Here is a 268,665-nt window from a genome sequence, read left to right as displayed (position 1 = left end):
ATCAAATTTCCAGTGTACAATAATTATTCATTGCAACGACTTTACACCATCTTCGTGATATCTGTCACGCGTAGGAACGGGCCGTTTAGGCCTATATACTTCGACTGTCATGAAAAGGCTAACTGGTCGCGTCGGTCCAGCAGTGTGGGAAAATGTGATAATGCTTGAGGCGGTTTCACCATTAAATGCCTTGAAATTATGTTACATCATATCAAGGAAGGAAAAAGAAGAACACAATAAATTTTCCCGCCAAATGGGCTGACAACCAAAGAGAAAAAAGTTCTCGCATTCTGTTCTTCCAAATTTTCATGTGAATCGGCTCATCACAAGCAAAAAACAAAACAAAACAAAACAAAACAAAAAACAAAAAGGAAGAAAGAAAGAAAAGAAGAGTCCTCACATTTTTGAGGCTCGAAATTGTCTCGCCAAATTGGCTGACAAGCAAGGAAATAAATAGACAAATAACTAATAGTCTTCGAAATTTGTCACACTGACAAATAAATATTAGGTGATCCGTTTAATTTCTGATCGGGGGCAATTGGCCGTATGTGCATGCAATTTCTGATATATTATTTATAAGAGAACAGAATTCGAACTTGGCGTCTTACGATAAGTTTCAGATTCTGCTCAGGCATACACCACGCCTAAAGGTAGGTCTATAAATATAGACAAAAATCTCGGTACATTGAGCCTGAGTTTCAAACTCAACGATTCAACCACATTCTTTGATAACGTAATTGCAACATCCATATCAACGGCCACGTGACAAAAGCCCAAAGTGCCAGTTATAACACAGGTCTATCGAAAATGGGAGAAATCCATCTAGTGATAAGTGAGCTACTGCTCAATGCATGAATATTTTTATAATGTCCATTTGCGTTTCATTGAAAAAGGACTGACATAATGAAAAACAAAACAAAACAAAACGTGAAATGGTCAAATTTGACAAGGGTATTTATGGCCTAGGCACCTATATGTAATTTCAATCGATTTTGTCACCAGGATGACGTCATCAAATTGTACAATTGTAAAGATAATTTCGATTGAGAATTTAATAGGCTACAACATACTAAAATTTTCTGTACTATTTTGATCAAGGATATTATGTGAGACACGTTCGAACAAATTTGAAGTCCGATGGCGTCTTTATCATAGTTCACATGTTTTTGTCGTTCACGCAGGAATTTTGATAACTTTGAATTATTTTGCAAGATGGACGCTATGGACATAGCTGACATCTACCACTCATCAGCTTTTAGCCTAATGTAACAAATTAGTGGGGGTTGGATCACGGCATCCATATATAAAACGAGCTCTAACGGATCTAAAATAAGCGTTGTTTTTCGCACATGTATATTTGCACTGTATAGCCATAGGACACATCGCCATTGACGAATGGGCTGCATTTCAACTTTGACGGGCCCGTATATAACTCTTAAGTTGGATAGACGTGACTTTTTTTATACTCTCCATTATCACAAAGTAACTCCATGCAAATATATGTATTATTCCAACTTGTACACTTGCGAAACAATTATTGGCGCGGACAGGATATGCACGATACAGAGTTGCACATTAATGTCCGTATATAAATACTGAATATCGAAGCCTAACTTTTGATTTCAGACAAGACATGATACAGAGTGTAGATATCAATCCAAGTATTGAAATAATTATTCCAAACACCCAAAGTGTAAGTCCTAAGCTATACAACGTATCAAAATCTGGAAGAAATTCACCGGAAGGATGAGAGAGCTCATCTAGATTCGCTTGAAGAAAACAGTCATGTCTATTGGCATTTCGAAGGGGGGAAAATGGGCTGCAATCGAGATAACACGTAAAATGGTAGAATTTTACAAGGGTTGACAACTTCAATCGATTTTTTTTTTCACGATGATGTCATGATGGATAATAGGTTTTCCCGGCCAATTTCGCACTTTTGTCAGTCCAATTCGTTATTGCTGCATTCAATTCAGCGTATTATAGATGACACATGTTCGGTATTTCAATTTTATGATCTCTTCATTCAAATTCATTTTGGAGCATTCAAATTACCTTTAATCTCATTCTAATTAACACCTTTTCAATTTGAATTCGTAAAACAAACACCATTTCGTTATTCGCAATTTAAAATAAATATTATGGTCACGTGATTACGTTTATGCTGCGCTCGTTCATTCGAATTCGTTTTGGGGCATCCAATTTAACATCTTTTGCAGTCAATTTAGCACGCATGTTTATGCTTTGGTTCTTTCTTTCTTTTATACAACATATTGTTTTGTAACAGGGGCGGCGCAGCCGTGGGGGCCGTGGGGGCTCGGGCCCCCACACTTTTTGTGCACCATACAAAGGGATACATAAGGTGTCATCACTTTTGGCCCCCACACTTTTTTGAACCCGGAAGTACGTAAGTGGCACTAAAATGAGAGGGGAGAGAATGAGCTGAGGATTTTTTTTTTTTTTTTTGCTTGTTAGCTCATGAAACCCGAAGTGGGCCCCCACACTTTTGAAAACAGTGCGCCGGCCCTGTGTAAGCATCATTACACTTCATATTTTAGTATTTATTTTGGAGATTTTGGCAACAGCTTTTTTTTTTTTCATGTGCTTATTGAGTCTCCCAGCCCGAAAATAGTGCATGTAACATAACACTTATCTGGCCGTTGAGCGCTTTATTTCGAGTGTTTTAGCCAGTTCTAGGAAGTCAAGGTTATGATCATCAAAATAATGTTCCTATAGTCTTTCTCTGTCTTCTTGAAATATACGTCTGTATCTAACTTGTGCTGTCATGACTGTAAGAAGATGAAGTTAATCTGTAGTGTTGGTACTTACATGATTTAATAGGCCTATGTGTATGAAACAAAGGAGAGTCACAGAACAACAAAGACCCCGTTTACACCAACCGAAAGGCCGGCCTTTCTGTTGATGTAAACGCACAAAAGTCGAAATGCGGTACCAAATAGGGTACTAAATTGCGGTGTATACCAAATGGCGGCCCGAGACTACCTCGAGGAGGTAGTCTCGGGCCGGCCTCGGGCCTGCCGGCCTTTCGTTGGTGTAAACGCAAGCGGACCCTATGCGCGTCCTGCCCTCTCAGCTAGCTGTCACAGTAGAAATCTTGCTGACGTCACGCACCGGTTTGGTTTCATCAAAGATCGTACATAGTCCATGGGCCAAGACCGGAAAATGGGTTATTTGTACCACCTGAGGTGGCAAAACCATTTTGGTGTCATTTTGTTTGTTGGACATTATGCTTATCAAGCTATGATAGCATTTCTAAATGAGTAGCTTAGTCATGATAAATGAATTTTTAACAAATTTAGTCTCGTTGTTATATCCCTATACTTCTGAATCACGCTATACATATATTTCCGCGTCATCATTACGTTTTGTTCTTAATATCTTGTTTGATTTGTTCCCCCCCCCCCCCCACCCCGTACGTTCGAAACCGTCGGCGTCTTCTTTTGATCCAGAACGAAAGAAATTGCAGCCGTTGCTCTGTGTAACATTTTGCCCGCTAAATATAAAATGACATGTGTGAACACAATAGACATTATCATTTTGTCCGCGTCAATCACGTTTTGTTCTTATCTTCTTTTTCTTTTATATAAATTTTGGTGAACGAGCGCAGCGAGCGAGCCGAAAATTTTTGTATTTTAACCTACAAAACATGGAATTCTTGTCATTTTTTTTGGTTATTCAATCTTACAATTCTAATCAAGATTAGATATAGTGACGGCCTTATAGATAACGGTTTATATCAACAAACTGAGGACTTTAAAAATACTCTAAGCTAGTACGCGCGAGTGAGCCGAAATTTGTATATTTCTGCGTCATCACGTTTTGTTCTTAACTTTTTTTTGATAAATTTTGGCGAGCGAGCGTAGCGAGCGAGCCGAAAAATTTTGTATTTCACCTTACAAAGCATGGAATTCTTGTAATTTCTTCAAATCAAGATAAATAGTGACGGCCTTATAGATAACGATTTATACCAACAAACTGGGGACTTGAAAAAAAATACTCTAAATTAGTACGAGCGAGTGAGCCGAAATATGTATATTTCCGCGTTATCATTACGTTTTGTTCTTATCTTGTTTGATTTGGGTTTTTTGCGCCCCCCCCCCCCCCCGCTTCAGAACGAAAGAAATTGTAGTCGCTGCTCCGTTTAACATTTTTCCTGCAAAAATGACGTGTGTGAACACAATATGCATTGTCATTTTGTCCGTGTCATCATCACGTTTTGTTCTGATCATTTTTTTACAGATATATAAATTGAGCCGAAAAATTTTGTATTTCACCTTACAAAGCATGGAATTCTTGTCAGTTCTTAAAATCAAGATATAGTGACGGCCTTATAGATAACGATTTATACCAACAAACTGGGGACTTGAAAAAAATACTCTAAATTACTGTAAAACATGATATATTCGCGGCACGAAATTTTCGCGAATTGGAGCCGACGACCTTTTTCGTGGTAAGAAATTTTCGCGAATTGCCTCTTGCGTTTAATGCATATAGTGTAGATAAGAAATTTCGCGTGCATTTTAATTTCGCGAATCTTGGCGCTCGCGAAATTCGCAAAATTAAAATGCACGCGAACATTTCTTGTTTTACAGTAGTACGAGCGAGTGAGCCGAAATTTGTATATTTCCTCGTCATCATTACGTTTTGTTCTTATCTTGTTTGATTTGTTGTTTTTTTTGCACCCCCCCCCCCGCTTCAGAACGAAAGAAATTGTAGTCGCTGCTCCGTTTAACACTTTTCCTGCTAAATATAAAATGACGTGTGTGAACACAATAGACATTGTCATTTTGTCCGTGTCATCATCACGTTTTGTTCTGATCATTTTTTTTTTTTAATATACAAATTGAGCCGAAAATTTTTGTATTTCAGCTTACAAAACATGGAATTCTTGTGTGAACACAATAAACATTGTCATTTTGTCCCCCCCCCCCCCCCCCCCCGGTCCGGGCGAGGTTTTTTTTTTTTTTCTTCTTCTTCTTCTTCTTCTTCTTCCTTTTTCTTCTTCTTCCTTTTTTTTTCTTCTTCTTCTTTTCGTCTTCTTCTTTTTTCTTCTTCTTCTTTTTTTTTTTCGTTTTTTCGTTTTTGGCGCCCCCGGGGAGTGACGCCCACGTGCCCCCCTTGCCCCTCCCCTAGATACGCCACTGGTTACTTGTGTCATTCTCAACCTTTCCTGCAAGTTTCATTCCAATCCGTTCACTACTTTTTGAGTTATTTTGAACACGGACAAACGAACTAACCAACTTACTAACGAACAAACCAACGGTAACGAAAACATAACCTCCTCCCTTGGCGGCAGTTCAGTGCTTGGCGGAGGTAACAAACCAACGGTAATGAAAACATAACCTCCCCCCCCCCCCCCCCCCCCCCCCCCCCCCCCCTTGGCGGAGGTAATCTAAATATTGCTAGAGGAACCAAGGTACAGTAGTAATCACAGGCATAGATACTAGTAACTCATAGAGCAGTATTATGAGTAATCCAACTCTTTGGGATTACCGATTACTGTAAACGTCAATATTTTCGCGCGATTAATTTTTCGCGCTGAGCGGCTCGAAAACGTATTCGCGGGTTCTTAAATTCGCGCTCCGCAGCAGGTTACTTTACTGTAGTACACATTCACTGCTTTCATCCAAAGCCTCTGCTACATAGCTTGCTATGCCAGCGTACGACAAGCGACGTAGCGAGCGGCTCGACTGCGAGTACAAGCACTCAAATACGTAGTACAGCTGTGACTCTAGTACCGTAGTCACGGGGGACTGTAGCATCGATGCGTGCGGTGCACACATGCATGCTACAGTACACAGCAATCTATCGTTTCTTCGCACAGTACTAGTAGCGTAAACATGCCTGTACATTGTACTACGTAGCAGTATCATCGATGAAGCGCACACAATTCATCCTGTTCAAAATGTGCGTAGAAAATTGTGAAGATATATTCGCGCGTTTTTGAATTCGCGCTAGCCGAGCGTAGCGCGAAATCCGCGAAAATTAATGTACCGCGAAAATTTCCACGTTTACAGTACAGCTGTACAGCTGTAGGTGCTGCCATCAACGTTCATATATCTATAGCTATAGTTTGGCTTGCTGTTGCCATGCATCGTTACGGGAAGAGATAAGTTTACTCAGCTAGCTAGCTCGAGGCAAGGCTAGGCGCTCAAGAGCAGTTGAGATGGGCATGTGTTATGGTGGTCGAGGTGATCGATCCGCCGGCGACTCGCTCGACCGACGTGTGTATAGTGTGACGAGACTTGTGTCTGTGAGATTGAATCTAACTGGTGTCGTATGGAATGTTTGTGGTGCAGTGTAGAAAAAAATAACAGAGCATCTACACTATTACAAGTTGTCCAGGCTGTTTCAGTGAGGAATCCAGAGTCTACATCATGTTCATGTACAGGATCAGGAGAAGCTGACGCCGCAACTGAGATCGCATGAAATGCCTAACGTTACATACAACTGGTGCGTGGTAGGGGTAGAATCCAGAAACGTCGAGAGTAGTAAGAGACAAAGGCTCCTCAAAGCTAACAATTCTAACAATGTCAATGAGAGTAGAAGCTAACAATTCTAACGTTAAGTTGTTAGACATCTAACAGTAACACTAAACAGTTATGAGTTACCGGTATCTTATTAGAACTAACAAGTCAGGGTCTATTTTTTTTTTCTCATGTCCGTCCTTTATTCTTTGTAAATAAAACAACTGCTGCCGAAAATATTGAAGGGGACAGCAAACCGCTGCTGGCTAATGTGTTTATTTTATTAAGAATGATGTGTAACAACGTTACTTACAAAACGTGTGGTGTAAACACTAGTGTTGACTGTTATCAAGTGTTATATTTGTCTGTTGTCAAAGCAATTTATTAATACCTGTGCTGTGATTGAGTGCATAACTTCTCGGTGGCACAGGTATAGCATGGGTACAAAGGCATGCATACATCCCCTATACATGAGTGTCCCACACATTGCCATATATAGTCAATATTTAGCAAGTGCATGGTATTTCATTCACTCTTAAGCACTAAAATTCTATGAAATCCTACTGACATAGTCTAGATCTACCGTTAGATCTAATGCTGAAAATTCCAATGGAATTAAAAGTTCAGTGATGGATGCTGGAAATTTGGAGCTTTCATCGTCATACAGACAGTGTCATTTAGATACATGTGCTAAGGAAGGGCCCCACACTTCACCACCCTATGTCCCCATTGACATCATCATCCCACCACTTTTTATCTGTGTTTGTTCCTGATAGTGGGGGTTGGCTGGAATTACCTCACATATCACAGCTCTCACAGCAATAGCTCTCACACTTTCTTGCTGTCTCTGCCAAGAATTTGGGGCATCCCCCTTTCTCAAGCCAACCCTCCTGAGCTCTTCCTCCACCTATCTTTTCCACATTTTCTTTGGTCCCCCTCACTTTCTTGGCTCATTCACTTAAACTAAACTCTAGCACATTCCCCAGGATATCATCCTCATCCTTCCTAAACACATGCCCATACCATCACACTCCATTTGCCCTTGCCAGCTGTTCAACTGATTCCTTCAACCCAAGTATCTCCATCATATCCTCAGTCTTCTGTTTATCCATTAGTTTCATACCACACATAACTCTCACCATTAGCTCTCACCATCTTCAAAATTGCCATATTTGGCTCTCCCTCAAACACCACAGCTCACTCCCATACATCATTGCAGATCTCACACAACACCGATCAGATAAACCCTTCCTTTCATCTAGGAAAACCTTTTCCTATGATAGCTCTCCACATTCCCTGAACTTTGCCCAGCCAAGCCTCATTTTTGCTGTCACAGCTGCTTCACACCTGCAGCTGTACCACTTGCATTCTCCTATCCCCCAAAAAGCAAAACCCCTCACTGTTTCCATGTCATAATGTTTCAATTGTATGCGCCGTCTCTATATCTGTCTTCTCGCATCTCCCACAGATAAAATCTCTTGCAAGTCTTGGGGTCACCTTCTTCATTTTCGTACATCTACTATGAATCCCACATGATTTCCCACATTTTGTACACAGCACCAACTTTGCAATGATGCTCTTCCCACACACACCACATGGATTTACTGTACTGGCTGACAATTCTCCTGCCAGTCCACTTAACCATCACTTTTGTCTTCTTGAGATTTACCGGTACTGTCAGCCCTGTGCGGTCAAATGCCACTTTCCACTTCAAAAACTTCTTCCTCAATGAATCCCTCCGTTGTCTTGCTCATCAGAACCAGGCCATCCGCATACACTACCTTTTGTACTGGTACCTATTCCTCTCTTGCACTCTCCATCACCACGTCAACAGCTATTGCAAATGCCTATAACGACAACACAGATCCTTAATGTCTGCCAACTTATTCCACCTGAAACTCCTCCGACAGCTCTGATCCAACTCTAACTCTTGTCTTTGCCCCTGCGTACAAGCTGTACATATCAGCTGACCATTCAACTACCTTCTCAGAACCCTGTCGAATGCCTTCTCCAAATCAACGAAGCACATAAACTCCTCATCCTTACTCAATATTCCTCATTGCAATCTCCTAAGGATTGCAATCACATCGATCATAATTATGTATTTACATACTTGCCAACTCTACCAGATTTGGCAGTAGACTACTGCTTTTGAGAGATTTCATTAGCATTCAAGCTAGCACTGCTCGCGTAGGCATTCTGGATTCTACCACTTTCTCAAATGAAAATGTTGGCAAGTATGGAATAATACCCTGATATAGTATGTATTGCCCTGTATTTCATACATTGATTTGTTTTGCACTTTACAGTTTTGTTTTGCTTTGTTTTGTTTTTTTTGCCATATCTTTGTACACAATGTTTAGGGCTCACTGCTTGTTTAGCCTACCCTCCCCTTCACTCATGCTGTTGCTATTACACTCTTTTCCCATTCTTTATCCTTCTGTTGTCTCTTATCTTGTTTGATGTTGCATCCCTATTCATCTTTATCCTTTACAGGTTGCCCCATAGGATCCCTGGAATTATCACTGGCCCACCTCTGCCTTTTGTGTGTTCACCCCTTGCTTTGATCCCCCTTCCTTATACTGGTTTGTCTCCCTGCCTTTGACTTCTAACAAGTAACAAACGATTAACTTTTGGTAGTGATACGAGAATTTTTGGGAATTTATGAAGGATTTTTGACATTTTGGCAGGTAGGGTCAATGAACTTGGGAGTTCAGGCTGCGCGTATTTGAGGTTGGCATACGCTCACTAAAGTGCGTGCTCTAGTTTCTGCTAGGGCGAGGCGCGCTGTGCCGCTGAGGGTTTATGAGGTAACAAAGGCTTCTTTCTATATTGGGAAATTGGGCAATTTTTCAGCATGTAGACCTATGGGTGGAAATCACTGATCTCTATGGAAGATCCCAAAGAGCTTTTCCCCAGTGGTAGAGAGGAGGAAAAACTCTCTTTGGGAAAAGCAAGATCATGGGTGGAAAGTAACTGCTTGGCGGAGGTCTGTGCGCTCAGAGTGCTTTTCTAGTTTTCCATGTGCCCATTAACATGGATAGGACTTCACCCCAAACTACAGTTTATTATTTGATTCTTTTTTTTTTAATTCTCCTGTCATTTTCTGCAGTTTAGTTTTAAGCATTCAATTCTAATTTACTTTTCAATTTGTTTCTTTTTAGTACATATAACTCCTTACATATAACAGGGCTGCCAACTTACGAATTTGGAGTGAAAATGGATGAAGCGACTGAAGGGGATGATGTGGAACAGGGGTGTTCCCCCATCTATGGTAGAGCTCTAACTTTTAGGGAGCTTTGACAATTTTCCATTTTATATGGTGCAATCTTGTGCATACTTTAGATTGGGTGTAGACTTGTTCTAGTCCTGATGTGAACACATACATAGACTGAGTGAACCTGTGGAAAAATCTTGAATCTTTGGGCTTGAGTATTTTAAATGTTTGAAATATTAGGGATTTTGGAGACCTTTTTAAAACATTTTTTTTTTGGGGGGGGGGGGGGGGGTAGGGGTCAGCATAAGACTTTGTTCACCAGAGTGAGACAGTTAGATTGCGTGAATTGTGAGAATTGGCAGGCCTGTAAAATAAGTGTAGTTCTATCTACACAGGTCTAAATGACTGTACAATGTACCTGCCACAGTGCCAGGGCTGTGGATCAACTGGAGTCTACACATTGATGATGTGGCTGAATTTGCAGAGAAATCTACTCTGTTCTTGTAGTTTGACAGACAAATGCTGTACCATGGTGCTCTTTAGTCTTGCTCTCCTGTTACATGTAACTACCGAGGTATTCTCAACATTTTCTTTACAGTAAACCAGCATATACAGTGACTGTCGGCATCATCGACCATGCCAATAACCAGAGTTCCAGTTGTGCACAAGTTTGGAATCATCTCACAGTCTCAACGAGATGAACTCCAGGCGCGCCTCCTGCAGCAGAGTGTTCTGCAAACCAGGACAACAAATATCCCTCAGACGACCAGGTGATTAAAGTGATAAGAATTTTAATGATACATGTACTTTTAGATTACTTGCTATACATGCTGATGCTGATAACCAGCATTGGTACTGATATCAATTTCACTTTTATTTCATTTTTTTTTTCTTAGTCACAACATTTGAGCTTTTTTCTTTATGTTTACTTCATTCATTATCATTTTTTTTTTTGAGGGGGTGAAAAAGTTACATTTTGCAGCCTAAAAAGTACAAAAGATTTTATGCATGCGGTCTCACCTTCTGAATAGGGTTTCACATTGCCCAAACAGTCAAGGAAATCCCCTCTGTTTTAATGAGATATGACCTTAATTAAAAAAAAAAAGGTTCAAAAATTTGATGAGACTGAAAAATTAATGTTATGTGATTGTTTCTTTGTTCCCTCAAACTATGGCAGAAATCCATTGGAGCTGTCTGAAACATTCATCCAGCAATTCAACAGTCCAGTCAGCGTTGAAGAGAAAGATAAAAATGAAGACACTGCCCTCAAGCTGCTTGCAAGAATTAAGGTAGGTGCAGCAGAATTTGTGTCTATGTCAAAAATACTGATAAATGTTCATTCTTGTTTATTTGGTAAATTGTCTTAGGAGTATCTTCAGATTGCATTAGACAAATACTGGAAAGTTTCATGTGATGCACAATTTTGCAGTGTGGAAATGGATGAAATTAAGTATGAATAATCATCGACATATTGATGAGTGCCACGATACTGATGTCCTAGTGTGTTCTGGTTTCTTTCAGAGAAGAGCAGGGTTGAAGGGAGGTGGCGTTGGGAGCCATGTCGACATTCCAAGGGCCTGGTCGGAACTCTCCATGCTGGCACAGTGCAGAGGAAAAGTGCAAGAAGGTAGTGTGTAGTAATTAAATTAAAAAAAAAGAAGTATTACCTTTAAATCACCTTTAAGAGTGTCTCATGATAGGCTGACAAGGAAAAACATACGATTGTGTATTAATTTTTCAGGGGCGGATGCAGGAATTCCGTAAAGAGGGGGAGCCTTTACAAAATTAAAGGGGGGAGAGGGCACCCCCATTTTTTCTTTTTATTTCTTTTGTTTTAACAAAAAATAAAGGGGTCACGCGCCCGATGTGCTCCCCCCTGGATCTGCCTCTGTTTTTGCCATTAGAGGAGAGATAGAAAAAAGAAAAGGCTATTATTTTTCAATGAAGGCAAGCAAAAGGTTTGATCACAAGCAAATGGTTATGCATATGGATTTCAGCAATTGCTTGAGCTTGATCTTTTGCGTGACAAATTTGTGATTGTGCTTGAAGCACTTTATATACAAATGGCACAGTGGCAGAGTCCTAAACTGTTATTTATACACATTCTGTTTGCAGCATTAATGTGTGCATTTGTGTTTTGAATATATGCAGAATGACAGTGACATCGTGAAAACAGAGCACACACCCTTTTATCTTTAGTACATGATGTTTTGTGCAGGCATTGTCATAAGCCAGAGCTATCCCTTTCGTGTGGTAAATAAAAAACTAGGGGTGAATTATGAAGTCATTTTGAAACTTATAAAATGGTATGTCTAGGGAAGGATATTGTGATTAACTTTGAGAAGTTGAGAGTGTTTTTGTTTGTGCGGTAAGATGCGTAATCTCTGCAGATGTACAGTAATATCGATACCAAATTAGCCCCACTTGAAATGAAAAAACAAAAAAGCAATAAGGATGAACTCTTGCATTAGTTACTGAATATGTACACCCCAGCTAATGCTCAGTTCTTGGAGAGTGCAGACAAAATGTAATATTTACTGTTTGTTACTACCTTACCTTGTACAGAGTGCCTTGATACCCTGATTGTGTCACTACGTCAGGCTGAGTTCTCAGTGGACCACATTCCAAGCCTATTTTATCTAGCTGAAACCACTCTCTACTGGCTAAGAACTGATGCCATGGATCAACCCTTTCTGAGAATAGGGGAGATCAAGTTACTCAAGGTTTGATAATTTTCTATTCCATTTTAAATATCTTCTTATCTATCTCTTCTCTGTCATTTCTTGTAGGTGACTTTGAGGGAAAATATGAAAGAGAAATGGATTTCTATGATTATTTGTTGGACTTACAGCTGGTTGTTTGTATAAGATTTACAAGATTTTGGTGGTAGGTTCATGATATATCATTAACTATTTAACTTTTGAAATACCAAGTCAGAAGACTTCAAAGGAGAATGGTGAAAGAAGACAGTAAATAGAAAGAACAGAAAGCTGATGTACACTCATAAAGCTGTATGTGGATATCTAGTGTGTTTTATAAGGGAGGTTCGTGGTTCCGTTTTTGGAAGCAGATATTCCTCTCTGGAAGGTAGTTTGGGCTACAAGTCATGTGAGGAAATCGCATGTGAACTCTGTCCTGTGCTTCAGCGAAAAAGAGCAAACATTCTTTTGAAGCTTTCTTTGTTGTTGCTTTACCTCAGGCTATTTCTGTTGATACAGCAAAGATGGAGTTATGTAGTATGCCTGCATTGTTCCCAAGTGTTTCTTTTTCTCTTTTTCTTTTGTGCCAGATCTAATGTAATGTGGATGAGATCACACAATACAATTAAAAGTTCCTTGTTTTCACTTTGACAGATGGGCCAAGCTGTTTTTCTTAGGTTGTTCTACCACCACATGGCTGGCCATCTTCAAGGCCGATCTGACTTTAAGACAAGACTTCTTACATATCTCTCAGGTAATACAGCATAAGACAAGGATTTTCTATCACATTGGTAAAGTGTTACTAGTAAAAGTTTGAATTTCAGGCAGGTATCAAAGTGCAGCAAATTCTTTTGTCAAATACTATCCAAGTATTCTTTTTTGTTTTCTTGAAATTTACACCTAAAGTGCATGGACATCAATCATATGAGTCCACTACAGGGTAAAATTGTGCAGTTTTATGAATAAGATGTGGATAAATGAGAATGATATCAAACCCTGCTGTCTTGCAAGTTGTAGCACAAAAAATAAACAAAACCAACAAACAGTGAAAGTGATATTGATAGTCAGTTTGATTTGCTGAACTTCCATCATAGCCCATCCTTGTACTGGTATTCTTAATCTGCTACCTAGCTGTTATATCCTCATTGCAGTCATGTTGTATAAGGTGGCAAGAGTCTGATGCTAGCCATCCATAAGAAAAAAAAAATAAAACCTCAAACCAAACAATCAATTGGTTTTATTTCAAGCCAGAAATGTAAAGAGATGAAATTGGTTTAAGATCAACCACTTTGGTCAAGTGACCATGACAAGGAGATTTGCTGTCATAGCACTCCTCAATTACTGTAGGAGCTGAAATTTTCGCGATGGTTTTATTTTCGCGAATTTCGCGAATTGCCTTTGAACCGCGAAAATAACAACGCGCAAATAAGTAAGTTCAGTTAGACCCTCGCAACTGCGAAATTAACAACACGCGAAAATGTCCTCCAAGTAGCAATTCGCGATAATATCTGTACGCGAAAATTTCAGCTTGTACAGTACATGAAAACTAAAAGATTACGTTCACATCAAATCAAGAATATAGGATTTCAGGGATTATTTCTGATGGTCATTCATGACCTTTGTATTCAAATAAACAACAGTACTGAAAAGTACAGATGCACTGATACTCATGAGCATCTGCATAGTTTCATATATATTTGGTGCCCTCATAATATATATTGCCTTTTAGATATATTTCATCCCTAACTGTGATAAGAACTGGTTCTTCTCATCTAATCTTCATACCTGTCTTGTTACAAATCTTCACACTAGCACTGGAATGACCGACCAGTCAATCAGTTTTTGTTTGACTTGAAGCCACAATCCTGCGTACAAATGGCTGTCTACTCACACTCCATCCTCCTCTCTCTCTCTATTTCTCTCCGAGAGTGGTATTCACAATGGAGTTACACTAAAATTAATTTTTTGACCCTAGGCAAATATTTTTTTTCATTCAGTAATTGGATTGTTTTCAACCATGTTAGTCAAGATCAAACGATGCATTTATTTTCCTCATATAAATCCATGCCTGCAACACAGCCATCACAGAAGGTAAGTCTAAGTGATGTTCAACCATTACAAAAGGACAAGGCAGGCATATCGTGACTTTTTTATTTTTGTTTGTCTGTTTGTTTGTTTTTTATCCTACGTTGCAAGTCAAGTAAAGCTTGCATAATTTGCAAAATATTCTTACCTAAACTAACATCATATGCTTACATTGCTACAAACTAAAATGACACACAACACAACCCTCAGTAATTTTGCAATGGCAAGCATAATGTGTGTAATTTCTAACAGCTGTAGAAATTAAGTTATGCATAAATGCGATATAGTAACTACCTGCAGATAACATCTTTGATAATATTGATTTAACACTTGTGTGTAAAACACTTGTTGTTGTTTGTGTGTGCCTGCGTGCGTGTGTCTGTGTGTCTGTGTGTTTGCTTGTTCACTTGTACACTCATTGCGCAAATCCAAATATTACTGCTTCTAAAACTACACATAATTTGGGTGCAGGTGCAAAAGGACTGGGGTACATGCATATCTGTCCTTTCATGAGGGCAAGTAAATCTTTTCGTGGGCAGGTAAATTGAACGTTTCAGTCCGTGGGTATGCATGGACATTCATACATGGCATGAAACTATGAAATTGCTTTGCATCCTGCATGCATGCAAGGGTTATGCCTGTTTTCATGCTTTAATAGATTGTAAATCAATCATATCTAGCATAGGAGCACAGCATACACACACAAAAAAAAGGTACCCACCAATCAAAAAAGGGTAACCTTTTTACTTTAACAAAGAGGTCTTGAGGAAAATAATTTGGCAGGGAATTCCTACACGAGTTAACTAACTTCTGTGCGAAAATTAGAATGATCTGTTAAGTCATGCATGAGTGAGCACAAAATGGTCACTTTTCAAAAGATGCAGGAGCCATGGGGGTGGGGGGGGGGGGTGGGGGTGAGGGTCTGTGAAACTTTCTGTTTCTGGTGAATGTTTAGATTTTGTTGTTTAAACATCCATCCTTTCACCCCCTCAGTCCTATCCAGACACTTTATGTTTTCTGATTGTTTGGAGAGCACAACTTAGAGGAAAATGGTTCCTGTAAAAGTGGAAATTTTTCGCCAGAAACTAGCACGAAAATAAAACCACGCGAATATTTTTGCTTGCCATACGTTCCTGTGCGTGATGTCTTGATTCCGCGGAATTAAAAACACGCGAAACTCTTCTGACCCGGCCAAGCGCGAAAAATTTGTCGCGCGAAAATATCCACTTTTACAGTATGTTAAATGTTCCTACAACTGCAAAATCCATTCAGTTTATTGGAAGAATTTGAATCCGTATAATCGATGTTAAGTATTGTTAAGTACACAAAATGTGAACAATAGTTATAATAAGAATGCTTCCAGACTAAACCGTCTACAGTTATGGTTTATTGAGAAAAATGCTGATATCTCCTTATATTTTAGGCTATATTGCGAAAATTTTATATGGTAGGATGTTTTGTGATACAACAGACCTACACATATGCATCAAACGTATTATCTTGAACATTTTTAAAATCACTGCTCCCAAAGGTAAACTGGACCTTTAAACATTCACCAGAAACAGAATGTTTGATAGACCTCCCAAAATGACTTTTGTGACTGTTGAAAATTGACTATTTTGTCTTTAATGTTTGCCCACTTATGCATGACTCAATAGATCACTTCTCATTTCCACAAAAGAAGTTTAATAGTCAACAAGTGTAGAAATACCCCTGCTGAATTATTTTCCTCAAAACCGTTTTGTTCAAAAGTTTTGTCATGTTGATTATCTGATTAGTTTCATTTTTGTTGTGTGAAGTTTTTCACATTTCTAAAACATTCATGTTCAGACACCATAATAGTCTCATTGCTAATTACTGATGGCAAGTAACATTCCATGAAACAACTGTCTTAAACTCTGGCCAAAGTATGTGCATATAAACATGCACTCACCATGGTGGAGGTGAAAACAAATTTAAAGGAATAATTTACCATTTGCAGATCGAACAAAAACCCAGCATTAGTGCTTCAAAATAGTTCTAAAATGTGAGTTAGGGATAGAAACACTTTAAAAATTTGAACCAGTATAATCGAAGTTTAAGTATTCCAGAATAAACCGTCTACAGTTATGGTTTGATGAGAAAAATAGTGATATCTCCTTATATTTTGGGCTTTATTGCAAAAATTTAGTATGGTAGGATGTTTTGTGATACAACTGACCAACACATATGCATCAAAAGTGATATCTTAAACATTTTTTTTTAAAATCACTGCTCCCAAAGTTAAACAGGACCTTTAAGCTAAGCTCCACCTCCTCAATTGTGTTTCAGAGATGAAACCATTCAGATTACAAACTTGCTCCCAGAGACGAGTTGAAAATGAACAGGCTATTAAACATCAACAGACCATACATGTCAAAACATGCTTTTAAAACATACGTGTGAGAAATTTCATTAAAGTTTACCTTCAAATTTCAATTAATCATTTTTGCCTAATGAGTGTGAAACATATTTCTTGAGCTCATAAAGAGCTCACTGCCATTTTGAGCGGGAATCGGTATTCATTAATGCAATAACTGTGAGGAGGTCATACCTACATCTACATGTGAGGCTAGCAGCCCATTGACCATGAAGCTGCAGCTGCCATTCTGACCCTAATGCAGAAAGGGGAGCATGTAGAGTGGCACACAGAAGAAGTAATCTACCTAACTGCCAAAGCTGCTTTTCATCAGTATGTTACCAAAGCTGTGTGACAAGAAAAAAAAAGAAAGGATTTTTGGAGTAACTTGATTCTCAGAAACTGATACTGAGTACATGATCATCTGTGCATGCGTGTGTGAGTTCAGCATTACTGGTTTTGATTTTTTACTCCAGTCAGCCATATGACACATTTTAATGTTCCAGAGTGCTGTGATTAATGCTATTAAATGGACATTGCATAATATGCACTTAAAGCTGCAGATGTTACGGCAGTTATTGGTCTATGAGTAATATATATTTCCCTACTACACAGAGTCAAAGAGTAGAGTTTCAATAGTGTAAATGAAGTTTTCGCCTTGTACTCATTATAGAGAGCAATTGATTCTTGGGGCTTTGAGCTAAGCTTATTTCCACCAATAATACCTACAATGTGTAATACCTGGTTAACTATGCATTATCAGTCACATGATGGATAAACAACAACCGGGTAGTGTGATCTCAAGTTTATCTTTTTAAATGATGATACAAAATCTCAGTGAACTGTAACATCCAACATTCTCCTTTGTTGCCTCTTGAGATACAGTTCATGTCAATAATGGTTTTGGAGGCCTTTCCTAAAGGAGTTAGCTTTAATTTTGAACTATGAATTATATTTTGTCTTTTCCTTATAGTGAAGTGATGGGTTGGTGAGAAGCCAGGGAATGCTCAAATTTGTTGCACAAATATTGCTATTAGCATCTTAATTTCTATGATGACAGGTTTTGCTGAAAATGAGGAGGCGTACAATCCTTACCCTGGGGCTCATCTGTGCCTTAGACTCATTGCATCCATCGGCAAGATGATTGTGGGTGAGGTCGTGATGAATGAGCTCAAGAGACAGTCGGTAGATATTGGGACCGATATCAGTGCATTGGAGCGTAAAGTTGATGTAAGTGAGCAATTTATATTATCACTTGTTTGCAAGTGGCCGGTTTTCATCAAAATATGTAATTCACTGAATATTTGATGGGGGGGGGGGGGGTGGGGGGAGCAGAGGGTTTCTCAGAGGTTGAACTTCAGTTTAAGAGATTTCTGTAATATTCAGTGTGTAGTTCATAATGATGTTCCTTCATATCAACTGAAGATTGGAAAAAAAGTATGGGCCTGCATGTAAAGTTTTGTTCAGAAAATCTGTATCTTTCATGGTTGTCATTTGTTATTGTGCCTTTTATAATATACCATGTAACACTTATTAGAGTTACTCCAGAAATTATTTGTTGAAAAACTGGGAAATATGTGCATATTTATATTTTTTCAAATGTATCAGCCAACAGTTGAAGCATATTGACTAATTTGTTACTATAACTGTATACATATATTATGTGAAGTGGAACTTTTGAGGAAATTTTACAAGTGGATGAATTTGTGGCTGAGAACTGTATTGAAGGAATCACAATGAATTATCCCTTTTCAAAAGGCAATATCCACTTTGGAAATGGTAAACAATGCATTTGTGTTATGCAAGGAAGTATTCAGGCAATTATTTAAAAGCAGGCCAACTTATGAAATTTGCAGGAAAAAATGAAATCACTGTGAAATATACCATGTACACAGTATTGTACTGTTGTTGATGATTTTGGTAATTTCCAAAATCTTGGTATTGGTTCATTATTTGCAGAATCTACCAGCAGCTTACGACAAGCCAGAATCCCACTTCCCATCCAGTCCCCCTAACACAATTGCTCACTCTGCCCATGGATCACGAGACACACCCATGACCAAGCAACCTCCCCTCCAGCAGGTCCGGTCAAGCACCCAGCGAAATGCTCATCTGCAATCAGGGCTGTCTCCTCAACACACACCAGTAACGCAGCAGCCTCAGGCCCCACTTCGGCCTGACACCTACACCAGCAGCATTCATGACCTGAGCCCCAGCCTGTGGCATGCCTTGGACGTATGGCGATGTACTGTGCACCTCAGCGCTGGGTTCCCTGAGGCTCTTAAGGCCCTAGCACTATGTGGAACCACACTAGGTTCTGAGCACTGGTAAGTGATACAGCATCTAAGTTAGTCCTCTGGCAGATCTTTCAGCTTGAAATGATCCATGTGCACAGTGGATATACCGTGGGTCAAATATTGAAAACACTTCATAGGCCAATATTCATAGGATGATTTACATCATATTTGTCAGGTACTATCATTGTTATGCTGATGATATCCAGATATATACATCATTTTTACCTACCCAAACCAATGTCGTTGATATCATTCAGAAACTTGAGACTTGTATCCATGATGTCAAAAAGTGGAAGAGCTGTCATTCATAGCAGTTAAACCAGGAAAAGTCAGAGTTGTTATTTATTGGCTCCAAAGTTCTACTTGACAAGGTCAGTCTTCCTTCTTTAATGGTTGACAATGATGTGGTTATTGCTCCATCTAAATCGTGTAGAAATCTTGGAGTATTATTTGACTCTACAATGTCTATGTCTGTTCAGATCTCTGCTGTCTGTAAATCCGTGAGGTATCAGTTACACAATTTGGGCATTATTCGCAAGTATTTAACTCGTTCAGCCACAGAAAAAATAGTTCATGCTCTTATATCGCCCCGACTTGACTTTGGTAATGCACTCCTATTTCAGCTACCACAATCTCAACTTTCATGGTTACAAAAATTGCAAAATTCAGCAGCTGGTATTGTTACCCTTACCAGAAGAAATACTCACATTACCCCTGTTTTGTCCTCATTGCAGTGGTTACCCATTGAATTTCACATTGTATTTAGATTATTACTGTTTGTTTTTCATTGCATACACGGATCTGCCCAGAGTACAATGTTAATTTGCTGACATTTTATAACCCTCCCAGATGTTTGAGGTCATCCGATTGTAGATTGCTTGTTGTTCCAGAAACGAAGAAATCATGGGGGGATCGGTCATTTGCACATGCTGGACCTTACCTGTGGAATCAGTTGCCTCAAGCTATCCATTACATTTTGAATGTTGACTCCTTTAAAGTTGCCCTCAAGACTCATTTGTTCGTAACCGTTTTCCAGTAGGATTGTATATTATTTTATATTATGATTTTTTTTTCATCACCATTATTGTGTCATTCATTTTCTTGTGCATGTTTGTGTAATGATTTTTGTACTTCATAACTCACTTTTTTTACTGCGCCTTGAGCACGTTAGTTATGTGGAATTGGTGCATTAGAATAAGCCAGTTCGGAGTTCCACTTTGCGCATGAGCAGAAACAAGGTCATTCGGACCAGCAGGCATGTTGGTTTTTAAATTTACTGGGATAAGCATCTGTCATGTAATGATTATTCAAGTAATCCTTATAAATGCCGCTTGCCAGCACATCCACCTGACAGCAAAAGTGGTATTTGGCAATATCAATAGAAAGAGATTGTCAATACATCCAATGCAAAATAATGAAATGGATGCTTTCTCAAGTGTGAATTGACAGATCATTCTGCTCATCTGGTCTACGCAAGTTTATTCTTTGTTTGAACGGGATTGATGAATCCCATAAATTGTTACGTAAAGCATATGCATTATGTCGCTCTGAAAACGAGTGAAGTGCCCCTAACCAACTGAGAAAAAAGAAAGGTCATTCGTACCAATGTGCCCACGAGCTAACTCTGAACTGGATTATTACCCCGAATTATTATTATTATTATTATTATTACCACTACTATGTAATTTGTACAGATATTTAGAAGCTTCATGTGTTTAAGTGTTTTAATGAGTGCTTAAATGAAAATTGTGCAACCACTACAGTACCTTATCCTTTCAGTGATTTGGGTGTTGTCGAAGTAAAATCAAAGTCTGAAATATCCATTCTTTTCTGAAGTGCAGTTTAACTTGCAGCAAACATTGTCGGAAAAATTTTTAGTTGGCAGCCAAAATAATGAGTAACCACTGGCCAGGTAAGAAAAACTAGAAACAGTCAACCATTGAAGTGGAGAAAGGTGTGCTTTGGCATTGACATTCTATGTTGTGCTGTTATTTTCTATCAACTCATAGCTAAGAATCCTTCCATTAATCCCCTCTTCGAAAATCATGGGAGTACTGTGTAAGCCCAAACTAGAATATTGTGCTAGAAATAGATGAGATATATGCTGAGATATCTGTTGAAGAAGTATCCTGGCATGTAAAATACTATAAATACATGACTAACTTAGTATACTACAACCTATGTAATAGTCACATTTTGTTTTCTCAGGGTGGATGCTGTAGTTGCCCTACGCATCATCTCAGAGGCAGCCAAGGGCAACATGAAGGTGATGCAGACTCTCCAGAACTTGGCCAAGGGTGTAGTGCCAGGGGCCACTGTGAGCTCAAGAGGGAGCAGTTCAGCACAGTCCACATCTAGTGCCTCACAGACCCGGCCTGTCAGTGGCAGACAGTCTGAAGATGAGCCAGGGTTAGCTGATCCTGAGGACTTGGATGATGGAAGTGAATTGAGCTTGAAAGGTAGATCATTTTAGGCTTTCCTATTCATTCATACTGAAGCATCCATGACCATAGGGCAATATATATGTATTAATATTTTTTCTATTGTAGTTTGGGATAATTGCATGTGTTTGCATGCTTCAAGAAAGTAGGAATAACCCCACCTGTCACAATCTTCTATGCAACATTTCAGGAATATGAGAAAGAAACTGTAGAATGTCACTTTTGTACACTGTCATATCAGCTGTAATGAATGTTCACATTCATCTTTTTGCCCATGAAAAGTAGTTTGTGACTTACTGTGCCTCTGCTTTACAGTGGTGCTGGAGGTATCACACTGCAATGATTTATTGTCACTACAAAAACATGAAAATGATGCAAAGTACCATATAAAATTAGCTATTTCTGTAAATGATCAAACTCATATCAATCGTTGTAATGGGACATGCAATGTGGCATATCTCACTTCAGTAACAACCTTCTATTCCTTTCCCCATATAGAATGTCTGAGTGACACGCAGAGTGTGGAGATAAAACTCAATGACATGCTTGATTCCAAGATGGAAATGCGCGTTGACTCCAAGACCAAGAAATCAGGCATGGAATCTGAACTGTCCCTTGGACCAAAGCAGTTCAGCAATTTGAGCAGTAACTCACTGCTTAAATCCACCAGCCTGCGAAATGCCTCTGTAGCTGTGATGGTAGACAGCCCTCAGGTACGCTTACTGTGTAATATGTGGGATTAGTGTCCAGCAAACAGTGTGTCATTAATAACACACTGTTAGTATTATTATTGTGATTTTATAGATACTGGTAGTGATGTGCTCAAAGTGTTTTACTAGTGTCATTATTGTATCATTGGAATCAAACCTACACTCAAAGTGCACGTGCTGTTCTCCCTGATTAGTAGTCCAACCAGGCTGCCAATATGCAATGCAAACAAGCTGCTTTTTATCAGGTGCTCATTGATACACATTGGCAAAGAGGAGCATTGTCGATAAATAGTGAAATTATCTGGTTTGTTTCACACCTACTGTTTATGCATGAACACTGCAAGTGGGCAAATTATCGTACTTACAAACATTTTCACATTGTGACCATGGGTATGCACCACAGAAGTTACATTTATTTGGTGAAATTTCTACAGTTTTGTTTTGTAGTTTTTTCTGATGCAGAAAAGTGGAGAGTGTATAGATTTTATGTGTTTTTATATCTTACCTGTACACCAGGATAAGCGAGCAGCATCCTTGAGTGACCGGAGCACAGTACTGAAAGGCTCTGGGAGCAGTGTGCACAGTATTCCTGATGTGAGCAGTCGAGAGAGTCAGCTGGACTCAGCTGGGGCCCTCCTTGCCAACCGCATCCATTCTCGCACGCCTGTCATGGAGGAGGATGAAGATGATGTTGACAGTGACCTTGCCCCTGGTGACGAGAGCTACATTGAAATAAATCGGGAAGATGTTACAAACTGTTACTCTGTGCCAGAGCAATCCCAGGAACCAGAGAATGACGATAACATTGCCATGCCCGAACTCAGAACGAGAAGAGAGGTGAGCTTTGACATGAATATTGTTGAGGAGACTATGACAGGAGAGGACATATTTCAGGACAGAAAGGCACAAGTTGATACAAAGCAGCATACAAAGGAGGCCACTAGACCATGGCAAGGAAGTGTGGTACAGGAAGACGTAAGCAACAAAAGCAAATCTAAAGGAGTTGGTATGTCATCACGGAAGCAGACTCCATTAACTAGAAGACTTAAAGCAAAGAGCTTGGTAAGAACATAATGCCTTCAGTATGACCTCATTTTCTTTTCAGCTCTTCCTTTTAGGAAATTAACTCAAATTTGCTAGATTGTAAACCCTGTGAAGGTCATCTAATCTTATCGCTAAAATGCTTGTCAAGGTTTAAGATAGGAAATACAGTGCACTCCTATTATAATGAACATGGTTATAATGAAATTCTGGTTACAATGAAGTAAAAATTCAGGCCACAATATTATCCACTCTATGTATCTTTATTGTTTATTTGTTCGTTTATAACGAAATTTCGATATAACAAAGGAAAACTACTGGTCCTGAGGACTTCGTTATAACAGGAGTCCACTGTATATATTACAAAACACTTTTTTTTTTGGGGGGGGGGGTTGTCTTTCAGTCAGCTGTCTCTACCTCACCCCCCCCCCCCCCCAACCACATAGAAATGGTTAATTGTCTACATTTCCTCTGTTTCTCACTACGTCTTCCAATCAAATTGTTGACTTAACACCTCCCCCATGCCTGCCTGCATTTAGCAAAGACTTGCTGCATAGCCCAAGATTGGTCCACAGCTCCAGGTTTGTATTTAAATTTCCTCCTGCTGCATGCTTTATCAGTCATGCTAGCAAGGTGTCAGGTTATATTGTGTAATGTTTTTTTCCATGATTAGGAGTGAAGTCCATCTAAGAGAAATTTGTGATGAAAAACAATTGAAATTGGATTAACTGGTCTAGAATGACTGTCTTTATCATGGCATAAACGAATCAAAGCATACTGATACCATTTTCCTCTCACTGATAGGTGACAGAACTAGATGGTATCAATGCTTGGTCTTGGGAGGTGGCCTTTGCGTACACTGACCTTATGGGGCAGCTCTGTCTCCATGGCAACACAGCAAACATTCAGAAGAGGGCGCTGGTTGGGGACCGTTTGCCCGACTATCGCACTGCTCCATCTGCATCAGTTTATAAGCTAGGAGGGCTGACCAGTGCAGGCCTGCTGGACATGGCTGAGTTTGAGGGGTCAAAAGAAGATGACCTTGGTGAGCTGAAGCTCCTTTGAACCACTTTTGTTTGTTTCAGGATGGTATCCAACACGACAGATGTGCAAGGATAGTTCTAACGACAAGACTGTCTGAAAAAATCAGTGCTATAACTGAAGAGGCAATCCTAGGTTAAGCTAGACTATGCATTATTCTAGATGTGTCTAGCACATGTGTCCAGCCAAACATACACAAAAAGTAAAGATTACTGATTACTGAGCAGAAGTGACATGCAGTTCTGAAGAGAAAATCTATGTAATTTTATCACAATTGAGAGCAAGTGTAGTCTTCTCTGCAAAATGCATTTTTTTTCTGTTTGAATGATTAAGGTCCAATACTGTTCATGTGGCAGAACCCTGTGTGTTAGTAGTCATGCATGAATTTGGTGTGATGTAGTTTGTATTTTTCATGAAATGCTTTGCCAAGAAAGTGAATACCATCACAATAGTGAATTGATATAATTCTGACACTGTGTTTTGATTCTTTCAGTAATGTCATTAATTTTCTTCTACCATACTAAGGCTAGGTCCTGAGGGTCATGCATAACATTAATACAGTTTCTAGACATACTACAAGGGGTCAGGTGGGAAAAGAGTGTGGAAATATGCATACACATCTTTTTTTCTTGACAAATACATATATTTCATGTAATTATATAAATCATGCGCCCTGGAATAGAATGAATACTGTATAGGAAGCTGCACCATCAATGTGGTTGGATATATCTTGTGTGCACTTTAAAGTAGTAGCCTGGCTAGAGTGGAGAATCACTATTACACTAGGAAATAATTAATTCAAAAATTCCCATAGCAAAAACCAGAATCTTCAATACCTTTCTAACTTGTTAAGTGAATAAACTCTACCTTCATTCGCTCTGTGTTGTAAAACAACATCTGCTTCAGGTCTGCGTGAGAACTGGTCGTGGAGGGTGCGCTATGCTGCAGTGCTGGCTCTGGTCACAATATGTCGCTGTTGTGAGGGTGACACAGCCAAAGAGGGCTTGCGCACTGTGGCATGGAACTTTCTTATGATCAGACACAGCCGGGAAAAGGATGACCGTGTCATGGAGGCCTTCAGGGTGGGCCAGGTGGGTTGACTGTCTGAGTGTTAGACTAATTCTTTGGAGTGTATTGTATCTTATGACTGTACTTTGTGTGGTGCATTTAACAGAGAGACTAAGACATTAGTTTTTGTACTCAATTTGCCCTCTTGGCAGGAAAAAAAAAATCTCGCACTTTATGAAAGAAATGTATTGTATGCTTAAAATGTAGCAAAAAAAGCTGCTGAAAACTGCTTATCCAATAGTGGCGAGCCAATAGAGTAAAATGGAGTCAAAAGGGGCCTGAGCTTTCGATCGTAGCAGAATCTTCGTCAGAGGCAAAATGTATGTTTAAAATATGACACATGGAAATGGTCCAAACGGGAGAGGGGAGATGGCAAAGTGGGAAATTTTCCTCTTTTTCTGTCATGTTTACTAGAAGGGAATAGTAAAATGTGACCCTGCATCACAAAATCAACAAAAAGTTGTCAAACATGGATTTTTTGAATAGTTAAGACAGGGCTCGACACTAACGGTGGCCCGGGGCCACCAAAAACGCACGTCGGGCCACCAAAATTTCAGAAATTAAGAATTTGGTGGCCTGATCGGGCCACCGAAAAAGGTCGGGTGTTTGCCTTTGGGCCACCAAAAATAAAAGTTAGTGTGGAGCCTTGGTTAAGAGGAGATTCTAACAGAGCAGACTCTAAGCTTTATAATAATGTGTAACTCAATTCAAATGGACTCTCCTAATCTATAGAATACTGAAAAGAAATCACAAACTCTGAAAAAGTGTATACTGGGATAAGAGGCTCTAAAGTATAGGGTCTATTCAAGCACTTAATCTGACCGTGAGTCGTGCTGTGTGCAATGAATGGACAAAAACAGGATGTAAAACTTCATAGCAACAACAATGAAGGAATTGACACATTAAGCTGAAAGTGATCATGCTCACATTCTAACCAGGACTAATACCAACCTAGTACCAGCAGTAGCATCATCCTTTCAAAAGTTTTTGGAGTTTAAAGTGAAGAAAGTGTGAAGTGTTTTTTTTTTTAAAGAAATGAAAAGGAGACTCTAAAACACACCTATTTACACTGTTCTAAAAAAAAAAAAATGTTTTAGAAAAATGGTGGAAACATAATTTCCTGCTCGTTTTATGATCTCAAACTTTAGCATAATGTAGAAGAAGACTTGCTTTTTCAGAAAATATGAAAAACTAAAGATCGATGTGGTTGACCCATTTCACCTATTTTGAGTCCTCACACAAAATCAGTGTGTGCGATTTTTGTTGGTTTTGTGATGCACGGTCACATATGTCTTTTAATTTCTTGAAGCTGTGTTTCAAAACTTTGACCACAGTTATGGAAAGCATCAGAATAATCATTGATATGATTATTTACGGTAAGACTCCTAACACTGACCTTGCATTTAGGTTGATGCCCACCTGGAAAGTGCCATGCAGAAGAATCCAGCATTGCACAACTTGAATTCTCGTCTGGCAGCAGGCCTTGCCACCACATACCTGCCACCTCTCACCCCTGCAGTGTCTCAGCCCAAAAGACCCCAATACCCAAAGGTGGACTTACCTAAGCCAGCTGAGCCACTCAGAAAAGGTCCCAATCGACTTTCTCTTAGGTAAGGAACCATTGCATTTTTGTTCCTTTTTTTAAATATCGTTTGACTTATGATGAGCTAATGAAGCATTAGAAAAACACATGGAATCAAATGTACATCTCCAATGATAGTTCTTGCTGCTGGTGATGTTTAAGCTGCCATAAAGGTCCTTCTGTAATTTGCTTGGTCTTTACTCAACATTACCGTAAGGATTGGCATAAAGTTTTGTCCCTTAGTTTAAGTTCGGTAGCAAGTTGTTTGTATAGCCTAAACTTTGCCTGTTTTGGCCATTGACAATTAGGATGAAAACTTTACAGGGTATATTATCAAGTCTGAAACTCTGATTCTGTGGGTTCCCTGGATGAATGTGAGATATGTTTCTCATTTTGCACAATATTATTGCAGAAAGATGCCAACAATATCTATTTGGTTGTTTGATGTAGTGCTTTGTAAAGTGGAATCAAACATGCTCTGCCCCACTCAGTTTGCACTTATATGATTTTGTAGTAATGGCTTCTCCTTACTTCGTCTCGTCCCCTCACTTTAGGCAGGAGATTCAACTAGCCACAGCCCTGCAAGACCAGTTGACTCCCCATGCTGACTTTTACTCAAGGACCAGCATGGACCTCAAGCGCATTGTGGAGGATCAGGTACATTAGGTTGGACTGTATGGTTTGTCTTTTGGAGAGGCTGTGCCTTTGCAGTGTGAGAGTGGTCTGAAGTATGTGTTTTTCCCCAATAGCTTTATCTAATAGTTAGCATTATAGTATTGTTATTTCATCTGTTTGTTTTGTTACAACATACTTCAGACCAGGTGGAATTGCACAAGATGACAAACGTTAAAAAATCAATGCAGTTTGCTATACAGTGCACTCTCGTTATAACGAAATGCTCGGGACCGGCAGTTTTCTTTCGTTATAACGAAATTTCGTTATAACCGAACAAATACAATTATAACGAAAACAAGGAAGCCACGCATATATGATATTCTGTTTGTTGAATACTCATCATACACTGGAAAGCTATGTGAACAATAAAACAAATACAGTAGTAAATCAATTTCAGATTATTGTATTTCAATAACGCAAGTTCCCCTCGGAAACTGTGGGTGACACACCAAGCAAAGACACAGTGATGTGACGCGTTCGCCCATGCAGAGACGCTGTAAATGCCTTTTTTTTTCGAAAGCAATCCACATTTCGTTATAACGGAGCACATTTCTTTTGTTTTTCTTTGTTAGTGGTGTTCGGAAAAAACTTCGTTATATCGAAAATTTTGCTATAACCGTGTTCGTTATAAGCGAATTTTGTACCATAGACTTTAATGGCGATAATTTTGGGACCAGAAGTTTTACTTCGTTATAACGAAATTTCGTTATAACCGTGTTCGTTGTAACGGGAGTGCACTGTATTAGGTAATTGTCCCCGCCGAACCAGTTCGAGCAGGGGACTATGAAACGGGCTCCGTACGTGTGTGTGTCCGTGTGTCGGTCCGTCCGTCCGTCCGTCCGTCCATGTGTGCGTCCGTGTGTGCGTCCGTGTGTGATCAAAATCTTCAATTTGCTACTTCTCTGTCATTTATGAGCCAATTTTGATTCTGTTTGCTTTATATGATAGCACTACATGGGAGCTTTGAAACTTGTACACAGAATTTCAGTCGTGACCTTTGACCTTGACCTTTGACCTATATTGTACATTTTGCTACAAAATGCTACTCCTTCGCCATTTCTAACCCGATTTCGATTCCGTTTGCTTTATGTGATGGCACTAGGTGAGGGCTTCAAAACGTCTACACAGAATTTTGACCTTTGACTTCTTTGACCTTTGACCTTGATTTTTTACCTGTATTGTACATTTTGCTACAAAATGCTACTCCTTCGCCATTTCTAACCCGATTTCGATTCCGTTTGCTTTATGTGATGGCACTAGGTGAGGGCTTCAAAACTTCTACACAGAATTTTGACCTTTGACTTCTTTGACCTTTGACCTTGATTTTTTGACCTATATTGTACATTTTGCTACAAAATGCTACTCCTTCGCCATTTCTAACCCGATTTCGATTCCGTTTGCTTTATGTGATGGCACTAGGTGAGGGCTTCAAAACTTCTACACAGAATTTTGACCTTTGACTTCTTTGACCTTTGACCTTGATTTTTTACCTGTATTGTACATTTTGCTACAAAATGCTACTCCTTCGCCATTTCTAACCCGATTTCGATCCGTTTGCTTTATGTGATGGCACTAGGTGAGGGCTTCAAAACTTCTACACAGAATTTTGACCTTTGACTTCTTTGACCTTTGACCTTGATTTTTGACCTGTATTGTACATTTTGCTACAAAATGCTACTCCTTCGCCATTTCTAACCCGATTTCGATTCCGTTTGCTTTATGTGATGGCACTAGGTGAGGGCTTCAAAACTTCTACACAGAATTTTGACCTTTGACTTCTTTGACCTTTGACCTTCATTTTTGACCTATATTGTACATTGGCTACAAAATGCTACTCCTTTGCCATTTCTAACCCGATTTCGATTCCGTTTGCTTTATGTGATAGCACGAGGTGAGGGCTTCAAAACTGCTACACAGAATTTTGACCTTTGACTTCTTTGACCTTTGACCTTGATTATTTACCTATATTGCACATTTTGTTACTAAATGCTACTTCCGGCGGGGACATATATTACGCACTGCGTAATTTCTACTTTTCCTTGTTAGCTCACCTGAGCCAAAGGCTCAAGTGAGCTATTGCGATCGCCCTTCGTCCGGCGTCCGTCGTGCGTCGTGCGTAAACTTTTTACATTTTCATCTTCTTCTTGAAAACCCCAAGACCGATTTTCATCAAACTTGGCAGGTAGCATCCCTAGGGGGTTAGGAACTCAATTTGTTAAAATGGGCACCATGCCCCACCCAGGGGGCCCCCAGGGGGGCCCAAACCCCCCAAAATTAAGGAATCTGTAAAAATCTTCTTCTCTAGAACCAGAAGTGATAGAGCTAAGTTAATAATATGAGTTAGTACATTGATGACTGTAGTTTCAAGTTTGTTCATGGCAGAATCAGGGGTGCCCCCCTTGGGACCCAGGGGAGGGGGGTGGGGAAGGGTTCTAATGGGGCCTAAATTGTACATTTTCATCTTCTTCTTGAGAACTCCATGACCCATTTTCACCAAACTTGGCAGGTAGCATCCCTAGGGGGTTAGGAACTCCATTTGTTAAAATGGGCACCATGACCCACCCAGGGGGCCCCCAGGGGGCCCAAACCCCCCAAAATTAAGGAATCCGCAAAAATCTTCTTCTCTAGAACCAGAAGTGATAGAGCTAGGTTAATACTATGAGTTAGCACATTGATGACTGTAGTTTCAAGTTTGTTCATGGCAGAATCAGGGGTGCCCCCCTTTGGACCCGGGGGGGGGGGGGGGGGGGGGGGGGGGGGGGGTGGGGGTGAGGAGGGGTCCTAATGGGGCCTAAATTGTACATTTTTATCTTCTTCTTGAGAACCCCATGACCCATTTTCACCAAACTTGGCAGGTAGCATCCCTAGGGGGTTAGGATCTCAATTTGTTAAAATGGGCACCATGCCCCGCCCAGGGGGCCCCCAGGGGGCCCAAACCCCCCAAATGAAGGAATCTTTAAAAATCTTCTCTAGAATCAGAAGTTATAGAGCTGAGATAATACTATGAGTGAGTACAGTAATGACTGTAGTTTCAAGTTTGTTCATAGGAGATCCAGGGGTGCCCCTCTTGGGGGTGGGGGGGGGGGGGGTGGTTGGAAGGGTCCAAATGGAGGCCTGAATTGTACATTTTCATCTTCTTCCTGAAAACCTCATGATGGATTTTTGTCAAACTTGGCAGGTAGCATCCCTAGGTGGTCAGGATCTCAATTTATCAAACTGGGCACCATGCCCCACCCAGAGGGCCCCAGGGGGCCCCAATTCCCCCAAATTAAGGAATCTTGAAAAAATTGGGCCCTTATTGTACATTTTCATCTTCCACTTGAGAATGCCTCGTCAAATTTTGGTAGAGCTGTGAATAATTTAGATTAGTGACTGCGTGAAAGGTGAACTTGCGATACTCAGGTGAGCGCTAGACCCGCGGGTCTCTTGTTCACTAAGCCATAAAATCAATCATTAATTCAGTTTAAATGACCTTCAAGACAGTTTTGAGATTAATCAGTCTTCAGAAATTAGGAATTGTTTTACTAAGCCATTGGGGAGCAACATTTAGTGCCCAGGCATCTAGCCATGTTCTATGTATCCTTCCCAACTAGATTTGATCTGAATCAGTCCCAACTGTAGTCATTGTTTGGTTCCCTAGACACTGTGTACTTCTTATGTTAGTAAAACAGGGTCCAGATCTCTGTTACATACTTCTAGAAAAATCTTTAGACAAAGAATCAAATGATATCCCTCTACACAATATAAGTACGAAGTGTATTATAGGAAATTATTGTATTGATGATAATGACAATAACGAAAACATGCTAATAAATTGGCAATGGCATCACTTTCCACCAAGCTACCCCATTATCACCAAAAAATAAAAAATAAAAAAAAATTTGTGAGGACCTTCTGTACATAGTGCCCATCAGACGGCATACTTTTCCAGAGTACTTCAAGTTTACAAGTATTAGCATTCCTTTTTGCAAAGTGGAAGTTTCTCAATTTCACATTCATTAACATTTCATTAAAGATTTGGAGATTATGTAATCTCCCCCATCTTTTTTCCTTTTTAGCTCACCTGAGCCAAAGGCTCAAGTGAGCTATTGCGATCGCCCTTCGTCCGGCGTCCGGCGTGCGTCGTGCGTCGTGCGTCGTCCGTCGTCCGTCGTCCGTCGTGCGTAAACTTTTTACATTTTCATCTTCTTCTTGAAAACCCCTGGACCGATTTTCATCAAACTTGGCAGGTAGCATCCCTAGGGGGTTAGGAACTCAATTTGTTAAAATGGGCACCATGCCCCACCCAGGGGGCCCTCAGGGGGGCCCAAACCCCCCGAAATTAAGGAATCTGTAAAAATCTTCTTCTCTAGAACCAGAAGTGATAGAGCTAAGTTAATACTATGAGTTGGTACATTGATGACTGTAGTTTCAAGTTTGTTCATGGCAGAATCGGGGTGCCCCCCTTGGGACCCAGGGGAGGGGGGGTGGGGAGGGGTCCTAATGGGGCCTAAATTGTACATTTTCATCTTCTTCTTGAGAACCCCATGACCCATTTTCACCAAACTTGGCAGGTAGCATCCTTAGGGGGTTAGGAACTCAATTTGTTAAAATGGGCACCATGCCCCACCCAGGGGGCCCCCAGGGGGCCCAAACCCCCCAAAATGAAGGAATCTTTTAAAATCTTCTCTAGAATCAGAAGTTATAGAGCTAAGATAATACTATGAGTGAGTACATTAATGACTGTAGTTTCAAGTTTGTTCATAGCAGATCCAGGGGTGCCCCTCTTGGGGGCGTGGGGTGGGGGGGAGATTGGGAAGGTCCAAATAGGGGCCTGAATTGTTCATTTTCATCTTCTTCCTGAAAACCTCTTGATGGATTTTCGTCAAACTTGGCAGGTAGCATCCCTAGGGGGTCAGGATCTCAATTTATCAAAATGGGCACCATGCCCCACCCAGAGGGCCCCAGGGGGCCCCAATCCCCCCAAATTAAGGAATCTTTAAAATTTGGGCCCTTATTGTACATTTTCATCTTCTACTTGAGAATGCCTGGTCAAATTTTAGTAGAGCTGTGAATGATTTAGATTAGTGACTGCGTGAAAGGTAAACTTGCGATACTCAGGTGAGCGCTAGACCCGCGGGTCTCTTGTCTTTTTCTATTTTATTTTTGTTCAATGAATCACATTTTGTTTGTGTTGTTACATATATACAGAGTTCAATAGACAAGCATATCCAGTACCATCTTTATTCAACTCTGCTAGATATGATGCCTTGTTACTGAATATATTGACTGTACTGTACTGGTATGATGTTGAAGGCTATGCACTAAAAGAAGAATAAAGTATGGTTGGTCCAATGAGAGCTATCATGTGTGCTGGGTGGTGGTATTTCCATCAGGGTCTTATTGTAACCACTTTCACTTTCTAATTCATTTTGGCAGTGGAGGAAGGAACTCCAGGAGCAGCTGGAGGAAGAGGAAAGAGGAAAGAGAGAGTACCTAGAGGAGCAGCAAGCTATGGTGGAAAAGAAACAGAGAGAAGTGGCTGATCACAAGGCTAGCAAATTCAAGAGTACAACTCCACAGCCATAGACCAATGACCCTTCCTTCACAATATGCAGGTGAACAGCTTGGCCATGCTATAAGTAAACTTTAGACTTGATTAGGGTATTATGTTAAAAGTGATATGATAAATGACACACAATACTAATATTGTAGAGACATTATACAGTGGACTTCCATTATAACAAAGTCCTCAGGACTGGCAGTTTTCTTTCCTAATATTGAAATTTCGTTATAACCGAACAAAGAAACAATAAAAAACATAGAGCTGATAATGTTGCAGTCTGAAGTTTTACTTCGTTGTAACTGGAATTTTGTTATAACCGTGTTTGTTATAACAGGAGTGTACTGTAGCACAGTTCCATTTTGTATCACTTCATGACTGTTTTCAGCATTTATTTTGTAACTGTTTGGATTCTATTGTAATCAGTCCTCCCTGACCGTTGCTTCCCTTTCACTATTTCCAGGTTGGTCATCATAGCAGTGGAAGAATTCAAGCCTCTAGCTCTATTTCCATCAAGGACACAAGAGGTCTTTATGTCTTTCCCGTTGGCACCACCAATCATCAGTCCGTCCATTCCAGTTTCTGTACACATGTCTTCCAGATCCATTGTGTGCATTGAATTGCTTGATAGGTGACGATCTGAATTCTGCTGCACAAGGTTTGAATATGACAAAGCAATTGCTGACTAAAAATTGGGAAATATTCACTGAAAGGGGTAAGCAGAGCAAAATTCAGTGAAAGTCATTAGTATCAGTCACATCCCAATGTTTGCTGTTCCTGCAGGTAACTCTTCTGTGTGTTTTTTTTTTTTAATTTCAAGGATATAGAATAAAGTGTCAGCAATTTTTTAAAGTCGATATTCCAAGATTGCTGTGTCCTTTTTGTCAATAAATGATGAACAACAGATGTCAGTGGGTATGCTCAATTTCTCTGTTCCAATAACAGCAGGGTTTGGAATTTCAAGATACATACTGTAGGTTTCACCAGTGTACAAGACAAGCAACTGATTGGACTGTGTGTAAAATACAACATTAGAACTCAGTGGTACACACCCAAGGACACATGGGCAAGGTAAAACATTTTGTGGGCAAGCCGTTTTATCCATCTTACGATGTATAATCACTGTGAAACTCTGTGTGTGCAAGAATGAAGGTCAAAAGTATATCATACTATGTACATGTATGAATGCATGTTGTGTTGTAGATAAGCATCATGATTCCAATTCTCTGGCATGTTACTCATTTCCTTGTGCTTCTATCAAAATGACATTCTGTTTTTTGCTGTAACATCATCCAGTGAAAATACATGCAATTCTTGCTCTTTTAAAGGACCTAGAGGACCCAGATGACCCTTTTTCACATTACAGGTCTATCTACACTACTGTATATGTTTTTATTTTCTCAAGAAAATGAATCTGGCCATTATTTCTAATAACATCAATCAGTTTTAGAGTAATGTGTTAATAGCCAATCGCCCTGGGAACATCCCATTTAGATTGCTGAAATTGATATACCACCATCTCTTGGTGTGACACCATCGACAGAGCTGAAGACCAACTCGTTTCACAGTCTGAGTGGCCTGAGCAATGTAAAACTAATGCTATGATCAATTAATTGTATATTTTTGTCGCCCTGGTCCATGATAACCTCAAAACTTTACATTAATGAGTCAAAAATGAATATGAGAAAAGCTGGCAATAAGCTTTATCATTGAATTTTACACAGGTTTTCTTTAACGGACCAATCAGAAACTTGTTAAACAGGCCAATCACAACTTACCATGCTTGCAGTCACACCTATTCTCTGCACGTACATTGGTAGAAACTTATTATTTGGGCCTGTGAAAGCTAGCTGCCACTCCTTCATTACTATCAAGATTATTACACAAAGTACATTGTACCATAAACCTGTAGTATACAAAATTCTAAATAATGACAATTTTTGTATGTACAGCACAGTATTTTTGTACATATATATGCATAGCACTGCATTTGCAAAGCGTACGCAATACCAGCAGCGTACTACAGGAAGGTGGAAGATTTCACCTACTTCCCTGCATGGTGTATACATAGATGCAGCTGTGTAATATGTCATTATTGTGTTGGATCACCCCAGAAATTTGACCTCATTTTGCTCAACTTTGTGTGATAGACTGAAATCCTTTCTCAAAAGTATAGAGTATGGCAAGGCTGATCATTTACACTTGAAACTGGAGTGCAGTCAAGATTTCATGTTATGTTCATGTGGTCACCCTACAGAATGTATTGTATAAAGTGCACTCCCGTTTTAATGAACACTGTTCAAACAAAATTCCGGTTATCACGAAATAGATATTCAGGCTGCAACATTATTGGCTGTATGATCTGTATTGTTTACTTGTTTGGTTATAATGAAATTGCAATACGATGAAAGAAAACTGACAGTTCAGAGGACTTCATTATAACAAGAGTCCATTGTATGTGGACTGGTATCCAGGTTGAAAAGGTCAGACAAGCGTGGATAGCTATGCCTATTTTGCCTGCATACAGTATGTGGCCACATACATGTACATGTATTGGGTATGGCATTGCAAACTCAGTAGCAAGCAAACGTGATGCACGCAATGATCGTACTTGGGATCATCGGTTGAGCTCATGCCAGTGTGCTTTGTAGTGCATGCACACATGTATGCTACTTCACTCAAAGCTATCGCGGACATAGTGATGAAGCCTTGGTTGACTGCATCGAGGTGGTGCTATCAGTGTAAAATTCAATATAATTGCAAATATTGCATTTCGTTTATACTTTTATGGCTCAAAATGTAAATCATATCTGACTTGCAGTACTGTAGTCATGCATTTGGTCGGCCACCAAAATGTAATACAGTTATGAAGAGGATATTATGACATTCCCTATTGTGCCTGTTGTTGTGCATTTGCCATGGGGTGAATTTGTCTTGTGTAATTATGGCAATGAGCTGATTTTTGTGGGCGGGGCATAAACTGGCTGAATATCAAGGTCTGGCATTAAAAAAAAAAAAACAAAAAAAAAAACAAAAAAAAAACAAGCCTTAAACTACGTCATGTGTGTGTGAGCCCCATTTTTCTTTTTTTCTGCAGACCTCGTTTTCAGGTCCAGAACTATGAAATAAGAGCCAAAATGTGTTGCATTACATAGGTCCTTTAACTCCCAGTGATGTTCAGCTTCAACAAACCCCTAAAGCCTTCCTCTATGTGCTAACTGTAAGGTACTCTTTGATCTTTAACCATTGTCTTTATTACTAAGATTTGATCCTTGTATAATATGTATTATAATTATATAGATATCTTATTAAAAATGCATATTTTCCATAAGTGTAAGTACAAATGTACAGTGTAGTGCTATAAATCAAATACATTATTAAAGAGCACATAAATGCTACCAAAATGTCATTTGTGTTTTGCAGTGGTCATTCATAGATGTGCTGCAGAATGTCTCCTTCTGTTCCTTTGCTGCTTTCCTGCTTTTTAAACTAGTGCTTGCAAGTAGCCACTGGAATTGGAATTACGTCATACATCTGTCTTCAGGGCCATTGTGTGAATTACATATACATGCTGCTTGATGGAGTTTTTATCAAATAGCTTAATACAGCATACTTGATATAGGTCAATGGAAGTGATCATATTAAAAAAGCTTACAGCTTTATGATGCTTTAGTAAAAATTACTTGAAAGGAAATGTTTTTACCTATACCATGACAAGAGGAAAGAGAGAGAGACACACACACACACAAAGACTACAACTTGTATTTTGCAGTTGTACTCAGTGTAAAACATTGTCAAATTTTGCAGACTGGGCTGTATAATGGTGATTGATTAGGTGAATGAAATAGGAAAGCATACACATTTCTAAGAAATTATGACTTCAGTATGATAATATCTTTGGAGTGATACAACATGTAACCATAACAATGACCTATTTCTGTAATGATTGATTCTAACAATACAGTCAATGGAAATATTGGGGAAGGAATATTTGTTGGTCTCGGATTTTCACTTTTTAACATACCAATTGTAATTACAAATGTAACTACAGATGAAGTTTGATTATTTTTTGTTTGTTTGTTTCATGAATTTGTTTTATCAAATATCAAAGACACTGGTTGCATGTGGAGTCATGCTGCTGAGACTTATAAAACCAGAAACATTGTCCCACAATGCCATAACTTACAGACATTCGATCAAAGTTAACATTAAAAAGGCCTACAGTCAGGTGGTGAGAAAATGAAACACACTGTCGTGTAATCATGAGCGAGAAACTCCACAAATTTGATTTTGAAAGGATTAGTTCAGTCAATTTTCCAATTTTTGACAGGGTTACCCACCACTGATATACAATGTACATTGCAAAAGAAGGAATTCCGAAGCAGTGCAATTCGTTGTGGTCTCCTGACCTCATGAGAGAGAGAAAAAAAATCAAACTTCTATTGAATTTAGGCTTCCAACTATCCAATTTGAGCAATCTATACACAAAGAATTTATATTTTCTAGGTGACTTAACACAATAGATGCATTTCAAAATGTCCTTGTAATTGTATAATTTGCATAAAATGCAAATTAGTTATCGGAATAAAAAGCAAGAAATAATGATTCCATTTTTTTTTCTTGATTTCCAATTTGAGCGATTAAAATGTCCAGATAAATGTTTTTAAGGGTCAGACAATGAATTCATAATGTTTGATTTGAAGTTGATGCATTTCCTTATTGATATTATGACACTAATTTGCATAAAATGCATATTAGCATGTAATTAATTGAAAGACAATAAGGCCTTTTGATTGTCGGTTTTGACAAAGTACCCAACTCACAGCAGATTTCATGCAGATTCACCAATCTTTTAAAACCAGGTGACACATAATAACTCGGATAGAAGATAGAAGGAAATGATAGAATTAATTTATTTGAGACGATCAAAAGGAGGGACCTCGTGTGTGAAAAAAAATGATATTTTTAGGTCAGGATCAAAGTCTGCAACAAAACTCTATGTCCCTATTCAATCACTGCTTATGAGTATCCATGAATAACATGAATATCATCTGTTGAAAACTTTAGCTTTTAGAAGGGGGGGGGGGGGGAGAGAACTAATTGTATAGGAGCTAGAACATACGAGCTATAAACCAAAGAAGATTGATTATTTTAGGTTTGCCAGTTCAGTGAATACCACTCAATCTCCGCATGACAATAATATGTTTGCATAAAGTTCTAATATAAGCAGGATTATCTTTCTCATTTCTAAAATAAATGTAGTTCTATGGAGCGCAAAAACTCCTTCTAATCTCCACACTGCGGAATATACCTCATCTAAAAATTTGGTGGAATAATAAGTCCCTTCCATGACATTTCTGTAATAGGTTGGTGTGCGTGTTTGTGCTTGTGTATCTGACTATCTGTGTGGGTTCGTTTGTGTGTGTGTGTGTGTGTGTGAGTGTGTGTGTGTGTGTGTGTGTGTGTGTGTGTGTGTGTGTGTGTGTGTGTGTGTGTGTGTGTGTGTGTGTGTCCGTAGCGGTCCTTCATTATTTTTTCATCATTCTTTGTCAATAATGCAATACTATGTACATGTATTGCATAAGATACCTTAATTTCTATGTATTTAGTGTTATGCATTCTGTAAACGGGAATTCTCAAGTCTGCGGACTTTTAAAGGGAACGCAAACCCAAAGAGCAATGTGGATTGAGTGAAAGCAGCAACATTAGTAGAACACATCAGTGAAAGTTTGAAGAAAATCTGACAATCGATGCAAAAGTTATGAATTTTGAAAGTTTTGGTGTTGGAACCGCTGGATGAGGAGACTACTAGAGGTTATGACGTGTGAGTAGACAACAATATAAAGAAAATAAAGAGAAAATTCCACAAAAATGCATTTTTCATGAAAATGACAAAGTCCATCAACTTGATACTGACAAGGGTAGCAATTATTCCCCCTGCTTTCTGAATACGGTTAGTCAAGTGCTCTTTCATAATGCTAGAAAAGTGAATGTTGAATTTTCTTTACATTTTCTTTGTATTGTTGTCCGCTCATACGTCACTCTTAGGATCCAAGAGTTAATTCATCCAGATTCGAGTACAGCGCCCTCGGAATTGCGTGTTTGTTTGTTTGTTTGTTTGTGTGTGTGTGTGTGTGTGTGTGTTTGTTTTTATACTTAACCTTACAACTCGCATGAAATGTCACTTCTAAAAGCCAAGGGGTCAACAACATGGTTGATACGCTGCCAAATTTAATTGAGTGTGATGTAAAAATGCAAAGTGCATGGATGGTTTTTGCGGAGGTCATTGCACACTTTTTGCATCTTTTAACAGAAGTGAGCGTTAGTAAAAATAGACCAGCTCACCAACATATAAATTTGATACATAGGCCTACGTGTACTTTCATAACAGTTGACTTTTTTGACGATCGGAAAGCTTCCCGATTTTTCGGGAAAAGGGGTGTATTTCAGGGGCTCAATTCGGAGAAAAAAATCCCGGGGGGGGGGGGGGATAAGTCCTCAGAGAAAAAGATGGGCCATAGAACTTGAACGCACTTCTGAACTACCCTTTCTTGTTATTGTTTTTGTTTTTGTTTTTGTTTTTGTTTTTTGAGAGAGAGAGAGAGAGAGAAAGAGGGGAGAACACGTTGTCATAACATGACACACCGGTACATGATGACACATAAAAGCCGGTTTCGGTAACATATTCAAATTGTATGCATAACTTTTAAACAAAGGTTGTTCTTGACAACTTGAAAGCTTATCGGGGCTTGTCCAAGGCTTGTCCGACATAGCAACAAGTAATACATGCAAACTGGACTCCAGCAATTGAATTTCATTTTGTGTAAGAAAAGCAGGTTAATGAAACAGCTCGTGTCTACGTTCTCGGAAATGAAACACACATAAATTTGAATACATTAAGAAAACGATCTATTGCACGACATTTGAGAAACAATGCTGTAAACCAAAAACTCTTGCGCTGGAAACCCCCCCCCCCCCCCCCCCCCCCCCCAAGTAAAATTTGCATGAATTTAATCAACAAAGTGGAAAAATAAGAAGAAAATGTGACTGGAAGGCGACATATCCTCTGTCCGTGGTACTACATTCCCATCGAAGCCTTGTGGAGCGCTGCATGTGTGATACCAAGAAAGTACAAGAGAATGGAGTCACAACTGTCTATTTCCTTTGTTAAATTTGGACCCATGTTCAATGTCGCCACTCGAAAATATCTGAGGCATGTGCTAAACTGGATCTAGAAATGGAAGGACAACTGATTCGTGTCTCATCGTATAATCACACAGCCACTTTCTAAGAAAGATTTGTTTTGTGTTTGCAATTACTTTTCGCCATCCCTACTTATAAAAGATATGTAATGTATAATGGTAAAGACACAGGGATGTGCGAATATAAATTGTGCAAAAACGATGAAATAAAAATGAAAATTACTTGACTGGGAATGCCCCGCCACTAACCAGACATATCCATTTATTGTACTTGAAGATTATTCCATTTCAAGTGTATTTGTCGGAATTATGTGGAAGAGTGATAAAATCGGCTTTCCAGGAGGATACAGTTCTAAACATTTTCACATGATACAGCTCGGATTTACATTTTTTATCTGGGCAGAATTGCCTTTTGTTTTGTATGCTTTATCATTCAGTGAGATTTCATTTAATTTGATATGTAAACAAGCAAAATATAGCCAACATAACGTTAAAGGGATTGGTGGAGATGAAAATTGGGCTTTTAACTTTTTGCGAGATACGAAGAAAACACATGAAATAGTATAGAGCATACCATTTTAAGAGGAATTCAATGTTTATTTGATCAAAATCGGGTTTGGAATTACTGAAATATCCAAAAACAAAGTAAAACAAAGCGATTGTAATAAAATGTGGGTCCCACACTTTATTAGAATCGCTCTGTTTTGGATATCTCAGCCATTTCAAAATCAATTTTCATCAAATAAACGTTGAATTCCTCATGGAATTACATGCTCTTTCACATTTCATAAGAGGTTTCTCATTATCTTACTAAAAATGTTAGAAACCTGAAATTAGGTCTCAACCAAAACTATACGATCCCTTTAACGTAAAAAAATGAATATTCAGATTGCTTAGCAAGACGGCGGCATCGAACCCCATCATCAAAGGCACAATGCACCTGTGGAATTCTTTTGTGCACCCTATAGAAAACTGACAACTGTTTGAATAATTACAGCCAATTGAAACTCCATTTCTTAAACCTCCTTGGTGAAACATTGTTCAGATTTTTTTTTCCTTATCAAAGCCTTTAAATGCACAGCATATCCTGCATTTTAAGCAATTTGCCTACACATGTATTACGCATACAATTTTATTGGCGTCAAAACATGCATAGGCCTAGATTAAAGTATGTAACTCTTCATACGGATGTGATTTATATGGGGAATTTACATTTAGAACAGACTTAATAATCAAAAATTGGAATATGAACCATCTGGTGAAGGAAAACAAAAGAAAGACGGAAGAAAGCCTCCAGCATCAACTTCACGTTGATCACCATGTCATAATGTAGGCCTAGTGCTGATAGCACGTTAATTCCTTTCGAATGAGATGCGATAGTTTTCATGTTCGACAAAATATGGTAGTGGAGTTAAATAATGAACACAAGGTAACATTACTATTAAACAAAATGAACACAAACACATGCATACATACACACACACGCACGCACACACACACACACAAACAGAGTTAATTTTTGTCGACACTGTCCTATCTTATTTCCTCGAGACACAAAGCGCTAAAGTCAGATTAGGAAAAGCAAAAAAAAAAAAAAAAAAAAAGTGTATGTGTACCTGCTCACTAGACTGTCACCAATCCGTTGCTCTTGATGTGACTTTCCATGCACCTGAATCCTCTCATTTGATTGGTGGGATAAGCTGTTTGTATTGCGGTATTGTGCGCAAACATGATAACGGAAAACGGAGGGTTATGATTGACAATGCCGCTGATCTTGGGCGCTGCTTCCGGCTCTGCTGGGTTTCGAACCGCAACACATACCAAATCAGGGTATTAAAGTACCATTCAGTGGCCGGTCGACAACTGGTGACGGAAAATCGATCGGAATATTGCGTGGAAATCCCGTCGCCCGTCGCCTATTCCAACGGAAAAATGAGTAAAATATCAATATCCTATTTTCAACTGAAAATGGAACACAGGATAATGGATTTGCTCTTGAATTCTGTTTTTCGCGTTTCATTATAATGAAATGTCAAAAAAATGACTCAAAATCCTATTTTCTGAACATTTCAAAAAATAGGAAATGGAAAACAGGATATCGGTTCGATATTCGTTTTTCCATTTTCCATTTGCAACGAGCGACGGGATATTGAAGACCGCCCCATTCAGCGTCTAGAAGAAGAAGACTATACCTTGGCTACGATATGCTACGCACCTCATCAAACTATCCAGCAGGCACATGGCGTGTAGCTCTTTGTAGCGACGTGCTCTGCTGCGAAACGACTAGTTTGTAGAGACTTCCGACCGTAATTATGCGATATTCCATCTACTGAAAACCTTTTTCTTCTCCGACTGAAACTGAGATGAACTAAGGAAATAATTTCAGATGAAATCCTCGAATTTCAACAACTTCACCAATCACAATGTCGGTGAAAACGGAGAAAGGAGTTGCGTTTCCCTTTTCAATGTGCTAGGACCAGGATTGTGATTTTGTTTTTGCTGTTACTCTTTATGTGACTGCTCTTGGTTGCTATGACACACAGACTATTTTTTTTTTTTTTGGAGGGGGGGGGGGGGCGAACACCATTCACTACGGGATTTCAGTTCGAAGGTACAATTGAATTGAATTTAAGATTATTTTTTATACATTTTGATTTATGATTGACTGATTTATATTTAGTTTTGCTTCCGATCCAACCTTATTGTCCCTGGGTTTCAGACTTTAGGTGTAGGACATACATATAATTGATCCAGTATTTCACTGTTTTTGTCTTTGGTTGTTGTTTTTTTTTAGTCATTCTTCACAAAACCCAATAGTATTTATGAATTTCGGTGCGTATATACATTGTTAATTGCACAGTGGTGTATGTATTACCACATAAGGATTTTCATAGAGAAAACGGGTCATGGAGCCTCAGGTTAACGATACACGAAGCTAAGGGTTTGAAATCATTTTTTATTTTTATTTTTATTGTGTATCTAAATGGTTTGGGTATGTTGATGATACCTGGTATCGTGAATTTGTTGTCTGAAGGTGATTTTTTATTTGGGGGGGGGGATGGGGGCAAAGGTTTTGGGTCATCGGATAGGATTTGGGTGCTTAGAATATATTATTAGTTAGCAGTGCAGTTATATTTGTTTTTGTGGGTTTTTTATCAGAGATGTACTCTGATAACACTTTTTTTTGGTATACTGGAGTGACTTTTTTATGGGGGGGGGGGGGAGGGACGAATACCATTTCCCACAATGATATTTCTAGTTTTCATGTACAATAATTCACCTGGTGTACGTGCTCAATTTGAAATTATTTGTATTATTATCTACTATTATTATTTTTTATGTGTGTGTCTTCAAATACTTCCTGACGTGCTTCCTTCAGTTGAGTTTGATTGCTTTTTTCCAACCCGGCAACATAGGGAAGCTCACCATCAAGGAAAACCTGACATCTTGTATCCTTAAAGTAATTTGTTTGCTTTGTTTGTTTATCTGTTATCACTTGTATTGTATTGCAAATGTTGAATAAATAATGATAATAATGATAACAATAATAACTTCGTTTTATGTTCACCTGTATTTTTCTTATATCTGCAAACATCTAAGATTAGATTCACAAATTTATACACAAAACATACACCAAATGAAACCCTCTGTTGGTTGTGATTCATCATTTTCTCACCATTAAGTTCTTTAGGTGCCCCTTCTTTTCTTGCTTTCTATGTGATCATTTCATTTCAATTTCATGTGATGGTGTATGTCCAGAAGTAACCACCAGGTGGACCATGAGACTACACTCTATTTTGTTTTATGGACTGTCCACCTGACTGGTCATGACAGAAAATTCAATGTAACATATCGTTTAAAAGGCACCTTTTATAGAACAATATTAACTGATTCAATACATGTCCAACAATGAATTCGAGACAACTCACAAGCGCGCATACATAATCAAAGAAAGACAGTTTTCCTCTTTATTATCTTTTATTTTATTTATTCGTTTTCCACTCATGGGAAGAAATTTGCCCTTTCAGCTAAACTTAGGGCTAATTTTCAAAGAGAAGCATGAAAAGTAGGGGCAGCTAAAAAAACATGCGGTGAGAAAGAGGTGAATCATAACCAACAGAGGATTTAACTTGGTGTATCCATTGTGTAGAATATGATTATAAATTTGTCAGACTAATCCTAGATGTTTGCATAATAAGAAAAAAACTTAGAACAAAGTATGTAGCGCAATGGTCTGGTCATAAATGATAAACAAATTCAAAACAGAGTCTCTATAATTATATAGAATTGCTGAATAGGTTTGGAAATAAGATTTACCAGTTCCATCCCCCCCCCCCCCCCCCCCCCCAAGAAAAGCTATGATTGGTACTATTCTCCCTGTTGTCCTGGTAAGTCAGTGCCTTATATACGGCACATACGGCACTGGGTACAGTGACAACGGAAACGCAACTCCTTTCTCACGGTTTTCACCGACATTATGATTGGTGAAGTTGTTGAAATTCGAGGATTTCATCTAAAACTATTTTCTTAGTTCATCTCAGTTTCAGTCGGAGAAGAAAAAGGTTTTCAGTAGATGGAAACATCGCATAATTACGGTCGGAAGTCTCTACAAACTTGTCGTTTCGCAGCAGAGCACGTCGCTACAAAGCGCTACACGCCATGAAATAGGCGACGGGCGACGGGATTTTCACGCAATATTCTATTTTTCGACACCAGTTTTCGACCGGTCACTGAATGGTACTTTAATACCCTGATTATACCCCGGTGTGCCATGAACATGAACCGTACTGTCATCGGAGGTGCTGCATGTGTTCATCCACTGGTGCCGGTTGGGTACAGACGGTGGACAGTAGCAGGTGTTTTTTGTTTTGTTTTTGTTTTTGTTTTTGTTTTTGTTCTTGCGGGCGCTTTCCTTGCCGATTCCAAAATGAAAAACAATAATGTTTCAATTAAGCATGACTAGAACGTCATTTTCTCGGGATGTCGTATGTATAGACCTACTCCATATTTATGGTGGATTTGATTGCCAGTTACGAATCTCAGCAATATTGCAATTTTTCTGATATCCCAAAATGCAGTGGTTAGAGATACTATAACTTCGCTCTTAAATGTTTACCCAAAATGCAGTGGTTAGAGAACTATAAGGATCCGTGATGACATCAAAGTATTTAAAACAAAGAAAAAAAAAAAACCACCTTCATCCACACTGCAAGTTTCCTCTGAAAGTTTGCGATAGCAGCTAGGCTTAATATTGACTAGACCTTGATCAGTAAACGACCAATTTGCTTCCCAATTTGACGTGCAGGATACTTTCCAGTAACCCTCACAATATTAATTCTGTGTGCATAGCAAAAACGAATGGTGGACGTGTGAATGCGGCTCACGGCTAAGCCCCCGCTTAGACTGGAGGAATGTCTGCATGTCGGAACTCTCTGTAGGTCATGGATTTCCTCGTGTCTTTTAGTCGTTTTTCTTCTGTTTTTTTTTTTTTTTGTAAGAGCCTATAATATGTGTGTATGTATGTGTGTGTGTGTGTGTGTGTGTGTGTGTGGGTATCATGGCTCCTGATCTTATGTCGTACATGAACACTGGTTCATTTTGATGAAATAATTTATCTTGCTCTTTTATCAAGGATAGGTCTGCACAAAGGAAATATTTTCCAGCTTATTGTGATGTATTACACACAAATTAATTTGCATTGGACATACCTAACAGCATCAATGGCCAAAAACTCATATCTAAACTCAATCTTGTTTCCATCTTGCTTTCATCCAAATTATTCTAGAGATTTATATGTGTACTCTCTTCTTACCAAAGAGATACTGTTCCTCTGGACATTCCATCTGCAGTTACACAGGAAATCTCCCTTTATTTTGTTTTCTTTAAGTACAGTAACCTTTGACCTTCACTTACTTTCACCATTATGTTCATGAAAAAAAAAACACCAAGTCATATCTACCCAGTCCACAAGCATAAAACAGCACTGGCATTCCTAGTAGAAGTTAATTAGTACTGGGAGTTTTGCCTTGACCTTTGACCTTTCACTGCAATCATAATTCATTCACAATTTTCTTTTCATTTCTACCAAATCATATCACAACTTGACATTCCTAAATTAAATCAGTTGAAAAATGCAATTTTTAACTAAACTGAAGTAACCTCTGACCTTTAATCCTAAGTGACTTTGCCCCAAATCTAGTCATCAAGCAAAGTACACCATACAAAATCTACGAAACGGTTTCTCATAAATCATGGTAACAGGATCTGGGTAGGGTGGACAGACACAAAACATGAAACAATTTTTCCAACACCTTTTAAGATGATACACTGTAGTCGAAAGAGGAACACCACATACACTCACCCTCACACACTCATTACATATGTGAATGGGAAATTTCTTGACAGTGGTAAATGAGTACAGGGCACTCCCGTTATAACGAACACGGTTATAACAAATTTCCAGTTACAACAAAGTAAAAATTTAGGCTCCAACATTATCAGCTCTATGTTATCGATTGTTTATCTGTTCAGTTATAACAAAATTTCGATTATATAACGAAAGAAAACTGGTGGTCCCGAGCACTTCATGACAACGGGAGTCCACCGTACCCATCACGCTGTAAAATGACTAGGAGTCATAGAAACCAAGCACTGGCTTAGAAATATTTGTTGATTCTCAGACCAAATGCCTGTACTTTATTATAATTTGTTAAATTCCATAAATATTTAAAACCTCATATATCTTCCATAACCCTTTTCACCAAAATTCACATTCAATCTTCACATAGTAATTGTTACATATCAAAACATTTACAGTTCCACAAGCAAAGCATCAAACAGTTTGTAAATTTGCAGTTTTTCATCGTAGGTTTGGAGTACCATTAACAGTACTGAAAAACCCACAATAAATCTATACATTTCTTAGATTTTTAGCGGCAGGAACCTCTGAGGTATAACATTGAGATTCCGTAAGACATAAGACATCATCCATGAAAGATGGTGTCATTATTCATAAATTGAATGTTCCTTCCCTGTTGATAGTTACATGCACATACCACATCATGGTCCTTAATTGCTTTTCTAAGACAAAAAACCCCCAAACTACATTCAGTCGATAACAACTGGCTCACAATGTAAAAAGGTATTGAATAAAAATAATTATAGTTAAGTCGCACATCCTTCACCCTATCAAACAACAAACAACACACATCCATTTTGCAGGAAATAGTTGGTTGTTCAAACAGGATGTTACTCATTTTGTCATTCACAATTAAACATACACATATCGTCACTAGGGCGACAAGACCTCGTATCTACAAAATGTCAAATGTTCAGGAGAGCCAAAAAAACATGGCGGCCAAAGTACTGTGGCGAATGGGATAGCCTTTCCTTTGACATGCCGTGGTGGCTTCATTTTTGGAGTAAGACAGTTGGGATTTGGACAGGACATCACTTAACCCATTATTTGACCATTAATCCAAAAAAGTCATTTTCACCCAAATTGCAGATACAAGGTCTTGTCACCCCAGCGACGATATACAAAGGGAGGTGTTTCTTCATAAAACGTTATGCACTGCAAAAGTCCGGTGTTAAATAGTGAACACCGAGCTGGTGTTAAATTTTCGGTGCTCATTTATGGTGTTAAATCAACACCTCCGGGTGTCATTTCCAAATATAAAACTGTTTTTTGAAGAGTTTCTTAGTAACTGCACTTCTTGTTGATTTTGAATTTAAACAAGATGATCAAGAATTTACATTAAAATACTAGATTTTTGAAAAAATGTGAAAATAAATTTACACCACAGTAACACCAGCTGGTGTGGTTTCTTATTGAAGCTGGACGGGTGTTAAACCATTGATATTAACACCAACAAATATCAAATCAACACCATGTGGTGTCATTTTTTAATTAACACCAGTACAGTGTCAAAATAACACCAGGTACAGTGTCAAATTAACACCACGAAGTGTCAGGTGAACACTTTTCAACACCATCACAGTGCATTTTCTACACCTGTGGGTGTGGTCCTCTATTGAAGTTTGATCGGTGTTAGATTTAACACCCATGGTGTTAAATCTAACACCGATGTTTTTACAGTGTGCTATCATTAGAAATTTTGGGAGCATGGAGTGTTTGAATGGTATGTGGAAAAGGTTCACATTGAATAATTAGCAAGCCTTGGAAGCAGACATCAGTTAGGTATACTTTCTGTATTGGCTAAGTCACTTCAATTTGGTACCTGTATTCCAATATAATTTATGAGTGATAGCATAATGATCATGTTCTTTGCTTATCAGTGATGAATGGTCAAATTCTACTGGCAGTTTATGTGATGGCCAATTAATTCTCCATACATAATGGTCACACATTTTAGAAACACCGTCTGACTTGGAAGATGTTGCATGTATATTGTACATGTACAGGGGTATATTACCAGTGTGGGATTTCTCTGAAACGTGTGCAATATGGTCCCATTAAGGCTAAATATTTGTATATACTGGTATTTCCACAGGGCATTTCTCATGAAGGATTATGACAGATAACTTCACATTTTATCTATAGAATATCAGAGGGTGTGCACATTTGTTTGAACGCAGTAAAATAATGCATCACACAAAGAAGCTTAAACGCACTTCTCACAGGAACCAGTTGTGCCATGCAAAATGACCCTGTGTAAGTTACAATATCTCAGAAGCCATATGGGTTAAAGGCCATACAAAAGTAGAATGAGGTTTTCCTGTAAGGGTGCATGGCAGCATTAATGTCTCTTTTCCTTGCACAGAAGCACTACATAATGACTTTGTCAACATAGAGCTGGCAAAGCCAAGACATGGCAATATAGGCTTACTGCCAAATTGGTCATTTGTTCATCCACATGTACTGAAATGAGAACAAAATTACACTTTTCCCCCCAAATATCCAGCTCTGCCAGATGATGACCAGCTCAGGCTCTGCTGACACAGTGTGGCCAAAAACACTCCATTGGGCATTTGATTTAATCGCCATCATCTCCCCAAGGATCTGTAATATATAAACTACAAATAATAGTTTAGATGAAAGACAGCCAGACATGAGCCAGATCACAGTTTACATTCATTCACTTGCAACTTACTTTTCCTATTCAGTCTTTTTGACCACTTTGATTGCACTTGAGTTTCATCATCTCTTGATGCTTTCTAGTCCTGTCAGGTGTTCCATTTCATACTGTTCGCATTTAGCACTTTCATGTATTGTCAGTATATTGTTCTGTCACAATGTACATTATATTTCTGTTCTTTGCTATTATGATTCTATCATGGCTTCAGTTTCTAGTTACAACTACTGGGTACATGTATCTTCAAGCTTTATTAACAGTTGGACTTCTTGTTTCAAACAGATACATGGGATAATAATACACGTACAAGCAGGTACCTGCACACTGACCTACAATTAAACTACCCGATACTGTGTAGCATGCCATATATCATAAAAAAAAAAAAAAATCATAACATGCAGGTGATGTCATTGAAATCAACGGATGTTGATAGGGCCTAAGCAGTAAACTGAAACTTGCCCTGAATGATATTACTTGCAATAATGACACATAGAGCCATAAACCAAACCTAACAATCTGAAATTGTGACTTTGGCTAAACAGGGGCAGTTCAATAGGCAGACATGCTAATACTATCTGCCAAATCACACAATTCCAACTGAAGGTGTAATATATCCTATAAAAGGTCATCGGTCATGTTATTGCACACGGTGATAAAATCTTAGCAGCCATGGCATACAGTGATAGGGATGGGAGTTGGCTATGCATTGTCTGGGCAAAGTTTGTCACAGGGCATAAATGATCGGCTTACGGAAAAATAAATCAAGTTCTGCATTCCAGCCTACATGTAAGTCAAAAGTCAATCCTGTTCACACTGCCACTGTTCCATTTCTTGGGTAGCTATCACCAGGGTAATGGGCACTGGAGAGGGATCTTCTGCTGCTTAATCATGACATGCAGTTGCAACATTACGCCATAAGTGGTCGCCTACAAGCCCATTTGTAATAAGTGCTTGCAAGATTCAGTAACCAGTAGGCCTTTGACAAAGGGCCAGAGATTCAAACTGGCAGTGGTTACACACAACCTCATGAATGCTGCAATCAGTACCAATTAATGACCAAAGAATGGTACTCTCTCATACATAACTCACTCATAAATGAAAACAGTATTCGATGTTACTACCTTTCTGCTCTGAATGGCTCTTTTTGCCCATCATTGTTTGTTTTTGGATTTCCTTGTTTGTAACTGTTTGATGTGTAAGCATGACCACTGATATTCAATACACTCACAGAGCCTAGAACCAATTGATAAGCATGGCCTGAAATGACATCATACTGAATGTGGTCTTATATATCTTGAATGCTTGATGCACCTACAGTATTGGAAAACAAATATGCAGAAGACACAGAGCATTAATTTCCATGATTACAATGCTGCAGCAAAAATATTTTTGTAAGAGTTGAATTAAAACATTGACAAGGAATGGGATATTCACAGACACACTGCAACTGTATGAACACACTGTGGATAAAAATACAAGTCTTTTTCAAGTTTGCATGATAATCTCATAGAATTATACAAGCAGCACTAAAATGCCACAAAATCACATAACACCTCATACATCTTCAAAATATAATACAAACAAGAACTCCAGACACAAAAGTGTGGACCCTTTTGCCTGTTTTTTCACTCAACCATAGCATGCTTGTGGGAGTGATCAAAAATCCATCTATAATTGTGTTTAATTCCCCTGACCATTCAAATAACAATCCCACAAATCTAACAGATTGTATCCCATTTTCCATGGTCTATTCCATCAACAATATTCACTGACTTTGCCAAATATTTGTGGTACTTTCTCATACAGACATATGTCCCTTTAAATATTACTTTGATTTCAGACTCAAAGGTTTAGACATTACATCCTGTCTGCATTGAGAGTATGAATAAATGGGATGGTAATACGGGCAAGAAGTATGAATAATTCTCCTCATGAATATCAGACTTTTAGAATCTGATCTTGACTAGTGTCTCTCAATTTGATCAATCAACCTTAGTGTAATCATGCCTGCCTGAGTCACATCTAGTAATTTTCATATTACTTTGTTTACATAAAGTTTGTTACACATAGACCAGACACCAGCACCAGTAAAAACAAAATGGCCTTATCCTGTAGGTATCACTGCAATGTGGAGGGACTTCCTTGAGAGATTGTGCATTTTGAAAGCTAATATTCATAATATCAGTCCAAGTTTTGCTGATTCTACGTGAAGTGGTTGCAAAAATGTTTGCTGATGTCTATGAGAGTCAAATGAATACAAACTTAGTTGGTAAATTTACCTCATGTGGTTGATACTGTTGCCAAACCTGACTAGCAGTTAAAGAATTATTGCACAAACTAGCAGTGTTTACCTCCCAGTTAATGACCAAAGGCATACCATAATATGATACTGCTTTTTTGTAGTTTGTGCTGGAACAGGCTGTAAAGCATTAGATATTGTTTCCTGAGTGACCACAAATTACAGCAAGAGTTGAGACGAGAAAGATTTCTGACTTACAAATCAATGTTATCTTGTAATTACTATTTTACGGTACATTTCTACACCAAGTATATGAGAAACACATTTTCAGAAGGCTTCTTTATGTAATGCATGAACAGTGAAATCCAACCTTTGAATTTCACATGTGACCTGTCCCACAGAAGCTTGTCCTTTCATATTTGTATAGTCATACATTAACATACAAGAATCTATTGATACATATATGACAGGACAGAAAACCCTCAAACATGCTTCCAGCATCACTTTGCATGTACATGTACATACAGCAGCAGAAGCAATAATATGCTCACAATGCATGGGAAAATCAATGTTCCTCAGGAATATTCATTGATATGTGTTCTTATTACCATGGTTTGCCCTTGCATAAGGTGATACATTAATATGCCTTTTAACCAAAAAGGGAGGTGAGTGATATCAAAAGTGCATCACATATAATTTCTCTCAGACAGGGATAAGATGTTAAGACTTTTCAATGGAACATATGACTGATCCTTCAAAGGATAGAATAGAAAGCAAAGCATGTTCAACCAAAGCGAAAATGAAAGCAATTAATGTCAAAACCGGAACAGTATCATATCTTAAGTTAACATCTTCAAGCCTGTCAAACCACTATTTCCTGAAAATATCTGGTGTATTGAATTGCTCTTTTGTAGTAAGTTTGAAGAAAAGAAACCATCCACTCATACCTCATTCAAAGCACAGAGATCATAACCCATCATTGTGTCACAAGCAGCTTAAGTGGAAGCACACTATAATAAAAATGTACAAATTCAAAGGTGGATGTGAATAAAATTTTACTATCGGTATATTGATTTCACTGGAAACAATATTATTCATTTTGTCTCTACTTGCAATGTTCAACACTGTTACACACAGTTCTGTGTAAGAAGGAAAATGAATTTCTTCATGCAAAACAAATGATTTTGGGGGATGTTTTGTATACAAAACAAGGGGCAGTCCTGGGATAACAAAGTAGGCCTGATTGTCACTTGAATAAGGAAGCAAGTTTACAGTGTTCATAGGATGTAATGCAAGAAGATCACATGCATGACTTCCCCAGAAATTGTCCCACCCCCCTGGCTTTAGTAACTTTCTTTTTCTAATACACTCATTTTTGTATTCCACTGACTTTGCTTCACTACTTCTGTATATTTGTAGTAGCACTTTAGCACTGTAACAAAACAAATCATATGTATGATCATAATCCTGTGGTCAGCATGATATACTAATTTCTGGTGAATGGTCCATCCTTATTGTAAGTGGCTTGAAGTGTAAATGGGAAAAAGTAAAATGTATGTAAAACTTGGTATTGTAGATCAACAAATAAAGTGGATGTGTCAAGGGTAAAGGCTACAAACTTGATGGATTACTTATCCCCTCATATGTTTCCTTCTGTGTTTTCTGATGAAAAATTATCCATTTACCTATGTTGCTCAAAAATGTATTCTCCTTTCTACTAACACAAAACAGAGGAGTTGGTTACAGAATGACACAGATATAAAAACAAACCAACCACCATGCATGCCCACTAAATACTCTCTCAAATCCCACTTCGTAAACTATTCCTCTTTATAGTCTCATATCCCAACACTATGATAAGGCTAGTGGGAATGGTGGAAAGTAGTCTTGCAGTCAGACCCTTTGTCAGTCCTCCAAGGCCCTCTTCCCTCATCAGTGTTTGAAAAGTGGTGACAATAGACCTCTGCCCAGTCACCTGAAGAATAGAACAGAATGAAACATACACTGTTGTAAACTAACACTAGAGATCCTGTAATCATAAATGCCTGAGTTCCTTATCATATTCTGCATGTTTGTAAATTACAATAGCAGACTTGTGGAAAGAATTAGATTCATTGCTGTATGCCTAATTTCATATTTGCTGTTATACAGAAACTCCAATTCCTCATCTGAATTATTAACAAAGAAATTTTGACTTGGAACTGTTTCATTATAATAATAAGCTAGTAGACATACCAGATGCATCAATATCAGAAGTATTTGACATTATGTGTATATCTTATTATTTTCTTACTGAACTGCAACCTCAGTTGAATACTTGTACCATGAAAAACGCTCTTGTAAAAGAAATAGCTTATCAGATTTTGCTATACTGTAAAAGTGGATATTTTCGCACGACTAATTTTTTGTGCTTGGTTGGCTAGAAGAGTTTCGCGTGTTAATTCCGCGGAATCGCGACATCACCTACTGGAACATATGGCACGCAAAAATATTCACGTGCTTTTATTTTTGCGCTAGCTTCTGATTGCGCGAAATGCGCGAAAATTTCAACACCGCAAAAATTTCCACTTTTACAGTACTACATTGTAAATATTGCTGCATTTTAAATGAAACTGCATTCAGAGAGACCAGGTTCAACCTGGAACTGCCTTTGAATGTCCCACATCTCTTTTGCACACATTCTTATTTTCAAGAAAATGTTGATGTACACCCAAAATTTCGGTGGGCGTTCTTCATCACTATTTCAATCTGTTTACAGTTCCAATGTAAGATGCAGCGCACTCACATTATAAAGAACATGGTAAAATAACAAAAATCTCTTTACAACGAAGTACACATTCCAGTTCCAAAATTGTTATTCATTTACTTTATAGTTTGGCTTAAATGAAATTTTGATATAACAAAAGAAAATTGCCAAATCCAAGGACTTCATAATAGTGGAAGTCACCTGTATATGAAATTCATTAACCATGTTTAGATTCATCATTTTCCATCCGAGTTGCTATGACAAGGAAACATGTCAGGTTTCCTTTTGACCTTTGTGTGTCATCTTTGATACAAAATGTCTGCAATCCCATCATTTGAATTGTTTTCATGCCATGACTACTGTAAATGCTATCACTTCTATCATACATGTAAAGATATTTTTGCGAAGGAAGAGGTCACATACACTTTTGGGAGATGTTGTTTTTGCGATTTGACACCAAGGCTATTGTAAGTGCACTAATGACGGTCAAATCACTCCGCCACTTTACTGCACACCCAGCAACCAAGATCACTACATTTTCTTGCGCTTGAGGTTTATCAATAAGGCGGGATGTGCATAATGTTAGACATACAAGCATGCATGTTTCTGGCCAGACATGGCCATGGTTTCGCCCTACCTCAGACAACATCTAATGCCACAAAATGAGCACATCAATATTTTGCCAGCACAAAATCAACACAATCAAGATAAGGTAGCCATATTTGTGCATCATGTTCAATTCGCGGCCTAACAGTGATCTGCAAAATTCACAAAAATCAAACCCTAACAAAAATAACAGCATTTACAGTATTTGATTGCTAATGCTTTCACAAGCTGCTTAAATGGGTGCAATCTTTGACGTAAATCTTGACATACAATGCAAAGGGGCTGACCTTTACACAGTACACCGTCTTGTAGGATTTTTAGGCTGAATCACACTAAAATGATTTTGACCAAATGGCTCAAGTTTGACTACCTTTCTTTTGGACAATGCATTCACAACTCAAGTTCCTCTTTATCTCGAGAAAAGTGTATACCTCTTTCTATTTGGCATCACGAATACTTGACAAAATGACTCTTCTGAATAGTGAACACATACAACACATGACTTTGACTACAATAAAGATTATTAGGATTCTTGTCACAGTTGGCCAATTTGCTCAAACTGCACACATTGTTGTTTATTGTATCATTGCTTCCATTTGTTCTGATTCTCTGTATGAGTAAGTTCTCCTCAATACTGGGCATCTCTCACCTGCAGCCTAGTCCGGATGGTGTCCATGGGGTTGGTGATAAATGCAGCGCTGCAGCCTGCACAAGACCCTGACACAGCCTGGACAGCAAGGGAAGGCACTTGAAGATGAAGACTATTCTGGAGGAAGGAAGCTATGCATTCTGTGAAGAGGAGGAGGGGATGGGACAAACAAACCCACGAGATTAGCGCTGAAATACAAAATATCCACAACTAATTGGAAATAGTGTACGGCAAATGGGCTGTTGGGTAGTCAACTGTGATGCCTAGGCTTTCAAATACAACATGTAATCATTATCTGCTGTAAGAACAGAACCCCTAGTTTACATTTTGATGAGACTCACCAATCTTGACCACCAATCAAGGATAGACCTTTCACCCTCTCTGCACCAAGAAAATATTAATTATCCAATTCATATCCATCCTTTACACTAAATAACAGTCTCATTGAACTTACACATAGTTGAATTCGTCGGGTGCCCGTGCATTGGCCGCTAACGCAATACAATTTGTATTGCGTTAGCGGCCAATGCACGGGCACCCGACGAATTTGACCAGAAAACGACAATAAGTTAAATATTGGTAAACATAACCTGTAATTCATGTAGTAATTCATATAATTGGTTTCCAATCATCTCATCAAATGTTGAAAACTGAATCCCCATTTCTGCAAAAAACTATACCATCCCTTTAATGCTGATTTTTCATTGTGTATTTTGCCATTTTCCCCTCCCCCTTTCTGAAAATTGTTCAGTCAAGTATTTGTTTAAAGTGTCTATAACTCAAAAAGTAGCTACAATGTTGGGATGCTTTCTTCAGGATGATTTACCATTTGTGTACTGAGAGACCTTCCCAGCTAGCTACATGCATTCACATGCATTATGTATGAGGATGTCCCATACGTAACGCATTTGTCCCATACGTAACATTATTTCAATGCCTAATAAAAAATATTCCTTTTACTGTTTTTTCTTTTTTCTGTGGTATTTAATTTCTCTAAACAATAAATTAGAACTTTCCAAAAGGGCATTAATATAACCTTAGCAATTTCAGAAAAAACCTTAAAAAATGACCTCAATTTGTTACGTATGGGACATCTCATGATAGGACACGAGCTAATTTGCATAATCATTTGCATAATCCCTAAATTTTCATACCAAGTTAAACTATTTGATGAACTTCTTATGTCCACATATTAATCAAATATCATTTGCTTTCCTTTGAATTAATATGAATTTTTATAAATGTCAAATACGTAACGCTGTGTTTCACATTTATGCAAATGAAGCCCTTGAAATTTGCATAAATTTACGTAATATAATTTTTTCCTCCATGGAAATCAAAACTTCAACTCATAAGCTTCAAAATGATACCAAACATGTCAATATTGAGCAAAGATGAAATTTTGCCTTCTGAGGGGACCTTATCTTGGACTTGCCCTAAATGTCTCCATTGTCTGTTAATGACATTTTGCTGTACTTTATCAAATGGAACAGTCTTATACAAACTTCTACATCAGAGCCTTGTCTTACCGTAGATCAAATATTTGACTTTATCTTTACATTCACTTAAATTAAATGTAGGCGTCATCACAAATTATATTGATTCTATTTCTAAAAATATGTCTGTGACAATATAAATGTAGTGAACACTAAACTGGAGTGTATAAAAAGTAACACCTTATGAAAACTAACCAAGATCAAATTAGATTAAGCTTTAAAAAGATAATAAGGGTAAAGTCCTCAGACATTGACCCTGACTTTTAATACACTTATATCTACAATGTACGTAGTAACCCAAAATAACATCAGTTGTACCATTCTACAATTTGAACTCCTGTGTGAAGACTTAATATGCACAATGAGATTGACACTGTGAATTTGGATAATATGGTAATTATAAAAGACAATGGAAAATAAAAAGAACTGTAATGAAGACTTGTGTATGGACACAGCCCATACACAAGTATAGTACAGAGACACACACATGACTACATGACAATGCTTTTCAAATGAATCATTCAATTTCTATTTTTTTCCTTAAATGCATACCTTCATGTAATACCTTACAAATCATCACCCGAGTCAAAATACTAGGTTTACCTCAAAACGCATGTACTGAAAATGTGTGATTCATTGCAACACTCAGTCTGATGTTTGTTTTAATTTGGTATTGAAACATGTTCAAATGCAAGATTGATGAGAAGAAATAAAGTTGGATGGTATCATACTGAACATACTAAAATGTACATGAATAAGCAGAATTCAGGCCTTGTCATCTCAGGGCTGTGGATAAAACATCACAAGTACTGGGATTATGCAAATATGCTTCCTTTTATTTGATGTGAAATAATTATGAAGAGGATTCATGCCTAAATACCTGTATAATTGTGATAAAATGTCCACCATAGGGCACTGTTTGGTACAAATGTCATCAAGGATGCAACATAACCACGATAGAAACCAAAGAAACCACTTTGATGGTACGTCGCTCGGGCGATCTGCACTACGTCCTTGAAGTGGACTTCCTTTTTGACAGTCTGTGCATCCACAGCCAGTCCCAGCATCATCGTCCTCTGTGAAATGACATCCACAGGTACCCGTATTGTCTGTGAGACCAGCGAGGCAAAGCCTCCTGCGATGAAAGTACGAGGGGAGTTGTCCATATCCTTGCATGCTGTTCGCATCAACTCGTAGCTTAAGATGTACATCTGCTCAGAGCCAATGGAAATCAAGTTCACTGCGAAGCCCTTGTACAAGCCACGGACCCCCTCATACTTGACTATTTTTTTCAAGGCATCCCATGTTCCCTTGTACAGACTGTTTTGCTGCTGCATCTGAAGCCTTGTCTTGATGAGATGAGAGGGGTAGACTGATGTCCGGACAGCAAATGACAGCATGGCCCCAAAGCCAAAAAACTTTCTCTTGTCCATGTCATCCCACTCAATAATATGAACCACACGCTCTTTTGTTGACGTCATGGCTGCTTATTTCTCAGTACGCAGCCAGCAGTGATCATCAAAGCATCTTCTTGCTCATGAATAGTAATTCTCTCCAACTTGTGCTGATCTTTTCACCTGTGTGATTGAATTCAGAAAGAATGCATGATCAATGTGGGATATGATACCTGCTAAATTGGACAATTTATCTCATGTACAATGATGTCACTAATCTAATGACATCCCTCAGGGCTCTCCCCTCGCTGCAAACTGCATGAAAAGCATTTTTATGAAGCATCAGAAATATCAGGACACATCAGGGGGAAAGCAATTTCTGCCTGCCAATCATACCTGGTGCTGTCCAACTCCAACCACTCAGTCAGTACCCTGATTTGGTCATGGCAACACAATTGCACATACGCTGTAGCTCTGTTTGCTATTTGTTTTATTTCCCTTAATAGGAATGAAATTCAAAGAGAAGACATACACAAGAAATTAAAGTAGCTATAGATGACATCTTTTTCTCACAGGTTATTCAAGAAGATGAAATTCCAAATGATTTCACTTTTGTTAATGTTTAATTTGTCAAATTGAATATTTATGAAAAGCACAGTTGCTAAAATTTACATTTTCTACCATTAGTACAAACAGCTGTGTCAAATAAACTGCTGAAAAAGAATACTCTTTGATCAAGGGATATTTGAACAAAAACAAAAATAACAATATACCTCACCATTCATACAACTTACTACAAGTGCAGAAAGGACGTAGGGTCCCTATCTGCATCTCCATTGACTATCTGTATCAGTGTGTACACATGTATATGTAGCCTACCAGGCCCACAGTAGTTTGTAGTCAAAACATGGTCGCGGCGGAGAAAAGGCGACACCATCATTTCACAATTGGCAAGCTATTGGCCAGAATCTTACATTGTAGTTATACTGTTGAAATGATACAAGTTTCAGAGGCATAGAACTCTACTCGCAGCTCATGAAATAGGTCCCACCACTGCGTGTATGCAGGGCTGCACACTAACCCATTTTTTCCTACTGGTCCCACCAGTCTGTAGCACAGTGTAGGACCAGTAGATAGTCTAGTAGGTAGAGTCCACCCATTTTTTCCCAATTTTTACTGGTCCATTCCTGAAAAAGTTACTGGTCCAACAGTGATTTTTACTGGTCAGGGACCGTCGGACCAGTACCAGTGTGCAGCGTTGGTGTAGATGTCATCTATGACAGTATGTGGTCTAACGTTAGTGATACTACTAACAGGTTTGGCAGCTTTCCTGTACAGTGCAGTGTTGTGAATTCAGCCCTAGTACTGTGTGTAACGTTAGATATGTCTAGTCTAGACCGTAGTTCGAGTGGAGTAAATTACCTTAAGCACAGCGGTGGGGCTTTTTTCCCTAAAACTTGTGAATGCGGCCCAACCAAATGGCGTTTACAAATTTACGCATGATTGATAGTGATTGGTTAGCCCCGGAGACCGCGCCGCTATGATTTGGGGCTGGTCGCAGTTTGTGATTGGTGAGACAGTGGCCGTGGTGGGGTCGATTTCCACAGCATACCTACATGTACATGACCTAGAATAACCTAATCTTTCGTCCTTTCTTCTTTCCTTTTTCCCTTTGTTCTTTCTGTTCTTTCACCCTTTTAATTCTTGGAATCGAAGGACTTCCTAAGAAATGTCCCTCGACTAATTTAACCATGACTTTTGAGTCCTGGTAAACCTAACCTAACCGAGTAATGTTAGGCCTGGCCCTGTATTGACTTTGTCTTTGGCCGACATACTGAGATGGCGAGTCTAATGCTAGGCCGACACTTGCACGACTTTTGGCCATGATTTTGTCGTGGCAAGTTGTGCCACTTTGGGGCATGAACTGGGAGGCTCCCGCACTGTTCACGACGAGTTCACGACGAGTTCACGAATAGTTCACGAATGCGTGCCCATCAGTGTCCACATTGACACGAGTTCATGCTTGGTTTGCGCATAGTTTGCGCATAGTTTACGCACTTCCCGCATTGGCACGACGAGTTTGCGCAATTCGGATGGTGTCGTGCCGACTTGGGCACGCCATATAAAAAGGGGCCCCCCCCCCCAACCCCTGGTCATTTTTGGATTGGCTGTGGAAGAGACAACATGCTGAATACTTACAATTACATATTTGTTGTTTGCTGTTTTCATGTTAATAAATTGTTATCTTATTTCAAAACACTTGTTTTTCTTTTTAACCTTAAAATAAAGTTAAAGAGAAACAAACTGAAAAAAAATAAACGAAAAAGAAACGAAAAAAGAAACGAAAACAAAAAAAGAAAAAGAAGAGAAAAAGAAACTAAAAAAGAAAAAAAAGAAGAAACGAAAAAAAGACACGAAAAAAGAAACGGAAAAGAAAGGGAAAAAAAGACAAAGAAAAGGAGAAATGGAAGAAAACGAAAAGAAAAACGAAAAGAAAGAGAAAAGGAAAAGAAACGCAAGAAATGCAAGAAACGAAGGATTTCGTTTTTTGGGGGGTGGGTGAGGGGACTTTCTTACGTTTCTTGCCCTATATATAACCCCGCACCGACGCGAGCGCCACTGTCGCGCAGTAGTCGTGAACTGCTCGTGCCATGCGCAAACTGTTCGTGAAGTGCGTAAACTAGTCGTGAACTGCTCGTGCCATCAATGCGTGAAGTACACGTGACCGTGTCAGTGGGAAGGCACGGCCACGCTGCGACGCGCACAAATTCGTGAACATGTCATGAACTCAACGTGAGCTGTTCGTGAACTATTCGTGGCAGATCGTGACAGTCTTGGCATGGCGCGCACTGCCACGCACTGGCACGCATCCTCCCGCATCGTCCCGCATCGTCCCGACAAGTTCATGACGAGTTCACGAACAGTTTGCGCATAGTTCACGACCCCGTCGCGAAATTTTGTCGTGACCAAAATTTTGAACATTTCAAAATTCTCGTCCCGACATGGCACGCAGTCACGACGGGTTTACGCACACTTCACGCCAGTTTACGACTAGTTTGCGCACTGGCACGTCTCGAGTCGTGCCAATCAATGCGTGCCACAGAATCGTGCAAGTGTCAGCCTGGCTAACTCTAACGTTAGATCTGTCAGTGTCAGTGTCACCGGTTATTTATGGTGCCATTTAGTTATGAGTATGACTAACGCAACAGTGCTCACACAGTGTTAGGAGTAGGAGCTCTAATCGTGGCGACGTTTAATAGATTTTCTATGTCAACTTACTGATACTGTTACAAAGGTATCGGACATGGCCGAAATATCATCCGTATTAATTTCGTGTCACAAAGTTGCTAAGATCTAACATTTACACAGCTGGAAGACAGGCAACGTCGAGTTTGTTGGTTAACAAACAGTTTTAATACAACGTACTGTACAACTTACCGGTGTTGTAACTGGCTGTCATGACATGGGCCGGGTCATCAGCTGGCTTATTCGGCTTGTGTGTATGGATGGCTTGCCACTGTATGCCACACCGTTGCACCGGCCGCCGGCGATCAGTTCATGGTCTCTCTCGTGCGATCGCTATGATGATGACACAAGCTCTGGAGAGTATAAAAATCGCGAGCGAGTCGAGCAGACTATGGTGGCGCTTTTCTCGCGGTAGCCACTTAGTAATCTATTTATATCCGGTAATGCGGTATCCCCTGCTGGCTCCCCACCACAGTTGTAATTTATATAGTAGTCTTAATGAAAAAAGAAAGAAAGAAAGACAAATGATCAAACACTTGGTAAAGACGGTTCCATGATATATGCTGCCATGAAATATCTACATGCTAAGCCAGAAACCCATGTACATGACCCTAACTAACTCTAATCCTCACAAAGGGAGGTGATATGATCACAGACATAATTTCTTATGAAAAACTATATACCCTAGCTAGCTATATCAGAACCCTAACCTTAACCTAAGTCCTTGGAGAAAATAAGATTGAAGCAGTTGCCACAGGAGCAAATGTCATGTCACCTGTACCAGAATGGATAAATTCACTGATCCTTTATTCATGAAATCATTTTCACTGGTGTACATCACAGCATGCAAGTGACTAAACATAATTATATGATTGCTATGTTTCATAAACCATTGTGAGTATAGAATCATGTCTACTGCATGTGGTACATTGATCGTCTGTGCTGTAATATGTATGTACGAAAAAAAACAACACACACACAAAGCTATAGTGATATTCATTGTCAGTAAAAACATTTTGTAATATATCATAACATGCACTGAGCCTCTTGTGAAATTACTATGGGTTCTGGGTGACTGAACGAATACCGGCAGGCCTACTATTTTCTTTGCATGGGGGCTGTGTCCCTCAGAAAAATAGTGCTATTCGTGTCATCTATAGGAATCAATCATTTCAAATAGAGGCTCTCACAGGCTCAGTGCATGGTTTGTTTACTACATCTGAGTTTCTGAAGAATTGAAAAGAATATGTGATGATTAGGATTCCATTGCTGTTGTTCAGTTGTTTAATCTCGTTATTTTGAATACTGCATGTGATCGTGCATCCCCACACTGGAGCATTGGCATTGTTGTTCCTATTTATGAAAACAAGGGCTCAGTTGATGACCCTAATAATTTCTATGGGATTACTCTGTTTAGCTGTCTTGGGGGAATTGTTTACCATGGCTATTAATGCTCAACTCATGTCGATCATGCTTAAACAGTTAATGTTGGTACTTAAGGGATGTGCAGGCAGGCTTTCTACAGGCTACTCTAGCTTTTGTCATAGTTTTAGTTCTCCTTTATAGTTTAATTATTTATCTATATTCATCTAGTTAGTAGCAAAATGTTTTTGTGCTTTTGTGGATTATAGGAAAGCGAATAATAAAGACTTTGATTTGTTAGATGCACTTATTTTGATGGTAGGTAATCACTGATGTTGTCAAGGGGACAACTTCAATTACTATTTGCCATTTATCCAAATGATTTTGTGTTGTTGGATGTTGTTTTTTTATAAATCACTTTTGCAGAGGCCGGAGTTAACGATGATGTGGAGTTTTATTAACGGATGTAGTCCTATATATTATTCAATGTAGACACTACTATTGGTATTGTTATGTCTGAGAGTGCTAATGACATAAACAAAACAAAACAAAACAACTGGATGTGTATGGGAAGCCTTGTGGGATCTCGCTGTGATCTCTCTGGGATCTCACTGTGAATACTCCCAAAATAAAAGGCCATGGTTTATTCTACTAGAGAGAAAATAAGACACATACCAGTGTTAACTTTTCATGAAAGTGAACATAAGGTAGTAGATGATTAGACGTATTTAGGTGTCACAATGGATATAGTGGTCATCTCAAAAGAGCTATAAAAAAACAACAGGTATGTCAGTCAAGGACATCCCTCTCTCAAGAGGCATCTTCCAAGGTTGTCCTATTTCCTCTTTACTTTTTATCTTAGCTATAGAAACATGGTCAATATCTATCCAGAGCAACACCCACATTAAAGGAATACCTGTTGAAGATTATGAAAAAAAGCTGTAGATGTATGCAGATGATACTGTTGTTTTTTTTTTAGATGGTGAAGCAGATTCTTTTCAGAACCTATTCAATACCTTGGGGAAATTTGCTGAATTTGCAGGTTGTAAGATAAATATGTCCACGCCAGAGGCAATACTCATTGGCTCTTTGAAGGGGTCTGAATTTAATGCTTTTTCTGCACAGGGTTTGCAATGGACATCTAACTCATTTAAAGCTTTAGGAATAATTTTTTCTTTGAATACAAAATCTTTATATGAATTGAATTATGTGCCAAAGTTGACACATATAGAACATGTACTCAATTGTTGGCGTCATAGGAGTCTATGTCTTATCGGGAAAATTGCAGTCATTAAAGCACTACTCCTACCTCAACTTTTATACATTTTCTTTGTTTTACGCATTGACATACCCCAGAGGTGTTTTTTTTTTACGATCAAATAGTTTATTTTTATTCAATTTATATGGAGAGGTGGGAATGATAGAGTAAACCAAGCCTTGATGTGTAATGACTATAATGCTGGTGGTCTGCGCATGATCATGAGACCCTGTGGTGTATGCTAAGTCTCAGAAAATGAATTGGGTTGTTAAATTTTTTGACCCCTTGTACTCTAGCACATGTAAGTGAATGGAAAATTTCATGTTAGTGAGATTTCATGCAGATAAGATGGTTTTGTGGAATTCTACAGGCAAATGCTCCAAGATGTGTTTTGAATAAATTAGGCAGTTCCCAATTGGTGAAAAACTCTCAAAGTTTGGTACATTTACAGAGATAGCATTCTCTCAGATACTGGTTTATCTAATTTTCACCTTTCATATGGTGGAACAAAGAAGTTAGTCTGAAACACAAGCCATTTTTCTTCTACCCTGAGTGGTTTGAGAAGGGAATATGTACCATAGATGATTTAAGAGTTCGTGGTAATATTGTAAAACCCTTTGAGGACCTAGTTATTGAATATGATATGTCAATAAGAGATAGAAGAAGATATAACTCTTTGATGAATGGTATATACCTCAGATGGTTTGGTGTATCAAAGACAGTTGATGAAAATCTATTTGATAAGATTGTTTCTGAGTTGGTGAGAAAAAAGAAAATTTCTAAGTATGCTTAATATACGTTAAGAAATTCTCAGGAACACTCATGTGGGTAAAAAGTAGGGAAATGGAATGAAATATTGGAAGTAGACAACTGATGTTAACTTGGTCCTCTGTTCATTAAAAAAATGTCAATTGTACAATTGAGACTCAACTTGATTCTTTTTATTTTTCTATTTTTCATGAAACAGTATGTCTGAATGCCTTTTTACACAAAATTAAGAAAAAAGACAATCCTAACTGCTCATTATGTCATCAAAGCCCAGAAACAACTTTCCATTTATTTTGTCAATGCCCAAAGGTTTTACCCTTATGGCAAAAATTATTCAATTTTATTGATGAAAAGACAAAGAAAACTAATGCATTTTCAGTTTTTAATACAACATTTGGAGTAAATAACAATCAGAGGCTAGATGCATGTATAAACTTTTTATTTCTTTGTTTGAAACTTTATATTTACAGGTGTAAATTCCAAGAAATAAATTTAGTTTTTGAACATTTCCTGGCCTTGGTAAAATATAAGCAAAAATACAGAGTACTGGATAGCCCAAAAGAGGGGGAATTGGGAACCCACCTTGAGAAATGGTCCATGTTCTCTATAGACTAATCCTCTGTACGAGAATAACAATTACTTTTAATAGAAAAATTTACAAGATGTACTGTTGTTCATATGTTTTTGTGATTGGTAGGTGTATATGTGTGTGAAATCACAAAATATATGATTGTACATGTACATGTATGTCCCTTGTTTCTGTTTTTGTTTTTGTTTTTTGATGTCTATATACATTGTACACGGTATATACGTTTCAATAAATACAGAAAAAAAAAAAAGAGCAATGCTTAGCCTCCTGGGAAATTGGATGTCTACAGTTACCAGTTGATATTCATTGAGATGTTTTGTAGAAATTTCTTTAGTAACATCCCCAAATAAGTCCATAGCTAGCTGCATAGTGTATGGATAAACAGGAAGATATGAATTAGCAAGTGTTCTGGGGATCAGAATGGTATTTTTTTCAGACTTTTGGTGGGTAAGCAAACTACACTGCCTTGTATGATGTATAAAGCTAATGAAAGTAATGGATGAAAGTGATGTTTAGCATCTTTTCGATCCCATTGGATTACAAAGTTTGAAGATCTATTGGATATCAATTTTGAAATGTTTGGCAAGAACAAGATGTTAATTGGTCAAAATATGCACTAGAATTACAGCTACGAGATATTGATACATAGAACTGGCATGATGTTGTCAAAGAAAAAGGCCAATATGTAATGTATAGGATTTTCACGGAAAATCTTGAGATTGAACCTTACTCAACTCAGCTAAATTATAGCATGGACCTAATACACATGGACATTCATCGTATCGTTAATTAATTCATGCACCCGTACATCTCAAAAGCGCCACAAAGACATTTTCAGCATGCTTCACTGCTTTGATCCCATGATCGTCACCGCCAGCAAGCCGGGAGAAGAAAAAGATGGAGATTCGAGAAATCTAAAACTATATGCGCAGAAGAAAATAACTCACAAAAATCAAGTAAAGTGAATGTGCAGTTGTGGTGTATGTTAGGAAATCATACCTCAAACAATTTCGCTTGGGAGAAGCAGGCAGTTTTTAAAAGAAAGCTAACATTTTGGCAGAATGATTGTCATTTGTGATCTCAATATTTCACTTTTCTCCAGCTTATTCCAGAGCAAAAAGGGACGGTAATGGTAGAGAACAGATATATCTTGCCATTAGGCAAGGTCTTATGCGTGTGCGAAAATGTGCCAATCAGCAATTACCCATCTTTTGACACAAAATTTATAATAATCCAGGTTTGCTGCTCCTCATCATCTGCATTTATTCAGACATTTCCATCTGAAAAAAGGTACATCAGCAAAACAAGACTGAAATGAGGGAAACAATTCGTTTGTTAGTGACGATACATAATTACACAATCGTTATTGTCAAGACTGTGACCTGAATGTACTCATTAAGATGCACATAATCAGGTGTCGGTGACGATCATTACATCAAAGAAAGACTGCCATGAATAGTCCATGTTATATTAGGTCCATGATTATAGTAATAGAATCAATTTGTGCAAATTTAGATGAAGTAGCTACTGTCTTCCATAATTTGTTCCTGATCATTATGCGAACATCACTACGTCTGAGAGAATATGTAGCCTTTGTAATTTGAATGTACAGCGCTGTAATGGTAGACAAGTTTCATCTTGTTTTCAATGTCCTTATCCTTAAAAGTAATAGCATTAAACACAATCCTTTTAATTTTTGAATCCACCCAATGACTTTAAAGCCCAAACAAAGTTCTGGTACGCCTGCAAAAGTTGTCAAATTTCGCTCCCAAATGTGAACGTATGCTGAGGAAATGTGCAGGATAACGATGTTATTACAAGATACCCGATGGGTAACGACGAAAATGCGAAATATTAACTAAAAAGGTTCAGTCTCAGAACTTACCCAAACGGGGTCAGGCTAAACTCGGACTCGGGGATAACTCGGCTTCGCTTTGACGGCGGGATGAGTTGTAATGGTTGTCCCTCTGATTGTACAGTGTTGTCCTATGGGAGCGGCCTGTGATAAACTAGCGCTTCGTGTTCTGGCTACTCGCAGTAATGGTCCGAGTTGTTACAACGCGCGCATCAAAAACCTCTTATGCGCGCATGCAAAATTAGTGTGCGCCTATCAAGCACCTCTAAAATAATCAAAGGCGCTTGAAAAACAACAACAAAAGACCGCGCGTCTCAGCAACTGAGGACCGCGCGCTGTCATTTTTGTTTTGTTTTGTACAGGATTTACGTAATACGTTAGCACGCACTTTCCTGTCCATTCAGTTAGGCCTCATTTGGTATTATGCAGTGGCCAGTAGAATGTGGCGATCACGAACTGCGTGTGAATTGTCTGAAGTAGGGTCGAATTTTTCCCGAGACCGAGTTAGTCTGGAGCCTTCTGGAATAAAAGTCGGTTTTCCTACTATTATTATTTTTCTCAAAATACTCCAAACCGACTCATCATTCCGGCAAACCGCGTCAGCCAGGTAAGTTTCTTAGTGGACTCTTTCGATATATTGCAAGAAAAAATGAAATGGTGCTAGACGGGTTCTCAAGCACTTACCGAAACTTAGTTTTCACTTTAAAACTGTTCGTCTTATTCAATGCCAAATATGTAACATTACTTTATCAAACTTTCCAGATGAATGAAAATGTCTCATTGTCTAGATAGCAGAATTGATTCTCTTGGTATCCTCCTACAATACGTGCCAAGAAATTATCACATACAGATTAGTGGACAAGTGGGCATATAAAAATCCACAGGAATAATGCCTCTGACATCACCAAACATGAGTACTAGAAACATAATATTTATATCAATGATCCATGTTTCAAATATTAAATACCTATGAAAAGACTTAAATATGGTAATCACAATCACACTCACAAGAAGAAAGTAGATGTAGTAGTAGGCAATGGATGTCACATTAAATCACCAGAATGACACTTGACTTATTAACAGTATAAGAATCATATTTTCATTTGTCAAATGATATGATTTCACAATTGCATGATAATCACAACACAATCTCATTTACATTCATTTGACCATGTTATCATCCAGGGGACATTCTGCAATGATGAGTGACCAGAGTTTGGCAACTCTAGAATAATGTTTTATAATCACTACCTAATGATGTTTGACACTGTCATGCCCTATTCAGCCAAGAGACAGCAATCCCACACGTTTACTACCAAAATACACTTTCCTCATTTTGTTCTTCACATCACCTCATAAATATTCAGATCATGTGCATTCCCATTCAAAACAGTCATCACTCACTGCACTCCTTTATCATTGCCTGACGCACTTTCGATAATGATCAAATCATCAAGCCAAATCAGACATAATCTCTTTACATCGATGAATTTATTTATCCAGTAAAACACATCGTATTGTGACACAAAACACAACATATATTGCCAAAAATCACTCATCCTCAATGTTATCCCTACAAAACTCTCATTTACATCACATGGGGCATTAACATTAATACACAAGTATTGTGTCCTCTATTTATTCACAAGGAATATTATGCTTTTAATTCATATTCTATGCTATTCATATGCATGATATAATGTCACCATGTAGCTCCTCCTGCTGCATGAGATAAGAACAGAGACACGCCTCACTTCATCCTCGACTGTCATGTGCAGAGACTCCAGCCCAAAGCACCTTCTGCTCTGGAGATTCTCCCGCCTGAAACCCCTAGCAAACGGGAGACTCCAACTTGATGTGTACGAAGCGCGAAGTTCCTAGGGTTCTAGATGCTCTCTGGTGCTATCTAAGGCTTATTTTTTCAACATACGATAGAAATAAGTAAGAAATCTTTTCCAACGGGAGACAAAGAGCCAGGGCGGGAGAAATCAAATCTCAAGCGGGAGAACGGGAGATTTTGCAAAAATAGGTTTTCGGCGGGAGATCTCCCGTCGAAAACGGGAGAGTTGGAGTCTCTGCATGTGGTGATCAGGGGAGGACTAGTCAGTGGCAGTCAAGAAAAGTGACTTATTCAGAGACTTGGAATTAAATCTTACATTCTACTCTGTGTCCCTCTCAATCTCGTGTATTCTTAACAAAACCTGTTTGCCTTGCTTTTCTTGAGAGCCACACTATGCCCATTTTGTATAAAGTTACCTGAAATATGAATACAGTGCATGGTATGTGTTATGCAGTCTAGTTTACGTGTTATGCACTGCACATAGAGAATATCATGCATCAATAAATGCTCTGTAAATAAATAATTGTTATAGTTATTACAATATTGGTTGGTTACACAACTTATCTATATTCTCGTCTCTGACAAGAGGTTCCCTAGAAAATTGTGATATACGCAAATGGAAACCGAAGGGGGAAAAGCGGGTGGATATTACAATGTTTAGAAATTATTTCCTTGAGAACTCAACAATTTCAGCACCCTTTAAATCATATCTTATCAAAGTCCTATTTGGTTGTATCATGGATCAGTTTTCTTCCTTTCCTATCTTTCCTCAGCATGACTTTCTGCTATTTTGTATGTCGAATACCTTAAAGTACATGTCAATGATTTAAATATTCCCCCCCCCCCCCCAACATCATACTTGTTAAGAGAGAGAAAGTAAAGGCATCCTGATATGTTGACTGAAATGCCTCCAAACATTTATGATGCAGGTAGTAAACGAAGCACAGTGTGTGCTACCCTACCACCCTTGTCTGCCCACTAGTGTCAGATTTCGTCCCATCATTCACAGCTAATCTGATGAAGTCATATGAAATGCTTCTTGAGTTAATAATGGAAGCACTAGTGCATAAACAGTCAACTTTACACACTTCAACTGACCACATTAGTTTGCCAGCAATCTAATCGGTCAATTGTCCTGTCATCTCTCTCTACAGGTTTGATGACCCTTTGACCTATTCTTGAGTTGACACTTAAAAGAGTTACTGCTCAGAATGTAGAATAAACCTTTGTCAAAGTACTTCAGTTGATGATTTCTGTCACATACTGACTGCTTATATGTGAGTGGTGAAAAACTCTGGATCTGACTTCAACCATTCCATCTGGGTCAAAACTCTGAAGAGTTCATTGCTTTGCATTATTTCATCTCCTTACCATGAAACTGAAAGTCATGCTGACTGATACAACTTCCATTATAGCGAAAAAAAAAAATGAAACTGGAATAATGACCTTGATTTTTTACCAAAATTTTCTTGAAATCTTGCCATTCAAATATCATAAAATACTGTATAAGCTGTTATTTTCGCATACAGATATTTTCGTGAATTAGGAGGTCACAGATATTTTTGCGAGATGTTGTTTTCGCGAATCGACACCGAAGCTATCATAAATGCATTGCTACTATAGTGTATGGCAACATTTTTGTGTGTTGTTAAATTCGCGATCCAATAGTGATTCGCGAAATTCGTGAAAATTAAACCCTCGCGAAGATAACAGCTTTTACAGTACAGTGTACACATAGTGCTCAAGACTGGATAGCTGAACAGATTTTAAAAAAATACAATATCAAAAGAAAGGAAATTGATTTAGACTGAATCTGAAATGGACCCCTACAAAGAAAATTCATTCAGGTAATTCTCAAAATGCATTTGCTTCACAAAGGTTGATCAGATGACATTCACTGAGTAAATGCAAGTACAGAATGTGATGAAATAGCAACGCAAGACAAAACACTGGAACAGTGAGTCTGCCTAATAAAATAGGGAAACATAATCAGCATTACTTTAAGTAGCAACTATGATGAGTAATACAAGTTTACAAGTGTGTAAGACAGTTACAACACATCATAAATGTGTATCATTTTCACAGAAGTAAATAAGAAAGGAAGTGAGTATACCTCTCATTCACTGTTTGTCAAATAACTCTTGACATTGATCAGCTGCTTGCACAGTCTGTCTGTCACATCCATTCTATCTTTGCCTGTGAATATACACTGTACAGCTGTAATTAACTCTCTTGTGTCTGATGGAATGAGATGAAGAGTGTATGTGAGTTCCTTCTATTTTTTTCATCTCAATAGATGAATTTCAGCAGTGCTAACAAAAAGGCTAAAATTTGATATACAAGGTACGAGGATATTTGTCTTTGCCTAACCTCAAATATCTATGTAAGGGTGTCAGTAATTCTTAGGCACTAGCCATTTGTGGTTCATCATGTCTTTATTTCTTCAATTTGGGTCTTTTTTTTAAAATCTTTTCCAGACCAAAACACATCCAAAAAAGAATTTGCTACACGATGAACCGAAAACCAATAGTGCTTGATCCTCTCCCACCGGAATTTTTGAAAATTCTCCTTGTAATCATGTTCATATCGCTGATGAGATATATAAACTACATAATGAGTATTTTCAGTGCCCCATTTGGGTTGAACTTTATCATCATTACAAACTATTAGCTAGAGAATGGAACGAGAAGAGTTTGGGTGACTCACTGAATGGTGACAAATATCTATTCTCTACCAAATCTTTGATCATCATCATTTCACAAAGCAGTTTCTTCCACATGTCTTTCTGTGCCTTTCTGCACATCTTGATTCACTACAGCAGCTGGCTCAGAATCCACTTCCCCCTCATCCTTGACAGCCTCTGAGCTCGCATTGGAGTTCATGTTTTCATTCTGAATGGTCTTGTTTTTGACGGTGGTGCTATTTTTGATGGGTTCTGCTATAGTCTCATCCTTTGCTTTGTGTGCTGCTTCTGGCTCTTTCTGGTTTGCCTCTGGTTCCTCCTTGAGATCTGTTTCCCTAGCAACCGGCTCCTTCTTGAGACCTGCCTGGGCCAATGCCTCCAACATCTGGGGCATCTGTTGCTGGAGCTTGATCTGGACCCGCAGCTCTGCACACGCCTCTCGCTCGTTGTGGATGTTGTAGCTCAGCTGCATATTTTTCCTCTGATATGATATGTACGCAAATCAATACATAACAAAATAAATCAAACAGTATACAAACATTTAAATTTGCAATGAAACAATAATTTGGAGCTACATGTTATGACAGTCATGCAAAAAGGGCATCTTCACTTCCTACAAATACCTACTAGTGTTCGCTAAACTGGACTGCAAGAACCTATATGTGACCCTAAATCACAAAACGAACAGAAAGTCGCCAGACATGAAATATTAGTTAATATCATATTCTGAAAGAGCAGACTTTAAAGACAGCCAATCCCTTTTGCATGCAAATTTTTGAAAAATTGGTGAGAACACTTAGGTATTGAAGAAAACACTATTTGGAAACCTCCTGTAAATTTTGAATTCAAGAGGGTCTTTATTTGTTTAGTTAAATTGACCGTTAAGATTTGAATAATTTTTGCGTACAACGCAAAAATTACAAATCTGAATACTAGTCTAGTTTTACAGACCTGTGTGATGCACTTAGTTGTACATGTGAGTTCATGTAAGTGGTGTGTTGTTATTTACCATTGATAACAAAGTAAGAGAAGCTAGTGAATTCTTCTTTTCTGACAGCTTTAACATGCATATATCTGTTGTTCGAAGTATAAGTATCAAATTACAACCACAGGAGGATTAATGTATGCAGCTGTGCCTAGTACACAGAATATGTTACGGTGAGCGTTTGGTGCATTACTTGAATTTTAACGGCTAACAACCTTCAAATATCACAGAAATGTTATAGATTTACAATAGTCTTGTCATTCTGGTGGAATATATCATGTTCTGCGCTATTTGGGAAGGAATGCAAAAGGGAAGGGCCATCTTTAAGCTTTAAAATGATGCATAATTCAAATCAAATGGACTCTCCTAACCTATCTAAATATTGGAAAGAAAGCACACACTCAGGAAAAGTGTGAACTGAGAAAAGAGGCTCCGAATCACAGTGTCTATTCAAGCGCTAAATCTTTACCAAGCCGTGCTGGCTGTGCGATGAATGGGACAAAAAACAGGGTGTAAACCACTGGAGTAACAACAATGAAGGGATTATTGGATTAAAGTTAAATTGAGCATGCCTTATTAACACATTCTTTCCATAATTAATGCCAACTTTCAAAGCAGTATCATCATCCTTTCAAAAGTTATTAGAGTTCAAAGTGAAGATTGTGTACAAGGTTTTTAAGAAATGAAAAGGGGACTCTAAATACACACCTAATCACACTATTCTACCAAAAAATGTTTGAGATAAACTGCTAAAAAACACACTTTCCTGCCCGCTTTATGATCCGAAATTTTAACATAATGTTGAAGAAGACTTGCTCTTTCAGAAAATATGAAAAAGTCAAGATCGGCTAGGTTGACCCGCTTCACTTATTTTCAGTCCTCACACAAAATCAGTGTGTGCGACTTTTTGTTCGTTTTGTGATGCACAGTCACATATGTTCATGTGTAACTAAAATCAGCTGCGATTCACAAGTTATTGTGCGTAAATAAAGACAAACTCCACTGTATATTTCAATGCAGACATTCTGTCTGTGTTACAACAAGTGATAAACTGTTGTAATTGGTGCTTAAAGCTCTAGCTGTAGTAAGTTAGTTAAAGCATGAAATCACACATTAAACAATTTCTTGTTGGTTGATTGTTTGCTCATTAGTTTATATTTGCAGTGCACAGTCTGTAGTAAGTAGGGTAGACAGTTAGTCTGGCTGTTTCACTAAGTACGGAAATATGGTTGAATACCAGTTTTAATTTCAATCCAATAATGCAAGAATGAAACTAGAAATGTCACTATGGTGACTGGTATGCCTCCGCCATAATGTATGATTCTCCTAATAGGTCTATTGTCGTCTTGACAATGTGTGATGACAGTTTCATCTAAAAATATTGTGTTGAGTATTCACTTTCCTTGAACTAGATTTAATTGGATGAATGGCTACATTTTCTAAGAGAGCATGTATTTGGGGATTTGAGGACTTTTACTTGACTTTTAACCCTTTTATACATATAGGTCTATGCATTGGGCAATTTCAAGGTATAGAGAAGTGTAATTTCTGCTGTAGAGAGTAAATTGTTAGAATTTTGACCTGGCCTTTGATCCTTGACCTTTGACCCCATGACCTTCAAATTCCCAAGAGACTCACTGTCAGACAGAACATGCATAAATAATAGTTTCATGATGATACCTTCAGCCACTTCCAAGATATGGAGGAAGAAGTGAAATTTAGCAATTTCACTTGACCTTTGGGCCTTTGACCTTCTTGGCCAAAAAAACATCCCACAGAATCTCTATTGGGTAATACATGTATTCACCAAGTTTCAAGAAAAATCTTGCAGGCATTGCATTAATATGATGGAAAAAGTGAAATCTAATGAGTTGACCTTGACCTTTGACCTCATGACCCAAAAATTTTCTAGCTAATCACTGCCAGTCAGTACATGCATATGTACTATGTTCCATAAAGATACCTTTAACCATTTGCGAGATATGGAGGGAAAAAAAAAAAGAAATTTTCACTTGACCATTGACCTTTGAACTTTGGCCTCATGACCAGAAACTAGCACTAGAGAATCTTAATTGGGTAACACATGTATGCACTAAGTTTCAAGAAAATACCTTCAGGCATTGCATGGATATGGGGAAACTAGTGAAATTTTTAAGCATTTGACCTTGACCTTTGACCTTGAGCATCTGGACCCAAAAGTTGATAGGCACAACTTCACCCCCTCATACATATACCTGCAAAGTTTCATTAGGATACCTCAAATGTTTTTTTTACTTATGCTGTCCACAAAATTGATTACGGACGGACGGAAGGACAGACAACCCAAAAACATGATGCCTCCAGTGACACTTCGTGGTGGAGGCATAAAAATGAATGGAGCAATCTTTATTGGTATTCCTAGTCTTTTTTATAAAGTTTTTAAAGGATTGAAATTTGAGGTGAACAGTAGCACAGACATGAATGAAAGTACAGTGGACTCCTATTACAATGAAGTCCTTGGGACCAGCAGTTTTCTTTTGTTATATCGAAATTTCATTATAACCAAACAGATAAACAATAAAAAACATAGAGCGGTTAATGTTGCAGCCTGAATTTTCACTTTGTTGCAACCAACATTTTATTGTAGCCATGTTCATTATCACAGGAGTGAGCTGCATAACAAAATTTGTAAAAGCTGCATTAATTAAAGAATGTACACTGAGAGTTTATACCTTCTAGTCTTTTTTTTACATCCACTTCCTTTCATATATCTTAATTATCATAATAAGGACTGTCAAATTCATCTACCAAATAAATGATATCCCTGAAATCCCCTTCAAATCTGTTGGTGAAGATCTGTTATCTTGTTTAAAGTTTTGTATGAGAAGTCATAATGCTACCTACCTTTAATTCCTCATTTTCCCTGATAAGTCCTTCCAATATTTTGTGCAGCTCTTCTTCATCTTCCTGAGGATTCACAATGTTAAGGAAACTATAAGTGTCAATTTGTGTAACAACTGGTCAATAAAATGGGGGGGGGGGGGGGTTTCATCTCAGCTTCAAGGTCAATATGACCTTGACAAAATCTCCCATAGGAATCATTTGAGAGTACACTTTATGTCATTATAACAATTGCAACATCCTGTGCCTTACAAATAATTGACCCTTAACTAAAGTTACTATCACTACTGACATGAATATTGGTTATGAAAACTTGTGTGCTTTGGTGATCCTTATACCATAGTACATTGTTTATAATATGAAAATACACAGTGTATTGGCTGTACAACTTCTGAATCTGGAATAGAAGATGGTGAAAATTTACTTACTTCGTGGTACTAGGAGCCACCTGTACCAATTGAATAACTCTATACCCCCTGTTCCTAAGAATGATTTCTGTCAGGCTTATTTGAAATATGACCACAAGATATGCAAAAGCATATGCAAAAGCACATACAAAACTGTACTAATGCAAGTCATCTAGCAGGCACAATTTTTAAAATTCTAAAACAGAAGTGTAATCATGGCTTCTCGTATCATTGAGTTGTACTACCTTTTATAAAAATGTGTCATAAGAGTCAAAACACAATTCTTTAAAGGAAAATGTATCTATATAAAAACATATAAATCTTTGGCTATAAGGGGTTGTTTCATTAAACCCTGTTCAACCAAACTGTAATTTTGTGTATAACATGTAATCATTCTTTTAGCATTATACCAGCAACTTGACAATTTATTCAGATGCTTGCAGCAAGGACTGGTTTTTTTAGTTGAAATTTGTAACAAACGCAAACAGAAAAACTGACCAGAAATGAATAATATTTATTAGTGGAAAATTGAGCATAGAAATTTGTAATTGACAGACAAGGCTGTTTGAAAGTCCTGATGTAGTTTGTGTAATGAATGTTGATTGATGTATTTCCAATATTTAAGGTTAAGAGAGTTCAGCATGATCTTGCTTTCATCATGTGAACAAGTGGCATTTAATAAAAGACACATAAACTTGCTCATGATCATGTATAAAAAGAAGAAAAGTCTTGCACCATGTAGTGTTTAGAATACAATCATTTAAACAACTTAGTGTTTGAAGCATTTTCCTTGCACAGTATGTGTTGTATGCTTTTTTATACAAAGAAGTGGGGGAAGAAAAGATTTATGGATTATCTTTAGAATATTACAGCCACTTTGTCAGATGAATGCCCTGCAGTAAACCTTGGTAGTAAACCATGATAAATCCTAATTATGTTTTCTCGAATCAGCCCTTAATATCCTCCTTGCTATTTGTCAACGACATGCAGTTAAGGATACACTCTCACTGCTGCTCTCCGATGCTGCTGAGCTGTCAATGCTGTCCACTGATGCACCTCTCCTTCGTGCTGCCTGCTTGGCCTCAGTGATGGCTGACTGTAGCCTTGCTATTTCCTGCTGCTCAGCCTCAATGCGCTTCTGGAGATCATTGCGAATGTTCATGAGCTCTTCCTTCTCAGCTACCACCTCAGCTTGGGAGAGGAGCAGCAGCTTTACCATCTCTGTCATGGGAGAGATCGACAGAGGCCTGATAAGAGCAATTCAAACCTCTTTGCAATACACATCTAATGTGCCACATACAATCATGAAACCTATGCCCAGGAAGTTAAGGCCTGCAAGAATCTCTGATGGCTACAACTAAAGTAAGTTCAAAGAGAGAAAACATTTTAAAAACAATTCAACTAAAGGACTTAGCTTTTAGACAAGATTCTGTATCATTCAGACTTGGTGGCACAATTTTGTACTTGAGTAAGAATAATTCCTGGATTTGACAAACACAGCTGATATTAAATGCAACCTACCAGTCCACAAGATTCTTTTCAAAACCTGCACTCCATAAAAATACTTATGAAGTGATAAGCTCCTTTGTAAGGGATTTGATCGATAACTGATTCATAACTTTTATTTACTCTGTCAGATTTCTATCTGGTCAAAACATGTTCAACAACATGAACATGGAATACAAATAATCTAACTCTTGAGGGTTTATAGTGTGCATTCTTCATGAGAATAGAGGAAACATCTACTGCACATGTCTTCTCACCTAGATCAGGTTCTGCAGACTCATTCACACTATCCTCAACCTTGGTTCTCTCTTCAGCCTCTTCTTTGATTTCTTCTGGTGGTTCCTTGTCTTCCTGTGTCTCCTCGGCCTTGTTGCCATCTACTTCTGTTTGTTCCGGTGCACTGGATGCTTCTTCATTACTTGCTTTCTCTTCGGTTTCCACATTTGATTCTGAAACAAAATTACCCAAAATTCACTATTTCCCGCTTCTTGATTTGTCTAGAAATGGCATCCAGTATCACAATGACATGCACAATCTCCTAACTGAGATTTCACTTGCATTTAACAGTAAGAAGTGAAGTCCTTGAATCAAATTTCAACCACCATGGACATGTACCAGTAGCTGATTTTGGAACTGAAGGTGCAGTGAGATATACAGGAGGGTAAACTCCTCTTGATAAATAGCTTGCTCCTGGCTAGGTAACCATTTCGCTGGTGATAGTTGGACAAGCAGGATTTTGTAAAAGGAATATTGCCATTGCATTGATCAATTTTGCTTTCTCTTTGGGAAAGCTTTAAAAAGCCAGTAAAGCTTCAGTTTGTTTCATTATGATGAAAGACATCACAGCAAAATCTCTGCAAAATCCACATGAAATTTATTACAACATAGAGCAGGACAAGAGTTCAATGAGCTGTAATGTCAGCAGAATTGGCTAATTCCAATTAACAAATGTATTTGTGTACCTCAGAGCTAATCTTTGGAGTCAAAAGGGGCCTGAGCTTTCGATTCCTAGCAGAATCCTCGTCAGAGGCAAAATGACCGGTCATTTTGCCTCTGACAAAGATTCTGCTGGGATCGAAAGCTCAGGCCCCTTTTGACTCCATTGGCTCGCCTTTATTGGATAAGCAGTTTTCAGCAGCTTTTTTTGCTACAGCTAATCTTTGGGATACAAAAAAAAAAAAAAATAGATAAAGCAAGAGTACTAATTCAGGGTTAATATGTTTACTTTACCTCCCTCAGTGAAAATCTGTTTTTGATTTTGAACTTTACATCAAGCCATCTCCTTTTAACTATTTTGAAACTTACCAGCTGGCACATGTTCCTCGTTAGTCTGCTTGCTGGTCTCTGGAGGAAGAGACACACCCTTGGCTGGAGATTTCTCCTTGGATACCACCTTGGCATCCTTCCCCTCCATCTCCTTCTCTTTAGCTGCTAGTCTCGTCTCAGACACTCTTCTACTAACTCGCAACTGGATGACAATTTGGGAGAGGACACCAAGGAAGACAACACAGAGATCAGGACTACATGTACACAAGTTTTCAAGAGTGAAATTCTACATGTAGATATATGATTCTTATGAAAAAAAAAAGTATATCAAAATTATCAAAAGATAGAAAGTTCTTTAAAATATGTTCAATTACTATTCTGCCAGTGCACACAAGTAAACATCAACATATTCAATTATTCACAAAATATTAACACATTACAAGAGCTTTCTGTTTTTAACTGCCATCTAACATTGTAAGTTTCAATATTCCTTCTCATTCTAGATTTGAAAAGATGTGAAGGTGCCAGTATAGATCCAAAATTTTACTTTTCAGGGAATAGCAATATTTTGAATACTGCCATTCTTAATGTCTTGTTTTATTTACATTCTGAACCATTCTAAAGAAATTTCTCTTACACTTCATGTGGCTCATTATTCTATTTCACATTTACACTTCTAATGGTAATGTCATCTACATAATACGAAGCCCAATGAAACAAAAAGGCAAAAACTATGACTTCCTTTAATTCTAAGGAGGTCATCTTTCAGGCATGATGTGCAAAAGTAGGCTGTTATATTGAATAATGAAAGCAATCCATTAACATTAGCCCACATTTATGGAGTAACTTACCTTCCTCTTGAGCTGAGTGACCACTCTTTGTACTTCCCATAAATGGTCTTCAGTGCTCTGTAATCAATCACAACAACATGCGGAAAAATTTACAAAGTTTCAGCAAGAATCAAATATGCATGCCACTCTTTTTGGCCCGAAAACTGCAGAACAATTCTTGACAACTTGGAACAAGCATGGCAAATTTTTACTAAGTGTACATTACAAGAAAACAATCTGCAATCATTGTGCTACACATGGGTCAAATAATTACCATGGTTTCCGTCAACAACACCTATGATTCTTACCTTGTCTTCAGTCTTTCTCATCATGATTGTGACAGAAACACTTACAATTTACAGAGAATGCACAGTCAGTTGAAATAAATCATCTACGCTGAACAGACATATTCACTCCTTTCAGAATCATCAGCAGATAATTTCTGAACCTAGCATGACTCATAGTCTGCACGTGTTAGAAACATGACTGCAGCTAATTTCTCCTGGCATTACATGTATGTCTCAATGTCAACAAAAATCTTCAGCTAGATACTTGTCTCTCATGTTGTCAGCATAGAATCACACATAATCCTGTGTTCAGAATTCACCATTAAAGGCTGCCCAAGGATATGGGAAATCACTTAAAGGCAGAGCAAACTTTCCCTCATTCATTTTCCCAGTATGAAGTTACAGATCAAGAGAATAAATCCAATGTAAGGCTTCCATTTATTATTCCATATTAGGACAAAACTTAGACATTAATATCACTGAAATATTCCTTCTTCTTTTCTTTTTTTTCAAGAGTGAGACCCAAAGTATGCAATATTAATGTTAGCTGCTTTATCGGGATAAATTTTACTGGCAAAACCTCTAGTTCTTAAATGATGTTTTATCCTCCTCCTCCTCCTCCTCCTCCTCCTCCTCCTCCTCATCATCATCATCATCATCATCATCATCATCATCATCATCATATAGGAATCTACATACCTATTGTACAACTGAATATTCACATTTTTTTTTTGGGGGGGGGGATATATATTTCAAATGAGATATTCCTTAAAAATTATGCTAGCGCTTTACGAACCTGATTGATTCTTGCAACAACTTTATAAGTTGTTAACATTATCTCTCCAAACTTAGAAAACCATTCAAAGTGGCATGGGAAGACACATCTGTGCATGAAATTTTAAACCTTACATGATGTTATCTTTCTGTTTCCATATTTTAGTCAATTTAATACACTTCTTTCCTCTGCACAAATATTTGATATCAATATCACAAGACAACAGGAAGGAAACAATGTTGACTCATTTTCTAACTTGGCATTGAAAGATGTTTCTCTTTATGTTGACTGTATAAAGTCCACACTTGAAACATCATATTCTGGATAAGCTTACTGCATTTCATTGCAGTTCCGTCATATAAGGGTGTAGCACCTGGCTCACAAAAGAATGCTTAAGCTGCCAAGGATAAGAAACAACCCAGTATCAACAGAATTGGGTTTATGGATAATACAAGTTGTAAAACAAGTGAATCTAGCTGTTTTCAAAGAGCCACCCAAATATGAATAAAACCTCTACAAAAACTTGATGGATATATAATCAAAGCATAAACTTTGATTCAAGCTTATACCATGTGCATCTGGATTCAGGTCCAGTAGTTGTTAAAAATCTGTGTGACAACTGTAAGTCTTTCAGAGGAGTCATGATAAAATCCAGCTGACAAGAATGATGGGGGGGGGGGGGGAATGAGGCAGACAAAAGGTAGGAACATAGAGCTGTTTGTAACCCTCATATCTTTGAAAATTAAAAGCCATCAAGTGTAATGCCTAAAATTAGACACCTGCAACACATGTCTTTACCTTGTGAGCTACGCCGTGGTTCAAGTCTTCGTGCATCTTGGCAAGAATGGTTTCATGTCGCAGCAATTCATCTTCAATTTCTCTGCAATGACAGCAAAATAACAGATCACGAGTACTTAAACATTTCAAGTTGTCCTGAATATAAAGTATTGTAGACGAGTTGATTCATGGCATGATTCTGCATTCCTCAGATTTTCATGTTCTCAAAGGGTATTTGTACTTAATTGTACAGGCATGAACATATCACAATTTTTATACTGAACACTTATTCTATATAGCATAGGTAATGCCTGGATATAGTGGATTCATGTACTTGTGGAAATACTCTAGCATGCTGTTGATTTTGCAAATATCAGTTAAGTCGGCTTATAAATCTGTGAAAACAACTCCATCTTGAAATATACAACATATACTATTCTATGCATATCTGGCTGTGTGTAAGAAAAAGTGTATCTCACACTTATGCAGGGACTGGTGAATCTGTCGGCCAAGGAACACATGCACACATTGCTATGATACTCACGCAGTAGTTTCTGGCATCTCAAACACACTGCCTGGAATCCACTCAAGTGGCTTGGGGCACCTGATACAGTATAAACCAATGATATATTGTCATGTCGCATATAGCCCACAAAAGGAAAAAGCTATTTCAGTTCTTTTCTCTAAAAACACAATACCCGAAAAGTATACTAACAGTATGATTACAAAAATAAAGGTACATCATTCTAACATTTCTGCAGAGTTGTGAATTCAATCATCTGTTTATCTGCAATTCACTCCAAACTCCATGGTGGTAGAGTGATATTCATAAATTAAATTTCTTGGAACTGGAAATAGTCAAGCATCATAATTTTGCTTTCAACAAAATAAAAATCTTACGATTTGTGAATGACCATTGTTTCATATTAGATCCATCTGGGTCTCTCATTGTAATAATTACAAACTGTATGACTGAGTGCTGCACAAGCACACAAACTGCCTGGTGAAATTATACCATAGTTAAAATATTGGTGTATTAATGTAACAGATAATGAACAATTCACAAATTTCTTATTAAAAATGCAAAAATTATGACTTCCAAACAATATTGCATGATGAACTTAAATGGTGTCAATATATTTGTTGATGATTCAACTATCAAAGGCAAATAGGCTTATGACAAAGGAATCTACTATGAAAGGCCCCACTTGACCTTTTTTTTGATGACCGATTCACATTCAGATGATCACAATCTATTGATGACAGTCTACATGCCAAATATTGTTCAGTCTGTTCCTTTGCTTTCACACACATTTATGTTTGTGTGTGTGTGTGTGTGTGTGTGCTTGGAGTATATTTTCCCTGACTGAGTGAACATAACCTTAATAAAGTCATTATTCTGCTAAACAGCTGTACACAGAAGCCCATCATGAAGTAATTTTTAAAAAACTTTCTGCAAATATTTAAATTTACCATAAAGCATGGACAATTACTGGGCCATACATTTCCAGCAATAATTCGAGCACAAATACACACTATATGGCCTGAAACCAAAGCCAATGAACACATGCTTTACAGATCAACAATGCAGCACATTTGCATACTATCTATAAATTTGATCTGAGGTGACATTATATCACACACTTACTCACTGAACATAAACTGCTCCTCTGAAACCAAGTCTATAAATAGACTATTTGAATGACTCCTAATAAATGATGTATCAGTGGGTGATTCACTCCTTGCCAAGAATATTCAGATTATCCATTTTCTTGCTAAGACAAAGGTTTGACTTTCAGCCAAAATGATAACCTTTGTTACAAATTGCTATCAACTTTTTTTTGAAAATTGGAAGACATGAGAGAAAGAGAGAGAGAGAGAGAGAGGGGGAGATATATATATAGCAGGGCAGACAGACAAAAGAGATAGACAGACAGCTGGACAGACTGACAGAGAGAAAGAAAGGAGGAATATGGAGGGAAACAGAGAGTGAGAGATGGAGAGAGAAACTAATCATCTCATCAATCATGTGAAGCATTAAGTGTGTCTGAGACATTAACAACTGAATTATATTGTATACTGTATACGCCATATATTTAGTGAATCTACATTTTTGCAAATAGGGACTTCCCGACCATTTCGCGAGTGGTTAAATTCGCGATTGTGGAGTACTATACTGAACGGAGAAATGTATACGTGTGCGTCACAATCATATCAGGATCAGAGTCATTATTTTTGCGTGTCTTTACTTTCATGAATAGCACCTGATTCGCGAAATTCACGAAAATAAAACCTCGCGAAATATTCAGCGTATACAGTAAATGTCTTAAGCAGGTAGCTTATACAAAGAGATATATGTACCAACATGGAAAGTTAATCTTTGTTCAACTTCAAAAACTGTTACACTACCAATACTGACATAGAAACAAAACACAGACATATCTTATTGCACTGCACAAGCTCTTGTAGTTTTAATATGTTTGATCTTGCAAACTAGGCATATTTGAATAAAGAGATGCTTCTACTCAGAAGGATAAAAAAAGGAGCAGGATACAAAGGTGAGGGCACAAAGGACTTTAAGTGCCTTTGAAGTGTGCCTTAAATCCACCCCTCTCTAAATATAGAAATAAAATCAATTAAAATATTGGTAAAAATCATAGGGGAAATTGTTACTCTGGTAGTTTTGAGAGGTCATCTAGTCATCAAATGGGGTGTATTTAAGAAGACCTTTCATGGACACCAAGGGTGGTATGTACATGTAGTTGTTGACAACAAAGCCTATGTGTAGGCAGCAGGGAACAAATATCTCATCTTACCCCTTCCCTAAAAGAATTTTGGTGCAATTCAGACATTGGGATAAGCATCGCAAATTTATAGACGTATTTCAAGTATAATGAGCAAAAGATGCACATGACTGGACCTTGTAGATTAATCCATCAAAACTGCAGGAAGGAGGCAAGCTAAGAAATGCCACCATTTCCTGCCTTGCAGCTAGTTGCACACTCTAGTTGGCAAACCAACCACACTCTCTCACCTCTTTAGGACGACATCCCCAAAGAGGTTCCTCCACTCCGTGAAGAGGAGATTCATGGTACGATGGCTGACCCGTAGGGTGGGACACATGACTATGGACAGGTTCTGGATGGTCATTTTTGTCTCCTCCTTCTGTCAAGTGGCAGTGGACATGTACAATAGATGACATCAAAGTAAAGAATGATTAAAAAAATCTGCATTCTATCAAAGCCACAAATATTTTAAAATAAATAGCAGAAGTTTCAATACTTCCTACATGTCCACTGAAATAGGAATAGCACGCATATCATTGCACAGTACACCTTAACTTTGGCCTGAAACTTGAATTTGAGATTGAAACAAATACATATGAATAAGCTTATCACTAGTCCAACATTTTCCACAAAAAAAAAAATGTATTTCAAACAATATTGATTCAACACAATTACAAACCTTCAAATGAAAGTCCCTCACCATGTTTTACACATGCTCTGTGTATGAAGCATAGCAGCCAATTTCTCTGCTCTGCTATTATCACTGTAATTATTCACATGTATCAAAATGGCTGAAGAGAACCAATTACATGTGATTTAATGTGCAGTTACTATTGTTCTGAATTACCGTAAGAAAACATACAGAAACATGTGATGTTTGTTTATTGTTTGAACAAATCTACACTGTTTTGATAAGCAATTCAAAAGATGAAGAAATGGCAAGAAGAGGAGTTCAGGAACCATTCCAGAGACACTGCAAACATAAGAGGTCTATGTCACAACTTCTGTAAAATCAGTCTAGGGAAAATTGTGAATTGTTAAGTTTCCCCTCATGCAAATGTGTGAAAACAATTGGATTTTGTTCCTTTTTTAACAGGAAGTGATGTCTATGCTCATAACTCATAAAATTAAAACATGTATAGTTCAAGCAATCAAATACATGTGAAATATCATATCCTAAAAGTTACATCTTTAAGATATTATACGAGGGAAATAAGGACTGCACATTATTACCAACAAAATTATAATGCCAGGTCATGCAGCACCTTCTTTCCTAAATAAATCTTTGTGTCATTTACCTTTTCCAAAACATGAGCAAGATGCACCATTAACCAGGATATGAGTGTGAAATTGCAGGTTGGTAGCTGAGTTAATATCTTCTTGAACGTCTCTGTCCTGGCTTCAGATTTTGGGAGCCCTTCATTATAAGAGAAATAGAACCAGAATGGAAGAAAAGTAGAGAGAGTGTATTTAAAGCGTACCATCAGGTAAGAACTTTACTTCTGCTATATGACAGATACATGGCGAATAAGCATATATCACAAACTGTTTTCATCTCACAATTCCTACTGACTCCACAAAAGGACAAAACATTTTTCAAGACTGTGAAGAACTACTAAATTGCATGAAACAGGAGTGCCCTGTTTTGCTATGTTTTTTTGTTGTTGTTTTTTTGTTACATTGCTAAATTGATGTGATGACATCAGCAGCAGGATGTATCTGTGGCTGATTGAATGGGGATGATTAATTTTTCTTAATAAGCTGAATAAGAAGTGAACCTAAGTGTTGAGACTATCACTTTCCAAGAACAAAAAAATTAAGCCCAAACACAGGTAAGCATAAATGTGACATCTTACTATTGTTTAAGGTCGCTAAGAAAATGACACAACTATCATGAGGGCACCCTAACACCAGGAAAACTGATGTTCTTTGCTGAAGGAATCAGATTTCACTGCTGGCAAAAAGGAGATCTGACATGTTCTGACAGGTTTGTGAGAATGAAAGGACAAAAACTCATACATTTGGGAACATTTTGATCACAGTACAAATTTGAGGACTTGAGAGGCAAACATTAATGTTATAGAAAGATGTAAATACAGCAATATCAGGAATCAATCTAGAAATAGAAGAATAAAACTGTGATGACCTCTAGACATGAAATCTGACATCATTGATATTGAAAAATTGGAACGGTTTAATGTTACATGTATTAATTCACAAACAAACCATGAGTGGTTACACACAAGAGAAAAGTCATTATTGGAATCAGCGGTTAGAGTGATGGCTGCAATTTGTGATTAGAATGACTGGACTGTAACCAAAGCACTTTTGTGCCATGTCAATTAAAATGGTCAGTTTAGCACACGAATCAGCCTGCAGTACAAACTATTTACAGTGTACACACTTGTAGCATGCAGTTTGTCGGCGGAAGTGGTTGGAAGATTATGTAAGCTCCCCCTCAAAAATCATGTTTTAGAGGACCGAATCATGGTATCAGTGATATTTCTCCTAGAATTCACCTCTGGGGTAGATTTTGAATTCGTCACTGTAATATGAATCACAATTCTGGTTTGTTTACATGCATCCTACAAAACTATAATTTGAGTGATCATAATTCAAATAACATATTTTTTCTCATGTGTAGCCCCTCAAAGACAAGTTACCCACTACCCACAACCACCGTATGCTTGCTTGTTGTCAGAGGTCTGAAAAGCATACTTTTGTGACCTGTCATCCCAGCTTTCTCTTTGGAAAGAGCTGTGGCACATTCAAATCTCACTCTGACTAAATTGTGAGAATCACAAGGCCAAGAAGTGCCACTCACTGTCAATTTCATCCCATATATTCCAGGCTTATTTTTGCTCTAATGCTTATCATAATATCCTTGGGTTCCAATGTATGATGGACACCAATTTTAACCTTGAATTTCAAGAGAGAAGCTTGTTGCCAGTCATCACTTTCTAATTAGCCTTTACTGAACTAGATTTTGTAGCATGTTGGTATCAATCAAGGCTCACCTGATACATGCTCAAATGCTGGAGTAAGTGTGTTGGTAAGAACAGTCTCTGGTAGCTCTCGGAGGTACAATTTGAGGAGACTGGTGATGGTAGTAGGGTCCACTTCTTGCAAGTTCACTTTCTCATCAGCGTCATATAGGGCTTTAAGTGCTTCCACTTTGGATTTGACCCCAGACAGACGATAGATGCCTGCTGTTGACATACCTATAAGAGCAATGGCAGACAGTGAAAAGGTAACATATACTTTCCTTTAAAAAAAACAATGCTTCCATTATCTTTTCCCTTGTGTTTGAATGGGTTTCGTGATAATTTGTCTGTTACACATCACATATCATACTTTTTTTTTTAGAATTTTGCTGCAGAGACTTGACACGTTATTACATGAATAGGAATGTTGACATGTTGCCATAAATATTAAACTTCAAATCACTTGTAGAGTGTGCTTGCCTCAGAATATGATAAGTCCAATAATACAGCTAGGACATGTCATACCCAAAGGAAGCTTGGCCTTCTTTCATTTGGCAATTCAAGTCTATTATGAGGATATCATGAAACTTTGGAACTATAAATACTTATGATGTTGCTCCTCACTTCTTGTCATGGTTCAGACAGGGCAATGACAGAACCAGGGCACTGCCATTGTTCTTAAATCACAAGCGATGCTCATGTCACTTACAGAGAGCATTCCACCATCAGTTTACTTGTATATTCCCTGCTCTTCTGTGAAGTGGTTAATGCATGAAACATTCTCTCTGAAATATCTGTATCATATCAAGCAGGCTACTAATTGTTCGTCAGTTCTACCTTCCAAAATAAAAGATATTATTAAAGGAAATTTCTAGCATAATGGTTGAAAAAGCCCAATTGAAACTGTAACAGGATATCAAGCAAAGTAAAATGATCTTTGATTCTGCCCTTTGAGAGATCACCAATATACATCTCTTATAATGTAAATACACATAATGCTCACAATGCAAATTGTCTATGATTTTCTTCCTGTTTGTTATCCTCCCTACCAAAATTACATTATCGACAGACATTCCTGGCGAAGTAATGGCTGGAAATGCCATGGGGGAGTAAGGTGACCTATGAACGTTACTTTTCACCTCTACTGTATGAAACTAAATTGTCTGCCTATTTCTACCCCTTTCAACAATACTCAAAGTAAAATTCCTAGCTGAAGGCTGATAAATAAGATTTTAGGTCTGTCCACACAAACATCGAAATCAAGTTTCAAGAATTTACTTTAGCAATGTGAAGCATTAATTCCTGTGCGTGGAAAAAAGAATCACTATCGTGATTCACAGTGTGATGCAAAAATCAGTCCGTCTTATTATTATTATTATTTTATTAAACTGATAATTTGTGTGAACTGCATGTGACAAACTCAAGTTTGTTAACCCTATGATGTAACTTGCAACACTAGGTCTGCACACAAGGGCACATAGAGTCATGCTTTGGCCATTGTTTAGGCATGCCCATTTAGGATACTACAGAGCTATAAAGCTTGACTAATGTCTGCACGCCACGTGTGAGAACGGTATCAAATAATATGGATTTTTGCGAGCCAATGTGATCCCAAAATCAACAACTGTCTTGAGTGAAAGGGCCTTTTGTAAGTCAATGTTCAGGGATATTTGACCTTGAGCTATTGTGCAGAAATCTAATCAAATTTATGCCTGCCTTTTAAGTTCAATTCAGTGTTTCAGTTTGTGATCATCTTATACAAACATACTGGCACTAAATTATAACTCATGAGTATAAACTCACTTTCAAAAGCAGTGTCAACTAGTTTCTCTAAAGGACATTATCATGTCCATTACAGAACTATCATATCAGCTGGCAAAATATGAAGGAAATGTTGGGAGCTGTGTCTTATTTTGGCATATCTCCATCTACAGCCATGCTCTAAAGAAGCCCTAGTCACACCTAATAATGGCATGGTGGGGGGGGGGGGGGGGGGGGAGGGAGAAATGGGATTAGGGATAACAAATTGGGACTTCCTCCCCCCTCTCTAGTCAAGATGTCAAAGTTCCAGCTCATAAGACAGCTGTTGATGGGGCAGCTGCTAGACAAGATTGTCTGTTTTTGCTCCTGGTTGACAGCCATCAAATGAAGGAGTGCATGTATCTGTCTCACACCTTGAATGAAACTTCCCTGCTCTAAATTCTTGAGCATACCATGAAAACTTGCTTTGAATGTGACAATATATAACTGTTATAACAATTTCAAGTTACCAAATAATTGAACCTGTTTATGAATGATTCCTTATATAATTTCACATTTCATGAACAGATTTTGATAACAATATCAATTTCAGTGGCAATGGACATGTTCGGATGTACTTCATTCATGCTATCTATTTACTGTTATCTGACAAATGGTGTCATGGCTTTTGTAGAGGATAAAATCCTTATAATCTCATCATTTCAGAATCAGTGACACCAATCATAAAACATGAATTCAAATACCTCTTACATTTAAGATGCCATATGGAAGACATTGCAGTCTAATAAGGGTGTACGGAAAGATTTTACAGTGCATTTTCTTTTAACAAACTCATTGAACCTATCATACACGCACTTGATTATGTAAAAGAATAGATGGAATTTTGCTGCAGTGTTTTAAAAAAGATACTACATAATATGACATGATATGTAAAAAAAAAAAAGTAAAATAATATGCTGTAATGTAATCCCACTAGTCAGCGTGTATTCCTTTATTTTACTTAATCATCTTTTTTTCAGGTGCTGCAATTTGAACTAAACAATATGCACATTATATAAGATAAATTTTTTCAAATGCCTCCTTTAACATTGTGCTTTCAGTCAATGTTTTTTTTTTTTTTTCTTTTATGCCCAATTTAGTTTCCTAAACCTCCACTGAGGTTTTGGATTACATATCTTTGCATGAAATGCACAAACCCACTGTGATAAACTTTTCACAAAGATACAACTCCTGCAGATTTCTGTAATATCTCTCCCTACTTTGTTTCCTCCTCGTAGAATAAGTACCGGTACTAATATCTCATGGCACCCACAACAATATCTGAAGCAACTAACAAACTAAAGTTGTACAATATGTGAAAGTCTTATCCACTGCCACTCATTACATTTCCATGAAACTCTCCATTTGTGACTTCCACTTCCTAATTCACTTTTGTAACTACAACCCCACTTATAATGATGATGCTGTAGCTCTTCTTTTAGAAAAATTGGCTGGCCCTTTCCAATATCAATGGAATCTCCATATAAATTCTGACTGAGGGTAGAGAATTTCTTGGGTGGCAACATAACTTTAAGAGGAATACAGGGGTTTATGGCACACATAGACTATTTGCTGCCTCAAAAAAAAAAAAAATGACAAGAACGCATACACATGGTAAACACATAAACACAAATACATGTGTATGAAGTGGTCATGAACTAACCCTGAAATGAATAACAATAAGACATATTTATGGCAGATAGATTGACTGATTTCAAAGTACTACACCTGGGCGTAGGACCAAAAGGGGATTGCTTTGGCAGTTAACATTTTGAAATCAAGTAACATCCTGCAATGTCTACAGCAAACAAAGATCTAATGAAATGTATTTTTAACAAAAGCTATGATTCATCCCTTATATAACAATGGAAATGAAACCTGATTGGCTGGTATATTTTTAACTGAAAGATGACCTCAGGTACAAGCATGTCTTTCTTTATTTTTTTTTTACTTTGCAGATCTTCCATCGAATCTGAGAGGGAAACTGCGGCGGGTGGGTGCTTGGCACTGCCATCTGTGCATTGACGTCAGTTAGTGTGGCAGGGTGTCAGTGATATACTTCCAAAGCAGGGTTGTCATGTGCAACATACATCAAGCATCAAGATGTCAACTGATATCCTTCCCAAAGTTTGTTTAACCCAGGTTTCCTCTGCCACAGTGGTGACAGTGCCTGAAATAAGTTTTCCTTATCTTTGGTCAACTTCCATAAAAAAAAAATTAATTAAAGACAACAAACAAAAGTTGCGACCCTGCATCACAAAACCAACAAAAAGTCGCCAGACATGGATTTTTAGTTAAGGGAAGATTCTGAAAGAGCAGACTCTAAGCTTTAAAATGATGTATAACTCAATTCAAATGGACTCTTCCTAATCTATCTAAATATTGGAAAGAAAGCACACACTCTGGGAAAGTGTGAACAGAGAAAAGAGGCTCTGAAGTACAAGTTCTACTCAGGCACTTAATCTTTACCAAGCCATGCTAGCTGTGCGATACAAACAACAGGATGTAAACCACCGGAGGAACAACAATGAAGGGAAATCAGATTAAGTTGAAATTAAGCATGCTCTATCAACACATTCTTTCCATGTTTAATACCAACTTTCAAAACAGTAGCATTATCCTTTCAAAAGTTATTAGAGTTGAAAGTGAAGAGTGTGCACAAGATTTTCAAAAAATGAAAAGGGGCTTCTATTTAGACATGCCTCATCACACTACTCTACAAAAAAGGTTGCAAAAAAACTGCTGAAAGCACACTTTCCCATTCATATTATGATCCCAAACTTAGAAATAATGTAGAAGAAGGATAGCTCTATCAGAAAATGTGGAAAACTCAAAATTGACTAGGTTGACCCGTTTCACCTTTTATTGAGTCCTCACGTAAAATCAAGTGGTGCAACTTTTTGTTGGTTTTGTGATGCAAGGTCACAGTTTAAAATTAGATTGTTATATGGTAGCAGAAAGGAGACTTTAGTGCCACTTCATTTGTGCTATTGCCATTTCTTAACTGTCACCTTTGAATTACAAAGTTTAAACTATGTTTAGTAGCAAAAACCTACCAGTTGAGCTCTGCTCAATGATGGTCATGCATATATATATACATGTACATTTTGCACTGACAGCTGTTGGGTGAATCTAGTAACTTTAGTGGTTAAAGGGATGGTATAGTATTGGTGGAGATGAGAACTGGGCTTTCTACTTTTTGTGAGATACCAAGAAAACACATATGATATAGTACAGAGCATACCATTTTAAGAGGAATTCAAAGTTTATTTGACCAAAATCGGGTTTGGAATGACTGAACCATCCAAAAACAAAGTAAAACAAAGCGATCATAATAAAGTGTGGGTCCCACACTTTATCAGAATCAATCTTTTTTGGATATCTCAGCCATTTCATAACCAATTTTCATCAAATAAACATTGAATTCCTCATAGAATCACATGCTCTTTCATATTTCATAAGAGGTTTCTCATTATCTCACCAAAAAATGTTAGAAACCTGAAATTAGGTCTCAACCAAAAACTGTACGATCCCTTTAAAGTGACCATAAACTGAATCATTCATGGGTGGTGCATGTAGCAGTTCAGATTTCTGTGCACTCACAAGTAATTATCACATCTGCAAATCTCAAAAGGTCCTGAAACTCAAGCACTTTGTTTGTTCAAATATTTCAATACACAAGTATCTAAAAAAAAAAAAAAATGTAGAAAAGAAATATAGCAATATGGTGTTTTTTGTTCTTGTTCTGTAAAGTCTCAATATCACATGTATTCCACACTACCCAAATTTTCATCTTTACAGTAATGTACAATACCATATAACAATTGGGTAGTGAGTATAATGAGGCATCTCAATGTGGGCTTACTCTCACTTTGCACATTATCCATTGTATTGTAACAATGAGCTTTATGCTGGACCGGTGGCAGAATGTATTGTTCATGCACCCACAAGCTTGCACTTTTAAAACACCTTCTAAACTACTACTCTATAGAAAACCACAATCACAAAGTATTCTCCACTTACGATTTTTACACCCATTAAAAAGTCCCATTTAGAAGAGATAAGTGTGTAAAAATATATCTTTATATCAATTATGTCAACTGCACTAAATTTTCATTTCTGTTATCCAATCAAAGCCATCTGGTTTTACTCCAGTCCTGGCAAAATAATGAAGGGGACTGCCTGTCCACACTCCAGCTCAGGGTCTGTTAAAGCTAACTATATACTTGTCTTCTCTCAAACACTCTACATACATGTATTTTGCAAATCTATGCAAGATCAAGAAAAAAAGAATATGATTATGTGAACATGCATCATAAAAACCAACAAAAAGTCGCCTACACTGATTTTGTGTGAGGACTCAAAATAGGTGGTGAAACAAGTCAACCTAGTCAATCTTGAGTGTTTCATATTTTCTGAAAGAGCAATTCTTCCTCTACATTATTTTGGGATCATACAGTCCCCTTTTCATTTCTTCAAACCCCTTTACACTCTTCACTTTCAACTCTAATGACTTCTGAAAGATCGATGCTACTGCTTTGAGTTAGTATTAGTCATGGATAGATAGTGTTAATATGGCATAATCAATGTCAGCTAAATCTGATAATCCTGTCACTGTTTTCGCTATGAAGTTTTACATCCTGTTTTTTTACCCCATTCATTGAACAGAGCAAGGCTTGGCAAGATTAAGTGCTTACTTCACAGCCTTTTTATATCAGTCCACATTTTTCCAGAGTGTGTGCTGTCTTTCCAATATTTAGATAATTTAGGTGAGTCAGTTAAATTGAATTATACATCATTTTAAAGCTTAAAGTCTGCTCTTTCAAAATCTACCTTTAACTAGAAATCCATGTCTGGTGACTTTTTGTTGGTTTTGCGATGCAGGGTCACATATATGTATCGTATCTAAATATCAGAGACCTCTCAAAAAGAAACCATATTTGTTCTGAAGGTTGTGTGGAGTCTTAGAGGGGAATTCAACTTTACCAACCTCACCTTCCTGGGTATTGTAAAACAAAAGTAATCCTTTATTTTTTATTATTCTCCCCCCCCCCCCCCCCCCCCCCCCCCCCCCCCCCCCCCCCCCCCAGTTTGTCAAGTAGCAATGTGTTTGAGCCTGGATAGATCTTCAGGATTTTCAAGTATGATGAGCAAGGACAAAAAAAAAAAAACACAAAACACAACAACAACAACAACAACAACAACAAGGAGAAAAAAAAAGTTATTCTGAACTGATTACCATACTCCTCCACACAGTCGATGCATTCCCGCACCACCCTTGGCAGCTCAATGTTGTCATACAGTTTGCTCCTGGTGACTGCATCTTCAAAGGGTGCGCCAAAGACGGGCTCTGAAATGATCAGTGACAACAATTACCTGTTAGTTGTCATTACACCTTTTCTTAACAGAAGGGAATTGATATCCACCCAGCCTGATTTGCCTGGTGTATGTGTACAGACAAACAACAGCTTATGGTTTTAACCAGGTTCATGTGAATATCAGTAAATTACACACATTGCATGTCTACACAAGTCATATGCTTCTTTGGCATGATATTCAATAAAGTGCAGTAACAAATCTTAGTACGGTAGTATACAATGTATGTCTTCGATGGAATTGTACTTAATTTCCCATGCACATGAAATATTACACAAATTAACTGTTCCATGTAGAAACGTATGAAACTCTCACCTACAAATGTACCAACAGCTATGCTTCACGGCAGGGTACATGTGTACATACTACAAATCTCATTGTAATGTATTGCACACAGTCATTGGGCCCCATTATACTGCGCTTGTGAACTCACTGGCAACACACACACAAAATTCCTTTTATGTTTCTTTTAAGCCCATGTGCCTCAAGAACTTGTTTGTTGAAGCAAAGATTCATCATATCTGTGCTTATTTCACACTATTTGTCAGCACATAATGCCTATAGTGATGCTAGAACACAGGCAGCATTAGAGGACAATTTCTGTTTTGGTACAAACCAGATAATCACTCATGAGGGAGAAGAGGACTGAGTAGATCTAGCACTGTCATTGCATTGGATGTCACATTGTGGACTTTTGTGGTTTCAGTTTTCACTTACTCAAATATCAGATGTGGCCACAAATATACTTAGTGATAATCTTCATGACTAAATCTGGCTGGGATTAAGGTTAACTCCAAGCTAATCCTACATCCCCATCCTGTAGAGCTGATTCCAGTCTATTCCTGGAATACAACACATGGCATGGGAGGTGAGTGCATCCATTCGCTAGACCACACCACAAACAGCACTAATCTCACAAATGGCAAAAATACACAGCACTGACATTACCCAAATACCCTAAACACAACCACACTTTGGCATGTAAACATCTTTTTACATTGACAAATTTTGGTGGGTTTTTTTTTTTTTTGCTTTGTTTTGTTTTGTTTTTGTTTTTTTGCTGCTCACTTGTACTGTAATAAATTACCTACATTGTTAAAACACCTTCGATATAGACAGTAATAAATTTGCTACAAACCTAAAAGGAACTATGAAAAGATAATTTAGTGTACTCTATTAAACATTAAGTACTTCAATAAAACTGCTTTCCTTACAATATCTTTCATATAGAAATTGGTGAAGAATTGAGAATAAGGTGGTGGATTACTCCTGGATAGTTTTCAAGAATGGTTTAAAAAAATATGTCGGCCTTTCCATTAAATGTGAAAATGTGTGATGTTCAACATGCAAAAAGAAAGAGATCATAACTTGTAGCTCTGACAGTCAACTCCAATATTCTGCCATTACTTCTCTTTTTCTACTTTAAAAAAAGTTGCAGACATTTAAAAAAAGTTGCAGACAAAAGTTGCAGACATTAAAAAATGTCATATATTATATTGAAAAAAAAATTTGAAAATAAATGACAGGATAAAGCTAACTTCTTAACAAAGAATAGAAAAAAAATCAACTTAGTGTTAAAATCATAAGTATTCTTTTAATGCTTGGTATTTGTTTTGGTCTGCAATGTGAGGTATTCCTTTTCTTTTGTGCAACTGCAGCTGCAGCATGTCAGTTAGAATGTCATGTCAATCTATTTGATATTGGGAATCTGTACCATTTCAAATGCCATCTTTTGGTTGCTATTGTGTTTTGGGAAGTGAATACAGCTGCATGTATTGTCTACCACTACTCTACACATCATGAAATCTACAGTTTGACACTTCTGCCCAATTTATGGTGGGGTTTATTAAATCATCAATAAATTTGAAACTACAAAACAGAAATGGAAACACCACCATGACTACAAGGATTAATATTTAGAGGCAGAAGTGTACAAAAAGTCAATATGGATAGCACAGTTGATGATGATGACGACAACGATGATGACGATGATGATGATGATGACGATGATGATGATTATGATGATGATTATGATGATGATGAAGATAATGATGATGATGATGAAGAAGAACAGCATTCAAATGTGTACTTATAACATAGTTCCACTTCTCTGTAAAGAACATTCAAAGGTGCTTGGATCCCACAACATGTCACAATTGCATTGTGTATCTGGAATCAGCTATGATAAACTGAGTCATGATATTCACAACTTCCTCATGAGGGCAACTCTGAACATGTTTGTCAGAGAGTGAGAGATAGAGAGTGGACATGATTATGATGGTTCAAGAGTAGTTGAGAATTGACCCCATTGAGAAAATTCTTTTTAACGAATGCAGGAGAACATTCAATGAATAACAATACATTTAAAACCTATAGGGTTATAACAAATTAAGATCTTTTGTCATTTGGGCTGCTCAAATTAGCAGTCTTAGTCATGTACATAGTAAGTGAGTCATAAAAAGTAGAGAACCTCTTCAGTTGTTTGGCTCATGTCAGATTTGTTTAAACAATACAAAATAAAACCAGAAACACTATCTTCATGAGTCCACATAGTTTATCTCAATGAGAGTGGATGTCACCTTCATATAAAGTCATGTATACCCTCGAGAAGAAAGTAATTTCTCTGGAACAAACTCAGAAGAAATAAACCTGATAAAGGAATCTTTAATAGGAATCTTTGTACACACATGACCGAGAAGTTATCTCAGTCACACAACCAAGGTGTCGTTGTGTCCCTGCAATTACATTCTTTAATAGGTCATTTTGGTCAAGTCTTCATGCATTTTCATGTTTGCTAGAATGTTTTCCACCTGTTCCTTGTATTCACATTATTTTCTGTCAATATCTTATGTTACATTCTCTTTCTCATTCCCAAACTGACTTTGGTGCAGTACAAACAAATGTCTCATTTATAACATTTGAAAAAATCTAGTTTGAGGTTAGAGAAACTATTAGGTAATTCCCATCCCCCCAAAAAGTCTACCCAAATGAAATAGCATTATACAGCCTTTAAAGCTCATATCTATGCCCATTTCCCTAATTTTGTGCAGAAATACTGGATGTATCAATTAAACTATCGTGTAAGAGAATAAAAATGTAAGAATATGTAAGCACACATGGACATCAACAAGTTCATACATTTCACCACTATTTGAATTCATTGCCATTGAAAATGACACATTTTACCTGTATATGTGAACCAGTTACTTTATACAATACTTTCTTTTTACCACATTTCTCTTTATATGATGTACATACTATGGCAATTTTCATTACACCAACTTTAACAAAGCATGAAAAATAATGCTTGTAATTTCAAAATGCCTATTGTAAAAGTATCAACAAATCTTTGAGTAGAATCACTTTGTATTGTATTCTGAGATGCACACAATTTCCCTTTAGTCCAAATGCTTTAAACGGTGGGATTCTTCTCGGCTTGATTCTTTGTGTCTTTAAGCATGCATCACAACATCTGTGTGGTGTGTTTTCTGAATCATAGAATATTCAGTGTCGAACAGAAGTCTGTTGGTATCATCCAACAAAAATAGAAAATGTTAAAAGTTGCTCTGACTCACCTCAAGTCAACGCACAAGTCTGACAAAACAAAACGTGTGTGCATACTCTACATGGCACCTGTTACCACATATCAGCGTATGGTGAAGTGGCGTAAAATTCAGCCTCAGTCTGCTTGTGACTATGTGCAGTTTACATCAAACTAACACGTCATAACACTTGTGAAAACATGTGCTCAATTTTGAACAGTCTCCAGTACAGAAGAGATAGATATCATGTCATTTGCCCATCTATGCACTAGGATACCATAAGATAAAGAAAAGCAGTCTATTTTTACTACTCACCTGGTTTTACGTTGGGAATGTCAATGGTATGTGACTTCTTTTTTAGTTTCTCCCTTTCCTTGCTTTTACTCCTCTTCTTGTCATCAGCCACACCCTTGGATTTCTTCTCCTCACTGCTGCCTTTAACCTTCTTCTCTTCCACTCCACCCTTCACCTTCTTCTCCTCTTTAATCTTGTCCTTGCTCAGTCTCCTTTCATCTGTCTTTCCATCCTTCTCTACACCTTTCACTCTGTCCTTTGGCTTTGTCTTGGCAGACGGAGCAAAACGGCTCTTGAAGAGGCTTGGTCTCTTCTTGCCCTTTCCTCTGTAAAAACAAAATAGGTCAGAAATTGTGATGAACTATATATTTCTCATTGTTAACTGACAATGCTTAACGTCTGTGGGAATGGACATAATTTGACCCTGTTTGGCATGGCATAATTGCAAACAACAACAACAACAACAACAAAAATAATTGCAACATTCGTTACTTTTCCACAGGGCTTCAGAGAATTACTAGTGATTAAGATTTTTAGTCTGGTCATCATCATTTAGATTGAGAAAATGACTTGCATTCCATTGTAAATACATGGAATTTGGTTTCCTGTTGAGTTAAGACTGACCACTCCAAGATTACCAGCAGTATGCTGGTCGTCCTACTGGTTTGTGCTATATTGCTTTGTGTGTGTGTGTGTGTGTGTGTGTGATTGTGTGTGGCTATGTCTATAATCAAGGGATGAAAATGAAGTTTTCATCTTTCTTTTTTAAACATACCAATAGCTGGTATGACTTGCTTTCAAATTAACTGTTAAAGCTGTACATGTAGTCACATGTATCCTGTGTCCTATTTTGATATTACATAAGTGTGAGTTACCTATGCTAAAGAAAAATAATCACTTCTACTAGCAGCATATACACGTCATATGTTGAAAAAAAAAAAGAACATGAAAAAGACATGAAGTATATTCTGTGACTCCTTTCATACAGAGAGAGAGAGAGAGAGAGAGAGAGAGAGAAGAACTTTTCTCTAAACAGTCTCTGTTCTAATATCTGGCAGCTACTGCGTACTAGCAAGTAGGTACTAATAGGTCTCAAACTTTGACTTTTCAGTCGTTGGAAATCCATGTTGTTGCTTTGTTTTGTTGTTGTCATTGTTGTTTGGGGGTATCTCTTGTGTGGCATGAATAAAGCTTGTCAGGCTTATGAGCATGAGGAAGACTCCTGAGGCATGAGTCTCATGCCTAATGTAATGCCAGAGACTTGGTAGATAATTACACAAAACTTTGTGAGTACACTAGAGAACTTGATTTGATCCATCAGTAGCCACAGTCTGTACATGTAGTGAGGACTTCTTCACAAGCTGTACCTCCATCTATCTTGGTCACAAGATGCCACAAATCTTTCTGGCAAGCTCTATTCCAATGTGCATGGACTGTCAGGGTTGAGTGTAATGCCAGAGCACTAGCACTCAACATTCAATACAGGAAGTAAATTTATACATATCACTTTCTCCCTGGAGTCACCCTTCAGTAGACAATAAGGAAATCAAGGTACGCAGTGTACACTACATACTACCTGCAGAATTATATTTGTGCTCACTGTCTATAAAGTTATTTTCAATGACCCGAGTTTTAAATGGATATGCCACTGACTAAATAGGGCAGAAGCTTGTGGAAATATGACAGCACATGCATACATTGTAGGTAACAATTGCAATCACTACTTGTTAACTTTCTATGCCAGTTAGATAAATGTTCAAAAATAAGGTAAAGTCTTGTGAGAAAGATTGACTAAACATTCAACTGTATAAACAGCCCTCTTCTGGACAATAGAGGCAATTGCAACTACGCAGTTCTCAAAAGAAGGAGACAGATATTAGTGCAGTTAAGAACATGTTATGGATGAATGCATCATATGAATTACATTACTATCTAGGTCCTACTAGATGTATGCAAGCCAAACAAATATAGCTGAGTTGTACACATACCTTTCATCATCTTCTTCTGAGAAGCTTTCGGCCTCAAATGTCTTGTATCCTTTCTCCTTTTTCTTCTTGTCAATCTCCTTCTTCTCCTTCTTTAGCTTGAATGGGTCTTTCTCTCCATAAGAGTCTGAATCTGTGAGAGACAAGGAGAGCAAATACAGGGTGTGCATGACATCAGGTTTTAGAGTTAACATTTTCATACACAACAGAAGAAAGACGCATAATGAAGTGTAATCACAATGACAATAAAGTTAACTCCCAAATAAATAAACTTCCTAGAATAAACACTTCATGACATTCAATGTCAAAATCAGAAAATAAAGCATAGCACAAGCAGTTATAATTCAAGATATTATTTTAAAAATACTATATCTTAATAATATCTTAGATCCAGCATCTAATGTTCAAGTGTACCTCTTACAGTGTATAGATAGGCCAGCTTGAATTGCTCACACCTTGCACATCTCTTGATATTTGGAGTGACACTGCTTAAAATGTCATGGAAAAGTGATATACTGTCATCACCACTGATATGAAAGACGTGTAACTTTGAACCCCTTAAATGACAGTGAAAGTGATGACACAGCAGACAAAAAAACAAAAAAGGTAAACAAGAGGAGATTGTCATAGAATCAAACAGTAACTGCTAATAAAACAAATATTTTCTGTTTCTGAAACGAAAAACTTCTAACGGCAAAAGAAATACACTGATTGAAAATTAAAAACAATCTTACTCTCAATGTGATTGGAACAGAAACATTTTGGAAAGTTGCATCAATGTACAAAAGTTTGGAGGGTCTTTTTTTAACATTACACAAGAAAACAATATGATTTGCTGTCCATTTTAAAATACTTGTACAAAAAGCAGATTGATCAATGAATTCTGCATACAAATCTGGACAGGCTATAATTATGGGCAATTACAACAGTATGATGCCCACAAGACCCCACAGTGATTTACACTATGAAATTGTAAGAATATTCCCTAAAGCTTTTGACTTTGTTTCAATGCTTAGTTTAAACCAGATCCTTGAGAGAGAGAATAAAAAAACTTTTTTTTTTTTTCAGTGATGGCACTTCTTAAAACTCTATAATTTCCAAATAATTGGCCATTCCTTCTATAGTGCTCCATGTGGGGGCATCATCAAGGTGATATTTACGAAACTCTAAACAGGATGGAAAGATTGACTGCAATATGAGCTAATCCTCGTAGCAAGACAATCACGGGTCTCCACATCACCCTTTATTTTGAACTGCAGAAGACCACACACCTTCTAAGAAGAACTGCACTGCCCTGCACTTTACAGAATTTCTTGAGATTGTATACACTGAGATCAAAAGTAATCTTGCACAGAAATGTTGGGTGTGTTTCCTGCTATTCTGCAATTAAAAAATAATTTCACCCAACAAAATTACTTGCTGAAGTCAAAGTCTCACGATCTAAATAATATGACGCTAATACACCAAAGAAGTTTTGCATTGCACCCTTGGAACAATCAATATTTGTAGTTTATGGTCAAAACAGGGTCAAAAGCAGGCTTTTGGTAAAGATATAATATTTGTCTATTTGTGCTGATACTATTAGTTCAGTACTACCAATAAGAACAAATGCAATACACATACATGTATGATGTTGTGTATACATAGTCTACTAGAGCAGTATACTGATTTTCTGAAATTTGCAAATGCATTTGTACCTCCTTTTAATCATTGCTACTCACATTCCTCTCCTAAGGTCTTGTCTTAAGGCTGGCTATGCCTCCCAACAACTTCAACAGTATAGCAAAAAGTGCATTTCACCAACAGAAAAAAAAACCAAACCTCAATTAATAGAAGACCAGGGAAATTGATTTCATCACCAAGTATGATGGCAGGAAACATTCATGGATATTAAAAAAATATTCCAAAGTGCTGATAAGGCAGAACACATACAATACTTATCATAGTGCTAGAGTAACCCTCCCCCCCCCAAAAAAAAAAAAAAACCCAAAAAAACCCCAAACAAACAAACAAACAACAACAAGAAAAAACATGTCCAATTGTAAACTGTTTAAGATTACAATTATTTAGGTTTTTGTACTAATGTGGAATATACTCTTAAGTTGCTTCTCTTACAAGATTGTCTCTCTTTCAGTAATTTCAGCAGGAAAAAGTATATGTACAGCTGCATTGAAATGTTGTCATTCAGTGACTCAAATATCTACTAAATATTTCACAAGAGGAGACTACAAAAAGAACACTGCATAATTTTTTCTATAACAAAAATTCTCTATAGATCTACGAACTTCCAAAGATCTTTGAAATAAAGAGTATGTGTGTGTACTTCCTGAAAATCCCCCAAATGCCTACATGTATAGTTTAGTAAGTTTGATTGAATGGTTTATTGATAATCAAACTTCGCAGCCAAATGGCTGAGTTGCGTCTGATTTACAGGGATAAAAATACAGTGAGACAAAATAAATTACATCTATATATACAAAACACGAACAAAATACAATCATTACAACAACAACAACAAATCATCAGTACATCAATAGTGGCAATACATACACATATATAAATCATATTAAAACAAAGGCAGAGTTGGGTGGAAAAAAAATCAAACCCGCTTTACAAATGTACCTTATATCCTCCATTACTGACATATCACAACCCTTTCAGCTAATAAAAAGGGTAAGAGAAAAAGAGAAAAGTATATTTATAAATATGTGCTTATAGAGGGTCAACTGGACACAAGATTGGACTTTCCTACATGGACTTCACTATTATCTTGAAAAAAAGTTAAGACACACACATGACACCTTGGCCTACATGTATGTAATCTGGATTTGCGGTTGTGTCAATTAGACTGTTCACTTTTCAGATGGACTATTTCTGTACATCTGTGACACACATCTGATTTAATCTCCTTAACTAATTAGCACTTTCATGGTACAATTCAGGAGAAGAATCCCTCTTTGACACATGAGCACAACTCTCAGGAACATGGTGTCCCTCATATCATCAGGTAGCATGGTCTTGTGAGTACCAGACACTTCCCATCAAAACAATATGAGTCAAAGAAAAACAGTCATACACCTAACTCTTCTAACAAACAACCATGAAAGTGCAAAATAATCTACTGTATGTCTAAGATTGTAAGGCTACTCATTGTCTTTGCATAGAATCTGAAAAGGAGATTTGTTAAATTGTAAATATAAAGAATGTTCATGTAAACCACATATTCACATTTTCTCAATCTTTTTAAAGACAGAAGAGCTAAGGGACTCTATGTCTAGAGAACACAGAGAGGAAGAAACTAGTTATAGCCCAATGTGTGCCACCCAAGCCTCCCATCTACAAAGTACATTGTACATACATCCTCTCTTAGAGCCCATCAGACAAGCCATTGTATTAAAGCAGCTTCAACATTGCTACGGGGATAGATTTAGATGGAAATATTGCATGTATTCACAGAGATAGCAAGGACAAATTGGTGCAGTTTGTGGATCATAGGAGGAAAAGTCAATGAGAAGGGGTTTAAATTGAGCAAGAGGTTGAAAAGTGATTGTTTTGGAGCTTCTCTAACTCATCATCACTGCACATTAACAACAAAGCATTTACAAAATATGCATATGTTGGACAACTACACAGACTTAAAAATGGTTAAGTTTACGGTTTATTCTGAAAGACAAATGCATTACAGTGATACCAAGGGTTAATACTCACTTGCTCAAATTAAGAAATTAGTCGTTGGAGATGATTAATGTATTCATTCACTTAATGAGATGATGAAACAGTTGCGTATGATTGTTGCAAGCCTTTATGTTTGCCAAGGCCCCTAAGAACTTTTTTCTTTCAATCTGAGATGAGACGATCAACATTAAAATGGCCAAAATTTCTCTCTTTTTTTACTATTCAGATTCCACTGACAGTTTCACTGACTATTGCTTTTGTTTTGTACATTGCTCTTTTACAATACTGACTTCTACTTTAATGAGAAAAAATAAAACACTTTGAGTACAATGTATATCTATGATCAAACATAATAAACTGCAGATTTTTTTTTTTTTTTTTTTGCAACTTAAGCAGCATGAGACTATCCAATCAGGAAATAAAAAACTGCAGAATATTCCTAATGCAGTATATGAAATGCTGGCATATCACAGTTCTTCCTCAAAGTGTGGATGTCTAAAAACGAACAAACAAACAACCTTGTAATTGGAGCCACTCCTGTCCTACATGAAGTAGATAATGTATGCAGCATACATGTAGATCAATTTTTTGAGGTGTGTCTCTCCTAAACTGTAAACCTCCCTAAGAGAGAATGGGATTTCACAAGAAATATCACAAAACCAAGGACAGTTTGCTCAAGAATCAAGTAAATGTTGCTCTCTGATTAATGCCTGCCATACATGTATACTATGTTTGTGGGGAAGGTACACGTATATAGAAGATAAAAATAATAAAAATAATTGAATGTTTGATCTTCACACCAAGACACAAGTTTGTTTTTTTCTTTTTAAAGTGATCCACACAATCTAACAATGTGTGATGCATACAGTTATCATTCAATACTGTTGGCTTAACTTCAAATATTCCAGTCAGAAAACAGCTCTGACTCTCCTAAAACGTTCTTACTAAAAATGATGAACACAGAAATTATCACAACCTGCAGGGTAAGTCATTAAGGTGAAAAAAAAAATCATAGATAACAGAAGGTCCATGCTACAAGACTGAGAAAAGTGGTAGGTCTGTATGTACAACTGGACAAAATGAGTAACTGCTTTGTGCACAGCAATCATTATAGCACAGCATATAGCCCCTTTCTACCTACCAAATATATACACTTTCATCATGTGTGCACAGGAACAAAGATGTGGAGCTCACAACGATGCCTGAATTATGAGGCAACAAATCATGCTACAATCACAACTCCACAAAGAAATATATGTCCAAATTTGTTGCTTGCAGAGTGTGCCATCTTCAGCTGGCTCTTCATATATCCATAGACATAAAGCTGGTCTAGATACCAAATCCCCTCTCTCCAAGGAAATTAGTGCAGCAACTACACAGTCCAACAATCCGATTAAATTCGCTGAAATACATTTTCCTACCACAACCCTTAACTTGATAATGAACACACGGCATTAATACAGTACTCACTTTTCCTCTTTACTTTGGATGCCATTAATCTCACCAGGATGTGAATGAAGTTGTTTGAACACAATGGAGTACCAGGGAGCTGTTCCTTTTGACTCGAGACACACTTCTGACTGACTGCTGAGCAGATTGCTAGGGATATCATTTTAAGTATCCCTCTGCCCGAACTAGTCTTTGCTCTTAACAGCGCTAGACACTACTCTTCCCATAAACCTAATTGAAGATTTTACTTTAACCTACTGGGCACTGGCTCTATGATTTCATAGGCATGGGAAGATTCTACAACAGCACTGTACTAATAATGCTTTAAATACTAGAATAACTTGTTTAAAATGAAGTATAGCTGTATGTAACCAAAAATAAAAATGTGATATTCACGTGGGACAAAATAATCCTTAAGATTAGATTACTAAATTCTGCCCTGATCACTTAAAAAGAGAGAGAGAGAGAGAGAGATCAAGGGACATCTTTGTTTCTCATTTCTAAATAATGAAGACAATAGAATTTCAATATTCAACACATTGCTATCATGTGCTATGCTATATAATACAATGAGATGAAATTCCATGGGAATAATGGGATTATGTAGATGAGCTATTATGACTGCAGCGTTACTAAGGGTGATATTTGTAGTACTATATTTGTTTGCTACAATGTAGTTACTACATGGCAGCATTTTGCTTCCATCTGTGGAAATATTGCCAAGATTTGTGACTTGCCAGCAGTTTTTGTATGCATGTTTATGGGCATTTAGGAGTACAATTGTATGTATAAACACTGTTCTTACAAGTGATCATCAAAACTTTTTGTTGAGCACTGCTCTACTGTCTGAATTATGTACGAAAATAAAATCAACCAGTTAGTGTCACTAAAACTATAAATATCATATGCTGCCAATCAAGGTCTTGAACTAAGACCATATCCTGCCAGCAAAGGTACCCCCGTTGCCTGTCTGATAAAGGAAGAGGGTAGTTAATAACCTTCAAAGCTTCACTTTTCTATCAACTGATGAGTCATGCATGGTTTATGACAGATAACCACAAACACTGAGCACTGAATTTCTTTTTTTAGACATCATTTAGTTAATCTGAGAAAAAAAAAATGTTCATTATTCACAAGCTATGTTGATAGTAATATGATAATAACAGCTACAATATGAAAAAAAAAAAATGAGAGACCCCTGTGCTCACCAAAGCACCACCTACGAAAACTACTCCAAAATTCTTGATATTTGGAGATTGCTGCAGGCCCCTGGGGCAACCTCCTCCTAACTTTGGGCAATCGGGTCCTATCCTATGACCCAATGGGCACCACCACCAATTATAATCCCCTCTCTCATTGATGATTTCTGTTTTGGTAAAAAAATTTGGGTTTTCCCCTCCCCCCACCCCACCCCCACCTGGGGGTACCTGCATCATCTGCAGGAGGGGGGGGGGGGCTGCAGCCCCCCCCCCCCCCCACACACACACACACTTTGAGTTAGTGGGAAAAAAAGGGAAAAAATCACAACACCCCATGAATTAGAATTTCCAAAGATTCCGCCCTTACATAAAGTTCCCGTCTAAGCACCGGCATAACAAAAAAAGTGGGGGGGGGGGCGATGGGGGCAGTCGCCCCCCCTTAAGATTCTGAATAATTCTGAGTGCACAAGACTTATCACTTCCATTCCGAAAAAAACTAGAAATGTCGCTACAGCGACTGGTTATACACTACCCCCGCCAAACAACATTTCATAAGCTTTGGTCAAAACAACATTTCATACGCTTTGGTCAAAAAACTGAGGAAGTAGTTAAATCCGCAAGATCTTTCCTTGATCTTCTGCCATTAATATGCCGTTACCATGGCAACATACTTTCGGGTACTGTCGAAAAATGCGTCTTGCACATCTACAACCAAAGTCACACATCTGTACCAAGTTTCATGGAAATTGGGCAAAAACTGAGGAAGTAGTTTGCAACACAAAATTTTCCATCATTTTGGCTCATAATATGTGAGCTGTTACCATGGCAACATACTTTTTGTCACTGTAAAGAAATGCGTCATGCTGACCTATATCCTAAGACAAACATTCAATATGAATTCCATGAGAATTGGAAGAACACTGATGAAGCAGTTTTGCCATGAAGCATTTTGCCCTATATTTTACCAATAACATGCCGTTACCATGGCAACGCACTTTTTGCCACTGTGGAAATATGTGTCTTGCACATTAACATATTCAGATGAACATCTGTACCTAATTTCATAAAAATTGATCAAAAACTGTGGGAGGAGTTCGCGACGCAAGATTTGTACCCATTTTTGCCCATAATATGCCATTACCATGAAAACGTACTTTTGGGTACTGTCAAAAAATACGTCTTGCACATCTACAACCCAAGGCACACATCTGTGCCAAGTTTTATGGGAATCGGTTGAAAACTGAGGAAGTAGTTCGCGACGCAAGATTTGCAACGGACCGACCGCCCGACCACCCGACCGCCCGACCGACCCGCCCGACCGCCCGACCGCCCGACCGCCCGACCGTCCGCTGATTCCTATATACCCCCTTCAAACTTCGTTTGGCGGGGGTATAACAATAGTTCCCTCATGTACAAGGGGAATATCCCCTTTTAATCAACCCTTTCGATAATTTCCCAAATATTCCATTAAATATGCGTATACGATATATCTCAATTACAATTTTAAAAAGGCAAAAGCTCCCTCGTACGGGAAGGGTGGGGATAGCACTCTCCCACGCTTTCTCCCTGTTTGCCACAAAATGTGTGCACCAAAACATTCAACTGCAATCAGAAAATACAAAATCTCCCTCATGTAGGAGGGAGAATAGGGCTTATCCCTTCACACATCATCCTGCTATGTCTCCTTCCACAGACTTGCACTTCTCTTATTGACAAATTTCCAGATATTCCAACAGAATTGTGCGACAGATTGTTGAATTTCAGTTCTAAAAATGGGAAAAAAAAGCTCCCTCGAATATGGGAGGGGTATCTTGCCACCCTCCCATCTATTGGTCCTCTCGATATACTTAGTAGTAAGTACACTTTTGGGAATGAAAATTTCTGAATTTCCCACAAAAAGTGTGCTTCAGAACGCTTTATTTCAATTCTAAAAAAACAAAAGCTCTGTCGAGCGGAAGGGGGCATTCCCCTCCCACACCCTCCCCCTCTACCTCATTAGACTTTGTACATACACACAGATGATGCACAAGCGGAAATATCCCTTATGTACATCCTCGTGTGCATGCCTTTTTCTGTTTGATTGCTTAACAGACAGCGTTCATGAAATTCATTGTAAGAATTAATACAAGAAGTTTATTTAAATGGTATACCACTTTATGGGCAAATTGTTCAATAATAATCAACATCAAAATGTCCTGCTACCTTAAACAAGTGGGGGCCGTTTCAGGCCGATAAAACATGCAAAAACATGCATCAAATTGCACTATTTACAACATCAAAATGCCAAAAGTTCTCACCGTGGGAGGGGGGACACCCCCCCCCCCCCACACACCCTCCTCCCTCTCGCTCGCTTCCGCTCGCTCGGGTTCAGTCGCTTCGCTCCCTCGCATAGTAACCACCCCCCAAGATCATATCCTGGCTATGCTTGACTGATTGATTGATTGAATGATCTGAGGATGCATTAATTCTGTACTTTTCTTCTTGACTGAGTGACTGGCATGTGGTTTTGATATATGTTTGTGCATGATCTGCGATAACTGTGCTTAAAAGATCTTGATGTTGTTAATCAACCTTCCATAACTATCATAACATAATCATAACTGTGACCAAAAGAGCACTTTGTTTGAATGAGGACACTTATTTGTACTGCTGGCTGAATTTTCCATCTTCTTTCAATTTGGTGCAAGTCATTTTTCACACTCTGGACAAAGAGCGTCAGTGTTCAGCCAAGCGTGAAAAAAAAATTGTTTTGTTGATTGCACTTGATAGATGAGACTATTGGGCATCCATAAATATGAAAAAATCTTCCAAATATTTTGAAATGTAATTTAGACGTTTTTTTAAAAAAGTGTAACATTTTTTTTTATATGCCCTGTAGATCAAAGCACACTGTATGCAATCTCAATTTAATTTAACAGAGCTGAATTAACTGTAACAGAAAACAGTGTACATGCAAAAAGAAGAAGATCCAACTTTGGAGGGCTACTGTTTCATAATTGTCAACTATGGAGAGCTCAATGTTGGTTTTGAGAAAAGAAGAACTCTTCTTCTTTCTATTGATACCTACAATTGTAATTATGTTTACAAATGTCATGCATGACTGAGCACATGGACTTTAAAGACAACAATAGGCGTTTTCACATCAGCCCGATGTTTCGAAATAGCGCGCTATTTTTCTGACTTGTGACATTAAAAAATATCTCGAGCTTGGATTTTTATCGGGCTGATGTGAAAACGCCTAATGACACACTGCACTTTTTCCAAGTTTGAGTGTTATCATGAAGGAACAATGAATGTCTCACTGAATGTATGAGATCTGTCAATGACAGTGGCCAAATAGGCCAGCCCTTACGAATCAAATACAGGTTAATAGTGTTTAGGATTTGTGTTAAGGGTTTCTTCTGACATTTTATGCTCAATAACCTTTAACATGGCCATCTGTTTGATAACTTCCCACAAATACCAACCCACACAGTCCATTTTTCTCTCTTCATATTCAACACATAGCTCGCAGCAACAAACCATGTCTTGAATATGAAGAGAGAAAAATGGATAATGGGTTAGCTTTTGTGGGAGTGACCAAGTTGTCGACAATGTGGCCATGTTGAAGGTTATGGACCATAGAATGGTAGAAGAAGCACAAACCCTGAAGTCAGGCTGGCCTGATAATTTGACCACTTTTACCCATTCAGTGAGATATTCATTGTTCCTTCACGATTAACACTCACTCTTGGAATCACAATCAACATTTCGCTCTCCATTGCTGAAAATTATGAAATAGTAACCCTCCAAAGTTGGATTACCTTTTTTTGATACGCACTGTATAATACGGATTATTTGCAATTGGTGAGGAAGTTGTAGTAAGAGGACTCGAGACATAGTGTATGCACTCTGTACAATGTGCATCAATTAAAGGACAAGTTCACCTTCATATACATGTGGATTAAGTGAATGCAGCAAAATAAGTAGAACACATCAGTGAGAGTTTGGGGGAAATTGGACAATCCGTTCAAAAGTTATGAATTTTTAAAGTATCTGCACAGTCATTGCTGGATGAGAAGACTAGTATACAGTGTATGATGTCACACGCGTACAACGATATAAGGAAAATATAAAGAGAATTTCATAAAATTTTACTTTTTGAAAAAAGTGCACATTTCCTCGACTCGTCACGGACGTATGTTAGGGGTAATATCATTCCCCCTTGCCTTTTGAAAGAGGGAAGTCAAGTGTTCTTTTATTATGCGAGAAAAGTGAAAATATCTTGAATTGTCTTCATATTTTCTTTATATCGTTGTACACATATGACAACACAAGCTGTAGTAGTCTTCTCATCCAGCAGTGACTAAGCACAAACTTCAAAAATTCATAACTTTTAAACGGATTGTCCGATTTTCCTAAAACTCTTGCTGATGTGTTCTATTAATATTGCTGCATTTACTCAATCCACATGTCTATGAAGGTGAACTTGTCCTTTAATGATCTAAACAGGAAATCAACTTTCAAAAGATGGACAGAGAACAAGGGTGACAATAAAAATAAATTGGCAGTTTTGATATATGCAAAGGGACAGTGTCTATCCATGACACAGTGCAACCCATGCAGGCATGTACGCATGGTGTATGCATGCATACTACACAGTGTACTGACATGAGTATAGTATCAGTAACTGACCAGTTACACAATATTTCAGTACATTCTTCCTCATAGGAAATCCAGTGCATTGTAAGTGCTTTGCAATGGAACAGTGGAGTTCCTCATTAACAAACGTAGAATAAAGAATGCCTTGAAGATCTGAACCTCATGCATGCTCTGACAAGAACAAAGAGAATAAACATAATTACTGATGGTTGACATGACTGCAACCTTGCATATTGCGTATAGATCTAATCTGCAACTCCCTAAAAGAAGAATCTTTTCTTCTTCTTCTGTTTTATTCTTGTCTTTACATTCAAACTTTCACATAGAAGTTTCTCCTGTTTTTTTTTTCTTGTTTTTTTTTTTCTGGAGGTACACACAGTCAGTTATTAATTACTGCATCACTGCATCACATGCATTTTTCCCCTAAGTTTTGTTACTGTTATTTTCGTTTTGCATTGTCCTTGTGTTATTATGTTTTCTTGTTTTCTTACAATATACTTGTAGAGGTGAATCACAGAGTTAAGCATGAATGGTATATAAGAGGTACTTATTCACATAAGGTAATTCAAAATACAAGTACAAACAAATAAAATATTGTATTCATGATTACAGTATACATGTAGCTACATCATTTAAGAAATTATCATTTCACAACATTCACAAAGTTTGTATTTCTTTATACTGTTCTTCCTACATCTTTCTCTTATAAATACTCTTTAAAAAATAAAATTAATTATGAAATCTCTTTTAAAGGCATTATTTACCATTTGCAAGATGAAACAAAAACCCACCTCTAGTGCTAAAATGTGAGTTAGGGATAGAAACAACCAATGTAAAAAATTTAATCATAATAATCAACATTAAGTATTGCTAAATGTGCAAAATGTGCACATTAGTATAATATAATTGCTGCTAGACTAAATGGTCAACAGTTATGGTTTAGTAAGAAAAATAGTAACATCACCTTATATTTTAGGCTTTATTGTGAAAAATTTGTGGTAGGATGTTTTGTGTACAACTGACCTAGTATACATAATCAAATGCGATAACTCGAACATTTTTTAAATCACTGCTCCCAATGGTAAACAGTACCTTCTAATTCTGATATAGAGAAAAATATCTGGTAGCTGAAATTGCTTTGGAATAAACTGACACATTACACTCTGTATAATCTTGAATTGAAACTGAAACTGAAACTGAATTGTGGGAAGATAAAATTTACATTTGAGAGGATCATAACCAACTGATGATGTTTTCTAGTCAATTTTGATATTTGCACTAACTTGACTGTTAACTTGACAATAAAAAGTCACATCTGATGTGATCTTCCTTTGAACTGCACTTTCTTTAAAAGGTAGAATCAGATAAACAATTTGCCCCAATCATATCCTTCTATGAAAAGACTTAGCATTTAGATATTGAGAGTGTCTGTAAATATGATTTACTTGTAGAAACATTATGACAGAACTAGAGAAAACAAAAACAAAAAAACATTGTTTCATTTTGGTTTGCTGTCGTTAAAACACTTGGAAATAATCTATATCATACAAATGAATAGTGAAATTCGAGGACAAGTCATGCCCAAAGAAATGGAAAAAGCAACACTGGCATCTCTCTTGGCTTCTTTGAATATATTGTCTGGATTTTCCAAGACTAAGAATTATATTACCAGTAATTTGTAATGGTACTATGATCTTTTGCTATGGTTGCTGGTGCAGCATTAACATGAATTATATTCCATACATTTTGAGAGTGCATGGAACAGTAAAGTGTGATGCTGTATATGAACATTTTTTTTTTTTTTTAAATTCCCTAATTGCTACACCTGCATACAGAACTGCATCATTCTTACATTTCTTCAATGGAATGTAAAGCTGCGTTTACACCATGTTCCCGCCAACCACAGCAGCCCTGTTTCATGCCACCGTGGACAAAATGGGATGGACCTGAAACAACATGGTGAGACAGGATAGGCGAACGCGACAGGCTGCAATTGTCGTGGATGCTGTGTCAGATTTTTACACTGTCCAAAAATTTGCCACAGCAGTCCCGGTGCTATTGAAGAATCTTACATGTAGCGATAACATGCAGTGAATGCAACAAAATACGACAAAACTTTGAGGCTGTCCGCAGAGGGACGCAACTGAAAAAATTTATAGTCTAGCCTGACCAGATGCCGTGAGAACAGCGTCTGATAGCTACATTGTATATGTTCAATGGGGTGAGGACTGGAACAAACAAGACTAGAATGCAAAGGAGGGAGGAAAACAAGAGAATGTCTCATCTACCCACAGCACACTACGTTTCAGGCAAATGGGGCTGCCGTAGCCAAATGACATATTCTATGAAAATGTCAAGCAAGAAATGCCAAGTTCAGGCAAGCCTCTTTACCAACCCTTTTGAGAAGAAGATTTATGTACTATATTTGTATGACATGTCAGCATCTTTCTTGACTCTATCTTTTAAAGGAAACCAAAACCCACTCGTAGATGTAGATTGTGTGAAAGCTGCAATAATACACTTAGTTGATCTCATCAGTGAAAGTTTTAGGAAAATTGGATATTCCGTTCAAAAGCTATGAATTTTTAAAGTTTTGGCACTGTCATCGCTGGACAAGCAGACTACTACAGTTCATGACATCATTGTGGACAATAATATGTAAATACAGAAAACATAAAGAATATTCAACATATTTTCACTTTTTAGCATCATAAAAGAGCACTTGGCTTACCTCTTTCAGAAAGCAGAGGGAAAAATATTACCCATAACATGTCAGTAGCTCATCAATGGAATTTTTACTCGCCATGAAAAATGAAATTTTGTGAAATTCTCCATAGATTTTCTTAATATTGTTGTCCACAATAATGTCATGAACTGTAGTAGTCTCCTTATCCAGCACTGACGATTCAAAATTCAGTTCTTTTTTAACCAACTGTCAAATTTTCATCAAACTTCAGCTAATATGATCTACTAATATTGCTACTTTCACTCAATCCAAATTCATATTTGGGTTTTGGTTTCCTTTAATGTCACTCATATTTTTACTTTGATATAAGTCAAGTACTCGTATACATTGTAGCATTCACAGGGCTGCCAACATTCACACATTATCAAAAATCAGGGAGATTTCACAGATCAATAAGGGAGATAATTTATCTATGACATGCATGTCAATAAGCTAAAATAACACCTGCAATCAGGTAGGATTTTGTACTCAGTTGACATGACATGAAAAGAAATTTCAGATTCTGGGAAGTCTCTTGCAAAATCAGGAAGACTTTGCAGCCATGCATTCAAACCATGCTCAGGTATAAAGTGTTCCTTTGGTAGCTTCTGAATACAGACTTGAAACCTCTGTGTTTAGTTCCAGTTTCAAACATCAATTTGGGTTGACAGGATCATTTATCTACAGGTCGGTTTAATGGCTTTAATGACATGTAGCCAAAGTACAGTATTGTTCAGACCCTTTTGTGACACTGGGAGCACTAACCCAGTCCCGTGTTCAGACCACCATGAAATACATTGGGAAGTGGCTTGCACTGTTATACAAGTCGTACGTAACAGGAAGATTCAAGAGTTTCCTTGTAAGAACATAAAATGGAGTTCTTGCACTCATCTGTGATCTCATCATATACTGTAGATACTCAGCATGCAAAGTTGTCACCCTAAAAGCTGCAGGAGACAGCACAGGAATAAAAAAAAAATAATATAATAAAAAGTATAGAGTATTCATATTATCAACTGTAAATTGTGTGTACACATATATGTACAGTATATACAATGAAGCCTAAAGGTATACAAAAATTTACAGTATAGAAAAAAAATTTGAAGGCAAAATCATATTTTGCATAAAAAATGGAAAAACTGCTCATATATGGCATGCTATAATGTACATCAAAGTTTTATTTTTTTTAAATCGTATTTTCTTTTAAGACATATCTTCCTATTAATTATATGAATGAAAAAAAGAAGAAGAAATGACACTAAATATCACACAAACATAACAGTTGGCGGCTCTGAGCATGTCCACAGTCCTGATACTCAGCATAAATTTGGCACTTTCACGTATGTTCATTCTGATGTAATTGAGTACAAATGTCTTCTATCCGGATGCTCTTGCATGATGGTATCAGAATCAACAACATTCATGCCTTCACTTTGTCAATATGCATTGTAGGTTATAAGTCCCTAATTTCCACCATGCATTGTAATTGTACAGTCATTCTTGCATACTCATCGCATAGAAAATGGAATGAGAACCCATGTTTCTGACCATGATACTAAAATCCTCCTGTACAGAGCAAAGTTACAGGTGTACTAGACTACACTATTTTCATTCACAAATGCTTGATACTTAGTACAGTGCTGTAAATCTCTAAACAGTCTGCAAAGAGAGTAGACTGTTTGAAAAGTCTTGTTTTTTTTTTAAAGATAATTCATAATTTAGATACAGTACTCTCCGCGTAATCGGGTATCGCTTAAACGGGTGCTCCGTTTAATTGGGTAGTGAATTCAAAATCAGTTCCAATGCACATAAAAATTACCTGATAATCGGGTTGCCTCTCCGGATAAACGGGTAAATAATTGTCTTCTAATCTTATTTCTACCCACATTTTATCGCAGATATAACACTTTAAGAAATCACGAATGTCAATTTTTCCACGGCTAATTGCATTCTCTGCTTAATTTGCAAAGAAGACTCATCATTTATTTTGGGGAGTGATTAAACATGAAAACACATGTACAAGTACCGACTTGACACACGGAAACGAACATTACACGTGTAACTGGCACTCACAATTGCATAGACAGACAGGAGTTGAACACACTTGCGCTCATCCCTTGCTCCGCAGCGACATTCACAATGCGATAAGTTTGCAACGAGAATCAGGCCATGCACCAGCTCCTAATTCCCCGGTCACTTCTCGAAAAGTAACCTGACGTTCTACGTGACTAGTGCACGCAAAGAGACGTGTTCATTTCGGAACATGCCTGCATGTTTTCTAGCGAAGAGCCTAACAGTCAAACGACAAAGTTTTCTGAAGACATATTTGTCCATAAAATGAGTGTAAATTATTGTTCATGACTGAGCAAGTGTAAGTTATGTATAATGTGCCGTGCAGGCATACAGTGTAGGTGTTTGGTGCAGTGTAAAATGCATGTACACACACATTGTGTGTGTCAATTGTGAGTGAGACGTGTTCTTCTGTTAATCGGGTACTCCGCTTAATTGGGTAAGAAACACTCTGCTCGAGCCTACCCGATTATGCGGAGAGTACTGTATTGGCAGAGTAGAGGGTCAAAGACACTCACTTGCACTAAGTGGCAGTATGCCACAGGCAATGTGATCAGCTCAGTCAGAAATGTTATTTACACACAAATACAAAACTACAATGCTATGTAGGAATATAGCAGAGAGTAGGAGCTGTTATGCAGTTTTCATACTCCCATTGATTATATGAACAACAAACCCTAAATGCCTAACCAACCCATGCCTAACCCTAAGACTTCTAGGTGTATTCTACATGCGTGTAGGTTGATATGTGTGATGATTCAAGTTAGAGAGTACAAAACTGCATCAGCACTCAGAGAGTCTGCCTGCACCTGTAGACTTACACTGTACATTATAATACCGTGGTATGTGACCCTGCACCACAAAACCAACAAAAAGTGGCCAGACATGGATTTTTAGTTAAGGGCAAATTCTGAAAAAGCAGACTCTAAGCTCTAAAATGATGTATAACTCAATTCAATTGGACTCTCCTAACTTATCTGAATATTGGAAAGGAAGCACACACTCTGAAAAAGTGTAAACCGAGAAAAGAGGCTCTGAAGTACAGGGTCTACTCAAGTGCTTAATCTTTAGTAAGCAGTGATACCTGTGGATGAATGGGACAAAAAACAGGATGTAAATCACTGAAGCAACAACAATGAAGGGATTATCAGATTATGCTGAAATTGAGCATACTCTATTAACACATTCTGTCCATGATTAACACCAACTTTGAAAGCAGTGGCATCATGCTTCAAAAGTTATCAGAGTTGAAAAGCGGAGGGTATGTACAAGGATTTTTCAAGTAATAGAAATGTGCCTCTAAGACATACCTGATCACACTACTCTAAAAAAAAAAATAAATAAATGGTTGTAGAAAAACTGCTGAAAATCCACTTTCCCATTCATTTTATGATCCCAAACTCAAGAATAAGGTAAAAGGATCCATTAGTTCTTTCAGAAAATGTGGAAATGTCAAAATTGACCTGGTCGACCCGTCTCTCCTTTTCGAGTCCTTGTGTAAAAATTATTCAGGGGGTGCAACTTTTTGTTGGTTTTGTGATGCACGGTCATTCTGTAAATTTACATGTATAACTATACACATAACCTGATAACACTGTTCTGTGAAAGTTTCGACACACTTTGTAGGAGATGTCTAGATCTACAAAGTCTAAAATCTAGTTTGGCTAGGGATCTAGAGTCTACTGATCTAGGGTCTTAGGGATAATATGGCAGACAGTGCCACTACTTTCACAAGGATCAAATTATATGAGACTCTTGGAAAACACTGCAAATTTGCATTCTCCTTCACATGTACACACAGGTTACCTTCAATCTTCATCTTTGTAAATTTAGTTTGGTTCAACTAGGAAGAATAAATTTCTGCTCACGTAAATTTACTAAATAGACGCTACTATATCCAAGCTTTTTAATAAAGCTCGATTTCAGCTTAATATAATGCTTTGGCATTCCTATAACCAAACCTAGCTTTGTATGTAGATATAAAAATAAAGTACATTAACTTTTACTAGATCTCTTGCTATAAATTCTGTCAGCTATAAAGTGTAACAAGTTAGTTATGTTCTGCATGCTGCAGCGGGACATGACGGACAATTTACTAACACCAATAGAGTACAGTGGGACTGAATGACCAGATGATCCACCTCTGTCTCGCTCCCACAGAATGGAGTGATATGGTATTTATTCTGACGTTACCTGCACTGTATTCCTCTCTGGCCTGTTGTACAGCAGCCTCGGGAAATTCTGCTTGGTTAATATGACCTTCACCAACGCTCATATTTTCTGATATGTTAGGGAAATACTTTAAAATAGGTAATCATGTTGTACTCTGCAGCCTAATCTGTAGCCGGAGCTCTTCGGATTGGTCTGCATGGTATAAGGGTCGTCCTACTGTGTACTGCTGCACAGTTTTCCTCATTGTTTATCGATTCCATGTTGTGTACTATGTATGCCAGAGAAGGCACTCATCCAGTGCAGTCGCGGCTTTGAGAGGGCGTGCCTTGCACTGGTGGGAAGCAGTGACTGGTGGAAGTCGGGTTCCTTTCTCAAGTGGGAAGTAGATTCCCTTTATACGTGATAAATGGACTCTAGATAATGGATAGTGGGAAATCGGTATAATGCATATAAAATTATATGACTACGGCCCTTCATTACTGGAAAGCGCAGCCAGGAGCAGGCTCAAGTGCAAAACAGGGTCGACGCGTCGGTGGAAAGGATAAACCGTTTTTCACTAGATATTAAACCAGATGATAAAGCTTAGAAATTGGAGAAGATGGGAAAAAGGCGACCACACTAGCCTATTTGAGACCTTTCCTTCATGAGCGAGCATATAAAAAGTATCATTTTGATATGTGTGATGTTTTCTTTCCCCAAGATTTCATATCTCTTAATTCTGAAGAGTCTCTTTTCAATTTGTCCAATTCAATGTGGAGACCCAGGGTCAAAAATTGATTGTTAAGTTGTGTTTTCAATCATGTAACGATGAAAAAAAAAATCGAGTTTGTTTGTTCGTGGTCTGATCTTTACCCGGGACTTTTTATTTGCTTTCTCTCCTCCCTCTACCCCCGCCTCTCCCCGCCCCCCCCTCTCTCTCTCTCTCTCTCTCTTTCCAAATTAGATGACCAAGACAGCGTCTTACTTATTTGCCGTAAACTTTTCTTATATTCCATCCAGAAAGTTATATGCACCGGGATCGTTGACTTGAATTTTAATGCAAAAGCTCTCTTGTGTGTATTGGGGAGGGGGAGGGGCCGTTATACCCCTTCCCACCCCCCCCCCCCCCCTCCCGCCCCGGCTCGGTCGCTGCGCTTACAGATTTTGTGAACGGATAGACAATTTTATTCATGTATTCATTTATTCAATCATTCCTTCTTCTTTTTTTTTTCACTTCCTGCATAAACTTCTCAATATTTTACAGAGGTTGAATGGATACTTTACAATGTACAATAAAAGAAACGTAGGCCCTGTAAGTTTGCAAAATATTGACAATAAATGGAAATGCTGGGCCCTTTACCACTTTATCGAGACAGAGATGTTGGTGAATCAAAGACATGTATAGGAAAGTTATGTAACTTTAAAAACATTATTACAAGAGTAACAGGGGTTCGTTGATTAATCCAACTAAAGATAATGTGGTGAAGCCGGGAAGGGGGATCACCGTTTCTGTCGAATAGTAATGAGGGTGGAGAGGGGCTGATTATCATGACCAGGGGTGTCTGCATGAGGATCAAAGGGAATGATGGGTACGCGCATGAATGAGTTTTCCTGCTTTTTCTGCCTCTGCGAGTGGTTGATCTCTGCTTTCTACGTCATGCATAGTAAATTCATCTTGATGATGGTGTATCAGAGAAGGGCGGCAGATCACGGAGGAGCAAAATACATGTACTCCTTTTTTCGTCACTAACACAATTATTAATCACGATCTTATGCCAGTTCGTCAATAAGTATTCGTATCATGTGTGTTTGTGTGTGTTTTATACATAGTGTAGGCCTATTTTTTGCGTGTGTGCGCGTGTCCGTGTGTGTGTATGTAAGTCTGTGTGTATGCATGTGTGTGTGTGCGTATTTTTCATTCTATTATTTTTCATTGCGTAACCATTTTTCAAATTACAACGTCTCGAAATGAAGTTTAACTATTTTCGGGATTGCAACCGAATTATTATTTCCGGATGAACGAAACTTCGGAATAACGAACCTTAGGAATAACGAGCCTTCGGAATAAAGAACTGTATCCTGAAACATTTCAATATGTAAGGTAAGAAGGAAGTATACTGTTGTATAAATTTACTAGCACTTTCTTACTGTTGATTATTATTATTATTTATCAATGATGACCTTCCTCCGTATAACACAAACACTTCGAGAAAGCTTTGTACATATAAAAGCATCTAAATGGGGTATCCAAGACAAGTATTGCTCACTTCGCGCAAAATCATGTCCTCTTACCTCCAAAGGAGATCAATATCACTGGGGAATTTTTTACCCCTGTATTTAATCACAGCACAATCCATTTTGTGAACATTTAGCAACAACGCATAGGCCTACAACAAAATCATGTAAACAATTTTGAGGATGGAATTGCCACTAATAACAATATCTTTATGGGATGATAGCGGACTCGTATTTCATCAGCTGCTGCATGCGGTCTGTAAATAGTGAGTATTTGAATGAATTGACAAATAAACATAACAACATTAAATTGATATGAATTGAAAATAGCAGAGGAACAACCACTGATCCATGTGGTACACCATACTGAATATGGCCGGCGCCACTCAGCGCAAAAACAACGGCCTTACCGCTCTCAAAGGTTTCATTCTATTCTTTTCTACTGCCACTTCCGCGGTAAAAAAAAAAAAAAAATGTGGGGGGGGGGGAGCCAAAGTGATGGCACCCTATGCATTCCTATGCAAGGGTGCAAAAAAAAAAAAAGTGGCGGGAGGGGGTGCGAGCTCCCCTCCCCCCCCCCCCCCCCCCCCCACCCACCCGGTTCCGCCTGCCCCTGCCAATGTGGTCTGGGATTTTACGCCATCGACCCACAACATATCTTCTTCGATTATTATTTCATAGGTAATTCTTAAAATAAGTAGGCCTATAATATGCTTTTAAACGGACATCATATAATGCTCAAGCTTACTTCAATAGGATAGAGTGATCGATGATGTCTTATGGTCTTTGACAAGTCAAAGAAAATTCTTACGCAATATTTACCATTATCAAAATAATTATGTTTGAAATGATTTGAGCAGTAAATGAGAAAATCACGTAGCAAGTAAAGATTTTTTTCTTCTTTGCAATACAAAAAAACAACAACCAACGTATCGTCTCACTACTTTGATTGAAAATTTTCCTAATATGTCTCTAAATGAAAGTATGCACCAGATCGTCGACTTTCATTAACAATGCAAAAGCTCCCGCTTCGCTTGCGCTCCTTCCCCTTAACCAGGGCTCGACACTAAGGGTGGCCCTGTGGCCCGGGGCCGCCAAAAACGCACGTCGGGCCACCAACATTTTAGAAATGAAGAGTTTGGTGGCCCGATCGGGCACCAAAAAAAAGTCGGATGTTTGCCTTTACTTTTGGAAATGAACAGCGGTAAAAATTGGCTCAGTAAGATGATAAAATGAATGTCAGATGTTTGCTTTTAATTTTGGAAATGAATAACGGTAATATTCGACTCCATATGATACTAAAATAAATGTCGGATGTTTGCTTATACTTTTGGAAATGAAAAAAAGTAAGATTCAGCTCCGTACGGTGCTAAAATTAATGTCAGATATTTGATTTTGCGTTCGGAAATGAATAAGGATAACATTCGGCTCCGGAAGATGCTGAAATAAATGTCGAATGTTTGCTTTGACGTTCGGAAATGAATAATAATAATATTCAACTCCGCACGATGATAACATAAATGCCAGATGTTTGCTTCTACGTTCGAAAGTAAATAACAATAACATTCAGCTCCGGAAGATGCTAAAGTAAATGTCAAATGATCCCTTTTACGTTCGGAAAGGAATAACAATAATGTTCAACTCCGTACGATGATCAAATAGATGTCGGATGTTTGCTTTTAGGTTCGAAAGGAGGTCAAAAACAGATATCCGAACGTTTCGACCAATTTTGATGATCTGACTTCAAACTCGATTTTCTTGGCTCACCCGTTAGCGACTTTAGGATCCTTTTGTTGTAGCGGGTCACAATGTCTGATGTTTGCTTTTATGTTCGAAAGTAAATAGCAATAACATTCAGCTCCGGAAGATGCTAAAATAAATTGTCGAATGTTTGCTTTGGCGTTCGGAAATGAATAACAATAGTATTCAACTCCGTAGGGTGATAAAATAAATGCGGGATGTTTACTTTTACGTTCGAAAGTTAATAGCAATAACATTCAGCTCCGGAAGATGCTAAAATAAATGTCGAATGATCCCTTTGACGTTCGGAAGTGAATAACAATGATATTCAACTCGGTACGATGATTAAATAAATGTTGGATGTTTGCTTTTACTTTCGAAAGTAAATAGCAATAACATTCGGCTCCGGAAGATGCCAAAATAAATGTCACATTATTGCTTTTACGTTTGGAAGTGAATAGCAGTAACATTCTGCCCCATATGATGCTAAAATAAATGTCGGATATTTGTTATTACATTTCGAAATGAATAACAGTAATATTCAGCTGCGTTTGATGGTAAAGTAAATGTCTGATGTCTGCTTTGACGTTCAAAAATGAAAAACAGTAACATTCGGCTTCGTACGATGCTAAAATAATTGTCAGATGATTCATTTCACTTTCAGAAGTGGACAGCAGTAACATTCTGCTCCGTACGATAATAAAATAAATGTCGGATGTTTGCTTTTACATTTGGAAATGATTAACGGTATCAATCGACTCAGTTAGATGCTGAAATAAATAGCGGATGTTTGCTTTCACGTTCGGAAATGAATAAGGATAACATTCAGCTCCGTAAGATGCTAAAATGAATGTCGGTTGTTTGCTTTTACATTTGAAAATGATTAACGGTAACATTCGGCTCCGTAAGGTGTTAAACTACTAGTACATGTTGGCTGATTGCTTTTACAATCAGGAATGAATAACGGTAACTTTCGGCTCTTTACAATACTAAAACAAAATAAATGTCGGATGTTTACAAATGTCTGCAAATGCTCCCACTTTCTCATTTCAAACGTAAGTTTTGACCACCTTAATAGGCATCAACTTTTATAATAATCTATAAGCCTATTTACTTAAACAATGATGAAATCCCTAAAGTTGATAAAACAAAGTTTTTAGGTGTATTCATTGATTCCAAGTTATCCTGGAAATTTCATATTGCAGAAGTTGAGCGAAAAGTGTCTAAAAATATTGGTATTATTCGTAAATTTGCATATTTTTTGTCTGTAAACATACAACGTATGCTCTATTGCACACTTATTTTACCTTACCTGTCGTATTGCAACATTGTTTGGGGAAATACATTTGAATCAAATTTGAAAAGATTACAGGTTTATCAAAATCATATTATTAGATATTTATGTAATGTACGAAACATAGGTCCTGGTGGTGTTCGAACAGATACATTGTTTAACGAGTTAGAGCTGCAGCGTTTAAAAGATATCAATACATTCCAATTGGGTTTTTTTTTTTTTTTTGTCTCACCTCCCTGGTATAAGTGTACAAATAATTTTCTCCCTGATCACCTATGTTACTTATTTGAAGAAAACTCAAAATACCATAAGTATGAAACTAGATCATCTTTACTAATTCACATTCCAAAACATAAAAAAGTCTCATTCCAACACACAGTGCGCTTTTCTGGTCCCAAGGTCTGAATCTCCCAGCCCATTTAAAATCTGCACCTTCTTTGAGTCTATTTAAATGCCGTTATAAATCGTCTGTTTTCTTTTGAAATAATAGACCTTTTTGCCGATATGGTCAAGTTTGTGGATGTTTCTTCTCTCTGGGAATGGTGACGAGTTATTTAAATAACCTGTACATCATAACGGCATTTCAATACTTGGAATCCACTTTGCATACACTAGTTGCTGCTGTGTCGGGCAGGCCTCGTGCGAGCTTGCAGGTTGCCAGGAACAACCTTTGTTAAAATGACATGCATAAAATTTGAATATATCGGTAAGGGTGTTTATTCACAATCCAGTTGGAAACAGTGCATTTCACTCATTGTCTTGCTTACATCTGTCATGTGTCTGTGCAGAGGTTTCACATTACTAGCATTTATAAAATATGTAATGTTTAACTTTGATATATGCAACTTTTGCTAGGCTGTAGCTCGTCACATATTTTCATACTTACTGTAGCCCCTCTGTTAGACTGCAATACTTCTCTTTGAGGAACATCTCATTTTAATATTGCCATGGGAACTATTATGTTTTTGTTGTTTCTTGTGTTTGTCATGTAATGTATTTTTGTTAGGCAGCTCACCACAAGCTCTGCTTTTTTGAGGTTCTGCCTTCCTTGTACAATCCTATGTATGTGATATACAACATGAAAAAGATGGAAAGTAAATGTTTTACAAACTTGAAAATTGAAACTTGATTTGCTAAATCTTAGAACTCAGAATAACGGTAAGATGATTGAATTTTCTATTCATTTATTTTAGATATGGGTACCTGTATCACTTCAGTAATACTTTATATTTATTGTTCTATGTTTAGTAGGACCGATTTAGTTTTTCTTATGTTTTTCTTGATTTTTTTTCGGGCCACCAAATTTTACTTTCGGGCCATCAAAAAATAAAAATCAATGATTTTGGTGGCCCGATCGGGCCACCAAAAATAAAAGTTAGTGTGGAGCCCTGCCTTAACCCTACAAAAAGCCCAAACAATTTTTTACCCTTCCCAGGCAGAAAGGGGGGGGGGGGGGGCACATTGTCCCCCCCCCCGCATATTTTATGTATCACCGTCATATTTGGCATTTTATGAGTAGAACAACTCACATGACCCTATACCTTTGAACTTTCTCAAGATTACCCATTGAGGGCGCTGTTTACAAAAAAAAAGAAATAGATAAGAAATATGCGAAAAACATGATTTTTCTTGATATATTTTTTTATCCCGAATATATATGTCTTTATTTTGGACCAATCATTTTCATATTTGTCACAAACCAAAAAGCAAGTCAAACTTCATATTGTTGGTCATGGTTGAAATTTCTCAACATCACCACATGGGGGAGCTATTCATTACAGTATAAAGAAATATAATATTATTTTGAGACCTGCACCATGTGATGTATTGTTTGGGATAGGTACACGGATATAGTTATCATATTTCATATTTCCATTATATTTGAGTTTGCAGATTAATATGATAGACAGATGATATTAGAGGCAAAACTTTGTTTGAAAGATACAAAATGGCACAAACTAACGTAGAAATCTTAAAGATATCTATTGTTTGATGCCTATGTCACATTGAAAGATAAAGTAAATAAAAAGAAAATCATTTTAGGGCATTTCACAACCATACTGACTTCATATTTTCCTACTTCAGCGAATTACAGCCAAGAAAATCAATATGTTATTGTACTGGAATAGAAAACCACGCAAAATCTAACGGACATGGTTGTCAGTTTACGGTTGTCATGGCAGCCAGAAATATCTGACATTGCTAGATCATATATTATCGAAATGTTCGCAAAAAAAAAATTAGGAAAAGTCACCAAATTTGGTTGAAATTGGATTAAGGACGTCGGAGTGGCAAATAAATTATGTTAGGGGCAGGCACAACAACAACAATAATAACAACAACAATAATAATAATAATGATAACAACAATAATAGCAATAACAGCAACGACAAATCTGTGTTTGACCATGCCTCTCCCTGACCCTAAACCGCTTGGTCGCTTCACTCCCTCAGAAAGGTCATTCTTTTATTCGAATCTGACACGTAGGCCTATACTACAGAGGCTTCTAGGAATTTCAACCCGACTTTCATGGTTTACTTCCTCGGGAATAAAAGCACAATTGTCCAGAGAAAAATATAGGGGAAAGAACATATTCGTCCAGTTTCCGACATAATACAGCCTCATATTATTCGTAATAGTGCTACGCAGTGAACCAAAGCACAGAGAAAGGTATCTATACTCAGGGCCAAGTGCATCCACAGCAGATGACCTACTCCAATATATGGCCCAGTTTAAATTGAATAATAATTCCCGACGTCATACAGCCTTATATCCATCGTAATAGGGCCGCGTAGTGAACCAGAACACAGATAAATACTATGTATAAACGCATGTATATAGGCCCATACTCAGGACCAAGTGCATCCACAGCAGACAATCTACTTCAATAACTATGACGTCCTTTGGTACTACAGGTAAATACATTGACATTTATTATGAGTTTTATATCGGGAAAACAACCTCATCAGTTAACATGTCCATTATCTGTTGCAAGCCAATTAATAGCCATTGTTCTGACTTCAGAAAGCAGTGTTTGATCCATGTTGATTGAGAAACTCTGTATCATATCGACATGATCAATATACGGTAAGTTTATTTGTTTTCTTTTTCTTTAACTCGAGCTTCTTCAAAGCAATATATCATTTTGAGTTAACTTTTGTTACCGTTCATCTGCTTTCTCAGAGGAGTCTGGGGACAAACTTTCCCGGCCCATATCTTTCGAGGTTCCAGCTTGTGTCTTAGACACCTGTTACGAGTATCGCGGAGTGGTTATGCCGAACCACATGTCAGTAAGATGTATGGAAGCCTTGGAAAAGTTTGAGGTTCGTCCGGATGATACATTTATCATCAGCTACCCGAAATCAGGTGAGATACGTACCCCTTCGCCATGACATTTGGCTTTATGAACATCATGTAACGAGATGCCTATGTTTCGTTGTTTCTTCTCATTGTTTATTTTTGTATACCAGCTAGTTCTTTAGGCAGTAGATTCATCTTTCCTCTTTCGCTTATGCACAATACAGTGTTATTTATTGAATATGTATGCATATACACGACGTTTGTGTACTTATGTAGATGATTATCAACGTGAAAAATAAAAATAAATCCATCACTGACGAGACATCGATTTACTCTTCTCCCGCCAGGTACCACGTGGTTACAGCAGATGATACTGCTCATTCGGTGCGAAGGCAACATGTCGAAGCTTGGAGCTGGGCACATGATGACCATGGTTCCCTCCTTAGACATGCACGACGTCGTGAACTATTCTGACGTGAGAGCGAAAAAAAAAAATAAAAATGTGATTGGTTCAAAAAAATTGACTGGACGGTTGGGAGGCAATCATTCTTGGTGTATGAAAATTCAATAAGAGGCCTGCTTTAAGACAGGGTTTCTTCCAAGTAATTATTTGATCATTTCACTGAAACTCGCCAATGATTCAACAGTCAGAAACATTATTGTATCATTTATCATGGTTTATATATAACTTATATAATTATCTGAAGGTTCCATCGTATTTCTTCAGCATTTATAGGCCCTATATACCTAGATTCAAACTTTCATAGATTGACCACCATATTCTATATGTTTGCAAATTCTGTTCTGCATCCTAGCTGCATGCCATGTACCACTTTACTTTATTATATTTGGTGTATTTTTTATTGAGAAATGTGAAAATGAATTGAAATTGAACATTTATTCTTGCATCCCCCTCCTCACATCACAATCCCTTCAAGGAAAAAAAAATCCCGCATACATGCCGCTCACAGACCCCTACCGCGCTTTCACTTCATTCAATTTTGAAACCTCCTATTATGTGCCTGCCTAAAGTGGATGCTTAATCATGTTTGTTGTTTTTAGAGGCTACCTTTTATTTTTGAATGATTATCATCGTGCCATCATGGCCATGGCACATATCTTTTCAGCTGAGCAAAGCTCCGGTAATATCCGACTTTGCCAAAGGGATGCCGTCCCCTCGACTACTGAAAAGTCACTGCCATAGCGACTGGCTCCCAGCAGAAATCGGTACAGACGACCCCAAAGTGAAAGTCATCTACGTGGCGCGAAACCCAAAAGACAACGCCGTTTCTCTTTTCCACTTTTGTTTGCTGGTATCGCGATTGCCATTCTATAAATCTTGGGATGTTTTCATTGAGGAATACATGGCTGGCCGAGGTAAGAAGCTCAATGTAGACATACAGTGCTACACGTAAAATAATTTGAAGACTGTAGTCTAAACAAACAGGGAAAGTATATACAGCCTATATTAGGCCCTACATGAGTATTATATATATTCTGATATATATAACCCCTTGTGGAAAAAGCATTAAGGAGTCGTTTACGTACAATCCATTTAAATCCAGTGCATTGCACGTCAAGATATCAGAAGCCCTTCCAGCTTGTCATCAAAAGGTTCAAATGTTGTTTGGTTACATGCAGTTCGTTATTCGTTTATTTCCATTTCAAATCACAAAAGGCAACATTAACTATCCAGTGTTACAAGATGAAACATACAAATAATCACATATTAAACTTAACACAACAACAACAACAACATCAAGATTACAGTCATAAATTGTTACAGATTGCAACAGGCAAAAGATAAAATGGAAAATGATGTACACATAAAAAGCCAAAATGGCCTGTAGGTGCGCGTACACCGTCGTTAAAAATTATGTAAAATTGGAATCTAAATTATTTGTAGAGATCATAAATCAGTATTATACAGAAGATACACAAAATACAAACATAAAAACAAAACAAAAAATTAAAAACAGACCTGAGAAAAGATGGTTGATTACATCAATATAATTTCAATAAAAAGACAAAAGATGTCATTTATACTGCTTCTTAAATAAATTATTATTTTGCTTATTATAATTATCTGGGTTTTTTGCATTAAAAAATGGTCCTGCATGCATGGCGAAGAGTTTGCTATAATTTCATACTTGAACATTGCCATTGATGAACTTCATTGCAACTCTGTGTATTGTGAGTGTGTTTATTTGAGTTTAATAAAGGGGCCCTGAAATCCAAATGCATGTTGATTTGTGTTGATTTATGATACCCTGAACATCACTTATGCGGTGAAACGAATATCTAGAAACATTCCATGTATTTTTAATGATTTTTCTTCTATTTTTCTTCAGATTACTTGGGAACGCCCACAAAAAATCCTTCCAAACCAATCAATATTCATATTCTTGAGATGACATCATCTGTCAATCATTGCTAAAGTGCTGAATGTTTAACAAAAGACATTGGAATGCACCTTCCCCTCGACTCAGCATAACTTGCATGTTTCTGTCATATTAATGTGACTAACAAAAGACATGGCGAGGGAACATGCAAGTAAATATGCTTAGTCGAGGTGAAGGTGCATTCCAATGTCTTTTGTTAAACATTTCAGCACTTTAGGAATGATTGATAGATGATGTCATCTCAAGAATATGAATATTGATTGGTTTGGAAGGATTTTTTTTGTGGGTGTTCCCAAGTAATCTGAAGAAAAATAAAAGAAAAAATCATTAAAAATACATGGAATAATTCTAGATATTCGTTTCACCGCAAAAATGATGTTGAAGGTATTATAAATCAACACAGATCAACATGCATTTGGATTTCAGGGCCCCTTTATTAATGTGAACATATTCATGATGTAAAGAGAGAGTGTATCTGTGTGAAATCTTTCATTAAGGAAGTTATTTGAAGTTTACTCATATCATACAACTTGAGTGTTTCCAATCGTTTAAATAACTGAGAGGTGTGAGCTAAATGTGGAGATTTTGTAACATGACGTTTTGTTATAGACACACTTTCTTTTCGTTTTGGGATTTACGATCCTTATTTCATTTCCAGATTAATGAGCCTTTTAGTCGGGTACCTAAGGGGGGTCACCGTGCACCCCCCCCCCCCCCCAGGACTCCTCGAAACTTACATTTTCAGGATCCTCATGACATACCAAAACATAATCAAGATGTTAACAGGAACGAAAAGTGGCTCTTCTAGGTGAAATTTAATGTATTCTATTGTTTTTCATAATTTCTTATGTATTTCTTTGTTTTTCAACTTTTTCAACTTTTGCTTTTTCTTTGTTTTTGTATTGGAAATTGTCACTGACCACTTTTCTACCATAATTAGCACAAAACTAGTCAATGAAAGTGATTAATTGTAAAAATAATCAGGTTTTCATGACTTTCATGACAGAGCACCTGTTTTCCATAGGAAATGTACACAAAAGCACAAAATTGTGCCCGTTTTGGGGGGACATTCCGTTACAAAAATGGGCGTGACTTCGCAAAAGTATGCGGGGAAGTTGCAAATTTGGTCTCGAAAGTTGCGTGAGACTTGAACAAAACAAAGTCAAGTAAGTTTCGAGGAGTCCGGGGGTGCACGGTGACCCCCCCCCCCCCCCCCCCCCTCTTAGGTACCCTACTATGTAGGCCCTACATGTAAGCACATATGTATTACATACATACATGTATATATATAATATTATAGCACACCCTGTTGTCGTGGAAACAGAAGAAATACATTTATGTCGAACGCACCCACGAAGTTAAGTGACTTTCGATTAATCAAAAAGAAAGATATGGATAAATACTTAGTAAAGCATACCACCTCCTTAAAATGAGATTATGTGAAAATTGATTTTTTTTCATGCAACATTAACCCTTTAAGGACGGGGGGATCCACCCCCCCCCCCCTCGCAGTTTCGCGCTATAAATCTGTCGCTAGGCTTCTTGACTTTGTTTGGTCAAGTCTCGCACAACTTTTGAGACCAAATTTGCAACATCCGCGTATACTTTTGCGAAGTCACGCCCATTATTGTAACGGAATGTCCCCCCAAAACGGGCACAATTTTGTGATTTTGTGTACATTTCCTATGGAAAACAGGTGCTCTGTCATGAAGGTCATGAAAACCTGATTATTTTTACAATTAATCACTTTCATTGATTTGTTTTGTGCTAATTATGGTAGAAAAGTGGTCAGTGACAATTTCCAATAGAAAAACAAAGAAAAACAAAAGTTGATAAAGTTGAAAAACAAAGAAATACATAAGAAATTATGAAAAACAATAGAATACATTAAATTTCACCTAGAACAGCCACTTTTCGTTCATGTTAACATCTTGATTATGTTTTGGTATGTCATGAGGATCCTGAAAATGTAAGTTTCGAGGAGTCCTGGGGGGGGGGGGGGGGTGCACGGTGACCCCCCCTTAGGTACCCTACTATTGGAAATAACGAAATTCATTTCATTTTTGGATAAACGTACCTCCGGAATAACGAATCTTATGTCACTTTCGGATGAACGAACCTTTAAAATAACGAACATCACCTGTTTCCTTTATCGCTTATACCATAATTGTGAACTGTTTCAGTACCATACGGGCCGTGGTTTGAGAACGTGCTTCCTTGGTGGAGGAGACGAAATCATCCCAACGTGCTCTTCCTCAAGTACGAAGACATGAAGAAGGTACAATACCTTGTCTGTCTGTCTGTCTGTCTGTCCGTTTACTCTCTCTTTCTCTCTACAAGCTCTTTCTTTCTTTGTCTCCTTTTTCAATTTCGGTGAAAATTTCGGTGTGTTCTAAACTATGCAAACCGTTTTTGTTGTTTTTGTTTATTTATTTATTTATTTACTTATTTATTTACTCATTCATTCATTCATTCATTCATTCATTCATTCATTCATTCATTCATTCATTCATTCATTCATTCATTCATTCATTCATTCATTCATTCATTCATTCATTCATTCATTCATTCATTCATTCATTCATTCATTCATTCATTCATTCATTCATTCATTCATTCATTCATTCATTCATTCATTCATTCATTCATTCATTTGGCATTTGATTCTGGGTTGCCAGGGGAGGAAAAAGCAAGCTGTATCACGAGGCTCCAGGCCTTCTTCCCCGACCAGTGCATGCACCCAGAATCAGCTATATCAGTCGATGTTGCTGTTGCTGCTGCTGTTGTGAGTTAATCAACAGTCAGTAAGTTAGTTAGCATGCAATGGAAACAACGGTATATTGAAAAGGAAAGTTATTCACAGTCTTATAACTTTACACTCTCCATTATATCCTATATGCCTATGCTGCGGATGGCAATGAGACGTCTGTTTGTGGCAGTTTACAACACAATGATGAGATTTCTTTTTATTTTCGAATGTTCCACATTTCAGGACCATTATGGAGTAGTGGAACAGGTGGCCCGCTTCATGGGAAAGTCCCTCTCCAATGACGTCATTGAAGGAATTGTTGAAGCCTCTTCCTTCAGAACAATGAAGCAAAACCAACAATCGAATCCGGACACCTTACTCAGAAAATTAAACCATCTCTTCAAAGGCAGGCAGAAGAGCGACGCTTCATTCATGAGAAAGGGTGGGCATTCTAGAAATAATGACAGAAATTAGGTAAAGGAGGGAAGTTCTTCCTTGCATCACTATATCTACGAGCATTAACATGGTTTTCATGTTTCGTGAAATGCTCTCCTTGCAACGAAATATACCACATTTTGAGAAAAGAAAATGAACTAAAAATTTTAGTACTTTTAGAATGTTGTCTTAAGTTGACAATGACTGTAAATGTACGGTTTCATTAAACTTTGCAATGACAGAAATGTTCAGAAACATTCATATCAAAATGCTTAGAAACCGAGTAAGAAGCAGCATGGGAGGTCTGTTTTGTTTGTTTCTTCGCTTGTTTGTTTGTTTGTCTTTTTGTTATTGATAAACAGCTTCTTAGAAATATTTTGACGCAGCTTCAAGGATAATAGCATAAAACCAGGGAGGTAACCAATGGTAAGACAGAGCAAATTGGAAAAGAAAAATCATAAGCGGCCTGATCTCAAGGAAAAAAAAAGGAAATAAACACATGTCCATGTGAATGTCTATGTTAAGATGTATATTTATATCCCGTTCGTCCTCTCAGGTTCTGTTGGTGACTGGAAAAATTATTTCAGCGAAGAGCAGAATCTGCGATTTGACCAACTCTATGGGAGGAAAATGGCTGACTCAGATCTTGTATTCCAGTTTGAATAACTATACTGTATAACTGGGCTGAAAACTTTTTGACACCTTTGAGAAATTCTGAACATTTTCCTAAAATCGAAGTGACTTCTCTGAGGTTATTCTAAATCATATGCTGGTCCATTGTTGAGATAGGGAAAGCTTTCATTTTATTCACAGACGTTCCACCAAGAGTTTTGAACGATTTGTACATTAGGAAGAAAATGACACAATTTCTTGTTTTCGTCACTTACCCATGTGTATTGTGTAACATCTGTGAAGCGTTTTAACAGATTTCGGCTCACATCCAATCCAAATAATCAATCTATCCTTTCTGTCATTGGAATCACATAGAGGTTTGCATTTCTGTCGTTCAAAACCTCAGCTTGTGATCAAACACTAGTCGCCATCAGGGGCATGTCTTTCCCTTTGTGGCCATATCCATTTTCTACAAAATTTTATCGAATTGTGTGATCTTATGTTTTTGCTGTAATGTGACGTAGAGTCAAACAAATTTGTGTAGATTCTAAAAATTATATGTACAACTGTATTGCTTTCCCAATGAATGCAGTGAGTATGCGTAATACGTTTCTTTTGAAAAACAAATTTAACATAATAATATATCATATAGCTTAACTATCTCTTCCTTGTATTTCATCATGATATGGACTGATAGTTTTAGAGACATAGGCCAGATATTGTATCGATTCATATTACTGTGTATATCTAAACATGTCTTGCACATGGCTTTATATTAGTAACGTGTCCATGAAAACGAATGCCAAATACAGCAATGTCAAAATGTAGAGAAGGGAATACACTGTACTATTTATCTTTTCATCTACGGATAGAGATGACTGTACAATGGTAAATTATTTACAAAGAAAATAAATATATATCTTTCAATTGTCATTCATGTTTACTTGTAGCGTAGAACGCACTCAGCATCAACATTCATGTATATTACCAATCATTCTTGAACATTGAACAATAAGAAGTCAGAAAGAAAGAATGACTTGGGCTCTCCCATCTTATGTGAAATTCTTTTGTGTGTATCTTGTCATCATCTTCAAGTTGTGACCATTGGGAGAAAAACAAAACAAAACAAAACAAAACAAAACAAACAAAACAAAACAAAAAACCAGCCATGAGGATGAATTCGACACAATTCCTGAATTCCTTAGGTTGGTCTCACTTTCAAAAGATTATACAGTGTACTCCCAAGAAAACATGAATGTTATTTTGTCTTAAAGGAACTATATAATGCAAATGCATGTTGGCTCTGTCACTTATGGAACCATATGAATATATAAATACTTGTCATATTCAGTGTATTTGTATATTTTTCTTCAGATTTCTTGGATGCGCAGTATAAAAACCTTCTAAATCAAAATTCTGCCTTTGACATCATCATTGTGTCAATCATTGCTACATATAATATGATTAACAAAAGACATCACAGAGAAACCTGCAATTTATGGCCAGTCTAGGGGACGGTGCATCCAATGTCTTTGTGGTGTATTTTGTGGTGCATTCGCATTAACAGTAAGAAATACCTTGCAAAATATCATGGTATTTGAAATACAACATTTCACCATATATGTGAATGCACCTCGTGTGTGTGTGTGTGTGTGTGTGTGTGTGTGTGTGCGTGTGCATGCAGGTGTGTGATATGATTTTAATACCTTGCTTTATTTTTCAATCTACACACTCAAATGCTATGTTCAATATAATCTTAGGTAAGATTCATCATTTTTTTGACATATCTACATTCAAAGAACAAACAAACATGCAATGTCCTCTGTCATTTCTGTCTTAAAAGGATTTTATTCCATTACATTTTTCAGTCACTGGTCAGCACTATAAGAAATAAAGCCAAAAAAGTGCATGAAAATTTGTCAAATCCATTAAAATAATCTAAGAATATATTAATGAAGCATTCTCACATTTTGCATTCTTGGGAAATTATCTTATAATCAAAGTACAGAATAAACTAAAAGCAAACATGAAGTATGGAAATATTTGTATATGCATAATTACATTCAATCAATGTTGATATCATTGTGAAAATCTTTTTGATGTGGCACTTTTGCAGACCACAATCATTAGGCTTCTGAGAGATGAGATTATACACAGGTTCTTTATGACCCCATCCAACGTCACTCTTTTGAATCTCTGTAAGACTAGTCTTCTAGTGATTACTGGATACAGTGCAGCTCATTAAAACATTGAAATAAAAATCTCATAGAATACTCCTACCTTGACTTTCACCATCACTTCTGTCTATAATGCATTCCTAAAAGTATGACCCTTTCACGTAACTCCAAAACTTTCAACAAGTCCTCATCTATATCACCATATACTATAAAAGGGGATATTTTATGCACTAGTAATTTTTCATGCTCAGCTGGGTAAGACGTATTTTGAGTGTTTTTGATTCCTTGGGATCAGGACATGAACCACTGAAACATATGGAATGCCAAACGTGCATTCATTTCCGTGTTAGCTTCTGGTTGCACGAAATGTGCGGAAAGTTCCACACCACAAAAATTTCCACTTCCAGTAGAAGAATTTAACGACATACAATATCATGCAATCATGCAACAGTAAACTAATACTGGTAGTAGTCATTAATATGAAGCATTACAGGGTACAAATATATTAAATTACATTGTACAAAGTACAAAATGGACAGAGCAAATTATCTTCTAAACTAGAAATGTCGCTATGGCGACTGATGCCTCCGCAATAATGCATGATTCTCCCAATAGGCGTATAGTACAATGTCTTCACAATGTGTGATCCATGAGAGTTTCACATAACTGGCAAAATATTGAAATGACAGGTTTGTCAGAAATGTCTTGAACTGGGTGTGGTATAATTTTCTAAGAGTGCAGGTACACATATTTGGGGAATTGATAATTCTTACTTGAATTCCGACAGACCTTTTTATAAGTTTATGCATTGAGTAATTTCCAAGGTATGAAGAAAGAGTGTAATGACAGTACAATATATATATATATATATATATATATATATATTTTTTTTTTTTTTTTGGGGGGGGGGGGCATTGAAACCTGGCCTTTGACCCTTAACCTTTGACCTTTGACCTTCTGGCTGGAAATTTCCCAGAGAATCTCCATTAGGTAATGCATGTATTAAGTTTTGAAACTAATAATGCAAGCATTGCATATACTAGTATATGAGGGAAATAGTAAAATTTTGAGGAGTTGACCTTGACCTTTGACCCCTGACTATTGACCCATGACCCCTAAATTCCCTAGATAATCCCTGCCAGTCAGTACATGCGTATGTACCAAGTTCCACGAAGATACACTGAACCATTTGCGAGAAAAGTGATATTGCAACATTTTCACCTAACCTTTGACCTTTTGACCTTTGACCTTATGACATGAAACTCTCTCTGGAGAATTTTTACGCAGTAGTACATGTCCACACCAAGTTTCAAGAAAATATCTTTGGGCATTGCATAGAAATGGGGGAAATTGCAACACTTGTAGCATTTGACCTTGACCTTTTGACCTTTGACCTCTTGCCAATGTCACTAAAGTCTACTCAACTAATTGTCCCATCATACATCATACTTGGACCAAGTTTGGTGAAAGCTGCTTCATCCAGTTTTGAGTTATCACGTAAACAGATAAATTTTAGGATTTGACCTTGATCTTTGACCTTTGACCTCTGTCCGATTTCACTGAAAAACTAATCAAGTAATTGCCCCATCATACATCATCCTCCAAGAAAGTTTGGTGAAATTTGCTCCATCCAGTCTTGAGTTATCGCGTAAACGGATACAATTTCATGATTTGACCTTGACCTTTGACCTTTAGCCGATTTCACCCAAAATCTAATCAAATAATTGCCCCATCATACTTCATACTTGGACCAAGTTTGGTAAAATTCCAGTAAATATTACTCAAGTTATCGCGTAAACGAAAGCGGACGGACGGACGTACGGACGTACGGACGTACATACGGACGGACGGACGGACGGACAACCCGAAAACATAATGCCTCCGGCACCACTTCGTGGCGGAGGCATAAAAATACTATTGATTTTTTCCCATTTAGTTCCTATCGTATCAATGTGATGGTCACCGATTCTTGATTTATATCATAAACATAGAATAAGCATTAAAACAATGAAAAAGGGACAGAAAGGAACATATTACTCCAAGCAGACAAAAAAAAAAACCCTTCTGATTCTCATCTGTGATGTCCCCTGTATCCATGCAAATTGACACATGCATGTACACATGAAAGTAAGTATAAGTACAGTGCACTCCCCGTATAATAAAGTCCTTGGGATCGGCAGTTTTCTTTTGTTACATCGAAATTTTGTTAACTGATCAATACAGTATAACAAAAACATGCAAACCATGCCCATATTCATAGTTTTTTATTGAACACTAATCACATACTGAAAAACAATGTTAAATGTGATGCTACCTCATTACATGTAATTTCATGCAAATTTTACATCTGAGAGACCTCATTACATGTAATTTCATGCAAATTTTATATCTGAGAGAAAAGATAAACTTGCTTGTACATTCATACTTAGTTTGAAAAACACATATGAAAAATGATGGTTTAGGACTCAGTTACAGTTTATTATTCCAAAAGTTCATTATTACTAAGGTCTGACATTCCAACGGATCAATACTCCCAAGATTCTAAAATCTGAAAGTTTGTAATTTTGAAATTTAGATAATGTTCTACAATGTAAAGCCTTCACCCATGCCATGTTTGTTCTGTTGTGCACTTTCTTGAGCAATCCACATTTCTTTTGTTTTTCTAAATCAATGATGCCCAGATACGACTTCATTATAAGGAGAATTTCGCTATAACCATGTTCATTGAGAGCGAAATTTGCACCATAGACTTTAATGATGATAATTTTGGAACCTGAATTTTCACTTTGATAAAGCAAAATTTTGTTATATCCGTGTTCTTTGTAACAGGCGCGCAGTGTATATTGAATGTACAGAGTAAGTTTGATGACTATTTTCTCACCCAACAAGCCATGCATTGATATCACTCTGATAGTTTTTGATCATTGGTTTGATGCAATGCCCCACAGAGATCTCCTCACTCATCTTAATCAAACAAGAAGAATAAAGCTACTGTGTACAGTAATATCCCTTATCAAGTCACTTACAATTCTTAACACAAGCTTAAATCTAAGATAAACTGCAAGAATGACAACAGAAACAAAGAATGCTGGCATAAATATATGTATTCATCTTTTCAGTAAATAAAGTCAAGTCTCTCAGGACCAGATCCGGACACTGTTGTCAGCACCTCCTGAGACGAGGTAGTCACCAGCCTTGTCAAACATGACGGCGTGCACAGCATCCTCATGGCCAGCCAGGCTGGAGACCTGCAGAAGGCACACCAAAAATGAGTTGTCAAACCACCAGACATTTGCATGAATTATGCCATGACACATAATCTGTCAGCAGGCTAACCACAAGGTAGTAAAAAATTATCTGCCATCAACACAGTGCATATCACAAAGGTTCCACTATCATTGACAGGTTTAAAGAACACAGGCTGAATTTAGAGACATAGAAACTACCAGGAATTAAAAAAAAAGAAGTTTATACCATCTTTCACTAAATGTTCTAAATACTATTTAAGACTCCCCACTTCCTCCCCCCCCCCCAAAAAAAAAAGTTTCAAAAGTTAGACCTGAATTTGAACTTTATATAGGCCCACAGCAGAAGATGCACTCGTAATTGCATCTATTACTAATCACTGCTACAGCAGCAAGGAACAATTAATCAGCTTTTATGATACTTGCTTGTTGCCATGGGAAAAAAGAGAATCTATCAGACAGCTCTAAATTAACCAAGACAACCCAATGAAATAAAACATATATTCAGACTTCAAGCTTTAGATGGTATCATATGCTAGCCTCCAACACAGAAGCTATTTTTTTACAACCACACACACACACGCACACACCCACACACTCACACCTACAAACACAACCAACATCCAAACCGAAAACGAACCTGTCCTGAAGTGAGATCAAACATCTTGATTGTCCCATCATTGCTGCCAACTGCCAGGACAGTACCAGAGGAATCAAAGGCACCACGATTGGCAGGGTGGGGTCCCACATCAAATGTTGCCATGGGAGCACATGTTCTGGTGTCCCACACCTTGACTATGCCATACGAGTCACAGGATGCAATGCTGTCACCCTTCAGACTGAAGGAGGCATGGTTGACCGAGTGCACGTGGCCATAGAAGGTTTGACCACACAGACCCTACCAGGTATGAAATGCAGAAGAGAAATGTTGTAATCTCTGTTGTTGACATCCATGACCACTTTCAACATTCTTTTTTCTTCTTTTATTTAGCAGGTAAAGCTTTACTCACAAGATCAGGACCCTAATGCTGAAATGGTCACATTTAAAACTGCAGGTCAAGATTTACACTCAAGGCCTGAATGACTGATTGTGACTGGTGTGATTCTGAATTTATCTATTCAGATTGGGGCTTGAATGTTCATGATCATAATTGTAATACTTTGTAAAGTAAATCATTTCACCTGTAGTAGAACTACTCTTAAGTAGTTAACACTTATATTTGAGAGTGAAATCAAGTCGTTTTGAATGCACTGTAATTCAAGAAATCATTACACATGAACTGATACTTGATATCTTGTAAAATGCATGGCCATGGCACCACTAAACAGCAGTCATTTTTGTCTGCTGAAACAACTCGACAACAATGTGATATGCAAGTATAGGCCTATGGGTGCAAGAACAACACTGTCACATATTCCTGTATTATTCTCCTGTGCTTCTCCACTATCAGAACGTGACAAGGAAAATATACGAGAGAGGTGTGGACACTCACTGTGCGGGCATCCCAGAGAGAGACTGTTTTGTCTGCAGAGGCTGTCAGGATGTTGTTGGAGAAGGGAAGGAACATGATGGAGTTCACCGAGTCTGCATGGCCACGCAGAGTGTAGCGACATCGCAAACTAAAAAACAATGAGTTTATGATTGAGCACAGCCAGATTCAAAACTTGACAGCAAAATCACAAAATTTCCTCTGTAGATAACCTGCTTTAAATGTATCCAAACAATACAAATCCTTTTCTCTTTGTGCTACCTTGCAGCACTCTATGTTTAACAGCTTTGAAGTGTCACTTCACCCTGGTGTCTTACCAAACATAAAGCATTAAAGCATTGCAAAATAGTGAAGAGCACATTAGACAAAAATTTGAATGCATAATAATAGGACAAATACATACAGGCACACATTCCAAACATCAAACAAATCAATATGCTGCAGGCAGAGCATGTCAATCCTAATTTTACTGTCATACAATCTTTCATTTACAGGGTATACAGTAACTGCATAGATATGTGCACAACAAGCCAGCAAGCTGTGGTCTTGTTGGTGATGGAGCAAAACTGATTACCATAGAAAATTCAAGTTGATGGCATGTAGTTTTCTGCAAGGAATTAGACTAACAGACTAACTTACATGATGTAAAAGATGACTTTTGAGGTCAACAACATATCTAATGGGGTTTGCAAATGGAAGTGACAAGTCCACAGACTAACGACCACACCAGGGGCCATGAAATATTTTCATGGGGGGGGGGGGGGGGGGAGGGAGGCTGTGGGTCGATGGGGGAGTGTCAAAGGCCAATGGTAACCCCCTGCTTCTATAGGAGGAATCTTCAGGGCAGAACCATCGGAGAGTCATGGGTTTTGATTTGATTTTTTTACCTATTTTCTTGTCTTTCTTTCTTTTCTTTTCTTTTTTGAAGAGCCAAAAGTGTGTGTGTGCATGTGTGTGTGTGTGTGGGGGGGGGGGGGGGTGGGTAGGGGGTGCTGCAGTCCCCCCAGCCTCCCCGGTTCCGCAGCCCCTGCATCTCAAAAGCATTTGAAATCTTTTGGATGGACGATTCTGTACGTTTCCTCTCAGTAATGTTGAATACAAGCAATCCCACTGATTGACTGAACTTAATAAATTGACATTTGCAACAGAGGTCAATTTGTTTACTAGTTTACTTTGCTAATATGCTCATTTTTGTGTTTTTGCTTTTTTTTTTTTTTTTTTTTGGGGGGGGGGGGGGATCAATTTACACATAGTTTCAATTCGCCTCACCTGTGGAGATCCCATATCTTGGATGTGTTGTCCATGGATGCACTAGCCACAAAGTCGCCACATGTATGCCAGGTACATCCCCATACTATAGGTGGAAGAGAAAAATTGCAACCACAAATGAAATCACAAGCCTGTCGGAGTCTTCTGTAGGTATCAAATCAGGTGATGACATAGTATGTCTGACTTGCTGAATGTAAAATCCAGGTAATCCTTCCCTAGACCATTAGGGCCCTTTTTTTTTTTTTGGGGGGGGGGGGGGGGGGAGGTGGAGGGAAAGGATTTTTCTTCATGTACTTTCATACATCATTGCCTGCCCTTCACCAGAAGAGCCCTAGCATGAAATTTCGATCCAAAATAAAATTTTGTGATATAATTGGATAGAGTTTTGAAAACTTTTTCATATGATGTAATTATCATTTTTTTGTGTTGATTTTTCAAACGGTCAAGCCTGAGGCCCTTCTGCCAGCCAGGCTGCGATATATGCACATTACCACAAAAGTGGCAACGTCTCAGGCACACATGAACCACCACTAGTAGCCAACTAGTGGCATCCACTGATCCACAAAGATCTTCTGACAAAACTGCTTACCTGCATGCTGGTGTTCTGTAAATGTATGCACACACTCTGCCTTGGAGAAATCCCATATCTTCACTGTAGCATCTCCACTGGCTGTCACTAGCTGGGATCCACTGAAATAAGAACAGAATGTGACTGTCATTATTCAATATTCTCATATTTGCTTCACACTTGAAGTTCTCTGAATTATGAAGAAACACTAGTCATATTTGTTTTTAATGCATTTCCAATTAGTACAAGATAATAAATTCAAGCAGTTTTGGAATACAATTTGAAAAGTCAAACTTAGAATGAAACAGAAACATACTAACAAACACAGGCATATCTGACAGTCCCTTTAACAGTGCACACTGAAAAGGAAAAAGGTACATTCAACCACACCCCCTGCCAGTTTAGCGTTGAACAAATGAAAACATTCATATTTCATCTGAAAGATTGGTGGAGTATCTTCCAGCCCCATATGCAGCTGTCATAGATAGCTACATTGTGTACAATATATTGTACCGCATAAACTACAACTGTATTTTTAAAAGCCCTCTTTCTTAACCAGTGGGCCACAATGTCAGCCAAAAATAAAAATGATTCGTGAAGGCCGTAAAAACATTGGTAGGAGACAAAGCAGTCCTTGGGTTCAAAAAGGTTGAGAAGTGCGGATTTAAAGCATCATAAGCCCATTTGTTGACATATATTTTGTACCACAATATCCTTGTAGCAGGCACAAAACAATTTTAGCTTCTCAACGGTGAAGCCTTTAACCGCGTTAGAGGACAAGTCCACCTTCATAGACATGTGGATTGAGTGAATGCTGCAGTATTAGTAGAACACATCAGTGAAATTTGGGGGAAAATCAGACAATTCATTCAAAAGCTATGAATTTTTAAAGTATCTGCCCACTCGCTGCTTGATGAGAAGACTACTACAGTGTATGATGTCACATGCGTAGAACGACAAAGGAAAATATAAAGAGAATTTCACAAAATGTTACTTTTTGCAATAAGTGCACATTTCCTTGACTTGTCACTGACGTATGTTAAGGTGAATATTATTCCCCCTGCCTTCTAAAAGAGTCAAGTCGAGTGTACTTTTATTATGCGAGAAAAGTGAAAATGTGTTGAATTCTCTTTATATTTTCATAAATTCATAACTTTTGAACGGATTGTGTTCTGATGTGTTCTGCTAATATTGCTGCATTCACTCAATCCACGTGTCTATGAAGGTGGACTTGTCCTTTGAATATAATACTCAGTAAGTGCTGTGCTATGCAAAATATGAACTTAATTCAAATACCCTGAATGTCAAAATGGAAGATAAAGCAACTGAAGTACCGGGTAACTGAGAACATTTGGGCAAGCATTGAGGTATACAATTTTACACATGCCCATATATCTTATTTGGCCAGAATTTCCATGTGAAATTGAGCCTTGTGGCTCTTACCTAGGGTGGAAATCACAGTCCCCTATCCAGTCTGTGTGCCCCTCCCCTGTCATGATAATATCACCGCTGGGAATGGCCCACATCTTCCAGGTTTGGTCATCACTCACCGAGGCCAATATCTGCTTGCGAGGATGGAGGGCAAGCCTAAACAAAAACAAAAACAAAACAACAATGAAATTGATGAAGAGGTGATAGAGAGATGTTCTTTCAAACTCGTGCACGACTGGAAGTGCTATGATAGTTTACAAGTGGATGCAAATAAAATAACTATGGGACAGGCAAAGGATTTAATGTGGTGTTCTATTTTATCCTCAGCATAACATACAAATATCAGTGATAATAAAATAAGGTTTCCATGGCTCCATTCGGGGGATGGAGATCTACATAGATGCAAAGAATATTATCACACATGCAACAAAAATATGGGATTTTCTTATTTCTATCCCACACAGAAACTACGACACTGCATATCATTCTTGACTGACATAACAAAAAAGCATAATATACTTGTTGTTTTGATATATTTGGCAGGTTGGTTTAATGTAATGACAGCTTCCAGCCATTGCTGATTAGTTTTTGTTTTGTTTGTTTGTTTGTTTGTTTGTTTGTTTGTTTTGGTTGTTGTTTTTTTTTTTGGGGGGGGGGTTTACCCGCTAATGGCCAGTGAGTGTGCTTGAAAGGAATGGGTCAGTCGGAAGCCTCCAGTCCTGGTCAGATGAGCTGATGGACCCTTCACATTGGCCAGCTGTGGGTTCACACCATTGTCGACAGGGAATTCACTATCCTGGTGGACACAGTTCAGAAAGAAGACAATTTAATACTATAATTATGCTGATATATAACAAAAAGGTGTTTATAGGTGATATGTTGAAATGGGTTCTCATTCATATTAGGCTTTAGCTTTTCCAAAAAATCCATTAGGAATGAGGTATATTACATAAGTAATCTTTCTGTATTGTTCATATCTTTGTAATTGGCTGTTATGCCTAATATTTACAAAGAATGCTCAACGAAAGTCCTAACTGAATTAGTATAGAAACTCCATGTTGGTCATTTAATCTGAGCAAATTGACTATCAGAAGTATTAGCTTATTTCAAGATTTGCAGCTGTAGGAACCCTACTGATTATCAATCATTGATCAATCAAATCAATTCTTTAGAAACCTGCTAATAAACAATTATGAAAAATTATGGCATGTCTCTTCTTGTTATCAACTGCCGTCTCAATGATATACATTGTAATATTATTTCTTTTAAGAATATGACCCCATGACATGACATGACATGACTAGTATACCCATGGAATGGTCATGTGAAGCACCATTCACCATACCTCAGGGTGCCTGGGCAGGGTTTGGTTGGTTACATCCAGGCTACTGGGGTCCACCTTCTGTGGCTCTTTGGTCAGTTCCCGTGCCTCATGGACGGCCTGCTGGGTGGGACCTACCCCAGACGCATACATGAGACGGCGCTCTTCCTTCGTCATCTCATGCGTGGCCCCCTCTCTCAGTCCACTTTCAAGACTACGCAGGGTAGCTTGCAGAGCAGACACCTGCCACACATGCAATAAGGTGTGTGAAAAAAAGTGGGTAGATAGGCCATAATTGCGGGCAAATTATCACCAAATATATACTTTTTTTTTTCTTCATCAGAATATTACAAGTGCAGTGTTACATGGAAGAAAGTCATGATGTATAACTTCCAAGTAATCAAGAGAGAAGTAGATGACGGGTTCAAATTATCTGATTCCTTTTTCTGACATGTTTGTTAAAATGAAGATCAGCAGTTGTGATCTAACAAATTACATGTTTGTACAGAGGGTGACAACTGAAAAAAAAAAGAAGAAATCAGCCATAGCACAAATGAACCTCTCTTTATTAATAATCTTGTTTGTTTCAATCCATGTTTGTTCTTTAGCTCCATCTCCCATATGTTAGTGCAATCTGTTATGGAATGTTTCAGACAAAAATGCTACATATCAAGAATTCTGAAAGGAAGTGGCCCACCTGATTGATGGCCCTGTCTCTCTCCAGTTTGGCCAGCATCCGCTCCTTCATCACAGTTTCATACTTTTGCTTCAGCTGCTGCAGAGTGGGTTCATATGACATGTAGTGGCGCTTCAACCTGAAACCCATCACAACAAACAATGAAGTCCATACACATATTCATACACATGAAAGTACTAGTATTTCTCTTCAGTGTTGTCTACAATCTGCATTAGTAAAAATCTACACCTGTGAATGTATCTGAAGCACAAACCAACATACGTACATGGGGTGTTGGCATGAGTGCCCATGCAAGTAGACATAGTGAATTACAGTGCACTCCCGTTATAACGAAATGCTCGGGACCGGCAGTTTTCTTTCGTTATAATGAAATTTCCTTATAACCGAACAAATACAATATATAACGAAAACAAGGAAACCACGCATATGTATCATATTCTGTTTGCTGAATACTCATCATTCACTGGAAAGCTATGTGAAATGGGATGGGATTATTGTATTACAATATTAAACGCAAGTTCCCCTCAGAAACTGTGCGTGATACAAGGAGTGAACACACAGTGATGTGAAGCATTCGCCCGTGCAGAGACACTATAAATGCTTTTTCCGCTACGTATTTTCGAAAGCAATTCGCATTTCATTATAACGGAGCACATTTCTTTTGTTTTTCTTTGTCAGTGGCGCTCGGAAAAGACATCGTTATAACGAAAATTTCGTTACAACTGTGTTCATTATAAGCAAATTTTGTACCATAGGCTTTAATGGTGTTAATTTTGGGACCAGAAGTTTTACTTTGTAATAACGAAATTTCGTTATAACCGTGTTTGTTGTAACGGGAGTGCACTGTAGTAGCAAGAAGTAGTAAACAAGGTTCAGTGATACCAGACTATTACAGGAAAATAACCAGTCTATTCTGGGGTAAAAGGCGAGGTTTGACAGAACAAGAGTAAAATTGTAGGTTGAATTTAATAAAGTTGAAATGTCACAGATTACGATCAGATTTTGATGTTTTGACTCTTTAATCTTGATTTTGTGACATGTTTGGAAATCTTGTAAGTTCTACTTAAAGACTTGAAGATACTTAAGTACAAGATGCGTTTCTGACAGAAAAGTGACCCAGACGGATCAGTCATATTCTCTCTGGGGAAAACAAAAAATTAAATACTCACAAATCTAAGTGACTTCGATTATATATAACTGTTCACTCTGATCACTTTGAACTCTTCACAACTGCTGTAACAAAAAGTGCAATGCCAACTGAAGTAACTTGTGAACTCACCTTTTGATGTCATCAATCAGCTTGTTCTTCTCCTGCACCACTCGCTTGTGATGCATGCGGTGGAAGTCACGCTCTTTACGAAGCTTGACATAAGTCTCCTTAGCTTTCCTGTCAATGAATATTGAAACATGTAGAGGTTTAGAATGTAGAAGGAGCATGTCATGCATAGAGGCACATGCTGCACTGTTACAGGCTACAACATAGCATGCATGTTCCAGAAGTTCTGCATTTCTCTACCCTGGACCCCCAGCGAACTGGAGTCTCTGATTGCACAGAAAGGTGCACAACATTACGCACGTGTAGCGCACACTACAATCTCAAATCATGGCGTCCTATGCCGTCTGGAACACTTACCCTGGAAGCTCTATAGGGTTACAAGGTCTTTGGTGCTATCTTTACCTTATTTTTTAAAAAGAAGACTGGACTGATATTTTCTAATTGTCTGACAATTCTAATCTACATTTTTTGGTGCCTACTACTGGAAAGAGAGGATTCTAAAACCCAGGATAAGCCTGGAATGATTTTTTGAAAAAAATGAAAACGCGCAAGCCATGGAACGATCCACACAATTTGGCTTACGTCACAGGTGCTCGGTGGTGCACAACTCCGACTTTAGCAAGACGAACTACACATGTCAATTTACTGATGAAATCTCACACGAAGTACTGCAAAAGCTGTTATTTAGGAAAATTGCAATATGGAGCTGAAATAAACATGTTAAACAATATTTATTAATTCTTAAAAGGAATCTCTTCAAGAGATTTTTATTTAGATAAAACTTGTGGGGAAAATTCCAGATATGCAAAATGAAATTGGCATCGTTATCCGAACGTGCTGCCCATAGGAAACTGTCTGTAAGTATATCAACGTTACACTAACTATGCATTGATGAGCAATGATACATGGTTCGGCAGTTCTAACTATCTAATGTAAATGAGGGCTGAGTGATTCTTAACCCTAACTACGCCGGGCTATTTAGGTAGATGATACAGCCGAGGGGCCTCCCAGGCCCCCCCTCCAGATCTCGGCCGTCGACCGACGAAAATTGGTACACACATTGCCTATGATGTAATCTATAGTACCATGAAGTTAATTTTTTCAAAAATTATTATTTACACTAAATTATGTTAATTTATGCATAATGATGCATGAAATCAGACAATTTGGTATAAATCACTAAATAAAGCTCAAAACAGGCACATTTTTTGTGTAAATATTCTTTTTAGTGTCCTTAGCAAATGTAAGAGAAAAAAATTGTGCAATCAGAAAAATTTCCCTAAGCATTTTGTTTTTGAATTTCTTATGTATTTTTTTGTTTTTTCGACTTTGTTTTCATTGTTTTTTCAATGAGATTTGTCCACGACGTTGTTCCGAACAAGAAAATATGTTACTAATTGATTTTGATCAATAAAACCCCAAAGTAATCATGCTTTTATGAAATTTGCCTGTAAACACAGTTTGCATTGAAATTGTACACGAATTCACGTTTTTGAGCAATTTTTGGTCTGACATGCACATGCACATTTATGCGCAACTTCGGAACCGCGTGCCCGGGCATTGCAAATTTGGTGTCAAAAGATGCAGGAGACTCGAAAGAAACAAGGCAATCGCCAAATTGTGTCTCGCCCATTCGCGTACAAGGAATTAATATTTTTTATAACTCCCAGAAGTTAATTGACCTGCTTATGACCTTTGACCTTGTGGTGACCTTCAATACCCTAAGGGACATTTACCATCCAAGTTTGGTCACAAACGGACAAAGGGATCAAAAGTAATGAGCCATAATCGAAACGCGGCATAAAAACTTAACATTGGGCCCAAAAAATTTGTTGACCCCTTTCTGTGACCTTTGACCTTGTGATGACCTTTAACTCCCCAAGGGACATCTACCGTCCAAGTTTGGTCACAAACGGACATAGGGATCAAAAGTTATGAGCCACAATCAAAACGCGCCCTAAAAACATAACATTGGGCCCTAAAGTTTGTTGACCCCTGTCTGTGACCTTTGACCTTGTGACGACCTTCACCTCCCCAAGAGACATGTTCCATTAAAGTTTGGTCACAAACGGACAAAGGGATCAAAAGTTATGAGCCATAAACGAAATGCACCCTAAAGACTTAACATTGGGCCCTAAAAGTTCGTTGACCCCTGTCTGTAACCTTTGACCTTGTGGTTACCTTCAACTTCCCAAGAGACATCTACCATCACCCAAGTTTGATTGCCATTGTAGCAACATGTGCTGAGTTATGTGTGATAAGAGAGTCTTGCAGGTAAACTTTAACGTATGACCTCAAATGACCTTTGACCTTATCATGTGACCTCTTACGGCACCATAACATGAAGGTACCCCCAGTGCATCCATCACCCAAGTTTGATTGCTATTGTAGCAACATGTGTCGAGTTACGAGTGATAAGAGAGTCTTGCAAGTAAACTTTAACGTATGACCTCAAATGACCTTTGACCTTATCCTGTGACCTCCAATGGCACCATAACATGAAGGTACCCCCAGTGCATCTATGCCCCAAGTTAGGTTGTAATCCAAGCAACTTATGTGAAGTTATTTGTCAAAAGAGAGTCTTGCAGGTAAACTTTAACATAGAAAAGAGGGTCTTGCACATACCCTTTAATATATGACCTCAAATGACCTTTGACCTCATCACATGACCTCTGACAACACCATAACATGAAGATACCCCTAGTGCTTCTATCACCCAAGTGTGGCTGCCATTGCTGTAAGAGTTGCCAAGTTATGCATCATAAGAGAGTCTTGCAGGTAAACTTTAACATTTGTGACGGACGACGGACGGACGACGGATGGACGCCATTTGGATCCCTTAGTCTCGCCTTCACCTCTGGTGGGCGAGACAAAAAGTAATGAGACGTTGCGGCAATAGCTTTTCGCGATAGCGATACATAGCGCGAAACGTCGAGGAGGCATCCCCCCCCCTCCCCCCCGGCCTAGTTAGGGTTAAAATCTAAATCCAAATAGAGTCAACAGCAATCACGATATATGCCTAGTACACATAGAGTCTAAACGAGAACTAAGACTAGGACTACTGAGCAGTCAAGGACCGAGTAGATTCTACGTGGCAGTCCAAGTTTTGATGAGTACACTCACTCGCCGTCGACAGCTGTACGTGCACAGCGCTAATAAGGCACAGCGTAACGTTATAGTACACATACATGTACCACGGGCCTGCTGCCAGAACTAGTTGAAGAAAGTCCAGACAAAAGTCCAGACTCCAAGGTCTAGATCTAGACCCTTGTGCTGCAGGCACTGTTGTTCCTGTGCTGAATTTTGTAGGTAAGGTATCTGCTTTATGGATTTCCAATGTTTTTGTAGTCGAGATAAATCTCATGGTGGTCGTACTTACACCAAGGACTAACTAGTTAGATCTAACAATTAGTTTTAGTAGGACCCATATCTCGGAAGAGTGGCCTGACCACGTAGATACTAACAGTGCCGCCGCTTCGCGATCAAGCGCTGGTGTAGGTATAGTGCTAGCGTACTTCCGTATCCATGTATCTCACAATTCACTTTCCCACATTGCACCAAAATCACAGGAAATACTTTATGACTCTTATCCAATTGCTCACATTAATTGGAACCAAATCGCAAGTCGGGAAGCGTAAGTGAAGTTGTCGACTTTCCTGTCGTCGCTAAAAATAATCTGCTCTAGTACGACTAAACATGAGTGATCGATGCGTAGGCCCTACCTGCCTGCGCATGCATAGACTGAAGTTAGCCATCTAATATCATGAGACAAATCTTTCAAGTAATCGGGAGCAAAAAATCAATTTACAAATTATTTGTGGTGAGTTTAATGAAAAATAAAGTTCCTAAATAACACAAGTCGCCACAATCATTACACTTTTGAGTTCAGTTCCCGCGTAACTTCCCCATTCGCACGGTACTATTCGGCTAACTTCAGTTCTAGATTGTGCAGGTCGCGTTCGCCAAGATCTCTCGCGGAGAGTGAGTTTGTTTTGAGTGACGACTTGAAAGTTGCCACCAATATTGATACTTCCCGATTACCGATTTTGTTCAAACATAAGCCTATAGCGGCCACCTGCCGCATATGGTCACTAAAAACTATTCCCTTCCAGAGAAAAGCCATGTTAAAGACCCTGTCTGAAGCAGCGGCCTGTCAATAGCAGTCACCATTTTTGTCTCCCTGGGGGTCTCGCGCTCACCCGAATACTGCGAGTTCACGTTCCATGCATTCTTGCAGAAAGACATAGCAAAACAGGAAAGGGGGGGGGGGGGGACATTATGCACATTTGAATGAATTGAGATCCTATCACCCTCAGGATGCTACCTGCCAAGGTTGGTGAAAAAACATACCATGCTATTTCGCTATTTCAAGAAGATGATGAAAATTGGGCCCTTGATCTGCCACGAACAAACTCAAAATTACTACAGTCCCCAATGTTATCTTATCTCTGTCACTTCTGGTACCGGTACTAGAAAAAAAAAAAATTGGAAAGATTCTCTAGATTGGAGGATTTGGCTCTCGGCTGCCCAACATAAAGGCATGATGCCCATTAGTACAAATATATATACCCTAGGGATGATATGGACTACGGACGCAGACACTGGACAATGAATGATTGCAATACCTCACTGAGGCTTGGCTCAGGTGAGCTGATAAGTATGAAAAGAGGCACAAAAAGGCCTTCATATGATTCGAATTACATGGCAGCTGCTCTGAACTTGTTCACATCATGACGGAGAGTCTTGACAGTCCCATCCAGCTGCTGGTTGCGGCAGTAGATGTCAGGCACAGTGCCTACGTCTTCCTCATTCAACTGGCCTCGTTGTTGCAGTTCATACCTGCAGTCATAACAAAAGGCATTTGGTAATCTTGACTCCACTGATATTATGTCAAGAACTCAAAATGGCTTGGGATTACACGTAAAGGAAAATATGAATTATATTATAATCAATTCATGGTTCTTTTTGTCACAACAGTTGAGTCTGTATTACTGTATGGAGCAGAGACGTGGACACTTACAGCCAGAAAAGAGACACCATTGGACGGAGTATACACACGCATGCTCAGGATAGCTCTTAATGCGTCATGGAGTGACTACGTTAGAAATGATGACTTGTATGGTACATAACCAAAAGGTGTCTAACAAAGTGTGTGAGAGAAGGATGAGATTAGCGGGACGCTGTGCACGACACCCTGAGCTGTCTGCCACTTCCCTCTTACGCTGGGAGCCCAAACAGGGAATTGTAAAGAGAGGAAGAAGTAGGGCCAGTTTCATCAGTGTACTGAGGAAGGATGCAGGCCTTGATAGTATTAATGAACTGAGGACAGCCATGTTTGATAGACAGGTTTAGAGGTGTAACTTCGTTCTCTACGGAACATGAGCTGGCATAGGCTGAAGCTAATACATGCCCTCGAATTAGTAGTAGTAGTAGTAGTAGTAGTAGTAGTAGTAGTAGTAGTAGTAGTAGTAGTAGTAGTAGTAGTAGTAGTAGTAGTAGTAGTAATCAAATCAATACCTTTCGTGATTAATGGTGCAAGGTTCAAGTCACCTTTCTGAATTTTACATTTCAGTTTGATTCTTTAACTTGAAGATGAAACGATATTGGTACGAAAGTATATTGGCAATGGTCATCTGCAATAATTACTGCTAACCTTACATAATGCTTGATGAAATCAACCTCAACAAATGCTGACTTATTATTGACACACAAATATGATGAGCATGAACACATCAGTAAATCAGGTGTAACAGAAGGACAGAGGGTAACAATCCAAGCAGCGCTTGAAAAGAGAAAGTTTTTACTTTTGCCATAATTCAACATATTACTGTGATGAATTCATGCAAAACTATGACATACCATTGTTTTCTGAAAATACAGGACCTTGTACAACATGCAGCCCAAATCTCCCTGATCTCCACAAGCTCTCTGCATCTATTGCTAGTTGTACAGTATTTTCTAACACCTCTTACAATCGTTTTCACTATCACTGCCATACTATAATTCCTTCTGTCATCATGCAGCGGGTAAATGATCACCTTTGTTAGGTGATGATAAGGCAAAGCAAGCAAATAAAATAATTCAAACACACTCACACATTTACAGACAAAGAAAGACCCTTATATCAGCTTTACTAACCATTCTGTCTGAAAACAGTCCAGTGTCCTGTTCATGCCCATCTTGACTAAGAAGTTGCGAACAAAGTCATCAACAACCTCTGGGCGAAGGGTGACAGGTGGGGGTATCAGCCCTTCCTTTCTCTCCTAGATAGGAAAAGGCAATAACAAACAAAAAATGAATACTAAACACTGGTATGTTGAAGGCACATGAAGTTTATATTTCTCTTTGAGGTATATTCTCTTCCCAGTTGTTATTTGTTTGGTTTTTTTTCTCAAACTTTTGCCGTGGACTTTGGTGTACTCATTTGATAAATCAAAATCTACATGTATTACACATATCATCAAAATTATCAAAATCACCCGAGGGTGCAAGCAGCTGATGTAACAAAGATGATGGAGGTTGTAAGGTTAAGCAAAGTACACAGATATACTGGGTCCACAATTCAAATTCACTTCAGAAATTATTCCAATAAATGCAGGCACCTGTACCTGTACCTTTACATTAATCAATGTTTGAGTAATCATGCATGTTTGAGTAATCATGCAAGTTCATATATGTGCAAAAGAAGTCAGTTTCATCCATGTCTACCAGTCACAGCACCCCTCTCCCTCTCCTTCTCCCTTACTCACTGTAGCTTCTTGGTCTTCTTGGGCTTCCTGAATAGTGCGTACAGCATGGTTGAGATCTTCATCAATTTCTGCAAGAGGAAAAAGAAAATCTGAATAATAATGCTTCCATGTGAGAGACAAACCTGTTTTTCTTCCTTTTTTCCTCCAAATTGTCTAACCACTAGGAAAAAAAAAAAAAATCTGCGGCTAGCTTATCAAAAATCTAGGCCCGACATCTAGGATGAGTTGATGTAAAAAAGAAGAAGGCGGCAGCCCATCTTCTCCCCCACTCCCCCCCCCCCCCCTCATAATAGACATAAACATCTCTCCCTGCTTTGTTTTGCTTGGGATTCAATAGATTAGGCTCCTAAGCTTGGATGTAAGACATGATAGAAGAGAACACAGGCATGGGCCATATTTTCACCCAACATGATGAATTTTACACAGATTCAATACTAATAACTACACAATCTGTATATTATCACACCTTTAAAGAATTACCTGAGAGGAGGTCATCATCAATAGGAATCTCTTCATATTGAAATTCATCTCCAGAATCATCAGGGATGGAAGCACCTATCATGAGTTATCAAAGTTAAGGAAACAAACTAGCATACATTTATTAGACATCATCACTTATGACCTTAAAGACATTGCAATGTATGTGTTCAAAAAGTACATTATCCTTTCAAGGAGCCGTAGGTAGGTAGGTAGCGCACGCGTGCTGACGTGAATTTTGCCCTGGCAAATGAGCCTTGGAAAATTATTGGTTTGTGATTGTCCAACTGGATCAAATCCTATTTGGAAAACCTGTTTGGAATCATCTATCATTGTCATATATGCTATATTTGGAAGATTATTGCAGTTTCTGGAGGGATTTCAATCATGTCTCAACTTCCAAGATGGCCTCCTCTGCTTAGCACATATGAAGCCCAGTCCCATATGTGCTATTTTTGGTGCTGTGCCAGTGCATTCTCAGCTGCACTCTCAGCTGTATGTAAGTCTTCAATCAAATTCTACATGTAGGCTACAGTCTCCAGATTTGGATACCGGTATCTAATTCACACCCTCCTTCACCATTCTACTAGTTTGACTACACTGCAAGCTGAAGTATATAAACAATGGGAACCGTGCTTCCTATTAACTTTTTATTGTTGCTGTTCATCTTTGCTGCACTTGCAACTAGGCTGTCAATAATCGATACAGTACCCCTACATCATGAAGTTTACAACATGGATTCCACTGGTTTTCAAATTAAGACTATCTTTCGAGCTCCTAGAGCTTCATGGCTGTGTGGAACCTGCGACTGTACTGTGAACTGGAGTGACAGGGGCCATGCATGCAACATGTGTGGGCAATGGTACCATGCCCATTGTCAAAGCATCAACATAACCTTGTATGAACACCACGGGGAACTCGGTGAAGATGAGCCATGGTACTGTGCTATATGTGGGAATCCAAACAGTCAAACTGTTTTCGATCTACACAGTGTTGAGTTTGCCTCTGAGAATATTTTCCTTGATACATCAGATGCATGCACCACGCCAACTGACATTAGTATGAACAAACCTATTCATAGGTCAACTCCAACTCGGGCCAGCCAGCAAGACAAGTGGAAGAAGCGCCCTTTACGTCTCCTCAACATTAACTTTCAGCCCTCTGTTGGCAAAAAACCTGAAATTCTCAACCTTTTGGAGAGCACCAAGCCCGACATAGTAGTCGCTACAGAAACATGGCTTGATTCCTCGATAAAAAGTACACAGAGATATTCCCTAGTTCTTATAAAGTTTTTTCATAAGGATAGGAACCGTCATGGTGGAGGAGTGCTGATTGCAGTAAAGTCAACATTTGATTGCACAGAAGTCTTCGAACTCCAGGAGGACTGTGAGTTGATCTGGGTTCGCAATGAAACTTCAAGGCAGGAGATCTCTGTACATATGTGCATACTACAGGCCAAAGGTTACCGACGAAGTTAGCCTGAAGCTCTTTGAAGCCTCTTTGACAAGAGCCACCTCCATTCAGAATGCACAACTCATCATGACGGGTGATTTGAATTTTCCATCCTGGAACTGGAAAGAGATGAAAATGAAATCAAATCCAACATGCCCAAAACTCCATAACAACTTCATTGACATGTTGAGTGATCTGGGTATGGAGCAACTGGTTGAAAAACCAACTCGCCAGCACAATACACTGGACTTAGTCATTACCAACACCCCTCACATTGTCCCGCGTGTGGAAGTACTCCCTGGACTTTCCGACCACGATGCCGTTTTCTGTGAAATTAACATCCACCCGCAGAAGAAGAAACAATCACCACGGCTCATACCACTCTACAAGAATGCTGACTGGGAAGGCCTTAAACATGATATGAATGATCTGCTGTCTAACATCGAAACCGTGAAAGATGACGCCACAACAGATGAATTATGGACCTCTTTCCAAAGACACCCTCCATGCCTCAGTCAAGAAACATATTCCTCACAAGCCAGCCCGAGCTAAAGAGACCAAGCCATGGATTGGCCCAGCCCTGCGCCGACTCATTAAGACAAGAGATCGGATGTACAAGGAGATGCGAAAGCGGGGGGCGTCAAGAATATGAGCAAGCATTCAAACAACTCCGCAGGGAAGCCCAGCGCCAGCTCAGAAGATCCTACTGGGGCCTACCTCAATGACATGTTTGAAGTGACTGACCCAAGCTCTAATAAACTAGCCAACCCAAAACGCTTCTGGACACACATCAAACATCAGAAGTCGTCCAACATTGGTGTAGCTTCTCTCAAAGCTGGAGGACGACTGGTCTCAGATCCTAAGGAACAGGCTAACATCCTAATCAGCAATTCAAGACAGCGTTCAGCGAAGGAAGGAAGTACACAAAACAGGAATTCATACACAAATGTAAGATGCCTGCTAAGGACTTTCCTGTCCTGGGCACTATCCACATTTCAGTTGAAGGTGTCACGAAACTACTCCACAATCTACAGCCAGGAAAGTCACCTGGCCCAGATGGTATCAGTCCTAGAGTACTGAAAGAATTGGCTGACGATATTGCACCCATCCTCACTATCATCTACCAGTCCCTCCATCAACACCAGCAAAGTCCCAACCGACTGAAAAGAGGCCAATGTGACACCAGATTTAAAAAGGGTGAGCAGTATGATCCTTCCAACTATAGACCTATTTCCTTGACTAGTGTTTGCTGCAAAGTTCTAGAGCACATCTTGACCAGCACCATAATGGACCCACCTCGAACACCACCACATCCTGTGTCCTCAGCAGCATGGTTTTAGACGGAGGAGGTCCTGTGAGACCACAACTCCTTGAGTTTGCCCATGAGCTATTCAACAACATGGCCAGGGGCAAGCAGACCGCCATTCTAATTCTGGACTTCGCCAAAAGCCTTCGATCGTGTCAACCACTCCCTGCTCGTCCATAAGCTTCAATACTATGGATTCAAGGACCCATTGCTCTCTGGATCTCAGATTTCCTTGAAGGCAGACGACAGACAGTCGTGATCAATGGTACAAGATCGGAATTTGTAGACGTCCAATCAGGAGTCCCACAAGGCAGTGTACTGGGTCCATGCCTGTTCTTGGTGTACATTAACGACATGCCCGACCTGCTTACCTCATCTGTCAGACTGTTTTGCAGACGACACAGCAGTTTATGACATGATCACCACGCCCGAGGATCAGACCCAACTACAGCACAACCTAGATCAGCTCGTGGTGTAGGAGAAAAGATGGGACATGCTTTTCCACCCAGGGAAATGTGTTGTTCTCCCTGTCACCCGAAGGAAGCGATTTATTTACCCAGAGTACCATCTCCATGAGCATAAGCTTGAGGTTACTAAGAGTGTGAAATATACCTGGGAGTCACACTCAGCTCTGATCTCAGCTGGACTGAACACATCTCCAATGTGTGCGTCAAAGCCAATAAGACCCTAGGATTCATGAGACGTAACCTGAAAATCTCTTCGCGGAGGATCAAGGAGACGGCATACAAGTCCTACATACGACCGACAATGGAATATGCCACCACTATATGGGATCCCCATGCACAACAGGCTATAAAAATGCTGGAAGCCGTACAGCGACGTGCAGCTCGTTTCGTCATGAGGCGCTATCACAACACCTCAAGTGTATCGACCATGCTGGAAGAGCTGCAGTGGCCCTCCCCTCGAAAACAGACGACGAACTACCCACTTGTCTATGCTGTACAAGATCCAGCATAACCTTGCCTGCGTGGACAACATAAAGACTCAATTACACCCACTCACATCTAGACAAAGAAGGGTACACAATCAACAGCTGGTCACCCCACCGTGCAGAACACAGTACCATCAGAACTCATTTCCTGCCACGCACAATTAAGCAATGGAACAGCCTTCCTCAGGAAGCCATCGAGGCCAACACCATCGACACCTTTGTGTCCTGGGCCTCGAGACAGGAGTAATCCAAACATCAAATTCTTTATTAATTTATCACTTATTATTCTTTATTATGAACTTTCAGAACTTTTATTACTTCTTGGGATTATCTATTATTCAACGAAACAAATAATACAAAATCTACTGCATCGTGCAATACCGGCCTACCTGACAAAGTGACAGAATAATCAGCATGTTGATTGCGGTCACTCACCAGGAAGAAGAAGAAGAAGAACTAGGTTACATGCACTGATGATAAAGAGAGTTGTAAAAATTATAGGAAAAAAAAAAACCACGGAACAGGAACAACAAGCAACATAACTTCTAGTAGTAGCTATCAAAAATAGTGATATGGATCCTAATTGAATGATTGCTGAGAGCGGGCCATGTGTCCAGTCCTTTATCCTACCTAGAAGCCCAACTTTAACTTTTCTCAGGGCATTAATATACTAATGACTGGACTATCAATGACTGCTCGTCTGTCTGTGCTCAGCTGCATTGCTTGATTGCTTGTGCATAACATATGCACTGCAGTTGTGTGTAGATCAGTTAGCTTGGAGCTGGTGATGGCCTGGCAATCTCCTGAAAGTGGCATCCACAGAATCTAAATATGTCAGCATTTCATAAACAATGCACATTTACGTGGTCAGGTGTTAGAAAAAAATACCAATCCTCTGTAACTTTAGAATAGTCAAAAACACACTCGACTTTGCCTCACATGTTCCCAACTGCTCCAAAGTTATTATTTGGTAGGCCTATAATTTTCTACCAACATTGACACCCATAAATCTGCATCATTTGTATATTTGTCTAGGGTCTAGACTTCTAACTACTCACAGAAATAGTGCTAGATCCTAATCAGCTAGAAGTCTCTATTATTTCACATTTGTCCTAGGGCTTGTTTCCAATCTGGGATGGGATCAACTGCACATACGTCGTCTCCATGCACAGAGCACCATGTTCTATAGAATACATCACCAGCTAGTCTACGGTGTCGTATCTGGGCACTTACCCCCTGGGCAACTACCCTCCGGATAACTACCACCCGGATAATTACCCCCCCCAGGTCTATTCCCCCTAGGGCAACTACCCCCCCCCCCCCCCCCCCCCCCCCCCGGACAACTACCCTCCTAGGGCAATCACCCCTCCAGGGCCATTACCCCCCTAGGACAACTACCACCCGGTCATCTACCCCTCCTAGGGCAACTACCCTCAAGGGCAATTACCCCCTAGGACATCTACCCCCTGGATAACTACCCCCCTGGGTAACTACCCCCCCTGGATGACTACCCCTTGGATAACTACCCCCCCAGGTAACTACCACCCGGATAACTACCCCCCTGGATAACTACCCCCCCAGAATAACTACCACCCCGGATTACCACCCCGAGATAACCCCCCCCCCCCCCATAACCATACCCCGAACCCCCCCCCCCCCCGACCCCCCCCCCCCCCCTCCTGATACGTACCCACTGGACAACCCCCCCGAAAGTTACCATACACCCGTTGTAATTTTTCCATAAGTTCATACACCATATCAGAAGACTAAGCTCATGTAGGCCCTACATTAATGCACCTTTCTCTTACACTGTCATCATTTACTCTTTTGGCTTGTCATTTTCTACCATTATAACACATTAGACGATAAACATAAGAAAAGGAGAGTTGATTTCACTGTAATTCATATTCCCTTAACATTAGCGAGGGACCCTTCGATATACAGCCATAGTTTCTGATAGGATCCAGGCACGGTTTTATTAAAGTTATCAGTCCTGACAAGCTGTCAGTTCCACACAATTACCAATCGTTGTAGGTCGATCAAAGCAGGTCCATGGTAACAAGTCAGTGACTCGAGCTTATTAATCAAGCAGAACCCATGGTTTTATTGAAATTATTAGAGACTAACAAGATGTCATAACTGGCAACTTTTATCAAACGGTGCCCTAATCTGTCATTTGAGTGAAATTACAGCTTATTTTACATACAAGTAGAATTGTGCTAGTTTCCAAATTAAATGTTCTCGACACTTTAAGGAGAAATCCAGTTCAAATATAAGCCAGTCTGATTAGAAAGAGTAAAATATCACGAGTTTAACGGTATTTCTTTTTCTTTTACAAAACACCTCTAGTTGTTAACGAAGTCTTTTGTCCTGCACCCTCTTTTTGAATAGATCTAGAGAGTTGTAGTTGACAGAATCCTTTTTACATTAGGGCTGCTCTGTTTTATCCCGGCCATTTTAAGACTACATGTATTTTCTTTTTCACAAAAACTTGAATCCTTCTTGGAATAACATGCTCTGTGATATTTCGTAAGGGGTTTCTAATTATCTCACCCAAAAAGATGTTCAAAATCTGAAGTTAGGTCTCGACCAAAACCAGACGATATGAAAAAATGTTGTTGTTTGGTTTTTTTTTTCAATTCAAATAGCAAACGTTGTTCGAAAATGACAATGAGAGACGTAATTTTCTGGGGGGGGGGGGGGGGGGGGTGGGGGGGGGAGTTATTGCAAGAGGGGTGATTGTTTGGAGCCTAATTGTCAAGGGAGGTAATGCTCTGCGGTGATCATACCAAGGATGTGACAATCTCTTCCCGCATCCTTGATATACTAGTTGTTAATGCCCAATGATGCAGTAGGGCAATTCTGAAATGAGCGTCAACGGTATAATAGTAAAACAGAATTGATGAAACAAGGTAAAGAAAGCAAATTAAGACAGAGACGAAGTACACAAATAAAGATACAGTGTACTCCCGTTACAACAAAAAACGGTTATAACGAAATTTCTTTATAACGAAGCAAAACTTCTGGTCCCAAAATTATCGCCATTGGAAAAGTATATGGTACAAAATTCGCTTATAACGAAGACGGTTATAACAAAATTTTCGTTATTATGAAGTCTTTTCTGAGTGCCACTGACAAAGAAAAACAAACGAAATGTGCTCCGTTACAACGAAATGCGGATCGCATTCGAAAATGCGTAGCAGAACAAGCATTTTTATAGCGTCTCTGCATGCATGAGCGAACGCTTCACATCATTGTATGTTCACTCCATGTATCACGCAGTTTCTGAGGGGAACTTGCGTTATTGTAATACAATAATCTGAATTCAGATAAGGTTTGCTTTGATATTGTTCCGAAGTCCTTTAATACAAAACACACAGATTCTGATACGACTAAATGTCCGCAATAGTTCGGAAATGAAATATCAAGCACATTTTGGCGTTATTCCAAAGGTTCGTTAATCCGATAATAAAATATGGTTCTTATTCTTATTCTTATACGGTTCGTTAGTCCGAAAATGATAGGAATTCAAAACGTTCGTTAATCGGAACATTACAAAAAGAATTGTTAATCCATGGTGGAAAAAGGTGAGTAGACTAACAAAACTTAAGAATTGCAATCCTTATAATCGTCTTAAGATAAATCTTAAATCTTGGAAATAACTAACCTTTCTCATTTTTTGTTTTCATTAACAAACTTTCTTCGGAATAACGAACCTTATTTCATTTTCGGATGAAAAAGCCTTCGGAACAACGGACTTTCTGAATAGTGAACCTTTCTAATTTTTTTTTTTTTGATTTATAATTAACCTTCAGAATGACGAACCTCATTTCATTTTCAGATCAACGAACTTTCGGAAAATTAACAATATATTATTTCAATCTAAATTATGAACTTTCGGAATAATGATTTTTCGGAAATGCGAACCTTCAGATAAACCATCGGAATCCCGGGAATGGCAAAACTTAGGAATAAGGAGCCTTCGGAGTAATGTACTTAAGTAAGAAAAGAACCTTTAGAATAGCGAACTGTAACCAAATCCTATACACCGTCATTTTTTACACATATGTGACACCACAAACAACTTTATGCTCTTTTTAAAATGTAATATTTAAATGAAATTAAAAAGGTACTCTCCCATTTCACATAACTTTCCAGCGTATGATGATGATTCAACAAACAATTTTTTTTTTTATGCGTGGTTTCCTTCTTTTCGTTATACATTGCATATCATATTTGTTCGGTTATAACGAAATTTCGTTAAAACAAAAACAAACTAGAAATGTCGCTACAGCGACTGGTTATACCCCCGCCAAACAACATTTCATAAGCTTTGGTCAAAACAACATTTCATAAGCTTTGGTCAAAAAACTGAGGAAGTAGTTAAATCCGCAAGATCGTTCCTTGATCTTCTGCCATTAATATGCCGTTACCATGGCAACGTACTTTCGGGTACTGTCGAAAAATGCGTCTTGCACATCTACAACCAAAGGCACACATCTGTACCAAGTTTCATGGAAATTGGGCAAAAACTGAGGAAGTAGTTTGCAACACAAAATTTTCCATCATTTTGGCTCATAATATGTGAGCTGTTACCATGGCAACATACTTTTTGTCACTGTCAAGAAATGTGTCATGCTGACCTATATCCTAAGACAAACATTCAATATGAATTCCATGAGAATTGGAAGAACACTGATGAAGCAGTTTTGCCATGAAGCATTTTGCCCTATATTTTACCAATAACATGCCGTTACCATGGCAACGCACTTTTTGCCACTGCGGAAATATGTGTCTTGCACATTAACATATTCATATGAACATCTGTACCTAATTTCATAAAAATTGATCAAAAACTGTGGGAGGAGTTCGCGACGCAAGATTTGTACCCATTTTTGCCCATAATATGCCGTTACCATGGCAACGTACTTTTGGGTACTGTCAAAAAATACGTCTTGCACATCTACAACCCAAGGCACACATCTGTGCCAAGTTTTATGGGAATCGGTTGAAAACTGAGGAAGTAGTTCGCGACGCAAGATTTGCAACGGACCGACCGCCCGACCGACCGCCCGACCGTCCGCTGATTCCTATCTACCCCCCCTTCAAACTTCGTTTGGCGGGGGTATAAAAACAAAAAACTGCCGGTCCTGAGCATTTCGTCATAACGGGAGTGCACTGCACATGAACACACACGAGATAAATCCCTTGTAGTGGGGCAGATATGTGAAAAAGATGTTCACATCCGGCAGAAAGTATGAAATTTTGCATATAGAGGTATTTTGAGGCGCTGATATCAAAAATTGCCGGATCCAAGAGATCTGATCACGGGGTCGGCCGCCATTTTGAATTCCAATATGGCCGCCGTCAAAGATCCCTATCTTCAGTTCTGAATGACATTAGCCATTGGAATTTGAAAAGCATGAAGATATGATGACTTCAATAACAGACTTATTTGATATGTCTGACAAGCTCCACGGCAGCCAATTTGAATTTAATACATATTTGCCATGTTGGAGTGTTGAAAATCTCTATCTCGGGTTTGTAAATTAGACTACCTGATTGAGCGCGCGTTTGTAACTGATAGAGTGCGCGCTGATGTATTTACATTGTGACGTCAGTGAAAGGTGCATTATGCTTCCTTTTTGCTGCACTTTTTGACATGCCCGTGAATGTTAGTCGTGATGTTTGTCTTCGTAGCCACATTGGAATTCACACTAGCAGGCATTGCGTTTGTCAGACACATCACATCAGTCAATATTTTAACTCAGTATGTTAAAATACTTGTTTACACCTAATTTCAGGGTCACTCACCACTTCGAAATCGAGATAGGGATTTTAAATATTTCGTCGAGGCGGCCATATTGGAATTCAAAATGGTGGCCATTCGATGTTTGTCAGACACTCCGAATCAACCTGTCATCAAATTCAATGTGTCAAAACGCTCATGTGTACCAAATTTTGGTGCCACAGATCATTCAGAACTGAAGATAGGGATCTTTGAATTTGTTTTGTGATGGCGGCCATATTGGAATTCAAAATGGCGGCCGACCCCGTAGTCAGATCTCTTGGATCCGGCAATATTTGAAATCAGCGCCCCCAAAATACCCCTATATGCAAAATTTCATACTTTCCGCCGGATGTGAGCATTTCGACCAATTTTTGTTACATATCTGCCCTACTATTGTAATGAGAGAAAGAGGAAAGGTGAGTAATGAATGACAGGAATAGACTACCTTCACGATAAATGGACAGAGAAAAGCGAGAGGGAAGAGGAAGATGATGGGTCAAAACCAGGGCACGTGAGGCATGAGATATAAGCTCCTCAAAATAAAGAAGTGTTACATGGAGTTGTGGTAAACGATAGACGATTGTGGTTAAAAAAAATATTGCAAAAAGTGAAGTGTAACATTTCTTCAAAATGTCTTTAGTTCAATGGTAAAGGCATTCAAACTTAAAACTTCTTTTATACTACTATCAAGAGAAATCCGAAATTTCGGAACAGTAAGAGAAAATACAGATTTAGCGAAAATAGTTTTGGTTAAAGGCATTGACATTTACTGGATTACCGGGTAGGATATGCAGGGACAGTTTCGTTTTTGATGAACATAAAGTCAAAATACAGAAGGGAGAAATTAAGCTTGTACATAAATCGTCCTATATGCAAACGATACAACTTGCAAATCCTTAAGATGTTATTTTCATAAGATGAAGTATCAGTATGGCATCTCCGTGATTCCTGGCAAATGATACAAAGAACTTTGTTTCCTGTAGTAATAATATTCTTTTTATTAAAAGTAAGAGTTGGGGGGGGGGGGGGATAACCCGGGAGGTAGTTATCCGGGGGTAATTGACGTGGTGCACTGTCCTGGGGGTAATTTTCCTTTTGATAATTATATATGGGAGGGGGAGTTGTAGGCCTACTTATCCGGGGTAATCATCCATGGGAAGTTATCGGAGGGGGTAGTTATCGGGTGGAAGTTATCTGCGGTCTAGTTATCAGAGGAGGAGGTAGTTAACCTGGGGATAATTAACCTGGTGGTAATTATCTGGGGGGTAGTTATCCGGAGGGTAATTATCCGGGGGTAATTATCCGGGGGGTAATTATCCGGGGGGTAGTTATCAGGGGGGTAGTTACCCAGGGGGTAGTTCTCCGGGGGGTAGTTCTCCAGGGGGTAGTTCTCCGGGGGTAGTTATCCGGAGGGTAGTTCTCCGGGGGGTAGTTACCCAGGGGGTAGTTCTCCGGGGGGTAGTTATCCAGGGGGAAGTTATCCAAGGGGGTAGTTATCCAGGGGTAGTTATCCGAGGGGTAGTTATCCAGGGGGTAGTTGCCCTAGGAAGGTAGTTGTTGGGGGGGGGGGGTAGTTGTCCTAGGGGGTAATTACCCTGGAGGGTAATTGCCCTTGGAGGGTAGTTGTCCGGGGGGGGGGGGGGGGGGGGGGTAGTTGCCCTAGGGGGAATTTTCCTAGGGGGTAATAATCCGGGTGGTAGTTATCCGGGGGGTGGTTTTTCAATGGGGAAATTACAGAATACCGGTTTTGCGCCATATAAATTAGCATATTGGTGCGTATAAGAGCCGCCGGAGGCGGGGCCTCCGGCCCCGCCTCCGGCGGCTCTCCCTTAGAGATGAATTTCAGCCCGAAGGGCTGAAATTCATCTTTCCCGTCGTCTGGGGCCCCCAAAAGCCCGGGAACGGAACGACCGTCAAAAAGTAGGTTGACCACACAATTTTTATGAAAATTGAGTGGTTTCAGAGGAAAACTGCTCTAAATCAAGATAACTCGAGTAAATCGTCGATAAAGAAAATCGAGCCGATTTTGACGGAACTACTTTAAACTTGATGACGTCATCACAGCTGACATCCTCCTTCCTTCATCTCTTTTCGACACAAGTCATTCACGATCAATCACTCTACACACTAGTTTGGCAAGGCAGCACGTATACACGTATTGTCAAGAGGCATGTGCGCACTCAACTGCTATACGTATTGTACACTGTACTAGTAAACATGCGGGCGTTCTGCAGACTCACTACGCGCTACCACTGCACACGTACGCATCATAAGCTGTTGTGTGTAGGTACTGTTGTTGTACGACTGCATAGAGTCAACATGGTGGGCTGTCAAGAGCACCCACACAGTGCGTAAGCTCTACTGTAAGCTAGCACCAGCAATTAGATAAGTGATTGTTTTCTAGTCTCACCTAAATTGCTATCGATTTCTAGGATACGGACTATCCTCAACTCCTAAAAACGTGAGTATTCATCGTAAATTCGTGTAAATTTTGACGGCTAGTCTAGACTAGCATCGTCAGGATCTAGTAGAACTACATTATTCGGGGGACACCCCCGAAACCCCCGAGAACAACGTAAGATACCACACTTCTCACCGCACAGATCAAAGAAAACACACGTAAACAAATGCAATCGTCGACAGCCGAATCACGGACCGTATCGCAGATCGGATTAATATTTCAGATGGTTGCTATCGGCAAGCGTAATTACGCTCTTTTCAGAGCGATTTGCGCTCTCCGTGATTGGTTGCCGGTATTCTGTAATTTACCCCCAGGGGGTAGTGTTCCTAGACCCCTACGGTGTACATCCATCGTCCTCACTTCATATAAATTCTCATTATATCCCCGAACCACTCGCATCTGGACCAGTTGCCAACCATGGCAGTTACTGCCCCAACCAACAGCAGCTGCCTTCCAGGAGGCTGCCCTTCCTGCCATCAGAGGGCTGAAACCTCCTGTGGGTTCCATGTAGCTGTAAATCTTACACTTACAGAATTTTTAGTGTGCACATCACTATATTATTCTTATTGTAAATATGCTACGCCTGCACCATCACCTACTGTCACAGCACATCCCATCCCAGTTTAGTTCGGAAAGAGATTCCTCAGAGGGATTATCTCATCAAGGTTCAAGGAACATCAGGTCCCCTACTGCAACTTTGTCTTTGGTTTGCTGCATCCAAACTAATGAATGGTAGACTCTCTCTAATCGGTATATCACAATCTAAAAACCCAGCCTGCACTAGACTACCACCTGGCAAATATATTCACTGAACAACATTTCTCCTTGAAATAACCAGGATCAGGAGGACTACGAAGAGGAAACTAGTAGGCTAGGTCTAGACTTGTCTAGACCTACATGGTACAAGATACCGTACACGGTTATGGTTACAACTTTAATACTACGAGGAGTAACCGCAGCAGGGACCCCAATACGCATTACTGTGTACAGCGCCCCGCGCCGGGGTTACAAGGAGTAAATTAGACAAGTGTAGCCATAGTAGCCGCATAGGACTGCACGGTCGAAGAGGTTGACCGCGAAAACATAACAAGCAAATACATACGTGGGACTAGCAGTAACATTGTTACAAGGGTTAGTCAAAAGTCGTCCCACGGCCCACTCCACCATTTGTTCTTTACTTTATTTCTTAATCAAGATAATCGAAAATTAAAAGAATAATTCTTAATAACATGATCATTTCTAAAAGGATACGTTCTAAGTAATAAGCGCCTTCTTCGCCAATTCTCTCCCTCGTTGAAGCCATCGTTCTTGTTTCCCTGATAACAAGATCGGTGTTCCAGAAATTCCGGTACAAAAACAATACACTGCAAGTGTGTATACATTACACACGTACGTACACACGTACTATGTATGAACACACAGGTCGTTCTCACTGTGCGTCGCTCCGTCAAAAGATCGTCGTCACCAAGCTTCTAGTTGCTACGTACAAATTGCGCATGCTCGGTCGTCATCGTCCTCCCAGGGGCGTATGGCAAGCCCATAGAGCTGTAAATGCAGCTCTATGGGCAAGCCTTTTTACCTATAGTGAATACATATGAATGAATGAATGATTTATTACCAAATCTAAGTTCAAGTTTACAATCACAGATGATTCTATATAATCATTGAGGATGCAATAATAATGATACAATTAACAGGAATACAAGACATGAAAGTATAGAATCAAACTTATCAACAATATGAATATGAAAGTACAAACATATTTACAAATTTGGTAAAAGGGTCCAACAGATAGCAACGCTCGTGGACGTTGGGCCTTGAATACAGAAGAAGAATATATAAATTCAACAAGAAAATTGTTTACATTATAAACAAGTGTATTTACACTATGTACAAGATTAACATTTTGAAATTGATAAGTGTACTTACATTACTTATATTAATAGAATTGAAGTTTTTTGCTTTGTGGATTACAAAATAAACAGATCTATTCCAATTATGTGTATTCTTCCAATAAATTCTTTTTGAAGACTTTACATTTTTTTTTTACGAGAGAATGTATAACGTAAATCAGTTGAATGATTGTTCCATATTTTAACACCTGAATATGCTATTGATCGCTTCCTAATTCTGTTCTGACAGTTTTTAGTTTAAAATTGCACATTTCTTTGTTTCTTGTTTCGTATGTATGGTCAATATGAGAAAAATAATACGATGCTTTATGAGGTAGGTTATCATTCACTAGATCATAGATAAATATTCCAATTAGGTATCTGATATTCCTTAAATACATCCAATGATTTTAGTTCATACAATAATGGTGCTGAGTGATGCCTGAAACTTTGGAATATTATCACTCTCGACATTCTCTTTTGTAGAATTAGAATAGGATTTAAGAAAGTTTTTTTTTTTGTTCCGCCCCAGACCTTCAATCCATAGGTTATGTGAGATAGAATAAAAGCACTGTATAACAGTAGCAGTGTTTGTTTAGAGACGAAGTGTCGTATTCTGTACAAAAGTCCTATTTTTTTTTTTTGGCTTAAAACAGTGCATACATTATTGATGTGTTTCTTCCAATTCAAGTTTTCATCAATACAGATTCCGAGAAAAGATATTGAATCACCTGACTCTAAAACAGATTCGTTAATTGACAATTGACCAAATATTTCAATCTTTCTACGCCTGCTTTTAAAAATCATATAGTTAGATTTATTAATATTAGCTGTTAGCTTGTTTGAATTACACCATGCAACCACATCTTTTATACTCTTACTAACATCTGCTAAGTTTATATTGTGCTCATTTGCATTGAAAGTATGAAAAAATGAGAATCATCGGCAAATAATTTAGAATTAAAATATGAAGTTGAATTGGGCAAATCATTAATATAGATGAGAAAAAGTGTTGGACCCATACATATAGTGAATGGCAGATTTGGTGATGATTTCGGGATTGGTCGTTTAACATGTGGCAATGCCAGTATTGTTGATTATGCTTTGGCATCTCCCGAAGTGTTCACAAAAATTGAAAATTTCTCCATCGGTACTTTTGATAAATTTCTATCAGACAAACACTGTCCGATTTCACTCCGTAAATTGTCAATAAATTTGCTCATGCTGTAGAAAGATCTACAGAAAATTATGTTTTTAGAACAGATGTAGGTAATTGTAATGATGAAAGGTCAATCAAGATCAAATGGGAGGATAAGAAAAGAAATATGTTCGTTCAAAATTTTGATGATATAGAAATACTTGCATCAATAGATTACATAGAGACACTTACTAAAGGAAACATCTCTCAAAATGAAATTGATAAGATCGCTGGTAATCTACGTAGTATCTATTTAGATGCTGCAGTTGCGCGTATATGGTTATTGAGTCCAAAGCAAAGAATTTCAAGGCACGCCGAAACAAATTTCACGCAAATCCTTGGTTCGATAAGGAATGTTCTGATGCAAGAAAAGATTTTATACAAGGAAGAAATGTCTTCCGTCGAACTAAACTGATCATAGTGAGAGTGAAATGAAACGTAAAAGTAAACTGTAAAAAAATGTTATCCGTTTAAAGAAGCAGAAGCAAAATCATACCTGGCAATTAAATTCAACGTTAAGGAATTCAAAAAGTTCAAATCCGAAAGATTATTGGAAATTGATTAATAGGAAGAAAAGATATTGTCAAACATCTCACGAACTATCATCGCATGATTTTTATGATCATTTTAAAAGTTTGGGTAGTGGTAACGCACGATCTTATGATGCTGGTATTGAAGCACTGCTTAAATATGTCAAATGAAGAATTAGACAGAGAGATTGAAATATTGGAAGTTGTCAAACAAATGAAACGACTTAAGAATAACAAGGCACCAGGCCTTGATTTGATTTTGAATGAACTTCTGAAGAATAGTTCAAAAAATTTGGTCAAGTTGATAACCAAATTGTTTTATCTTATATTCGACAGTGGCATTGTCCTAACAGATTGGGTAAACGGTTTGATAAAACCATTGTATGAAGGGAAGGGCTCACGAGATTGTGTTGACAACTACAGAGGTATTACATTATTGAGCTGTGTTGGAAAGCTATTCACGGCAGTATTAAATAATAGAGTAACTTTGTTTGTAGAATCACAATACCTGTTAGGAGAGGAACAAGCTGGTTTTAGATGCGGATATTCAACTATGGACCATGTATTTTCATTACATGCTATTCTTGATTTTTATTTACAGAGAAGGAAAAGGATGTATACAGCTTTTGTTGATTACAAAAAAGCATTCGATTTATTGATAGATCTTCACTGTGGTTGAAATTGTTTGACCATGGAATTAATGGTAAATTACTCCGGGTCGTTAAGGATATCTATAGAAAGTCAAAATCCTGCGTTTCTTATAACAATTCTAAATCAGATTTTTTAAAGAGTAACATAGGTGTAAAATAAGGCGAGAATTTATCACCAATATTATTTTCGTTGTATCTAAACGACTTTTCGTCATTTCTGTCTCAGAGATACCCTGGCCTGGATTCTCTTTCGTCAGGTATCAATGAAACGTGTTCTACCGAAGAAGTGAATATGTTTGTTGATTTATTCACATTACTATAATATTATGCAGATGATACGATTGTGTTGGCTGAAAATGCTGAGGAACTCCAATTAGCTCTTGATGCTTTATTTGATTATTGCCAACTGTGGCACCTGACCGTTAATACTGCTAAGACTAAGATAGTTATTTTTTTCCCGTGGAAAAGTTAGAACAGCTCCTCAAGCTTTCTTTTCCGAGATGACAAAATTTGTGTCTGCGATGATTATGTTTACTTAGGAACGACGTTCAATTATAATAATAATAATTTTAAGAAAGCTATAAACAAACAAGTATCCCAAGCCAAAAGAGCGTTGTATTCCATGAAAAGTAAAATTTTACCTCTCCTCCTTCCAATCGACGTAAAACTAGAGCTATTTGAACATTTGATCATGCCTATTTTGCTTTACAACGGCAGTGAAATTTGGGTTTTTGAAGACCTCGCCCAAATTGAAACTTTCTTTTGTAGATATTGTAAGGAACTTCTGAGATTACATAAGCGAACTCCGAATTGTATGGTTTACGGAGAAATAGGTGAAGATAGATTACAAAAAACAGTGACCCTTCGGATGTTAATGTTTTGGTTTAAACTTGTTGATAGTAATATGTTAAAGATAGCGCATGTTTTGTATGATTTTCAATATGTTTTATCTGTGAGCCAAGAAAATTCGATGACATGGGTAATTAGGATAAAAGAAATATTTAACAACTTAGGTCTCACTGAAATTGGAACAGCCAAGCATCACATCTCACTGTAGCTGGCTTCAAAAGTTTAGTTAGTACCAGATTAAATGATATTTATAAACAAGAGTGGCATACAAGTAATGTAGACAAAAATTCTCAATGTTTAAATTATCGAATTTTTAAGCAGGATCTTCATTTTGAGAAGTGCTTTCGACACCTTAATGATTCACAGGCAAAAATTTTATGTAAATTCCGTTGCGCTAATCATAAACTGCCAATTGTTTCTGGAAGATACAATCAGATTCCAAGAAACGAAAGATTTTGTACCCATTGTAATGAAGAGAAAATTGGTGATGAATTTCACTACCTTTTTCATTGTAGACTTTTTAATGAACAACGAAAGAAATATCAAGAAAAATATTACTGGAAATATCCAAACACTATGAAGATGGATCAATTATTTAATTGTCAAAAGAAAACAGTCCTTTCTAATCTAACCAAGTTTTCGTAAAAAAGGCTTGTCATACGTGCAGGGTGCGGAGAGGGAGTCGTAAACCTGCCAAAATTTAATGTCGACCACTGGTGTCGGCTGGTGGTTACATAACGCAACGTGTTTCTCCTAAAGACATTTTCTCACTCCTCCAGGGGCCCGTTGCATAAAACTTACCGTTGAATTTCAATGGTAACTACCGGCAAAATTAGGCGTCTTAGCCAATCAGCATCAAGGATTATAAAATTTACCGCTAATTTGAAGACTTACCGCTAGAAAGGAGCGGTAAGTCCAGCGGTAAGGGTTTTATGCAACAGGGCCCAGAACTATGGGGTGTATCCATTAAGACCAATAGTGTTGGGTATACAATCTGTTATGGCAAGTTTATTCAAGAATCCAAACTGGGGAGAACAAAACTGGAATGCGCAAGCCCAAAAGTCTTCAGACCAGATCAAGAAGAGTGAATACATCCAGATCTTCTGAGGATTTTGGTGCAGCAGTATGCATGGCAAAGAATTTGTAGTACGTGAGAAGAAAGTAGTGGTACAAAGGACTGTAATTTTGTTAATCTGCGGAATGAGAATTTACTGTTAATAAACTTGGAGGAGTTACAGGGGGAGGCCGGGAGAGAGTATCTTTCACAGAAACGCAAATAAAAGTTGTAAGTCGAGTCTCTGCCAAATCAGCGGTGAGAAATAAGAGGGGGGGGGGGAGGAGAATAATTTGACGTAATTGACAACACATTAATAACGAAATTTATAAAATGTAACACGGATTGCCAAAACCCTTACCATTTAGGTTTTTTTTTTTCTTTTACTATCGTTATATGTAAAGATAACACCTGAAATTCCATCGGAATTTCTGCGCTAAACTAACGCTTGAATTCACAGGTGAATATCAGCACAAAACTAACGATCGAATTCACTAGCTGTGTATTTCTGCGCTAAACTAACGCTCGAATTCACGGCTAAATTTCAGCACAAAACTAACGCTCGAATTCCCTACCTGTGTATTTCTGCGCTCAACTAACGCTCGAATTCACGGTTAAATTTCAGCGCCAAAATAATGCTCGAATCCCCTTTGTATTTCTGCGCTCAACTAAGGCTCAAATTCAGTCAAATTTCAGCGCAAAACTAACGCTCGAATTCACAGCGATTTTCTGCACAGAACTGACGCTCAAACTCCCTGTGTATTTTAACGTTCGAATTCATAGCTCTCCGAATCTGAATGCATATGGCGCTCTAGTATTTCTGCGCTCACATTTACTAACGCTCGAATTCACTGTTGCATGAATTTCAGCGCAAAACGCCCGAATTCCCTTTCTATTTCTGCGCTAAACTAATGCTCGAATTCACAGCGATTTTCTGCACTGAACTGACGTTCGAACTCCCTGTGTATTTCAGCGCTCAACTAACGCTCGAATTCACAGTTGAATTTCAGCGCAAAACTAACGCTCGAATTCACTTTGTATTTCTGCGATAAACTTATGCTCGAATTCACAGCGATTTTCTGCACTGAACTAATGCTCAAAACCCCTGTGTATTTTAGCGCTCAACTATATAGCGCTCGACTTCACAGTTGAATTTCAGCGCAAAACTAACGCTCGAATTTCCTTTGTATTTTTGCGCTCAACTAATGCTCGAATTCACAGGGATTTACTGCACTGAACTAACGCTCGAATTCCCTGTGTATTTGTGCGCTCAACTAACGCTCGAATTCACAGTTGAATTTCGACCCAAAACTAACGCTTGAATTCCCTGTGAATTACTGATATCAAATATTTGAATATGTGATATCAATAATTCAATTTGTGATATCACAAAATGGAGTTTGTGATATCAGAAATTCGCTTTTTTGATATCACAAATTCGAATTTGTGATTGTGATATCACGAATTACCATTGGTTTTTCACGTGAAACCTATTCTTGATATATTCTTAACAAACTTGGAAGGTATCATAGCTACAGACAGACTTACATTTGTTTGGAAAGGATGATTATATCAACCTTTTCAGTACGATGTAGCTGTCATTTTAGCTTAAAGTGAAAACATAGTTCTGGTAAGGGTTTGAGAACCCGTTTTGCACCATTTCATATTGCTATTCTGCTTGCAATATATCGAAAGAGTCTACCAAGAAACTTACCTGGCTGACGCGATTTGCCGGAACGATCAGTTGTTTCGGCGTACTTTGAGAACAAAAAATAAAAGTCGGCATACCGACTTTTATTCCAGAAGGATCCAGGTTAACTCGGTCTCAGGGACAACTCGGCCCTATTTCAGACACTTACTTTTATAAATACGCAGTTCGCGAGGCGCACGTTCATTTTGTAGGCGCGCCAAAGAGGTTTTTTGATGCGCGCGTTGTATCAACTCGGCCCATAACTGCGACCAGCCAGAACGCGATGCGCTCCCATAGTACAACACTGTACAATCCAGAGGGACGACTCGGCCCTGCCATCAAAGTGAGGCCGAGTTGTCCCTGAGTCCGAGTTAGCCAGTTCCCGATCGGGTAAGTTGTGAGATGCGAACATTTTTGGTTATTATTTCGCATTTTCGTCGTTACCCAACGGATATCTTGTTATTACAGCATTATTCCAGACATTTCTTAGGCATATGTGTACATTTTGGAGCAAAATTTGACAATTTTGCAGGCGTACTCTCTAAAAAAAATCGAGTGAAAATATTCTCTCTTAAAAGAGTGAATACAAAAAAGAGTGAATTTAGAGTGAAATTGCAGTGAATTTTGAGTGAAAATGTTCATTTTCACTCATTTTGGAGTGACCTCAAGGATCACTCGAAGATTTTGGAGTGATCCCTGAGGTCACTCTAAAACGAGTGAAAATGAACATTTTCACTCAAAATTCACTCCAATTTCACTCTAAATTCACTCTTTTTTGTATACACTCTTTTAGGAGTGAATATTTTCACTCGATTTTTTTAGAGAGGTATACCAGAACTATGTTTTGCCTTTAATTAGTTTTGATAGTGGCGTAAGTAGACAGGTCATTGATTGTGAGGCTATGATGATACTTATATCGGCCTAGATTTTCAAGTTGCCTGACGAATGCTCGTGTGATAATACACAATAATATCTATATATAATGATAAATGTAGACATTCTATAGACACGCATACATTATAAAACATAGTTTACATAATACCTACGGGGATAAGCACTAAACCTTGCAAAGTATGCTTGTTGTTCTTGGGTATTGTATTTGATTGTACATAATTACGGTCAACACGCATTATTTATTTTCTTACAAATTGATAAAGCAATATGATTTGTGCAATGTGTGCATTGTATTTTTGAATGAAAATAAATGATAATGTCTGTGCTGTCGCCAATCGGTGAAATAATTATGATGATGACATGGACGAGGAAGGGATGAATAATTGTTATTGCTGTCGTTATCATATATATCTCTTGGAGATTAATATCACGTCAAGTTCCATCCTAGAACCCTAGACTCTAATACTTTTCTGAGGATTCTCGCCGTCCCCAGCAATGCTTCTTTTTGGAGCGTTTGCACGGGATCATCCCACGAGATCGACACTCACGAGCGATACAGCCCACGAGTTCGACATTGAAAACAGGTCCATGAGTCATACAGCTCACGAGTCATACAGTCCATGAGTTCGACACTAGGCAAAGAAAGCCCATGAATTCGACACGAGGTGAAAAACAGCCCACGAGTTCGACAGATACAACACGTAGGGGGCTTAATGTGTGGGTCTCGTGGGTCTTGTTAGTTTAGTGTCGAACTCATGGGCTGTATGACTCGTGAGCGGTATAACTCGTGGGCTGTATGACTTGTGGCCTGTATGACTCGTGGGTGTCGGTCTCTTGACGTGCACCCGTTTGCACTCGGTCGGAGACACCCACATCGTCCAAGTAATGTCGTATTGGCTGCTTTGGTGTTGTTCCGGGTGCTCCGACTACAATAGGAATCCCTCATCGTTCTCATATTCCACAGGCGGAAAAGTTTATCTTATCATCATTATGATTATCGTTTATTATTATATCATTACATATTATATCATATTTTATCATCATTATTATTATTGTCATTATTATTATCATTACCATCATCATCATCATCATGATTACTATTATCGTTATGTTACTGGAGTTCTTATTTCGTGTTTGGCAGCTCCTATACCCCTGCACGTATCACAAGCATAGAATATATAGGAATGTCAACATCTGCACAGTATGTTGTGCATATGAAGGAAAATGAACCGTCGTGAATATAATTGAATCACAATGACTTTTTAATAAAATTACATACAGCGTGTTTTGCAGCGGAAGTCAGTAGTCTCGATAATTTATGCAGCCCATCGAAAAGGTAGGAGAAGCACCACTTGACAACGGAGGTAGCCCAAGGGAATCGGTGTTCAGTCGGGGGAGGAGAGGGGATGCGTAACTCTTACAATGATTCGGGAGGGGGTTTGGAAACCTAGGAAAGGGCTGAAGGTTTTCAAGGTGTTTTTTAGATGGTGAATGTTTCTGCTTGCCCCATGTGATGGCAGTAGTCCTCAGAAGGACTGTGATAATACACTTAACTTCAGAGGAAATAGAGCGAAAAAAAAAAATTAGCATCATTTTCTTAAAGCGTCTTTCCACAAAACGTATATAGAGTGAAATCAAAAAAAAAAAAAAAAAAAAAAAAACAGAACTGAAATTTTCTTCCAATATGAAAGGTTTGAAAAATTAAATTTTGCATGTGTATTAATAAACAGTGATAAAATACAAATAAGATAAAACACTGATGTCGTATAACCTCATGAGACTCTTCCTGACCTCTCTGTATAACGTGATAAAACCGTAAGAGTAACATTCTCTGCCACTGTCTCTATCAAAATAATGTCTTCAAAATAAAATGTGGAATGTTTAAAGCTATAAAGGTACGGGACAGCCTTGTGAACAAAAGTATAATCGAGGGCATCCTCGATTGATGAGTTCTTGATTAAGTTACAAAGGAATTCTTCCAAGAATGACATGATTTTCCACATGGAGTATATCTAACAGTTTATTGCATTAATTGGTCTATCATTTTCGAGCCGATGCTTCGTCGGAAAGCCGTAATATTTCAATCAGTTTAAGGAATGGCACATCCATTCTTGTCGTTGAACGTGATTTTTTTTTTCCAGGTCGTCGGTCTTATAATTTTAGACCAATAGGTAATCAGGGGAAGGTTCAGACATGACCACTACTTAACTAAAACGACATTTACAACGGTAATAACTATCACGAAGACATCTTTGTGTAAATACATGAGGCAGGAGAAAACAACAACAACCGCGTTTGAGGCGTTTTCATTTTGCATTCAGTCGGCGCGCTAGCCTCGAGGCCATTTTCCTGCTAACACAAATTGACCCATAAAATGTTACGTTCCATTTTAGTGCCATTTGTACCACAAGATATGCAAACTAATTATGAACAAACCAGAAAGCGAGATAGATAGATAGATAGATAGATAGATGAATAGATAAATAAAGAGAGAGAGAAAGGTCCTGATAGACAACTATAATTACTTTTGTATTAGAGATGGCTTGTTTGAAAAAGAGAGAGAAAAAAAGAAGAAGATAAAAGAAAAAAGCTGAAGAGGATAGAAGAAAAAGAGGAGTAGAAAAAAGATGAAGAGATGATCTAGAAGAATATAGTTAACAAGTTATTAATATCGAACTTACTACTTTTGTGTGTGTGATATGGATTGACTGCAAGTAGTTTTCATTTTGGTTATACGTAATATTACTTTCTGTGGAAATATTTTTTTTTTAAACTGATTTGAATGGCAAATGGTATCTTCTCGCTGGCACGTATATATACACATAACAACTCCACCTCTATCAACAGACAAATCAGTACATCCAACGGCAACGAAAAGGAAACCTATGTGGAATTTAAAACTTAAATACACTTACTTGTCAAAAGAAACTGCTGATTACTAAGATATCAATTATATGCGGAATATCGGGCTAACCCTTTTCATTTCTTCTCTCTGCAACTTGTCACAATGTCAAATGCAGCGTTAAAGTGCAAGGAATCATGATAATTCTGTTGATTAAACCAAGGGACAAGAAATACATGGGGTGGTATTCTTGATCATAAAAGTGCTTCTGCTTTCTTTGCAAAATATAAATAAAGTAACCGCGGGGAAATTCTCACTTAAAGCTGCGCAGAGCCTAATTACTTGGAGAAGTGCTTGGGAATCCTCGCTAAAATGATTCACTGTGGAACGCTCAGTGTCACGGGAACAGGTCGATCTTATGCTGTCAGCAGGCTACCAACAAAATGAAAGTATTCAGAACAATTATTATTTACACTGGAAGTTTATGAGGAAATACCGGATCACTTCGCCCTGTCTTCCTTAAATGTGCGCCGCCTTATTCAAATCACTGTTCGTCTATACCCTCCAACAAGAACTACTTTGCCGCAGTTTCTTTGTGCAAAGTACTGCATACCGTACACGCGTATGGACAGTGACTGACTATCAAAGTGAACGTCTTGAAAGCGTAAGGACATTGTGGTCTTTCATATACCTACGGCTATGGAATGCTAGAGAGGTAAGTAACAATACTATTTTTCTCACTACGAATGATGCTGTCTTCGGCCGTATCATCAGGCTGTTCTTCTGCACTGAAATCCCCTTGTATTTGACAATATAACAGTGGGGATCTTTCTGCCACACATGCAGCGACGCTCCAAGAGCCGATTATTTTAAATCAATGTGCATGATCTGTACGAGCTGATAAAGCTGACATTTCCTGTGGTGTTGTGATAATTATTTTTTCCGGGCCATGTGCCCTGCCAAACAGATGAATAATGCATTATACTGTTCCGTATACTCCGCTAGCGATCATCATCCCTTCTTCCCCATTCGGATTCCATTTCCCTCTTTGCTTTTTACTTTTCTCTTATAACTTTTGCAGACTTCGTAAACTTTATTGATTGATTCTAAATAAACTGATGGTCATACTGAGTATGCAGAAATCCGGGTTGTTGTTTTTTGTCAGTTTAGGTAATTCCTGCGAAAGCAACTTCCCTTGTCCAACCCTTTTTTCGCACAAAAACAAAATGTAAGCGTATAAAATGAAAACACATAGGGACCAACTTGAGCACAAACGCAGATCTGTCAATTTCACCAAACATCCCCAAATCGACACTCAGAGTTCCTACGGTGACGAGTATCCATCAGTGATTATTGTCTCTTGCAGTAAGGAATTCACGATTTGTTCTACTGTAAACTACGCATTGTTTTCTCTCTTTCAACATGATGAAGCTCTTTGGTGTAATGAGTGTTGTTTTGATGTATCTGACATATTACCTTGTATCATCTCACTGCATTTGATTAATGGAAACTCTTGACTAAGGGTAGTTATATCGCGGCTATAATATGTTGAAGGTGAATTGAACATAAACGTGAGCTCCATGAAGTCTGATTTCGATGAGGGGATTCTTTCTAAAATAAAACCCAGCAAACATCACACAGACACCTGCTGTGGCCGTACAGGGGATTTTGTTTTGTTTTGTTTGTTTTTATTTCAGGTTCTTACATCAGTTCAACGTGACTGGTCGGATCCACTAGATTTTATAGTGATAGTTAGTGAACAGTTACAGTATACGGTATCGAATACCGTAAACTAATTTTCTTAGGTGATTTTCTTTTGTTAAATAACGTATGCACAAAGAAAGGGTTGTATACGTTATAAAAACAAAGCAATATGTGATCACTGTAGCAAATAATACCATAAGATTATAATGTAGTGACCCACAGGAATTTGCAGCGACTATTCACGTTCATGATTTCCAGTAAGATCGAACCTGAGTACTCATTTAAGAATTTTTTAGGCAAAATTAGATACAGTCATCAAAACATCCGCATCCTTTTTTTTTTTCATGAAAACATAATTTTCTTCCAGACTATTAAACACAAGCTAGACTAAACAATATAAACTGTTTATAGTATCACACGCCACTCCAAACATGACGTTACTTAGTTTACATCTAAGCACACACATATTATTCATGTTGATTCTTCTCTTGAATAAATACATATGGAGAAAACAGACTTTGCCCCGAAATTTATTGTCCTACATAAAGCAGATAAAGGGCTACACTCGCGACATGGTATTCGAGAAATGTCCCCAATCATGTCTCTTCACTGTTTGAATAACTTTTACAAGTAGAGAATTTGTACATTGGTTTCTCCTGGGTTGTTTGATCTTCATTCTGAAAATGGAGTGATGTCTGCCATGTACACTGATAGCTCTCCTTGGTAATTCTGGGAATAAGGAAGAATGTACACAAACAGAAGAGCTTGATTCAACAAGTATTTTTATTTTCAGAAGTTGACAAAGGTGATTATAACAGTTGATTGAGAGATCACTCATTACTCTCTAAAAAAGTCGAGTGAAAATATTCACTCTTGAAGGAGTGAATACAAAAAAGAGTGAATTTGGAGTGAAATTGGAGTGAATTTTGAGTGAAAATGTTTATTTTTACTCATTTTGGAGTGACCTCAGGGATCACTCGAAGCTTTTGGAGTGATCCCTGAGGTCACTCTATAACGAGTGAAAATGAACATGTTCACTCAAAATTCACTCTTTTTTGTATTCACTCTTTCAAGGGTGAATATTTTCACTCGATTTTTTTAGAGAGTACCCTTTCCACAAAAGAGATCCTCATGTTGAAGCAAGGTAATATCTTACTCTGTCTATTAGATGGATTCCGGAAGAGCTTCTGAAAATCTCATAGAGGGTGCCTATGAACCTGCCGTCAGGTATACACCGGGCGAGGATCGTGTGAAATCGGCAGATGGGGAGTACTACGCGAGACTTTCCTTTGGTGGGTATCTGAGACTTCAACTTCACCTTTGATATGAAGACTATATTCATGATTATATCATAAACATACATAATACAGCTCTTTGGTAGATATTCTTTCGATATTCTCCGATATTCTCCGATATTTTCTCAGACTCTGTTCATGTGATTTGTGATATGTGAAACGGTAAGATAATGGTATATCTCATTAGTATATTCATCAATTGTGCATGGTTATCGCGATTGGACATTTTTTACTGTAATGAAGATTTTTTTTAAATGTACATACTAAAAAAGATGTCTTTGCGAATCGCATAAAGATGATGCATTTTTTTTTCTGCTTATACGTGCACAACAGTAGTTGCTATCATCTTTGTTATCCTTGGAAATTTGAGTTGCAAATTTTGCCAGTCGGATATAGCTTTATACGTGTGTCTGCACAAGGGATGACGAGGGCAGCTTAGCAGAGTCGAGGCCACGTTTCTGTAGGGTACTCTGTACCTTCACAAAATGTGTTGCAAAAAGCTAAGGCAGATGATTTGGAATATCCTGAGGGAATTTAAACAACGATAGCAATTATCGCAGATCTTTGAAGCGCTGGAAGTGTACATGCACGCTCAGATGAAATGGAACACCGAGAATGCTCTAAGGAGTTCATGAGTGATATCTTCTAATGAAGAATACTTCCAGGAACTTACAATGCGAAATATCTGTATCACGACCTATATTAGGAAGGACAGCCAATCATAGCGTAAGAATATTGATGAAGAGAGCGAAAGCGCAAGTGAGATATAGATTTGAAGAGTTTAAAGATATGGTAAATTTGAGTGCGTGGCAACTCTTTTTTTGCCTCCAATAACAAGACAAAGACATAATCAAATTGGAGAATTTCACTTAGTTTCTTTCAACAAAAAAAAATCAACTTTTAGTGCACAATGTTAGCAATAACAATCCTGTTTGTTGTCATTATTATGGTTGGGTGTATACTTCATGCGACAAAGAGGACCAGAGTAACAAAGAGAACAGAAAATGCAGAACAATATTAGTAAGTGCTATGAGAGTTTTTTGTTTGTTTGTTTGTTTGTTTTATGAATTGTCACCCTCTGTACAAACAATTTTGTAAGATCGCAACTGCTGATCGACGTTATACTTGGGAAGAAGGAACTAGTGGGAATCGAACCTGTCATCTACTATGCTTTCCGGGCAGCGATACTACTACCATGCTGGGTCAGCCCTGGTTATCGACACGATGAACTTGGAACTTGGAACAAAATACTCAAGCTCTGAAATTCCGACAATGTTATATAAAACATATTATGTTTAACATAAGATGACATTAAGTTTAACATTTATGTTTAACATAACAATCTGGGAATTTCAGAGCTTATAGGTATTTGCTAGAAGTTCATCATGTCATTGCCGGCAACAGATGGCCTGGTAGTAGTATCGCTGCCCGGAAAGCAGTAGATGACAGGTTCAAGACAAGAAAAGGTTTGATACAAAGAAAATACATATGTACTGGAAGAAATGAATGACCTTTTGTAGAACTCATGCCTCAACTCTATTGTTTCACCACGCGTGTGCTCAGAGCAACTGACTTCAGCACAAGTGCGTGAAGTGAGCGCGTGCTGCCATTGGATGTGTACAAAAATGCTGTATACCTCTCTTGTCAAACCGTGAGGTTTGGAAAATGCCAAGCAGTCGCCATTGGTTTCTCCGATGTCCACTTGACTCGCTTTTACTCTCCCTTCGTGTGTTTACCATGGGCTGGATGTCGTCTGCTTTTAAGAAGACATCGGAGAACTGTCACTCCTTCCCAAATAAAAGTCTTGGCGGGTTAAACGACAATTAAAACTTTATCACGGAGCTGCAATAGAAGGATCATACCCAGCTGATTTATGGATTGTTGCACTTGGATTTTGTCATTTAAACATTTATGAAATCAATTTCCTTATGTCTACTCATTGAGTGAGTGTGATTTATTGTAGGCCTATACACACGCGTATGTTTGCTGACTTGTGCCAACACGGTTTTGCTTCCTTCGCGAGTGGCAAACAAGAAGCATTTATTGATAATCTCTCACCGTTACTTTCACCAACACTTTCCCTCATGCGCTTTTCGGTGACAAAGGAATTTCAGAAACGAGAACTACGACTAGTGAAAAGGAGAAATCGCTGCAACTTGCCTTGTGTTTGCTTTGGTTTTTAAATCAATAGCATAATATGACCGTTGTCCGCGTTCTTGGAAACGAGACATATCATTCTGGGAAAAATACTGACATCTTTGGCAATGTTCAGCTTTCATCGACTGTCCCGTAAATCAACAGCTACGAGCGTAAAGCCTTAAAAGGGGGCAACAGAAATGAGTGAGCTGGCACATCAGTAAATCAAACATAGTAATTGGCATACAATGTTGTAGACAATTTCAGGTGTGTCCAGATGATTTTCGCGAAATCTGTGACGGGGACTCAGGGTTGTATTCTTAGCAAAACACAGAGAGAGAGAACTTGAAGTGGGTCAACGACAGGAAACATGCCGAAAGTTCACCGCGATGGCCCCAATCCTCAGGTTGCATACCATCTTGGTAAGTCTCAACCAGCTTGAAGTCTGAGCCCGCCAAAATGATACCATTTCTATATTCTCTTTCACTACTAGGTATATTATCACTACATACAACGCAGCGTCCATATCAAATACGAGCATACAGACCATTCTATTTTTACCGCTTCACAACATGAAATAACCAGTCTCGGCAGGAAGTTTTTGCATTCAATAATAATAATAATAATAATTAGACAAATTTGTATAGCGCAGCTACTATGTAAATATACTCTACTGCGCTGTGATGTAACAGAGCTCCTGTCACTGATTAGACACACGAAAATAAATAACAAATTAATCAAAGGCTTCTGAAAAAAGATAAGTCTTCAATAAAGATTTGAAGACAACAAGTGATGATGCCTTCCTCAGTTTCTCAGGTAATTTATTCCAAAGTTTTGGAGCAGCACAGCTGAAGGCACAGTCCCCTAAAGTTACTTTCGTTTTTAAATGAGATTGCTTTAGAAGCAACTTATCCTGTGTACTTCGTAAATTATGAGAATATGAGTGTGATTTCATTGATATCAATTCTGATAGATAACCAGGTGCTTGACCAATGTACATTATCACGTTCTAGTACATTTACCCCAGACCCTTCCCCTTCCCCTAACCATAATCCCGAACCTAATCCTAGCCCTAACAAAAAATCTAATTTTAAACCCAGCCCTAACCATCATCTTTACTCTAACCCTGCACTGACCAGTACTTAGCCGGGGTGATTGTCCTTGGGGTAATAACCCTGATACGAATCAGATCCTATTCTGATTCGTGTTCAGTCATGATATTGTTTCAATAAAGATTGCTTAACTTCATGCATACTGTGAAAAACACAGTAATTTGACGGTACCTCCAGCGACCAAATTCCCAGTTATCACTCGCCCGATTACCTTCTATGAATCACACATTTTAATCGATACACCGGTGGTTTTTGGGAAAAAAAAAGAGCAATAACGCTCGATTTCTCAAGTAACTGCCATCGTACCTTAACGTGATATTAGTAAAGAAAAGAGTGATTCCGCGTGGTGGAGTATAGATTCTTTATTCATTTTTTTTGTCGGCGTTAGAGCAGGAGCTCACCACAGTAGTAAAGAACAAAAAGAAATATCATATATTCATGGCGTATATTGTTTATTCATGCACACGCGAAGCTTTTCGCCAGGTGCTTCAAAAGCCAAGACTATTATTCGGCTCTTCCGTTTCCGTTGAGCTGGTGAATCGCCGGCATATACATAACGGCAAAAAAGAGTTGTGAAAGCAAATGATGTATTAGTTCTAAGAGAAAAAAGAATAACGACAACCTCTGTTTAGGCATGCAGATTTGAAAGTAAGAAAGATTGACTCAAATTGAGATAGAGCTGCCATGTTTGTTGTTTGCTTGTTTTTATTTCCGAACTAAAAATCAACATATTACATACATAAAGGTCCAGTGACGGAAGAAAAAATACATACGGAGGGTAGCCCATTTTCAGTAGTGACAATGACAGTCACTTCTGGTCTTCCATGGGGCCCTGTTCACAAAAATGTCATACAATCAGGGACTGATAATAGAATAAAATATACACAAACACAAATGAAACGGTACATACATTACTACATTGTGACTACATTATATACCATATTGTTACACATTGTTCAAAGGTTTGGAGCATGAAAAAAAATCAAGTGGAAAGGAATTCGGTATTGTCTAAATTGAACTTAAAAACGGGTAAAGAAGAATTTTGACGTAAATCATTACGTATGTTATTATACGCTGCTGCAGCTCTGTATGAAAATGATCTCTTAGTATACAATAATTAGTTTTAGACCGTGGTAGCTGTAAATCGTTTTGATTACGGAGAGAATATGGTGATATCTTGTACTTAAACATATCTTTCATATGTTATGGGGCCATGTTATTCATAATCTTATACATAAATGAAAACAGATGAATTTTTTGTCTTTTGATTACTGTATTCCACCCTAAGCTGTAATGAACATCACCGGTAGTAATATGGGAATAAGGGTTAACTTTCAAAATTAATCTCCCATCAACAAGATGGCAAATTGTCGCACTGGACATTTCGCACAAAAAGAAAGAAAACTACCCTATAGAATCACTAAAAGGTTATAAATAGGTTTTACATAATCTATACATAATAGCAATGAATGTTATCTAGATTTCAGCGAAATTCTTTGCTTTTTCGGTGTATTCATGCAAATGTTTTACTCATGCAAAAAAAAGAAGAAGAAGAAAAGAGAGAAGAAGTTGGACAATGTGCATGTTGTTACGATACAGAGCTGAAGCAATTGATCACTGTTCACTGTCAGACTGTTGTATTGACATTTTGAAGCAGTCGAGGAAGTGGTTATCCAGTTGCCGAACAGCCGCTTTCTATTTTGATTCCATTCAGTTGTACATTATTTCCATCCAACAAAAGGTAAATACTTATTTACGAGAAAAACATTTGGCAATATATATAAGTCATGAAGTATAATACAAAATATACGAATGATTATGTAATGAGAGAAACAATGCATACATGCAATGGTGATAAAATATAGATATGTTATGTATAGCGATAGGAAAGAGTGATTTACTGAAGACGTGGATCACTCGAAAGACAATATGCCAATTCTATATTTATGTGACCGCCCAGCTCAAAGCCCACAAAAAATCGCAGATTAGGATTCTTTGTAATGGGCCAAAATATGTCTTTTGGGTCGAGCAGCTCATTCTTTTTATTTATTTATCTTACATGTAGATCTTACATGAGAGTACCGCCATCTGAAAGCAACAGCTATGGGCAGTACAATGTAGAAGAAAGTTGTTATTGCATTCAATGCAAAACAATTAAATGGATGCTTCCCCAATTGTTACTTAAACCATTCTGGTCAATCTTTGTTAGCACATGAATTCCATAACTTGTTACGTCGGGCAAGAAATGCCGATGGCAGAGCCGGTGGCAACGTTAGACGAAATATTTCTTTTGACAAAGGGAGAATGACATTAACATTGTTAGATTTCATGCATTCATCCGCATTCGTGTGCTTTCTTGCATCTTATAATGCAAGTAGTTTTGAAGATAGATTGTATCCATCGTTAGTAGGCTTCCCCAGTTCTTCAGGTCAGCATGGGGTTTTCTGCATATCACGTTAACTTTATTGGTGTCATGTAGCCCTTTAAACATCGATTAGAAACTAGTGCAATGAAGAGAAACCCCTGTTAGATTGGGTGGGACAGTGGGATGTATTGTGATAGCTGGGATGGCGCCACCTATGATTGTAGTAGGCCTAAGCGTTACTGGAAGTCTTGAGAAAGAAAACAAATCTTGCCGCCATTGAACAGAATATACTGACAGAGGCCTCACACTGTCATTTCTCTCTTGCGATTTATATAGGCTAAGAGGTCAGTTACTAGTTTGTGATGAGAACCTGCACATTTTTTACTCGGATTATTTCAGCTATGTGTGAATGTTTGAATGAATCGAACCTTCCCTTGCGATTACTTCCTTAAGCCCCTTTCTTCTTTAGACGTGAATCTCGTATAACCATAAACGTACCGTGCAGAAGATTATGGAGCAATATTACATTTCTGTTGTAAAAAGTCCATTATATTAAACATCGGTTACCTTGAAATATCGCTCCAACGCTCGAGTCATGACAATGTTATCCGTTTTTAATAGGATAAGAAATTGGATCATCAATGCATCAATGATTTAACATATTAGGTGTAGACCTACAACTTATTTAGTAAACTGAGCCTTAGGGTCCAACAGATATACAGTTCGATTTTGCTGTGCCACTTTAAAGCAGTATACAGTATAAGATTAAATTTTTACGCCACTAAATTTACCGTCTGACAACATTAAAACTGGATGGGTTTGCAAACTACGGTTTAGAAGTAATTTGTAATATTTGATTTTTTATTTTAATTCTCATTTCTCATAATGTCTTGTTTTAAGATGTACAATTTCTGCATAAACTTTGAGCAAAAAGAACGATTACATGTCTTCGCATTTCAGCCCAGCAGTACTAAAACTATTATTTGGACCCTTTAGGGAAAGAATCAATACAATCATGCATTTAAAACGTGTCATGGCTTACGATGTTTCATGAAATTTCAAGAAGTATGATTACTATCATATACTCTCGCCTGTCATATTCCAAACTGTTACATTATCAATACCGTTGAAAAAAGAAAGAGCATATGGTGTAGGTCTATGTATGGACTCCGTGAAAACAAAAATAAAATAAAAGAGCAATGCTTAGCCTTTAATACATATTTTCAGTGTCTATATACCAGTACTAAAATTTAAAACCCTGCTGTCGAAAAGGCTAATCGCCAAGACAAGCGTTTATAAGAAGTAAAACAGTTGCTGACATAGCTTAGCAGTGGGACGTAGTGTCTGCTGCCTGTACAGCGAGACGAATAGCTCTTCTGTGTCATTATGTGCTTTCCTCCATGACTGGATGTCTGTCTACAATTCTGACCGTAACTCGATCACGAGGAGCAGCCTGAATGACTCCATAAGTGACCAGGGTGGCAAAAGCAAGACTCAAGTGTGCCTTCTTCGAGAGCTCTTGTGTGAACAGGAGCGTTCAGACTGTTACCAGCCCTGAGGGGAAGGCAAGGGTAGATAACAGGAAAGGAGAAGTGAAAAATGGCCACTCCAATTCCGGGGTTTAGAGCAAGAAGGACTCAGCTGCAGGGACGGTGGAGGAGCGCTGGTGGATATAAAATCGAATAAAACAAATGACAATGATGAAAGGAAGTTTAAAGAGTTTAAAACGATATGGGCGCCATTGGCATAACAAACAGGAATTATGAATGCCGGGATGTACAGCCTAGGATGCAGATCAAAGACTGAGCTCTCCTCCTTTTTTATGTAAATTGAAAGCAAAGCATTTCATTCTATTTATAATTTATTTGTTGGTTTTTTTTTAAGAGAAACTAACGTCGGAAAAATGTCCTTAAAAAAAAGGAACAAAAAATTACTTCCATTTTTTTAAAGCTCTAAATACGAATCATGGAAATAGGAACAACAACTCTAGCATAATATACAATCACCTTAACCCTATAAAGCCCAAGCTATTTTGACCCTTCAAGGTCCGAAGGGTTTCCTTTTGTTCAGTGACTATAGGTCTCAAATTTTGTTGCTGTTCTTGCTGCTGCTGTTGTTTGGTTTTGTTTGTAGGTGGTTTTTTTGTTTTTGATTTCTCTTTTGCCTATTAGAATTTGATATTCATGGAGAAATCGTCACAGGTTTTTGTTAATATCAAATCAAAAACAAAAGTTCCAGTTATGAGAAACCAGTAGTATCTATACCATACTTACATATAGATATCTTGGGATGTTTTAAAGAATAAAGCAACGGAGAAGAACGTGTCGTTAGGCCCTGATGGAATAATATAGCTCGAACAACTCTCTTTTGCAGTATAAATGAAGACGATCAAGATATGATTGGGATGACCAGGTATATACATGCCTCCAGCCCCATAAGAAATGGGTGGTAAAAGAATTACAGTGATACCAATGTCCTCATGTTTATATGGCAACTATAATTCTGAATAGTATCCCAACAGCATTACATACAATGTTATACACTTTTTGTATGATTGTTGTCGATGTTAGATATTGGTCTGACCATTTCAACAAGATGATGAAGTTTAAGAATTATTTTTTGATAACTTCCTTCTTTATTCGAACACTCTTCCGCTCGTTTTGACTCGAATGTCTTTCCTTAATTTCAATTCAATTCAATTCAAAGTTTATTTCATTTTTCGACAAAACATGTAAGTTACACTTCTTTTGACAACAGAGAATAAGGTAAACAGAACATTATGTATCGAAAAGAATATAAAACAATTGAGGAGGACCACATAGTAATTATACATTGTAGTTAAAAAAAAAAACAGAAGTGATCGAAATATAGTACATGTATAACTTTGCTTAAAGTGCGAAAAATGGAGAGACCCACTAAAAAGACAGAGCTTGTAGAATGTGGGCCCCTCTGGAATGATAACATCAATGGAAAAATTAATTAAAGCATTATAAATACAATAGGAGAGGAAAAAAAAGAGGAAGAAGTCTGGAAGCCCACTGAGAACTAGAGTCACAGATAAATACACGTATTATTACAGACGTGAACAACATAGGACAAGACTAGACAACAAAACAACTGCTGGAGAAAAGGCTGTATTGTCATTACATATTTTGTAAATTTGAGATTAATGCTAATGCTTGGTTGTATATATATAGCGTATCACAACATTTTGATAACAAGTTTCAAAATTCGGTGTTTCTAATAATCTAATATTTCGTTCTTTCGAGTGGAAAGTATGCGGTAATTCATAAGCAGCTCCTGACTGGCATATTGGTCATGTGAAATAGAGAATGCCATACATTAGATGTAGAAATAGTGACATGTGACTTTTTTTTTTTTTTGGGGGGGGGGGTCTGTATGTAGTCAAACAGGATTATGTTAATATATGTGTTTTACAGTCTGTCTGTCAATGGCTTGCACTGACAGCACTAACAGTAAAGGGCAGGCGCTACGTAAGACTGATGTTTTACGATTCGACGTGGGCCCCTTGGGCCCCAGAGGAGCATGGTGGCATATTTTTTTTTAAATGCTATCCTATCCCCCAAGGGATGCTACCTGCCAAGTTTGTTGAAAATCCATCATGGGGTTTTCAAGAAGATGAAAACAGGTCCCTTCACTTCCTCCCCTGGGTCCCAATGGGGACACCCCAGATTCCGCCATGAACAAACTTGGAATTACAGTCATCAATGTGTACTAACTCATATAGTATTGACTTAGCTTTATCACTCATGGCTCTAGCGAATAAGTTATTTTTTTTTTAAGATTCCTTATTTTTTTCGGGGGGGGGGGAGGTGGGGACCCCCTTGGCACCCCAGGTAGGGCATGGTGCCAATTTAAACAATTTAAGATCTTATCCCCGCTAGGGATGCTACCTCCCAAGTTTGGTGAAAATCGGTTTGGGGGTTTTCAAGAAGAAGAGAAGATGGGGGCATGTATACCCATTTGAACAATTGAGATCCTATTCCCCTAGGGATGCTACCTGTCAAGTTTGGTGAAAATTGGTTTGGGGTTTTCAAGAAGAAGATGAAATGTTGGCCCCCTTTAGGACCCCTTCCATCCCCTCCCCAGGGTCCCAAGGGGGGCACCCCTGATTCCTCAATGAACAAACTTGAAACTACTGCCATTAATGTATTAAAGGGGAATTCTAGACGATTTCATAATTTCACATCGTGTAGTACATAAATCAACAGCTGCTCCATGTATAGATTTGTGGAATTTATTGTGATTCTTGAGCAAAGAAACAATACTTTGAAAAACCTTAAACAAATTACACTGAACAAGGATGATGACATAGCAGGCTCATATATTTCAGAAATGTAGCAGTGTAATTCCATTACAATACCGTTTGCTTGCAAGTTCACCTGTGTATAATCTATGAATGCCTTCTTCTTTTGTTCTGCTTCCTTGAGCCCCAACTCATGCATTCTTATGGTGACCCTGCCATGTCATCCTTGTTAGTAGCAATTTGTTATAAATTTTGAAAATATCCTTATTCTTCACCCCAATTATCATGAATTTTGAAACTCTGTTCACAGTGCAACTAATTTATAGTTGTTCAAATGTAAAAATCTGAAAAACATCCGGAGGTCTCCTTTAACCAATAGTATTAACTTTAGCTCTATCTTTTCTGGTTCTAGAGAAGAAGATTTTCCAAGGTTCCTTAATGTTGGGAGGGGGTTTGGGGCCCTCTGGGGCCCCAGGTGGGTCATGGTGCCCATTTGAACAAACCTAGATCCTATCCCCCTAGGGATGCTACCTGCCAAGTTTGGTGAAAATCAGTCATGGCGATTTCAAAAAGAAGATGAAAATGTAAAAAGTTAAGGCACGACGCACGACAAACTGAGATCTTATCCCCCTGTGAATGCTACCTGCCAAATTTGGTGAAAATCGGTCATGGGGTTTTCAAGGAGAAGATGAAAATGTAAAAAGTTTAGCCACAACGCACGACGGACGACGGACGCCGAACGAAAGGCGATTGCAATAGCTCAATTGAACCTTTTGCTCAGGTGAGCTAAAAAGTGAGTTTATCTACCATCTTTATAAATAATATCGGTGATGGCAATAATTTGCACATTTAACGACAAATCGAACGATTGCACATTTTCCCGGCGTTTGCGCATTGCCCGCCAGCAAGACTTTTGCACGTTTCCCGGCCCGATCTGAATTTGAAGAAATGTCCTCGGAACTATTACGCAAATTATGTTATGGGGCAAATAGTATTCTGCATACACCGAACACCAAACACCAAACACCGAACACCAAACACTAGTCCTAACTAACCCTCACTCTACTAACCCTAACCCTAACCCACCCTAACCCTAACACCAAACACCGAACTGTAACCCTAACCCTAACCCAACCTAATCCTAACACAAAACCCCCAAGTTGGGATAGGGTTATAGGATAAGGGTTAACCCTAACCCTAACCTCTAGCCCTAGCCCTAACCTACCCAAACCCTAAACCTAACACCACACACCTAACACCAGTCCTAACTAACCCAAACCCTAACCCAAACCCTAACAAAAGCTAACCCTAATTCACCCAAACCCTAATCCTAACCCAAAAAAAAAAAACCAACTAGGGTTAGGGTTAATCCTAACCCTAACCCCTAGCCCTAACCCTAGTCCTAACCCACCCAAACCCTAACCCTAACACCAAACACAAAACACCAGTCCTAACTAACCCTCACCCTAACCCTAACTCACCCTAAACCCACCCTAACCCTAACCCTAACACCAACCCCCTAACACTAACCCTAACCCACCCAAACCCTAACCTTAACATCAAACACAAAACTGTAGCCCTAGCCCTAGCCCTAACCCTACATAAAACCCACCCTAACCGCAACCCACCCTAACCCTAACGCTTTGCCCCCTCCAGACTAGAGAGTTCTCGTTGGATGTGTCTTATTCCCCTTTCAGAGTACGTCACGTACACAGATAAACGAGGTATAGGCGGGGCTTATTTGCGGCGCTCACTGGGGCCGCGAACAACCAGATGAAATCAATGCGCAAAGCCCATTCAAAGTTCCTTCTGCGCAAGGAAGAGAATCATATTATTGTATCCATGCTTTCAACTCTTAGATTCAAATGATATTGTGCGCAATTGATTTGTTTAATTGATTTTGTATCATATTGATGTATGAAAGAGAAATGCAGAAATAAAAACAGTCAATCAATCAATGAGCTTGCCATGAAACATGACGCTGCCGATGACACTGCGACCATAAGGGTCGATGCTCTGATATGGTATATCGGGATGTTGTTTTTTAATCAGAGGTTTGAATGCTGTCATATCAATATACGTATTATGGATATACGACGGCGTGAATGGTCACATATCATTATGTCTTATATCCACATTACTGATACAGATATACGGTAACTCGGTGTATCTGAAAGCAGTCTTATAGTGTAATGATGGTATTTAATGATATAAAAAATATGTCAGAGGTAAAATGTCATAGGACATAGGTGTCAGTCAAAATTTGATATTTACTCCAGACACTTTTATGAAATATGATTGCATAAAATTGCATACTAATGGCATAATATGCGACCACGTAAATACAAAGTTCTGAGTAACAGTTCTCTTTCCCACTGAGTAGCAATTTTGGCTCGGTGTTCATCAACAACTCGATCTTGAAAAGAAATCTGCATTTCTCTATGAAATATGTAACACCAAGGAAGAATTGCATTAAATGTGATAGGAGTTAAGGTAGGGAGTAGAGAAATCGCGAAAGATAAAAAAAATACACACGATCAAATAAAATGGAAGTGTTGACTGAACGGGGAAAATGAGAGGACTCATACTAAGACATAAATGAGACGAAGGGAGCTTCTGAGAGTATGAAAAGAATGATATTGACTTCCTTGCTAGCAAGGATAACCATGGTAACGAACTGGTAATCTCACCAGCAAGCGATGCAGAAAGACAATGAACAATATTTATATCTGACCTTATTTACTCCGGAGTGACAGTACAAAACCCCGAACCGTGGAATGCGTTTCTATGATTGCCTAGAAGTATTCCTGGAGGCACCACAAGGACAAAGAAAATGCGGGGGAAAATAAAATAAAAGATGAGAAGAGGAGGAAAAATAATCAATAGAGTGTGTGAGCTGTATGGTAACAAGTCTTTGGTACGTGACAAACGACAGAACGTGTATTGCCATACTTCATAGAATTATACGGGCTATACACAACATAGTACCTACAGAAGATATTATTAGTATACATGTCATACTAGCACATCTTCAAACCTTGCTTGGTTGATAAATCGGTAATGCTCAACATTGATATTCATGATGCATAAGCACATATACACGTACCCAGGATTTTTTTTTTAAAGAGGTGCTAATTCAAGTTTGACGAGGAGCTCATGGTGGGCGGGGGGGGGGGGGGGGTGGAGGGGTGGAGGGGGTACCCCACAAACAAGCACACACACACACACACACACAATATGCAGCTTTTTGTTTTCATCGTTGGAGTTGAAATTCAATTCTTTGGTGCACACCTTTTGTTAGATAACATTTGGAACATTTTGATCCGATCTCCCTCCAACAAGACATTCAGCTATCTGGTATACACTTTTCGTTTAAATACATGCATCAGAATGTGAGATACTCCTGTAATGAAAGTCTCAAAAGACCTACAGGTTGACTTCATAGCCTGTTGGTGCTTTTATATCATCTACTTTCTATATTCACTTAATTGCTAATGTCAGGAAAGCAGTCTAAAAACCCGACCGAGCACGCGTAGCGAGCGAGCGCTCAAGAATGTATACTGTGTATGTTTGGTCTTTTTTACGTATAAACAGGGAAATGAGACACATTCAAATCAGAACTAATCCAGCACATTATGATAATGACTCGCGGATTGATTACATTGATAACTATACTATAAGGATGGAAAAAAAACTCCCCTCGACGTTCTGAAAACAACGAGGATCTTATGTCTAAACTCTTAAGGTGCGTGACAATTAATTCTGAAATCCATTCCAATGACAGTAGTCTATAGTACAGTGATGAATCACTCTTCATATAAATCTCAAGGACGGCATGTTCCTGCTTGCCACCCCCCCCCCCCATCCCCTCCTGGCAACACGCGTGTAAATGATGACTTGTGAGTGTAGCCTACGTCACACGGGTGGGTATACATGCTTCAGTGTGTGTAATGAAGAACAAGTTGCCAAAATGTACCCCACACACACCCAACATACAGAGTAACATTAATGTAAAATGTTAAGATCAGACTAGGTGACGTTTCTCATGTCTGCACGCCGCTGCATGTATTATCGTAGCATGAAAGGATTACACATTCACATCCGCTAAGATTACCTCACGGCGATGACTTCACAAGTCATGGAAAGAATGAGTGGAACAGGTTGAGAGATACTGGTACTTAGATCACCATCGAGGCTATAATATGCCTCATATTTTTAAGGCAGTCATGAACTGAACCCCTTCAAACGTGTCATTTCTTTCTGTGATAAAACATTTTTTTTTTTAAAGTCACGTCGAAACCAACTATTACTTATACATTTTTCTCCGCGTACGGATAGCACTCAAGTATATTTTCAGTGTTTCGAGTTGCAGTATATTTAGTATAAAGGCCTGCATTTTCTCTTCAGACTTTGAAAATAATGTCGGAAGGGCTTCGACGGAAGTACACAATCGTGAAAATCTCAATTTGTTTCCGATGGATGTGAAAGTACGTGATGGCAATAAATAATTCCTTACCTTTTCATCCGTTACAAAGCCATCTCTTTGGCACATTACACAGCAGTTGACTAGATAGTACCTGTGTGATTAAAACTGCAATCGATAATGGTGCAGTCTCTGTGGAATACAGAATTTGTTTGATTCAGTGGCATTATTTTGTGCTTCGTCTTGATAGCGTGGAGTTATTGCTAATACCCGAGTGTCACCGAACGCCATCAAAATACTGTGTATAACAGGATTGGATATTTTATTCATTTCACTTATTAAGTTTCCACAAATTTTAATTCGCGACCTACTTCTACAAATCAACCAATAGTGACAAATATAGTTATGAAAATCCCATGAATACAGAATGAACCTACATAATAGCTAAAGTTACAGGATACACTTAAAATCAATATACTCAGTATACAGTATGTCATGTTTATATTTAGAATTGAAATAGTAGTAATGTGTGGGGGAACCTATGTACAGAAAATGTTCATTATGTTATTAGAAGACAACAGTCTCTGTCAAATATCAACAAAATCAAAATACACAAACAGAAATATTTGAGTCTGAAAGTTTACTGGTAATGAATTACAGTGCCCACAGAACAACAAGAATCTGAAAAATGCGGCAAAATATTAGACAGCCTTATTTTTTTTCAATAATGTGTGTTTATGATAATGTAAATATGTAACAGGTTTTTTTTTTCTTCAAATTTTGATTTAGAGATAAATACTGTAATGATAGCTACAGAGGATTTGGAACAGACAACTCGGAAATTTTATACATGGTGCAACAAACAACAAATAGCATAGGAAAGCCAAAAGCCCCTGTTTCAGAAACAAACAGAACAAAAATCCAACGCTTTCCGTTTCCACACAGTCACGTGTTGGACCTTAAACTTGAGTCCACAACAAACGTCTCTTGGGTGGGATAGCAGCGGCGTAGTGAAAGGTGGATGCCGAACATAAGACGCAGTTCTTCAATATTTGATGTGCCTATTATTTGTTCGAGCGTTGCAGGGACCAAAAGATCCTCATTTATTCATCAGATGCCCTAAGTGCAAAGTTAAAGCACACGATAGGGAAGATGCCTCGCTGGTCTCTGCGGGTTGAAAGCAGTCAAGTCATTTACTTAATTGTAGTCTTTTAGAGAGGAAGAGAAGACAGGTTAAAGTATCCGTTGGTGTTTTGCATGTAAATACGACTTGTCTGCCACTTGCAAGTTGTCTAGGTAATGTATTTTTTCCATGAACCGGGATTCGTGTGGATATTTATATATTGAGTTCAAAGTTTAGAAAAATAAAGCTATAACCTATTGCCTTCACGTTCCAAACCTGTTTGTGATATAGATTAGTTAGGCATTCATCATTATAATGATGAACACCCAATAATCTATGCTTGATGATGAGTTTCACATTGCGCAAGTGACTTTTTTTCATTTTCTCAACGTATTGAATGATTTGTTGATGATTTATTAGGTAGAAAACCATCAAACAGTATACATGATATTAATATCAATGATGGGTTGGTAAATGATTCAGTTGAAATTGCTGAAGAATTTAACACATCATCTAATGAGTTGGGACCTCGCTTAGCCTCCATATAAATATGTATTTATTTTTTTTTTTTGGTAAATATCTCCTGAAGGCTCTTTATTTCTTACTCCTTCCTTAAACCATCCTGGATTTCTTGAATTAATCTAAGATAGTTTATCTAAACCAAGCAAACCCAAAAGACATGATGGTTTTAGTGTCAATCTTATCAAACAGATATGATTTGTATAGCTGATCCCTTGTCTTACCTTTTTTTTTTTCATTGGGCGAATGTCCTGACTCTCTTAAAGTTAGCAAAATTATACCAGTTAAAAAAAAAGATAATTCGTCACAAATGAAGAAGTTGCATTGTCCAATTTCTTTACTTCCTGCCTTATCTAAAGTCCTGGGAAAGATTGTTCATAACAGACTTTATGGATTTCTGAATAGTAATGCACTTTTAGTCCCTATAACCATAACAGTTGGCTTTAGAAAAGTCACTCGACCGACAATGCTATCATTCAATCATATGACAAATCCACTGAATGTTTGAATGAAAGAATACGCCATTGGTATTTTCACGGACCTGTGTAAGGCGTTTGATACCTTAATTGTAATATTTCTACTGTATAAGATGGAAAAATATGGTATTTGAGGCCGAGCTCTAAGCTGGTTTACAGATTACTCATATAACACAAAACAATACGCATTTTATCAATAAAAATGAATCCACTTAGCAAACACCCTTTGTGGAGTCCCACAAGGATCGATTCAAGGACCCATTTGTTTTTTTATATGTAAATGTTATGGGATACCTTCTTTGCCATTGCTCCATTTCATTTTGTTTGCAGATGATACAAGCATGGTCTTTCTGCGGGCACGCAAGTACGGACCAAACGTGTAATAGGCCTAACCATACAAATTTGTCTATTCATTTTCCTTGTCATCACGCAGTTGCATTTAACTAAAATGCATCAGGCTTACATTGTTCTAAATTTGACCTATTAATAACATATACTGTATATGATTGTGTCGTCTTCAAGGCGACCTCAGGCGGGTATATATTTCATCAGATCGAAATGCTGTTTATGCTTCGTCTGAACGGATAGCTCAAACTGGGTACCACTTATAAACATTGTGACGTATAATTTCATTTATCAAGATTGGCTGCCAGTATCGCCATCAATCTCTGTCAGACTCTCAAAACCAAGTTCATGTCAGGCCACAACACGTGATGTCATTCAGCCAAGTCAGTGCTGTTGATTATCCATGATATACACTCAGCAAAGAAAGAAAGTAAACACTTTTTCAAGTTAATCTTTGTCATAGATCATTTCGCCAATAAAAATGTTTTAAAGATCCTGTTAACGGTAATTTAATTGGCTATACACCTAGTAGTAATTTGGAATAACGTTTCAAATTTCTACGGTCTTTGTTACCATTGCTCCTTTTCTTATGTCTTTTGACTCTGGATTTGACAGAAGATTCTTCATTTTCCTCCATAATTTTTTTGCCTTTCTTTACCTTTGAAGGGTTACAGAGACATTATAGAGATCATAGGTTGATCATTGCAAATTAAAATGCATTTTTGTTGCGTATAATTTGTCTTTATTTATTGGCATATTGAAGAGCACATACCCTTGAATAACAACTTGTCCATTTTTGCAATTATTACTTTTCTGCCTTGGAGGACAAAAACAAATGTGTTCACTCATGCGTATAAAGTTTCCCTTTATGTAAACATGTCAGGTTGAAAGTCAATTAAATAATCTTTAATATGGTAAGGGACAAATGGTTTTTATCAAAGTCTTCTATGAAAAATATGAACTGGAAAATGTGTTTACTTTCTTTTCTTGCTGAGTGTACATATATTACTTATTACAGAAAGGATTAGTTTTTAATCCATTATGTAAATTATTGTTTTTCTTTGTCTTTTTATTGCTTTCTTAAAAGGTCGTATATTCCTTTTGCAAACGCTGAGATATTTTGCATGATTGAAGAATAATGTCTCCAAATATCTCGTATAAAATCTTACTCTAACAAACCCTAGAGTTAAAAAAAAAAAGAAATGAAAAATTAATCCAATATCACTCGAAAAGTTGATAACAATTCAAATTCCACGATGAGTACGATTCCGTCCTGTGAAAAATGTTATCCGACTGTGTTATCTTAATTGGTGTTCTGTGAAGTCAAACTGTTGAAAGAGCCTTTTCAGTCTTCCTGAACTACACATTCCGGTGAAGATGACCTTTGCATCAGGGATGGCCAGTCATATATGTTTATATTATTGTGTGCACATCTGATCCCGAAAGAAGGCCGTCTCATTATTGTCTCAAATTCATATCTATTCATATACCACAGTGCACGTGTCCTGGTCAGCAGGGAAGGAGACAGTGTCAAAACTCTGGTCACATTTTTACCAGTTGATTGGATCCTCAGTCCTGACTTTGCATAATTTACAGTGGTAGTGATCCACTTGTTATCAGAGATAGTGCTCCCGAATTCACAAAGGCAATGTTTATTATCTCATTCATGTTAGTAACCAAAGCAAAAAAGAACACACGGTAAACAGCGATGGCGATGATATTTGTGATTACTTGAGGAATGAATATTATTGTGGCAGATTTCAAGAGCATCCTATTTAAAACCACATGGTGTTGCATGGTATCCTTGTTATTGTTGCTAATCTTCTTTCATCGCCATCATCATTAGTTATTACATTACCATAAATGAAACTAGGTTATCTTTTATGTCCGTAACTATCACCTAAATGAACAAGCGTTGGTTGTTGTTTTTTTAATGTCAGTTTTACTTCAGTCCTGAGTGGAATAGCAAGATATCATTCAGCTAATTATCAACTAGTCTGCATGATGACCAGCCAGCTAACTAGATACGTTCTGTGTCACTATGTATCAACTGTGTTGCTATCAGATATAGGGACTACAATTTAAGCTCGATTTTCTGTGTGCTCATTGTAACTTGGGCATGGGCACCTCATGTTAGTTTGAACACAAAAATGGATGATCGATTTTTTTACAAAACTCTTCCTTAATAATGAGTAGAATGAAAGACTAGAGAGAAATTTTCTCTTACCCTTTGAGTAAGATTTCATGTCATAACTTTTGTTGCTGTCTGTGCATGACATACGTGCAGTGACTCGTTGACAGCTGTTACAGCCGGCAATGTGTCAATTACACCTGAGTCACTCCGCATTTAAGATTACGCAACAATAAACACCCTAGTCATTTTAATATTATGCACTGGGTTTATATAACAGTCACTGGTATTTTCAATAGAGCAAATAGATTTTTTAGATTTTATTCGACTCTTCCGACCCCATTCCGGGGTATGAGAGTACAACACATAAATACAAGATATGGTTATAACAATATCAAAGAATACATGTTTGTGATATATTACAATGATGTATATAAAATAGTCTATACCTACTAAACATATATACAGTGATATATACAAATTGGCAAGCAAGGTTAACTAATCGCATGAACCATACGACCAAACAATCGTGACATACAACTACAAAATATGTACTAGAGATCGAGTATCACTGGATGCTTAATTTTTCTACCACTACGAGTTACAATATTTTCTTTCTTGACTACAGTATATTCAACTTGTTCAGGCTTCTGCAAATTTGCAAAATATGACATGATCAGCCTCACAAATAACACTAATCTTTTAAGTTGTCCTAAATGCGAGCATGAAAATAATCTGGACATGTGTAATGAGCAAGGACGTTTAACCAAATAATGATTGCTTAAATATAACTGCCTTTCCTTTTCAAAGAAGGGGCATACGAAAACATAGTGAAATTCATCACCCGTTTCATGCCTATCACAACAAGGGCATTGAACATCCCTTTCATCAAATGACTGTACAAATCTTCTATTATTAGCTGGCAACCGATTTGACCTACATCTAAAACGGCTCAATGAAATTCTATCCCTCTTACTCAACTGGACTAAATACCTTTCAAAGAGACTATTCGTCTTAAAAATCCTATAATTTAAACATACTCTGTTTGACCAAACATTTGCCATCAAATCCTGTTTAGACATATCACTTAATCTCAGCTTCAAGGTGCTCAATATCCAGTTATTACTAAATCCTTCCCCTTTTCTTAACCATACAACACCAAGACCAGCATTGTTTAAAATTTCCTCAATATGAGATATCCACTTAGATACAAAAGTCGTGTCCTGTTGACTTATTAATCTTTGGAGTGTATAAAACCTGAATGAATATTTAGCAGAAGAACCCTTTATGATCCTCAGCCAAAAGCTAACCATACGATATTTAACAGTATTAGCCAGTCGTATTCTCCCGGTTTCTACATATACCATACAATCTGGTGTGAATTTATTTACACATAACAACGATTTCAAGAATTTCCTATGAAAAATTTCGATTTGACTCAAATCCATAAAACCCCAAACTTCACACCCGTACAATAGTATTGGTAACACTAACTGATCAAACAGTTCGCATTGAATATCCACAGGAAGCTTGAGTTTCTGAACCTTTAGTGACATAGAAAAAAAGTGCTTTCCTTGCCTGTGTCACCTGTTTAGAAATAGCCTTCTTAAAACTTCCATTGTAATTAAATTGAATACCTAAATAAACAAAATCATCCACTACATCAAGTTTGTCTTCACCAAAACTGAACAATGGAAAGTTACGTACTTTGCCTCTTGAGAAAATCAGGACTTTAGTTTTTGTAGTATTGACACTTAACTTCCAATCTATACAATATCCATGCAATGCATTCAAAGCCAACTGAAGCTCTTCTGCACTGTCGGCTAAAATAAGAGTGTCGTCTGCATACAACAATGTATATAAATGTATGAAAAGATCCTCATTGACTTCTTTGTCTAAAATATCAACACAAACTTTTTCAAACAAAAACTGCAGTCCCTTGAAACGGCAACTCAAAAAACGATTCAAAATCATTGAGATATAATGCAAAAAGCAGAGGCGATAAATTTTCACCCTGCCGTACACCAACATTACACTGAAAGGCCTCAGAATGTTGACCATCTACTAATACACAAGATTTGGCTTGAGCATACATATTCTTTATAACTGTAAACACCTTACCATCCACCCCAGACTTCAACATTTTATGCCAAAGTGAAACCCTATCAACCATATCAAAGGCTTTCTTAAAATCAATGAATGCACAATAAATCATGGTGGTGAATCGACAATGAACTCAGAGAATCAAGTATACTGCATATCACGAAGGGCGTTAGCCATATAGTCTACAACGTTAAGTAATTCCACACAAGTCTACGACTCTGACATTTCGCGAATGCCAGCTTCGTACACTGACAGCAATAAACTTCGGAAAGAAGCACGCCAGCTTGTGTCCGTGAACCAAACACTGAGTGGTACAGCCCAGTCGCAGCCGTTTCCTGATTTCTGTTTTCATGTAAAACAGAAATCAGAAGATTTCATAGGAGATTTCATCAGGAGATTTCATTTTCACACATATCTGTGTGTCAAAATTATCAACCCTGAACTGGAGAAGCCAAAATTGAAATTTATATTCCTTCCTCACAACCGACTACTTTTACTTTTCATATTGAGCTTTATTTAGCCTACATAGATCTGGTACTATTGTTTTGACATTGTTTTGACAACAGTAAAATTTTAGCAATAACAAATGCATGGAACACAGAGTGAGAAAGATAAAGAGAGAGGAAGCAAGTCCCTTGCAATGCCCTTTCACAAATGTAAACTTGTAAAAATGTCTGCAATTCAGGGTGATGATGAGTAGGGAACGGTAGTGATGAACTGGTGTTCACATAAAATTGCAAAATACCATGATGTAGGAATTATTCGAATTTGAAATGAAGAAAAAAAAATGACACCACATGTCAAGGCCAGTGATTCTATTGCTTTTATTGCGCCGGAAACTCTTCCTAGGAAAAGATCACTATTAAGACAGCCACTCTGCGAAGAATGACTGAAGATTAGATGATAAATTCTTTAAACTCAATTGTTTCCTGTTGCTGAGTTTTAAACTGACCGAAGAATTTATAACATACCGTACCTCCATACGGATACTGTTACGTTCATCGTTATCTGGGAGGCAAAATACAGCACCTGTTGCAAAATTATGGTTAGAACTAAGTCTAAGTTTCGGTCTCAGACGTCAAAAAAAAAAAAAACAACAACAACCATCGGAAACCCTATCTAATGGGTTCCATAATAACGGCTTCTGTATTTCGCACAATCCTGCCCTGTGCCAGATCGAAGCACGACAGTGAAACAGGGAGGTGGCTCTTCCCACCTCCCTCAGTGAACACATATCTGTTTGTCAAACTAATCAACCCTGAACTGAAGAAGTCAAAATTGAAATTTATATTATTTCCTTCCTCACAACCGACTACTTTTCCTGCTTACTACGAAGGAGTAGTGTTAGGCCTATATAGATCTCTCTCAATGACTATTGGGTATACCTATCTATGCACCAAACACCTCTGTTCCAAACGATCCTAGCATACTGCTACGTTCATCCACAGTCCTTAATCGCTGCGAGCTATCACTAGCAATGTGTTTCATACAATATCGCAGAAAAACCGCCTCTGGCAAAGATGCTTCGGCCATCACGGCTGACACCCAATGAGGAACCTCCACAACTTAGGCAACAAATGTACGCAGACGGCATAGAAATGGGATCGGAACGTAACTTTATTGAGCCTCGATGTGGCCTTTACGGTTTACAAACTCAATGTGACACCGAGGATGTACTCCAGTATCGGGTACCTCCTTGGTGTACAAGTATTTAAAACCCTAGTGCAGATTCTGAACGTTTTTGTTTGGATTTTATCCTCACACGGCAGTCTCGCAAACAACGCCTGTGCTTTATTTGCCGCTTGGTGGCGATACCCCGAGAATTTGCACGCCAGAAAAAAAAAAATTCTCGGGGTATCGGTAATCTGAAAACCCCCGCACCGGCATCTTATATGGCGCCATCTAGCAGCTAGAAACGAAATGGCATTACACTCTATACAATACTCACAGACTGATAAAATCAAATACCAGCCCTCTTTTCCGGGGGGGGGGGGGGGGGGGGGGGGGGGGGGGGCAAAATTTACGTTTCTGCATGAGGTATTGTCATGCATGTTGAAAAGTGAAAACTTTGTATTCACATGTTTGTTGCAAGTCTGCCAACAAAAGAAAGACAGAATTGATATAAATCACGAATATCTCACACTATCACAAACATACCGTATGTATCAACGATGACCTGGTTTTGTGGAGTCCATATACAAGCAATAAGCTTTAATTAAAAACGAAACGAATCAAAGCAGACTCCTTGAAGTAATGATACCTAAATTCAAATGCGTTTTATTCATTTTCCTCGAATAAAATATGCTTACCTACCGTACCTGGGAAAGTCTTCGTTTCTGGAAGTGTTGACATGGAAAAAAATACTCAGTACCTCGAAAAATGCATTTTTCAAATAAAGTATACTGACAAGCAGTTGGGAACTGACAAATACATTTACGGTACGGCAATTGTAATTTTAATGTTTTTCGCACACTAAAGGGAATCAATCAATGACAGTTTATACATACGAGCATAAACAATCATCTATGGAGGAAAAGAAACAAAAAAGAGATCTATGGGCAAAAGTACACTCATTAATCTGATTAAAGAAGTTTCATTCATACATGAATGGACGGATTTTCTTTTATTTTGGCTGTGTGTTTTATAAAGCGTCTTTAATATGGAATTGTCTGAAATTGCTCATTTTGCACATCTATTTTTATATCGCGATTGGTGTTTCTATTGTGATTTGTTGCTTGTTTGTTTGCGTGTACTTGCAAATGTTGAAGCATTATGCCCTATATGAGAAAACAGGCCTGTTGAAATGTATCGCGAGGAAACAACGCGAACTTGCCTCAAGTCAAGCGAGATCTGACCCTGGTTCAAGGCACCTGTCTCTTCAGATACGCTTCGACTGATAGAGAAACATCTGAGGGCATCCTTACGGTGACCTAGACCAACTTCAGGCAATACTCGACTAAAGCCCAGGAGAGGACCAGTCCTCTGGAATTCAGCCTAGTTTTACGGCAAGCATTTCACTTCACAGATTGATCTGTTTAACCGATTATCATACAAGGGGTAGGCCTACAAAGTATGATGCCATGCCCTGACTTTGAATGTGGCTTTCGCCACCTGAGTAGCTTACCGGACAACACAGACATTGTGCGTGGATCACAGTGCTCATGAAAACACGTAAAAAACAAGAAGAAGAAGACTAGAATTTCCTGTGTTTTTCACACAAAAAAAAACAACAAAAACAACAAAACAACAAATTTCACAACATAAAGGAGGGGCGCTTTGGCATACTGAATAAGACTCCCGACTCCCAATCGGAGGACCCAAGTTCGATTCCTTGGACAAGTCTGTTAATACCCACCATGTTCCTCTCGTCCCAGGAGTATAAATGGGTACCTAGCAAGGTTAGGTTGATGACAGAGCCCTCTGGTAGAGCAGTGGCAACAGTGAAGAGACTACCCTGGATAAAGAAGACCTCGTTATCATATCATATTGGTATGTCCCAAAAAAAAAATTACAACGGGACCCTCAGCAATGATATCTTTAAAAATAGTGAATCAATCTAATTACAAATTCCGGGTATGAAACTATAACTCATTGCCCACATCTTATAGAAAACCCCATTCGATTTGCTTCAGTGGTCAAAGAGAAATGAGGAGTTTCATAGAGGATGTCAGAAATCTCTTCCCTCCAAGTTCTGTCTATTGTATTCACACACAAGAGCATCGAAGTGCTAAATTTAGAAGAATCAGACTCATGACATGCTCTACAACAATCCACATTTCTCTGTGACCGCTTATCCAAATCGAATGGGGTTTTCTGCAAAATAGAGCTAAAATGTTATATTTTAAGACTCTGAAGTAGCATTTAGACAGTTTAGTCATATTGGGTGTTATCAATGCGAAAATTTGATTGTAATTTTTTGGAACATACTGTATAGGCCTGCCTTGTACACCATAGCTGTGTAACACATGTAATTTGTGAAGGGTATCTGTACAGGCGCCCGTTCAAATAATGGGGATAGTGTTAAACAGGGACGAGGACAGATAGGTCCTGGAGGATGACATTATATTGATCTCAGCTGTAAATGCTTGTTTGAAGAGACGTCATAGACGTCAGTCCACTCCCTGGTAGGATAAGAAAATTTGTGACCAAAACTTCCATTGCTCTTCCCAGTTAGGAGCAAGTTAGAGTGGAAGGATGCGTGACAGACGTAGAATAGGGCTAAAATGTGATTTTCGACATCAATCGGGAAAACTTGTCCCAGTTTTCTGTGAGCACGTTAATGATGGCAGGAGGATATTGTGATGTGAGCTCATGTGTTTTGGATGTTTTCTGGCAAACAGAGACTCGGGATGCCAGACAAGGGACAGGACTGTGAATGACAGGTGTGGATTATTAACGAAAATTGAATCCATGCACTATCTGATCAGGGAGTTTCTTTTTCTTCCACCTCCCTGATCTGACTCTCTAGATGGCTCGTGGTAATAGAAGTACCATGCCATGTTTACACAGCACGATTTCTGAATGCATAAACGCGGCTGCTATCACCGTCTCAGTACAGCGTACTCTCTTATGCTTTGGTTTCGATGAAGAGGACAGAGAAAAGATACTTTCACAGATGCTACCTCTTTGCTATACCGTCGACCGGAAGAAGATCTGATTCACAATGTACCGAAGTCCTGATGAATTTGAGAGAGAAAAGTTACAAAGAGAAATCATAAAAGATTCAACAAAAGAATCGACTAGACAGAGAAACATGCGCAGCTTAGTAAAGATCTTTTAGGATAAATTTTGGGCCTAAATTTATATAATTTTCAAATGAATCAAGGCAACTAGTGAAGATTAAAATCTATACAAACAGTTACAACCAAATATAGCATGTAAGAGGAATTGCAATGATGTACCAAATGCATGAATGTATAAGCGATGTGTCATAATCATTTCTGTTGATATCATACTGTTTTCATGTTTATGAATATAAAGTATGTGTTTGTTTGTCCCAGTCCAAGCGGGACATCCACGAACGACAGTGTTCAGCTCACTGATGAAACAATCCTGTGAAAACAAGAAAAATAAAGAGATGCCAAGAAATTGTTCTTAAGTGCCAGACAGCACCGAGACATACACACACTAAAAAAAGGGGGGATATGTAAAAGGTATTAGGGGAAGAAACAGAAAAAAAGGAAAGAGAGGGAGGGAGAGAAAGGGAAAAGAGAAGAGAGGGAGGGGGGGGGGGGGGGGGGGAGAAGAGGGGCGGTGCTCCATGTGGACCTCAGGGTGTTGCTCCGAGCATGACATCTATTTGACCTTGGCTTTCCGCCCAAAATGCACAAAGTCCACTTTAAAGTAGGTTACAATCTTCCTCGGCTGTTCAACCTAAGCAGATGCATGATTGGAACCTGTTTGGTACTCTGATCTATGTTTTGCATTGCAAAAGAGAGAAGGGGGTGGAGATAGAAAGGGAGGAAGGGAGGGGTGAGAAGAGGGAGAGAGGGAGTTGTTGCCACCAGACATGTGTCATATGGATTAGTGACAAACATTTACAAAGTGCCACCTTTTGCTGCTGTTTTCATTCTCGCTGAATCTCGCATTTCTGTTTCTTCATTCTACGCACTCTGTCTTGAAATGTAGGAATGATTAAAAAAAAATGATTAGGAACAAGCAAGCAGATAAATCTACGATTATTGAGAGGCATGAGTGCTGAAAAATTAGAGTCCTCATATCAGGAGCAAAGAATTAATAAAAAAATATAGTTCCGCGAAATTTTAAGATAATCATGCTTTTACCTGATTAAAGGCAAAGGGCAAAGATGCTTCATAAGATACAAGAAATCAACTTCATATTTGTCGTTTTATGCAAAACGCTTATATTACCAACAAAAAGAATTTAAAGGGACTGTACAGTACTGGTTATGGTAAGGATTCAGCTTTTAACGATTTGCGAGATATTTAGAAACCACTCTATGAAATGTTAAGGAGCATACAACAATTCTAAGGGGAATCAAAAGTTTATTTGATGAAAATCGGTTTTGGAATGGCTGAGACATCAAAAAATAAAGTAAAATAAAGCGATCATAATAAAAGGTGGGTCCCACCTTTTATTGGGATTGCTCTATTTTGCGTATCTCGGCCATTTCAAAACCAATTTTCATTGAATAAACGTTGAATTCATCTTGGAATTACATGCTCTTTCATATTTCATATTTGGTTTCTCATTACCTCACCCCAAAATGTTAGAAACCTGAAGTTAGGCCTCAGCCAAAACTATACGATCCCTTTAAGGGAAGCGACGTTTTCACGATCAAGGTGGTCACTCTTACAGGGACCGCTTTGTCACTCCCTCTCTCTCTGTCTCTGTCTCTGTCTCTGTCTCTGTCTCTGTCTCTCTGTCTGTCTGTCTGTCTCTCTCTCTCTCTCTCTCTCTCTGAATGTGTGAATACGGAAGCTTATAAGAGCCACTGAGAAGATGACGTCATAGTTCCTCATCTTCTCGAACATTTCATGTCCGAGGAGGCGAAGTATGACTGAGAGATCTCTTCACACATTATGACCTTCAATGACCCGTGAAGGTGAGATGTCGGATCTTGCCTTCTCGTCTTCTTGGACCCGAAAATGTTATGGCGACGGGGATTATCTTTTTTCTTTTAAAGAGAAGAGCGCGAAAATCCATCAAGTACACTTTGCAAACTTCAGAAAAGGGATGCAACAACAAAAATGAATGAAGCACAGGGAGAGAGGGGACAAGTCAAACAGGAAATAGGGTGAGAAGAGTTGAAATGGATTGACAATGGAGATTTTAGACAAGATTTTAGTGATATCCTTCCTGTCTTATCATGACTAAAATGTAGTAGTGCAATTACTCCATGCAAGTAAAGAGGAGAAGAATATTGCTGGGAAGAGAAGTCAAACTGAACTTGAAAGGAACTCTCTAAATGATTTCTGTGATAACTTTGAGTGATGTATATAAGCCGGTCCTGAGGTTCGGAGTTCAACCAGATATTGTTATACGGTGAGACGCTGCATTTCAGGTGAAACCATACTTCTCTGTATATGATTCACTGCTCGGGATTACGTTATGAGAGAAGCTTGTGATAATTAGGGGTAAAGCCAGCCCGGCAGGGACGATTAGCTCTTTCCTCTTCAACTTAAGCAATCCACATAAACGCAAAAACCGTGACTCGCTATACAATGAACACGCTCGTGTGCCCGTGAGAGACGCTGCTATGCTGATTTACATGCTGCGTGTGCGTTATTAACTTGTTAAGAATACTAGCGAGAACCCCTCTGCGTGGAACTTTGCCCGAGAGCGAGAGACTTACTCGTGTACTTTCTTCATTTTCCACCCCGCCAGGCAGATGCAAAGCAATGTAGGTAAACACACGTCTTTGCCTTCTGTAGTGATACGGATATACTCGCGTTGTCCCGACTGACGGATTTACTCACCTAGTAGTGAAAGCTACATTATTTACTTGGAATAAAGCCTGGAACTTACTATATTGTTGGATTACCGACAAATGGGTGAGTCAAAATGTATGAAGGGCTCTCTTTCTGTTGTTTGTTTGTTTATTCATTTATTAATTGTTTAGGGGTTTATGAGCTGGAGAGACATGTCAATGCCATTGTTTACGTGTCTTTCATTTCTGCTTGTGTTTTTTCCCGTCTCCTGGCCCGACGAGATGATCTCTGTTTTATTTTCACGCCCGTATAAGTGTCTTGATTCAAGCAACCACCACATGTGTGTGCTTCATTGTATGAAAATTCTATACATACCTAGATAAGATTGGCAGCATGCATAGTATGATGTTTGGTCCCCCACCTCTCCCCCCCCCCCCCCCCCCCCCCGCTTGACGCGTCAACTCCGCGAACTTGCAGTATTACTGACACGCCTTGCACTCTCACACTTAATTGGCGTGATGTGTTAGTTTTATTTGAGTGCTACAGTCTCTTACACGATAAATAAGTGAATCCTGGCGAAAAGGCAGAAAGAATCAGACACGTATGACTGCGATCGAGACAAATAAAACAACCCCAGCCACGAAATATCGTTTTCCCGCCATGAGTTTGAATTTCACTTCCTCACAATGATACTTTCAATATATACCTAACATATCGACTACTGATATACCATCGGTCATGGATTCTTGTAATATACGTTGAAATTGAGGCTAGGTTGAAATGACAGTAAGCATTTAGCCAATTATCACTGTATCGAAAGTATAAACAGACTTTAGTCGAGATGAATCTTGAGGAGAACTCTTCAATTTCACAGCTCATAAGACGAGTTTAAATTGCAGCAGGTGTCATCTAGGCCTACTTAGATAAACTGATCACGCCGTGTGTGAACCTTGTTTGATTTGCAATGACCGTTGACAATGGAGGACTAATGAACTTAAAGACCAAAGAATGCATTTCTTAACACTTTGCTCCACAGATGTTAGAAATGACAGTGTGCGTGCTTATGTGATAGTTTATAATGGAACTTAAGTTTGCGCAAAATGGGAAATTTACGTAAATACATGAATTATGTACACTATAAGAATTGCCATAGAACTATGGTGACTTTATCATTAAACTAGTTTGCTAATTATTCAATGTTTACATTTACGAACGAAGATTCCCGATCAACAATGTAGGACAAATTATATGTCTTTATTCGTGAAGACAATAATTATGAAAATAACAGTCTAGTCATGAGAAATTCCAATATTCACGGAAATATCTCATCTCAAAACTCTCTCTGCTAAATTCGTTTTTGATTTCAAGTCTTCTTTAACAAAAAATTAAAAAAATCTGACCGACTTTTGACCATCGTGAAACCTCACATGCGTACACTTATTACACATCGCTCTAAATTACTCTTGATATAGTCCTGCATAAACGACTGCACTGTACCACAGGAAGAAATCTTCATTAGCCCTTGTACTTACTGCACTACAGCATTGAGGACATATAAATACAAATATCCTTATATTCATTTTCATATTTTTTTTCTGTGCGTCATTATGCAATATGTTCTTACCTAGAAAGCTGTAACGATATCATTGAGAATTCCCAGTAATATGTGTCATCAAATTACTTACCGCGTTCTATAAATACCATCGCTATTTAAGTGCTACACCGTGTGACGCCGCGCAACGGGGAGAGGTACACTTTTTGCAAAAAAGAAAAAGAAAAAGAAAAAGAAAACGAAATTAAAACAAAAACCCATATAATCATGTTGGAGAAAAACTGGACAAACTTCCAAACATACACCCCAAAAACAAAACAAAACAAAATAAAACAGAACAAAACAGATCTTTCCCTGGAGCAGTAAGCCCCGACAACATTCTCCCTTGGGCCGCCCCCCTCCCCCCTCCCCCCTCCCCCCTCCCCCCTCCCCCCCCCCCCCCCCCGTTCCGCGAGCTTATAGCTCTAAATAGATGTAACTGTTTATCTTAGCGTTTCATAAGAGTAATTTAAGAAAGTGATATTTACGCTTCTGACGTGCAAGAAAAATGCATCATTTTTTATTGATTGATCGGCGATCAGCATGCAACAGGACAAATGCTTGATATGACCAGGGAGGTGCCCACCTCCCTGATATGACGCATCTATGTCGTTTTGCGATCACCTGCAGTAATGGTTGACAATATCGTTCGTATGTCCAACCATGGAGGTACAAACTTTGGACCTCCATGGTCCAACTACAACAATAGTAGATACAAGGTGCATTCAAATGGCAGCATATAACTTGATTTGTAGAAATGGTGGGGAGAAACTGCTTTCAGCAGGGTTGATCTCATCAAGCTCGTTTTATGCTATGTTAGCACGCCAAGACAGATAGAGTACAGTTTCGTAACTATATATAGCCCCGAAAATAAGCGTTTGCAAATGCGAACCACATATTTAGATTGACAAAGCACGTTGTTTGTGATCTTTTATTTTTCTTTAAAGAATCGAAAAAAGCTCAATTTTTGTTTAATGTCAACGTATTCATGTGCATGATGCATATTCTCTCCATATAAGCAACATCCATACTTTCCGTGACAACTGGATGGCAAGCTCTTATCAAGATAGTCTCCCTCGTGTCCCCACCATTATTACCCTATAACTGTTGTGACGCCCTCTTCATTACCTTTCCCACGGAGTCAATGTACAGATAGAGCCACGAGGAGACACAATAATTTGATCTCATTGCGCACAATATCTAATCAGGAATGCGATATCTAACATGTCGAAGAATGGTATGCACTGTCAAACAATCGCATACGAGCAAAAAGCAAAGCAAAACAAAACAAAACGAAACGAAAACAAAATAAGGAAATCACGGAAATGCATGTCGATCGTTGCATGTGGGAAAACTTTGCTCGTATATATAGGTTTGTGATTTTGTTGTTGTTGTTGAGAATTCATCCTTGTTACCATATACTGTATCAAAATAGCGTGTATTTTTCATTTGTATGTCGCACCAAGACTCTGCACATCTTTAAGTGGGTGTATTTCTTTAATTTGTGTATTTCACCATTGTTTGGGGAAATATGTTGTTGTAGGCCTTAATAAGGCCTTATTGTAGGCCATAATAAGCCTTCGGACTTCCGAATCCCATTTCGTTGTCGGATAAACGAACCTTTGGAATAACGATCGTGTTTTCCGAATAACGAACCTTATTTCAGTTTCCGATTAATGAACCTTGGGAAGAACGAACCTTATTTCACCTACGTAATACCGATCCTGCCGAATAACGAACCTTATTTAATTTTCGGAATACTAGAGTAACAAAACTTTGGAATAATGATCCTTCGGAATAATGATCCTTTAGAATAATGAACCTCCGGAATAACGAACCTTATGATATTTTCGGAATTACGAACATCCGGAATAACGAATCTTCGAAATAACAAACTGTAACCTGAACACGATCCTGTCTCGGATAACCGTTCGGTATGAGAAAGCAGTGGTCTGCAAGTAACGGCATTCTAAGTAAATACTTCTGCAGCCTTTGCAAATATTTTCATCGCTTGCAGAGAGAGAGAGGGAGAGATGGATAGGGGTGGGGGAGGGGGGGGGGGTGGGGAAAGGAATAGAGGTTCTTGGCAGAACCACATGACCGTGGCCATGAGTGTTTACCTCAATACCTGAAAACAAGCTCAGGTATCCATGCCTAGCGGTGATGAGTACATCGCCACAAAGACTATCGTACAGGTGCTTTGCCAAAACTAGCCGTGGAGTATAATGTTGCTGGGACTCCCGCCGCTTAGAACTGGCCAACTTTGTCATGTTTGTTGAGGTAAACACTGCTTTTAGCGTGCGGTGTGGTCCTCGCTTCGATAGAATATAGAGAAGCAATAATTAGCCTTCACATTGGCTCATCTCGCTTTCATTGCGGTATTTGTATAACAACATTAATTCTACCATTGACAATGTTAGTTTTTAAGCAGACTGATAATGTGATTAAAAAAAACTTGAATCTGAGAGTGAAAAAAGCTACCTTCGTCAAGACCGTCGATCCTTTGGCAACCATGTGTACTTCATCATCAGATGACTAATATGTATAGGCCTATAACTAGATAAGAAAATCGTCTGCTTCGTAAGCAAATTGTGCCATCTGCGTAGGGTGCATTCAAGTTATCTCATTGTATCGCATGTATTATACAGCTGTATTTTTTAAAGTGATAATGAATCATCAACAAGAATTTTGTCAATGCGCAAAAGAAATGTATTGAGGAAATGAAGGATAAACGTCTTAAAGCCACGGGAAATATATCGCTAAATTTGGAAAATACATATAAACGATGAAGAAAATGGTATAAAACTCAAAGTTTTTAAGGAAACTCAATAAATGACAGACAAATGAATCTGTGTGGCATATAATGATTAATTTTAATTTCTGTAAATGACGAGGTGCTTTCTGATTCAATGGCGCTTCAAGCACTTTACAACGATAATGTAGGGCCTACGCGGAATATATACCGTCTCTGCAGCTCATGTAACAATCTGTTTAATATTTGGATTTTTCGTGTGGATCTATAGTCAGAGAGCGTTAGTGTATGAAGCAGCATCACATTGCAAAAACATTAGGAGAGAAGTGTGATCACATAGAGGTGACAATATTTGTTAAAAGTTTGGATAAAAATGTCTATCAGACATTATCATTTTCATACAGTCACAGTGGTTGACAATAACGTTATTCAGGTTACTATGTGTATTGCGTTGAAACACGTTCTGTGAGGAACTTCAAAACATATATGGGTTTCTTGTGGTTGGTACAGCCCTTTAAATATTCTATGTCAGTTTGTATCCCCCTCCTTTTCTTACGTTGGCTTTTCATTGTTGATGTGTAGAATTCTTAGAAAATTTGACATAGACTAGATCTGCATGACAGTGTTCATATGAAAGCAAAATAAACACACGATGAAGAGACCTCTAGGCCTACCCGCATATGTCAGTATGTTTTGCCAATTAGATACTTGTCAGAAAGCAGAACCACAGCCATACTAAAACATACAAACAAACAAACAAGCTAATGTCAAATGTATTGCCCACAAGCTATCGGTCGACCCAATATCTTAAAAGAAAAAATACAAACAAAACCGGGGATGATCGCTGATCCTTCAAGCAGCAACCCATGCAATATAATTTCGGAAGCATTCAATGCAATTCAATTCAATTCAATTCATTTATTTTCATTCTTCCTTTTTCAACAAAACATAACGCATAATAAATTTGGAATTACATCATAAACATAAACACTCGACTTTGTAAAAGATAGATGATAAAGATGAACAAAAGAATGCATACTGGCAAAAAAGTACAAAGTTATGCTGACAAAAAAGTACAAAGTTATGCTTCAGTTGAGAAAAAGAGAACTGAGAGGTCCACTAAAAAGCAAGCTTGTATGTTGTGAACCACTCAAAAAATGAACAAACTTATGAATTACTTATTTACAAATACTTATCACAGATATAATTTACGATAGATTGGAACAAGACTGGAGAAATACAAAAGACATGACACGACTTGACAAAAAGACGGAAAGAATGGTGAGAGAGAAAGGGGAAACAAAGAGAATGCATTCCCACCGTGCCCTTTAAAGGCATTATTTACCATTTGTAGATGAAACAAAAACCCAGATTTAGTGCTTCAAAATAGTTCTGACAATGTCATGTGAGTTAGGGATAGAAAAAAAAAAACAATGTAAAAATAAGAATCAGTATAATTAATGTTAAGTATTGTTAAATAAACAAAATAAGAATAGTAACAATAACAATTTTTTTTTTCTTGACTAAGCCGTCTACAGTAATGGTCTATTGAGAAAAGTAATGATATCTCCCCATATTTTGCTCTCTAAAAAAAAGTCGAGTGAAAATATTCACTCTTGAAGGAGTGAATACAAAAAAGAGTGAATTTGGAGTGAAATTGGAGTGAATTTTGAGTGAAAATGTTCATTTTCACTCGTTTTAGAGTGACCTCAGGGATCACTCCAAAATCTGCGAGTGATCCCTGAGGTCACTCCAAAATCGAGTGAAAATGAACATTTTCACTCAAAATTCACTCAAATTTCACTCTAAATTCACTCTTTTTTGTATTCACTCCTTCAAGAGTGAATATTTTCACTCGATTTTTTTTAGAGAGTAGGCTTCATTGCTAAATTTCTATATGGTAGGATGCTTTGTGATAACAACTGACCTACACATATTCATCAAATGTGATCTCGAACATTTTTCAAATCACTGCTCCCAATGGTAAACAGCACCTTTAAACTCGAACGCTTGAGCACGGACAAACCAGTAGGACTACTGATGGTATAGCAGGCAGGTGGGGAGGGCTCACCTAGTCGATGTCTCATTGGCTCGCTGATGATTGGTAGGTGACAGTGGAACTGGCCTCTGGCTGCTCTGTGAGACTGGTTATCTGGCAACCTGCGAAGGGGCAAACAAGGTACTATGACTAATAGTTTATTGCTAGATAACTTCCAGTGTTTTTAAAGAACGTCTTATATATAGGTAACATCTCTGGCAAGCAGCATTGATAGAATAGGATATTGATAAGTGGAGTGATATTTAAAGAAACTCAATTATATATTCACGTAATAGTTATTGGCAAAATATTCATCCATGAATGATACGCCAATAAATCAAAACAACGATATTACCAAGGTTGAACTCGATAATGCATCGGGACAAAGCGAACAAACTATATCAATCGAAAGTACAGTCATTATGCTTGCAACGGTTTTAAGTTTGAATTCCTTTTACGGCAGTTGTAGGTTACTGACAACGACGTTTAGCACAATCATCTTTCACAAATATGACCCGAAGAAAGACTTACTTTTAAGATTACAAGGTTTTTCGGGGGTATACATACAGTGTATGTGTTGATATTGTTGTGTTTAATTATCCTTTCTACGAATTTCAAACTAAATTTTTAGTTAAGAAGGCTTACGATGTCTCACCCATGCCTATATACAGAAAAGAGAAAGAGATCGGGATAACACCTTATCTCTATACAAACCATTGTAAACCTCTGTAGGAATTGTTGCTCTCTATGAAGTTAAGTTAATTGTGGCAACTATGAGGAAAGATTTTATTGGTGATAGACGCTAATTTGCATAGTTGTTTCTTTTTGGTGTACTGTCTGACAATTACGATTGACGGAAAACAAGCTCAGTTGTGTGTAGACCTACACACTTCACATGCGACAACCAGCATTTTGCTCACTGAGCCGTCAAGACATATCATGTTGAGCCTTTATGTGGCTGAAAATAACGAGTGTGTTTGACACTATTATCTTTCCACCGCCTTGCTATTATGGAGCGTACTGACGTAAATATCTGGTGAAAATACGTTGTAAAGGGCAAAGTCCCGTTTATTGCGTTTCCTTATGATGTTATCGCGGCAGGTAGGCCCAACGAAAGTATGCACTCAGACAAGAAGTAGAAATTAATCCCAAGACTTTCAAACCCAAATAAAGGGAATTTTTGTCCTCAAATATGAAGGGGAAACACAACTTTGACCCAAATTGTTGTACTGAGCGTAGTTCGCATTGAGCGCGGCCATACATTGTTACAAGATTGGGGTCAGAGTCAGCAAATTGCCAGGGTACCAAAGTGTTTCACCTATCGAACATGTTGTTTGACACATTGCCAACTTTGCATCGACTTCGCATAAATTGTGTATGTAGATTTGAAGATCTGTTGACATATTTCGTATGAAAAGAAACGTTACAAACTGTTATCAAAACGGAACGAGCGCGCAAAAAGCACTTCTTGTCCTAGAAGTTTACATGCCTACTTTGCATGACACAAAACGTTGGATATAAAAGGAATTGCACGTCCTGTCAAGGGTCAGTGTCATGTTAGTACCGCAAGCTTCAATGATAAAATAAAAAGTTTCATTCAACTTGTATACTTGCACTTGGCAGGATCTTTATGGGTTTGTAAGCACATAAGCATTCATTGGATGTCTCCCATCTGTTGCGAACTACCCCTAGGGAACTAAGACAGAGAGCGAGCCAACAGTCGACCACTGGTTACAAGTTGAGTATTTGCCAGGTTTTCTGAGTCATAAGAGCTTTGTAAAAGGCAAAATTACGAAATCGACGGAATGGCGTTGCCTATGTAGAGGACGAACATTAGATGACCATCGAGTAGATCACCATCAGCTAAATTATGCAAAGATCAGTTTTCACTCGTACCATTATATAAAGCAATGATAGGTACAACTATTTGAGACTTAATTGTGACCAACGGTTATTATGACAATGTGTTCCCTCGAAGCAACGTTTGTCCAAAACACGTTACTAGCAAGCTAGTAACATTGACCTCATCAATTATTCTCTGAACGTAGTGTTTCCTTCCGACTTAACCACAGCATATAGTCAAAGGGATTAAAGGGAGGTGAAATAGGGGAAGGAAGTCAACACAAGGTATAAAAGAAACAACAGGGAGAGTGAGAGATTGGAAATATTCACTAGTAAAGTTGAATTCAGTCATCTTTGTGTTTGTGTGTGTGTGTGTGTGTGTGTGCGTAAATTCTTTCGTTACGATGTGTTCCGTTAAGAGGAAAAAATTGAATTTTTGACCTTCAACATTTATATTTGAATTTAAAAGATAGCCATTAACAGTTCTTGTGTATGGTACAAAAAGAAACTAGATTAATTAGATTAATTTGCATAAAACAAACAAATAAACAAAATTTGTGTGTCGGAGCGCTAAATGTTGCATGAAACTTTGCACTTTCGCGGCTATCTATCATGTTGTATAGTGTTTGTCGGGTCTAATCAAGATAATGATGAAGGTGTCACTATTGTCTATTGTGTGTAGGGAGAAAGTTTGATAAAAGCATGAAAAAGCCGCATTAGAGCCGTGTTGAAAGAAAAACCGAAAAACCAAAATGCATTTTGTTTTCTTTTACTGCACTCTTCAAAATCGTAGGCAAGCCAGATAAAAGATGCTAATGAATCGAGAAAAACCTAATGCTAAGTACCTGAAAGTTAGGATTCATAGATTTCACAGTGTGTGGACATTTTCCTCTCTTTGATTGGCACACAGCGTCACAAACAAAACACAATTCATTTAAGTTTGTCAATGCTTTGAACAGGATTTGGATGTACAAATTGTATTGTGTTTTCTTTTTTGGGTCAGGACGTCTTCTTCCTCTGCATACTTTGTGCGTGTGATGGTCTGGGCACTCCCTCCATCTCTCTCTCTCTCTCTCTCTCTCTGTTACTTATTTTTTCTTCATAAAAAAACTTTCAATTGGCAGGATACACTTTATAGTCCCCCATGATTGATCTCTTGGTTGGCCTTCTGTAGAAACGAAGCTTGGTTAAAGGCAATTCTTTCCTTCCGAGAAAGAAAGAAAGAAAGAAAGAAAAATGTTTCAATAAATGAAACAGTTCAAACAAAAATCATTGCGTTTTACTTTGGTGTAGAGGTTTTGTCAGTACGTGATGTAGTGCAGGTTCTATTATGTATTAACACCTCTAACAACGGTTTGGTCACATGATTGTGAATGTATTCAAGAACGCTCCTGCCTTTTCTTCCTATTAGTCATTAAAGTAATTCTCTACATAAATATTATGCTCTTGATCTGCTCGGTATGACATTTGGCGGGGGAGGGAACATTCCGAATGTTCCACGCGATGGGTTTGAAATGCTATTGAGGGAGGTTATAAGTCCCGAGACGAAGTCGAGGGACTTATAGCCTCCCGAAATAGCATTTCAAACCCTGAGGGTGGAACGTTTGGTACTATGTTCCCGACAACAAAAGTCATCATCTGATATATTATATGGGTTAGTCAAATACGTCAACGTCAACCACCCGTGTCAGTGTACTTACGCGTAGCTAGCGTAGCCCGACTAGACGCTGTTAACGCAGTGCGCTACAACAGCGACTGGGCTGTGTATAGTTACAGTGTACGATCTTTGCAACCACCAGCATGCATGCATAGCACAACGCACTCGATCGCTCGCTAGCGCAGAGCCAAATTCACTGTGCGCGCGTGGGTGGCCGGCCCGCGGTCCTAGGCCTTCTGTCATTTGCTACGTGAAAATGTTCTCCCATGGGAGAACATTACCAAGAATGTTCGCCCATGGGCGAACATAACGAATGTACCTCCATCACGTGACTCTGTTTAGCCAATCACTAACCGGTATTTGACTAACCCATTTAATATATTGATTTATGCACATAGTGCAATGTCGGAGTATATGGATTGTTTGCTTGCTTTCGCATGTATGCAGTATATTATATATAATAACAATGTTCATTGCCCATTGACCATTTAGGTAGAACCTGTCACAGGCATCACATAAAGTGACTTCATTACCATTTGATGTTTGAGATCGACCCACTTTGCACTGATATCCTGCCTTGAACATCGCCTGGATCGCAGACAAAAGACAGCAAGAGAAAATGTCTGCAGCAGGGTAACTTCCTCCGGCAAAAGATGATGTAAAAGGAAGCTTTATCAATTTCCTCAAATTGAAATCTGTTTATTGCGATTGCCATCAAATTAGCTTCCGTCAAAGTAGAGTCACACTGCTCCCAAGACCGGCTGAAATAAAACCATTCAGTACAATGTTCCTCTTTCCAGGATTTCGTTCTGAGCACCAGCCCTCTTCAGAATACGTCTTTCAGTATCTGACTAATGTCCCCTTGATGCTTAAAATACCTTTTTTCTTTTAAGTTGTTCATGCAGTTTTAACTGTTCACAGTTTATTGAACGTATATAGAAAAAGTGAAGCACCAAATACAACTTTTATTAAGACAGGTGGTGACTTAATTTACAGGTGCAAATGTCAGAATCTATCTACGTTTTTAACCACAAATCTATCAAACGCTGCAAAATAATTATTAAGCGGAATTGCTAATTAATCTCAAACGTTTATCGTCCACGAGTGTAATTCTTTGTCCACAGTATATCAATACCGTGGTACTATCAGAATTCCAGGGACCCTCCAAAAGTCGTAACATTTCATAATACCTTCCATAAACCCTAAATACTACAATCTTGGTCCATTGATTTAGAAAAATATTCGGAATGATCAGTCGGAAGTAACTGCATGTACTGGCTTTACCACAAAAATTGACAAGCAGCCGCTATATTTTGAAGATGATAACTTCTGAATTGTTTTAACAGCTTCTGCAAATTCGCTTCACTTGACACGCACTGCGTCTCCCCCCCCCCTTTTTTTTTGGGGGGGGGGGGGGAGGAGTAAATTGCTTATCACCGTGGTGACGGTTTCAAAAATGCTATCAGACGATTCTTAAAATGTTGTGAAAATGCTTCCTGTGATCCTGCACAGTCCTGTATTTTAATAGATTTCATTTCTGTCAAAGAGTTGGTAGGCCTATTGATTTTGATAGTGTATACAGGAATACCGCGGAATTCGTGTAACGTCATCGCGGAATGTCTGATTGACCATAGCGCCCTCTTGTGTCGGCGGTTGTGAATGACAGAGTACTCAGTAATTTACTGCATATCACTGACTCCTTACTTATTATTTTTTCCTCTGTTTTTTTTGCCTACAATTTGCAATGTAGGGCCTATTATTATGTGTCGAAAAATGGAATATATTGGAATTCACAGTAGACTTAAGTAAATCCAATCGTTATAGTTTATCATGGCTGATTAAGATTTTCAGAATTAAGCAGTTTCCTACAGCGCATGTGCGGAATAATAAAAAAAAAAGGTGATTTTCATAGTGGTAATATGCATGGATATTGTTCTCTTTGCCAAAGAAAACCGGGGAACAGCTTTAATCAGGGCAACAAAGTAATCCTCCTGGAGAAAATTACAGAATAAAAACATCGGGTATGATATTGCAAGGTAGAGGTTGTTTCCTGCGTAGTGGTTTCGGAAAGGTAAAATCGCTTTATTTCCGCCTTGTGGAAAAATAATCCACAAGATAATTTAGAGTAAGAATAATATTCAAAAAGAGAAGAGTGATCGGGTAAAACAATCTTCCTCTGGTCGGCTTGGAGAGAACGCGTGAATTTCATTCACTCTAAAAACGGCCAAACGAAGAAGACTCGTTTTGTGCCGGAGGGAAATTCAAAGTTTGAACAACCTTCGAGATTTTGATGAAAATCCGAGTTTGTCTGACCCGGCGTGTGTGTGTGTTTGTTTGTTTGTTTGTTTGTTTGAAAAGCTAGAACTCGTAACACAACAGAGATTTTTGTGTTGGATTCAGAGTTTTTGTTTTTGTTTTGTTTTGTTTAGTCATCCAGTAACATCAATGACCCAAATCCCTTTAATCTGAAGTCTCCCAACATCTTCTTTGGTGTCACCCCGCGGACCTCAACCGTCCATATTCTGTGACGTCGGCCCATTTCAAGAAATATGCATAAACATCAATTAGGGCAGAGGGCTGCAAAATTATGCAGAGCAAAACACTTTCACCGTACTGTGTCAACTTTCACCGTACTGTGTCAGTGAATGTTTCCCTCTGGAGCTCACGCGTCATTGATTCTTGTTCTAGAGTGTGATCTGCGAAACACGCTTTTATCATGAACAATGAACCATGGGCATGTCGCCTTGATAAAAGTTTTTCACTTAAAGCATTTTCCAAGCTATCAGATTTAACATATTGATCCTTGCTGATTAGAATTTTCATCATTTTCTGATTCAGTGAAATTTATTTACTTAATGATGAGGTCATGTCGAATAAAAAATCGAAAAAAAAACACCTTCATTTCATGATTTCAAATATCAATGCACATGCTAACGAACATATATGTCGGCTTATATTCCACATTATGCCAGATCATTTATTTCAAGAAAGCAGAAATAATGTTTAAAGACACTTTTATTCTAAACTTTAGCATTCATGTTTCATCCATATCTTACCCTATCGCACCCGATGCAACAGACTATCAATTTGGAATAATGATAATAATAATAATGATGATGATAATAATAATACAGGATACTTATATCAATGCAATGCACATTAATGGAAAATGCTAAACTTATCATAGCTCAAAAATCTTTAATACACCATGAACCTGATATATGAAACTCATTGTCTGACGATCTTAGACGCAGTTCTTCTCCACAATGTTTTAAATCATCATCATCAAAAAAAAAAATCTTCTCGCAATGTTTCACTCAAATTAGACATTTTGCTTATCGCTTTATATTCATACCACAAATCATAAATATTGTTTTTGCTGTAAAGATTCTTCTCTTTTTGTAGAAATTCTTAGGGTAAAGCTAGTTTTTATATCCCTTGTATAGGAGCTCCAAACTAAAAACATTGTTATATTACGTCTCTTTTCTCAGCTTTTCCATATTCAGGCATCCCCTTCTTTGTTCCTGTAATTCGTTTTTTTTTGTGTGTGTGTGTTGTTATTTCCCTTTGTGTTGTCCTCCTCAGCCATATAATATTTAAAATACTCGGAAGTTCAAGTTGTTTATCCGTGAGTTTGTGTTGTATTCCTTCATTAAATATAAGAGAGAACTGTAACAAACCATATCGCCAAAAGGCCGTTATCCTACTCAAGCAATTGCTAACGCAAATCGACAACGGTCTCCTCAATTTCACTTTTCAATTCAATTATTTATTTATTTATTCATTTCCATCAATAAAAGGAAATACAAACTTTATAACCCTAGCATTCAACTGTTAAACAATTTGATGTGACAAATTCATGAGTAAAATACAGAATATATGTACAAATGATAATGTAACAAAAAAAAGGAGAAAAATTTACTTTTTGAACCTGTAACAAAAACAGATAAACATGGAAAAGGAAAAGAGAGATTTACTGAAAAGCAAAGCTTGTAGGACGTGGATCACTCGAAAAAAACAAACAAACAACGACACCAAAACCAATTTAACGTATTTATTATGCCAAATTAATCTATGTACCGTTAGAGCATTACTTATCATTGATATGTATGATACTAATGATATAAAGGCATGTCATTATAACAGTACATGTACTTGTTTTGAAGTACAAACGAATACAAATACAAGATAAAAATTAAAAGATACTAGATAACATAACGATGTAAGGGCACAGACTAATTCATTGGGCCGTGTGTAGCAGGAAAATAAGGTGACCAAAGCAATAAACAAAGACACACAGGTGCTCTCGTAGGTCACGCAAAACAACAACAACAACAACAACAACAACAACAACAACAACAACAACACACACACACACACACACACACACACACAAGTACCAACCACCTGTATATATAGATATACGATGACATGAGGATTGAATACTAAGTATATCATACGCGTTATATATTATTATATCTTTTTCTTTTGAGTACCTTGTTTATATTTTGATGTGAAAATTATTTATTTTGTCATGATGATTTCATTACAGGTGGAGAAATGAAACAAACTCAAACGGAAACTGTACTGAAAAAAGTAATCTTAAAATGTTTTCTTATACACACCATAATCTCATATCCGTTCTGTGATTAATTTCTCTTGTTTATCGCTCTTCTTTTCAGTGATAAACAGCTCATGTAACAGGGGCGGATCCAGGAATTCCGTAAAGAGGGGGCGCGTTTACAAAATTACTATGGGGGGCGCACGCACCCCTCCCCCCATTTTTTCTTTTTATTTCTTTAGTTTCAACAAAAAATAAAGGGGGGGGGGGGGGGGCGTGCGCCGGTTGCGGTCCTCCCTGGATCCGCCCCTGTGTAATGTCCCCTTGTTAGAAAAGTTCGTTGTGCAACGCTGTAACAACAAATGGAGAGAACACTTTTCTTTTGGCAGATTATCAACCATCATCCGAGATTTGTATCGATACAGTTGCACCACTCGATGCAATGCGTTCACCAAGTCGTAACCCGAATGCGAGCGCATGCGTGATGACAATACAGCTGTAGCTATAGTATGCTTGGTGATGAGCACCTCGTGCTTGCGTCCGATGCTTTACTATCATAACTGTATTACTTAGTGGACCCGATATGATAAAGAAGCGATCGGCATTGAACCATCCCGTGTCATGAAGCGCACAAACAAAAGTCACAAAAGGGATGGATATATGAGACTTGGGCCCTGTTTTATGAAGAGTTGTAATTGATTATATAGTTGATTTCTATCATAGGTCTATGGCAGCCTGTGTTGTAAAGGAGTTTATAATCGATTATAGCGTTTGATAAAACGGGGCCCAGTCATACCAGTAAGCTACTAGTTTTCGATAACTTTAGTAATCGCCTACATGTATAACTATTTCTTCGTTTACCCTTCAAAGAAATCCTATAGACATGTTAACATTGCTTCCAACACTTCAAGAAGGTACGTGAGTAATTCCATAATCATTATTCTTCTTTCAATCTTTAGAGCTTAGCCTTCTGGATGCACAATATAGTGTCGCTACATCCCTATAGTTGTCAGTGATTCAATCCTTGGGTTCCGGGCAAAATGAGATCATACACCAGGTGATAAGTACGTTAATGGATGACCTGCTGACAGCCCCATGGCTCTTATACTCACTTCTACGTTGGCAACTACAAGTGAAGCAAACTGTACACGATAACAAGAACAAGACTAGGCTCTGTACATTTTGCCCGGTTGGTACATGAACGCAAAAACTGTAAAACTTGATAAGAATCGGTGTTACACAATGAAGTTCTGCCATAAGATTCTATTCAAAGAAACACGTGTATAAGGTTGAAGGTTGGCGCTTATTGTACAGTACGGGGCTGTGCACTCACATGAATGTACCATAGAACAAATCCTGAATAAAATAAATGAATAAATAAAAGTCGTGATGTCAAAACAGGCAATATAAAGAACAGACATAAAAAGTGAAAAGATTGAAGATTATGTGATATATATATATATATAGGCCATGACATACAATTTGCATCTGAAGTTGTAAGGAACAAACTTAATTCTAGTTTCCACCGTATATACGTGTATACGATTCACGAAAATGCCTCTTCCAAAAAGCATATTAAATATAGATACTTGGGTATACGGTTCACGAAAATGCCTCCTCGAAAATGAGATAAAATTAAAAGTATATGATAAGTGTGGACAATATTCATATCATCGATTAAGAGCCCTCTGGAATACTTCCAGTGACCATGAAAAGAAGTCTTGATTAGGAGTATTTGCGTTTTAGTCCTTTCTAATGACGCAAGCAAAACGCCGTGTCATATGATTCTTATAACTCGTGTTTATCAACGATATCTTGTGCCTGCCAAGAGGCGTATACAGTAAATACAACACTCCATTAAGAGTGAGGGCAAATTGCATTTGATTATGGTAAGAAGATAGCGTTGACTGAACTATTTAATAACAGGTCAGTGTGTTATCCTGCCTAGCCTTGTACGGCTCGTTATCAGTAATCAGTTTCGACTTCAAACCAACAAATCAGACACAAATCAGACGTCTTATACACATATCATTCATGAGATATAGGAAGAGAAAGAAGGGGGGTCCTAAGCTAAGTTGTAAAGTTATTGTACTCGTCTAAAGGAGCTGCGTCCTAACAGTGCATGTGCATTGTTTTGCTTCCTTTGAAGGTATAGCACGCCATGATGATCATAACATTGATATTGATAACAATATTGGTAGATAATTATGAAAATGATAATAGTAATTGCAATAACAATGATAATGATTATCATAATAGTGAAAACAATAAACGTCATGTAGCAGGGACCACGTGCTGTACTTTTAGAAATGTAAATTGAAGAGAGAATAAACACTTTGATAAAAGGAAATATTGATCCAATTGGAATTACTATCGATGTTTTTTTCATTTCCAGGGGCGGTAGCGGTAATGCGGGACAAAAACTTATATTTCTATCTCACACACGACTTCAGATGGTGGTTATAGCGACTAATCAAAACCTTCCAACAATGATCATCGCGTCCATTAGAGGTTTGAAAGGGCATGGCACTGTTTGAGTTTACTCGAAACGTTGCAAAGAACGAAGCAGCTGTAATAAAATCTAAGTGGCAACACATGACTTACCGTATCTATCCGCCTTATCAAATCGTATTTGTTCTCTTTCTACTCACCGAGTACATCAGTAGGTGAGCAAATAGAGATGCAGAGTAACCATAGACTTTGGCCTCCATCGTTGATAAATTAACTTTTGTTTTGCCGATTCGCACAGGTGATGTACTACGCAGCTCCTCTTCAAGCATTTCTACACTGTAAATGCAAAGTATGCTATTCTGTAAAAAAATAACATATTAATGACTCGCTATTAGTACGGTCATTGGCTTTCCTTGCAGTGAGAGGTACCAGGTTTTCTCTGTCTACTAGCGACGGTCCAATTTATTAGCTGAATTGAAAGTCTACTGACGTTGTTTGCGTTACAATCATCTCCAGTATATTATCATGAATATCATAAAATGCTTTAGAATATCAATCGTGTTGTTAACTGATGCGTTAAAGTTTTCCTAAAGACAACCGGTATTATCCGTTCTCCCTTTTTCGTCCTTTTCATTTGAAACTGAAATTAATTGTTGACGTATACAAATACTTAAAAATCTGGCTGTTTCTGGCAATGCCATGTATAACTGTAACTGACGATACTATTATATTCACATTAATCATTTGTTTACAGCTGGAAAGAAATATTTTCTCTGATTATCCCCTGATGTGGGAGAAAGCTGGGGCAGACGAGGTTGTTTTTATATCTTGTGCATTTACTATTGTTAATCGTCGACTTGCATGCTGTACTGACGATAAAAACGACGCGTGATGAGAGAACACATCACCTGTTCGATTCAAGAGCTAAGTTCAAGAGGCACGGTGGTTAAGAGCGTTACGTTTAGACAGTGGGCGAATGTGTCCTGACTTTATTTGCGTCTCCTGCATGGTTATCTCTTGTTTTCATCACACTTGTTGTGTAGATTGACGTTAAATGTTATGTCTATTGAAATTTTTAAAACTAACTCGTGCTTAAGCCCATTTGGAGTATACTGACAAACGGGAAACTCAATCAGACGTTTCTTCACTCTCAGGTCGTTTTGGGAAGTGGCATATCTCCTTCGTCCAAAAGTTATCACTCTCGCCAAGCTAACAGTAAGGTCATGATTAGACAAGAAAGCCAAAGGAAATTACATTGTTTAAGGCCCATCGATTGGCAGGATCGAGACCACGAAAAGTTATATTGTTATTCAACAATTAAAAGGCATCATCACAGGCAGGCACACACCATGCACCGACGCAAACACTTGATACTACTGAGTGTACGCACAAACTGGCTTGCCAATGGAGATTTGTTGTTGTTGTTGTTGCAATGACTGATAAAGGAGTGATATATATCGATACCTTTTATTAATCCTCTTGAAAAATAATTCAGTTAACAAGTTTATGAATAACTCATAGGTATAACTTTAGGGTACATAAAGTAATCATCTACAGATATACAAAGAGCAAAGTCCTGCACATCAATAATGAATATGGACTTCCTGAACCTGTCTCACCCGTACTCATAGGACAGTAAAAAGTTATGGATCAGTAATCATTATCGTGATCACGTAGGATTTGATTATCATCATAATCATATCGTGACCCTTTTGAAAATTGTAATTTTGACAATTCATAATGAATTGACAAACAAAGAACATGCCGATGAAGGCACTTCGTGGGCAACTGTCTATAGATCTTATTCTGAGAGTTGTAGACGAATAAATCGGCACACCACCAAAGCATGGGACTGCGAACTAACAATTGCATGTGGTTTGATAAAAAGAGACTTTCGGTGAAAGACAGAAACCTTTTGAACAAAAGCTGTGATGCCAACTGCAAAGTCTTTGACAGTATCGTTGTTGCTGTAATAATAATAATAATAATAATAATAATAATAATAATAATAATAATAATAATATATTATTTATTATTATTATTATTATTATTATTATTATCATTATTATTATTATAATTATTATTATTATTATCATTATTATTATTATTATTATTATTATTATTATTATCATTATTGTTATTATTATTATCATTATTGTTATTATATCTCTATCTTCACAAGATATCTCTTGGAGATTAATATCACGTCAAGTTCCATCATGGAACCTATACTTCCAGTACTTTTTTCAGGATTCGTGCCGTCCCCAGCAATGCTGCTTTTTGGAGCGTTTGCACTCGATCAGGCACACCAACGTCGTCCAAGTGCCGTCGCAGCTGCTTTGGCGTTGTTCCGAGTGCTCCAACAACAATAGGGATCACCTTCGTTCTTTATTATTATTATTATTATTAATATTGTTATTATTATTATTATTATTATTATTATTATTATTATTATTATTATTATTATTAATATTATTATCATTATTGTTACCATCATCATCATCATCATTATCATTATTATTTTTATCATCATTATAGTATAATGATAAAAAAATGGTTTCCTTTATCCAGGGAGCCTTTTTAGTGTCGCCACTGCCTGTCATTAGTATCACCTGATAGCGTTGCCAGGTACCCATTTATACACCTGGGTCGAGAGAACATGGTGGTTAAAGACATCTTCTCCAAGGACGCAAGCACTGGACTGGATTCGAACTCTGGTACCTCAGTCAGCAGTCCTATCCACTATTCCACAGCCCCCCTCCCCATATATATATCAGAAACAATACGCTACAGTATGAATGTGATTACGTCGAGTAGCACGTAATGTCCCTGAAAAAAAAAATCCCTTTGTATTGAAAAATTACATTCGACACTAAGAGTAAGCGCGTATCAAGGAATATTGCATTATCTATGAGATTGTGTGTGCAAGTGCTCATAATTGTTAGTTTCTGCCTGTATTCTTTATTTTGCTTCCACTTTTTTTCGATCATTAAACATTGTTACTACCTCATGTCGCATTTCTCCAAAGCGGGATATCATTTCATATGTGATCGTTTTACAGCAGTTCAAACTATTTCAAAGCGCTAATGATCTGATGAACACTTAGACAAGATAAGGTCATATAAAAAAGGAGAAGACACGGCTATAAAAGATCCCAGTGATGTGTGTAACATGGACCATATCACAGATTATGGCGTTGCGTGTTTATGGCTTATATCTGAGTTTCTCAGTCGCTGTCTTTTCGCAACTAAAGTTAGTCTTCCACAACAAACGTAAAATCTGTCGTCTTTATGACATGATACATGTACATAAATGACATAAGTTTGAAGTTGATAGTCGAAGGACTTTTTGAGTTAACCTCTGCACAATATTTTTGGAGAAATAAAGAAGAAACAGTACAGTTGCAATAGGTGATCCGAGAGGATACTCGGATCACCTTATAAGGCGCCCCTCCAGAACCATTGTGGATGATCTTTAACACTGTTTTCTACTTTCGTAACAGTTGTTTGCTTCTCTCTCAATTTTCACTGAGGAATTGCTTTTCTCAATCTTTTTCTCCCTGATGTTTGTTTTTCCTTTTAGCCCACAGACATAAAGACTTTCCGTGTTGGACTCGGGAATATCTAGAGATGATGTGATCTGCATGCCCTTGCCACTTTAGTAGTCAGTAGACAAAGCTGCGACACATGTGATGATGTGTAACATAAAACATTACAATATTGCTAAATATTGTAATACTGTTATATTGTTAAATATAGTAAAGAGAAATGTTTCAGGTTATTTCTTGTGCGTTAGTGTGTGCGTGCGTGTGCGTGCGTTCTGAAACACCGAGTGGTACGACTACCATGACAAAATCCCTGAGTAGTAGGTACATCCAATTTGCTTAACAACCTTTTATAAAAATGATGATGATAATAATAATAATGATACAAAGCAAACAAAGAAAAAAGCAAGAAAAAACCTACAACTAATACTTGTATCTACAATACGTATATCCCACACAGGAATCGAATCATTTTCTCTCTTGTTATTCTCTATCATTCTTTCTCTTTTATTTCCTCTTATTATGAATAACGTTGTGCAAAAAAAAAAAATAGTTTAGACTTGTTTCATTCAGGTACAAACGACCAAGATCCTCATTGAATCATCTCACTATAAGTGTACTTTTCATCCAGTTCTTATGTTTACTTTGTGATTACTACAAAGTCTGTGGTTCGGAAAATCGGATCCTATTGGTTTCTCGCCATAAGACCTTTAATATGCTTGTTTGTGTGTTTGTTTCTTCTGTGTGTGTAAATGTTCATGATGGTGACGGCCGTACAACACATACACGTATAAATGATTTTACTAATTCCTCAATCACTTACAAAGTAATTTTAATCCTTAAATTGTTGACTTTTCATGCATACAGGTTGTCACCCATTAATATTGTCGCTTTTTATATTGTAATGTAGTGACAAAGCAATTATGTAAGGTAATATAATTGGAGTGTAACAATATAATCAGATACTTCATTGGGGATGTTTACAACCTCTCACGATCTCAAAGTTCAGTCAGTGCTATTTTATCGCGCCTTGATTGCGAACCTTTGCTCCAGCAAACGAGTGATACGTTCGGGATGGGAGTTGAGCAGGCCGAGTAGCGTAAGCTAAACTACCTTTAGACTCGACTCAGCAACGCCCCTGAGATAAGTTGGCTTGCACAGAGATAAGACCTCCTCCTGGTGAAGACAGCGTGAGTCGCTGTAGCTCATTTCATCACATCAGTTGGAGACAGGAGACACAGCACGGGGTCGTACGCCCCGTCACCAAAGATTGCTGTCTTACATTTCGTCCTCAGTTGAACAAGATCGTTTTCTTCGTTTCATTCAGTAAGTCTCTATTCATTACTTTGAAAGAAATACTTGTAGCCAAAATAATAACACTTTTGTGTGATGGGTGACCAGACCATTTAAACGCGTCGTACTGCAGTATTTGAGATGATTACACTACACAATCTCTTTGTTACCGGTGGGCGGCATCCAAAATGCGTTTTGGTGTCTCATCTGTTTTTAGACGTTCATTTCGTTGCAAAGCAGATGATACGAAGAAGGATATTCTGGGACTGAGAGAATCGTGAACCAGTGACGCAGCATGGGGTGAGGTGGTGGTTGGAACGGAAGATAATTGGTATCAATTCAACATATGTTGGGAATGAGACAGCTGATGCTTCGGCCGAGAATGCCGGGAACCCCGATTCCCATCAGTAGAGATAGAGCACACTTTTGAAAGGTCTGACGAATTGAAATTTTCAAGTGAAAGGAGAAACTGGCACAAGAGACAGCTTATTACTAATATGGACCAGGTACCTTTAGTGTGCTTAAAGGGATCGTACAGTTTTGGTTGAGACCTAATTTTGCGTTTCTAACATTTTTTGGTGAAATAATGAGAAACCTCTTATAAAATAGGAAAGAGCATGTAATTATATGAGGAATTTAACGTTTATTTGATGAAAATTGGTTTTGAAATGGCCGAGATATCCAAAAAAGAGCGATTCTAATAAAGTGTGGGACCCACACTTTATTACGATCACTTTGTTTTACTTTGTTTTTGGATGTTTCAGTCATTCCAAACCCGATTTTCATCGAATAAACTTTGAATTCCTCTTAAAATGATATGCTCTGTACTATACAATAAGTGTTTTCTTGGTATCTCGCAAAGAGTTAAAAGCCCAATTCTCATCTCCACCAATACTGCTTTCATTATGTGGAGTCGAGAAAGAGCGACTAACCCACTTTGTGCGCTTTGCGTGGATGCCCTCTGCGCTGCGCACGTTGCTACGAATCCAATCATCCTTTGCCATAAATCAAAACAGAACGATATCAACTTTCGTAACCTTTTAACTAAGCCCCTGCATGATCTCGAAAATGCATTACGGGTTAACGTATTAAATCATTATCATACCATATTCTTCTCTAACGGGTATACAAATTAAAATTAATAACATCACAACGTCACCTTTCTGAGAAACAACGGGTTCATCATCAGGGACGGAAAGAAAGAATGAATTAGAGTCAAGTTTCTTTTTACTCTCTATTTACAATAACTCGACGGTGCGAATGATATTAGTGCTTATCCAATACAGGGGCAGCAGTACGTTGGGGCGGCAAGCCGATGGAAGGGGGTTGGGGGGTTGGGAAGGAGGGGTCAAGGGTCAATGGTACCCCCACCCTCGCCTCGTCAGGAAGACTCTCCAGACGGAACCCGTAGAGAGTCAGCTTTTAGGGTTTTGTTGTGATGTATTCATTCCTTACAGGTTTTTGTTTTTGTTTTTTGTTTGTTTTTTTTAGCGAGCGAAAAGTATGCGTCTGCGTGTGCATGGGCGTGTGTGAAGTGTGTGTGTGTGAGTTTGTGTTTGTGTTTGTGTTTGTGTATGTGTGTGTGTGTGTGTGTGGGGGGGGGGGGTTGCAGCCGCCACCTCATACCCGGTTCCGAGACCCCTGATTATGTTTCGCATTTTACTAGTAATTATGTTCTGCTGGCTATATATATATATATATATAATCATAATGTATGCGTATGGAAAATGAAAGTAAAAAGAAAAGAATTAAAGGAGAATTAAAGGAAGAGATTAAAGAATGTCGCATTTCCTCTTCAATTTTCCTCTGCATTTCCCCTTTGTTATCAAGAAATATCTTCCTCCATGGATAAGGAGGCTTACGAGGCAGTGACAGAAATGTTTTATCCGCGTCACTTTATTTTGGCAGCGTCGCACAGCCTCTCAGCTGTATTAGACACCCTATGATGAAACAGGCGTGAAAATATTTTACTTTCGTCTTTCGTAACTTTCTTATTCTGTTGATAACCTTATCAAAACTTCTCATTCTTCTTTTGATTTATTTTACTTCTTACGGGGGAATACTTATACCAATGACGATTTGAACATGAAGTAGTTTCACTTAAACCTTAACATGACCAGGAAACAACTCGTAAAAAAGCTGTAAAACTGGTCGTCCTGGATCCTGCTAGAGACGATTTATAATGTCCCAAAAAGGTTACAAATTATCATTGTCATCTGCAAAACTGGTTGACCGCTATGCCATGAAAGTATTTGTTTGGTGGAGTGGACCATGAGGATGGATTTGGTCGCCTTTCACGTGTTTTTAATGTGTTTGAAATAATAAGTTTCGATATATATTGTACATTTATGCTAACAGTACTTTTTAAAGCACGCCTTTTGGCTCTGAAAAGATACCCTGACTGAAAAAAAAGTAAATAAATCCCTTTAACGTGTGATCGCCTTTAAAGTGTTTTAACGTTGTATCGCAATTTCTTCATCAATAGATTAAATAAAAGGGAATGAAAGATAAACATACTGATTTAGTAAATGGAGCAATATCAGTTGAACGCACAAGCGAAATTTGAGGAAAATCGGACTATCAGTTCAGAGTTATAAGTTTCGGTGCCACCGTTGCTGGATGAAAGACTGTAACACTTCGTGACGTCACACATGGTTGACGATGTAAAGAAAATACATGATGTATAAAGAAAATTCTACACAAATTTAATTTTAATGGAAAATACACATTTTTCCTCGTCTATATAGGTATTGAAATATATGTAAAGGGTTTTGTAAGTCCCTCCTGTTTTCTGGAAGAGGTAAGTTATGTGCTCTTTCATTATGTTGGAAAAACAAAAATAAAGCTGTTAAATTCCACTTGTTTTCTTTATTTTGTTGTTCGCGGGGAAGTCGCGAAATGTCGTCTTCTGCATATCCAGCCGTGGAAGCATCAAAGTTTTTAAATCTCATAACATTTGAGTGCATTGACAACTTTTCCTCAAACTTCATCGATGTGTTCTTGTGATACAATATAATCCACTCAATCCACATTATATTTTAAAATGACAGTAATCGTGTTTTTTGTTGTTGTTTTTTGTGGGTGGGTGGTGTCAAGGGTAGAGAGAGGTTTGCAATAGGTTCAACTACTCTCCTTTACCCCCTTCGACGAGAAAGATCTGGGGGCAGAAACTCGGAAAGTGATGTTCTGTTTTTGTTTTGTTTCCGTATTTTTGTCTTCTTCTTTGGTGAAAGCCAAAGGGCAAGTAATGTGTGTGTGTGTGGGGGGGGGGGGGGGGGGGGGGGGCGCTGCAGCCCCAGCCCTCCCCCTTGTTCCTCGGTCCCTACAGTAGGGTAGGCCCATCAGGGTGCTTGACGCATTACGTGTTATTCGAACCTGTGAAGGCGAGGACGGATGACTTTTTACTGAAAGCACAATCCCTAAGACGGAGCTTTACATTTGAGGTAAAACGTAGGCCTTATAGTCGGGAAGTTTTGTTCCAGTTCATTACACATTTTGGTCTTAAATGTTTCGGTGGCGATGTTTTTTGCTTTTACTTATTTATTTTCCTGTGTGAGTCCTTTCAACTTATTGAGTATGAGTGTCATAAACTTCGGTTGTTTGTTTGTCCATTTATCATGTTCATCGTAGAATATTCCAGGCCAGCACACTCTCTGTAAGGTGACAATTCATCCATAATGTAGGCAAAGAGTCCAGCCTATAGAATGATGGACAATTTATGTTTGGTGGATTATGGTAATGCCCAGTTCTCTCTTTTACTCATGGTTATCTTGTGAATCTGTCTGCCCCACGCGATAGTTGCCACCAAAAGTTGATCAAACTAAAATTGAGTAGTAATCTGGGGAGAAGGGCTATCGATAGCAATTTAAAGAGACCAGCTCGCAGAATATTGAAGGTAAGGCCGAGTTACATAGCTCGATCGCCTGACTTATGTAAAGCCTTGTAACGGGGACTCATAAGAAATTGACTTGACCTGATTTGATTTGACATCATGATCATACTCTGTTGATAGAGAATACGTCCCACTGACAGGGAGCATTGATAGCAGCGTGACGAAGTCATAAAATAGGCCTAAAATAGGCCTAAATATAGGCATATTTAGTGACAATGCACAATCAAAATGAGCAGTCAACCATTGATATCGAACAAAACCTCACTGACTGGTACAAACGTACTTGAGCATTTCTCAAAGTTACAAGCCATGATTCTCAGAATGATGATAATAGTCTTCCATTTCGATCACTTTCATGCAAAGAATAGGTAGCATTAAAAAAAAAAACCCACTGCATTCGGGTACAATGTAATAGGGGTTATATAATGTAACTTTACTTTACTGACGCCAGCTACGGCTGACGGAGAATAATCTGCTCAGGACGGTTCTTGTTCTGAGTCTGAATGCCCGGCGAGAAGTCAAATATAAGCCTCAAGATTGCTGGCGTGTGTCCATGGACGAGCAGGTCCTCCTTGTCGTGACATTGATTGACCTTTACATGGCTATTGTAGGGTGCATCTTATTTGCAATGGTAATAGGTGGGTTCAACTGTTGTAACCATTTGTAATGATGATAATTCTTGCGTTACCTCCCGAGGCATTGGATACAGCTAGACTCTCCTGTATTTCTAGCACCTCATGACGATATTTTTACGTCTGCGCCGTTCCATCATATTTTTTGCCTGCAGATGGGCGTAGAGTATTGGAATAACCTCAGAACCAACATTTCTACAACATAGACCCAAAAGTGACTTATTCTTTTTCATAAATATTCGTTTGACATACCCTATTTCATGCAACTCCATTTCTAATGTAGATTTTAAGTGGCTTACTTATCAATTATAGATATAGGATTTTAAGAACTTATTCATCATTTCTGGCTGTTTTCTTATCTATTGAGACTATAATGAGACTTGGAAATTCTTGAAAGTTTGCAAATATGAATAGAGTAGTTTATTTCTGTCTGACATAATCATGTTAAAGGGGTATACTGAAAAAGAAGTCTTGATATGAAGTCTGTTTAAATAACAATTACATAATTTGTTTACTTTCGTGTTAATGCAACCTTATATAGTCGCCAATTCGAAAACTGTTTGTCTCTGTATGTTATTGTGTCATAGTTTTAGCCCCATATCTATAGTTCTGGGAGTGGAAAATCAAAGCACTTTTTTCCTTGCAACTTTTTCTCTCATTTGCCTCGTAGTAAAGTAACTTGCGTAAACGGAGAGAACATTGATGGACGGGTAGCTGTTCGTTATTCCGAAGGTTCGTTGATCCGAAAATGAAAAAGGGTTCGTTAATCCGAACATTTGTGGCGTTATTCAGAAGGTTCGTTATTCCGAAGATTTGTTAATCCGAAAATAAAATTCGGAATAACGAACCTTCGGAATAACAAATCTTCGGACTGAGGAATAACGAAATAACGAACCTTCGGAATAACGAACTGCAACCCATTGACGCCGCGAAACACGAATATTTTTTGTAGAAGCATGGTAGAAGTAATCCAGTTGAAACTTGCCTGCTTTTAAGCTATACAATGCAGTGAATCACTGATTACAGACTGCGACCTCTTTCCTATAATGTCGTTCCTATATAGTAAGTACTTGTATACATACAAGAGTGTAGTGCAATTTGTCAATCAGGTGCAATGAAAACATCTCAAGGGGAAAATTTCATGAATTTGAATAATTACGCAGTACCCGCTGCATGTTATAAGGATTATAACCTACACTTGCTATCGGACGGGAGCTCGGTGGTCTGGTGGAGGTGACGCCTGTCCGGAGATCAGGAGGTTGTACGTTCGAATCCTGCTCGAGCATGTGCGCTCATGATTTCTTTTATCAACTAAAACACTCATCAATTAAGTGTTCATATACGTGGGTTTATACAAGGGCAATTTGTCAGTCAGTGCAGTGAAAACATCTCGACGGAAGAATTTCATGAATTTGAATATTAGAGTAATCAGTAAATGCTGTGCAGTCATAGGTGTTTATATCTCTTCGTCAGTGCATGAACAAATGTTTTGAAAAGGTCTGATCTCACTTTGTGTTGATCAAGAGGGTTTTTAGCAATTTTGTTTATGTTTTGTTATAACGTTTATGATTGCCAACCCCCAAAAATACTGAAATCAATTATTTTACGGTTCGACGGTTCTTTCATGACAATTTTAGTATGAGTTGAAAAAGAATGACATGACGTTCCTTTCAGATAGAGATTAAGCCACATCTTCCAGAACAAGTCGGCCACTCCATACAATCTTGCACGCACATTAGGTCACCGTCCTCCGTAGCACATGATGGCATGGTGGAATCGTGTTAGTACAATAGTATAGTATATATTCCTTCAAGAAGTGAATGGACTGAAAACTCAGCTTTTGATATCTTCTCGAAAGGGAAAAGAACAACCTAGTTGACCTTTGATCTTTTAACCCACCCCCAGTCTCCTGACTCTGAAGTGTTATTCCTTATTCGGTAAGCAAGGAAAAAAAAAAAAACACCTCGTATTCTTCTTCTCCCAGTTTGAAGTCGAACTTGAGACCATGCAGGCCGTTGAGATACCAACGTCAACAGCCGCTGCTATATCTAGAAGTCTCGTGAGAACGAAAAGCAAACAATGGCAGGTGCAGTGACTAGATTAGGTCCTACATGACAAGAAAATCCGTCTCTACCATTAGTTCTCGTCTATACTAGTATACTATTTAAGGAGTCTTCGTATACATGCAAGCTAGATGTTAAAGTCGTGGTGAAACGAACATCAAAAATGTTTGGATCAAAGGTTAGAATTGTGAGAGTTCATGGCATACTGAGTCAAGGGTTAAGCAATTTGAGAGAACTCTGTGATCAGGACTTGCGACGCTCAGTTGTAGAAGAATATTTGCCGACTTGAGAATGGTTGCCTCTAGGCCTACTTTCCTATCCAATTTATTGTCAGCATATCATTTTGATTGGTGTTTTGATCTGAAGCATTCGCGTCTTCATTGTGTCGTTTCAATCAGGGTAGCCACTGCCAAAAGACATACACTTTGCTCTAATCTTAACTACCGGTTAGTTATTCACTCAAGAAACCAATTACGGCAATTAGCAAGGAAAGACAAAGGATTGTTTTTGAGCCTTCTGACAATGTCCGAAGGTAGCCTTATATCACCTTTGATGTAATTTTTTAGTCTTCCATCAATATTCCTACCACGGTGAGCGGGATAACGAATAAAAACTACCGTTTACAGAAATCAATTTCTGCATATTGCAGATAGTCAGGAAATACCAACTGGTGAGGTTGTCGACTATGACTTTTGACATTTAATCAGTAGCTCTATTCCAGACTCCGTATAAACCAAGGACTAACATAGGAAATGTAATGTCCAAAATATCAAAAAGTGTTCTTGTTGATATCCTCAACTTGACTAACGCTTTGGAGCGAAAATAATGTCCTCCTCCGACGCCATTACCGAGAATGTTATCCTTCATGGTATTGGGATGCAACCTCAGCAGGGAGCATTTGCCGATTGAAGTAGAAGAAAATCTAGGATCGCCGCGAAAATTTAGATGCTCGATTTTATTATACACCTCTCCAGTCAACAACAACAACAACAACACACACACACACACACACACACACACACACACACACACACAAGCACACATGAACACTATAAATACGTGTACATCATACTTCAGTATACGATTGACAATTTTGTGCATAAACGTACAGTTGTTTATGCTTGTGTATCAATGTTCCATCACTCTTTTATTTGCACTCAAATATCTGTTTCATTTATGACTAGCTGGATCAGCGGCGCAGACAACAGAGAACAGCATGGGTATGGATGGCAAGTTTGAAATCGACGATGAGACGGGCCATAAGAGAGGAAGTGGCTACTTCTGTACTTATGGTCAGATTGGATTTCTTGTCATCATTGCATGCGGTTTGATTGCTGGTGTGGGCTGCATGGCCTACTACCTTCCAGAACGACCTTGTATTGAGGAGGGTGGCCCAGCAACAGAACCAGGAAAACAGACTGAGCCCCCTTATACAGAGAAACCACCTACAACGAAGAAGCAAACAGAAAAACCCCCGACAGAAGCACCCACAGAGCCGGGCATGCAAACCACCATGGCGCCTACGAGTGGAACATGGAACGGTCGTCTGCCAGAGAACCTCATTCCAGAGCATTATGAACTCTACCTGAAACCTTACCTGTACGAGGAACATCTCGGGAATGGCAGCCGCCTGTTCACTTTCGACGGCGAGGTCACTATCGTGATGCGGTGCGAAATGCCTACCGATGTAATCACTCTGCACATCTATAACATCACCGTCGAAAGATGGGAACTCACTGACAAAACCACCGGTAGAGTAATCAACATCATGAGTTGGGACGAGACATTGGAATATCAGTTCATCCATTTTCATGTGAGTGAAATGCTAGAGGAAGACCATGACTACGTTCTGTGGATAAAGTACGTGGGCGAGCTGAGTGATAGCCTGGCTGGTTTCTACCGGACCAGCTGGGCGGATCCAGATGGTGAAACAATGTAAGGTTCCTGGCAGCTAAGTATAGCTGAAATATTGACTCTGATTACTTTAATGTTACATGTTTCTTCACATTATGAATTTCATAGTTCGTATTAGTCAAACCCTTTAAGAAGAAAATAACTCCAATGGAAATATTTCAACTGTTTCAGTCAGATAGTATAATCTAACGACAGAAATTGAAACGAAATCTGGTAAAACGGATTTCATGAAGATTCTTCAAGAAAATCAACTCACTATGTTGTCCGGTGGCACCTTGAATTAATCCTCTCGGCGAGTGGACGTGGAATACCGACAAATAGAATGAATTTGATTCTTCTATGACGTTATTCAGATCAATTCAATAGAAAAGAGATAAATTCCCGCTACTCTGAGTGGCTAACTAAAGCAAAATGACAAAATCCTCAGCACGAATCACGGTAAAAAGAAGAATACGTTTATAATAAAAATAAGATAAAATCCTAACCCTTTCGTGGTAAGCATAGAGATGACTGTGCACAGACAACGCAGTGTCTATGTCACAATAGAAATGCTCTTCCTCTTGTTCTTCACATACAATCTACACTCTACTTTGATTCCTGATTTTTTTTTTCTCCCGAAAGTGTATAGGCGTCAGAACCTTAGCTGGTCAGTGATATTGTTAAACTTAACTCACGCGTTTCCAGGTAAATGATACAGTGGACTTTTCACTGCAGTGGAGGCATTATCTTACAAAGTCGATGAGATGGGTATGTCTGAGGAGAACAATTAAAATGAATAATTATTATCGATTAATTGCTGTGGTGGCAGTCATCACAGGGGAACCCTTTCATATTTTGCATGCTTCAAATAAATGAAATTCCTCATGACTACAGTTCACAGGGATCAAATGAACTGAATTTCTGTTACCAGGTGGGCAGCCACATCACAGATGCAACCCACAGACGCTCGTCGTGCCCTACCCTGTTTCGACGAGCCCGCGCTCCGAGCCTACTTCGACACCACGATCGAACATCGCACTGATATGGTTGCCCTGTCCAATGGCATCGAAGAGGAAGAGATTCAACTCGGAAACGGCTGGATGACGACCTCATACAGAACGACTCCGAAAATGTCTACTTACCTTCTTGCTTTTGTGGTCGGTTACTTCAACTACACTCAGGCATATACAGAAAACGGTGTTAGAGTGAGTATTATTTATACTAACGAAAAACGTCAGGCAATATATTGTTTTAACATTTTACATTAAAAAAAGTCTGTGAGCATATTTTGATGACTGGAATGATTCAATGAACCTTGGTGCATTTTTCAGACCTGTGGTTTTCACACCTGCGATGACGAACTGATAGCGTTCTTTTTGTATCCCTTCAGTCACCTGATTTGATATAATGAATAATAGATTGAAGATTAGCAAAAATATAGGAAATATTATTAGTGTTGCAACTTTACTGTAATGTACTCTTTTTGATCGGTCGTGGTAATTTCTCCGATAACACACATCTTACTTTGAGACAGGGAAGCAGGTTTAGCAACACACATGAATATACACACACGCACGAACACACACATTATTATTATTATTATTATCATTATTATTATTATTATTATCATATATCAGTAACTAACAAAATATGCCACGTGCATCTCAGATTCTGTGTTTCTCGTTGAAGTTACCTGAACCTTTTCACTGTCATCCTGCGAATATCCATCTCAGAGCTGGATGTTGCTAGGCTTTGTATATAAAACCTAAAATGGCATTAAAACGCTTTATCCTGGCGAGGAAATTAAGCGCATGTATATACATATACATACATATATATATATATATATATATATATATATATATATATGTATATGTACATATATATATATATATATATATATATATATATATACATATATATATTGCATCTAGTTCCCACGGGAGAAGAGTTACAGGGTTTACGTCGATGAAGGGCAAATTGTTTAACAGTTGCAATGAAAACATTTCACATTTCGACGCAAGAATTAATTACTTTGAACATAATAATGTTCAGTACCAGCTGCTACAAGGGATTACAACCAACACTGGCAAAAGCTCAGTAGTCTAGTGGATATAACATCTGTGTAGTAATCATGAGATTGTTGATTCCAGTCTAACCGGAATATGTATGCCCGTGATCTTTTATCATGGCTGCTACAACACACTGAATAAATGGAGCTTAATTTTGTCGATGAAGGACTATAGTTGCCCATGTTAAAAACGAGCACGGTTGCCCATATAAATAAATATCCACTTAAAACACTTTGTTCGGTATGTCAAAAGTTTCTGGATTACCTGGTACCCATAAACATCATATCCAAATGTGGGGTAAAATGTATTTGCATGTGATCAGTTACCTGCCCATTATGTACATCTAGTATTGATATGATTCAATCTTTTATCCTTTAGTACCGTGTGTGGTCGAGGCCAGATGCCGTCGAAAGCACCAGATATGCGCTGGATATTGGGGCCAACATCACCACCTACTTTGAAGAATACTTTAACATTCCATTTCCTCTTCCTAAGCAAGGTAATTTTCAATTTTCTTGATTTCACATCACTGCTTACACACACACACACACACACACACACACACACACACACACACACATATACACAAAGATAAAGTTGTCACTACTACATTTTATCAAAGTCTATCAAAGTATCCATTTTCATACTCGTAGCAATGATAAAAGAAATTATGGGCTTACATACTCGAAAAGAATTGAACCTACCAGCTCCTGATCTCCGGACAAGCGTCATCTCCACTAGACCACCGAGCTTCTGCCCGACAACAAGTGTTGGTTCTAATCCTTAAGGTATGCAGCGGGTACTGGGTAAGTATTCAAGTGGTCTAGTGGAGCTGACGCCTGTCCGGAGATCAGGAGGTCATAGGTTCGAATCCTGCTGGAGTATGTACGCCCATGATTTCTTTCATCAATGCTACTACTAAAACACTGAACAATTCAGTGCTCATTTACGTCGGGTAGGGCAATTTGTCAATCAGTTGCAAAGCTTGTTGTGTTTTTGTTTGTTAGGAATTGTTGTGTTTCTTGCTGCACACTATTCTGAACATGTGTAAGCATTTCCCCCTTTTACTCATATCTTCTTCAACACCTGATATACGACTGTTACCTACGATATCATCACTGATAGATTACATGCGTCGTGGACAAATCTGCGTGATCTTTTCATTCTACTTAGTACCAGGCACACTTAACTCCGTCTTTAACTGCTTCTCACACTCCGTCAGATATGATTGCGGTTCCCGACTTTTCTGCTGGTGCCATGGAAAACTGGGGACTAATTATCTACCGCGAAACGGCCCTGCTCTACGATGAACGGGTTAACTCAGCCAGTAACAAGCAACGTGTTGCAGTTGTTGTCTCTCACGAGCTCGCCCATCAGGTAAAATGGACTGAAATATAAACACCTTGCCAACCAAGTGGCATTTGACTGACTGCAACGTATCTTGATAACCGTAGATTACAAACAAAATACAATTTCTTTCATCTATTTTAATGTTTGAACATGATTTTATATGCGTGTATAATCATATATCTTTTCATTTTTGAAGCGCCATCCCTCAGTGGACCTGTGCGCTATACGAGTAGCGACTATTATTATCATATATCATTATTATTATCATTATTATTATTATTATTATTATTATTATCATTAGATATTTACCTAATCATACTGCACTTCTTTAAATGAATATGTGAGCAGTTTGCTTTATTGTGTTGTTATCGCATTGTTTTTGATAATCAGATCAAACGTTTATCTGAAAAAATATGATGCAAATTTTGATTAACAGTGGTTCGGGAACCTGGTGACTCCAAAATGGTGGGATGATCTGTGGCTGAATGAAGGATTTGCTAGCTACGTGGAATACCTTGGAGTGGACTTTGTCGAACCGACCTGGGATATGGTGGGTATAATCTATTCGTTGAACCCCTATGTATCCGAATCAAAGGTATTGTTATAACGTGCTTTCAGAGTTTCTTTCTTTCTTTTATGTGATAAAACCTAAAATGGCATTAGACTGAAAACGCTTTATCCTGGCGAATGCCATTTTAGGTTTTTATAATATATATATATATATATATATATATATATATATATATGTTTATACACATATATGTTATATTTTTATTATCTTATTCATTCGTATACATTTTTTATTGTATATCTATATTATATATATATATATATATATGTTTATACACATATATGTTATATTTTTATTATCTTATTCATTCGTATACATTTTTTATTGTATATCTATATTATATATATATATATACATATATATACATATATATAATATGCAAGAACCGTCACACCTTTTTACAAAATATCACATGGAACACTTTACAGTGAGATCAGATAATGACCCAGATACAAGCAAATATAGGCAGTTCAACTTCATGATTATGTAAAAAGTTACAGTTATTCTTCCCTGGATAAAACATTTAATTTGATTCAATTACCTATAGTTGTTTGGTATCAATTTATGGAAATATACAGACAAATAGACGGTGGTCTATCACTTGGTGTACTCCCACTTCGTCTAATATCCGTTTAGTCTCAACCCATGGTCTAATTCTGTTTCGTCTACAACCAGTTCGTCTGGTAACCAGTTAGTCCAACTGCCGCTTAACTTAAAATGACCACTTCGTCTACAGATAGACTTTGCCCATTTCGCCTAACATTCATTTTGTCTATATGCTACATGGTCTACACGTGGTCTAATCGCCCGTTTGTGTAGTATTCGATTCGTCTAATATCCACTTTGTCTAATTACCATTTCGTCTAATTCGAACTTGGGCTCCACCCGTGCACTTAGGCTATCCACTTTGGCAATTTATCGTTTAGTCTAATAACAGTTAGGCTACTTATCAAGTAGTCCTCTAAACAATTGGTCTAATGACCACTTAGTCTAATGCCCAATTGGTCTGAATACCATTTAGTTTAAAATACATTTTGTGCAATATTCATGTTGGCTAACTTTGTAATGTTTACCCGGTAGATTTCAGAATTTATGCTGTTGAGTTTTTCCAATATACGTCTTCATATAACGACCAACGCGCGGAGTGCAAATCACAGGAAAATAATCATCTAAATCTAGCAGCTAGCCGCTTATAAGTTATATGTAGGCCTATTTCTATAGTCTATTTTCCTGTTCGTAATTGCTGTGCAAATTTATAATACTTGTAAGAGATACCGCCGAGGAAGTTGCAGAGAGTTGGAATTGGAGGATTGGAGTTAACATTACACCAAGGAGGTCCTACCTCATTGCGTAATCATACTTTCTTCCCTCGTCATAGTGCGTGCAACTGTAAAGTGAACCTTACCTATGCATGACACATTACTGGTGACAAGAATTATCTGATATTAACGACAACATGATTTAGTATTGGACTTCATTTTCAGCTAAACAGGGAGAATGAAAAGAATGCACAAAGTGTCACCTTCTAGCCACCTGGTTAGGAATATCTATTGATTTTATGATACTAAACTTTGATGCCCCGAGAACGAATGCCTTTTTTAAATCTTTTTTTTTTTTCAAATCAAACTTTCCACAAAATAGGCAGGTGGGCGCGGTAGTCTTTAATATGAGCTAAATCTCAGGCTGTGCATTCACAACACGCAGAAATAGACTGATGAAATCACAATTTACTTGGTAAATATACCACACAAGAAAGTGTGGTTGGACCAACAGAAGGTAGACGAAATAATAATTAGACGAATCGGCTGTTGGACTAACTGGAAATTAGCGGAAGTAGGAGGAAACTAAGTGCCTATTATTCCTGGTGTAATAGACCAATCTGGCAGTGAAAGAAGCAGTAATTACCCGAATTGTCCATAGACCAAAATGATAGATAAACTAAATGAAATTTAGACGAACTGACAATATACCAAAATAATGATATTAGGCGAAGTGGAAAAAAAATCCAAATGGACAAAATGACAATTAGACCATGGTCATTAGACGAAATGACAGCCAAACTGGGTATAGGACCAAGTGAGGATTAGACAAAACGAGCATTAGGCGAAATTGATAGCAGACCAAATGAGTTAAGCATACATGAGGTTAGTGGTGTTAGACGAACTTAGAAGTAGACCATTTGATAGTAGACCAAGTGCCTTTATTTATACTACCAAAGATGTCTACAAGAAACAAAAAATCCTAAAACATTTTCTCTGCGAGATTAAATGAAGCATGCACACATTCAGATCCAAGATAGTTAAGGTTATGAAAGCAAGACGGGGTATTAATAAACATCAGATGAGGTTACAATGGTGTTGCAAATGTCGCTCTTTCCTTGTCCGGAGTAGATGTGAACACATTGAGTAAGATATCTTGGAACCAACTAGACATAGACACGAGGTAAAATTTTCTCGAAACAGATAATGCGTAAATTTCATCCTCTGAAATTGGATAGGTTGACAGTTGAAAAACATTAATGAAATGCCATTGTACACACAGGCGATTTTTTTTTTAAATTTGTGATGTTTTATCTTGAATTTTGCCTCCAGAGGGAACAATTTGTGGTTGAAGCCCTGCAGAGTGTGTTTGACCTTGATTCCCTTAACACCTCTCATCCAGTTCGTGTACCGGTCAATTCCCCAGCCGAGATCAACGAAATTTTCGACTCCATCTCCTACAGCAAGGTGAAAGAGACTATTACATTGTTTTAATTTGTGATTTGTGATTTTAAATTTTGCCTCCAGAGGGAACAATTTGTGGTTGAAGACCTGCAGAGAGTGTTTGACCTTGACTCGCTAAACACCTCTCATCCAGTTCGTGTACCGGTCAATTCCCCAGCCGAGATCAACGAAATTTTCGACTCCATCTCCTACAGCAAGGTGAAAGACATTATTGTTGTGTAATGATACACCAAGCTGCATGTGACTAACTCCTCCCCATTCCACTCTGGTGACAGGATATATCTCTTCACCTCCGGCCAGTCACTGACCTCTACTAATACTCTCCACCTCCAGTGAGTCATCGACCTTCATCATCCCTTGAGTATATACTCTACATCTAGCCCCATCTAATTTACGACCAAGTTAAGTCAAACCCAAACATCCTGCCCTTCCCCCGTTGATTACTTAGAATTTTTGTTGAATCCAAATCCAAGAATGCTACCTCCTTTAGAAAAACTAGTCCCGCCTTTGTTTCTATAGCAACCATTTTTTTTTAAAGATTCATGAATGAAATTCTTTCGTCGAGGTGTTTTCATCGTAACTGATTGACAAATTGCCCTACATCGACGTGAATAACACTGAATTGATCATTGTTTTAGTAGTAGCCACGGTATATATATATATGTGTGTAAAATATACATGCATATATATATATATATATATATATATATATATATATATATATATCATGGCTACTGCTAAAACACTGATCAATTCAGTGCTTATTTACATCGATGTAGGGCAATTTGTCAATCAGTTTGCAATCAAAGTTTTTCCAAATTAAAAACCTCTCTTTAACATGAAGACTCCAACCCCATTAACCCATTTATAGTATGTTACAACCGTATAACCAATGGGTACCATTCAATGTATGAAGAGAATTGTATCATGCAGAGCAAAATGACGTGAAATCTGAAGCTCGAAGAGAGAAGATCGCACCCAAACACCTCTCGAATAAAGTGCTCTTCGAAATTAAACTCAACTGTGTCGCAAGTCATTCGTTAAACGTGTACTTCAAAAAATAAACCGATCCCAGCACAATATGGTGGAATACCCGGTTTCATGTCATACCACCGAAGAAAGAAGGCACATGGTTGATATGAATCCGGTTCCCGTGACCTTCAACTACGATTTGTGATACTACCACTAGAGAACATGGCTGCTCTACATCAGCAAAACAAAGCAAAGTTCAGCAAGAAACTTGTCTCCCTTCTGAGTTTCTTCATCGGATCCCTTGAAATTGAAAACAGGACGGACGCTGAAAGCCACGACCGAATGAAAACAGATGAACCAGCTAGTTTACTCTCTGAATGATCAGCGGACAACATGTAACCATCTTAACATCTCGTCTTCGAAAGCTATACTCCCTCAGAAAGTTCCAGGAGGAGTTCACCGCTTCAAACAATATCTATTTTTGACGGCACTGTTTTCCACAGCATGACGACCACGAAAACTACAACTTCGTCATCGGCACCATCATAACATTACCACCATCATCTTTATCGGCATCGTCATTGGCACCATCATCGTCATCTTCATCACTGTGGCATCATCAAAGTAAGGGTCATCATCATAGGCATCATCATCGTGGTAATCAATGCTTTCTTCATTGTCCCATCACTCCAGTGGAAGTCCTCACCATCGTCACCATCATCGCAGTATAAACATCATCGTCATCGTAAGCACCATCACCGGCTCATCGCCATAGACCCGTTGACATCTTCACATCACCGGACGAGGACGAAAACAATGACTATCTGATGCTGACCATCTTTAATGACACTACTATAACCAGCCCAGATCGACTCCACCCCCATCCACCCATTCATAGTATGTTACAACCGTATAACCAATGTGTATAATTCAATGTATGAAGAGAATTGTTTCATGCAGAGGAAAAGGACGTGGAATCTGAAGCTCAAAGATAGGAGATCGCTCTCAAACACCTCTCAAATAAAATGCTCTTCGCAAGTTATTCATTAAATGTGTACCTCTAAAAGTATACCTATCCCAACACAACACTGTAACAATTTTGGCTTTCTTTTATGTTCACAAACAAACACACATTATTTCTTCTTTGATGCTGGGACTGACCGGATTTTAGATTGACCCATTCTATTGATTGCGTCCTATACCTTATCACTTTCTGGCAGAAAACTAAATATAGACAGTAGACATTCCCCCTTATTGCAACTTATCATAAAAATGAAAAAAAAAAATCATGCAACGCAAAAGTGAGCTCAGGCATTGGAAGACGCGCTGTTCTGGTCATGATGTCACTACCTGTCCGAGGCCCACAAATGAAAGTAGTAGATTTCAGACCCACAGGTAAGCAAACGTGGAATCAAAACAATCAAAAGGAAATTTTGCAGTGTTTGAATTGCATCAGGAACAATCAAATAATTACAAGAGAGAAATGAGTATATGAGTATATACCTTTATCATCATTTTATCGTATAGTTGTACTCAATGTGATTTGAAACAGATAACATTGGATGTATGAACACCACTTTGGCCATCACATCCTATCAGGTCATCATGATGATGTCACGGAGAATTCAAAGTAGAACCGAGTCTTATCTCCGCCTATCTTTGCCTTTACCAGGGCGCCTCTATCATCCGGATGCTGAACAACTTCCTGACGGAGGATGTGTTTGTTGATGGGCTGAATTATTACTTGACTGTCCACAGCGAAGACAACGCTGATTCAGATGACCTGTGGTATGCCCTAACGAGGGTAAGACGAATAACCCTGCTTCATTGGTTTTCATGTTTGCTCGATATCGGAATGATCATTTCTTGTAGGTTTTCAATATTCCTTAAGTTATTGGTGAGTCGAGCGGTTAACTGCGATCTTGAATTTTGTAACTGCTACATTTATTCTTAATTTCTTCCCAGTGGTTGGTAATGAAAATAAAATGGGAAGTGAAAAAACCTCTATGCTTTCATTGTCAATTTAGGCTGACGAAGATGTAGGGGGTAACAACGTGAAGCAAATCATGGACACATGGACGCTGCAGATGGGATATCCCGTTGTCACTCTACACCGACTGGATCGTAACACAGTCAACGCCACACAGGAACATTTCTTGGTTGACCCGACAGCAGTGCCAGACGACACATACGAAAATTTGGGGTATTTTCGCTGAAAACAATGATAAATTAACCTTATTGTCTAAGTTAAACACTATGTCTTCATGCTGTTGTTTTTAAATATTTTGACAAGGTAGTCACAATAATGAATCTGTGATCCATATAGATTCCATATCCGTGAAATTGGATTTCCCCCTGTAATTTGAATGTCATTATCAATTCTATAATGAGAAAGACATTCATAGGAGTTGATAATAATAAGGAACAAGACCTCAAATACTGGAAGTGGTCCAAGATACCGTGAGTTCCTGTAACCCCTGGTATTAATCGTCGCTTAGGGACAAAACGATTATGGATAATGTCAACGAGGCCATACAGCGTGTATATATAGTACATTCAATAAACTACATTCATCAAGTGAAAATCAAGTGAAAAGACCGCATGGCAGTTATTGAGATTATTATTCTAATATTCAATCCTATAATTTCCCCTTTCCCACTCTCTTCGCCTCTGTGTGTGTCCTTGATTCTCTTTGTTTCGTCCATTCTGAATCTGAAAGCATTTCACATTCTACATGTGAGAAATCAATATAAAAAAGAAATAGAGACCAACGTGCTTTGTAATCTGTTGCCAATTTGTGCATTGCAGTATTACGAGTAGCGTCATCATCACTGAATTATACCATTATCAGCATAGCTTATCCCAGTCACTGACTGATTAACACTTGTTTTCTTTTGTCTTCATATTCCAACAAATATAGCTACCTTTGGTATATTTACCTCACCATGACCCACGCAACAGAGAAGGAGTTTGCATTTCCTCAAGGTGCATGGCTAAATGGAGAACGCTGGGGTAAGTGACATTGTCACTTTGTTCTACATCTATCGGCAAGTACAGCAACAACTAGAAATAACAGAGCATGTAAATATAGCCCATAATACAATTTACAAATCAGTAAAAAGAGGGCATATTACTGCATTCTGTTCTTCTCATGTAGACAATGATCATTATAGGAAGGAATACGGTAAATTCAGAATTGAATATAAGAAACTCGTACACAGGAGACCTCAGTCATAACCAGAACTTGACATGAATTATGACCTCAGTATTGATAAATATTACGCGTGCATGTGTGTGCGGGTATGTGTGTGTGTGTGTGTGTGTGTGTGTGTGTATGTATGTGTGTGTGTGTGTATGTGAGTGTGAGTGTGTATGAGTGTGCTTTCGGTTGTGCGTGTACACCTCCTGAAAGAATGCAACAATTATTTTAGCAAAGGAATAATGATTTCTCTACATCTTTGCACAGGGATGTGAATAGATGTGAGATGTTGTTCAGGAGTGATGTTTCCTTTTCCCAATGATTGCTTATACAAAATCGAATGTACACATTCTTCAAATAAACAGCACAGACAAACACTTTTGATGATTATCTCTTTATCAAATTGGCAGGTGTGTTCAACCTCGAAGATACTATAGCTGAAAACGACTGGTTTGTGGCAAACATCCGACAGTTTGGATACTTTCGTGTGAATTACGACGACGAGAATTGGGCACGACTAAGTTCTCTCCTGCAGTCCACCCACGAGGTAAACAGGCTCAAAATTAATATATTATAAGGTATAAATGCATTCATCTATACACATAATTAGATTTACAAGAAATTATCTGGCTGATGCGATTTGGGTAATGAACTATTTTTGTAGTATTTTGAGATCAAAAGTGTCATAGAACAAATTATTCCTGAAGCGCTATCGCCGCTCATTAGTGGGTATGCAGGCAATCTACTCTCCCCGGCAATGGGTGCCGCTATGGCCCGAAATCTTATAATTTAACCGAGTATGAAAAATCACGTAGCAGCCACGAAAGCTCTAAGATTGTAGTACTTTCGGTGAAGCCGTTTTCCTGATATTTCACATTTTCGTTGTTACCCAATTCAAGTGAGTTCGTATTATCACAGTGTTATTCCACACATTTCTTATGCGTTAGTGTATATCCAGAAATAGCTCTCGTCGACCGCTGATATTCTGGAGTAAAAATCAGCTGTTCTGCAGCCATTCGAGAATTATGTTTCACTGAAATCAGATAAGCGATAGATCGTTTTATCTTGTCGTTTTTGTAGTGCCTAGAAGATCCCCTTCCCAAATGCAGGTTTTCTTACTTTGAGCCAGGAAAATGTAATTATAGTTTTCAAGCCTATGTTTATGATAAGTTCAATGGTTTGATACCTTCGCATTTTCTCCTGTAGGTACTACCAAGAGAGAATCGGGCAGCGTTGATCAACGATGCATTCAGCTTAGCTGATGTTGGCCGTCTCAGTTATCCCATTGCCCTCAACATCACCCTCTATCTCGATAACGAACTGGATTACATCCCGTGGGAGGCAGCCCTTGGGTCTCTCGCTTATATCCGCGATATGTTCAGCAGGTATTCAGGCTACGGACCACTTGAGGTGGGTTTTCATGAGACCGGTTGCTTAATTCAGTTGAGGTTCTACTGTAAAGATATTCACTTAATTTAATCTCTGTGGCCACTTTGATGTTTTAATCTATGTAGGCTCAGCATTTCTTACCTCAGAAAACCGCAGTGTTCACTCAATGTTACAAAATTAAGAGTGTGTCACTCCTGCGTGCACTCTTGCCTCAATCTCAGCGTAGTGTACGTGATTATAAAAATGTATAAGGTAAAGCTGGCATCTCATTGGACTGGAGACTATCATTGGTGGTGACATGGTAGCGATTCGAGTTTCCACTAAGTCCGTAGACATCTCCACGAAGTCTCCTGGTGACTACTAGTCGGGACTCCGGGTACGTCAGGGAGAAGCGAACAATATATGTTCGATATATTTTTAATTTTCGGAAACGATCCAGACGTCGAGAAGAAATCGCCGCGACTTCCGAGGACGTCGATCGTAGTGATCTCCGGGCGAATAAGTTGTCATCTTGTTTGGAGAAGTCTTGGACGTCACCGCTTACAGTCACCTTATCGTGAAAACGCAGGCCATTATTTTTTGTCGAGCCCACCGGAGGTGAGGGGAGACTAAGAGATCGCCTGCGGCGTCTGTCCTTCCGTCGTCCGCTACAAAAACTTAAATAACTCTCTACTGAGGACTTCAATTTCAATGAAACTTGGAGGGATGAGTGGTTATACAAAGTTACACAATTTACCAAACATGAATTTCACCTCAAGGTCAAAGGTCACAGGCAGGGTTTAATGAACTTCAGGACCCAGTGTTAAGTTCTTAGGGCGCGTTTCGAGTATAGCTCATACATTTCGATGTATATGTCCGTGTTTTACCAAACTTTGGTGGTAGATGTCTCTTTGGGAGTTGAAGATCATCACAAGGTCAAAGATCACAGACAGGGGTCAACAAACTTTTAGGGCCCAATGTTAAGTTTTCCCAACATGTTTCGATTTTGGCTCATAGCTTTTGATCCATATGTCCGTTTGTGTCCAAACTTGGCTGGTAAATGTCCCTTGGGGAGTTTAAGGTCACCACAAGGTCAAAAGTCATAGGCAGGGTCATAAACTTTCAGAGTTAGAAAACGGATGGGCAAGACTCATTTTGGCACTTGCCTTGTTTTTAAGATGACTGTAATAATGACTAGTGACAATTTCATTCCCGATTGCATAGATACAACGTGAGAAAAGAAAGCCGTAAAACAAACAGAGAGAAATGGCATAATTCTCCAGAAGCTGACCAAGGCAATCGTATAGAGACGTATCTCACTGGAGGAGACTTCGCCGCGACTTGTATATACGACTAGAAAAACCAAAAAGATTGCATTTCGCTCTCACCAAGATGGCGACTTCGAAGGAGTCTGCAAGTTAGGTGATTATCTATTCGTTAATAAGTCGCGGAGACGTCGCCGCGACGTCTCTGGTATGTCGGCAATGGATCTCCGCAAAGTCGCAGAGACGTCTTGGAGACCTCTTGAAAGAAATTAATCTCCGCCACTTGGCTACGACTAGGAGACGTTTCCGCGATCAGATGGAGATTTGAAAGTGTCATCGAAAAAGATCGGACACCTTCTATTCTCTCGCGACTCCCTGGAGACTCGGCTGCATTCCAGGAGACGCAAGGGAGAAGTCTCCGCGACTCGGGAGACTCTAGTCGCAGGTTGCCAACTAATTTCCGTCTCGATGGGATACCCACTTTATTCATGATTACTGCAAAAAAAAAAGCAACAACAACATTGAAAGAGACAGAAAATTGCTATTTTTTAGGTTTGTTGTGATTGAGAAATGATGCATACTTACAGTAGTGCTGTATTTTGGCAATACCGATTCATTAGCAACTGCGATACAGCACATGACATCTCCGCAGCACGGAACATGGGTATAAAGGAGCGATTTTCTTTTTTATTTATCCCCTCTCACACCTTTCTGATTCAAATTTTTATATCAGTAATATTATGATCTCTAACTATGACATATCCCTGAAGGAACGCGCGTAACGATTATTTTTATCTTGTCTTTTTTTATAGTGCCTATGAAGATCCCCTTCCCAGTCACATGGAGCTTTTCTTACTTTGAGCAAGGAAAATGTAATTACAGTTTTCAAGCCTATGTTCAAGGACCTTTACCCCTACATCTCTCACGTTCCCTCGTGTAAAGATTCGTTTAACGTATCGATCTATATTTGTTTCCATATCAGAGATACATGCGGGAACAGATCAATGAATTGTATGTGACTCTCGGTTGGAACGAGACTGCAGACGATCCACACCTCCAACAGTGAGTACTAAAGATGACTGAGTCACACTCAGTGTTATATTATGTAGACTGCACTCATCAGAACGATGAGTGCGCAATGAATTTTCCCTTTCCTTTTCCTATTCTGCTTATCCGGGCGCCTGGACTGGCTTCACATATATTATCCTGTACTAAAGTAAGATATTTACCAAATGTTTGTCGTTGTGAAACTTGCATGGCCTGTCCTCATTCACTTCAAGAAGTATCTGAAAACTGAAACTACAAGAAAAGTGAAAAAAAATCTTGATCATTTCATGTGTTTATTTACTGCCTCACACTGATAATATGTTGTGTATTTTTCACTTACAATGAATGTGTAGGCCTAATTTGTAATTTTGATTTGTTGTTTTCTCCCATTTTTCATTTTTCCTTTCCCTTTCTTTCATCTTTTCCGCTGCGCTTGGAAATATTGTAATACGCGCATTACTTATGCAATGTTTTATCATCATCATTATGTTTGTTATTATTATTATCATTATGATTGTTATAATATTAACCATAATAATAATGATAATAATAATGATAATAATAATTTTTATTATATTGATAATGATAATAACAATAATAATAGTAATAATAATAATTATCACTATTATTATTATTATCATTATAATCATTATCACAATGAAGATGCGAGGTTTACATATTAACATGTTATTATTGATTTTTTTGGTGAAGACCTTGGAATTTTCATTGACAGTGAGAATTAGGTTCCTATATTGAACTTTATCTTATAGGTCTCTTCTCCATGATTGGGTTTTATGTGGTTAATAAGTTTAGTTCTTTGTCCATTGTAATGTAGAATACCTGAACAGACACAGGATATGAAGCAAATGTCCCCTATATAACACTGGCCTTTTTTTAACCTTTTTTTTTAACCGGATGCCGACGTTTGCTCCTGTTCTACTTTGTTTTTATTATTCTTTATTTTATTTTTAGACAAAGTTATACCCAGTACAAACCTTTTTTATCTATCATTTGGCTGACATCGCAGCCCGGTTCAGAGAGCTTCGCAGCTCAGTGGTTTAGAAGTACTGCTGACACATGCAAGTCAAGGTCCACTCGCCCACTGATCAGTTCATGTACAGTCGATTTTCAAGACTACGTGTATTGTGGAGTCACTTTTCCAAAGAGAGAACAAATGAATTCGTACATGTCTTTTGTACCCAGGACCTAGCCTAGAAGTATATAATTTGATATCACCAAAAGACATAATGAATGAAATGAGTTGATGTGTGAGCGCAGGATAATGATTTTGTCGACTTTTGGCTTGACTGTCATAAAACAGGTATAATCGGATTAATGCCGTCGGAACGGCGTGCAGATACCGCAATGAAGACTGTCTTGCCGAGGCATCTAGGTTGTATGCCCTCTACATGCAGAATTCCGCAGGAGCTGAACCCAACCAACCAGACTATGAAATCAACCCGTGAGTACTTTGAACAGTTTCATAACACAACCGAGTCTTTACACACTATATGCCACCACATCATCATTATTCCTGCAAATTGCGCTATCGTCATCCATGCTTTCTATGAAAGAAAGTGCATGGCCAAGTATATTGATACTTGGCCATGATACTATTGCTGTTATGGTATAGGTACCTTGTCATGGAAGAAATCGGTTCACGAATAGCACTGTGACAATAAATTAGTTGATGAGCCATTGCTTTGCGACCACAATATTGTTATATTCATGCAATAATATCATAATGTCAGGGTACCAAGCTCATTTAGTTCGTTTACAGTGTGAATATAACTGATCTCTCATCACGTTCAGCCTACATTAACTACAAAAAACTTATATATTCTAATTTGGTTGTGCTTGAAGTGTTCTGAGAAAATTTCTAAAATTCGATAAAAGTCGGGTGGCTGACTAAAGTTAAACAACACTATATTACATAAAGCGGACAAAACGTTGATTTTCTTTTTTCTTTAGTTGGAGGTCAGGTGCTAGTCCCACCAGGTTTATTTTCTCTTTTGTAAAAGGTATAGAGTGTGGTGGAAAGTATTCTAAAAAGTGCGTCCATCACAATACGATGGTGTGATTTGATTTATCAACAGTCCTTTTTTTTTTCTCTCTTTCTTTTAAGGAGATGCATCACCAGGTTAAACTGGACTCGTCAATACTATGATTATTGCAATACACATATCATACTAACCTTCACATACACACACGCACATATCTTAACTTATTTTTTAACTATCGCGATGTAAGGATGCGGAGATTTCGAGCTTTTATTAGTGTTTTAGTCCAGTCCATCCACCTATACATTAGTATTTGAGATAAAATGTCTATGGCTGGAAAGAATCAGTCAGGTAGCTGCGTAGGCATTTTAACCCTTTGTGTGCCACATTTATTTCCTTTCCATAGGTTTATGTGTAAAATTTGTACACATTTGATTCACTGACACAAAAAAAGGGTAAAAAAGTTCGCTATTGCATGAATCTGGTCATCTTTCATGACCTCGATCACTACGGATTGTAACTTCGTTCACATAACTTTCTGCGATACTTTTACATGAACGAACATACATGTACTAACATATCCAAGCAAGTGTCTCTGCTTTTGAGATTGCAATTCCCATGCAAGCATTGTATTACTTGTACCTCTTTCTATCCGTCTGTCCTGTTCACTGCAAAATTTCTCAACATTTTTTCGTGCAAATGAGAGGGCATACCGGGATGTTACCCGCAGTGACATAAAAAAGTGAAATCTGAAGTAATCTGCAGGTATGCACAATATCATGAACCTGTTGAACTCTATTTATTGAATTTCGAGTTAGACTTCATTTGATGTCCTATGTTGCGTTTTTTTTTTCAAACGGTATATAAACAGGTTGTTCAATAATTATCGTTGGATTAAGTGCAATACTTATTTAAAGGGCTCATAATTAATGACATATTCACATTTTTTATCTCTTCGAAAAAACAAAATGCTCCTGCACATTAACCATAAAGTACCAGTCTCGTGATTACTCTTGACTACAGGCAAAAATTCAAAATAAGGATTTGAATGAGTCTACATTCGGTACTGTATACTATCTTGTTATTTTCCCCCTGTCAGTATCACACCAAATCTGAAGACCACTGTGTACTGCTATGGTATCCAGGAAGGTGGTCAAGAGGAGTGGGACTTTGGATGGAACAAGTATTTGGACACCACCGATGCAGCCGAGAAATCCAAGTGGCTCTACGCTCTTTCATGCTCTCAGGCGCCATGGGTACTAAGCCGGTAAATATCATTCGAAACCATCGACCAGGTAGACATTACGAATGCAGATATCACCACTTTGCTGCACTAATTGCTATTCTCCCCATAGGTAATCCGCTATTCTAATCAAGTTGAAGATATATTCTATCCCTCCACACTATCCATGTATGCATTATATGGTATGCCACACGATTTTCCCATGTGTTCTGTTTTATTCCTATTCCAGGTATATGGACTATTCACTGGATCCGCTCTTGGTTCGCAAACAGGACGCCTCCTATGTCGTGAGATATGTGTCTGACAACTACGTGGGCCGCTCACTAGCATGGGACTTCCTGCGAAACGAATGGGACACCATTTACGAGTAGTAAGCATGTTGAGCTATGATTTGCCAATAATGTAATGGTAGATCAAAGACGCTATCCTTGATGCAGCTTTGACATTATCTTCTTTGGCGGATGAGTTCATTCACGATATGGTAGCAATGTCATAATGCAATGACAAGATTGATCAGTATACAAATGACGCATAGGACAGAGTGGATCGGTGAGAATTGGATGCGCGAGTTTAAATTTGGAAGTGTTTAAACTCATGAGCGCAGCGAGTGGGTTTTAGACCCCGTTTACAGTACGGGGCTGAGCCGAGCCCGGCCTCAATTGCGGGGCCGAGCCCCGCAATTTTGTCCGTTTAAACTGCCGGGCTCGGCCCGGGCTTTTACCAGTAATTCAAACCTTTCAATATTTTGTCGCAGTGGCGCTTTGCTTGTAAACAAACGCAATTTGGTTTATAATTTCGTCTGGTTTCCAGACCCTCTGCCAACTGGACTCCGCGGCTGCGACGAAGTCGCCGCCTTTGCCGAAGGAAAAATCCTTTGCAGGACAAAACCACCTTAAAATATACTAGTTTTCGACGTTGAGGGCGTTAATATCCTGAATAGCGAAATAGTACCGACAGAGGGTCTGGAAGCCAGACTAAATTTGGTACCGCATTTGGCCCAGTTTGCGTTTACACCACCGAATTCGGTGGTTTACACTGAGAAAAGGCCGGGCTCGGCCGCGGCTCGGCCTCGGCCGAGACCACCTCCAGAGCGTGGCCAAATGCGCGGCCAATTTTGGCCCCGCATTTGGCCTTTTGCGCGTTTACACTGAAATGAAGGCCGGGCTCGGCCGCGGCCGAGCCTGGCCTTTTCGCTCACTGTAAATGGGGTCTGAAACTTTTCCAAAGTTAAATGAGAGCATCCAATTCTCACTGATCCACTTAATAGGCCTGTGCATCATTTGTGTTATAAAATGGGCCCTCAATCAGATTGCAGATATTCTAAAACCCATTTTATAAACAGTCATGACAATGGTCACAGCTGTTCTGTTGCTCTACCAGGGTTAAGTAATTTACAAATATTTCAAAGTGTAACGGATGCTACAATCATCTCGCAATACCTATAGTATTGTGATAAGGATTTCTCAAGAATCGTATCTGCTGGTGTCCCTGTGTCTTACTGCGACTAATGATCATTTCTTTCTCTCTACACACACACATCGCTATCGTTTACTCCTGTCCTCGCGTAGCTACGGAGGCGGTTCTTTCTCCTTCAGTAACATTATCGCTGACGTGACCGAGGACTTTAACACAGAACTAGAACTGCAGGAGGTGAGTCTATTACCAGTGGGCCTGTTAGATAGCACATGCCTTAAGCATCATGCTTATATCGTGCTTGTGTATGCCTAGGTCTGCAGCATTCGTTCATTTCGTATGCACTTTTTTATTTTTTTTTTCGTTTGATCATTACTCAGTCCGTGTACATTATGATTTACGTTTGCAACATCATCGCTCTATTACATAGTGTCTTCTGAAGCCATGGCATTGCCATTGCTGTTGTTTATCTTTAGCAAGTCAAGCGTGTTAATCATTGGTAGAAGTTCTTCGAACTTTTGTATACTACTAAGTGACAGTGCTACGACTGAAATTTTGCGAGTATTTTAACAATCTACACCAAGAATGTACCCGCAGACAAGTTTCTTTTGCTGATCTGTCGTCTTTCTCAACAAAAATGTTTCCATGTCATTATTTGTTGTTGAGAACGACGACGGAACAGCAAAAGAAACTTGTCTGTGGGTACATTCTTGGTGTAGATTGTTAAAATACTCGCAAAGTTTCAGTTGTAGCACTGTCACTTGGTAGTATACAAAAGTTCGAAGAAAGTGTTGTTGCTGTGCATCTTTACTTGGGAAAAGGAGTGTTCATCCTAAAATCGAGCTCATTGAAATCTTAGGCACTATAGGTTTCTCCATTCATACTTCTTTTCTCTCCATCAACCTACTTCCTTCACCAACTGCTCTACTAATCAAGCAACTTCATTGTGACTCTCATACCCAACTTACGTTCGTGCAATATATATATACAAATATAGTGGGCCATGTCTTCGCAAACATGTCGTCGCCTCATAATTCCATTGTAAATACTCTTATCTCCATGCGAAGTGAACTTTAGTTTTCAGTTTAACGTCATCTCAAAACCAGCGAAGACTGAAAACTCGCTGAAGCTAAATTGTTCTCTCTTTTTTCCTTGTATTTTTCTAAATCATTATACTCTTATCTGTCAATACAATCATTTTATGTCATATTATGTAACCTATTTCAAAAAGAGTTGATTAAAGTGCTCATACATTCTATTAGCTACGAATTTACTGATGTTTCCATACATGTACATCTATGCAATTAGTCATTCATGAATTTGCTTGTCTGACTGTCACTATTAAGATATTTGTGACAAAGATACACGACGAAACTAGCGTAGTAAAGTTTTTTGCCTCATCGTACTGACGAATGTTATTTACATGCATGACGTCATGATTGCTACCACGCTATGTGTGCATGAACGCCAAACGCGCTCTACTAACCAAATTCATGCATGCCCATTTATAAGAAGATAGCTAAATACTGACATTGATTTACATCTCGCATAATTCAAAGAGCATCATGTAGTAGTCAAAAGTAAACTCAAAGAAAACTAGAAACTGTTTTATTTCAGTGAAATAATATACAAATAATGAATGTTTATGAGTGCAATGGACAGAATACGTCATGACGTGAAGATGAAAATGATCCATTCAACTCGGCTGCGCCTCGTTGAATGGATCAAACTTTTCATCTCTCACCGAATGAAATATTCTGTCCTTTGCACGAATGAAAAACGATTCATTATTTGTTTTATATAACACCTAAAAATAGATCCTTGTCATTTGATGTTTAATGAATTTAGAAACAAGAGAGAATGTGCGAGATCTAAGATCGAGAGAGTGCTAAGCGCTATACGCTATACAGCGCGCTTTCTGTCAATACGCTTGATCGCATGTACATCGTTTTACGTAGGCCTACATAGAGAGGCGTGTTAAAATTCAAAATTCAAAAAATTCTGTAAAATAGCTGGGAGAAATGAGTGGTTTCATCTCCACTACCTGAAAAAGTGAGATATACCCTTTCATCCATCAAATTTCCAAGAGGGGTTCTTCAGCTCAAACTCTGTCCAAGGATTTGCAAAGCCAGACTACGACTTCTTTTCACTCAAAACACAACAACAACAACAGATCACCTACAGTGTATTTTCTGTATACTTATGCATCCAATTAAAATTGATAGTCCCTTCAAATTTCATGAGAAAAGCTTTCATCTTTCAACCAAAATGCAGTTTGTAGAGAATTTCATACTCAATATTTGCAGCTATTTAGTGTTTTGCCAAACTGCATACAATACTTTTCATTAATTTTTTTCTTCATTTATTTTAATATCTTTGGTACGAATTTGTGAAGCGTTGAGGAACATTTCCATTATTACAGGTGTGAGCCCTATGTAGTGTGTCATGCTCTTGGCGTACGTGTAATAATATTGAGCAAATCGCATGGGTCCAAGATTGCACTGCAGATAAAGCCACAATTGCACGAATGATGACGTAATAGTAAAATGGGACAAGTGTTCAATATTAGACAACCAATCAAATGACATGGATCTAATTAGGTGTTACATAATGGCAGTTATGGGACGTGGTATCCTGGACGTAATGTTAAAACGCATTTCTCTCATTTTCGCTGAGCAAAATTACAGTGCGTTCTCCAGTATGTTAGTTTTGACTCCGGTTAGGATAACTCGTGCATGATTGTGTGTGTGCATGTTGAAGTTGAACAAGCAGTATGTGGCAGTGCATGTCCCTAAACTCTTAGTGCACATGCTTAACACCCCCCCCCCCCCCCCCCCCTTGCCCGTCTTTGGCTGCACGTGCGATTCAAGTCGATGCGTCCAGCAGACACCAGGTTGATCTTCTTGGCGATCCAATTATATGCCGTTAATTATTTCAAAAGGTTGAGAAAAGCTGCCCGAACTCAATTATCAAAGTAGTGTTTGTTAACCGGTCTTTACGACAGAGCGTTACGTGATTTGAAACATTACGTTTTGAACACAAAGTATTCCCTTAGCATATTTTCAAATAGAATTTAACACATAACGGCAGACATAATGGAGGAAGTAATTACTAATCGAACTGGTGTTCTGAAAATTGTTGAATGACCCATTAGCAGCAAGTTTTTTTTATCCATGTAAAGAAAAAGAAGTAAAAAGTTCGCCAAAGGATGCTAACTCCGGCTTCAAAAGACCGTTCCGGTATCTTTTCCCAGAAATTCAAATCTCATAACCATCACAATTAATTTTCATAATTGACTTTTACTCTTACTTATCATTCTAGTCCAAGAAAGGTTAGCTGTTTACACAGCAGAAACAAAAGTGGACGTAAAAGAGACGAAGGCCTGTAGAAAATAAAACAATATAAAGATTGTATGATTACTGAAATTTCGAATTAGAACATATTATATTTTGTGCATCATGGCCAGCTTTGAAGAAAATGGCGCCATTATGGTAAATAGGCGAGAGTTTTATAATGTCATAGCAATTAAATCTTCTTATGATAAACGACATTGATCATGGGACATGTTATGTCATATCTACATTTCTACTTTTTTTTGCAGTTAATCGAATTCGGCGAAGGGCGTGACTTTGGGTCGGCTGCGCGAACTTACCAACAGGCAATTGGAACATGCACAGCAAATATCAACTGGATGAACAACAACGCTGAAACAGTTGCCAACTGGTTGGAAGCTGCAGCGCCGCCTATCAGCGAATAACGTGTCCCTACGCGCATCCCCCTCCCCCGTATCCATAACAAAGCGACGATTCTGTGTCTTTTTAGTGAAATTTCATCCATATAGTAAAACATTCCTCCTTAATCACCACTAGTTAGACAACCATTCCGTTGTCCGTATATGAAAATGATAATTGAATACAGAACAGGAGCTATCAGCTACATTATTTGCAGTTTGCCAAAATTCATCGGAGGGAAAGCATTTTTGTGTGTCTCTTTTCAATGTTTCTTAGTGCTGTTAAAGAGAAACTATGGTTAAAAAAATTCCTGTCACTATATAACTTACTAAGTCATTCATGCAGTTATTGAATTATAGTTTATGATCAACGATCTTAGATGTAAATATTGCGGTAATCAACTCATCACTATACCTTTTGGATATGTATATAATGAAATTCTACTTAATATTCAAACTATATTTTCTTTGTGGATCATGTTTCAATCACGTTAATGTAGGTGCTCGTAACGGAAATTTTCTTTAAGGTGTTGATTATGGAGAAATGGTTGAACGCAATGACATAAAAGCAATGAACCAATGGACATTGAAAAAAATACATAATTCTCTGTGTGCATATCCTTCCTCCTTTGAAGAAACATCACAGTAAATGTGTTTTATTGCATCACAAATTCCTCGAAATAGCCTTCACCTCTTGGTACTTACCAATTAATATGAATAAACATTGTTTGGCCAATAACCAAAAGGACAACGCAGATATCTCGAATTCGCTGTACGATGTAATGATGCCCCGGACGTATATCTTTAGTGACTGCAAGCATCCGTTCCCTGTAATATTTCGGTTTTAGTATTCTTCGCATATCCTTTAGAACACTTCCATATACTTTGAATATGTAAGTGCGTACCGTGAATTTTGCAGTTTCTCATTTTTCATATCATGGTAGCAGCCTACAGGGCCTACTTATACATGACCAGTGCGTGATCTGACTCTCCTAGCTGTTAAATAAGAGATCGGAGATTAAATAATTTGCAAAAACGGAATTTACACTGGTAATACATATAGGAGTGATGTGATAAATATGATAAGAATCCAACAAACACATTCAACGATCAAGTGACGTGACGTAATCAGTGGTAAACGAAACATGAGAGTCGTTGTGGTTTTGTTGTATGTTAGGAATATTAATCGAGGTCCCATTAGGCAAGATATCTTTGAATTAATTGACGCACTAAGTGATCAACTGCCATATCCGTGTATTATTATCAATGCTTGCCATCGTTTGAATTGTTGGCCATAATACATAATGTACCGTCAACGAGTAATAGTTGACATTGCTGCTCGGAATAAAGGTTTTATGAAGCCCAGAACTGAATAATTGAGCATGGAAGTATTCAAGGTATATGCAGCGAGGTAAATGAAGTATAACGTTGATGCAAAACATGATTGAATGTTCTTAGCATTGTTTGACGAGGCCTTTAGCAGCAAGGCGCATAGGAATTTTACATTCACAAATAAATCAAGCACCCTAAACATATATATTTAGATTCTTACATATTGTTGTATTCATATATAGCAAAGCAGGATTCCTTGTGATATTATCAAAGATAAGAATTAAGTTTTCTGCTGGATTTACGTGTTCATGCAGCAGTACAAGTTTACATTTGAATTGAATGCCCGTTAAACAAAACAACAAGCATCGTATAGTGCGTCGTAAATGTCATGTATGTGATTTAAGTTCAGTATATGGTATGTATATACTATATCTTCTAAAAATAAATGCAATATGGAATTGTATAAATGGACCGATATCATCAGTACAGTAGTGCTTTGAGTTGTTTTGTTGATATTGTGCTTGATGATACATAAATGATTTGTACATTGATGAAAAAAAAATGTGTTAATAATTTGTACATTGATGAGAGAAAAAAAAGTGTATATCAATAGAAAAACTATGATTATAAAGACGCCCACTTTTAATTCTTATTAAAAGATTTCACATGATCAGATACCATTTTGCCGACAATTTGCTCTCTTGTGTTGCTTTTTTTAACTTGTTATGTTATTTAAAGGATAAATATACTGAAATGTTATGTGTGAATAAAGTGAATGCAGCAATGTAATAGAACACATCAATGAAGAGGGAGCTCATGAGAGGGGGACAATTAACACGTATCGTTAACAAGTTTAAGGAATGCGTATAATATTCTTAAAAATGAAATTTGTGAAATTCTTTTCATATTTTCTGTATATCGTTGTCCTGCAGTGATTTTACAATCTGTTGCAGTATTCCGAAACTTGAAAAAAATCTTACATTTTGAACGGAAGTCAAATTTTTCTCAAACTCTCACTGATACCTTCTACTAATATTGATGCATTCACTCAATCTATACACGTACTTGGTTGAACGTCGTGATTGAGCGCTTAACGTACTTCCGGGTTTTGTGGATATAAAACATAAGTGGTAATGGGGAACACAACAATGTTCTATTTTTGTTGTGTTTTCCTCACCACATTTGATATATCCCCTTTGAAATACCGCACATTATTTTGTTCAAAATGTATTCAAATAAATCAGAGTTTGTCGGGACATTGCTGATGAAACTATAATACTCATCACATTGAATTGTAAGAAACTGTAAGATTACCAACTAGCGTGGGTGGTGTAGGCCACTTCACTATTACTATGTGATGTAGGCAGACGAGATACATGTAATTAGAAACATATAGGGGGTGGCGAGTTCCGCCATCATTAAGACAGTTTTTGCGTTTTAAAAAAGAAATACTCAGATTTGTTTGCTTGTCTTGGGTGTGATATTCAGAATTTTGACGTCCCCAGGCCATGCAAGAAAGTGCCATTCCACTCTTGCTATTGGTTGAATGCCGTAAACCGGGTGATGTTCGTTAATCCAAAAGTTTGTTTATCCGAAAATGAAATAACGCTCGTTATTCCAAAAGTTCGTCAGTCCGACACACACAGTCATAATCACATTCCTTATTTACCTAGAGGTTTGTTTATCCGAAAATGAAAAAGGGCTCTTATTAGTGACGCAATCAGAAGGTTCGCTAATCAGAAGGTTTGTTATAAATCCGAAAAAGGAAATCAGTTTTGAAAATTGATGAGCTGTGAATGGCTCACCCTGATAATGATGTACAAGAGGAGGAAGGCGAAGGGTGGCAGGTGGAGGAGATAATATAGGTTTTCCCATTCATTTCAAACTTTTTTTCATTCAATTTCACAAATTTTTACTTCAATTTCGTCGCGGGATGTCGGGAATATAGGCCAATCTTACTTTCAAATTCGTCTTTCGTCGTTCATTTTCAAATGAAATCCATTCAATTTAGTCATTTGGCATACATTTTCGTCATTTTCAGTTCAAATTCGTCATTCTCACTCGCAGCACTCAAAACAGCAGGATCGATTTCGTCTTTTGTCATTCATTTTCGTTAAATTTTTATTCATATTCGTCTCATATCTCTATCCGGTGTGATTTCCCAGTTATTCATGTATCTTTTTCTGTAACCGTTCACATGTTACATTCAGGAATTACCATACACACAAGTGTCCCCCCCCCCACACACACACAGAACCACAGATATAGACACACACAAAAGCAATCCGAGTACACACTGATACAAACAGACGTGCCGTCTCGCATACGAAAACACTGACAAACGATTTCTAGGCAAACATGATTAAAGACAAAATTTTAAGCGTAGAATTGTAGCCTGTTTAATGTTAAATTTATTAGGGAATAATGTGTAACGATCAAGTTGGTTCACCCTCAAAATAAATTTAATCAATAACACAGTTACAAATCACAATTGTATTTCATTCGTCAAGTCTATGTTTACAGGCCCGTAGTCAGAATTTTTCAAGGGAGGATGAGTAAGTCAAGATCTGCGGCAGGTTGTGTGTGTGTGGGGGGGGGGGGTGTGTGTTGAGCAGGGGATGCGGAACTGCGGAGGGGGTTGGCTGAAGCCCTCCACCTTTTTATGCTCGTCAAAAAAAAAAGGGGGGAAGAAATCGGTAAAAAAAACACTCATGAATTTCCAACGGTTCCGTCCATTGATTTTCTCGTCTAAGCTGGGACTGCGGGACGGGGGAGGGGTCTTTTGACCTTTATTCCCCACCCCCCCCCCCCCTTCCAGGTCCAAAGTACTTCCACAAAAAAAAAACTAAACAAAACAAAACAAATAAAACAAAAAATACAAGCAAAAAAAAAATGGAAGAAAATTGAACATCAAAGATAATGTGAGTGGCTTAATCGTGTACTCGAGTATCTTTCACTTCTTCACCCGTGTGTGCCTCTTCATCGGGGAATATTTCTATTTCATTTTGTTAAAAATTCAGAAAAATCAAACATCTACTAACTGCCATGTCTCCATCTGCACATGCGTCTTCACTGTCTCCCTACTAAGTTTACGGAGGTGGGGAGAAGGGGGATTGAATATCCTTCCTCCCGCAAGAGGGAATTTTAGCATTTTCAGAAAAAAGTCGGCGATCTGGTGCACAATTTTGACGGAATATCTGAAAAAAATCAATCATTATACAAACATATTATTTAGCATTAAGATAAACGGCAAATGAGCAAGACCCACTGTAGCGCAACATCGAACAAAATAGGCCGGCCCGCGAGCTATGCGGTCCACGATCTATCTAGGCAAAAAAGGCCCACGAGCTCGACATTACATCACGTAGCTTAATTTACGTATGTCGAGTTCTTGGACCATTTTACCAATAGTGTTGCAAACGTGGGTCTCCTAGTGGGTCTTATTTGCTTATAAAGTCTAATGCCCCGTCTTAGCTGGTCACGAAACGCGGTCGGGGAAGCCTTCAGGGTGCACCTGGGTAAGATTGTGTTATTACGACCCAACACGGTGGACAGTTAGCCTCAGGGTAGCCTCCGAGTAAATCTTCCCCTGCTATCGGTCATTGCAGACGCGAGGTATCCGCCGGAGAACACCCGGGTAAGGTGTCTGTTATACGCTCACGGGGTAAATCTTACCCGGGTAAAGGCCAGATGGCGTCATGCGGCCAACGCTGCGCAACATAAATCCTGTGAATTCTCCCTTTATAGGCCTACACGCATCGGGTTCTCTGGGTTGAACGGTATCATGATACAGTGTCATTCTAATTGTAAAACATGTTGCTGATTTTATGATTTATACTTTATTTGTTTTGAAAGAAAATATATCCTTAAGAAAGATAAATAAAATGTGTTTACATGTTAAACGTATTTAAAGGGTAAACATTAATCCAAACGCCTCTGTGTGCACATGCCTCTATCAGTAAACACGTGCACAGTAGTCAAACAGTCATGTCTGCAACTGCAACGGCAATGATGTGATATGCTTCCACTTCCAGGGTATACAAATGTAACGAACTGGCTGAGGACATGCAGCTGAGTTAGTAACGTAGGCTACCCGGAGAAGGTTTTTGAGCAATGCCTGTTCAGACGGTACACGCTCATCGATCACCCCATGTTTGAATAAGATCTGTGGAATGTCACCCGGGTGATTCTTACCCGGGTGAGTCTTACCCGGAACGTCCGGGTACAGCCTATGAGTGAGTCGGTGAAGACTAGGCTATGGCTCCTGAGCATGTTTTCATATACGAGAAGCTCATGGGCCTGTTATACTTGTACAGGTATAGCTCGTGGGCCGTATGACTCCTGGGTATATGATTCATGGACTTTTTTTTTTCAATGTGTAGCTCGTGGTCCGTAGGCCCTATGACTGGTGGGTATCTAGCTCGTGGGATGACCTCACTTTCTCAGCTGTTTTGATTAGATTTATTTATTCTCTGTATTCCATTTTCTTTTTTCAAATACATTAACTTTCTGCAATTTCATTAACAAAGTACAAAATACCGGTGGTATACTTTCAACAATTTTCATCATTGTCATCAATTATACAATACATCTGTAGTATAATTACATGAGTAACATGTTAATAATTTGCATACAGAACGATTGCCAATAATAAGCACAACGCTTGACTGTTTGGCAACCGATAACAAATAACATTACAATGAAGAAAAACAAGAGGGTCCAACATGATGCTCGTGGAATAAGGGTTAGAGAGAGAGAGAGAGAGAGAGAGAAGAATGGAAGGGGAGGAGATGATAAAAACCTCCCGATACTAGACTCGCCAGATCAACTCGACATATCTCTATACCTAGACACATACATACATACATAATTATACTGTATTTATACAAATAAATTACTGTGATGTATTCACATAATAAATGTTGCTTTTGTCATGTAAAAGTTACATTGAATGAGAAGGAGAGAGAAGGAGAAGAAGAAGACAAAAAGCAATCAATCTATATACATAATTATAGCATATTTTTCTACGTGCCCTTTCAGGGCATGACGTTATAGTGAACCATGATTCGTCC

At 38.2% G+C, this 268,665-nt stretch overlaps 6 protein-coding genes and 1 pseudogene across 6 annotated transcripts; 3 read left to right on the top strand and 4 right to left on the bottom strand.

Annotated features, from left to right (window-relative positions):
* Positions 1-10,341: 10,341 nt before the first annotated feature.
* On the top strand, positions 10,342-33,783 carry LOC139740598 (uncharacterized). Its single transcript, XM_071651186.1, has 17 exons — positions 10,342-10,475; positions 10,883-10,994; positions 11,227-11,332; positions 12,271-12,428; positions 13,059-13,158; positions 14,484-14,495; positions 17,927-18,096; positions 18,826-19,193; positions 21,372-21,622; positions 22,103-22,317; positions 22,831-23,376; positions 24,160-24,400; positions 25,303-25,487; positions 26,872-27,074; positions 27,601-27,703; positions 33,140-33,318; positions 33,727-33,783. Exons 1-16 carry the CDS (start codon positions 10,342-10,344, stop codon positions 33,287-33,289), a joined length of 3,054 nt encoding a protein of 1,017 aa, XP_071507287.1. The 3' UTR covers positions 33,290-33,318; positions 33,727-33,783.
* Positions 33,784-52,630: 18,847 nt separating this feature from the next.
* Positions 52,631-62,222, bottom strand: LOC139740597 (solute carrier family 25 member 44-like). Its single transcript, XM_071651185.1, has 4 exons — positions 62,129-62,222; positions 58,177-58,873; positions 55,801-55,940; positions 52,631-53,774 (listed from the first exon to the last, which is right to left on the bottom strand). Exons 2-4 carry the CDS (start codon positions 58,775-58,777, stop codon positions 53,601-53,603), a joined length of 915 nt encoding a protein of 304 aa, XP_071507286.1. The 5' UTR covers positions 58,778-58,873; positions 62,129-62,222; the 3' UTR covers positions 52,631-53,600.
* Positions 62,223-69,249: 7,027 nt separating this feature from the next.
* LOC139740586 (ralA-binding protein 1-like) lies at positions 69,250-118,907 on the bottom strand. The gene is made up of 15 exons (XM_071651173.1): positions 118,724-118,907; positions 100,775-100,904; positions 98,808-99,112; positions 94,814-94,924; positions 87,808-88,011; positions 86,089-86,207; positions 85,039-85,169; positions 82,549-82,608; positions 82,026-82,107; positions 80,187-80,243; positions 79,375-79,537; positions 78,327-78,518; positions 77,564-77,784; positions 76,160-76,222; positions 69,250-72,772 (listed from the first exon to the last, which is right to left on the bottom strand). The coding sequence occupies exons 1-15, from the start codon at positions 118,803-118,805 to the stop codon at positions 72,365-72,367; spliced, it is 2,328 nt and encodes a 775-aa protein (XP_071507274.1). The 5' UTR covers positions 118,806-118,907; the 3' UTR covers positions 69,250-72,364.
* A 7,936-nt stretch (positions 118,908-126,843) lies between these two features.
* LOC139740587 (sulfotransferase 1A3-like) lies at positions 126,844-133,502 on the top strand. Its single transcript, XM_071651174.1, has 7 exons — positions 126,844-126,865; positions 127,134-127,316; positions 127,598-127,725; positions 128,378-128,627; positions 131,836-131,930; positions 132,645-132,843; positions 133,393-133,502. Exons 1-7 carry the CDS (start codon positions 126,844-126,846, stop codon positions 133,500-133,502), a joined length of 987 nt encoding a protein of 328 aa, XP_071507275.1.
* A 4,984-nt stretch (positions 133,503-138,486) lies between these two features.
* On the bottom strand, positions 138,487-167,436 carry LOC139740596 (sperm-associated antigen 16 protein-like). The gene is made up of 15 exons (XM_071651184.1): positions 167,362-167,436; positions 154,152-154,226; positions 153,672-153,739; positions 153,061-153,185; positions 151,624-151,761; positions 146,926-147,033; positions 145,647-145,764; positions 144,974-145,192; positions 144,291-144,424; positions 143,641-143,784; positions 142,219-142,319; positions 141,630-141,714; positions 140,364-140,490; positions 139,511-139,768; positions 138,487-138,873 (listed from the first exon to the last, which is right to left on the bottom strand). Exons 1-15 carry the CDS (start codon positions 167,411-167,413, stop codon positions 138,763-138,765), a joined length of 1,863 nt encoding a protein of 620 aa, XP_071507285.1. The 5' UTR covers positions 167,414-167,436; the 3' UTR covers positions 138,487-138,762.
* Positions 167,437-178,004: 10,568 nt separating this feature from the next.
* On the top strand, positions 178,005-262,661 carry LOC139740595 (aminopeptidase N-like). Its single transcript, XM_071651183.1, has 19 exons — positions 178,005-178,424; positions 180,582-180,705; positions 238,600-239,350; positions 240,240-240,513; positions 241,759-241,879; positions 242,603-242,757; positions 243,167-243,280; positions 246,088-246,222; positions 248,669-248,800; positions 249,024-249,199; positions 249,917-250,008; positions 250,606-250,742; positions 251,402-251,605; positions 253,811-253,890; positions 255,197-255,337; positions 256,975-257,142; positions 257,348-257,488; positions 258,687-258,768; positions 262,133-262,661. The coding sequence occupies exons 1-19, from the start codon at positions 178,233-178,235 to the stop codon at positions 262,286-262,288; spliced, it is 3,375 nt and encodes a 1,124-aa protein (XP_071507284.1). The 5' UTR covers positions 178,005-178,232; the 3' UTR covers positions 262,289-262,661.
* Positions 200,160-201,778, bottom strand: LOC139740594 (uncharacterized; annotated as a pseudogene).
* Positions 262,662-268,665: the final 6,004 nt, after the last annotated feature.

This window comes from Diadema antillarum, unplaced genomic scaffold, assembly GCF_040938485.1.
Source record: "Diadema antillarum isolate AM-2024a unplaced genomic scaffold, OU_Dant_1.0 seq00000862_RagTag, whole genome shotgun sequence".
Taxonomy (NCBI): domain Eukaryota; kingdom Metazoa; phylum Echinodermata; class Echinoidea; order Diadematoida; family Diadematidae; genus Diadema; species Diadema antillarum.
Note: the sequence above shows the minus strand (reverse complement) of the source record. Positions and strands in the feature narration are given on the sequence as shown.

Excerpts from the sequence above, each read along its gene's own strand:
- LOC139740586 (XM_071651173.1), bottom strand. The coding sequence starts at position 118,805 with ATGAGCGTTGGTGAAGGTCATATTAACCAAGCAGAATTTCCCGAGGCT. Across the intron at positions 100,905-118,723 it reads CAGAGAGGAATACAGTGCAG|ATTCAGACTCTTATGGAGAG; the intron begins GTAACGTCAGAA and ends TGTCTCTCACAG. Across the intron at positions 94,925-98,807 it reads CATTCCCAACGTAAAACCAG|AGCCCGTCTTTGGCGCACCC; the intron begins GTGAGTAGTAAA and ends TGATCATTTCAG.
- LOC139740595 (XM_071651183.1), top strand. The coding sequence starts at position 178,233 with ATGTGCGCCGCCTTATTCAAATCACTGTTCGTCTATACCCTCCAACAA. Across the intron at positions 250,009-250,605 it reads GCTAAATGGAGAACGCTGGG|GTGTGTTCAACCTCGAAGAT; the intron begins GTAAGTGACATT and ends TCAAATTGGCAG. Across the intron at positions 250,743-251,401 it reads TCCTGCAGTCCACCCACGAG|GTACTACCAAGAGAGAATCG; the intron begins GTAAACAGGCTC and ends TTTCTCCTGTAG.
- LOC139740587 (XM_071651174.1), top strand. The coding sequence starts at position 126,844 with ATGACGTCCTTTGGTACTACAG. Across the intron at positions 127,726-128,377 it reads ACGTCGTGAACTATTCTGAC|CTGAGCAAAGCTCCGGTAAT; the intron begins GTGAGAGCGAAA and ends ATATCTTTTCAG. Across the intron at positions 128,628-131,835 it reads GGAATACATGGCTGGCCGAG|TACCATACGGGCCGTGGTTT; the intron begins GTAAGAAGCTCA and ends GAACTGTTTCAG.
- LOC139740597 (XM_071651185.1), bottom strand. The coding sequence starts at position 58,777 with ATGACGTCAACAAAAGAGCGTGTGGTTCATATTATTGAGTGGGATGAC. Across the intron at positions 55,941-58,176 it reads ATTTTATCACAATTATACAG|AATGCATAGCTTCCTTCCTC; the intron begins GTATTTAGGCAT and ends TCCTCTTCACAG. Across the intron at positions 53,775-55,800 it reads CCATCCGGACTAGGCTGCAG|GTGACTGGGCAGAGGTCTAT; the intron begins GTGAGAGATGCC and ends TCTATTCTTCAG.
- LOC139740596 (XM_071651184.1), bottom strand. The coding sequence starts at position 167,413 with ATGGCTTCAACGAGGGAGAGAATTGGCGAAGAAGGCGCTTATTACTTA. Across the intron at positions 145,193-145,646 it reads GAGACAGGGCCATCAATCAG|GTGTCTGCTCTGCAAGCTAC; the intron begins GTGGGCCACTTC and ends CATGTGTGGCAG. Across the intron at positions 138,874-139,510 it reads TTGATCTCACTTCAGGACAG|GTCTCCAGCCTGGCTGGCCA; the intron begins GTTCGTTTTCGG and ends TGCCTTCTGCAG.
- LOC139740598 (XM_071651186.1), top strand. The coding sequence starts at position 10,342 with ATGCCAATAACCAGAGTTCCAGTTGTGCACAAGTTTGGAATCATCTCA. Across the intron at positions 18,097-18,825 it reads CATTGGAGCGTAAAGTTGAT|AATCTACCAGCAGCTTACGA; the intron begins GTAAGTGAGCAA and ends CATTATTTGCAG. Across the intron at positions 19,194-21,371 it reads ACACTAGGTTCTGAGCACTG|GGTGGATGCTGTAGTTGCCC; the intron begins GTAAGTGATACA and ends TTGTTTTCTCAG.